Below are 288,358 nucleotides of genomic sequence, written 5' to 3'. Positions count from 1 at the left end.
TACATATAATTTCATGTTTAAAAAGAAAAAGAAATGAAAGAAAGTCATACATTTCAGAAGAAAGTCTCATACTAAATTCTATTGTTTTGAAAGAGAGAAGCACTTATGGATGGGAAAATCAGGTAAGGTGTCATGGAACATTTATACTGGGCCTTTCTTAAAAGAGTGGTCAGGATTTGAAAACATAGAACTTGAAAAGTTGGAATGACTCTGTCCTCCTAAGAATGCTTTTAAAAAACAAAGAATTAATTTTCTTTACCATGGAAAAGGAACTCAGACACTGTATTAATTAATACATCAAGTGATTATAATTGTTGATTAAAAAAAGCCAAACTCTAAAATATTTAAACAGATTTATTTTAATTCAAATGTGAGAACCATGACCCATGAAACAGACTTAGGAGGTCCTGAGAACATGTGCCCCTGGTGGTTGGGTTACAGCTTAGTTTTATATGTTCAGGGGAGATATAAGACGCAGTCAATACATGTGAGGTATACATTGGTTTGGTTCAGAAAGGCAGGACAACCCAAAGTAGGGCTGACAGGTCATAGGCAGATCCAAAGATTTTCTGATTGGCAATTGGTTGAAAGATTTAAATTATTATCTAAAGACTTAGATTCAATAGAAAGGAATATCTGGGTAAAGATAAAGAGTTCCGGAGCCCAAGGTTCTTATTATGTAGATGAAGTCTCATAGGTGGCTACCCTTAGATGCAATAGCTGGCAAATTCAGACCTTTAAAAGGTGCTAGACTCTCAGATCATCTCTTCAAGATTAGAAAAAGACCTGGAAAGGGAAGGGAAATATCTGCAGAACATAAATTTCCCCTAAAAGAGACAGCTTTGCAAGGCCATTTCAAAATATTTCAAAGAAACATATTTTCAGATAAAATACTTTTATTTTCTTTTAGGGCCTGGTATGTGTCATGTGATGCTATACTAGAGTCAAGTTGAAATTTGGCATCTTATTGCTAAGTCTGTTTTGTCAATCTTAACAATTTCTGTTTTAATGTCAGTGTTGGTCAGTTGTGCCCGAACTCCGAAGAGAGGAGAATATAATGAGGCTTGTACAACCCAAGTGTCCCATCATGGCCTGAACTAGTTTTTCAGGTTTCTTTGGAATCACTTTGGCCAAGAGGGGGATCCAGTCAGTGAGTTGAAGGACTTAAAATTTTATTTTTGGTTAACATATTTTTGTCAATTATTTATTGATAGAAATTAATTCACAATTTAATAATTATTAAAATGTTCGGCTTTCCTTTTTGTTGTTCTACTACATGAGGGCAAGGACTCTATCATGTAGCAGATCATTAAAGAAAAACCAAAAAAAGGTGTTTGATGAGTAAATGAGTAAAAGGACAAACAAAATCTTCCACTTTTTCTTCCCTTGAGTGTTGGGAAGTTGATTTAGCATTTAAAAGATTTCAGGAATATGGAAAGAAAGGTATTCATTGGTATCTCAAAGGCATTAGGATAACTATATATGAATAAAACTATTTTAGAGCTTTGAGTATCTTTGTAAGGAAGGTGCATTTTTTTATTCTCATGAGGATACATGTTCATAGAAATTGATTTTATTTCTTGAACATAAGCCCAAAAAACACACAAATAAGCAAGCAAGAACAATAAAATAAAGTTTATCACCAAGAGGTTAAGAACTTCACAGAAAATTAGTTAGACGAAACAGATGACAATAATTACCATGTATATGTCCCTTTAAATGAACTCCCCCTTTCATGCCATGTCACATAAGTTGTCTGGAATATCAAGGGGCAAAAAAAAAAGTCAGGAATGTAAATTACTTAGTGATCCTATCTAGTGACCAACTTTAGAATTTAGGAGTAGACATGTTCCATTTAATTTGGCTAGATGAATAAAAAGTTTATCAGCCCATTTGGCTGAGATTCCCTTGAAAAATATGCAACAATATCAAATATATCAGATTTGCTTGTAATATTCATTATAGATGCATTCTGTGGATAGAATCAAAAGGTACTCTACAAGCTAACCCTTCCAACAGGTTACCTAACTCATATTTGTAAGGAAAACCACAAGTGACACACTAAAACTGGTAACTAGTTTCTTAAGAGATATTTTAAAATGTTAAATTTCACCTGGAAAAATGAAATGGTAAATTCTTAATAAATGTTTCAAACTCTGAAGTTAGACTAGTTCAGTAGTCTACTATTCTTATGCATGAGATTGAAATACCATACATTTATATTTTACACACAGGAATAAATTCAATTAGACATTAGCAACGATCTAATTAGCTAAATGATTACTAGTTTCCATTACACATACTTCCATGGTCTTATTTGGAAAGTGGCTATTTCATTTTAAAAAAATGCTCATAGAAAATATTTAAGTCTAAATGACTAACTTGGATTCAGATTTTACAATCTAGTATAGATTGTCTTTATCTCATTTCAACATAGTCATAAAGTATAGTGTTTAAAAATTTTTTAATAAAGAAAGGGGACCTCAAAACCAATTAGTCTAGGGTTCACAGAAGTCATAATATGGCCCTAGGCTAAACATGCTCTTGTAGCCAGAAAGTCTTCAGGCAGAAAGTCAGGCATACAAAAAGTAGGACATTACAATATCTGCTACAGGGTATTTTCAAGTGTTAAAATATTTGCTTTTTGTGAAACACTCACCGTGTGCCATTTACTCCCCATCCTCTCATGTAATTATCCCCTAATATATGCACGTACACTCTCACAAATGCTTCTGATAAATTCGATTTATTTTTTCTTACTGACCCATTTAAAAGTAACTGCATCTGGGAAACATTCTCTGATCCCATGTCTGGACTAGATGCAGTGTTTATGTACTTTCAAATCCTTTTATATTTCCCCTGTTACTGTGCTTTTCATTCTGGGATTTTATATTCACCTGCATTCTTCCTCTCTACTAGATTATGCCTCCTGTGGAGGTAGAATCCATTTTTGCACATGCCTGGACCATGTAAGCACAGTGACTAGCACATAGTAGGTAACAAATAAATATTGGACAAGTTAAACTGATTAGTAGTTATGAAATTATTCTTAGTATTTGAAATCAAGTTTTTTAAAAAGAGTATGCTGGTACATGTTATGTAAAGTCTGCTAAGTCTGGACATTGTTTTCCAGAATCATCTTCTCTGTACACTTCTGGGTAAAAGTTAGCTAAAAGAGGAAAGTGCATGAGATTTGGCAGAAGTAAAGCAGAAACCACTACTCTCAGAATGTTGTCACAGTCAGCCAAAGTGACAGACAGATGGAGATGCCCATCTATTTCTCACTCTTCTTTGTTTCACATCCAACTCATCTTCCTGACTGCTGGCCATGCTAAACCAAAAGTGGATTCAAGCCCACTTAAGTTAAGGGCTTGGCTGTGGACCTACAGCAGTGATGACTACACATAAGGAACAGCTTCCTCAGAGTTGGCAGTTTAGTTTCAACAGAACTTGTCAGGGGGTCCCTGTTGATGGTTCCTCTTTAGGGTCCAAATATGTTTGGTTTCTTTGATGTCTCTGAAAGCTCCAACTTGGTTTAGGCATTTTGATTATCAACTCTTTCTCCCATTCCCCATTTCCAGATTTGTAGTGCCCCCATTCTCCCATATTTGTTATATCTAATTCTTATAAAATATCAATTTTTCCTATGTGTCTAATTGTATAGTTGTACTATAACTTATTAAACTACTCCCATAATGCCATACATTTAGTTTGTTCTCACCTTTTCAATCTTAACACTGTAAAAAAGTCTTACATATAAGTAAACCTTCATTAATATATCCTAATACATTGCAGTATTGATCTTGACATTTTTTTCAGGCTGTGGGACTCCTACATGTCATGCGTTCTTTTAGTGAGCAATGTTGAAAGAAAATTGGAAGAACTGTTTGTTTTAATGTTTCCAGTGCTTGTGTAACAGGATGTATTCATCAGAGTTCTCCAAAGAGACAGAACCAATAGGACATAGATGATGATGAAGATGATGATAGATGATAGATAGATAGACAGACAGGTAGATGACAGATAGATAGGTAGATAGATAGATAAGATAGATAGAGTGAGGATTTATTATGGGAATTGGCTCATGCAATTATGAAGGCTGAGAATTCCTGCAACAGGCTATCTGTGCCAAAGGCCTGACAGCCTGGGGTGAGGGGAGAGGAGAGGGTGTTGTTAAGTCCAGAATCCACAGGCCAGAGAGCCTGGATTATGCTTTCTAAGAGCAGGAGAAGCATGTCCCAGCTCCAGAAGAGAAAGGGTATAAATTTTTCTATGTCTTTGTTTTATTATTATTTTTTTTAATCCAGGGTCTCAGCCAACTGAATGGCACCCATCCACATTGAGGGTGGATTTTGCCACTTGGTCAATGGACTTGATAATCTAAAAAAGCTGAGTTTGAAACATCCTGGCCAAAGTAATTTTTTTAAAATAAATTTTCCCTCTGTGTCTCCTTGCTGTCAAGACAAGATGAGTGGTTCGCAGTAGTGTGAGGGGAGGCCTTTCATCCACCTCAAGCCTAGTATGAGAAACTTTAGAGGGCCACATGGAAGATTTGATATGTATTACCTGGAATTTTTTAGGAGAGGTGAGGTGGTGAAAGTGCAGAAATTAATGGTAGTTGGCCTAAATCCAAAATACTAAAGATAAAAATCTGGGTCTGGAATGCCCTGTCTAGTGGTAGAGGGAGAAAAAGGTGGCTACATTGGGAGGAAGCTGTGTATAGTAGACATGAGTATGACCCATGAACCAGATGTGGGACACTTTGCAGAGAGCCAGCCAGGAATTATCTTCACAGGGACTTTGCCCAAGAGAGTCTCTTGGAGGCATTGTAGTACTCCAATATAGAGTGGTGTTGAAAAGGTTTTAAAATGCCAGGAACTGAGGGCTCAAATAATAAGAAAACCAGAGAAAATCCAGCTCATCATAGAACTTTTAGTTGGATGTTCTCAATGAGAAAATCTCTGAGAAACCCACAGAAGCATTCATGAGAGAAAAGCCACATTTACAATTGACTATTTGCAGTATGCACCAATGCCATTCACAAATGTACCAGTAAAATAAGCCCTTTTAAGTCTCATATCATCTCTTCTGCCTTGCTCACAGCTATAACTAGAAGGTTGGAAACAGCAGAGAATGGGCAGAGGTACAAGGGAAATAAATATTAACTTGAAAACATAGAGAAGAGGTTTAGTAGGCCCTTCTTCACCATTGCAAGCTTCTCAGATACAAGTTGTTCCAAGATAAGTGAGGTAAGAAGACACAACTTTAAAAGATGTTCAGAATTTCTATATTAGACTGTGTTGGGTACTATAACAACTAAATTATAACTTTTATTTGGCCAAAGTAATCAAAATAAATTGTAATATATTAGAATGATTGAATAGTTATAGCCTTCTGAAATTTCACCCAAGATGCAAAGAAGAATGAGTCCACAGATTTACATGAAAAACAAAAAAAATGTATCCTATTCAAACCCTATAGAATCCTGTTATTGCAGCATAATGGTTACATTCATTCTGGATATAAAAACAACAAAAGCATACATCTCTGCATATAAAAAAGAAAAACTGTCATAAAAGTTTAGAATTTACCAAGGGGAAAAACAAAAAATACAGTTCCATAGATTGACAGTCTAATGAGATCTTAGGTTTAACCCATATAAAGAGGTAAAGTATCTGCCACGTTATGCTAAGTCAATGAATCAGCTTTGTTATACTTCGCTTGTTTGAAATTTTTTTTAAAAACTACCTGTTTTTTTAAAATTTCATCTATTATTTGCATTCTAACAAAGTTGCAAAATGAGTAGTTTTTAACATTAAATTTTTATTTTATTAAAATGATTTAACAGTAACCAAAACAGCATGGTACTGGTACCAAAACAGAGATATAGACCAATGGAACAGAACAGAGCCCTCAGAAATAATGCCACACATCTACAACTATCTGATCTTTGACAAACCTGACAAAAACAAGAAATGGGGAAGGGATTCCCTATTTAATCAATGGTGCTGGGAAAACTGGCTAGCCATATGTAGAAAGCTGAAACTGGATCCCTTCCTTACACCTTATACAAAAATTAATTCAAGATGGATTAAAGACTTAAATGTTAGACCTAAAACCATAAAAACCCTAGAAGAAAACCTAGGCAATACCATTCAGGACATAGGCATGGGCAAGGACTTCATGTCTAAAACACCAAAAGCAATGGCAACAAAAGACAAAATTGACAAATGGGATCTAATTAAACTAAAGAGCTTCTGCACAGCAAAAGAAACTACCATCAGAGTGAACAGGCAACCTACAACATGGGAGAAAATTTTCGCAACCTACTCATCTGACAAAGGGCTAATATCCAGAATCTACAATGAACTCAAACAAATTTACAAGAAAAAAACAAACAACCCCATCAAAAATTGGGCAAAGGATATGAACAGACACTTCTCAAAAAAAGACATTTATGCAGCCAAAAAACACATGAAAAAATGCCCATCATCACTGGCCATCAGAGAAATGCAAATCAAAACCACAATGAGATACCATCTCATACCAGTTAGAATGGCGATCATTAAAAAGTCAGGAAACAACAGGTGCTGGAGAGGATGTGGAGAAATAGGAACACTTTTACATTGTTGGTGGGACTGTAAACTAGTTCAACCATTGTGGAAGTCAGTGCGGCGATTCCTCAGGGATCTAGAACTAGAAATACCATTTGACCCAGCCATCCCATTACTGGGTATATACTCAAAGGATTATAAATCATGCTGCTATAAAGACATATGCACACGTATATTTATCGCGGCACTATTCACAATAACAAAGACTTGGAACCAACCTAAATGTCCAACAATGATAGACTGGATTAAGAAAATGTGGCACATATACACCATGGAATACTGTGCAGCCATAAAAAATGATGAGTTCATGTCCTTTGTAGGGACATGGATGAAGCTGGAAACCATCATTCTCAGCAAACTATCTCAAGGACAAAAAACCAAACACCGCATGTTCTCACTCATAGGTGGGAACTGAACAATGAGAACACATGGACACAGGAAGGGGAACATCACACACCAGGGACTGTTGTGGGGTGGGGGGCGGGGGGAGGGAAAGCATTAGGAGATACACCTAATGCTAAATGACGAGCTAATGGGTGCAGCACACCAACATGGCACATGTATACGTATGTAACAAACCTGCACGTTGTGCACATGTACCCTAAAACTTAAAGTATAAAAATAATAAAATATTAAAAAACAGAAAGTAGAAATTCCAAGTAAAAAAATAAATTAATTAAAAAATCATTTTATATATCAAATAAACAAATTTCTTCATTTTTTGTTTTTAAATATATAATATAAATATATTCTTTGATACTTCTTTACATTTATTGACTTTCTTTCTAAAGCCTATCTATGATAATTTGGTCACAAAATTCTTAGCCAAGAAACAAATTTTACTTTCACCTATGCACCAATAGGTAATACAGAATGTGAGATTTGTTGTGAGAGCATAATATAAATATGCAATGATGGTGTAAAGTTGTGACTGAAAATATTATAATCAATACTATTGTTGTGCACTGACAAAGAGATATTTTGCTTCTGTTTTAGACAAAATTATATTCAATAACCATCAATAAAATATGCCAAAAGGCATACATTTTAAAATGAAATACTTATCTGTTCCTTGACAAAGAAAATTACTTTCCATTACCTATGAGGAAATGCCTATTTTGTGAAGGGCAACATAAAATAAAATCAAAAAATCTATTTACAAATAGAAGATATTATTGGACACGCAAAGAAGTAGAAAGAGTATTGTTCATAGAAGCCATTAAACTTAAGTTCTAGGCCACTTACTAGTTATTCATCTTAGGCAAGTCATCTAATTTTTCAACACATGATAGCTTATCAGAAAACAAAATAAAACAAAAATACTAGTTAATATACACTTAGAGCTGCTATAGAGTTTTTAAAAAATCCACTCACATAATATCTCATTTCATTCTACTTCTGTTGAAGTACTATTATTTTCTCAATTTTACAGATAAGAAAATTGAAGTGTATACAGTTTTAGTAATTTTTCTAAAGCCCCATAGAAATGTAGGGACAGAATCAGGTTTTCGGACTATTATGATTATTTATCCCTACTTAACAACCTTCCCTTACGTGTTAGTCTGTTCTCACGCTGTTAGGAAGAACTGCCTGACTCTGGGTAACTTATAAAGAAAAGAGGTTCAGTTGACTCACAGTTTCTCATGTCTGGAGTGGCCTCAGAAAACACAATCATGGCGGAAGGCACTTCTTTACAGGGTAACAGGCGACAGAACGAGTGCCAGCGGGGGGAAATGGCAGACACTTATAAGACCATCAGATCTCGTGAGAACTCACTCTTTATCAGGAGAACGGCCTGGGGGAAACCGCCTCCATGATTCAATTACCTGCCACTGGCTCCCTCCTGCAACACATGGGCATTATGGGAACTACAATTCAGCCAAACCATAGCACCTTAGCCCCATGTGAATCCAATAAGTTGAAAGAAAAACTCTTTTGTTATTGTTCCTGCTTTGGTCCCTTGATTAGCATCAGCTGTCCACATGACGTCAGCTAGTGCTATAAGCATCAGGTGCTCAGGTGCCTGTTAAGTTTGTAATATCAAAGACAGTTCACCTGTGTAACAGAGTTAATGTTGTCTGTTGATTGATCATTTTTCTTGAGCTGTAAAACAGTAATTACCCATGGTTTCTCCATATGGTTCAGGCTTTTCAGCATGGTAGTTGTTTGCAAAAGGAAGATTCACAAAAGCAAAAGTTCTAAAAGACCAAGAAAGAAGCTGCAGGACCTTTTTTGTGATCTAGATTAGCCTGTGAGACAAAGCAATGTCATTCTACTGCATTTTATTGGTTACAGAGAAGCAGCCTGGATTTAATGTGGAGGGAAGCTACCTTGGCACGAACACTTGGAGACTCGAATTATTACGGGAAAATCTTGGAATCTAGTTACCACATTGACTACAAAGCTACTGCATCAAATTGTCTTTGTATGATGGTATCTGCCTCAATTATTTCAAGTGTGGTTACTGAATATAAAATGGAAAACAATTAATACCAGAATCATATATCTCTGTCCACTAAACTAGAGTACTCTGACCATATGACATGCTTATAGGAATCTAAAGTAAATTATTTTCTTTCCACATGTATCTTTCTACTAAAAACACCTTATACCTAAAACAGAGTGAAGATGTAGATTTCGATGTCACTTTGACTTATGCTAAAATCCTGACTCTACCAATTACAAACTATGTAACATTGATATAATAATTGATAATGTTATAGGTTTTCAGTATACTTGCTAATAAATAGAGAATCATAAAAATTAGATATAAACTAGCTACTTCTTTTGTTGGTTGTGAAGACTAAATAATATAGTGCATTAAGAATACTTAGTATGAGACCTGAAAAGTAGTAGTTAAATATATGGCAGCGACTTTTATTATATACAGCCAGCAATTTAATGTAGCAAATATAAATTTTAGAGTATAAACATAGTGAACAGAAAATGTAACTTTTTTTCTTCTTAATAAAATTTAATTTCTAGTTCATGACTCTATTTTACAAAGGGTAGTTTTATCTTGGTCACCGCAAGGAAATTTCAATTAATTTATAGCCTTCCCACCTTTCTCTAAGATAGTCTCAGTGGGTTGTACAAGGAAATCTCAGATAACCTTGGGAATATTGAAGAGCAGAGAATTCTGTGCTGTGTTCCCAACGGGATCCTGGGAAAATGTTTTAAAATGCCCAATTTTTCTCCTTCCTAGCATGTGGCACACATGGGACAAAAATCCTTAAGTTTTACCTGTTACCTCATGATTCCAGGTTGTTTTAGAAAGAGCAAATGTTTCCCAAGTGCCAGGGAGTGGTAAGTTGGTAGCTGAGAGGGAAAAACAAAACAAAACAAAAACAAAAACAAAAACAAAAAAAAACACCAGGAAAGGGCTTGCATTTAGGTTCAGTGTGTTGCAACAGTGCTGCAACCTGAAAGAGGACATTTTAACAGATGATGACATGGCCATGTGATGGAAGCCTAAAGGCCATCCATTGCCCATTGCCCCGTCCTTTACCACTGCTAGAGCTCCCTAGAACCAAAGATAGAATCTTGGGAAACAGAGTGGGCAAGGCAATACAATAAATTGATGGGGATTATAATTCTTTCCTTCATTAGAATAATATTTTTGAAAAATAATTTTCATTCAATTATAGAGACAATGTAACATGTTTATACTTGAATTACTTGCTGAGATTTGCATCAGGTGCATATGCATCGAAAAGAAAGATAATTACAAAGAGTTTCCCAGTTATTTTTTTTTTACATATCAAGTCATAGTTCTGCTATCATATATGGAAACCTTTATCACCAGCCTACCATAAAATCGGTTTAAAGACTCATTCTTATTGTTAGATAAATTAGCTTGTGGGTATAATTGGGTATGCACTATATTTAACATTCCAGATTACTTCCATGTGTAACTTTATGAAAATCTATGTTAAGTTTAAATCTCTGTTTTTTTTTATTTGAGATAGGTTGTTGGAATTATCAGAAAATAAAATGAAATATAGTGACAGAGTGTAAATCACATAAGTAGAGATCACTTATGTACAGGATATAAAAACTTCCTAGAGTCTACAGAGATCTTCCTGGCAGTTGCTCAAAAGCCCATTTTCAAGTATGAAGGACAGAAATATTCACTTCTAATGAGTTTTTATCTGTCCTGCTATGGCATGGGACTTAAGATCTCAAAACAACTGGGCCGCTGTGAATTAATATATCATTTTCTCCTGTTTTCTATGTAGCACAGTGTTGCGTTAATATAGCACCATGTCAAACTTCATAAATCAACTTCTGAGACAGAGGATAAACAGCCACATAACAAAAACCATGTGGACAAATGCTTGAGCTCACAAGTCACAGCTCACTGAGCAGCTTTCCCAAAAGCATCTACCTCAGCTCCTGACAGTGACTTGCCCAGAAAATGCTGCATTTTGCTTCTCTGTTTTCACCAAACTCACCCAGGCTGATGACATGCAATCAAAGCTTCAAAAACAAATCAATGAGTGCCTTACGTTCCGAGGTCTTTGTTCTTATCTGGCAAGCAGTGACAATGACAATGGATCCAGTACCTTATGCATGGTGTAGCATGGCCAAACCACTTGTGTTTTTTGTTTTAGTGCTTCACTGAACAGGATCTAGCATAATTTTTCTAAGTCAGTATGAAGTGTCTCTTGTTGGAATATTGTGAAAATTGCACTCTTTTCAGTCACTTTGCAATCAGTTCTTATGAAACTGCAGGGGGAAACAGTGAACTGCTCCTGAAAATTTAAATTCACCATGTAAACCTTGACTTGCTATGGAAATAAGTTGACTAACACTCCTGGCCCATAGTAGCAAAGAGGGATACTAGTTGTACTGTACTTTATCAAATGAATTCCTTTGGCTGTTTGGCCACAGAAATGAAAACAATTCTATTTCAGCTAAAATTTTAGAGTTTCCAAAAAGAAAATAATCTGGAGATCCATTCTCAATAGTCACCATTACCCTCTTTATTTTCCTTAATGATCAGTGGATACTCTCTACCTTAAGACTTATCCATAGTATACTGAGGGTTTTATTAATATTTTTCACTTATATTGACTTTTTTGCTCTTAATATCAAGTGTGATTCTTCCTGGAAAGACTGGTTTTGGAAGGACACCCCATGTATCTTTCTCTTTAATAGTGCATCTCCATTACTCTGTGTAACTTTTCTTTAGTGTACAAGTTTAACTATGATGTAACTAAAGGTGAGCAATAATAACAGCCATATCTAAGATGCTCTTATCTACAGATTAGTAACCTTATTCCACTTCAAAGAAGAGAACGTTCTGCAAGAGAAACAGAGAGTGTGAACACATCTTATGGTGAAATGTTTGTTCTCTTTCTGGATAATTTAAGGGTGCAGCATAAAAAAATAGATAACTTTTGAGTATGTTTATATGGTAGGTACAATTCCAAGTTGTTTATTTATCTCATTTTTTAAATTCTCCAGAATATCCTATAAACTAGACACTACTATGATGTCCATTATATTAGTGAATAAAGGTGTAAAATGCTATTTACCAAAGGTTACATAACAAATGGTAGGGCCAAGATTCAAACACAGGATGCCTAGTTTCTGAACCCTTTATTATATTCACTAGTGTGGTTTACAGTCAGACAACTGTAATAGATGTTTTTGTTGTTGTTGTTCTTAAAAGTTAACAGAGGGGAGCTCAGCTCCTTAATGGCAGAGTGAAGACTTTGTTCAACTCATTCTCCCTGTAAAATAATAAAAATATAGGCAAAATAACTAAAATCTTTTATTTTAGAATTCTGGCATTTAGCTAAAACCACAGAACAAACTGAAAATTGCCTATCCAAGTGAGTCTACTGTAAGTCATTAAACTGGCGTGGTCAGTGATTTTTCACACTTGGGCTATTCCCATCCCTTCTCTACCTTGCTCACTGGTGCAGTAAGTAACCTAAAGCCAGTGGCACTGTAGACAGTGGAAATATTTGCCCACATTTGGAACTCTGTGAAAAGCACCATTCCAAGAGCACAGTCAATATTTTGTCCTAACTTGTCCCTTGGGATCACTATTCTCAGAGTGTGGTGGCTATTTGATTTGACTCAGAGTTGTGCTTAGTTGGGGGCTCAAAGAACTCCAAGTAGGATAAACCCAAAGAAATAGACATCTAGATACATCACAGCCAAATTGTCAAAAGTCAGGCACAAAGAAAAAAAATTTAAAGCAGCAAGAGAAAAATGATTTATCACATACAAAAGACCTTCAAACTAAAGGCTGACCTCGCTAGAAACCACAGAAGACAGTGGAAGAACATCTTCAGTGGTGAGAGAAAAAGAATGTCAACTAATCTAACCTCTCCTTCAAAACAAAGAGAAAATTAAACATTTCCAGATAAATGAGAACTGAAAAAGTTTATTGCTAGCAGATTTGTCCTACAAGAAACAATTTTGGGAGTGGAAATAAAGTATACTAAAAGGTAATTTGAATCCACATGAAGAAATAAAGAGTACTGATGAAGGAAACTACAGAAGTAAATATTTTACAAAGTAAACATGTATTTTTGTATGTAACACATCTTTTATCTATCTTAAATGACATTATATAAAGCAATAGTTATAAAAGTTTGCTGGGATTATAGCATAAAAAGATGGATTTTGTATGACAATAACAATCCAAAGAAGAGGACTGGAATGTGGATTCTAGTTACTTTTAATATCCAGAGAAGATGTACAAATGGCCAATAAGCATATGAAAAGATGTTCAGAATCATTAGTCATTAGGGAAATGTAAATCAAACCACAATAAAATACCACTTCTATTGGTATGGCTAAAATCAAAACACAGGCAATAATAAGTTTGGCTAGAATGTGGAGAAGTTGCAACCCTCATACATTGCTGGTAAAAATGGAAAATGAGCAATCATTTTGTATTTTTAAAAATGGTAGTCTCTCAAAATGCTAAAGAAGAGAATTATCATATGACCCAGAAGTCATGTGACACATAGCTAGGAGAAATAAAATATGCCTAAATAACAAACTTGTACACAATGTTCACAACATGATTCATAATCTGACAAAGTAGAAATGACCCAAATATGTACCACCTGATGAATGGATAAACAAAAGTAGTATATTTATGCAATGGAATATTATTTTGCAAAAAGAAAGAAATGAAGTACTGGGACATATTACCATTTGGATAAACTTAGAATCCATTATATTTACTGAAAGAAGCCAGACAGAAAACACCAACTATTATATGATTTCATTTAAACAAAGTCTAACACATCCAAATCTATAGATAGAAAATAGAACAGTTGTTGCTTGTTGCTGGAGAAAGAGTAGAGGAAGAATGGAGAGTGACCACTTATGGGCTTAGGGTTTCTTCTTGGCTATTGAAAATATTCTGAAACTAAATTGTGATAATCACTCCACAATTCTGTGAATGTACTCTTTAAAAAACTGAATTCTATACTTCACATGAGTGGATTTTATGTTATGTGAAATATATCTCAATAAAATTGTAAAAGAGAATGAGAAAAAAAACACAGCAACTGAACAGCAGGGAAAAAGATTAAAGATAAGGAGACTTTCTCGGGTGGTTGAAAATTTGTTTGGAGGTTAATAAGTAAAATAGCCAAAAGAAAACCGCTTAAAATTCTGGTATCTTCCACATTTGCAAAATAGCTGGTAGGAACAAACTAATTAGAACCATCTTCATAGTTGAGAATTCTATATTTTAAGTCAAGGCATTTGACAATTGCAAATAAAGAGCCTCAGAATTTTCTATGATTGATATGTTAGCACAATTACAAGTCCTTTTTCTATCTGTATGCAGACCAGCTTGAGACTTGGACTATTACATGTACAAAAGGCAACAGTTAGCAACTTAAAACCAAAATAAAGAAGATTTAGACAGGATTGGATAGTAACTTTCTTTGAGTCATTGTTGATTGATTTTTAAGTACTATAATGAAGTTAAATAAGACACATTTTTTTTAAAAAAACTTGCATATTCCTTGACACAGAGCCAAGTAATAGGAAATGATCACAGAGACATATATTTATTGCTGTTGCTTTACTTGTTGTTGTTATTTAACTAGCTAAGCCTTTGTGCCAGACCACTAACCACTATTGCATGTTTTTATCGTCTTTTTTAGAAATATGTATATGTGTGTGTGTGTGTGTGTGTGTGTGTGTGTATGTATATACTACATTTAATAATTAGGTGCAGCTCATGCTAAATTACTCATTCAAACTTTTGTTTCTTACAGGATAAAATTTCAAGTAGGTGGCCCCGGAGTGAAAACTAAAGTCAAAATTGAATTTCTTTTGAATAGGCAGCCACATAAGCTATAATCTAAATATGATGGTGCCACATCATGGCTCCATGTTTTCTAAGGGTGTCATATTATACAAGTATACCGTATATCACCCAGTGCTTTCAAATAATAAACCACCTTAGCTACTAAGAAAGCAATAAAGCTTTGATAGTTATAATGAATCCTTGAATCCTGAGTGAATTACTGAATGGACACAGGCATTTCAATTACCATCGTCTTCCAATTTGGGACAGAGAGAGCATTCACTCACGAGGTAAGACTTACATTCTTTACACCTACAAATTATTTTTGTATTTTAGTTTCAGAAGCACATATGTCCAAGCCAATATTATTCAAACTTCTGCCTTTTTAAAGGCATTTAAAAATATATTTCACCTCAATTTAAAACACACATCATTAATTATAAAGATTAGAAAAGCAGCTAATTCAAAAGAGTGTCATCATATCAGATGCATAATTAAGACAAGTTTGTAGTCAAAGAATGGCTACAATACAGCCTCTACAGATAATTGTTTTGTCACATCTCTTGCTGACCACTGATTTCTTGCCTTTAGTAGGAATATTTTTCAGGTTATAATAACTCTGAGAATGATACTCTCTTTTTTTTCTCTGTTTCTTCATACTCTGAATTATCAGGCTAAATACTTGGCTTTAATGATACTGGCTTAAGAAGTAAATATTACATAGGTAATATAATTATGCTACAAGAGTACATAGTCTGGATTCAAGTACTGTTTTGTATATATATAATAACCTAAGCCAAAATATATTTCCAGGTTATTTGACATGTATCATGCTGGTCTAGGAGTAATTCACAAATCTCTCATTCTTTGTTTATTCATCCATTTACTTGTTCAACAAATATTTAAATCCACAATATGTGCCAAACCCTGTAATAGATGCTGAAGCAATGGATAAATCAAAGATATGATCATAGTGATATGAAGTTTAAAATCAAGTGATATGTTCAGATATTGAATGAGTAATTACAGCTTTGATGAGTAATATGAAGTATATCCATAGCATATCATGGGAAAATACTACAGGGTACAGGGCTCAAAGGGGACAAGAAATGGTGTTTTCCTAGATGAAGGTCTTAGCATCAATGAGATAAGAGAGAAATAAAAGAAAGATTTGAGCTATAATTAAGAAATAAGACTAACAAAACTTAAACAGACATTTTAAAAATGAATTACTTATTTATTTGAGATGGAGTCTCGCTCTATCGCCCAGGCTGGAGTGCAGTGGTGCGATCTGCCCACACTGCAACCCTCACATCCCAGGTCAAGCAATTCTCCTGCCCTAGCCTCCGTGGTAGCTGGGATTACAGACGCGCCACAATACCCGGCTAATTTTTGTATTTTTAGTACAGACCAGGTTTCCCCATGTTAGCCAGGCTAGTCTGGAACTCCTGGCCTCAAGTGATCTGCCCGCCTTTTGCCTCCCAAAGTGCTGGGATTACAGGCATGAGCCACTGTGCGCAGCTTTCAACAGAAATTTTTAAAAATGGAAATGGCACAGTAGGGAGAGAAGGGATCACAGTTGCTGTTACTGGGAGCCAGTATGCTGGCAAACATTATAAATTCCTATTTGTGCATTCTGCACCTGATGTGCCAGAAGTGGGTCCGAGCGGGAACATAAGAATCAAGATAACTGGAAGATATTTATATAGTCAAGCCCGAAGTATGGAGAAATTCTGGACAGTAGATATAATTTTGGACCTGCGATAAGGGAAATTTGAACTATGAAAGGAGATGAATTCACTCAAGGTAAGTGTATAGAATGGCATACTCTCAGAAATAGGCAAATTTCCTGAGCATACAAGCTTAAGGCAGATAAAAAGTAGGCTGCACAGGTGATAAGAAGAAACACTCATAGACACTGGAGTTCTGGCAGTCCATCAAATAGAGTGTTCTAGAAAGAAAAGATTGGTCATTCTTGTTAAATGTTTACAATAGGGAAATGGAACAGGGAGTGAGTTGTGTTTATTAGAATTGATATGCTACCAAATCAACACTGGAGGAGGTTGTTTCAATAAAGTAATGAAGGCAAAAGTAGGATTGCTGTAGATTATAAGCAACCAGATTGGTTTTTGTAACCACACATCTTATTAATCATTCTCTTGCTTTAAAACTGTGGTAGCTTTCCATTACACATAAAATAAAATATTGCCTCCTTATTATGGCCCCCCCAAACTCATCCTAAGCCACTGCCTTGTACATAAAATGTTTCTTGCTTACCTCTTTACATCTCCATAAAACAAAAAACTCTTTACTACATTAAGGCCTTTGAAAATTGCTTTTTTGCTCTCTGAAAGAAAAGGTTGTCAAACTTTCACTTTAGAGAGTTTTTCTCCTTATTGATTTTAAATAGCTCTTTGTATTGTATATATATTAATTATGTTTCTAATATATGCTTCAACTATTTTTCCAGTGTGTTCGTTATATTTTCAAAATGCAAACACTTTCTGAAACCTTTTGACCACCAATAGAAAAATGGGAAAAAACAAATATTCTAACCCACAAAACCCATTTGCTAAGGGCAAAGTATTGTCCTTTAAATATATAAATGAGATTAGTAGAAACTCAGCTTAAGACTTCCCAGTGGCTGACCATCATAATTGGGAAAAAAAAAAAGCCTGCTTACAACAGGCCCTAGGAATATAACCCCCTTTATCTCTCTGAATTCTCCTGGTACCAGACTTCCCTGGCTTGTTCCATTCTAGGCACACTGACCATCTCTCCATTCCGAAAATATCACAAGTTTGTTTCCGCTTCCAAGTCTGACTTTAATGATCCTTACTAGCTTCTTGTCACTTGGATCTCAGCTCAAATGATAGTACCTCAAATAACATCCTGTTTATTTTTCCCAGGGCTTTTAATTTCTTTGTCTAGTTTTCTCCTTGACTGTTGGTCCTCCCACCAGAATAAAGTCACAGTTCTGGGGTTTTGTTTCATTGACTGACGTAGTCCAAATACGTCACTTACACTTGGGGTTTACAACTGTTTCTTGAATAAATGAATTAATTACTGAGAACATGGATTACTGATTAAATTGAAGGAACTTCATTGCTTTGTTTTTTGTAAGGTATGAGAGATTTGAGCATTTTCAGTACTGTTGGGAAGCAGCCAATAGTTGAGGACAGGTTCAATATATAGAAGAGAGAAAGTAAAATCGACAGAATAAAAATCTTTGGAACATTTAAAACACAACACTATTCTCTACAGTAACCTACACTTTCTATTTTATATAAGCTACTCATACTTGCTTTAAGATGACAATTTTTCAAGCCCTGTGGTAACAATTTCAAGACAACAATTGCGTTTTTGAAATATACTATTCTTGGGAGGAAAAGAACTCAAGAAAAACTGGTGCTTGAAAATGAGGTCAATAAGGAAGACAATTTCAGAATCCTTCACTCACACTAATATACGTCATTCAGCAAGAGGCAAATGGGACCAAAGCAATAGCACAGGAATACAGAGAAAATTATTTCTTCAATTTACAAGAGCTAAAAGATGTAGGCATATTTCTTTTGTTGACTTTCTGTACCTCTCATACTGGAACATTGCAAAAGTCTCTTGACTATGCTATAGCTAAACTACATTTCTTGAAGACCAAAAAATGACCCCAAGATTTCTTCAAGAAACATTTATTGATCTCTGACTCCATTTCATCAACTGTGCCAAGCATTCAAGAGGGATACTTAACAATTTAGCATTATATAAAAAATTGATGCAATGAAATAGAAGGGCCTATTTTTTTTAGAAGTTAAAGAAAAGGAACAATGATTTTCATAGCTAGACAATTGCATTAACTTCTCAGATGGTCACCTAATTTCAGTCTTACCTACTCACTTCATAACCCAGAGTTAGCCTTCTCCAAAATAAATTGAATCTTGAATCTAAGTAGCAAACTGACTTCCACCTTCCATTGCCAAAAACATTTCATTGATTCAACAGGATTGATTTCCCGTGACCCCAAAGAGTCTTCTTGGTCTGGCTCTTTTCTTTCTCAATTTTATGCAACCCCCTCTCCTAACCATGCAGCTTATGTTCTAGCCATGGTAAACTGCTCATATCATTTGAAATAAACCATGCAATCAAGTCTCTGAGGCTTATCACATGTGGTTCCCATATTCTAATATTCTAGAATGTGTTTTTAAAAATACTTTTGACTATTCCTACATATTCCTAGACTAATATCTGTATTTTCACCGTAACTCGATGATCTAGTTGGCCTTCCTTTCAGTGATTTCTATAATACTCTGAAACAATCACACTGAAATTACCACATTTTACTGTAACTGTTGATATAATTTCCTAAAGGAGTAATGTATGATGGTGGATTTAAAGATTTTTAGAAAAAAACAGACTTAGTTACCAAATGTAGTTTCACTAAGTATTAGATGTGAACCTTTGAGTAAATTATATAGACTTTCTAAGTTTCCATTTCTTTATCTGAATAGTAGAATTAACAATCCCCAAATAATTAATTTGATGCATTAATTTGTCACAGAACATGGCATGTAATAAGGCATTCAGTAACAACTCAGTCTGTTTTGATCCCCGCCCCTTTATTCACCACTGATTTTCAAGCTCCTAGAGAATAGTGCCTCTGTCATATGTTCCTCTGTATTCAAAAGCCTGATATTGTAATATGACAGTTCTCAATGTTATTGAATAGTGGAATCAATTGTGATAACTACAACCATGTAGTGAGGCATGAACATTCTTAGAGTATTGTCATAACAGGTTTCAAACAATATTTACTTCATTATGAAAAATCATGTTTAGTGTTTGAAAATAGAAATTTTATGTTTTTGCCAACTATCAAATAACTTTTCTTATAATTTATTCTAAAATCTTTGATGAATGTTTCCTTCTAAGTGACTTTTAAGCTTAAAGAACAAATTATCAGAAAGATAAACATCTTAATTTGAAGGCCAGTAGTTTTCATTTATTGAGTATGCTATAAATGATATAGGAAGTTAGTGAAGATATTATATATGTAATTTTAGAATTAAGTAGTTTCTTCATAATTCTCTGGGAGGTATATGGTTATGCCTATTTCAGAATCTACTTGAAGCAATATTGTCAAAGCAGCACTGTGTAAAGGAACGCCTACTGGTGTTAAGGCAGAAACAGTGTAGTCTATTTCTTAGTGAAGGGTCAAAAAATCTGAGTTCTAGATATGGATTTGTTGTATTCTTGTTCTATGACTCTAAGCAAATTTCTAAATCTTTTAATAAAAAAAAATTCTCAACAATGTCTTATTATGGTACTGTCTTATGATTAGACCCAAATGAAAGTAGATGTAGTTTTAATGTTTTAAGAATTATACAAATTTAAAGAAACCTAAATACTAATCAAAGCATAATAATTGAGGAATATCAATGCATTTGTTTATTGAACTATTCTTACAATGGAAACAAGGTAGAAAAAACTATTGTTAATAGCTGTTTTGACTACCCTTGATTTTTTTAAGGTATATTTTGAACAGGCTGGAGAATTTCATTTTCTTGACAGAATAGGTGGTTCTATGTTAAACACAACATGAAGAAAAAATAAATGTACTTAAAAAGAGGTTGTAGAAGGACTAGGCATGGTGGCTTGCGTCTGTAATCCCAACACTTCGGGAGGCAGAGACTGGTGGATTGTTGAGTCCGTGAGTGCAAGACCAGCCTGGAAAACATGGTGAGACCCTGTCACTCCAAACAAACAAACAAACAAACAAACAAAAACAATAGCCATGTGTGGTGGCATGCACCTGTAGTCTCAGCTACTAGGGAGGCTGAAGTGGAAGGATTACTTGAGCCCAGGACGCAAAGCCAAAGGAAATGTACAGGGTGACATAATACAATAAGAGGCCTACTTGTACTTTATAGGCAGAGATGGAACAAAGTTGTCTGTGAAGGAAGACCACAGAAACACTTCATTTTATTCATGCTGATAGCTCTCCATATGAAAAATAATTGGACCCATATGTATCCACCCAATTAATGTACCATTTTACAGTACAATTCTACACATCTTTAATTTCCCATATAAAAATTATTATTGTTGTTGTTTTATATCCCTAGTTTTATTTTACCAATATTTTTTGCCAATCTTTAGGCTTAATATATTTCTCTGAATTTCAGCTCTTACTTCATTTCCATATTAACTCTGATTTTTTTTTTAAATTTTGCATCGCTTTTGACAAAGACATTAGATAGATGGTTCCTCACATAAAATTTATTTTAAATGTTTTGACATAATTATAGATTCCCAAGAGATTGCAAAAAACTATGGGCAGGGATGTTTCATGTACCTTCTTACTATTTCCCCAGTACTGTATTCTGTATGATTGAAATGTTTTCTGATGATTTAAAAGTCTTACATCCTAGCTTTTTTAGTTGTCCTTTATTTTACATTTGCACTTTTCAAATCTATTTTTCTAACAAATTTAAAAATTATTCACTCTTCTTGTCTTGAACAAAATAAAACCTTTGAATGCAATACCATCTTCTTAATGCCTTTCTTATTTTCTTCATTACAGTCTAACCTGTTAGTTTCTATTTATTTATTTATTTATTTAGAGACAGAGTCTCGTTCTGTCGCCCAGGCTGGAGTGCAGTGGTGTGATTTCAGCTGTGCAACCTCCACCTCCCAGTTTCAAGCGATTCTCCTGCCTCAGCCTCCTGAGTACCTTGGACTATAGGTGCATGCCGCCACCATGCCAGGCGAAATTTTGTATATATATAAATATTTTACATACTTTAAGTTCTATGTACATACACGTGCACAATGTGCAGGTTTGTTACATAGGTATGCATGTGCCATGTTGGTTTGCTGCACCCATCAACTTGTCATTTATATTAGGTATTTCTCCTAATGCTATCCCTCCCCCAGCCCCCCACCCCCTGAGAGGTCCCACACACAGGTGTGTGATGTTCCCTGCCCTGTGTCTAAGTGTTCTCATTGTTCAATTCCCATCTATGAGTGAGAACATGTGTTGTTTGGTTTTCTGTCCTTGTGATATTTTGCTCAGAATGATGGTTTCCAGCTACATCCATGTCCCTATAAAGGACATGAACTCATCCCTTTTTACAGCTGCATAGTATTCCATGGTGTACATGTGCCACATTTTCTTAATCCAGTCTATCATTGATGGACATTTGGGTTGGTTCCAAGTCTGCTATTGTGAATAGTGCTGCAATAAACATATGTGTGCATGTGTCTTTATAGTAGCATCATTTATAATCCTTTGAGTATATACCCAGTAATGGGATCACTGGGTCAAATGGTATTTCTAGTTCTACATCCTTGAGGAATCGCCACACTGTCTTCCAAAATGGTTGAACTAATTTACACTCCCACCAACAGTGTAAAAGTGTTCCTATTTCTCCACATCCTCTCCAGCATCTGTTGTTTCCTGACTTTTCAATGATTGCCATTTTAACTGGTGTGAGATGGTATCTAATTGTGGTTTTTATTTGCATTTCTCTGATGACCAGTGATGACAAGCCTTTTTTCATGTGTCTATTGGCTGCATAAATGTCTTCTTTTGAGAAGTGTCTCTTCATATCCTTTGCCCACTTTTTGATGGGGTTGTTTTTTTTCTTGTAAATTTAAGTTCTTTGTAGATTTTGGATATTAGCCCTTTGTCAGATGAGTAGATTGCAAAAATTTTCTCCCATTTTGTAGGTTGCCTGTTCACTTTGGTGGTAGTTTTTTTTTGCCATGCAGGAGCCCTTTAATTTAATTAGATCCCATTTGTCAATTTTGGCTTTTGTTGCCATTGCTTTTGGTGTTTTGGTCATGAAGTCCTTGCCCATGCCTATGTCCTGAATGGTATTGCCTAGGTTTTCTTCTAGGGCTTTTATGGTTTTAGGTCTAAAATCTAAGTCTTTAATCCACCTTGAATTAATTTTTGTATAAGGTGTAAGGAAGAGATCCAGTTTCAGCTTTCTACATATGGCTAGCCAGTTTTCCCAGTGCCATTTAAGAAATAGGGAATCCTTTCCCCATTTCTTGTTTTTATCAGGTTTGTCAAAGATCAGATGGTTGTAGGTGTGTGTTGTTATTTCTGAGAACTCTGTTCTGTTCCATTGGTCTATATATCTGTTTTGGTACAAGTACCATGCTGTTTTGGTTACTGTAGCCTTGTAGTATAGTTTGAAATCAGGTGGTGTGAAGCCTCAAGCTTTGTTCTTTTTGGTTAGGATTGTCTTGGCAATGCAGGCTCTTTTTTGGTTCCATATAAACTTTAATTTTTTTTTTTCAATTCTGTGAAGAAAGTCATTGGTAGCTTGAAGGGGATGGCATTGAATCTATAAATTACCTCGGGCAGTATGGCTATTTTCATGACATTGATTCTTCCTATCCATGAGCATGGAATGTTCTTCCATTTGTTTGTGTCCTCTTTTATTTCATTGAACAATGGTTTATATTTCTCCTTGAAGAGATCCTTCACATCCCTTGTAAATTGGATTCCTAGGTATTTTATTCTCTTTGTAGCAATTGTGAATAGGAGTTCACTCATGATTTGGCTCCCTGTTTGTCTGTTATTGGTGTATAGGAATGCCTGTGATTTTTGCACATTGATTTTGTATCCTGAGACTTTGCTGAAGTTGCTTATCAGCTTAAGGAGGTTTTGGGCTGAGATGATGGGGTTTTCTAAATATATAATCAGTCATCTGCAAACAGGGACAATTTGACTTCCTCTTTTCCTAATTGAATACCCTTTATTTCTTTCTCTTGCCTGATTGCCCTGGCCTGAACTTCCAACACTATGTTGAATACGAGTGATGAGAGAGGGCATCCTTGTCTTGTGCTGGTTTTCAAAGGGAATGCTTCCAGTTTTTGCCCATTCAGTATGATATTGGCTGTTGGTTTGTCATAAATAGCTCCTATTATTTTGAGATACATTTCATCAATACCTAGTTTATTGAGAGCTTTTAGCTTGAAGGGCTGTTGAATTTTGTCGAGGCCTTTTCTGCATCTATTGAGATAATCATGTGGTTTTTGTCATTGGATCTGTTTATGTGATGGATTACGTTTATTGATTTGCATATTTTGAACCAGCCTTGCATCCCAGGGATGAAGCCAACTTGATTGTGGTGGATAAGCTTTTTGATGTGCTGCTGGATTTGGCTTGCCAGTATTTTATTGAGGATTTTTGCATCAATTTTCATCGGGGATATTGGTCTAAAATTCTTTTTTGTTGTGTCTCTGCCCGGCTTTGGTATAGGACGATGCTGACCTCATAAAGTGAGTTAGGGAGGATTCCCTCTTTTTCTATTGATTGAAGTAGTTTCAGAAGGAATGGTACTAGCTCCTCTTTGTACCTCTGGTAGAATTTGGCTGTGAATCCATCTGGTCGTGGACTTCTTTTTTCTTGTTAGGCTATTAATTATTGCCTCAATTTCAGAGCCTTTTATTGGTCTATTTAGAGATTCAACTTCTTCCTGGTTTAGTCTTGGGAGGGTGTATGTGTCGAGGAATTTATCCATTTCTTCCAGATTTTCTAGTTTATTTGTGTAGAGGTGTTTACAGTATTCTTTGATGGTAGTTTGTATTTCTGTGGGATTGGTGGTGATATCCCTTTTATCATTTTTTATTGCATCTATTTGATTCTTCTCTCTTTTCTTCTTTATTAGTCTTGCTAGTGGTCTATCAGTTTTGTTGATCTTTTCAAAAAGCCAGCTCCTGGATTCATTGATTTTTTTTTTAGGGTTTTTTTGTGTCTCCATCTCCTTCAGTTCTGCTCTGATCTTAGTTATTTCTTGCCTTCTGCTAGCTTTTGAATATTTTTGCTATTGCTTCTCTAGTTCTTTGAATATGATGTTAGGGTGTCAATTTTAGATCTTTCCTGCTTTCTCTTGGGGGCCTTTAGTGCTATACATTTCCATCTACACACTGCTTTAAATGTGTCCCAGAGATTCTGGTAAGTTGTGTCTTTGATCTCACTGGTTTCAAAGAACATCTTTATTTAGCATTCATTTCATTATTTACCCAGTAGTCATTCAGGAGCAGGTTGTTCAGTTTCCATGTAGTTGTGAAGTTTTGAGTGAGTTTCTTAATCCTGAGTTGTAATTTGATTGCACTGTGGTCTGAGAGACAGTTTGTTGTGATTTCTGTTCTTTCATGTTTGCTGAGGAGTGCTTTACTTCCAATTATGTAGTCAATTTTAGAATAAGTGTGATGTGGTGCTGAGAAGAATGTATATTCTGTTGATTTGGAGTGGAGAGTTCTGTGGATATACTAAGGATTTGCTTTATGAATCTGGGTGCTCCTGTGTTGGGTGCATATATATTTAGGATAGTTAGCTCTTCTTGTTAAATTGATCCCTTTACCATTATGTCATGGCCTTCTTTGTCTCTTTTGATCCTTGTTGGTTTAAAGTCTGTTTTATCAGAGACTAGGATTGCAACCCCTGCTTTTTTTTTTTTTTTTTTTTTTTTGCTTTACATTTGCTGGGTAGATCTTCCTCCATGCCTTTATTTTGAGCCTATGTGTGTCTCTGCACATGAGATGGGTCTCCTGAATACAGCACACTGATAGGTCTTGACGCTTTATCCAATTTGCTAGTCTGTGTCTTTTCATTGGGGCATTTAGCCCATTTACATTTAAGGTTAATATTGTTATGTGTGAATTTGATCCTGTTATTAAGATGTTAGTTGGTTATTTTGCCCGTTAATTGAAGCAGTTTCTTCATAGCATCGATGGTCTTTACCATTTGGCATGTTTTTGTAGTGGCTGGTACTGGTTGTTCTTTTCCATGTTTTGTGCTTCCTTCAGGAGCTCTTGTAAGGCAGGCCTGGTGGTGACAAAATCTCTCAGTATTTGCTTGTCTGTAAAGGATTTTATTTCTTCTTCACTTATGAAGCTTAGTTTGGCTGGATATGAAATTCTGGGTTGAAAATTCTTTTCTTTAAGAATCTAGAATATTGGCCCCCTCTCCTCTGGCTTGTAGAGTCTCTGCCAAGAGATCCGCTGTTAGTCTGATGGGCTTCCCTTTGTCGGTAACCTGACGTTTCTCTCTGGCTGCCCTTAACACTTTTTCCTTCATTTCAACCTTGGTGAATCTGACAATTATGTGTCTTGGGGTTGCTCTTCTCAAGGAGTATCTTTATGGTGTTCTCTGTATTTCCTGAATTTGAATGTTGGCCTGCCTTGCTAGGTTGGGGAAGTTCTCCTGGACAATATACTGCAGAGTGTTTTCCAACTTACTTCCATTCTCCCCATCACTTTCAGGTACACCAATCAAACACAGATTTGGCCTTTTCACATAGTCCCATATTTCCTGGAGGCTTTGTTCATTTCTTTTTACTCTTTTTTCTCTAAACTTGTCTTCTCACTTTATTTCATTAATTCAATCTTCAATCACTGATATCCTTTCTTCCACTTGATCAAATTGGCTGTTGAAGCTTGTGCGTATGTCACGAAGTTCTTGTGCCATGGTTTTCAGCTCCATCAAGTCATTTAAGGTCTTCTTTACACTGCTTATTCTAGTTAGCCATTTGTCTAACCTTTTTTTCAAGGTTTTTAGCTTCCTTGTGATGGGTTAGAACATGCTCCTTTAGCTCGGAGAAGTTTGTTATTACCAACCTTCTGAAGCCTACTTCTGTCAACTCATCAAAGTCATTCTTCATCCAGCTTTGTTCTGTTGCTGGCGAGGAGCTGTGATCCTTTGAAGGAGAAGAGATGCTCTGGTTTTTAGAATTTTCAGCTTTTCTGCTCTGGTTTCTCCCCATTTCTGTGGTTTTATCTACCTTTGGTGTTTGATGTTGGTGATCTACAGATGGGGTTTTGGTGTGGATGTCCTTTTTGTTGATGTTGATGCTATTCCTTTCTGTTTGTTAGTTTTTCTTCTAACAGTCAGGTCCCTCAGCTCCAGGTCTGTTGGAGTTTGCTGGAGGTCCACTCCAGACCCTGCTTGCCTGGGTGTCACCAGTGGAGGCTGCGGAACAACATATATTGCAGAACAGCAAGTATTGCTGCCTGAGCCTTCCTCTGGAAGCTTCATCCCAGAGAGGCACCCTCCTATATGGGGTGTCTGTCCGCCCCTACTAGGAGATCTCTCCCAGTTTGGCTACACGGGGGTCAGGTACCCACTTGAGGAGTTCTCAGAGCTCAAACACCATGCTGGGAGAAATACTGCTCTCTTCAGAGCTGTCACACAGGGACATTTAAGTCTGCAGAAGTTTCTGCTGCCTTTGTTCAGCTATGCCTTGCCCACAGAGGTGGAGTCTGTAGAGGCGGTAGGCCTTGCTGGGCTGCAGTGGGCTCCACCCAGTTTGCGCTTCCCGGCAGTTTTGTTTACCTACTCAAGCCTCAGGAATGGTGGACTCCCCTCCCCCTGCCCGGCTGCAGCCTCACAGGTCAATCTCAGACTGCTGCACTAGCAGTGAGCAATGCCCATGGGCATTGGACCCATCGAGCCAGGCACAGGAGAAAATCTCCTGGTCTGTCAATTGCTAAGACTATGGGAAAAGTGCAATATTTTGACGTGAGTGTCCCATTTTTCCAGGTACGGCCTGTCATGGCTTCCCTTGGCTAGGAAAGGGAAATCCCCTGACCACTTGTGCTTCCCAGGTGAGGCGATGCCCCACCCTGCTTCGGCTCACCCTCCATGGGCTTCACCCACTGTCCAACCAGTCCCAGTGAGAAGAACCAGGTACCTCAGTTGGAAAAGCAGAAATCACCCGTCTTCTGCGTCTATCATGCTGGGAGCTGCAGACCGGAGCTGTTCCTATTCAGCCATCTTAGACGAAGAGTGTTAGTTTCAAATTATGAAACACATGCATACACAATTGAGTTTATTATTTTTATAATCAAGTGTTAATTGGCTCTATTTATTTATTTGAATTATTTTCCTATGTGCCCTTTTTCATCACATATTGTTTTCTTCTCCTTACTTGTGAGTTTATTTTTCCTACTAGTAAACTACATGCTTTAAAAATGTTTGCACTGAGAACATGATAATTCTCTTAGCCTTTGTATACTTATAATATTTTAATTTTATTCTCGCTCTTAAATAATATGGAGAATTCTAGGTTAACAGTTATTTTCCAATAACAGTCAGAAGATATAATTTCATTGTCTTTTGGCATCTAGTACTGCTTATGAGAAAATTTTTAGTCAAATTTTGTTCCTTTTAAAAAAAGTAATTGTTTTGTTTGAAACTCATTACTGCCAATATTTCAGTGTATAAAAATGCAGATTTCTTTCTTCCATCTTTCCTTCCCTTTTTCCTTCCTTTTCAATTTCCTCTTTCCTCTTCCATTTTCTTTTTTTCTCTTTCTTTCTTTCCTTCTTTTCTTATATCATAATTATTGTTCACAGTGTGCATTCAATTTAAGCATTGTGTCTTTCTTTAGTAATGGGACATTCTCAACCATTATTTTATTTAGTATTTCTTCTGTGCCTTTCTCTACATTTTCTAATTTGTAATCATCTGAAATTAAAGCTGTAATTTTAGTTTGTTCCTCACATAACTTATTTTTAAAAAACCTTTATTTCTGTATGTGTGATTCAAGGAGTTCTATAATATAATCTTCCATTTCACTAATTCTCTCCTCTATTGTCTTCACTTCAGCATCTATTCAAGCTATAGATTTATTAATTTTAGTGACTAATTTGCCTTTTTATAACTTATAATTTTTTTGTTTTATATATGCCTATTTTATATTAATGCTATATTAATTAATTTCACATACTTTTATTTTTGACATAATTTTCATATAGTGAAATGCACAGATCTTAAATGCTACAATTTGTGATGGTTTGACACATACTGAAATTTATACACATCCCTACCATGATGGAGAATATTTCCATCATTCCAGAAAATTCTCTCATGCTTGATCCTACAAAACTAGTAAATGTTCTGATTTTTTCCATGATTTTTGCCTGTTCTAGAACTTTATATAAAAGGAGCCACTTATGTGTATCATCTTTTGCTTTGAATAATGCATTTCACTTAGAATAACTGTTTTCATTCATGTTTTAAATGTATCATAAATTTATTAATTTTTATTGCTGAGTGACATTTTGTTATGTTTTATTATATTAGTATCACATATTATGAACATATTTTTAATTCTTTCTCTTGTTCATGGAAATTTGACTTATTCAAGGTTTGAAATATTGGGATATGACTATCCATGAATCACTCATATTTCCATATGTCTAGTAATTAATGGTTAACTTGTTTTGGACTGTCCTTTAAAAAATGTTTGTATAAGCACATCCCCATGGAAAATTAGACATTGATTCCACCTGGAACTGATTAATTTACTTTCCAGGGTAACACATATAGAGATATCTCTCTCTTCTTGGAGCAGAGTTACTTACATTGCAGAAAAATAAAGGTAAAATCTCTCTCCAGTGGGGAAGAGGGACAGATTTGCTTTCAGCCTCTGTGTAAGATCAGGCTCTACTAATCTCAAGGGTTTTCTCCTATAATACATCTTCACTGCATGTGCAGGCAACATCCATCCCCATCAAATTACCCTGTGGGAATTGGCACTCAAAGAACTGGTGCCAAGATGTTACTCTTGCTGATGCTATTTCTGTAACAAACCATCTTTTCTTCTAACCAAGAGGTCTCATGTCTTTTTTCCAATGTTTATGAACGTATGTAAGACTAATTGCCCTTCATTATTCTTTGCACATTTCCTTACTTTGAAAAAAAGACATTCTAGGCTTATCTTTAATTTCCCTGTTTCATTCCTGAACTAACATATTTCTCTAAGATATCCTTGTTAGTTTTAGAGGAAACAGCTCCTCCAAATGAAAATTTGGTGCTAGATCCACCTATTGATAGAGAGACATGATTGCTTCTAGAACCTGTCAGCATAACAAGGTAAGAAATACATGTATTTGTATCTCTCTCACTATCTTTCTCACACACACATGCATATACACAAAGAAACACATGCAGGCCTATTTCTATAGCCATCTTTCTAAATAAATTAACCACCTGAGTTCACACTAAAATTTCCAATCCCAGTTAATCACCATAAGGTTTATTCCAGGCTTCATCCCTTTTCTGATGATTACTGGAAATTTCCAGTAATCAGAAATCTGGTTCTCATTGTCTTAATTTGCTTAATCCCTTGTATATAGTTAAACTCCTAGTCATATAGGCCATTTCTTCAGCCCAACCCAACTATCTCTGGAATTCCCGGCATATTACTTACCTGCAACTAAAAGTATTTAAAATAAAATGAAAAAGATAAAGGAACCTATAACTTATTTTATCTTTTGAAGTTATCTATTATTTCCATTTCTTTTTAGTAAATAATTTGAATAATATGTGTGTCCATACATGTATGATGGCAAGAACTAAACAAAGTAGTTTTCTTTATTTGCTATGAAATTTTAACGGTATATACATTACAGTGTAAATTTTATTTTCAGTTTTTATTTTTGTAGCTTTTATTTTTATTTTTATCTTTTTTCCTTCTCTTACTCATCTTTTCATATGTAATGGTTTTGAGCTTGATTCCTCAAAATTTTTAGAATAAAAAGACTTAAATATTTTAAAAAATACGTAATCTTAGCCAATCTGCAAAAAAGAAGATTTATAAAATATAAATGTATTTCATATGGTAATATGAAGCAATAATACTGAAAGTGCTATATAGGTATAGGTACTGCTTGCACAGTAATCTAAACATTTGTTGTAAAACATTTTAATATTGGTTTGTTATTTTGTTAAAGATATTAATTTCTGTAATAATGTCTTGTTCCATAAGATATATATTTATATTCATTCTTTAAATTAAACATACATAGAGATATATTCATTCTAGGAATTCTATTTTTTTTTTTTTTTTTTTTTTGAGGCGGAGTCTCGCTCTGTCGCTCAGGCTGGAGTGCAGTGGCATGATCTCGGCTCAGTGCAAGCTCCGCCGCCCGGGTTCAAGCCATTCTCCTACCTCAGCCTCCGGAGTAGCTGGGACTACAGGCACCCGCCACCACGCCCGGCTAATTTTTTGTATTTTTAGTGGAGATGGGGTTTCACCATGTTAGCCAGGATGGTCTCGATCTCCTGACCTCGTGACCCACCCGCTTCAGCCTCCCAAAGTGCTGGGATTACAGGCATGAGCCACCGCGCTCGGCCCAGGAATTCTATTTTTTAATTTAAATTTTCTTGGTAATATTTTTTAACATCTGAGTATAGTAGTTCCAATACCTGAAATTGTGTGTATTTGGTTTTATACAAACTACAGCTCTCCTTTATTTATAAACAATTCTGTTTCCTAAATGTTCCAGCTTTTTTCCCTCACATTCAGAACTATTCCCAAGGTGTCTTCATAATGCTAAGGTAACTTGCTCAAGAGGAGATTGCTGAGCACATTCTGAACCTGAAATGATCAACCTCTCCCTCTTGGGCACTAGGCTCTGGAACTGAGCCCTGATTACTTAAAGAGACCTCTTTTTCCTTCTTCTTTTTTTCCTTTTTTTCAACCAAGAGTTCTTTCCTGGGAAACTTGGCGACCTTTTCTATTGGTTGATCTCAGCAGTATCACTTCATTCCATTACAGAGGCTCTAAAAATATTGAAACCCCAAAATTCCTATGTAAATTTATTTATATTCTCCTTTATCCATTAAAAAAATCTTGTTATTTTCTTCTCCAAAGGCAATTGGTGTTCACTTGCTTATAATTTATAACACTAAATAGACTCATTGAGTGATTCTTTGCAAAAATATATTGCAAAATGATTAGATGTCCCCCACTCTTAATAGAGAAATGTATAGCAAAGATTCAATGTTAGCTATTCTCGGAAGGAAGAATGAAAAGGAGAGATGAATAAATATTAACTTATGCCTTACTTAACCCTCACTACTTTAGAAGGAATTATACAGAAAAAATTCAGTGATGTGCACTAAAAATAAAGCGCCTCTAAACAGAAGAAAGAGAACACTCAATTTATTTTCCTTTTTTCCACAAATAATGCCCCATGACCTCACATTTTGTCCCAAATGTACACAGGACCACCCACACACAAATCTCTTTCTCTGTTTTAGGGATGGTGCATGGGTATAGGTAAGACTTTAGCTGTTGTTCTGGTTAGGTTTTCAGCCAACCAAATGAAAACTAAACAGCAATGAAAAAGGGAAGGTTCATCTAATCTGACAAAAGAAAAGTTATTTTTAGCACAAAAACTATAGAAGAATCTTCAAAGGAAAACTCAGACATTTGACTACATAAAATCAAAAACTCCTATCTCAATAATGTAATATACAAAAAGGCAAAAAAGGGTAATGTTTCCAGATTAACAATATGTTTACAACCTTGATATACAATGACTTCATTAAAATTGGTATTAAAACATAAGATTGTAAAAAGGCAAATGACATAGCATGTATAATAAGTTTATATAGAAATATTCAACCTCATTACTAATAAATGCAATTAAAATTTGTTGACACTTTATATAGGCTAAAATGTTACATACATAATTCAATAAAATAATAAATCTATTAAAGCCATTATAATTTATGGAGTACTTACCATCTATGAGTACAAGTTAGATGATTTATATTAAAAAGCCAATTAATTTCATGCACCAACCTTATGAGGTAAGCATATTTCCCCACTTTAAAGAAGAAACTATGTCGAGAAATGTCCAAGTCTTCCCAACTGTAAATCTGGTTAATTTCATAGCCTAGTCATACCACCGCACTAAACCTTTTATAAGCAATTATCATTTTTGCCTACCTAATTAGGAAATGAACATTTTTTAAATGATATTGTCATATGTTAGCTAGTGCTATAAAAGAAGCACTGTCATTAACTGTTGGCCAACTTATACATTGATATACTTCTAGAAACAATTATTCAATCCATATTAAAAGCTATAGACTAATGAAAACACTTTGCTCCAGTGTTTCTTCTTCTAGATATCTATCCTAAAACAAAAGCTGATATGCAGACAAAGATTTATGCAAAATTATATGCATCACAGTACTTTTTGTGTTAAGAAAAAACTGTCAAGACTAAATTAACAATATTGAGTAGGTAAATAAATGATTACACGTCTTGAAAATGAGACACCATAAAAATGCAAAAAAAAACTTAACAAATATTTAATCATATGTAAATTGACTCCCAGAGTAGTATGAAATGAAATTTTTTGAAAACAGATAGTAAAAATTAGGGCAATCTGCATTGTGCCCAGCTATGCAGCATAGTGTTAACAAGAATGGAAATACTATGATAAGGATGGAAGGAAGAGAGAGAGATTATATAGGCAATACATTCCAATGTGAATCATTTTTCTGTACATTAAGGGAATGCTTCAGAAGAAAATGGGATACTACTACAACAATCTGCTATCTTAATATGTGGTAACATTTGGCTGTATTTTGATAGGCGTTTTATGTTATGTTTATGGTTCATAACCATTGTACTTACATTGTATTTTGACTTTTATATGTTTTAAAATACACAGACATATAAATATAAGAAAAGACTTATCAGTGGTTATCACTGGGTGTTAACATTATGGATTATTTTTATATTCTTCATTACTCTCATCTGCATTTTTCTGAGATTTTACAATGACAATGAATTACTTTTATGTTAAAAATAAAGAGGATAATTTTAAGTAGCTACACCACACAACACAAATGGTTATTTTGAGGGTTAAATAAAACAGTATATAATAATAATCTAGCAAAGAACTCATAACAGATATTCAATAAATAAGTTAATTTTAGTACATTAATTCTAAAATTAGCAAATGCATCCTTTTAAGATTAATCCATGCACAGCTTTTAGCCCTGAAAGTAACTACTGGACACTAAAAATTAGAACTTACAGAATCCTTTATAATTTTTACTTCTTTACCATCATATATCTTATATTCCAAGGATGAAGCAAGAATGAAGAGAATAAGATGAAAACAAGAGCAAGATATTTTCCTACTGCCTTATAATTGTACAATGTTTCAGATGCAGGGATTCTCAAGAGAGGTGAAACTCAAGAAAATGTCATTTACTGCTCTAGTTTCCTCAAACTTTACACAATCCACAAGCATATTGGAACAAAAATGGTGGGGAATGTAAGAGAGAGACTTGAAAAAATGCTCATTAGGTAATTATAATACCCCCGCCTCCCCTCCCTAAAATCAGCTGTTTTGATCTCTTTATTATTCTCCTTCTGCAGTGAATTCATATGGAAGCTACAGAAAACCTTTCTATATGATTTTGAATGAATGGGATGAATTATATTTTATTAAGTTGATCAGAACCATAAATCCAATAATTCCAGATCACTCAGTGATAGTTATTCTTTTGAAAAAAAATTATATTTTGTATCTTTTTGACATCTTGGTGTTATGTTTACTTGAGAGAGGCAAGTACTAATAGGAATGGGTCTTAGAATACGATATTTGTGATATCTCACTCTTGCACAACTCTTGGAAGGCTTTGTAGGCACAGGCCATTAACAGTGATAATGTTTACCTTCTCTCAGCCTGACACAAATGTACAGAGAGCTGGTGCACAATATTTTAAATTTCTTATCATGCTCACCTTGCAGTTAACTGGCATATTCTTCTGGCTCTCCCTTTCCTAGACCTGTGATCTGTTCCTATAGTCAAAGTTTCTCAAAGTCCTATTTACTAAAAAGGACAATAGCCAGTCCTCACCGTCCATTTCTGAAGGAGGCATCTTTCAGATTTTTCATAACACTTTCTACAAAAGTAATAAAGCCTACCACATGCTCCATCCCCCCAACTCCCACTTTTAATTATTACTTATACTAAATATGTGATGGCCTATTATGGTTAACACAATCTTTACTTTTTTTGATGCCTCCCCATGATCCCTTTAAAACAAGAGTAAGGAGCAGAAGAAAGAAATGGATGAAGTGGACATAAGACCTGTCCTGCTACACAAACAATATTAAGGAAAATCAAATATCCATCTTACAATTCAAAATGACAGTTCTATATTCAACTATTGCACCTCTATAAGTTATTAGAAAACCAGCAGGATGAAACTGTTCCATGTAACAGCATGGTGGTTTCTTTAGAAAATCGTTCATTATATAAACCACTTACCAGTTTGTTATAAGACAACTACCTCTGATATACGACAAGTAAACTGTACAAAACAAAGACCTCTTGAACAGGCAGTGAGACCCTATGACTTCTTCTGGATGGCTTTCAAATTTTAGTCTCAACATTAATTCAATGTTGCTTCAATTCCTGTTTCTCAAAACGTTGGCATTTGGCTGGTAATTAAGCTTATCTGGGCTTGCAGGCTTGGCAAACTCAGGGGAACTTTTGGCACTTTCCTGGTTCTAATTGTCACTGTTGTGAAGAAAGACAGCATTAGCTTAATAAGGAGAACCATGAGTCGCAAAACCAGAGTTAGAGCTTTTCCTTTGGTTGGCGAACCATCACATGTGTGCCGGAAAAGAATATAATAAAAGGTTTGAGGTTGCCAGTGGAGAGGTGGTAGACATAAATCCAAAGGGCCTAGTGAATTGCATGTTTAGCCTTGAAATAACATTTCTATAGAGCACTGCAGAGAGAATGGGAGAATATCAGTCAGCTAGACTGTATAGTATGAGAACACCATCACATAGCTGACTTTTAAAAATAACCCTGCAACCCAAAAAGGCACACATATACTCACAAACATTGCCATGTAGTCAGAAGTTGGAGAACAGCTGTTGTTACAATACAAGAGTATGCAAATGGGAGAATGGCAGTTTTAATTGCTAAGAGCCCTAAGGGCAAGCTATACTCAGCAATATGAATTAGGTGCTATGGGACAAAGAGAATAACTTCTGCATGGGTAGGCCATCTGCAGTACAATGATCTTGCCAAGAAACATGCAAATCCGAAATTGACATTGCAAAAAAGATACTAGGACCTTGGCATCTCATTGTTTTCTGAACCATCTTGGGTAAGACAGCTTCCAGGCCAATCTGGTGGCCAAAACAAGCAAAGTAAGTGGATTTCAATCATTCAGTGCTAAGTTCCTAAGTGTGCTCTTGAACTGCGCTACTTACAACTGACTTTACAGAAGGGAAGGAGATAGGCACATTCTGGATGGGAGCAGCGCTACTTCGAACTCTCTTCCTTCCAAGGTGCTTATATGCCTAGGAATATGTATTAGTTTTTCTACTGCTGACACAATAAAGTGTCATAAACTTAGAGGCTTAAAACAACACACACTTTTTATCTTACAGTTCTAGAGGTCAGAAATCCAAAATGGGGTTTAAGGGCTAAATTTATTTTGTCAACATAATTGTGTTCCCTTCAGAGGCATTATGGGAATGCATTTTCTTGCCTTTTCTGGCTGCTAAAGGCCACCTACGTTTCTTGCCTCAAGGCCTCTTCCTCCATCTTCAAAATGCATTACTCCATCTGTCCTTCCACTGTGACTCTCCTGCCTTTCTTTTTCAACATTTCTCCTTACTACATTGGGTCCACCTAGATCATCCAGAATAAACTCCTCATCTCAAAATCCTTAAGTTAATCACATATGCAAAGTTACTTTTGCCATGTAAAGCAATATATTCACAGATCCAGAGATTAGGAGGTAAACATCTCTGAGGGCTGTGAGAAAAGGGAAGACAATTATTCTATATGTCATAAGCTATTTGTTTACAGTCATATGTATGTAAATCTCTACAGAGAAGGGAGAAATTCAGTTTCAAGAACGTCAGAAAATACAGAAAGGAAAGAAGAGACAATCAGAAAGATTGAAAAGGACTCAACACACTTGTAACAATGATGTGCATATATATACACCATTTAGATATGAAAGGAATGTTACCAAACTATTGTAAATGGCATACATATTTTAAATTCTCCTTTATTTGTAGGATCAGATAGAATGACAACTGCAACTTTTCAGTGAGTCTTCTGTATTAGCAGGACCAATCTACATTTATACACTGAACCTGGCTCACCGGCTGAAATGAGGCTTTGGTGCATACCCTCGAACTTGTGAGCCCTCTTGTAGTCACTTATAATATTAGGTCATATCTGCATAAAAAGTGAATATCAGTTTAAATATTTAAGGATATATTCAATTCCACTCAGTAAGTATTCAGAAAAGGAGCAATGTAGGGTCATGCTCCAGGACAAAGCTGCAAGGAACTGACAAAGAGAATGTCCTCTCTTTCCTTGCTAAGTTCAACTCCCACCATGCACCTTTATTAGTTCCCTGAACAAATTATATTTCATTCACATTTCTCTGCCTTTGCCTTGAGCCATTCTCTCACCCATAATGTATCTGCCCTCTTTTCTCTGTCTATTAAATTCTACGTCGTATTTCAATTCTCAGCTCAAAGGCACTCTCTGGGAAATTTACTTCCATCTTCTCCAAGTGACATTAATCACTCATATAGTGGAACTACCGTGGAACTCATAGTGCTTTAAGTGGTACCACATTTTAGTCATCTCCATGCCCTATACAGAAGTTCAAGTACTTTTCACATGTCTAATCAATAAATGTGAGTTGTATTGAATTGGATTGTTTCATAAAAATAGCTACCTTGAAATAATTTATGCCATTTAATTAAAGGAGGTTCCCATACAAGATAAAAGGGGAAAAAAACAAATTTCTCTAGCATCAGAACAGTGACTCTTAAATATTCACGTGTTTAAAAAGCAGCTGGATGGTTTGTAAAAGCAGATTCCAGATTTCCATTATCAGAGAATGAAAATCGGTGTGACTGAGGTGGATCCCAAGGATTTTCATTTTAATAAGAATCCAGAGATACACTGACCTGAGGAGTCGTGGATTACACTTTGCCGTACATTACCTCAAAAAAAAAAATGGTAATTCCAATGGACAGATGTACTTGCAGAGAATTATCTCCTCTGTAAGTGCTAAGTAAGACCCTCTTTTGGTGAATAATTTACTTGATCACTGGAGTCCTCCATAGTGATGGGGTAGGGATAATAGGTATATTGACAAAAAATGCAGTCTTTAAATCCCTAATGCCATCTGGAAAGTAGCATCTGCTGATGAACTTGGGATTTCCTGTCTTGTACCATATGCCATAAAGGCCAGCACAGGGTCTTAACTATATTTCTTTACACAGAACTCTTTGAGAAAAGCAGAATTAACTCCTAAACTGTATACATTTTGAAGAAGACATAGAAAAAAATAGAAGTGAAAAGGAACATCTAGTATGTCCTGTGTTCTACCTAATTTGTATCTAACTACAAATATGATACTTGCACACTGCATGTATCTCCTGTCCTCAGACCAGCAATTTTTTATTGTATTTGACTATTTCTCAGTACCTGAAACTTTAATGAGAATATACTTGTGAGATGGAAGGAAAACGTAAGTTTATAAAATAAATTTACAGATGATGTTCTAATTTCAGAGAATTTTATATGTAATAAAGATCCTACTCATATGTTTTGTAGCATTTAGGCTTACTAATATGTTAAATTACACACACACACACACACACACACACACATATGCCATATCATTAGTTAATCTTATCTTCAAATTACACTTTGGCTTATTAGTTAGAGCATGCCTTTCACGGCTCTCTCATTTCTTCCACTCCATAAGGTGTCTCCTTCCATAATTGGCTCACAATTTAATATACCTAGAATTAATATCTAGATTTGATTTTGTTACAGGTATGCTACTTACCACTTCTCTCTACCCACATGCGCATTTTATTGGTGAAATAGTATATCCTAATTTAAACCAAAAAATTAACTGATTTACTGCCAAGGAAATATTTAAAACATATTACCAAAAGCAACCATAGTGTTCTTGTCGTGTCTTAGCAAACAGTTTTTTTCAGTAGTACTATTCCCTGTGAGTACTATACCTTTCTTATATTTTCTCTGTGCCACTTGGCAGAAATACGAAAGTAATTATTTCCTCATTCAAACCTACTCTTTCAAAACAATCATTTAGGAAACTAAAAAATAACATAAATGTTCAAAACTCTATAGGCATGTATCAGCTTATTCTGTAGTTTAGAATATGCCTGATCTGAGGTAGTTCCCACACCCGTGTCTTAATATTGCTGTGCATATACAGAAGTAAAACACTTAATTAGAATTTTTATGAGTATATATGTATACGGGGAAGAGGGAACAGGATAGGGATACAAAATATAAAAAGGATTTGTTCACTGACCTTAAAAGCTTTTTACTGTAAGAGGATAAAACTACCATGTACATCACCAAGGCAACACAAAGAAGTGCATGTTATGTGCCATTATAATATTCCATGCCCTTTGGAAGAACAGAAGTGAATGGGAAAATAAAAGGTATGGTAATATCAAGAAAGACTTCTGGAAAGAAGCAGCAGCATTAGAAGTTAAGAACATTGTCTGTGAAGTCTTTCACCAGTGAGGAGTGGGGTTGTGAGGGAGAATATTTGACATATCATTAAGAACATGAAAAAACTAGAAGGCAGGAGGGTACAGAGTAACTTTGAGGAAAACCATAGAATCCATGTTGATGTGCGAAAGGAAATCATTTTTTAGATTGATTCAGAAATGGGATAAATGAAAAATATTTATGAACCTCAAATTTTAAGCGACAGAAGTAAGAATATATTCTAAAGTCATTGTAGACCAATGAAAAGTTTCTGAGTAGGAAGTGGTGATATAGTTTTGAGAGAATTTTGAACTAGTAAAGAAAAATAGGCCAAGAGATAATTGTGGGACTTCCTCTTCTGGTCAAGATGGAGTAATAGGGTTTTGCCCACCTGAAGCAATTAAAACATTCAGACAAAATCTGTGAAAACATAACACCAAAGACATTGAAAATTAAACAACAAATATCAATGGTCCATGAGAGGTTGTAAACAAAAGACGTAGACACTATGATTGCTGCAGCTTGTTACCTAGAAAAAATTTCTAGGTAGCCCTCAGTTGAGGGCATGAATCTGAGTCCAGAGAAACCAAGGTGAAAAGAGTTTACTGAGCAGAGTACGGGCAAGGACAAAGATGCATAGAGAAAGAACTCCTGAGATCTGCACAGAACTCCTCCAAGTATTTATTCAAATACTGATTATCTTATGCATATGAGGATATCATCTGAGCCCAGAGGGAAAAAAATGACTTAAAAGGAATACAAGGGACAGTGACTGAAGATCACTTAGCCAGGTAAAGCTCCTGTTCCCAACAGTAAGAGCAGAAAACCTCATAATAAAATAGAGTGCTAACAGAGAGATATTCTCAGTAGCTGAGTAACATTAACCCTAGACTAAATAGTGCTGTACACCTACTGACATGTAGCGGACAGGATCCTAAAATGGTCCCCAAGATTCTTGCCCCGTGATATACACACTCTATAATCTTGTCCCATTGAGTATGGGTATAATCTGTGGATACAATGGAATTTTATATTCAAATATAGGAGATATGTTCTATAGCAAAGGCGGAAGGATTGTGGAGGTGTAATTAAAGTTTCGAGTTAGTTTTTAAATTAATGAAAAGAAAGATTATTTGGGTTGGGCTTGATTTAATCAAGTGAAAGCCCTCAAAGCGGGGCCTGGGCCTTTTTGGAAGAGAGTGACTTTACTGCTATTTTTTTGAAAAGGTAAGCTGCTGTGCTGTGAGACGGACACATGTCAAGGAATTGAAGAGGCCTCTAAGAGTTAAAAGTGGAACCTGATTGACAGCCAGTCAAATTGAGACTGCAGTCCTACAACTTCAAGCAACTTAATTCTGCCAACAAGCATATGTGCATGTAAGAAGACCACGAGCTCCAGAAAATAATGCAGCCCATCCAAGAATGCAGTCTATCCAAGACTGAGACCCTGAAAAGAAGACCCACCTAAGTGCTGTGTCACCTAATCCACAGAAACTATGAGATAATAAATGTTTGTTAAGTCACTAACATTGTGATAATTTGCTCTGCAGCAATAGAAAACTCCTACACTAACTAAACCTAAAATTAAGACCCAGAAGAATTAAACAGTTCCTAAGTAAGTTTGCTATGTCTGAGAATAAAGTTCAAAGATACTTATAAGCATACAAGTCCCAAAATCCAACAAGATGAAGTTTACAATGTCTGACAACCAATGAAAATTACCAGTGATGCACAAAACAAGAAAATGAAAAACCATGGTTTTAAAAAAAGACACTGACACAGAAATAACACAAATCATAGAATTAATAGACAAATACATTAAAGCAGTTACTAAGGCTGTATTTCTTGTATTAGGAAAACTGGAAGAAGTAACATGGAAAGTATAAAAGAGATTTAAACCTAAATTCCAGAGGTAAGAAAAATAATGTGTGACTTGAAAAATACCCCACAAAAAATTGAAGCTACACTAAACATTGCTGGTGACCTACAGGACAATTTCAAAGAGCCAAATATATAAGTTATTAAAATTCCAAAAGAGAGACATCCAAAATAATAAAAATTGAAAAAATAATTGCCAACAGTATTTTTAAAATTTGATGAAAACTATAAACCCATAGATCTAAGAAATTAAATGAATCTCAACTAGAAGAATTTTTTTCAAAAACCAACACCAAAACACATTATTGTAAAACTGCTTAATATCAGCAGTTAAACTGGGAAAACAAACAAAACAATCTACAGAGATCGAGAAGAAAAAGTTACCTTATATATGGAAAAACAAAGATAAGAATGACAGAAGCAGATTTCTTGTCAGACAACACAAGTTAGAAGACAGTAGAGCAACATTTTTAAAGTGCTGAAAGGAAAAAGTAAACTAGCATTCCTATGCATTTAAGCTCTCTTTCTAAAAACAAAAATGTAATAAAAGCTTTTTTACACAAACAAAAGCTTGAAATAATTATTAGCAAACTTGCACTACAATAAATGTTGAAGGAAGTCCTTCTGTGTAAAGGAAAACAACAAACAGAAACTTATTTCTACATAAAGGTACAAAGAGTGTCAGAAATGGTAATGACATAATTAAAACGGCATAAATCTAGAGCATTTTTCTTACTATTTAAATACCTGATGAAGATAATCTTTGACAGTAAAAACAATAATGTGTTATAGGGATTATAATATGCAGACGTAAAATGTATGATAACAGTAACATAAATTCTAGGAGAGAAAAATAAAGGATTTTTCAGATGGCCTTTATACTATATAATAAGTTGTATATTATCATTTGAAAGTACATTATGATGAGTTACCTGTGAGTCTTATAACCCCTAAAATAATAAACATGATAAGACAAGAAGTTATAACTAATACAACAAAATATGAAAAAATAATAGTACAAATTACTTAAATAATCCAAAGGTAGGAATAAAAATAGATTTAAAGAGGAATACAGATAAATGGGACAAATAGGACACAAATAGCAAGATGACAGACACAACTAAGGACCTATACTAATAATCATTAAGTGTTATCTGAAAAATATCTAAACATCCCAATTAAATGCAGAGTTTTTTTAACTGGCTACAGAAACACACTGAACTATATGCTGGTTATAAGAGTTTTATATACATATATGTATATATGTATAATAAAGCATTATAAGTATTATAATATATAATGTTTAATAATGTATTATGGGAATTATAATATGTAGAAGTAAAATGTATATATACACATATGTATATGTATGTGTGTATATACGTATATATATGTGTATGTGTGTGTATGACTCATATATATGTTATATATATCAATATCACATAGAATAAAAGTAAAAAAGATGGAAAGAGGTATACTACACAGTAATCAAAAGAAATATATATAGTACAAATATGCTATACAGTAATCAAAAGTAATTATAACACTAACCAAAAGAAACATGGAGTAGTTATATCAACATCAGTGGAAACAGATTTCAAAACAAAATATACTTCCAAATATGATGAAGGTTATTTTATCATGACAAAGTGGTAAATTCAGCAAGAGAAAATAAACAATTCTAACTTCTAAATTCTAATTTATCAACCTAACAGGGTTTCAAATGCAAGAAGCAAATAGTGATAGAATTGCAATAAACCAATACAAACTATAGACAGAGAAATAGGCAAATCCAAAATTATAGTCAGAGAGTATAATAACTCCTCTCAAGACTTTATAAAACACAAATAATCAGTAGTGATATAGTAGACATTGGCAACAGTATTAGCCAACTTGATCTAGTCCACATTTATAGAATACTCCAACCAATAATAGCAGAATACAAATATGTTTTCTATGATACAGTACATTTTAACCAAGATACACCATATTTTCAGCCATATAATATCTCAAAAAAATTAAAATGACTCAGATCATACAAAGTATATTCTCTGACCATAATGGAATTATATTGTTGATATATAATATAAAAATTTTTGGAAAATTCCCAAATATTTGAGAATATAATAACATACTTCCCAACCCATCCATCAAATAAGAAAAAAAGAGAATAATGAAAGCATTTTGAGCATAAGAAAAATTAAGGCACAACATATCAATATTTGCAGGATGTGGCTAAAGCAGTATTTAAAGGGAAATAATAACCCTAAGGTAACTATATTAAAAAATAAGAAAAGACTCAAATCTATCACCTCAGTTCCACCTTGATGTACTAGAAAAAGCAGAGCAAATAAAATACAAAATAAGCAGAAAAAAGAAAATTATAAAGATCAAAATGGGATATCAAAGAAATAGAACACAGGAAAACAATATGAGTTATTCAATCAAACCAAAAACAGGCTGTTTGAGTTTAATAAAAACCAATAACCATCTAAATTGGCTAAACAAGGAAAAAGATAGAGAAGACACAACTTGCCAATATCAGGAGTGAAACAGGTATCATCAAAGATTCCACAGATATTTAAATAATAAAGGAATATTATGAACAATTTTATTCCAATAAATTCAGCAATTTAAATATAATGAACAAACTCCTTAGGAAACTTCTGAAGCTCACTCAAGAAGATAGAAATAAACTAGACAGCCTTAAAGCTATTAAAGAAATTGAATATGTAGTTTAAAATACCTCCACAAGGAAAACACTACTGAGAGAGATTTAAAATCTAAATAAATGGAGAAATATCTCATGCTCATGGATCAAAAGAGTGAATATTCTTATGATGTCAGTTCTCCCCAAATTGGTCTATAATTCTTTGACATCTCTATAAAACACTCAGGAGGCCTTTATTTTAAATATTCACAAACTGTTTCTCATGGAATACATACAGAAAGGCAAGGGACTGGGAAGAGCCAAACAACTTTGCAAAAGAAAAAAAAAGTTATAGAATTTACACTTTCTGTCTTAAAGAACCCTCATAAAGGTGCAGGAATCACCTGCAGTATCAATGTCAACTTACATCAGTGAAACAAGTAAAGATTCAATAAGTATATCCATACACATATATATGTTCAAAGGATTTTCAAAAAAGCTGCAAAGCCCGTTCCAGGAGTCAGCAAACCTTTTGTAACAATCCAGGTAGTAAATATATTAGACTTTTCTATCTATATAGTCTTTGCCACAACTACTCAAATCTGCTGTTGCAGCACATGGGTGGCCATAAAAAATACCTATACGAATGAGAGGGACTATATTACAACAAAACTTTATTATAAAAACAGGTGCCAGAACGGATTAGACTGGCAGGAGACAGTTTGTCAACCCCTGAGACAGTCGATAAAGAAGAGACAAGTTTTTCCATTAATAGTACTAGAAAAAAATTGTATATCCGTTTGCAAAAAACTAAAATATAATTCATACATCACATTATATGCAAAAAGTATCTCAAAATGGATTAAAAAATTAGATGTAAAACTAAAAAGTATAAACCTCTAAAAGAAAACATAAGGAAAAACATTTGTGACCTTGTTTTAAGCAAATATCTCTGACAGGTAAGACACTAAAATTAAATCCGTAACACAAAAATCCAATTGTACTTCAAAAAATTTATGAACTTTTGTCCTTCAAACAGCCTCTTAAAAGAATGGAAGTCAAACACAGATTAGGAAAAAATATTTGTGAATCACCTCTATGGCAGAATACTGTATGCAGAATATGTGTAGAATGCCCAAATCTCAACAATAGTATTAACCCAATTTAAAAAATAATCAAGATTTGAGTGTAGACTTCACCAGAGAAATCATGTAGTTGACAAGTAAGTACTGAATGATGCTCAACATGATTCGCTATTAGAGAAACAAAAATTAAAACCACAAATAGATAATACTAAACACATATTAACATGTCTAAAAACAAACAAGCAAAAACCATATATACCAACTGTTGGAGAGGTTATAAAATAATGTAAACTCTCATACGCCACTGATAGAAATGTAATGATGATTATTTTGGGACCGGCTGCAATGACTTACGCCTGTAATTCCAGCACTTTGGGAGGTCAAGGCGGGTGGATTGCTTGAGCCCAGGAGTTGAAGACCAGCCTGGGCAACATGGTGAAACCCCATCTCTACAGAAAGTACAAAAATTAGCCAGGCATGGTAGTGTGTGCCTGTAGTCCCAGCTACTCGGGAGACTGAGGCAGGAAAATCATCTGAGTCCAGAAAGTCAAGGCTGCAGTAAGACAATATGGTGCCACTGCAGTCCAGCAGCCTGGGCAGCAGTGTGCGAACCATGTCTCAAAACAACAACAACAACAACAAACGAAAAACACTGCATAAAAGTATTTGGAACAATCTACAGTGACAGAAACCAGACAGATCATCGACTTCCTGTGAATGCAGAAGGAGGTGAGAAGGATGAAAGGGGGCAATTACGAGGAATCACATAGCAAATTTGGAAATGATGATGTTCTTAATTTTGATCATTGTGATGCATTCACTCATGCATAATATACCAAAAGTTAACTGACTGTGCAGTTTAAACAAGTTCAGTCTATTTTATGTCAATTACACTGATAAAGCTATTAATTAAGAAAACATTAAAATTTTCAAAACATGTTTTATATTATACTTTAATTTGGAGTAATACCAAGAGGAATGCCTAAGCAGCTCAATTTTTGTTGTTATTTATGTTACATGCATTTGTAAAATGGGAAACATCTTGCTTTAATCAATTATGTCTCTAGTCTGCTTGAACTCACAGTGATAATTTTAGGCTTAGGCTGGGGAATGTTACTTTAAACAAATTTTCAAGCCATTCTACTGCCTCTATGGTAAGAAAACATTACACATGTAATAATAATTATATTATTTTTAAGCAGTACTTTGTTAATATTTGCAGGCTAGTGCAACTTTTAGATAGAGCAAGGACTACTGAAACAAATGTGAGTATGTATGTAATTATATATACCTGGACTACTGTTAACAGTGTTTTCATTTTTTTTTTTTTTTACCGATGTATTCTACATAATGTAGACATTGATACAGGAGCAAAAAGAACATCATCTAGAACTGACATTGCAAAGAAGGTTTCAAACCTGAAAACATAATTGTTAAAAGGAAATATGTCACGAATGCATAATATTAAACTGCCAAAATAAAAACAACCACCATTGCAGCAATTTCTTACAAAACTAAGCATGTACTTATCATATGACCCATAAGTTACACTCTTTGACATTTACTCTACATGATTAAAAACTTCTATTTAAACAAACATCTCTACACAAATGTTCATAGCAGCTTAATTGTAGTAGCAGAATCCTGGAAACAACCAACACATCCTTCAATGGATGCATGGTTGAACAAAGCCTGGGATACTCACACAATGGAATGCTACACAGCAATACAAAGGAATGCATTGCTGATGCATGCAATAGCTTGAGTGAACTCAAGAACATTAAGTTTAGTGAAAAAAAGTCAATCTTGCAAGTTTATGCACTGATGATTCCATTTATATAATGTTCTTGAAATGAAAAAAACTGTAGAGATGAAGAACAAATTACTGGTTGCTAGAAGACAAGGACAGGGGCTGGGGGATGGGTGCCAATACAAAGATATACCTCCGGGAATTGTTCTGTGGAGACGAACAGTTCTACATCTTGATTGCAATGATGGTTCTACAAATTTATACATGGAATAAAACTGCACAGACCTGCATACACACATACAAGTGGATGAATGTAAATGCCTTTTTAAAGGTGAAAACTAAATTAGGTTCACTGTTCAGTTAACAGTAATGTACCAAAGTCAATTTCCTAGTTTTGTTGTATTATACCTACATAAGGTATCACCACTGAAAGAAGTTGGGTATACATGAGACTATGTCTTATTTTTAAAACTTCCTGTGAATCTCTAATCAAATTAAAAAATTCTTTAAATATTGCATGGGATATTTAATTGTAGATCTTCTTGATTTCCATCTTTTATTTTACATTTTTTAAACATAATGGTTGAAACCATGCTATTATAATATGCTTTGCTGATGTTGGTTTTTGATTTATGGAAGGTAGTGCATATTTTTGGTGTGGAGTAATTGACTACTGCTACATCTGTAGAAACTAAATTGTTCCCAGAAATAATGTTCCCAATCCAGCAAATATTACTTAGATTATGTCTACTAACTGCCAAATTATAATTTAAAATCTAATCACACTGGTTTATTATCTTTCAATACTTAGCTTGAGGACAACTTTCTGTATAAAAACTGTCATCCTCACCAGAATCCCACCTCAAATGCCACAGGCAATCTATCAGATTGCTGATGTAAAAATGAGTATTCCTTCTTTCACGGCTCTATGATGCCTTATATATTCCTCAATCGTGGTATGTTATCTAAAGTTATTTGATAGACATCCCTTGCTATCGAGATACCGCATTATTATTTTTTTACTTATTTGCCTATTCCTCGAACTCTTCTTGATTTCTTAATAAGGGAATCTTCCATAACTTTGATTCATCTGTGTTCCAATCCTCTTCCCATTAATAAACTGATATTATGTGCCCAATCTAAAATACTTGGAGTTATTTTAGATCTCTCTCTCTCTAGATCATACATATTTAGACAATCAATGAATCTTTTGTTTCTCTCTCTTAAATATTTTTTACTCTAATATTTACTCAGATGGTTCAGTTTGTCCTCATCCATTGTTATCAGAATTTCATAGTCTGTCTCCAGTCTTGCCCTCTCTCACCCACCATTTACACCATCTTTCTGATTTGTAAAAATAGTCATGTCACTTGTTTTCTCTGCTTGTTTGTTTGTTTTCTGCTTTTTCATCCCCAAAGCTATTTCTTTGGTTCTGAATTTTCACTCAGGTTGTATACCTGTATCACCAACTTAAGGAGAAGCCCCTCATCAGGATGAGAATACAACTGAGGCTTCCTAAATGTCATAAGAGAAATTCAGCTTTTCTACCTGAATGTTTAGAACCTAAAACATATGGATAACTTTAATCAATAGCTCAGAATACCATCACTCTAAGCTATAGTGAAACCATGTGCAACTCAATTGAATGACCCAGCACTAGCTAACAGCTCAGCTGAGAATCTAATAGCTGAGAGAAAGAAGCACGTTCTGTAAACTCTATCCCAGTGTTAAGTTAAATCCCACATGCAATGTACTTGGTGTACATTGGCTTAACTTCTCTGCAGAAATACCATCACTGAATTACGATGTTATGTTATGGCCGCAGATTTTCTTTTAATAGGTAAGCAATTTATATTACATTCATAGAGGGTAAGATATTAAAATTAATATCTTATTAATTAAATGTTTTCTTATTATTCAAAGTATGATAGCTGAAAAAGGCATGCATTGCTCAACTTGGATAATGGTCAAAAGGCCAATTCATCTCCAAGTAGAGCCCTGGAGAAATAATGTTATAAGGCAAAATTATTTTAACCCAAAGCATATTTTAGAATAAAATAATTCTCTAAGGAGGAAAATTAAAAGTATATTTAGAAATAAACTAAGACTAAATTTGACATTTATTTTCTTGATATAAAAATCCTGAAATAAAAAGAGTGTAAGTTTGTTCTTTGTTTTCGTAATCTAGGGCTATTTTTGGAAACAATATGAGGAGGTGTATTTCAAAATAATAGTCATTTTGAATTTATTAATAGGAAGGTGCATTATTGTGTAACCTTAATATTACTGCATTTGTCAATTTATCAAATTACATTGCTGTGTTTTGTCAAAAAAGAAAAGGTTATATATGAACTATGAATATTTCAGGTAGTAGGTACTCAAATCATGAGTTTTATTCATTTCTTAATAAGTAAAGGAAACATATCCCAGCTGTAATTGTCTATCCTCCTAAACAGTTAATTGATTCAGGTGTTTGTGATCCTTTTAAAACAATTTTTAATTGATACTCTTCTACCTAAAGTATGTTTAAGTATCTTGTAAGAATCAGTTCCTTTTTTATTTTATTTTATTATTTTTCTTTTGAAGAATAGGTGTTACAAGTTTTAAGAATAATACCACATCTGTAAAGTCAATATTTGGCTCTGCTACTGTCATAAACTTAAAACTTCCAAAACTAAAATAATTATCTTAATTGAAAAATAACTCATTTACCCAGCTTCCCTTTTTCATTAATAGTTTCATTTGTTTTTTTTTTAAGAATCTAGGATCATCCCTTTTGCTTTCAGTATCCAACCAAACATCATCATTTACTATTGACACCATGAAATGTTTGCTATATATTCCCTCTCAAGTTAGCATCCACCACTCTGTCCAGGTTTAATTATTTGCGGATTTCTGCTAAAATCTTCCATCAAATCTCTATGCCTTTAGGGATGTACTTTATTTCAAGTTCATTGTACTGCTGTTGCCATAGCCCCTATCCTAAAATTTTGCTTTAATCATATACTGTTTCCAGAATTTTCCTGGCAAAGTCCATACTAGCTATTGAACTTAGTTTTTCAACCATTTTCTAACAATAACTTTACTTTAGCCAGATCAGTTGTTGCCAAAATAGGACATTTTCCTTTCAATTTCAGAAATATATGTCTTGGGTAGTTTCTTATGCTATTTTAATTCAATGAGACTTTTTTAGAAAAGAAGATGTTTATGAAAAAGCAAGGTTCAAGGGTGGGGAGAAGATAATGGAAGAAATGATGAGTGCGTTATAAGGATGTCACTTGCGTAATTTATTTAGTAAACAGTTTCATAGTCCCATTTCTTTTGGGGACAGAAAATACATTTGATTATTAATATATCTCTTGTAGTAAATGATTGCCTTAAAATGTGAAATTCCATATCCTATTTCCTAATTTTTACTATATTTCCCATACTTCTCCCAACAGCAAGTCTTATTTTATTCTCACATGTCTTTTCCCCAGCCAAATCCATCTATAAGTCTCAGAGGAATTGCTATACCCAATATTTCAGAGTTGAAATTAGCTTTTTCCTGTCAATTTCTACAGAATTCTATTAAAACCTTGATAAAATAATATTTTCTTTATAAAATAAAAACATGATATTTTATTTTAATTCCTTCTTCATGTTTATATTTAAAAGTGACATATCTTGAAGATAAAATATATGATGGATAAATATTTGTAACTCTTACAGTTTGACATAGTGCTGTGCACATTAAGATTCACTAAATATAAGGTGGATGATGAATGAATAAATTATTGTACTAATACAATAGCCTCTAAGTTTTGATACTTTGTTAGTTTCATACCTGTCTTTATATAATCAAAATACTGTCTATTAGAATGATCTATTGCTCTAATTTATTTTAAATGTACTGCATATGATTTGTTTTAATGGTACACCAGCTACTTCGTAAATATACATTTTCCTGGTAAAGACAAGGGAATGAAACCACAATAAGATTAAAAATGTGTCCAAAATCATAGAGTTATTAGGTATTGTAGCTGAGATTCCCCAGCAATGGAACTTGTTCCACTGCATTAGTTTGCTCTTCTTGTGCAAAATATGTATTCATTACTACCACAGAAATCATTTTAAAACATAGAATATAAACAATACTGGGGTATACATAAAGTTTTTGGATTAAGCAAAGAAATTTCCATTTGAGTAACTATACAAACACTATATAGTATAAATTTGACATACATATTCATAAAATATATATGTAAAATGTAAGTGCTGATTTAATTAGTTTCTATAATGCTTTTTTCAGTAAATTTTTATTCAGTAATCACACCATCCAAATGATACTGTGTGACATGTACTTCTATTTTTTTACAATTCAAAAATCTGTGCCCAATGCAAAATTGTCTTGCAGCACAAAAGTATGGAAATCCAATATTTTATATGCATGATGCACGAACAGCCATAGTAATTAAAACAATTGGCAAAGATAATACCAGGGTCAGATAATAGAAGGAAAATGAATCATGACTGACTTCATGATTATTTTATAAAATACATTATTAAATAATTGAGATGCTTATAGCCATCCATATTATTTTTCAGTTATTTTTATTAATTCATACAATTTTCAACATGATTTGAGTACCTACTACCTGAAATATTCATAGTTCATATATAACCTTTTCTTTTTTGACAAAACACAGCAATGTAACTTGATAAATTGACCAATGCAGTAATATTAAGGTTACACAATAATGCACTTTCCTATTAGTAAATTCAAAATGACTACTATTTTGAAATACTCCTCCTCATGTTGTTTCCAGAAATAGCCCTAGATTACGAAAACAAACAACAAACTTACACTCTTTTTATTTCAGGATTTTTATATTAAGAAAATAAATGTCAAATTTAGTCTTAGTTTATTTCTAAATATACTGTTAATTTTCTGTCATAGTTCTGAGCAATCCAGATATTTTTACTCATAATCTATTGTAAGGTCTTTCATTTTCCATACTCATGCTCAGAGTGAATACCCTCTCAATTGTTAGTTGACAGGGAAGGAAAACAGAACTTGGGCATTAACATTGGCCAAACTGAGCTCCAACTCCAGTTCTTCAATTCAATGGCTGTATGACCTTGGGCAAGTTAATTGCTCTCAGCTGGGCTTCAATGTCCTTATCTGTAAAGTATAAATATTTATGTACAGAGCTGTTACTACATATCTGAATAATTTACGGGTATATAAACGTATGAAAATCATAGATAATAAGAGTATTTCATACAGTTGTTGCAAGGAGTGCATGAAATAAGCATGTAAGGAAGTTAACAGAGTTCCAGGAACAGTAGAATTTAAACAATTGCAGCTCTTACTGTCCCTTATTTTCACTTCCTCCTTATTTGACAACTTATATTTTGCTTCCTGTTTCATGTAATTTCTTCATCATTAACAGTACACATTATGCTGTACTTGGTAAGAAGTCAGAAGTTGATATTGCTTTCTATTCTTTTCATGTTTATGCATTAATTATGAACTTTGACTCTTTTAAAATATTTAAAAATAAAGTTGTTAATTTCACAAATACAGTCTCTCAGAAATATATCCAGTATTGGATCATGGTGTGTTATATTGTGTTTTTAAAATATAAGTTATTAATTATGTACTAGAAGGAGATGAATACATTTGCCATTTTAAGAAATTAAGATGTTGACATTTTCAATCATTACTGTAAATATAGAATTGGGTTAGATCAATTAGGAAAACAATTTATCACATAAAATAAATTACTTCTCAATGTGACCTATAGAATTTGAGGAAAATATGCCTAAAAGAGTAATAAGAGTCATTTCTATTTTTTCAGATCCATACAATTCTAAAAAAAAAAAAAACACAAGTTTTTTTAATAATCAAACAATAATCGTTAAAGATTAAAGGCTTAATAAAAGAGAGGACTATTTTACTGAACTTATATGAGTTTTCTTATACACATTTAATAAAAGAAAGGAAATTAGTTGTTTTTATTTTCAGACTTTAAATAACATTTTCTCACTTTGATCTAAATGTGTTCTGAGGAATATCTTTTTAAATTCATATTTCAAAGGGATGTTTTCTAGCCATTTGGTGCCAGCATTATAAAAAATCATTACAGCCAGTGCCTTTAGAGAAATGAGTGGCTGCCTTTTCATTCATTAAGCTGAAAAAAAATCCTACAAAAAATTATATGCATTAAAGCTGCATAAGTGATAATACGGTAATCCTAGCTCTAATTCTGACATGAGCTGTTAAGAAGAAACCATATGTTATGTTCATAAATGTATTAAATACACACAAATGAGTCTCACTTATGTAAGAAGATTTCTAAATTATAATTTTTAGATTATGAATAGAGTGCTGATCAGAATCTAAAAAATGAAATTCCAGCAATATGCATATTCTGCGATATCTTTAGTATTCCAGTGTGAGTAAGCAACAAACAACCAGTTTGCCATGTGCCCTTTATATCTGAAAGGCCACCTGCCAGCTCATTCCCATTTTCCCCTCAATGGGTTATCAGATGAATATAAATTAGTACAGTTAGGAGATTTTCAATGGGAGCTGCATTTTCTCCTCCATTGTAAAATGGGTCAGATGGCAGCACTTACTTCGATACTGTCATTCAGATCCAAACTCATGAAGTGCAACTTGCAAACCATTGTCCCTCAAATGATTATTGCAGGCAGGCGAGGCAGCATGACAATGATTGAGTGTCAATTAGTTCAGTCCAAAAGCAACCAATCCAAATTGTCAGGGATTTTTAAAATAAAGCATGTGTTCCCAATTCCCTTTAATACCCAATTGGCAGCAAGTCACTGGCAAAATCTGCTGCACAGGGCAAGTTGTTAATGTGTCTTTCTCAAAGGTAACAAACAGATGTGAATAGAGCTCGTCTAAAAGGAAAGCATGCTGTATGCTGTTACATTAGTTAAACTCTTAACAGGACTGGAAAAATATGCAGATAAATAAACAGTTGTGATGGTTATGACAACTGCTGACTTTAAAATAACATGGAAGAATTAAGATTTATCTCCTGAAATTGCATCAACTGTTAAGAACATTTTTAATTTAAATACTTATAATTATATAAATGTTGCTTTAAATGTCATAAATCCTTGTGTATTTTCTTGTGTCTGTTGTTTTCTTACTCAGGTAAGAACATGGACTTAATTTAAATCTACAAAATTATTTTAACATTTATTTTAAAAGAATATACAAACCATTCTAAATTAAAAGTTCAGAAAATACCAAGCATTTGGCAAGGATATGAAGAAATAGAAACTCTACTACTATGTTCATGGGACTATAAAGTAGGACAATGTCTTACTGCTGTTGTGTAAAATTAAACACACTGCAAACAGTGCAACCTGGCAATTCCACTCTCAACATACCATAAAACAATGTGTGCATGCAAACATCAAGACACATGTACAAACTTTTTCATATCAAGATTGTTACTACAAGTTTAAAATTGAAAGAAAAAAATCCCAAAGCTTCACAATAATATAATAAATATATTGTTCTGTATTCATTTAATAGATACATTGATATAATAAAACAATGAAAATATGTTACAATAGCTAATTATACCAACATGAGTATATCTTAAAAATTGACACATATATATTTAATAATTATATAAACCTAAAATATCCAAAAATATTTCCACCTCCACCTAACATAAGTTAATTGGTATCTAGAGTGGTGTAGGTTAGCCCTCATAGTAAACAATAACAAGGTGAACAAATATATGATTATAGTTTTCAGATATTCGACAACAGCCAGCATAGACTGTTAATCCAGAGACTAGAGGAACCCAAGAGTTGAGTCCCATAGTCACTCAGCTGTGTGCCTGGATGTCAGAAATTCTATGCCTGACTATGGTGTAGAATTCAATTAGAATAGAGGGATTCTGTTGAGACTAGGAGGCAGAGACCAGAGTAAAGGAAAGTTCGAGTTGCTAGAAGAGACAGTGGAGGGCACTAGAGAAGAAAATCCTCACAGGGAAGGTGTCAAAAATGTAAACGGGAGTTGAAAAAGTCTCGTTGACCAAACGCTAATCAGGTTCTTCTAGGTGCTGTAGACTGCAACATTGGTGTCTATCTCATCTGGCACGCATCAATCAGTTTTAGCAAGAATCTTCCTGAGTCAGTTTAGTGAAAATCTTTCACCCTTGGTATCTGATCACGCTGGGTATTCCAACAAATTCCACATCCCCAACCATTCCCCAGACAATATCTAATCACCCTGCACTGCCTTAAGAATCCTGTCAAGTTGGTTTAGCAAGAATATTTCATATCCTTGATGTTTCCTCTTAGTAACTGTCCATCCCCTGAAAACCACATCATGCTCCTTGGCTACAAAGCCTCACATTTCCATGATGGATTTGGAATTGAACCTTGTTCTATACTAACATCTCTTTTCCTCTTTTGTAATAGTTTTGAATGCAATATTTTTACTGTTCCAATTATTTTCCAATTCTGGTTTTCTTTAACAGAAGTTTCCTTCAAGTCCCTGGCTATTATCTGGGTTATGCTTACAAAAGTCTTACTAGAAGTGGCTGATAAAGCAGCTTCTGTCTGGTTGAGAAAGAAAGAGTGACACTTGAGGTAAGACAGCACTGACGATGTTAGAGGTACAACACAACCACAGTGGAGACTTCATTAATACCTTGTTTGCAACACTCCTTCCATCCAGTTGATATACTAGCAATTCCTCAACTTAAGGGTAAGGACCACAACCAGGAGGAAAATCTACCCTAGGCCCACCCTAAGCAAGTCTAAAACCAAACCCAGACAACATCCTAAGAAAAAAAGAAAGCATTTCATGGTTGGACCTAGTTAATTTATGAGAACCATGGAAACACCTTAGACATTCCAAAGATCTTCCCTAACAAAACATAAAACCATAACGAAATACACAACTTTGATATATGTGATCAAAAGGTGATTGATCTGCCTACAGGAATAAAAATCAATAATCTTTAAAATAAGATAACAGAATTGAATCCTTTACAACATATCAACAATAGCCATATGCCAAAAAAAAACAAAATTACCAGACATAGAAAACTAATAAAACACAACAGGAAAATATTGCCCAAAGAAGGAAAAAGGTAGTTAATAGCAAAGAATCTCTAGATTTCTCAGAGGCTGGATTTAATAGCCAAGTACTTTAAAGATGCTATTATAAATATTTTCAAATAACAAAAAAATAAACTAAAGGAAACATTAATGGGCTAATAGTTCAGGTAACCTCAACAGATAAATTGAAATTTTAAAAATTAAAATGAATATTCTAAAACTGAAATGTAATATATATTTTTAAATGTATTAAATGTATGAACCAGCAGATTGTGGATAACAAAGAAAAAAGTCAGTGAACATGAAGGCAGATTACTAGTAATAATTCTATCTGAAGAAAAGAGAAAAAAGATTATAGAAAATGAACAGAAAGATTCAGGGACTTGTGGAGGAATATCAAACAATCTAACATACCTATATGGGTCAAAGATGCAAAAAAAAGAGATTGGGGATAAGCATATATGAAATGCAAAGTTTTGAAATTTGTTGAAAACTATTGATTAACAAATGGAGAAAGATGAGAGAACCCCAAATAGAAAAGTCTTTTCCCTGACACATAGGCTGGAACTCTAAGCTCAGCTGGTCTCTGACTCCAGAAAAACTCTCAAGAAGGTAATAAGATCAGGGACACCTATGCATTCTCCTGCTGACCTTTGGCCTCTGTAAATTCTTTAAAAAAGTCTCTTTCCAAGTATTTGTATGTGATTCAGATGACATCCATCTGGCATGAAAGGATAAGACCTAGAAGGGATCTACTTTGTACAATATTCCCAAATATCACACACAGAGTTTTGATTTGTGTAGTACAAAGGGTCAAGTAAGTGTAAAGAAAAATGTATAGAGTCTACATGAAGGATAATTACTGATGTTGAGCAATAAAGAGAAACACTAGGTTCCTGCCTAGAATTTCTTACAATTGAGTTGAAAATGGAAGGCATATATACCTTCAATGTCTGTTGTAGAGGCCTCAAAACATGGTTTGAAGGAAAAAAAAAAGTATGTAGAAAACAATGAGCAAAAGAGTTAAAGTATCTGAACTATGAATAACTTTATCTCTTGTAAACTTCCTCTTGGGGGATAAACTGGGAAAGCGATAGTAATTTGAGTGAAGTGAAGGAATCAAAAAAGACTATGGCCTGCAGGCTAAATCCAGCCCACTGCCTATTTTTGTAAATAAAGTTTTATTTCCTCATTAGTTTACATTTGTCTGTGGCAACACTCATTAGTTTACATTTGTCTGTGGCTCCCTTCCTGTTCAGGCTCACTTCTAAACCCCCATGTTAGAAGGTGACTCTGTCTCTTCCTCAGGAACTGTAAAGAGAAAGATATGAATTTCAAGGCCAAACTAGCAAGAGGATTTCCTCAGGGCCTATAAAGAAAAAGATATGATTTATAAGGCCAAGCTAGCAGGAGAATCCCATCAAGGAGATGTAATTTAGTTTGGCCTCCACTGGGCTGGTCCTGGTTCTGGTCTGCAGCTTCCATCCAGAGCCCAGACAAAAGTTCTTTACCCTATGTTTGCCTAGTTAACAGTATTATGGAATTTGCCTTCTCAAAACAGCCTGCAAAGCTGGGTTAAGTGCCTTTGTTATAGTGATTGGCTTATTGCTACCTGCTGTAACAAATAAATCCAAAAATTGTATATAAAAATAAAAATAAAAAACAACCTGACTCATCTGTAGCAGAACTGAGTAGTTGGAACAGAGACCGTATGGACCACAATACCTACAGTACTTACTATCTGTCTCCTTACAGAAGTTTTCTCAACCCCGTTACAAGTTCTCAAATACTGAAAAGACATAGAATAAGGAAGAAGCAGCACAATGATCTCTATAAATTTCTTTCTATGAAGAAAATGAAAATACAAATTTCTTAGTTAATGGAAAAAAAACTGGCAATAGAAAACAATAAGAAATGACTTAAAAAATAGAAGAAAGAGAGAAGAAAAGGCGATGCAGAACCTTGAAATTCAGAAAACATGATACCCGATTTTACAAGACTGCAGAATACATTGTCACTTATTCTTTATAAACCTGGTGAAATTTTTTAGTGAAAATGTTTTTCAAGTGGTAGAAAAAATTATTTTACCTATGGTAACATTCATATTGTCAGTTATTCTCCTCATTTATGATTAAAAACAGGAACTTTATATTATTTTTTCATAATCTTTCTTTTTCATTTATAACATAAAATAAATTACTAGTCTACATGCTCAAAGGCCTAAATGTAATTACAGTGGGTCACATTAAATTCATGCTCTAAATATATTTTGCAGAATTTTACATATTCTAATACTTTGTCATAGTTGCATATGGATTTATCTTCATTGCAAAATATAGTCATATCATATATAAAATCCCATCTATTCTGAAATAGAACATATGTTCTATAAGTTGGTAAAACTGTATTAATTGAGAAAAACATTAAGGAGAAGTGAAATAAAACAAATTAAGAAAAACTGAAATTTTCTTGAACAACCACAGTATTGCATAGTCCGACAAATCATTTTTCAGTTATTCCATTTTATGCCACATTTATTGTGAAAATGATAAAAAGTAGACTACTTACTTTTACAGGTATTTGGGACACCAAATTCTCGAAGCTTTGAATTTAATACTAAAACAAGTTATTTATATACTTTGTATACTTTGTGAGTGGAATTTTAAGTGCTTAAACACGTGAATATAGTTCCCACACAGCATTCTTAGTGACAGAAAGAGCTATAATAGACAGTCTCTTAGTTTGTTTCCTGCCAATGAACTTTGCCTAAAATACTAATTTTTTTTAATACTAGAGTTGAATTTTTTCCTCTAATGCAAAACTGAGAACTTCAAACTAAATATCACTTTCCAGCAGCATTTTTCAGTAGGCTAATCCTTCTGCTACATTCACAGGCATGGGGTCTATAAGTCTGTCTTTGATAAGTCCTGAGAACAGAAATCATATCTCGGAGATTCTGCTGAATGTACAATCAGTAAGTTACTTCAGCATCGGTGGCATCTACCCAAATTTTATACGTGTTTGCTTAGCACTTGCAGACAATGACTGACCAGTGAAAGTGACATGACTGAAAATAAGTATAACATTTTAGTTAAAAGTGTTTGAAATCTGTATCTTTACTAATGCGGTTTTCTCAGTCATTGTAACAAGTTTTGGCATCAGCAAATCAAGTTCATATACATTTCTTGAGATCGGAAAAGAAAAAAAAAATCTTAAATCCTTACATGCTAGTTGGCAACGTGTTGTGCTGGAGGCAAGAGCCAATATGTTTCTAGATTGTATATTTTAAAGCAGCATGTTATGAAGTATTGAAGATAAGTTCAACATGAACAATGAACACAAGAAGGGCATTAAAAAGCCCAAAGCTGTCTTTCTCTTCTTTTTCCTCTACATACTTTAATGAGCAAAATTTGGTTATGTTAACCTTTCCTTCTGGAGTGATCATTCACCTTTTAATGATGTTTGTATTTCTCTAAATTCCCTCTGGTGAATGTATGTTTTTCCTCCATATTGACATAACCTTTAATATGGTTTTACTACTGTGTGTATTCTACAATAACTATGCTGTCTTTTGAATAAAATGTTCTCCCTAACTCTGGAGCATATTTTTTGGAGCTTATAATGTTCAGTGTGGGCCCATGTGCACTGTTATTAGGTAGTCAACCTACTCTTCCGTCTCATTCTGGAATGTAAGTAGAAAAATTAGAGCTAATGAGACTCTGTTATTTTTTGCAGACATCAGTCAGTGAGTTCCCAATATTACAGTGACAGTTATGTGGAAATCTAAGCTAAGCTCCTCTATTCTCTGTCACTGCCCTTTAACACCACCAGCACCAGCACCACCATCCCCTCACCACTAGCACCCTCATCACTTCCACCATCACCTCAAAACCACGAGCACTACCATGATCGTAACCACCATCAGCATCACCATCACCATAACCACACTGTCAGCATGTAGACAGCATATAATGTCTCTCAGGATTTGGAAAAGAAATAGTCCTCACATCCACAATCAAATAAAGTAGCTTCAGAGCTAATTATCAAACATCCAACGGAACTAAGAAAGGGAAAGTTCTTTGCAATTCTTGTGGAAAAGTATATTTATCAGGAGGCATTCAGAGAAAAGTAATAAAATACATCAAAAGTAAATGAAGCTGGCTAACAAATTATCTTAAAAAGACAATTTGATTTCATTACATCTCAGTCTTTTCCAAAACATGCAAGTGCAAGCAGGTATTTGATTAAAACTGTTTATACAAGTTTTAATTTAAATTCTGGTTAAATAATTTAGATTAAAATCATTTAAACCATTAAAACCATTTAGGACTTAAACACATTTTGAAATTCAATTCAGCTTGGGGTTCATTTATGTTTATATTAATTAATGTTTCATAACATTAATTTAGGGATAGAGTTCAATTATCTGACTAAAAGGAAAAAAGATGACTTCAAAGTGAAAATCAATGTTCCACATTTAAAAGAAAGGTGTTTTTTTTAATCACCACAGTTGACAAATAATCATAAAAAGGAAGAAGTTATGTCATCCTACTAGCTCTCTGACATAGTATTCTAACTAAAAATTCTGCAGACCTGATAGAATGACATAATAATACATATTTACTGCACAGTAAAGAACAATTCTGTTTGTTGATAAAATTCCAGGAGATTTTAATCAGTTGACTCAGAGCTATATGTAAACATATGTAATCATGGATCTTTATGAAAATAAAAATTATCTTCCAGTTTAGTAAAATATGAAAAATAAGGATCCTTGGGCAAATAGGGGGTATTTTCTGGCATTTTAGGTATAGTTTCAAAATTCCTGAAGATAATTTAAAAATCTCCACGGATCATTGTCATACAGCTTGAATCTAATAAAAACTCTCATGTAGAAATAATTTTGTGTGTGTGTGTGTGTGTGTGTGTGTATTAACATGTTACCTAGCAATTTCATACCTAGTATTTACCCAAGAGGAAAAAAAAAAATATCCACACAGACATCTAAACAAAATGTTTATAAGCTGTTTTATTTACTACTGCCCCAAACTGGAATCAATCCACATGTTCTTTAGCTGGTAAATGTATAAGCAAACTGTAGTACATCCATATAATGTGATATTACTCAGCAATCAAAAGGATCAACCTGTTGATATCATAAATGACATGAATAAGTCTTAAAAACATTATGCTAAGTGAATAAAACATAAATAAAAGGCTGCATATTATATAATTCCATTTATATTATGTGTTAAGGCAAATATATAGGGTTGCTTTAAGATCTAATTTTTTAAAATTATTTATATTGTGTATATTTAAGTTATGTGACATATGCTATGGGATACATATAGACAGTAAAATTGTAACCATAGTAAAGTAAATTCACATATCCTTCATCTCACATAGTTACCATTTTTTTGTGGCAAGAAAAGGTAAAATCTATTTGCTTAGCAAAAATATCAAATGCAATGTAATTTTTATTAACTATAGCACTCATACTGTATACTAGATCTCTATCCTTGTTTATTCTACATATCTGTGACTTTGTATTATTTGACCTACATTTACCTATCCATTTCCGTCCCATCCCCATAAGCACTGTTTCATTCTCTGTATATTTAATTTTTTTCTTTTTCTTTTTTTTAATATTTCACATATAAATGAGATCATTGAACATTTTTCTTTCTGTGTCTGGTTTATTTCACTTAGCATAATGCCCTCCAGGTTCATCCATGTGTGGCAAATGGCAGGATCTTCTTTATTTAAGGCTGAACAATATTTCATTGTGTGTGCATACATGTATATAGATTTCTGTATCCATTCATCCATCGACAGATACATGGGTTGTTTTCATTGACTATTTTGAATACAACTGCAATGAACTTGGAAATGTAGATATTTTTACAGAGTGGTGATATCATTTCCTTTGGAAATATACCCAGGAGAGGAATGGCTCTGTTATATGATCATTCTATTTTAATTTTCTTAGAAAACCTCATACTGTTTTTCATAATGGCTACACCGAAGTACATTCCCATAGTGTACAAAAAATTCCCTTTCTCCACACACTCAGTAATACTTATTATTGCTTGTCTTTTTGATAATAGTCATCCTGATTTTGTGATTGTTTTCCATTTTATAAGAAACAAATGTCAACATTTTTAAGTAAACATTGGTAAAAGTCAGTAATGAATGACCTCTATAGAATAAGCTATAACACAGAACTACATATAAATGATATGAAGTGCTGGGAAGGGAAGAGCGTAGCCCCTTTAAATGATATGGAAGGGGAGAAGGGAAGTGCTGGGTAGAGGAAGGGTGTGGTTCCTGGCTAGGGCTCCATCCTCATGGACTTAGGTGAGGACAGGTACTCCTGTCTTCATGCCCAATTGTTGCATTTCTCAACACCACCCTGGCCTACCATGACCCCATCCTGTGTCTATAGAAACCCTCGAGAGCCTAGCAGGGAGACACATAGGCAGCTAGACGTTGAGAGGAGCACATCAGTGGAGGAACACACAGGTAGCTGGACACTGAGAGGAAGGCACAGACAGGCACAGGCACTTCGGCAGGCCACTGACCAGCAGAACCACACAGAGTTTTGCTGTGGCAATCGGAAGAGTGCTGGGGCCACCATCTCCCTTCCAACTCCCCCATCTACTAAGAGCTACTTCCACTCAACAAAATCTTGCATTCATTCTCCAGGCCCACGGCAAGAACCACTGGATACAGAAAGCCCTCTGTCCTTGCAATAAGGCAGCAGTCTAATTGAGCTGGTTAACACGAGCTTATTGACGGCAAAACTAAAAGAGCACCCTGTAACTCATGGCCACTGGGGATTCAGGAGCTGTAAACATTCATCCTTAGACACTGCTGTGGGGTCGGAGCCCCAAAACCTGCCCGTCTGTGTGCTCCCCTAGAGATGTGAGCAGCAAGGCACTGAAGAAGCGAGCCACTCCCCCTGTTGCATGCCTTGCAAGGGGACAAGGGAACCTTTCCCATTTCAAAAACACATAGAACTAATGACTATCCCACAACCAAATCAAGCTGAATGACAGGATGTTATATGTAATAAATAAGAGATTTTTTGCATATGTATATGTAGTTATTTTCACAAAAAATAAATGTGCCAAATGCCACAGGATTATTGCTATGGACTGAATTGTTTCCCCTTCGGAATTCACGTTGAAGACATAATCCCACGTGTGGCTGTATTTGAAGATAGGACATTTCGGGGGTAATTAAAATTAAATGAGGTCATAAAGGTAGGGTACTAATCTGATGGAATTGTCAGCCTTATAAGAAGAGGGGCTGATTCTTCCTCTCTCTTTCTCTCTCCCTCCCTCCCCACAGGCACACACCAGGAACTAAAGAAAGATGATGGTAACAAACTGGAAGAAGGTGGTGGCTATCTGCAAGCCAGGAAGAGAGGCCGTACCAGAAACCAATTCTGAATTGGCTGGCATCCTGACATCAGATTTACAGCCTCCAGAATGTTAAAAATAAATTTCTGTTGCTTAAACTACTCAGTCTATGGTATTTTGTGATAGCAGTCCCAGCTGCCTCAGACAATTACCAAATAAGTTTCTAATTATGAAACACTTTTTCAAAAAACAAGCATAAAACATCAAACATATCTGATTATCAGTGAGTATAAATTGAAATGAGAGGATATATCAATGTGCCATGCTGAGAAGATAAAGATCATGTTATCTCTGAATTTTTTATATTCTCCAAAGGTCAAAACTACTGCATCATAAAAATTGTAATGTCACAAAGCTTGTAAGTTGTATATTTTTTATTTAAATTTTGCACATATATTATTGGAAATCTTAAATTACTGAAACAAGAAATGCTGAAATCAGGTCATGTTATTTATGGTATTGAACACTAGCTGAGACTTTTTTAAAAAAAACCTAATCAATTGTCAATGGTTACAATGATTATAAAATTACTTGTGAAACTAGTTTGTGTATATACCCATAATTGAAAGAGAATTACATTCACCACTGTTTATTCACTAAAAAGAGAGATGATATTAATATCTTCTAAATATTCATATTTTATTTAGTTTTTAGTCCTTCTTTGAAATGTGTTAGTCAAGGGGGCCTTCCTGAAATGTAGATGTGTATAATATCATAAGGCTTTAGTTATAATATTTGTTTCTAGAAAAGTCACTGAAAAATTCTTACTTAATGGTCTTATAGCTGAAATGTCTAAGGAAATACTTGCTTCAACAGTAATAGTAAGCAGCTACTATTTCCTGAGGACATGTTATGTGCCAGACTTACTGCATAAAATATCCTTTCATTCTCATAACATTTCTACAAAGCATACCCTACTACTTTCATTTCACCAATAAAATTAATAGCTAACATTTATTAATTATTTACCAGGTGCTAAGCTCTGTATTTCACATGAATTAACTCCATTAGTGCCTATAGCAATGAGGAGTCCCTCAGAGAGCAGTTGGGAACTGCTGCCAGTTATGAGGAAGTAGATACTATTTCCACTTTATGGATAGGGAAGCTGAAACACAGAAATATTAGGTGACTTGTCCAATATCACACAGCCAGTGTGGGTTAAACTGTCTTGTCTCCTTCCATGGCTGCAGACGTAGTGACTGCTTAGAACATTCTGCCTGATGCCCTAAGCAGGAAGAAAATTCCTTGATGTCACCCAAAGTAACAAATTATCCAATTTTGACTCCAAAATTGAAATATTTCCACTCTATACCATACCATCACATGAAATATATGCATTCACTACAACACATTGTTATTAAAATATTTAGGGATCAAGCCTAACATAGCAATATATTTAATAATTTTGTTTTTAATCCTAGAAATTTCAAATCATATTACAAAATATATATGTACACTTATCCATTGCATTTAATTCTTATCCTGAAATCTGTATACAAAATTTTAGGTATTGTTGGTAAACATTCACTTAAGATTTTGATAGATTTGTTGACAAATGAATGATATACAATACTATATTATCTTGGTACATAACAATCATAATTCTATGAATACAGGGATCCTAAATAGCTAGATTCCTTAGATATCTCCTATAGATGTGATAGCACTGGCTTGATACATGAGCTGTTTAAATTTTCAATTGTGCTACATTCAATTGGCCTCTTGTGTTGTCAAAGAACTATGTTATTGCATGCTATTTTTCTAGGGTAATCAGACAGTCTGCATGGTGTAGTAATAGAGTAATTGAGTTTTGGATACCTTGTGTTTAATGTATAGACTTTTTATATTGCTTACTCTTCCTCCCTCAATAGTCTTTTGAAACATCATAGGAGAACATTTGCCTGTCTTTTTCATAGTTAATATTTCTGTCTTTTCACATAATTGAGTATTGACATATGTTCATAATTGCCATTACTATACAACCTCTTTTAAAATGGTAGAAAATATTAACTTTCAGATGAGAGGTGGTTTAGACACTTATTTAGAACTCATGAAACATACTTTTTCAGAAAACTCAAAATATTATAAGAACAGAAGGAACTGAAAGCACATGGATTCTAACCATCCAATTTATACTTGCATCCTCTGATCAGCAACCCTGCTAAATGACTATCTAGCCTTCATTTTAATGTCTCAATAATGAAGAACTCTAAAGACAAATCTTTCTATCTTTACACTTCTCTGGCTATTTAAAATTTGTCATTACACTGAACCCACTTGCCTTAATTCTAACCTTTAAAACCATCTGTAACTGAAATATACATGTAACATAAAATTATGATGACTAGAAACATAACATTTTTTCTCTAATCATCTCTGGGCTTATCTCTCAATAGCTCGGAAGAGTGCATCTTTTACCCAGTGAAAAATAATTTTCTTTATTAATACCCAGAAATTTTACAAACTTTCCCATTGTTCTGCAGTAAGATTCAACTGATCAAGAGACTTGAAGTCATTTACACCAAAAATTTTAACTTTTTATTCTTAACTTGTTGTTTGAAAATAGAAAAAAAAATAAACTAAAGGTGGTTTAAATACAAAGGTAAGGCGCTGGCTTGTGTAACAGCATAGGCCAGCTACTGTTTGATTTGGAAGCCCAAACAACATCATCCAGACCTATTTCTCATGTGAGGTTTCACAATCCATTATGTGTGCCTTATTCTCAGGATCTATGTGGGGTCCTCATCAACCAGTAAGAGGTATTTTCTTCTTCATTTTTTTATGTTTTTTTGGGCCATGTTCATGTATATCAGAAGAGAAAACATCTCTTTTGAGATTGTTCTGGTAAGATTGATTTGGGATGGCTCATGTTCAGTCAGTAGTGTCTAGAGGAACCTGATGCTGGGTATTCTGATTCTGTAATGCTCAAAATACAGCCTGGAACATTTTACGAACTCAGTAGGTATTCACTGTTTTTATTATTAACCAACTACAGTTTCTATGCTACCTCTGGAGCTAGAAGTCATTTGAATCAAGCCAATGGAGTACCATAGTAGGTATGGGTACTGTTGCCTGAGAAAAGGGTCAGAGATATTGCCCAATTTCAGTTTCAAACATCCACATCCACCACACCAACCCCTGCCTGCACTGAGTGTTCATTTTCTCTCATCAGCATTGTTCTACTGTGTCCAATATTAAGATATTTTTATAAGTAGAAAAGGAGACACCATTTTTTCTCATTTTTTCACAAAATTAATTATATGTCTATTTTATCTATTGAGATTCTAAGAGGTTCATTTATATTTTCCATCTTTGTCTTCCTCTCTGCTTCAATTTTGATGATTGTTATTGATGTTTCTTCAGGTTTAATGAATCTTAGAGTCTAATCTACTGTTAAGTTCATATAGTGAGAACTTTTGACTTTCAAGACATTGTATTTTTTACTTCTAGAAATTCCATTTGTCTGTTATTAGAGCATCAATTTATCTCTAAAATTTCCAGCCTCTTAATCCATTAGACCCTTATTTTCCTAAACTTGCTTTAAGATCTGTATAATTATTTTGAAGTACTTTTATGATTATTCCTAACTGGTAAGTTGTGATTTTTCTTCTGTTGACGATGGTCTCTGTTGGTCATGGGTGATATTTTCTTGCTTCCCTGAATTTCTAATGCTTTGCAATATAATCTAGATATTATGTAAAAAGGACTATGGAGACTGAAGTAATATTTTGTATTCTTATAAAAGTTAAGCCCAATGCTCTCCCTGGCTTATGGATTTTTTAAATTGGTTGTGTACCTAGCAACCTTGATAACCTTTCTTATTGGTTCTAAAAATGTCTGCAGTTATTTTGGAGGAAGTTATCAACATAGAAAGTTATATAATCAACAATTATTGATCTATTGCTTATGTATTTTATTCCTTTTTTATTTTCCTAATTACTACTATATTGTCATTAACTATCATAATATTTTTATTTTTAAAATGAAGAGCAATTACCAGCAAACATTTTGCACTTTTAAAATAATTTTAATTTATTTAACTCTTACTTTAGGTTCAGGGGCATATATGCAGGTTTCTTACAGGTAAATTGAGTGTCATGGACATGGGTGTATAGATTATTTTGTCACCCAGGTAATGTTTTATCATCCTCCTCCTTCCAACCTCCACTATTAGTAGGCCTCAGTGTCTGTTGTTCTCTTCTTTGTTTACATGTGTTCTCAATATTTAGCTCCGAGTTATAAGTGTAAACTTGCCATATTTGGTTTTCTGTTCCTACATTACCTTGCTTAGGATAATGGCCTCCTGCTCCATCCATGTTGCTGCAAAGGACATGATATTGTTATTTTTATGGCTGTGTAGTATAGCATCATATATATGTATTTTTTTTTTGTCCAGTCTACTGTTGACAGGTGCATTCAGGTTGAATTCATAACTTTTTTATTATAAATAGTGCTGTGATCAACATATGTGTGCAAGTGTCTTTATGGCAGAAAGATTTATATTCCTTTGGGTATATACCCAATACTGGGATTGCTAGGTTGAATGCTTATTTGGTTTTAAGTTCTTTGAGGAATCACCACACTGCTTTGCACAATAGCTGAGCAAATTTACATTCCCATCATCAGTGTATAAGCATTCCCTTTTCTCTGCAACCTCACCATCATCTGTTCTTTTTTGACTTTTTTAATAATAGCCATTCTGACAGTATGAAATTGTATTTCATTGTGGTTTTATTTGCATTTCTCTGATGATTAGGGATGTTGAACATTTTTCATATGCTTACTGGCCATGTGTATGTCTTCTTTAAAAAAGTGTCTGTTCATATACTTTGCCCACTTTTTAATGGGGTTGTTTGTTTTATACTTGTGCATTTGTTTAAGTTCCTTACAGATTCTGGATATGAGACTTTTGTTGAATGCCTAGTTTCCAAATATTTTCTTCCATTCTGTAGGTTGTATACACTATGTTGATATTTTCTTTTGCTATGCAGAAGCTCTGTATTACAATTAGGTCCCATTTTTCAATTTTTGCTTTTTCACAATTGCTTTTGGTATCTACATCAAAAAATCTTTCCCAGGGTGTCAGTCCAAAATGGTATTTCCTAGATTATCTTCTAGGGTTTTGATAGTTTTGGGTTTTACATTTATGTATTTAAAACCATCTTGAGTTGATTTTTGTATACGCTATAAGGAAGCGGAACAGTTTCAATCTTCTGTTACGGCTAGCCAGTAATTCCAGCACAACATACTGAATAGGGAGTCCTTTCCTCATTGCTTGTTTTTGCAGACTTTGTCAAAGATTGATGGTTATAGGTGTGTGGAATTATTTCTGGGATCTCTAGTCTGTTCCATTGGTCTATGTGTCTGTTTTTGTACCAGTATTACACTGTGTTTTGGCTACAGTAGTCTTGTAGTATATTTTGAAGTTAAGTAAAGTGATACCTGCAGGTTTGTTATTTTTGCTTAGGATTGTCTTGAGTATATGGGCTCTTTCTTGGTTCCATGTGAATATTAAAATAGTTTCTCCTAATTCTGTGATGAAAAATCTTTGGTAGTTTGATAGGAATAGCATTATATCTATAAATTGCTATGGACAATATGGCCATTTTAACAAGATTGATTCTTTCTATCCATGAGTTTGAAATGTTTTTCCATTTGTTTGTGTCATCTCTGATTCCTTAAGCAGATATTTTGAAATTCTCACTGTACAAATCTTTCACCTCCATGGTTAGGTGATATTCCTATGTATTTTAGTTTTTTTTTTTGTGGCTATTGTGAATGGCATTGTGTTCTTGATTTGGCTTTCACCTTGGATGTTGTTGGTGTATAGAAATGCTACTGATTTTTGTACACTGATGTTGTATCCTGAAACATTACTGTAGTGTTTTGTCAGTGCCAGGAACATTTTTGTAGACTCTTCAGGGTTTCCTAGGTATAGAACCATAACATCAGAAAAGAGAGATAGTTTGACTTCCTCTCTTCCTATTTGGATGTTTTATATTTTTTACTTTTGCCTGGTTGCTCTGGCTAACACTTCCAGTGGTATGTTGAATAGGAGTGGTGAGAGAGGGCATCCTTATCTTGTTCTGGTTTTCAAGGATAATATTTCCAGTTTTTGCCTCCTTAGTATGATGTTGGCTATGGGTTTGTCATTGATGGCTCTTATTATTTTGAGGTATGTGTCTTTGATGCCTATCATGTTGAGGGTTTTTAACATGAAGGAATGTTGAATTTTATTGAAAGCCTTTTCTGCATCTACTGAAATAATCATGTGATTTTTGTTTTTAGTTCTCTTTATCTGGTGAATCTTATTACTGATTTGTGTATGTTGAATCAACTTTGCATCCCAGAGATAAAGCCTGCTTGATTATGATGGATTAGCTTTTTGATGCATTGCCGAAATCACTTCGCTAGTATTTTGTTGAGGATATTTGCATCTACATTCATCAAGGATATTGGCCTGATTTTTTCTTTTTTTGTGGTGTTTCTACCAAGTTTTCATATCAAGATGATACTGCCCTCAGAGAATCAGTTGGGGAGGAGCTCCTCCTCCACAATTTTTTGGAATAGTCTCAGTAGGAAAATGGTATCAGATATTATTTATACATCTGGTAGAATTTGGCTGTCAATCCATCTGGTCCTGGGCTTTTTCTGTTGGGTAGGCTTTTTATGAATGATTCAATTTTGAAACTTGTTATTGGTCTGTTCCAGATTAAATTTCTTTCCGCTTCAATTTTGAGAGGTTGCATATTTCCAAAAATTTATCTTTTTCTTCTAAGTTTTTTAGATTGTGTGCAAAGTAATCTTTGTAATAGTCTCTGAGGATGTTTCGTATTTCTGTGGAGCTGGTGGTAACACTCCCTTTGTCTTTCCTGATTGTGTTTATTTAGATCTTCTCTCTTTTTTTTTGTTTATTCATCTAGCTAGTGGTCTATCTAACTTATTTATTTTTTCAAAGAACCAGCTCCTGGACTTGATCTTTTGTATGCTTTTTTTTTTGCACCTCGATTTCCTTCAGTTTAGCTTATTTTGGTTATTTCTTGTCTTCTGCTAGCTTTAGGCTTGGTTTCTTGTTGCTTCTCTAGCACCCCTAGATGTGATGTTACATTGTTTCTTTGTGATCTTTCTAACTTTTTGATATGGACATTTAGTGATAGACATTGTCTCTTAACATGGCTTTAGCTGTGTGCCAGAAATTTTGGCATGTTGTACTTTTGCTCTCATTAGTTTCAAGGAATTTCTTCATTTCACCCTTAACTTTATTGTTTACTCAAAAATAATTCGGGAACAGGTTATTTAATTTTCATGTAATTGTATGGTTTTGAGTGATTTTCTTAGTATCAACTTCTATTTTTATTGTGCTGTGGTCTGAGAGTATGGCTGGTATAATTTCAGCATTTTTGAATTTGCTGAGGATTGTTTTATGGCTTATTTTGTGGTCAACTTTAGAGTATGTGCCATTTGCAGATGAGAAAAAAGCATATTATGTTGATTTGGGGCGGAGAGTTCCATAGATATATATTAGGTCTCACTGTTCAAGTGTCAAGTTTGGGCCCTAAATGTACTTGTTAGTTTCCGGTCTTGATGATCTGTCTAATATAGTCAGTCAAGTGTTAAAGTCTCCCACTATTATGTGTGGGAGTCTAAACCTCTTTAAAGGTCTCTAAGAATTTCCTTTATTAATCTGAGTGCTCCTGTGTTGGTTGCATATATATTTAGGATAGTTTGGTCTTCTTGTTGCATTGAACCTTTAATATTATGTAATGTTCTTTTATCTTTTTTATCATTGCTGGTTTAAAGTCGGCTTTGTCTGAAATTAGAATAGCAACCCCTGCATTTTTCTGTTTTCTGCTTGCTTGGTAGATTTTTCTCTATCCCTATACTTTTTCCCTATGCGTATCATTGCCAGTGAGGTGGGTCTCTTGAAGACAGCATACTGTTGGATCTTGCTTCTTTATCCAACTTGCCACTCTCCCTTTTAATTGGAACATTTTGCCATTTACATTCAAGGTTAATATTGGTATGTGCAGATTTGACCCTGCCATGATGTTGTTAACTTATTATTATACAGATTTGTTAGTGTGGTTGCTTTACAGTGTCAATGATCTATGTACTTAAATGTGTTTTTATGATTGCCAGTAATGTTCTTTCCTTTCCATATTTAGCATTCCCTTAAAGGTCTGTTGCAAGGCAGGATCAGTGATAATAAATTCCCTTAGCATTTGCTTGTATAAAAGAGATTGTATTTCTCCTCCACTTTTAAAGCTTAGCTTGGGTGGATATGAAATTCTTGGCTGGAATTTCTTTCCTTTAAGAATGCTGAATAGACCAGGTGTGGTGGCTCACGTCTGTGATCCCAGCATTTTGGGAGGCCAAGGTGGGTGGATTACCTGAGGTCAGGAGTTCAGGACCAGCCTGGCCAACATGGTGAAACACTATCTCTACTAAAAAATACAAAAATTAGCCAGGCGTGTTGGCGGGCAACTGTAATCCTGGCTACTCAGGAGGCTGAGACAGGAGAATTGCTTGAAACTGGGAGGTAGAGGTTGCAGTGAGCTGAGATCACACCATTGCACTCCAGCCTGAGTGACAAGAGTGAAACTTTGTCTCAAAAAAAAAAAAAGAATGCTGAATATAGCCCCCCGAACTTTTCCAGCTTGTATGGTTTCTGCTGAAAGGTCCACTGTTACTTTTATGGGGTTCTCTTTGTAGGTGATCTGCCCCTCCTCTCTAGCTGCCTTTAACACATTTTCTTTCATTTTGACCTTCAAGAATCTTATGACTCTGACAAGAAGTGTCATCTTGTGGGTATCTGCATTCCCTGGATTTGAATGTTGGCCTCTCTAGCAAGGTTGGGAAATTTTTCATGGACAATATCCTGAAGTATCTTTTTCAGGTTGCTTACTTTCTCCCCCTCTCTTTCAGGAATGCCAATGAGACATAGATTTGGTCTATTTACATAATTCCATATGTCTCAGAGATTTTGTTCATGCTTCTTCAATCTTTTTTCTTTATTTTGGTCTTACTGGGTTATTTTGGAGAACTGGTCTTTGAGCTCTGAGAGTCTTTCCTCAGAGAAAGAATCTGGTTGACTGTGCTGTTAATACTTGTGATTGTATTCCGAAATTCTTGAAGTGAATTTTTCAGCTTTTTAAGATCAATTTGGTTCTTTTTGAAAATGGCCATTTTGTCTTTCATTTTCTGTATCATTTTATTGTATTCCTTAGAATGCTTGGATTGAGTTTTGACTTTCTTCCAAATCTTAATTATCTTCATTTGTACCTATAGTCTGAATTATGTTTCTGTCATTTCAGCTATTTCAGCCTGATTAAGGACCATTGCTTGGGAATTAGTACAGTGGTTTGGAGGTAAAATGCACTCTGGCTTTTTGAGTTGCCAGAGTTCTTGTGCTTGTTCTTTCTCATCTGTGTGGCCTGATGTTCCTTCAATTTTGAAGTTGCTGTCTTTTGATGTTTGTTGTTGTTGTGTTGCTTTTATGTTGTCTGATACCCTTGGGGTTTGATTTTTGTATACGGTAGGATCAGTTGACCTTTATGGGACCAAGCCTCAGTTCAGCGCTCCTGGGCTGCATCCTCTAATTCTAGGTGGGTGTTATCAGGCCTCCGGCTTTGTTCTCTGGACCCTCAAGTTTAAGAACCTACTGCACTGGAGTGGGCCAGGTATTTCTGCACTGCTGGCCATAGCACTCTAATGGGTGGAGCCAACCAAAGTCCTTTGTTGAAGCAGTGGCAGTGGAATCTGTGCTTATTTGCATATGCCCCTTGTGGCAGTAGCTCAGCAGGGTGCCTGAGCATCAGCTGGGGCAGGGTACTGACAGGAGCCAGACTGCAGCCTTACTGCAGTGCTGTCACACTGGCAGCAGTGTCAAGGATGCAGCACTGATGGGAGTGGGGCTGCTGGCCCCCATGTGTGCATTTGTGGGGGCTGTGGTTTTGGCATTGGGTGCAGGACTATTGGCATTTGTGTTAGCGTTCACAGTGGTAGCAATATCAGCACAGATTGGGAATGGTGTTCTGTATTCTTTTTTCTTATTTTTTTTTTTTTTTTTTTGAGACGGAGTCTTAGTCTGTCGCCCATGCTGGAGTGCAGTGGCACAATCTCGGCTCACTGCAAGCTCCACCTCCCGGGTTCTCGCCATTCTCCTGCCTCAGTCTCCTGAGTAGCTGGGACTACAGGCGCCCGCCACCACGCTCGGCTAATTTTTTGTATTTTTAGTAGAGATGAGGTTTCACTGTGTTAGCCAGGATGGTCTTGATCTCCTGAGCTCGTGATCCGCCCGCCTTGGCCTCCCAAAGTGCTGAGATTACATGCGTGAGCCACCACACCTGGCCAGTGTTCTGTATTCTTGATGATAAAAGGAATTGCCTCAATAGTTCAACATTAATATTATATATGCTCTGGGTTTTATTTTGATGTTGTTGTTCGTATTGTAGTGGATCTTAATTATTTTCTATGAGTATTTTTTAATGTGAACAAGATTTGCATCTTAACACATGCTCTTACTGCATTTGTAGAAGTAATCAAATGATTTCCCTTTAATTTATTATTTTAGTCAATAATATTCATCCATTTTTAATAATAAACCAATTGTGCATTCCTCAAATCACAGAAAATCATATACATTGCTGTATTTGGTTTGTTAATATTTCATGGTTGAGTGTTGCATCTGTTTGTGAATAAAATTGACCTGTAACTTCCCTCTCTAGTGTGACTGTGCTTGGTTTGTCAATCAATATGTTCCACTGTCTCAAAATGAAAGAAGAATGTCTCTTTATTTTCTGATTCTGAGATTATCTGTGAAGAACTGGAAACATCATATCCTGGAATGTCTTGCAGAAGTCGACTTTATACTAACTGAACATATTGTGTTCTCTGTGGAGAGTTTAATTATTGATATAATTGCTAATAGGGCCACAGAAATTAATTATTTTGTGGCTAGTTTTAATAAATTATACTTTGTTAGAAATATGTTCATTTTTAAAATTTTTTCAGATGTATTGGCATTACATTTTTTAAATATTTTCTTATTTTCTGTTTAATCCCTAAAATATATCTAGTTCTGTTTCTATTTAATTCCTAAAATTGTTTAATGCTTTTTAATTATGAATGTATTTGTCATTTCCCCCTATTTTGTAAGCCCTTAGAAGTGCCAGTATTTGGCTTTGCTGGCCCTCTTTATTTTACGTATTTTCTATTTCATTAATTTCTAACTCTATTATTCTCCTACTTTTGTATTTTTGAGGTTTATTATATATTTATTTCCACTACTTATAGTGGTGGTTTAGCTTATTAATCTTGAGCTCTTATTATTTTTTAATCTCAGCTTGTGTATCATTAAATACTCCTCTATATACTGATTTAGTTGCAGCCCATGAATTTGATTTGTTATTTTTTTCACTGTGACACAATAATAAATATATATTTGGTCTTTGTCTCCAGTTCCCAGCACACAGTTCTAAAACCTTTCTAATTTCCTGAGTGATAATCATGCTAGGAGCATCTTTTGTTCTAATATTTGGTTTTGACCTAGGTTGCTGACACAAGAGCTCCTAAATCCCTTGGAATTTCTTGAGTGATCAGAGTAGGTTTTATTCTAATGAGGTTACTCTCGGTGGACTCCTAAATACTTTCAGGAAGCGGGGTGGTCACTAGAAAGACCAAGCCATAATTAGAAGCCTAGAATTTTCAGCCCCACTCCCCAACTCCAGAGAGGGGAGAGGGCTGGAGAATGAATTAATAATTGATCTATTGACATTACCTAAGTGATGAAGCCTCCATAAAAACCCCCAAACTACAGGATTCTGAGTCCTTCCTGGTTGCTGAAGACAGCCATGTGCTGGAACGTTGGTGCACTCCAACTGCAGAAGGACAGAAGCTCCTATGCTCAGGATCTTGCCATATCCACTTCTTCATCTGACCGTTCATCTATATCCTTTATAGTATCCTTTTTAATAAACACGCAAATATAAGTAAATCTTTCTCTGAGTTGTGTGAACCATTATAGCAAATTATCAAACCCGAGGAGGTTATGGGAGGCTTCAGTACACAGCTAGTTGCTCAGAAACGCACAAGATAACCGGAGATTTGTCACTGGTGTCTGAAGTAGAGGCGGTCTTAGAGGTCTGCGTTAACTCTAGGTAGTTTAAGTCAGAATTAAGTTGCAGGACACCCAGTTGGTGTCTACAGAGAATTGGAGAATTGTTTGGTGTGGAAAACCCACAGGTTTGCTGCCAGATGTGCTATTTGACAGAAAAAAAAGATTTTTCTTTCATTCATATTTTTCAAATCTAATTTTCTTCTAATTTTTATTATGTTGTGTTCATTGTCCCATGATTTGATTAGACTTTTAAAATTTAAACACATAGAGTTTAGGCTGGGCACCGTGGCTCAGGCCTATAATCCCAGTCCTTTGGTAGGCTGAGGCAGGTAGATAACTTGAGGCCAGGAGTTTGAGACCAACCTGGCCAGCATGGTAAACCCTGTCTCTACGAAAAATGCAAAAATTATTAGCCAGGCGTGGTGGCATCCACCTGTAATCCCAGCTACTTGGAAGGTTGAAGGACAAGAATCACTTGAACCTGGGAGGCGGAGGTTGCAGTGAGCTGAGATGGTGCCACTGCAGTTCAGCCTCATTGACAGAGCAAGACTCTGTCTCATAAATAAATAAATAAGCACATAAGGTTTGTTCTAATTACTTTTGTTATTTCCGACTTAATTTTTCTAAAATACAAAGTAATCAGTTCTGTTTGAAATAACTCAACATTTTAGAGATAGCTTTATGGTTTAATATGCACTCTACTTTTATAAATGTTTTATTTATATTTGAAAAGCATAATATCAAGCATATGTATTCTCTAATTGTTAAATACAATTTTAGATATATTTGTAAAATTGTACATCAAACAATTTGTGTTATTTCTGCAGGTGAAAATTTCTATGCCTTCATTGCTTTTTTAAAATCAGCCTGCTTTCTATATTTATTGGGTGACATGTGATTAAAAAATGGTGAATTTGCTGATTTTTCTTTATATAGCTCTCAAATATCTGCTTTTAGTTTTTTTTCTGACTGAGATCTATTTTTCTAATTTTCTTTAGTGAAAAAAATCTGTATTTTTTTAAATTTGAAAATATTTCATTCTTGAAAGGTGAGTTAGGTAGATGTGTAATTCTAGTTTGATAGTTTTTATTTCTCCATAAATATTCTATTATTTAAACATATTTTTTATTGTTCTTATTATGCTTGATAATTTGGCTTTTAAATAAGTTGCTGTTCCTTTGAAATGTGGTTTGTCTTTTTTTTCTTAGCTATCTTTAAAATATATTTGCTGTTGGTATTCCACACTATCAATACAAGGTGTCCATATGTATATTTCAAGTAGGTAAAGTATCCCTATGTCTATTTCTCTGTTGTTTCCTTTGGGTATCACTTGTGTCTCATTTTTTTTCACATGTGCCTCATGATATTTTAATTAAGAACTACTCATTTTTCTCAAACTTAATATTATCATCTTTCACATCTAGGTTGAATTTGAATTACTCAAGAAAGGATTTGTGAAATTTTGGGGGCCTACTTTTCTGGGAAGCTAGCAAGGTAAGTTGAGAAATTTTCTAATCAATTTCCCCACTTGATCTTTCTTTGTGTGTTTGTTTTTCCTCTTCACTGGCAGAGTTAAAGCAACCAAGTTTTCTGTCATATTCGAGATGGTGGAGCTCATTTGCCACTTTATTTTGTAATATAGGTGTACCACTTTTAGTTTATAGCCTTATGTGGGGATTCTGCTTTTAGTTTCTCCACCTTAGGCTTTACCTTCTGCCTTGGGCTATATCCTCAGTTCTTCACATTCTGGGGGGTTTTCAGTGTACCTTTTGGTAGCCTGGGTTCATCACAAAATTTCAAGTTGAATACAAGTTTTCAAACCCACTTACTTCCCAGAATCATTGTTTTCACATGACTTCGAGGGTTTAAATATTCTTTTATCTTGTGCCAGGTCAATGATTCTCTTCCAAAGATAATTTTAATATTTTTCCCCTTCCTGCAGCGACATCCAATCCAGGTCTAAGTCCTTTCCTATTCGAAAATTACATGTTCAGATTTTTTTTTATTTATTTATTTTTATTTAATTGAGAGGGAGTCTCTCTCTGTCGCCCAGGCTGGAGAGCAGTGGCGCGATCTCGTTTCACTGCAAGCTCCGCCTCCCGGGTTCACGCCATTCTCCTGCCTCAGCCTCCGAAGCAGCTGGGACTATAGGCGCCCGCCACCACGCCCGGCTAATTTTTTGTATTTTTAGTAGAGATGGGGTTTCACCGTGTTAGCCAGGATGGTCTTGATCTTCTGACCTCGTGATCCATCCACCTCGGCCTCCCAGTGTTGGGATTACAGGCGTGAGCCACCGCGACCAGCCACATGTTCAGTTTTAACAAACTTGTATTGCTGATACTTTTTCCCAGGTGTTTTTCTTAATCTAGTAAAATGAAACGAATGAACATAGGTTTTAACGAAATTTACTTTTTAGTGAGGTTTTTAGTTTTAGTTAAGGTAAGTTACAAAATATGCATGGAAATTTGTCACACTTTCCAATAAGAAACAGAAAAAAAAAAATAGACAATGGCATGGATTCCGGCTTTACTTACTAAGTGGCACACAGGACTTTTAGAAACACCATTTTTCCTTTTTTCTTCTACCTACATAAAGCAATGTTGTTGCATCTGATAATGCTAGAAAATGACCTTCATAAGCTAAGAACATTATGGAATCCTAAAGCATTAATGATTCATATAAGATAAAAAGGTTGAAGAAATAACCTTCCATGTTCCCACGTCTTCCCAAATCCACATGATCATGTCTTCTGAATAAATATAAAGTAGACTCTTTTCTCCCAGATATATCCAGCGAACACATATCTAGGTATTCAAATATATTCATAGTACACACATTGCAGTCAATACTGTCATTCTAAATGGGAAATGTTCAAAACATATCCCTAAAAATTTCTCTTTAAAAGGTGATTAATGAATTTTGATAAATTTTGATATTTTGATAAATCAATGTATTGATACATTTTCCTATACTCAGCAAGATTTCTGAAGGAACATGAAACTTCATCTACAATTATTAAAATAACAGTGAACTCTTTTAATCAGTTTGATATTTACATAGTTAATTATATTTATGAGAAAGTCTGTATTTCCCAGTCTATTAGGATAGAAATAAAGCCTTAACAAATATTTTTCTGTCATTCTTATTCCTTTTTCAACAATATTCTCAAAAGATTCTTTAAACTATTTTAGAAACATTGCACATCTATGTCGAGTTCTCTAGCTTTAACTTTCTCTCTGTACATATACATGTTAAAATCAAGGTTCAGTGACTGCCAAACTAGCACTGACCTCTCAATAGGGGTGACATTAAGACTTTTTTTGTGGTTCGTGATTTTTAGCAAAGTAACACATAACTTCTGGAAGCTCCCATCCAACGCATACTTTCACAGTTCTTTGTTCATCTTTTTCTTTTGTGTCAGTGACTTTTAGAGGGGAAAAAGATAGCTCTAACTTTAAGCTTTGCTCTTTTAGCACTTGCAAATTGTAATTTTTTTTTCATGGCACCCACTAACACATAAAGATGATGTTATTATGATACATAGGAGAAAGAGAATGAGTGTGAAAGATAAGAGATTGGATATTTTGTGGGTAAAATACCCATATTGTTGAATTTGTACAATAAAAACTCTCTTGAGAGGAGTGAACATTAATATTAAATAGACATGATGTTCTATTTTATTTGTTTTTAAGGTTTGATGATTTTCTACATTCTATGTAAGATAATCTTACAAGGCAAAGGTAGCCTCTTGTGAACCACATTCCTCCTAGAATAATAAGAGTACTTATTTCTTGTATTTTAAATGTCAGTAAGCACTGATTTATTAAAAAGCATGCAGGTGAATGTGTTTATTCTTTCAGCATAAATTGCATAGTCGCTTAATTTTATTTACTGTTGTAAAATACCTATAATATCACTGCAGATAGGGTAAGCAAGGATTCAAATGCACACATTTGATGGATCTCTCAAACAAACAAAAGGTGTGTATCCATGACAACCAAACCACTGAGATCCATTGGTATGTGAATAAGATACTCTTTAGCATTATGCAGATTTTTTTTAAAAAACTGACATGTAGTTACTGGGATAGAATTTATGAATGTGTACATTAAGTGCATTATGTGTTCCTGAATTCATTTATGATTTACTTGACCAAGAGCACTAGAAATGTTCAACCCCAAGAATGACACTGGCTAAAATCAAATTTTCTATTCTTTGTTTTGATTTTCATTAGAGGGAAAGGAGCTTTGAAAATTTTATTTTTTCAAGTATTTTTCACCCATTTTGTTTTTTAGATTTTTGGTGGTGGAGGAGGGAGTCAGAAGAACCAAATTCCTTGACTAGATTATAAAACAAGAAAAAAATTGTAAGCATTAAGCTTTTGCACTCCTGCCTCTGAGAAGTGAAACATGGGTGAATAAATTTCAATTTTACCCTTTAGGAAAAAGCCAAAACTTTCCATGCCTTAGCTGTTTCTACTATTCTTATGTGGTCACTTGTAATATATGCTCCATAATTAGTTGGTCTGGTTTAATTCTACCTAATTTTATGGTAAGTTTGAGTATTTAGTAATGCCTACTTGTTTTCTTCTTCCATATTATTTTTAAGAACTTTTTTTGTCTGTACATATCTTATAATAGCCTAACTTCCCTCATCATCAAGCATATGCTTTTCATGTTAGCCCTATTTCATCTGGGGACTTGGGGCAGACTATGTCTATAAAGATCACAAATACCTTTAAAAGAATAAAGAATACCAGTAGAGTCCAAACTACTTTTAAAGTATTTCACTCTTAGGTTTATATAAAATTATCTAATTTAACTTATATGAGCCCCAAAACTTAAAGCATCTTGAAAGGTTCTGCCTTGCCTATTGCATTTAAGTAGACAAATCTTGACTCTAGAATTTAAGGCTGTGCAGTTAATTGCCCCAAATTTCTCTTCCATTTACATTTTCTCTACTCTTATACCTATGATCTATGTTCCAGTCAATCTGAATTAATATCTTAGAAATTCATCTCCAAGATCCCAATACAGTGACTGGCACATGGTTAGTTATAAATATTAAACATGTGAAGAATTTACATATTTGTTGGAGCAAATCTTAGTGTAGCAGACCCAGGTTTTTTTAAATAAAAACTTTCCTTGTGATTTATTTAAAATTTACATAGAAACTTTCACTTGTACCTAGGATAACGGTGACTTCCTAGATGTAAATCTCTTTTCATGTTTTCCCCCAAAATCTATACATATCAATGAGGTGTGCAATAAAATCACACACAATCTTGTGATTTTTCCTGTTTCAAGAAAAATGAACACATGAACCACAAAATATCTGGAATTAGAGAAATAAACACAAAATACCCACATGTCTCTCAACAGAGTTTGTGCTGTAACTACACAAATATATTACATGACATGAGAGGAAAGGGTGCATGAATGACTGTGCAATGAAGAAGAGGATCATAGAAATGAAAGCACAACTAATGTAAAAATAAAGTTACCTCCAGAAAGAGAAAGTTTATCACTAAGTGCTGAAGCATATAATGCAAGTTTAGGCCTTGCTAATACCCAACACTAAAACTAAGGAACATAATTGAAATATGAAAGACCAAGCAGCAGTCTCAGAGAGGCATCCTATTTTGGGTAGAAAAAATAAAAGAAAAGGCATCCTTTTCAGCAGATAAAAATCCATTCACTGAAACCAACTACAAGGGGGAGAAAGCTGCAACGTAACCCTTCAGATACGATTAATAATTTTAAAAATTGTGTAAGAATCAGGGAGAAAGAACTTGAATCAAATATTTTAAAACGAAGGACAGAAATGAATAAAAATAGAAATAAATCAGTGTAATTTCTCAAACTCAGGGAGGACATTAAACAGAAAATTGAAAATCATTTGAGTATTAAAGAATAAAATATAAGATAACCAAATAAGAATATGTTTGAATAAAAATTTAATAAATGTCATTAAAAACGGTAAATATACAAGATTTTAAAAAATAAGATAAATAAATAAATTAAAAGTATTAGAATGAAAATAATTAAAGAGTAGAAGGCAGGCAATGAATATCATGCAGACATATAATTGGAGCCGCTAAAATAGAATAAGAAAACAACCCAAAAACTCTGAAATAATTTTAAGCAACAATTTTTAAAGTTTTGTCAAAATTGAAAGAAAAATAAAATCCACATATTGAAAGAATCTATCATGTTTCTGAGAAAACTGACTCAGAACAATCAACTACAATACACATCCTAGAAAAAGTTCAGACTAAAATCAGATTAAAAATTTTTCACAGACTCTAAAAGGAAAAAATAAAACTTTTAATAATAGTACAAAAACAATACAGGAATAAGAATTCTTAAAATTAACAACTCAAAAAATTATATGGAAATCAAGAAACTCAAGAAAATAAGTATAACTGTTTGATGTATCTTTTATATATTTAAGACTATAGAAAAACAGTTTATGCATGCAAAAATTTCAATACATACAGTACTCCTGAATCCTTCCTGAGGAATCCATTGGCAAATAAGTATCATTTAACTCAGATATAAATGAGGAAGATTTTAGCAAAAGAATTATAAGTGATCATTTAATATATTTAACTATAGAATAAATATATTAAATTTTTAATTGTATATTAAAACAATGGAACAGGGTTAGAAGTGTCTATGTGAAATATAAAATACAAAAAATATGAAGTATAAAAAAATGGAGAGAAGGAAAAAAGAAAAAGGAAAGCAGAATAAATTCACTGATTAATGCATAGGAAATAGGTGAGAATTAAAGGATAACATTTAACAAGAAAAAATCAGATTAAAAAAGCTAAGAAAGAAAGGAGGTTAAAGGCACTAAAATTATGTAAATGAAAGTGTAATCAAAGTAAAAAAAAACAAACCTTCCTTACACCAAAATATATTTAAAAATTCTATGCACTGATAAGGAATGATTCTCTGACAAGATTCTGAATGGGAAAATAAAAGCAGAGTTCTGTATATACAAAATTTTATATATATATATTTATATTTATATATAATGTATATAATATATAATATATATTATATATAATATGTAATATATAATATATATTATATATAATATGTAATATATAAGATAGATATAATATATAATATATAATATATAATATAATATATATAATAAATATATATAATATATAATATATATTATATATAATATATTATATATAATATATATTATATATTATATATTTATTTATTATATATAATATATTTTATATATATAATAAATATATTATATAATATATATTATATATTATATAATATATTATATAACATATATTATATAATATATTATATAATATATATTATATAAAATATATTATATATAATAAATAAATATATAATATATAATATATATTATATATTATATATTATATATAATATATATTATATATTAGATATAATAAATATATTATATATTAGATATAATAAATATATTATATATTAGATATAATAAATATATTATATATTAGATATAATAAATATATTATATAGATATAATAAATATATTATATAGATATAAAATATATATTATATATATAAAAAACATATACAATTTACATATAATTTTCTCACTTTTCTGAATAAGCCAGAAAATGTATCCCAGGTGTCTGTTTAATTTTGCAAAGACATAAATTTTTTTTGTGCGTTTCTCAAAAACACAGGAAGGATAAACTTGCCTACAATTAAATGAGTGGGGTAAGAGAATGGGATGGAAGGGATAGAATGGAAGCTACATTTGTCTGAGTACATCTTTCTGTACAGATTTAACATTGGAATCATGTTAATGTTCCTCATATTCAAAATAAAAACTAAATTTTGAAAGATGGAAGTATGTCCTAAATGGAATATAAACATGAATACAACTGCATTTCAAATGAATAATATGACCACACTGAAAAAAAGTACTAATTCATGTAACTTTTGATGAGAGTACCTTGACTTCTTGCCCTCAGTCTAAAAAGAAATTGTAAATATATTCAACTTTACTCCTAGGTATATGTTTTTGTAGTGGTACTGGTATAGCAATTCTGAAACTATATTACCTACATTGTAAGATTATAGAAATAAGTATATTCCTTGTTAGAAGTCATAGCACCATTATAGAAGAAAACAAATATCAAGATTGAATGGCAAAAGTCAAAAACTGAATTTGTTGGGGTATATAAAAATAGGAATTATTAGTAGAAAGTCATGAATTCCAAATACCTTGCTCTGTCCCTTGTTCATCCCTAGCATGGATGAACATCACCGGGGATCAGAGAATGATCTTTCCTGCAGTAGAATGCAATAAATAAATGTGGAACAAATGATAGATTCAGAACATCACTCATTTTCAAACCTCAAAATTAGAATCAATTGAGGCAAGAATCACTAAGAAATTCTAAAACTAAACAGTGAAAATTTTATGAGGAACATATATTTATAGAATCACAAATTATATTCCACAAATTGTGTTTTAATTACAAAAGGAAAAGAGTAACTTTAAAATGAAGGCATATGATGGATACCACCTTAGCTCTCCATTTTATTACTAAGCTCCCTGTCTTTTGTCTCTGCATATGATTTGACACTGCAGATTATTAGTTACCGTATCTAGTACACTGAGATGAGATTATTTAATTAATAATAAGCTATATCACTTTTCAAAGATTGAAGAAAGAATGAGATGTAAAGAATTAGAAAAAGTCATTGGTGATTAGTCTGAAGTAATTTGGCTGTGATAGAAAGAAGAGAAATTTGTAGCTGAAAATAAATACGGGTCTAAGAAAGTATTATTTCTTTAAAAAGCAGATATTTGAGCATATATATATATATGTATATATATATATATAATCGACAGAGGTGCAGTGGAAAAGTGACTTTAGCTTTTGCTGATTTCAATAATGTAAATATTCCCACTATGAACATTTTCAAGTTGCCAACAGTTTAACAATCTCTTAAATCCCTAAATATTTAACAGGAGCAGCAGGGCATGGAGACAGCATTATGGGAATCCAAAACATCGTTGGATAAATTAGCAACTCTGATGCTAAAGAGAATAGGAAGAAGATTCTAATTATCTGGAGTGATGCTTAATGCTTTTGGCCCTAAATCCGTTTCCTCTAATGTTGATAGCACAAAACCAGCACATTTTTCTTAGAACTGGCCTGATAGGACTTTCCCTTCAGTTTTCTTTCAATCCTTCTAATTACTTTTTTATTTTTGAAAATTTGTCTTTTAAACTTGAGCAATCTGTTTCCAATTTTTTGGTAATTAATGATGTATATTATATGTACCATTGTTTGTGTTTTCTACTTGTGTGAGGTAATTTTCTGGGTTTTTTCATCTTTGCTTGGCAAATTTTGACTGCTTGACCATTTTGTAATTCCTTTATTGTGCATCATGTACAATTCCACATGATGAGTCAATTATTAATGATGACTCTAGCAATTACAACATGCACACTGAATTTAGTAAGTCAAAATTTAGGCAATATCTTTTTCTTCTTTTTAAATAGTCTAACTAATTTAGGACATTTAGCTCAACTTAATGTTACCTTAAAGGTTAATATTTTAATCTGTGTTCTATCATCATTTTCTTTTCTCTTTAAAAAAAACACTGCTATTATTATTATTTTACAGAGTCAAGGTTTTATTTCAATGTTTACCCACTTTATTAGTCTGTTTTCACACTGCTGATAAAGATATACCTGAGACCAGGCAATTTACAAAAGAAAGTGGTTTAATGGACTTACAGTTCCATGTGGATAAGTAGGCCTCACAATCATGGCAGAAGGTGAAAGGCACATCTTACATAGCGGTGACAAGAGACAGAATGAGAACCAAGTGAAAGGGGTTTCCCCATATAAACTATCAGATCTCCTGAGATTTATTCACTACCATGAGAACATTGTGGTAGAAACTGCCCCCATGATTCAATTATCTCACACTGGTCTCTCCTACAACACATGGGAATTGTGAGAGTACAATGATGATGAGATTTGGGAGCAGACACGGAGCCAAACCATATCATTCTTCCCTGGCCCCTCCTAAATCTCATGTTCTCACATTTCAAAACACAATCATGCCTTCCAAATAGTTCTCCAAAGTCTTAACTCATTTCAGCATTAACTCAAAAGTCCACAGTCCAAAGTCTCATTTGACACAAGGAAAGTCCCTTCTGCCTATCAGCCTGTAAAATCAAAAGCAAATTAGTTACTTCCTAGATACAATGGGGGTACAGGCATTAGGTAAAGACAGGCATTAGGTAAAGACAGCCATTCCAAATAGAAGAAACTGGTCAAAACAACGTGGCTACAGGCCACATGCAAGTCCAAATTCCAGCAGGGTAGTCAAATCCTAAAGCACCAAAATGAACTCCTTTGACTCCATGTCTCACATCCAGGTCATGCTGATGCAATAGGTGGTTCCCCATGGCCTTGGGCAGCTCCGCCCCTGTGGCTTTGCAGGGTATAGCCTTCCTCCCATCTGCTTTCATGGGCTGGCATTGAGTGTCCACAGCCTTTCCAGGTGCACAGTGCAGGCTTTCAGTGGATCTAGCATTCTGAGGTCTGGAAGACAGGGCAGTGGCCCTCTTCTCACAGCTCCACTAGGCAGTGCCCCAGTACAGACTCTGTGGGGGGACTCTGACCCCACTTTTCCCTTCTGCACTGCCTTAGCCAAGGTTCTCCATGACGGCCCCACCCCTGTAGCAAACTTCTGCCTGGGCATCCAGGTAGTTCCATACATACTCAGAAATCTAGGCAGAGGTTCTCAAACCTCAATTCTTGACTTCTGTGCACCCACAGGCTAAATACCACATGGAAGCTGCCAAGGCTTGGGGCTTCCACCCTCTGAAGCAACAGCTTGAGCTGTACCTTGGTTCCTTTTAGTCATGGCTGGAGCATCTGGGGGCACAGGGCACCAAGTCCTTAGACTGCACACAGGAGAGGGTCTCTGGGCCTAGCCTATGAAACCATTTTTTCTTCCCAAACCTCTGGGCTTGTGATGGGAGGGGCTGCTTCAAAGATCTCTGACATGTCCTGGAGACTTTTCCCCCATTGTCTGGGTGATTAACATGTGGCTCCTTGCTGCTTATGCAAATTTCTGCAGCTATTTTGAATTTCTACTCACAAAATGGGGTTTACTTTTCTGTCACATTGTCAGGATACCAATTTTCTGAACTTTTATGCTCTGTTTCCCTTCTAAAACTGAATGCCTTTAATAGCACCCAAGTCACCCATTGAATGCTTTGCTGCTTAGAAATTTCTTCTGCCACATACCCTAAATCATCTCTCTCAAGTTCAATGTTCCAAAAATCTCTGGGACAAGGACAAAATCCTGCCAATCTCTTTGCTAAAACATAACAAGAGTCACCTTTGCTCCAGTTCCCAACAAGTTCCTCATCTCCATCTGAGACCACTTCAGCCTGGATTTCATTTCTCATGTCATTATCAGCATTTTGGTCTAAGCCATTCGACAAGTCTGTAGGGAGTTTCTCACATTTTCCTGTCTTCTTCTGGTCCCTCCAAACTGTTCCAACGTCTGCCTATTATCCAGTTCAGAAGTTTCTTCCACATTTTCAGGTATCTTCTTGGCAGCACTCCCCTCCTGGTACCAATTTTCTGTTTAGCCTGTTTTCAGGCTGCTGATAAAGATAACCAAAGTCCGGGCAATTTACAAAAGAAGCAGGTTTCATGGACTTACAGTTCCACATGGCTTGGGAGGTCTCACAATCATGGCAGAAGGCAAAAGGTACTTTTTACAAGGCAGCAGAAAGAGAGATAATGAGAATCAAATGAAAGGGGTTTCCACTAACAAAACCATCAAATCTCCTAAGACTTATTTACTACCATGAGAACAGTATGGGAGAAACTGCCCCCATTATTTAATTATCTCCCACCAGGTCCCCCCGCAACAACGCAGGGGAATTATGGGAGTACAATTCAAGATGAGATTTGTGAAGGCACACAGATCCAAACCTTATCACTCACATAGTCACAATGTTCCATATTCTTTATTCTTTCTTGTAATACAAGTTTGCTATTTGAGGTCAATTTCTTCTAATGTTTATCTTTTATAGTGCCCTTCAGTGAGGAAGTGATAGTGGCATATACTGTCTTTTGTTTTCTGCAAAATGAATTTCCCTGACTTAAAACCATAGGTTAACATTCACTTTCACTCAATGTATTTAAGATATCATTTTACTATCTTGTAATTTCCAATGGTGTTGAGGATAAATTAATCAATGTGGTAATCTTTCTTTGAAGGAAATTGTTTTTACCTAGTTGAGGTGTTCTCTTCATCATCTACACTTTCACAGTCAGATGTGTAGCTAACTTTTTTCTATTTATCCTATTTGATTTTGATTTATCTGTGTATTTTTCTCTTTTATCTCTTCAGACAAATTAAATCAATATCACTCTTACCTTTCTCTGGAGTCAGATTTTCACGTGACAACCAGAATTTTAAACATATATTTTAAATAATATATAGATGATACATTTGTGCATATATATAATTTATATATAATTTGTAATGTAGACTATATATGTATATATAATTTATAAATCCTATTAGGAAACCATATTAGGTAACCTCCTCTATTTAAAATTTCCTTTAATCTTCTGTTCGTATTCAAAGTAAAATCATAATTCCTTAACATTTCTAATTTCTAACCTGATCTGACTTCTATTTCTCTCCTCTAATCTCATACTACTATTTCTCTTCATTCACAGACCACATTTTGCTGTTCTTATAAGACATTGAGGTGTGCTATCTTCATTGCCTTTGCACTTGCTTTTCCCTCTGCATGTAATTTTTTTCCTCTCAGAATGTGAGATTTGGTCTCTCACTTTCTTCACATCTCTCCTCAATTGTTATCACCTCCTGAAAAACCTTCTGGGATCACTTTAGCTAAATATTCTGTATCCTTTCCCAAAATATTCCAACTCCTTCTCTTTTATTCATAACACTTATATTGTTATACATAATTTCATAATATATTATTTATTTATTTTATTATTGTATGTATCTTGACTATAATATAAGCTGCATTTATCCAGGAGTTTAATCTATGTTATGCAATACTACATCCCATGTCTTTGGGCAATGTTTGGCACTTACCACATTCTTAAGAAAACAGTATCGAATCAACAAATTACTGAATAAGATTTTCATGGTGTTGCTCAAACTCTATTTAAGTTCTGTGATTATATTGAAATAGAAAAGTATAAGTAGCCTCTGCCTGAGAGTACTATAAGAAGATAGTTCTTTAGAGGGAGAAATAGGATTCAAATAACATAAATAGAAACTAGGAATAACATTTAATAAAAAGACCATACATGCCAGGATTTGAATTTATATGCAGTTACTCTAGAGCTATAGGATCTCTAACAGATGAACCTATTTAAATTTCAACTTTTATTTTAAAAATACTAGTTAGTTATGAACAGCACTTGTTCAACGCAAATAAGCATCATCCTCAGCAATTTACACAAATAACTTAATTCTCACAACAAATATATGAATTAGGTTAATTATGAATACAGAGGAGTTAAATAAACTAATTGAGGTTCAATACTTAGTAAAAAGCAGAGCACAAACCTGAATCCAGCAAATCTGATTCAGAGGTTCTGTTCCTTTTTATTTTTTATATTTTAAATTATAGATCACAGGACATTGCACTATTAGTACTGAAAGGCCAATTCACCCAGCTTCCTTCAATTCACCCAGCTTCCTCCATGGTCACACCTTCTGTAACTATAGTAAATATCAAAACCAGGCAACTGATCTTTATATAATGTTTATTTTTGTGATGGTTAATATCGAGTGTCAACTTGATTGGATTAAAGGATGCAAAGTGTTGTTCCTGGGTGTGTGTGTGAGGGTGTTGCCAAAGGAGATTACCAGTTGAGTTCATGGACTGGAAGAGGCAGACTCACCCTCAATTTGGGTAGGCACCATCTAATCAACTGCAAGTGTGGCTAGAATAAAGCAGGCAGAAGAAAATGGAATGAGGTGTCACTGAGTCTTCCAGGCTTCATCCTTCTCCCATGCCGGATGCTTCCTGCCCTTAAACATCGGACTCTAAGTTCTTCAGCATTTGGACTCTTGGACTTACAGCAGTGGTTTGCCAGGGGCTCTTTGGCCTTTGGCTAAAGACTGAAGGCTGCACTGTTTGCTTCCCTAATTTTGAGGTTTTGGAACTCAGACTGGCTTCCTTGTTCTTCAACTTACAGGAGCCTATTGTGAGACTTCACCTTTTGATCGTGTGAGTCAATTATCCTAACAAACTCCCTTTCATATATACATATATCCTACTAGTTCTGCCCCTTTAGAGAACCCTGACTAATACAATGTTTTTAGAGTATACATGTACATAATGCATACAATATGGGCTATGTCATTTTTATCAGATATATTGATTATGTTGCCATCACTTCAATAAAAATAAATATTCCATCACCACAAAACCTATTTTACCACTCTTTCATACTCAAACCAAAGTATCTCTAACCCCTTAAAACAACTTACTTATTTTGTTTCTGTAGTTTTATCACTTTAAGTATGTTATTTAAATAAAATCATATAGTATATCAACTTTGAGGATTTTTTTCAGCATAATCCCCTTGAGATTGTTATATTTGAAGTGTGTTCATTGTAGAAAGCATATTATCCTTGAATCAGTATTTTTTCCCCACACTGGCAACAATTATTTTAATTGATGCATTTAGATCATTTATATTAAGGTAATTATTGATATATTAGAACTTGTCATTTATGTTTCTTTTCTGTTGTTTTCTGCTTTTTTCTTCAGTTTTGTTTTTTCTATTTTTCTATATGTTACAGATACATATTTTATAAATCCATCTTGATTTACCTATAGTGTTCTTTTTAACACCCTAATTGAAGTATGAATGATATGCAAAGTACTGCACATATATAAATGTACACAATCTGATGTGCTTGGACACAGGCAAACACTATGATACCAAAACCACAATCAAGATCATAGATACATCCAATATCTCCCAATGTTTTCTGTGTCACTTTGTTTCTGCTTTTAGTAATAAGAGCACTTAATCTGAGTTCTACCCTCTTAAAAAAAACTTTGAAGTACACAATACCATATAGTTAACTCTAGGCACTATGTTGCACAGCAGATCTCTAGAAGCTATTCACCTAGCATAACTGAAACTTCATATCCATTGAATAACAACTCCCCATTTTCTTCTCACCATGGCTCCTCCTTTGGTATAGAAATAACACTATTGTATTTTTAGCTTCTCTAGGTTTGGCTCTTTTAGATACCTCTTAAAAGTGAAATCATGCAGTATGTGTTATGTGAATGTATCTGTAGTGTTTTTTAGTATATCTCCTTGTTTAGATTACCTAATGATTGCTCTAGGTATCACATTCAATATAAATCCTTTATCAGTGTCTACTGGTGTCAACATTTGACTAGTTCAAGAATGGAAATCTTACCTTTTTGATATCTCTTTATCCATTACCATAAAATATTATGGCATTTTTTTCCATAGGTTTACTATTTCCATTCTTCTTTATTTATCCCTGTCATTCCAAGATTTCTTCTTCTCTTATTTCCTTTCTGTTTAGAGAAATGCTTTTGGATATTCTCTCAGGGCATATGTGCTGACAAAAAAATTCTCATGCTTTTCCTTCTTCTGATAATGTATTGATTCCTCTTCTGTCCTCACAGATAGTTTTAGTGATACAGAATTCTGAGTTGACAGTTCTTTTAGCTCTTGAAAGATGTTGCGTTCTTCCTTCTGGCCTCTGTGGTTTCTCATGAGAAACCAGAGTTGTCATCTGTATTAGTTTTTCACTGAAAGTAATGTTTTATTTCTCTCAGGTTGCTTTCAATATTTTATTGTAGTTTTTAGAAGTTTGATAATATTCCTTGGCATGTATTTCTTTAGATTTTTCCTCTTTCAGGCTCAAACAGCTTCTTGAATCTGTAGATTATGTCTTTTACCAAATTTGGGAATTTTTCAACCAGTACTTTTTAAAATACTTTTTCAGCAATACCTTTTCCCACCCTTCATGTTGTCTCCTCTCCTTTTGATACTTTGATAACAGCAGTGTTATAGCTTTTGCCATAAACTCCCATGTCACAGACTTTGTTTATGTGAATTCATTCCATTTTCTCTGTGTTGTTCAGAGAGGGTATAATCATGGTATTGGTATCAGCTGACTGTCTTTTCTCCTCCGAGTTGAGATTTTTCTGGCTGGTATAATAGATGATTTTTTATTAAATCCTGAAACTTGGGTATTATATTATGAGACTCTGAATCTTATTTGCAGCTCCTCTTTTAGTGAGACTCCACTGACAAGACTCTGGCAGGAGAAGAGTCTCTGCATCATTATTTCCAGAAGGCCAAGCTACAAACTTGGCATCCATTGACACACTGGGAGAGTGGTCTCCGTACCAGTGGGTTGTAGTGATAGTTCTGACTCTCCACTAGGCCTCCTCTAACATCATTCCAGCAGGAAGAGGAAGAGGTAACTCATTAGTTTCAAATGGTGTTGGAAGTACAGTCTTCCAAAGTCGTTTCCACTTCGCACAATAGAGGAAAGGGACCTTGCTATCTCTTGGCAAGAATGAAAGGCCAGTTTCCCAGTCAATCTTCTTTAATTCCATGCTAGCTGGAGCTTAGGTTTCTCCTTCTTGACTGGAAAGGGTGAATGTCTTTGTTTCCCATATGATCTTTGCCGAGGCAGTTGTGAGCGTGGCCAGTTTTCTCTAAGGTATTTAGCTAGGGTAGAGTAATTATTGTTGAACATTTTTCTGTCTTGCTAGGCTGCCCCTTTACCAGTCTTTTGGTTAGCACAAATAGGTTTTTCTGACGTTTTTTCACCCTTTGCAGTTGGTGTTTCTAGGTTGCTCACTTCTCCAGCATAAATTTGAAATACATGTGGCAAAATAAAAACTTAGAACTCATTACCATTGTATTTTTTGTCTACTTCATCTTTTTGAAAGCCCAGAGTCCATGTTTTTAACTTGCATTTTATCCTGCCTCTCAGTGAAGTTATGTATAAAAATCTTAATACATGAAAAAATTTTAAAAGTCTCCCTACTTGCATTTGCAAAATCAGCATTATAATATTTATAGCCCAAGATTGCTGTGACTATTAAATCACATATGGTAAGTAAAGATTTTGGCACAGTGCCTCGTGTTTAATAAGTATTCAATAAACTACAGTTATGCAAATAGGAATTGAAACTTCAAAAGATTTCAGTATTAAAATAACTGGTAGAAAGAATAAGGTAAAAACTCAGGAAAGATTAACACTAGAAGAAAATTAATATTCAACCAATAATAATGACTCTTAAGAGTTTAACTACCAATTATGTTCCAAAGCCTTTATACCTGTTTGATGTCTAATTGTGATTATCATCTTATGAGACAGATAATATTATCATTCTATTTAAAAGATCAGAATACTTAGTAAAAGAGAGGTAAGACCCATCACCCAGTATTCAAGCGAAATAGTATGCAAAGTTTTAATTCTGTCTAGGCTGTATTCTACCAGAATACAACTGATATATAAATATATCATTCCCAATATGAAATATCTGAACATTTCCATACTGACCTCTTCAAATTATGTCATGTTAAATATATGCTTATGATTATATAAAATAATCTACAGCTTTTATAAATCATCTAAATAAAAGTATGAATATACAATCCACACCCTATGCAGTGAGTTTAAATCAGTGCTGTGTGATTTAAATCACAATTCACAAAAAATAAATTGAATTATTTTGAATATCTAGAAACAATATAATAGTGATATGCTTAAAATAAAAAAATAATTTTAAAACCAGGGAAAATAATTTTTCTAGAGGAAATTAGACAATGTGGTATCTTGCAAAGAAAAAAAATGGTATAGATTCATTATTATTTCAGATATTCAAGGTGAGGCATTAAGCTACACTAATGCTTTATGAGTTTATAATTCCCTTCCCACAGTAATGCTAAAGGACCAAGAAATGAGATGAGAAATACCCTCCCACTCTAATTCTTCTAAGCTGTGGACCATGTAACAAATCACTGGTATTACGTTGATAACTATGTAGTAAAACTCTATGTAGTAAAACTATGTGTTACTGACTGATATTGTTTGGCTGTGTCCTCACCCAAATCTCATTTTGAATTGTAGTTCCCATAATGCCTATGTGTCGTGGAAGGAAGATGGTGGGAGGTAATTGAATCATGGGGGCGGTTATCCCTATCCTGTTTGCGTAGTAGTGAGTGAGTGCTCACAAGATCTGATGGTCTTATAAGCAGCTTTTCCCCCTTTTGCTTGGCACTTCTCCTTGCTGCTGCCATGTGAAGGGTGTGATTGCTTCTCCTTCTGCCATGATTGTTAGTTTCCTGAGGCCTCCCCAGCCATGCCAAACTGTGAGTCAATTAAACCTCTTTTTTTTTCTTTTCTTTTCTTTATAAATTACCCAGTCTCGGGTACGTCTTTATTAGCGGTGGGAGAACAGACTAATACAGTAAATTGGTACCGGGTAGTGGGGTGTTGCTGTAAAGATACCTAAAAATGTGGAAGCACCTTTAAAACTGGGTAACATGCAGAAGTTGAAACAGTTTGGAGGACTCAGAAGAATAAAGATGTGGGAAAGTTTGGAACTTCCTAGAGACTTATTAAATGGCTTTCAACCAAATGTTAATAGTGATATGAATAATGAAGTTCAGGCTGAGGTGGTCTCAGAGGGAGGTAAGGAACCTGTTGGGAACTGGAGCAAAGGTGACTCTTGTTATGCTTTAGCAAGGAGACTGGTGGTATATTGTCCCTGTCCTAGAGATCTTTGGAACTTTGAACTTGAGAGAGATGATTTAAGGTATCTAGTGGAAGAAATTTCTGAGTAGTAAAGCATTCAGGAGAAAGCAGAGCATAAAGGTTTGGAAAATTTGGAGCATGGTGATGCAATAGAAATGAAAAACCCATTTTCCAGAAATTCAAGTCTGCTGCAGAAATTTGCATAAGGAACAAGGAGTGGAATGTTACCCACCAAGACAGTGGGGAAAATGTCTCCATGGCACGTTAGAGACCTTCCCTCCTAGGCCAGAAGGCCTAGAAGGGAAAAATGGTTTTGTGGGCTGGGCTCAGGACTTTCCTGCTCTGTGCAGCCTAGGGACTTGGTGCTCTGAGTCTCAACTGTTTCAACCCCAACCATGGCTAAAAGGGGCCAAGCTACAGCTTGGGCCATTTCTTCAGAGGGTGCAAGCCCCAGCCTTGGTGACTTCCACATGGTGTTGGGCCTGCAGGTACCCAGAAGTCAAGAATTGAGATTTGGGAACCTCTACCTAGATTTCAGAGGATGTATGGAAATGCCTGGATGTCCAGCCAGAAGTTTACCATAGGGATGGAGCCCTCATAGAGAACCTCTGCTAGGGCAGTGCAGAAGAGAAATGTGGGGTGGGAGCTCCCACACAGAGTCCCCACTGGGGCACTGCCTGGTAGAGCTCTGAGAAGAGGGCCATCATCCTCCACACTCCAGAATGGTAGATCCACTGACAGCTTAAACAGCATGCCCAGAAAAGCACAGACACTCAACATCAGCCCCTGAAAGCAGCCAGAAGGGGGCTGTAGCCTGCAAAGCCACAGAAGTGGAGCTTCCCAGAGCCATGGGAACCCATCTCTTGCATCAGTGTGATCTGGATGTGACACATGGACTCAAAAGAGATCATTTTGGAACTTTAAGGTTTAATTGACTTTCCTATTGGATTTTGCAATTGCATGGGACCTGTAGCCCCTTTTTTTTTGTCCAGTTTCTCCCATTTGGAATAGGTGTATTTACCCAATGCCTGTACTCCTATGGTAATGAGGAAGTAACTAACTTGCTTTTCATTTTACAGTGTCATAGGCAGAAGGGAGTTGCCTTGTCTCAGATGAGACTTTGGACTGTGGACTTTTGAGTTAATACTGGAATGAGGTAAGAATTTTGTGGACTGTTGGGAGGGAATGGTTGTGTTTTGAAATGTGAGGACTTGAGATTTGGGAGGGAATGATATGGATTGGCTGTGTCCCCACCCAAATCTTATCTTGTGTTGTAGTTCCCATAAACCCCACATGTCATGGGAGGGACCTGGAGGAAGGTAATTTAATCATGGGGGCACTTACCCCCTTGCTGATGTTCCAATGATAGTGAGTGATTTCTCACAAGATCTGATGATTTTATAATGGGCTTTTGCCCCTTTTTCTTGGCACTTCTGGCTGCTTCCACATGAAGTAGGATGTGTTTGCTTCTCCTTATGCCATGATTGTAAGTTTCCTGAGGCCTCCCCAGCCATGCTGAACAGTCAGTCAATTAAATCTATTTCCTTTATAAATTACCTAGTCTTGGGTATGTCTTTATTAGTAGCATGAGAATGAACTAATACAGTGACTTAATCCTTATTCTGTAGGTTTGCTTGCTTGTTTAAAGGATTGGTGTAAGAGCAAATGGAATTAAGGATGCTTGCACAATTCATGCAATTCTACTGAAAATTAGTGTCTACTCAAGAGCAGTATTTCTCAAAGTTTGTTCTCCTGACCAGCAGCAACCACATGAACTAAAAATTGCTTTAAATGCCAATTCTCACTTGAAAGCTACTGAATCAGAAACTCTAGTGTTGAAGCCCAGATGTTTGTGTTTTAAGGAGACCTCCAGGAAATTTTTATTTATGTTAAAGCTTGAGGACCACTGGTGTTGAAGACATAAGCCAGCTTCCTACTGTCCTCAATTCCTCTCAGCTTATGCCAGTAACTTCTATGCATTAATTTATCCAAGTACACTTCCAAAACCAGTTCTAATAAGGACAGAAATTTAAGAATTATGCCCTCTAATAAGTTTTATTATATAAACCTAAAATATTATTTCATTCCATGAGCACTATACACTCGTTTTCTCACTAACTCATTGTCTGTCAGTGATCTCAATCCCCACCTCTTTTCTCAGCCTCTTGGCTTTGACAAACTACTGAGGGACATCTTAGTTTCCTCCACTGACAACTGATTCTTCCTTCAAACTTTTTTCTTGAACCATTATTCTTTCCTTGAATTCTAACCTAATTAATGGATATTCTGCTTCATATTCTGTCTAGATCTAAGCAATCTTGGAAATTCGGTATATTGTTACTTTTTGATGTTAGTCTACTCTATGTAAGTTACCAAAATTATGAGAATAAATAGAGTATTTAAATTTTATGTGTTCATAGAATTTATAATCTAGAGTGGATGAAAAATATTGATGAAGTAATTTTAAGTATGAACTGTTATGAAGAAGAAGTTTATTTCTTCTGCATATGAAGAAGTGCATTTAAGTAGAATCCTAGAGGAGGATGAACACCTGCAGGAAGAAACAAAACTAGAGTGACTAGAACATTTGCTTACCTGTCGTAGAGGCCACAGAACACCATAGAAACTAGTAAGAAGCTGCAGCTTGGAATTTTAAGAATTCCTTAAAGTCAAGTGTGGGCTAGCATGAGAGTGTGAAGATACTGTAGGTTACAGAAAGAAAGTCAACACCTCCCTTTCATGTTTTTCCTTCAAGAAATTCTCTAAGAGCTCACAGGCTCACAGGGAAGAAAAGAGAGAGTCCAGAGAAAGCTTTCTTTGTGGTGATGACTCAGGGGAAACGGAACGGTGGACAGTGCTGAAATTCCATCCATGATCATTTTGCTATATCCCCTAAGGAATCAGATCTATAATCTTCAAGGAAATAGCCAAAAACTCAAAGATAAACAAATAAATCAAAAAACAAAGAAACAAAACCCTCAAATCTACAACCTGTGTGCACCAGTGGAAACTCACTGCCAGTTGGGAATAGAAATTAAAAAAAAAGAAAAAGCGCCACTTTGGAAGAGGGGCAGGAATACACGCCAGCATTGCATCTGTAAGTGAATAGGAACATTTGTGAAGGCCACACGCAAGATTCAGGTTTACAGTACTTTCCTAAAACTATGGCTTAATTAAAAAATTTCATTCCACTACCCACCACCCACACAATAAAAAGCACCAAGGAAAACTAACAATAAAATACATAGAGAGAAGAGATTATTCTCTCTGGGAAGCAGCACAAGGGAAGACCCGAGGTCAAATGAGCAGTACATTCATTCACCAGATGAATTTGAGGTCTCTGGTCCTCTGTCACCATAGCAACAATAAACTCCAAACCCACCCCAATTTCCTACTAGAGGAAAACAAACACCTATACTAAAGGCCTACTACAGAAAAACATATAGGCATCTCAAAATATTTTCTTTGTTATCTACCATTCTATATAACAAGTATAGTTTTCAACAACAACAACATATAAAAACTCAAAACACACAAAAATCACAGTCTGAAAATATAAAGCAATAATCAGAACCAGATTCAGATATGTTACAAATATTGTTATGATCAGACAAAGTCATAAAATCACAATGATAGATACATTGAGGCCTCTACTGGACAAGGCAGATATATGATAAAGCAGATAGGTAATTTTATCAGAGAGGGAAATTGTAAGAAAAACCAGTGGAAAATATTAGAAGTTTAAAACACAGTAACATAAGTAAAGAGAGTCTTCAACAGGCTCATCAGTAGACTTGACTCAGAGAAGAAAAGAATCAGTGAATCTGAAAATAAGTCAATAAAAATTACCCAATTTGAATGCAAAAATAAAAAAGAAAACAAACAAAAACAGAACTGAGTATTCAAAAGTTGTAGGACAATGATGAATTAAAATAGAGACATAATAGATACAGTAAATAAAACCAAACGCTGATTATTTGAAAAGATCAATAAAGTGGATGAACCTATAGTCAGGCAAACCCAAAAAAGAATGAGAGAAGACACAAACTGCCAATATCAGGAAGAAATGAGTGGACTTCACTACCAAATCCATCGACAGTGAAAGTATAGTGAAAGGATGCTATGGATAAGTCTATGCCTATAAAGTAAATAATTCATATAAAAGACAGGAATTAGCAAAAATTAATCAGGAAGAAATAGATCATTGGGATAGTCATATGTGTATGACTTCAAATATATATATGTGTATACATATGGGTGTATATATATGTATATGTGTGTATGTATATGTATGTGTATGTGTGTATATATATGTGTGTATATATATTCAATTTGAATATGCATTTGAATTTGAAGTAAACACCTTCCAAAAAGGAAACTAGGACTATATACTTACACTGGTGAATTTTATCCAACAGTAAAATAAGAAATAATGTCAATTCTACATGATATTTTCCAGAATGAATAAGAGAATGAAATACTTACCAACTTATTTTATAATGTCAGATATGCCTTAATATCAAAAAGAGACAAAGATAAAAAAGATATAAAACAATAATCACCATGGACATATATACAAAAATGCTCAAAAAAATACAAGTAAATAAAATTCAGCAATATATTTTTAAAGCAGATAATAAATTACAATCAAATGGGGTTCAGCATAAAAAAGTAAGGCTGTTTCAACTGAATTGTATGTCTCAAAATTTAGATGTTGAGTTTCTAACTCCCAAAGTAAATGTATTTGGAAATAGGACCTTTAAAGAGGTCATTAAGATTCAGTGAGGCCATAAGGGTAGTACCCTAATCCACTATGGGCAGTGACATATAAAACTAGGAAGAGGCGGTACAAGGGATGCACACACACACACACACACACACAGAGAGAGAGAGAGAGAGAGAGTAAAGGCTATGTGAAAATAGCAAGAAGACGGCTACCTGCTAGCAAAGGAAAGAGACCTCAATAAAAACCAAGCCTGTCAATACCTTGATCTTGGACTTCCAGCAACCAGAATTGTGAGAAAATAAATTTCTATTGTTTACTCTCTGTGCTGTCTCGCCATAGCAACTCTAGCAATTCATCTTATTAGCTGACAAAGTCAAACAACAGCAAAAACCACAAACTCATGATTATCACAATAGAGGTAGGAAAAGCATTTGCTAAATTCACATTTATTCATAACAAAAAGTGTAAAACTCTTGGAAGTCTAAGAATCAAAGGTAACTTCTTTTTACAAAAGGAACATATTTTTCCTATATGGTAAGGATCATCTATAAAAACCTACAGCTAACATTACATTTAATGGTAATACACTAAATGCTTCACCCCAACTTAAAGATACTCTCCCTCATCACTTTTATTCAAAGTCACACTGAAAGTTTTGGCCAATGCAATAAGCGAAGAATAAAAAACATAGTTTACAAGTAAAGAAATAAAACTATCTGTATTTGCAGAGGGCATAATTTTCCATAAAAAAATCCAAATGTTATTTTAGCAAGCCCCTCTAACCAAGAGTTGAGTTTATCAAGGTCATAACTTACAAGGTCAATACATAAATATCAACTGGATTTCAATATACCAGCAATAAACAAATGTAGTTACAATTTTAAAAGATTCATTTATTATAGCCCCCAAGTGAAGCATTTAGATATATCTAACAATATTTGCTAGATCTGTAAGTTGACAATTACAAAACACTGATGAGAGAAGTCAAAGGAAAGCTATAATTGGAGATACATGCAATGTTTCTGATTTGGAAAGCTCAATATTGATAATATACCAATTCTCCCTAACTTTGATCTATATATTCAATACAAATTCCCCCCAAATCCTTTCGTTTCACAGTTTGGTGCCTGTAATCCCAGCTACTCAGGAGGCTGCGGTGGAAGAATTGCCTGAACCCGGGAGGCAGAGGCTGCAGTGAGCAGAGATCATGCCATTGCTAATACTGTTATAAGCTAATTTTAAAATGTATATGAAAAGATGAAAGAAGAATGGTCAAAACAATTTTAACAAAGAATATATTTGGGACACTAATATTTTCCAATTTCCAGGCTCACTATAAAGCTACAGTAATCTTGACGGTATGGTCTTTGCGAATATACAGACACATAGATTAATGGAACACAATAGATAGCCCAGAAATAGACTGACAAAACTTAGACAACTGAATTTTGATTAAGATATTAAAACAGTCTGATAGAGAAAAGTATTTTCAACAAGTTGCAAACCAATAGAATGTTCATATGCAACCTAATAAACCTCAACACATGTCTCACACTTTACAGCAATGTTATCTCAAATAAATCACAGCTCTCAATGTAAAATTTACACCTATAACACTAGTAAAAGAAAATGTAGGACAAAATACGCATGACCTTGGATTTGGCAATTAGATTTTAAATACGATGGCAAAATCACAATTCATGAAAGAAGCTGATAAACTAGACTTCATTAAATTAAAATTTTTGCTCTGTAAAATAAGCTATTAAGAGAATAGCTTACATATTGGGAGCAAATATTTCCCAATAACATATAGAAGATTCATATAAAATATTAAGAACATTTATAACTCAACGATAACACACTTAAAAATAGTAGATCTGATAAATACTCCTTCAAAAAGATATACATAGAAGGATATGAGAAAAATGCTTAACATTAATAGTTGTGAGGAAAATGCAAATTAATACCGCAGTGATATACCACAAGACATCTATTATAATGACTTAAAAAAAAAGAAGACAAATATCAATATGAAATTATGGAAATAACACAATGCAGAACGTCATGAATTCTCATTTTTTCTTGCTGGGAATGCAATATAGTATAGACACTTTGGAAAAGAGGTTCAGAGCTTCTTGAAATATTAAACGTATACCTACCAAAAACCCCAGCTATCCCACTCCTTTGTATTTACCCTAAGTGAATCAAAATTTTCTAATCATACAAAACCTGCACATGAAGGTTTGTAGCAGCTTTGTTGATAATGGTAAAAGCCTGGGAATAAGAAGATGTCAACATGTAAATGAAACGTAAACGACTGTACAGTCATAAAATGAATTACTACACTGACCTAAGAAAGTGATCAGTTGGTTCACACAATTACATAAATTAACCTTTCACACATTTTGCTACTTGAAAGAAGCCAGACCTCAAAGGCTACATATTGTATTATTCCAATATATATGGCATTCTGGAAAAGGTAAAACAACAGGGATGGAAGACTAAACAGTTGTTTCCAGGAGTTGCCACGGGCACGACTGAGTAAAAGGGAATCCCACATGACAATTTTCAGATGATGGAACTGTTCTGTGTTATACTTCAGTTCTGGATATATGACTCTGAGCATTTTCAAAACCAGTACAACAACACAACACAAATAATACATTTTATGCAAATTATGAGAAAAGTCAAACAAAATACCAATTCAAGTAAGGAATTTGAGCGGTGACAAGTTAATCTAACCCTATTACAAATATCACTACAACTTCAATGGAATCTGAAAAAAGTACAGTCTTGTGCTGCATAACAATATTCTGATCAACAATGGATGACATATACAATGTGGTGGTCCCATAAGATCATAATATTGTATTTTTATTGTTTCTTTTTTTTTTTTTTTTGAGAGAAGGTCTTGCTATGTTGCCCAGGCTAGAGTGCAGTGAATATTGGCTATTCACAGGTGCAATCATAGTGCTCTATTCCTCCAAGCTCCTGGGCTCAAATGATTCTCTTGCTTCAGCCACCTGAGTAGTTACGATTTTTATGGTACCTTTTCTAAGTTTAGACATGTTTAGATACAAAATTACTTATCATGTGTTGCAATTTCCCCTAATATTCAGTACAGTAATATGCTGTACAGGTTTGTAGCCTAGGAACAATAGCTTATACCATGTAGCCTGGGTGTGCAGTAGGCTATACCATCTAGGTTTGTGTAGTACCCTCTATAATGTCTGTACAATGGTATCTCCTAAGAACACATTTCTTAGAATTTATCCCTGTGGTTAAAGAACACGTGACTGTATATATATTAGCACTCTCTTTCCAAGAGAGAAGCTGACCTCCAATCAATATAACTCAAAAACAGTTTTGACTAGAAAACAAGGTTAAAGACAAATTACAAACAAACGAACAAAATCTATGACACACCTGTAATATAACATTATACTCTAGTTAGTAAAGATGTTTTGCATAGAATTTCATTTAGCAATTGCCTGGGCACGGTGGCTCATGCCTGTAATCCCAGCACTTTGAAAGGCCAAGGCGGGTGGATCACCTAAGGTCAGGAGTTCAAGACCAGCCTGGACAACATGGTGAAACCCTGTCTCTAAAAAAATTAGCTTGGCATGATGGCGGGTGCCTGTAATCCCAGCTACATGGGAGGCTGAGGTGGAAGAATCGCTTGAACCCAGGAGGTGGAGGTTGCAGTGAGCCGTGATCACGCCATTGCACTCCAGCCTGGGCGACAGAGCGAGACTCTGTCTCAAAAAAAAAAGAAAAACAATTTCATTTAGCAATTATGAAATTAATTTGGATGCATGTTAGAGTTCATCAAGTAGTTAAATGCATTGTAGATGATGGGAAATAGGTTTCTTATTGCTAGGGAAATAAGTTACTTTCAAATACAGTAAATTCTCATGTAATGGCTTCCACAGATTGTTGAAAACTGACTTTAAGCGAAGCAACATATAACCAAACCAATTTTACCATAGCTCAATTGATATAAACAAGAATTCAGTGCTTGTGGCATATTTCTGGTCATAAAACCATCATCAAACTTCTAAATAAAGACTGAATCACTTCTAATATTAAACATTAAAATAAATGTGAACCATATATATATTTAAGAAATATAAATAAAATAAAGTAATTATTTACCTGCTTATTCAGTTAAGGGTTAGAAGTGGCTAAAACCCTTCCCAGCAGCCCAGGGTGTGAGGCAGAAACCAGCCCTGAACAGCACACCATTTCCCCCCAGGGCTCACTCTCACACACCCCCGCACTCACTCAGACTGGGACCATTTAGGCATGAAAATTCACCTAGTATGCACGTCTTGGATTGGGATTGGGATGTGCACGCTAAGTAAATTTGCTTGCCTAAATGTGGGAGGAAACCATAGTACCCAGAGAAAGGCCCTGTAAACATGAGGAGAACATGCAAACTCCATAGATAGTGGGCCCAGCTGGGAATAATTTTTTTTTTTCTCATCCACATTATAACAAAATGGTATTGAATGAGACAACATTATTCACAGACCTGTTGTACATAAATAAGCAAGGAGGGAGATATGAACAAACCCCATGGTTTGTGTTAAGGTGGGATATATTAATATGAGCTCATGTTTACTTTAATATATATACAGATTAAATGAATGCAGAAATAAATATACATATGGGTGTATAATACATATGCAACAATACATAAATATATTTGCTAGCTTTTTCACATAAAGGATCTCGAACTTGTGACTCTGTAAGATTGGATTTTAAATTCCAATCTCCAAGTAAAGGACCAGGGTTCTTTTTACCACTGGCTGATTCTAGGGCTGTAACTCAGAAAATATAAGATGAGCCTAGCACCTTAGGCTGCCAACCATAACAAAGTGTTAGAAACAAAGTCTGAGTACATGTCAAAAGGATATCAAAAGGATATGGCGACCAACCAGAAACAGCTCCTAACATCCAAAGGTAGAATATTTGAACAGCAAAATAAATTATTATAATATTGGATTATAATTCAAAGAATGAAATAAATATCAATGAGTATATACTAATATAAATAAAGGATCAATTAAAAAAATAAGTGGCAGAAAAGGGACAAACCTCATTTACAGATGGATTCCAAATACAAAATGTAGGAGAAATGAGGAAAATAATAGAAAATCATTATTTGAACACCACAGTTATAATTGCTGCAGACAAGACCAAATGATGAATGATATAATTAGCGGGCAAACATTAAGGAGAAGAATAATTTCACAGCCTCAAAGTATCTCCTACCAAATATTTCTTAATTATTGTAGTTGTTTAACTTATGCCCATAAAGTCCTTGATATTTCTCCCTCCAAGAGGTGGAGACTAATTTCCCTTCTCTTGAAAGCATGTCAGAATGAATGACTGACTTGTTTCTAACAAGGAGTATATGGAAAGGAAAAAAAATGAGCAACATCTCAGTGGAGAAACCTAGCAGACATCACCTTAACCATGTGATCAAGGTTAAAATGACCAGCAATAAGTCATGTTGATATCATATACTTTTGATGTGATGCAATAAAAAGGGCATTTCCCCTCTACAGTAATATTAAACATCCTTAATCCCAGTTTGATTACGAGAAAATATCAAACTCAAATTGAGTGATGTTCTATAAAATACCTCACCACGACTCTTCAAAAGTGTCAATGTTATGAAGGACAAGTTAGGACTGAGAAACTTTCATAGATACGAAGGAAACTAAGAAGAAATTATGACCAACTGCAATGTGGTATCCTGGATTGTATGCTGGGATATAAAAAGGACATTAATGAAGAAAAAGTGAAGAACTGCAATCTGAATAAATATATAATGCAGTTAATAGCATTATTCTGATATTATTTTTCTAGTTTTGATAAATATATTATAGCTATGTGAGATGGAAGCTGTGGTGTATGGAAATTGTATCATCTTTGCAAATCTTTAAAATTATTTTAAAATAACTATTTAAAATTTAAGTCATTGAGCTTGTTTTCTTTTTATAGCTTCTACTCATATGTCTAGTGCTGATTCACACTTTCAATATTAGCCATTTTCAATAACTCAAAATTGATAGATCTGTTAAGACACATAGGGGATATTAACTTTTCTTCTATCTTATATGCCATTGATAATGTATGATGACCAAGAGTGCCATTTGACAGAATAATTCTGCCAACAGCTAATTCTGTTTTCCTTCTGAGCAACTGTTTTCTCTCTGTTTATTTGTCTGGTTTTCCAAGAGCCTTGGCAGTTTATCTTATATCAGTTAATGCTACATATGAAGAGCAACTTTGAATAATTCCTACATAGTTGGGTCCTTCTTCTGTGTGTACTGACAAAATTATTTTTTTTTTAACTAGAAAGTACTGATTTGTAATTTTGGAGAGAAAAATAAAATAATTTGGCTTACTAGAGCAATTAGCATGTTTAATTTGAAAAGCCTGGCAATCTGTAATGATTTAGCACGACTTTTTTAGAAAAGTTCCATAAAAAACAATGCAATTTGGATTGGAGCAAACTAATCACTGCTCCAAATATATATATATATATATATATATATATATAAAGTTTATCTTTCTGATATTTATATAAATGCACTAAACTTTGAGACTCTCTTATCTAGCACAAACAGACTTAACATTATATATGTTTAGAGGGGCCTTGTTCACCATGATTACAACTTGATTCTGCACTTTCACTTTCTCAGTGAACTGCTTTTAAACTATACATACATCATTGTGAATTTGTGGTTATATTAGTTTTCTATTACTGTGTAACAAATTAGGACCAATTTAAGGGCTTTAAAATACCCACAATTATTTCACAGTTTCCATGGGTCAGGAGTCAGGACACAACTTGTCTGAGTCTTTTATTCAGGGTCCCACAGAGTTTCAATTAAGGTATTAGCTGGGCTGCATTTTCATCTGGAGGTTATACTGGGAATAATCTGTTTCAAGCTTACGCAGATTGTTGACAGAATCTGTTTTCTTGTTACGGTATGACCAAGGGCTCTAGCTTTCTGCGATCTGCAGATTGTTCTGAGTTCCCACAGGTATGTACAGTTCTGAGACTTTCCACAGTTCCTTGCCACACAGGTTTCTCACACACAGTCACTTTCTTTATCAAGCTTGCAAGTAGAGACTTATATAAGAGAAGTCTTATATAATGTAACTTAAACATGGCAGTGACATCCTGTCACCTTTGCCATATTATACTGGTTAAGTCCAAGTCACGGTCCCCATTCATACTCAAGAGTATGTGATTGCATAAATGCATAAACACCAGGAGATAGGGATCATTGGGAATCACCACAGTATCTGTGGCTACAGTGATGGAATAGAACAAATATCACAAAATGTAAATTTAATAAATGAAACTATCAGAATACAAAGCCTATAAAATTATGTACACTGAGAATTATTTTGCCCTATCAACTACATATTAGCTTATAATTTCTTGTAAAACAGTGCCAACTTTCATAAATTTCATGATTATTTAATAACATAATGAAAATGTATGTATAATTATAAACAAACTTATATATCCTGTGTATCTCATACAAGTTTATTTCTCTCTAAAGCCACAAAATGCTTGCCAGCCATTTAATATGTCACCCAAGACCACCAGTATTCAGCAGACTATTCTTTAAGAAACAGCACCTGAAGTAAAGATCTCTTCTTAGAAAACAGTCCATATTATCTCATCAAGGTAAAAATGTGGATTTGGGGCATTTCCCACACTCTAATTGCAAAGTGCTCTTTTAATATATACATTTTTCTCTTTAATAAATTCCTGTGGAGCAATACTACCATCAATGTGAAAATTACAGTGAAACTGTTACAACAAGCAACAGCTCACTGTCTTCTTGTAAAACAATTTATGTGCTAGGGTGAACACATAACATTGTTTGATGCATTGCAGCTTCAGCTAAATTGTGAAAATGTAAAGAGGTGAATAAGACAATATCCCAGAATTTCTGGCTATTTAAAGTATGTACTATAAAAGTGTGCCTTAGCAACCGTTTATGTAAGAGATGGATAAGAAGTGATCTTCCCCCAAAAGATAATCATTTATTTTGAAAATGATTTGAAGAAGATTTATTTAAATCAATTGCAAGGAGAAAATATCATTTTAAGTACAGCTTCAAAAACAAGGAAAGGAATATATTACACTTGTAGCTCTTTTGCTAAAGACTTGTTATTTTTGTGCTAACTGGCCCATTTCAAATACAGACATTCAGTCAGCTGGAGTACATTCATTGTCTTCATGTTATTTCATTTTCTTGGCCTACAAAGCCCAAGTATGCTATTAAGCTAAAGAAAAAAAATAGATACAAAAGGTATTAAAAATATAAATGGAGTACTTCAAATATGGCACTATAATAAGTAAGTAATATGTCTCCTTTTATAGTCGTAGATGAAGCACAGAAAGTGATTACAGCCACAGATTTATGAAATGTTGCAGGAAGCTTTTTTGTAAGTTTTTAAGGTATAGTTTTTCATTTGCCTTGAACTAACTACTGTTTCAGGTGGCAAAACTAACACAAAACACACTATTTTATTTCTATAGCTTAACTTTCAAATAGTATAAAAGTGTATTCCTCTGAAATGCATGTTTGCTTTATTTGTATCCACAACATTATCAAGACATTGATAACTTCTGTAGATATGCTTAAATTGCATCATATAAAGACTTTTTTTACTTGTTCTTTTACTTTTGCTCACATTCAATAGCTATATACAGTAAATCTCATCTGTGTCAGAAAGTAAGAAAATTATACATTAATGCTATATAATGGGTTTATAGTTAAATTTCACAAAGGCATAGTCTTTCATTGTTAGCTTTCCCTTTAGCAATATTTCCCTGTGATTAAGTTAGAGATCAGATAACCTCCTTATGCAGTATATGCCCAATAGCAATATAAAACTCAATATCTGCTGCATTATTTTATAGACTTACTCCATTTTACATGTAAAATGAATACAAAATAAATAGATAAACCAAATATGAAATATAAAACATGGACATTTATCACTTGCAAATATGAATGGAAAGAACAAAATAAATAGAAAAAATCTGTGATGGCAATATAAGAATATGGAGAATAGATAAATCCACAACTTTGTATTTTTTATGTTTTAGATGGGCTTTGTTAAAGCTCCGATCCTCTGAAATGGGAAGTGTGCATTGTATAATCATCTTCATTAATATTCATTCCAAGTGCAGGCTAGGTATCACATTCATTTATTTATTTTTTTTCCTGAAAACTTCAGCTTTACATCGTTCAAACAAAAATCAAGGAATTAGTACAACTAAAGCTACATCTGGCTGATTTTCTTAGTTTATGGGAGAATAGCGTGGTTGCAGATTATTATTGATTTGAAAGTGATTAGTTAGCCACTGAAAAATTGACTTTCTACTCATGTTAGATACCATTATTGGGCTTTTTTCCAAGATGGCAGATTAGAGGTTTTTAGCATGCCTCAGCCACTTAGAAATAGCTACATAGTGCATAAAAATCAAATCTGTTAGCTTTAATTCAATGAGGAAAATGGGAATCCACTGCAATAATGAATGATACTCTAGGTCTCAAAGAGAAGGCAGGCAAATAGCTCCCATGATGGCATCCTGCTGATAAAAGTGAGTAAAACCCCAGTACATGAGAGAGACAGACAGCCTCCCTCTATGACTCACCTTTCCACTGGGGATTAGAGCAAACCAAACTGAGAGAGAGCACTTTGTTTTACCCAAGCCCTAGAGCTAACATGGAGAAGCTTGGAGACGTAGTGAGGCAAAGACACCAGGAAAAGCTGCAGGTGTTTTCCCAGAACTGGGACAGAGAGAAGGATGCCATTTTTTTTTTCTTTCTTTCTTTCTTTCTTTTTTTTTTTTTGAGAAAGAATCTTGCTGTGTTGCCCAGGCAGGAGTGCAGTGGCACGATCTTGGCTCACTGCAAGCTCCAGCTCCCGGGTTCACGCCATTCTCCTGCCTCAGCCTCCCGAGTAGCTGGGACTACAGACGCCCATCAACACGCCTGGCTAATTTTTTGTATTTTTTTTAATAGAGACAGTGTTTCACTGTGTTAGCCAGGATGGTCTCGATCTCCTGACCTTGGATTACAGGCATGAGCCACTGCGCCCGGCCAAGGACACCATTTTTAATACAGGCTCATACAAAATCAACCATTCTTTGGTCTGCAGCATGACAGCACAGACATTTTAGTCTTTGCGCAGAGATTGAGCACCTGCCCTGGAGTAGAATAGAGGCCTCCACAGCCAGAACTATGGAAAGTGCCTCAGCAGCAGGAACTGGAATTGTAATTTCCCCTGTCATTGGCCTGGGGCAGGAGAAGAGCTGCTACAGCTACAGTATCTCCTATATGATGGGAGTTGCAGCCAGGGCCAGCTTGGTAACTCGGAACTGGTCTGCGTGTGTCACTTCTTTGTGCCCCAGCTGGCTTCCCTGAAACCACAGTGCAGGGACCAGCAGCCAGAATACCCACACCACTCCTGTGCAGAGATCCTGTGCAAGGAGGTCTCTCTGCTTCATGTCTAGGCAGATTCTCCAGACACTTGGAGCACCCACTTGCCTTGTTCAGCAGCCTGACCCACACCACCATTTCTGGACACAAATCATGGTATGGTGAGGCCATCTCCACTTCATGCCCAGGCAGATCTCCAGACATGTGGAGCACCCACTCACCTGGATCAGCAGCCTGAACTGCCCCACCTTTCCTGTGCAGAGATTTGGGTGCACTAGGTGCCTCTCTGCTTCCCACTCAGGCAGATCTCCAGGCATTCAGAACAACTGCTTGCCTAGTTCTGCAGCCTGAGTCACCCAACCCCTCCTTTGCAGAGGTGTTGGTTCCAAGGGGCCCTCTCTGCTCCATGCCCAGGTAGATCTCCAGGCATTCAGAGCACCTCCTTGCCTGGAACAGCAGCTGGAGCCAGCCCACCCATCCTGTGCAGAGCTTTATCAATGGACTGAACCAAGCAGAATTAAAAAAAAAAAAAAAATCAGAGCTTGAAAGCTAGTCTTTCTAAGTAACCCAGTCAAACAACAATAAAGAAAAACAATTTTATAAATGAAAAAGTTTTCAAGAAATATGGGATTATGTAAAGTGGCCAAACCTATATAAATAATTGGCATTCCTGAGGGAGACAGAGAAAAAGAAAACAACCTACAAATAATATTTGAGGGAATAATTCAACAAAATGTCCCTGATCTTGCTAGAGAGGTAGATAAGCAGACACAAGAAAAACAGAGAACACTTGTGAGATACTCTGCAAAACAAACATCACCAAGGCATGTAGTCACCAGACTGTTCAAGGTCAATGCTAAAAAAAATTCTTAAAGGAGGCTAGAGAAAAAGGCCAGATAACATACAAAAGGAACCTGCTCAAGCTAACAGTGGACTTCTCAGCAGAAACTGTACAAGACAGGGGAGACTGGTGGCCTATTTTCAGCATTATTAAAGAAAAGAAATTTCAACCAAGAATTTCATATCCCACCAAAGTAAGTTTCATAAGCAAAAGAGAAATACAATCTTTTGCAGAAAAGCAAGTGCTAAAAAAATTCATTACCACTTGATCAATCTTGTAAGATATCCTTAAGGGGGTTCTAAACATGGAAATAAAAGAATGATGCCTGCTACCACAAAAACATACTTAAGCACTTTGCCCACAGACCTTATGAAGCAACCACATAAAAGACACTAAGCAACCAGCTAACAGCTTAATGATATGATCAAAACCTCATATATCAATATTAACCTTGCGTATAAATGGTCTAGACAGTCCAGTTAAAAGGCACGCCATGGCAAGCTGGAAGAGAAAACAAACAAACAAGCAAAACAAGAAACAACAAGACCCAGCTGTCTGCTGGCTTCAAGAGACCCAGCTCACGAGTAACAACACCCATTGGCTCAAAATAAGAGGTTTAAGAAAGATCTATAGTGCAAATAGAACACAAAAGAGAGCAGGGATCACTATTCTTATATCATATAAAACAGGCTTTAAACCAATAATAAAGGACAAAGAAGAGCATTACATAATGATAAAGAATTCAATTCAATAAGAAGACTTAACTATCCTAAATATGTACACACTCAACTTTGGAGCACCCAGATGCATAAAACAAGTATTTCTAGACCTAAAAAAATAGTTAGGAAGCCACACAATAATAGTGAGGGATTTCAACACCCTACTGACAGTGTTAAACAGATAATCTGGCAGAAAACTACTAAAGAAATTCTGGACATAAATTTGACACTTGACCAGTTGGATTTAACAGACAACTACAGAATACTCCACCCATCAACTGCAGAATATAAACCATTCTCATCTGCACACAGAATTGGCTCCAGGATTGATCACATGCTTAGCTATAAAGCAATTCTCAATAAATTTTTAAAAAACCAAAATTATACCAACCATGCTCTTGGGTCATGGTGGAATAAAAATGGAAATCAATATCAAGAATATCTCTCAAAATGACACAATTATATAGAAATTAAACAACTTGCTTCTGAGTGACTTTTGGGTAAACAACAAAATCAAGGCAGAAATCAAAGAAATTCTTTGAAATAAATTAAAATGGACACCACATACAAAAATCACTGTGAAGTAGCCAGAGCGGTGTTAAGAGGAAAGATTATAACGTTAAATGACCATGTCAAAAAGTTAGAAAAAACTTAAATTAACAATTTAACATGACCCCTAGAGGAAATACAAAAATAACACTAACCACACATGTAGCAGGAGAAAGTAAATAACTAAAATCAGAGCAGAACCGATTGAAACTGAGACTCCATAATCCATACAAAGAATCAAAGAAAGGTTGACCACTAGCTAGATTAACAAAGAAAAAAAGAGAGATGATCCAAATAACCATAATCAGAAAAGACAAAGGTGGCATTTTAACAAATCCCACAGAAATACAAAGATCTTCAAAGAGTATTATGAAACCTCTATGCACACAAACTAGAAAATCTAGAGGAAATGGATAAATTCCTGGAAACATACATTCTCCCAAGATTTAATCAGGAAGAAATCTAAACCCTGAACAGACTAATATCAAGTTTCAAAATAGAATAAGTAATTAGAAAACAAAAACATAAACAAAACAAGCCCCAGACCAGCTGAATTCTATTAGACATGCAAAGAAGAGTTGTTACCAATCCTACTGGAACTATTCCAAAAATCTGAGGAGGAGGGACTCCTGCCTAACTCATTCTACAAAGCCAGCATCACCCTAATACCAAAACCTAACAAAGACAAATTAAAAAAGAAAAGTACAGGCCAATATCCCTGATGAACATAGACTCAAAGATCCTCAACAAAATACTAACAAAATAAATCCAACAGCCCATCAAAATGTTAATTCACCATGATCAAGTAAAATTCATTCCTGGAATGCAAAGTTTGTTCAAAATATGCAAATAAATAAATGGGATTCAACATATAAACAGAATTAAAAACATGAACTATATGATCATCTCAACAGATGCAGAAAAGCTTTTGATAAAATCCAACATCCCCTTATAATAAAAAACCATCAAAAAATTAGGCATTCAAAGAACATACCTCGAAATAATAAGACCCAACTATAACAAACCCCCAGCCAACATTGTACTGTGCAGGCAAAAACTGGAAGTATTCCCCTTGAAAGCCAGAGCAAGATGAGGATGCCCAATCTCACCACTCCTATTCAACATAGTACTAGAAGTGCTAACCAGAGCAATCAGGCAAGAGAAAAAAAATAAAAGCCATCCAAGACAGGAAGTCAAATTATCCCTCTTTACTGATAATATGTGTCTATACCTAAAAAACCCTAAAGACTGCATCAAAAGGTTCCTGGAACTAATAAACTTCAATAAAGTTTCAGGATACAAAATTAGTGTACAAAAATCAGTAGCATTTCTATATACCAGTATTTTCAAGCTGAGAGCCAAAGCAAGAACACAATCTCATTTATAATAGCCTCAAAACAAACAAATAAACAAAAACCTAGGAATACATCTAAACCAAAAGGTAAAGTTTCTCTACAAGGAAATCTACAAAACCTTGCTCAAAGACATTATAAATGATACAAACAAATGGAAAAACATTCCATGCTCATGGATTGGAAGAATCAATATAACATGGTCATACTGTCCAAAGCAATCTACAGATTCAACACGATTCCTATCAAACTGCTAACTTCATTTTTCACAGAACTAGAAAAAAACTATTATAAAATTTATATAGAACTGAAAAAGATCCCAAGTAGCTATCTTAAGCTAAAAGAACAAAGCCAGAGTCATCACATTATCTGACTTCAAGCTATAGTATAATACTATAGTAACCAAAACAGCATGGTACTAGTACAAATACAGACACATAAATCAGAATACAGAACCCAGAAATAAAGCTGCACACCTACAGCCATCTGATCTTTAAGAAAGTCCGCAAAAATAAGCAACAGTAAAGGACTCTTTATTCAATGAGCAGTACTGGGATAGCTGGTTAGTCATATGCAGAAGAGTAAAAATAAACCCCTACCTTTCACAATATACAAAAAACAAAAAACAGTACAGGATGGATTAAGATTTAAATGTAAGACCTCAAACTGTAAGAATCCTAGAAGAAGGAAACACCATCCTGGACATTGGCCTTGGGAAAGAATTTATAACTAGGCCCTCAAAAGCAATTGCAACACAACCAAAATTGACAAGTGGGACCTAATTAAAATAAAGAGCTTCTGCATCAGAAAAGAAACTATGAACAGAGTAAACAGACAGCCCACAGACTGGAAGAAAATATTCAAAAACTATGCATCTGAGGTCTAAATCCAGAATCTATAAGGGACTTAAACAAATGTACAAGCAGAAAACAAGTCACCCCATTAAAAAATGAGCAAAAGGCATGAACAGAATCTTCTCAAAAGAAGACATACAAGTGCCTAACAAACGTGAAGGAAAGCTCAACAAAACTAACCATCAGAGAAATGCAAATGGAAACTATGAGATATCATCTCACACCAGTTTGAATGGTTATTACTGAAAAGTTGAAAAACAACAGACACAGATGAGGCTGTGGAGAAAAAAGGAATACTTATACACTTTTCGTGAAAATGTAAATTAGTTCAGCCACTGTGGAAAGCAGTTTGGAGAGTTCTCAAAGAACTTAAAATAGAACTACCATTAGAACCAGCAATTCCAATTCTGGGTATATATCCAAAAAAATAAATTATTTTACAAAAGGGCACATGCATAGGTATGTTTGTTGCAGGACTATTCACAGTAACAAAGATACAGAATCAATGGTGGATTGGATAAAGAAAACGTGGTGTATATACACCATAGAATACTATACAGCCATAAAAACTAATGAAATCATGCCCTTATATGCAAATACACCATAGTATACTACACAGCTATAAAAACTAATGAAATCATGCTACAGTACACAGCCATAAAAACTAATGAAATCATGCCATTATCCTAAGTGGATTCATGCCAGAACAGAAAATCAAATATCACATGTTCTTACTAATCAGTGGGAGCTAAACAATGGTTACTTCACGGAGATAAAGATGGCACCAATAAATTCAGGGGACTACTGGAGAATAGAGGGACAGAGGGGGCTAAGGATTAAAAAAACTATTGGGTACTATTCTCACTAACTGAGTATGAGATCATTCATACCCCAAACCTCAAAATCACTTGATATACCCAGTTAACAAACCTGTACCCCCTGAATCTAAAATAAATTTAAAATTTTGTTTTAAAATTATAAGAATTTGAGATAATGCATGTGTTAATTAGATTGTCTTAATTATTCCATATGGTAGTAATAAGTCACAATACCACTTTGTACCCCATTAATACATAAAATTATACATTCTCAATTTACAATAAAATAATAAATAAAATTATGATTATTTAATGCAAAGCTGATAAAGTTATGACGCAAATGAAATATACACTAGTAATATTCACACTGGTCACCCAATAAATATCTATTGAATGAATGAATCAATGAATATTTAAAAATTAAAAAAATAAGAAATCATTATTGTCATTTTCAAATAACATCTACTTAATGTTGGTTGGGACACTGATTTAGGGATGGAAGCAACTGTAAACTGTTTTAGTAATATCTAATATAAATGTTTCAGTTGAATCAGAATTGTGTTAAGAATTCTGGTTATTTTCTAAAATTTATTAAATCATATACAAGGTGATGCTATAGCCTTTTGAAAAACAAAGCTTTCTGAAAGCCCTATTTGCTTTGGATCTTCTATAGCTGGGCAAGGTTAGGATCTGTGTTACACAGACAAAAATCAAATACAAACTTGGAAAAATTAATTTGTTCTACTTTCAGAACATATTTAGTCAAAATTCACATTGAGAATTGCCAAGTTGAAACTTGCAAATTTAAAACTCTTATTTCCTCCCCTTCCTTGGCAAATTAGACAGTGATGAGTAAATACTTTCTTGAACATCACATACTTTTTATCCTTTTTAGAGCTTTCTATTTCCTCTCTTATTTGTACACAAAAATTCTTTTCCAGTTTTGACAGCATTGGCTGATTTTATTAGCATTTACTTTAATTTTCCAATCAAGAATAGTATCTATTAAATCTGTTTATTTTTATCTTACTTCTTCTAAGTAGGCTTGGCTTACCCTGTAGGAAGTCAGACATTAACCACACTTCTCATTCTTAGCAGCACGATTTTCAGATAAGCCTTCAGAAGCAAAGATTAATAAGTATTAATATATGTTGTAATAATACCTTGCAGACAGATCTAAGTTATGCAATTTGAAAATTAAGAAAGAAATATTTTTCACTTCTCAAAATCAGAGATGAAAAAATATAAATTCTCCATTTTTGGGATTTCTATAAGAAGGTTGACATCTATTTATCCTGAGTACTTTGCCATTTACCTCCCTGGAACCATTTAGTAAAGAAATTGTTTAGCAAACTTTGTGCTGGGATCTTTGCTAGGTGGCTCTGCGTGTACTTTAAAGATACTCTTTTGTGCCATCAAGGAGTATGCTGTCAGCAGAAGAGACAAAAAATTCACAATATTTTAAATGCTAAGACTGGGAGAAGCACTGGGTATTTGGAAAACAGGAACCTCTAGCCAAGGTGGAGTAGTGTAGGCCAAATGAAAATCAATCATTCCTTCAAAGGAGATGCAACATTTCAAGTGCACTAAAGAGAGAGTTCTGCCCATCCTAACTTTTCCCCATCTTCAGTTCTCTTTCTCCTTCTATTTAGAGAGTAAAATTGTCATTTGGTATAAAATCATTACACAGATGATGAAGCAGGGCTGTGCTGTATTCTGAGATTCTCAGCAGTGTAAAGAAAGTGTTTTATGAAATTCAAGGTAAGTGCTTAAGCTTTACCTACAGGGTACTGTATTTGTTCTTGTGCTTATTTCCTAGATGAGACAGAGACACGAAAGGGCGGTTATTCGCCCCAGGTCCATCAGATTCACACTCAAGGCATGCTCAAGTGTTGGGAAATCATGAGAGATGGCAGAGGCTGTAGTAATCAACATGGCCTTCACACTTGAGTATGAGCAAGTAACAGGATGTAACAGATACAAATGGACATTGACTGGACTTATAAATATATCTCCAAATTTGAAGATAAATTAAGAGAATAAGTGGTGTTCCAAGGAAGAAGAACACTGAAGTAAAAAAGATAAAATAACACTACTGGCAAATCTCTGTGCAAGAGAGTATTTCTTCATAATCTTTCATTCAAAAAATGCAATTCTGTAAGAGTCCAATTAACTATCCTGGAAAAATAATGCTGGAAAAAATAGGTTTTACAAAAAAGCATTGGTAGTTTGAAGATAGAAGAATATTGAAATAAATATGCAATGGAAGATCATAGAAAAGTAGAAAATAATTCAACAAACCTAAAATGCAATAGTGTAATTTAACATAATATGTATTTTAATGCAATATGCAGTTTACATATAAGATGCAGAATAGCATTAGAAAGAAAATTAGAGAGATGATGGGCAAACAAGAATCTCTATCAATATTAAGAGAGAAGAAACAAAAAGACAAGGAAGAAAATAACAGTATAAGAAAGAAGGTGATAAATAACAACAGAGAATGTAAATCCAACCTAAGAATGCTCAGTAGCCGAGGAAGAAAATAGAAAAAGAGATCCAAAATAGGGTGATGGTGATGAAGAGGTGAAGAGGGAGAATAAAGATGGTGACACTAATAATAACATTACTTTGTTAAGACAAGTCCTAAATACAGGCAAAATTATTCAATACTTAGAAAACGGTATTTCTAGAAACTCTGAGAAAGCTAAGAAAAAGTCCAACCCTCTAATGCTTGTTTTTTTAATATAAAAAGTGTGGATTTACAAACACAAAATATGAGAATTATGAGACAGGAAATCTAGGGAAATGTATATGTATCCAGATGAATACACAATACAAGTTGTTATTTTGTTTTTAACTTTGGTACCTACAGAAATAATGTTGTCTTCAACACATTCACTTCAATAACTTAAAGAAAATCACTAGAGGAATTAAAAACTGGATTTCTATCTCTAAAAATCACTATAAAATCTGATTGTCAAGTTCCCAAGGAAATGACCGGCATATACATAAAAAAGTTAAAAATCTGAATAACTGCTGAAAACTACATTTTGTTCTGTTTTTTTTTTAGATAAAAATTGATAGGATATTATTGAAAAAGTACAACGGACTTGTTTTCACTCTCTCTCATATTGAAAAGACAAGAATGGCATGGGAAATGCACATAACAAAAATAAGACTTCACTGTCATAGCCAAGCTTGAAGAGTGAGGCTAGAGCCTGAGGCAAGCTGATAAACACACAGAGAGCTACATGTTTCAGAAACAGGTGACTGCATTAAAGGAATCCTTCAAAGAGAAACAATCTTCCTTGGAGCAGTCAGCTACAAACAATGGTCTACCAAAGGGCAGAAGAGTGAAAGCACTCTGTCCTAGACCAGAATGTAGAGGGTGAAGACAGAGGAATAAAATAGATGTGAGTATAAACAGATAGACAGATGACAGATACATGATAGATTAGAAAGATAGATAGCTAGCTAGATAGCTAGATAGATGGCTAGATAGATAGCTAGCTAGATAGCTAGATAGATGGCTAGATAGCTAGATAGATGGCTAGATAGATAGTTTTGGATATACATTATTATATTTATGTCTCTTTATATTTTATATAACTCCTCCCAAATTTTAAATGAACAATAAAAGAATCAGAGAGTAAAATGAAACGTTTGGACAACTCTTCTAAGAATCTCTCCTGCAAGCATATTTGCCCATGTAGAGGAATATTTATGCACAAGAATGTAAATGCTAACCCGACTAATAGCAAATATCTGGAAACAATCTAGAAGCCTATAAAAAGAGGACTAATTATATAAATGGTGGTGCTTCTATACAGTGAAATATTGTAGCCCTTTGAGTAAAAATGAGTTTAATTAATAGTGCTGGAATATGTGTGATTACATTAAAAATGAAGCATGATAGAGAACAATGACAATGGTATGTCCCTGCATGTTCATAAAGACCACATATATATATATATATATATGCACAAACCATTTCTGTAATTGATATGTCTATAATTTTGTACTAGTATTATGCCATATTACTTACGTAGAATTATAAGTAGGCTTTGCCAATTTAGAATGAATCCAGATTGAAGGCTTTAGATTATTTGTTTTCTACTATAATTAATACCCTTTGACAAGGGCACAATTTTGTCCTTCCAGAGGGAACCCACAGCTCAAGCTCTTTAAAAACAATTGGCCAAATGAACGTCATTCACCAATTTTAACTTAACCATGCAGGCATTTGGGAATTGGGTGGGGAATAGTGACCAACACATGCCAGATGTAGTCGGGAGAATTGGCCACAGAGCTCCAGATACTAGAGAACCACTAGGACACACTACACACCAGGAGTAGTACAATGTTAAAATGTTATCTTGGATGAAGAAATGGAAAAGAGGCCAAGTCCTTCTCAGTGACATAATTGTTACTAAAATAAAAGAGAATTTTAAACACTTGATTCATAGAGAAATTTCCTATATGCCCCACAAGCAACTTTAGGCAGCCAATGCCTCCAAAAAAGTGAGAAATATTTAAGCATTAGTTCTTGGTACCTGCTGGAAATTATGTGCATTTATAAGTCAATGAGAGAAATATTATCAAGTCTTTTGTTGCAGACTGCTGGTTGCCATCCCAAATCTATTAGCCCCTTTTTCCATAATAATTAAATTTTAGTGGGGCATATGGCCACAACTAGTCAGTCTAACAATTCCTAGTCTCTTTTGCAACTTGGTATGGTGAAGTGACTAAGTCCTCTCCAGTGGAATGAAAAAAGAAATAATGAGTGTACAAGACATCTCAGATGCTCAAGAAAGTCCAGTTTGCCCAGGACTCCATTTACCCCTTTCATACGATCTGGAGCACAGATGGTATTAAAGTAGCTTCCATCATGTAGACATGGAAAATTCTCTAGGAGATGGTGGAGAAAAAAGGTACAAAATTACCAAGACCCTGAATTCCTTCTGTAATAATATTTTGCAATACAAATAAGAAATAAAATTATATTGCTCCGCAAACACTATGTGGATTATTTTTGCAGCAATGTGGCCATTATCCTACCTATTAGACCTTTATTTTAGCTAAGTCAGCATACTGAGCCTCTGATACAGTGACCTGACTGAAGACAGAGGCAAATCAATTATTACCTCCAGCTATCTTGATTACATTTGTCCACATTCCTTCCAATATCCTTTTCTAGCTGACTTTAACTCAAATACTTTCATGTCTCTGATATCCATTAGAATAACCACTTGTCTCAGGGTCAATTTCTTATTTTTTCTATGCTAATAGTACTCTGCAAAAGGATTCTCTAAGAAAATGTATGAAATTGGATATTGCCTGGATTGCAAAGATAAACTCAGGAAGACCAAAAAAAAAAAAAAAAAAAAAAAGCCTGAAAGCCTTTTATGGGTCCCTGTCTCTGAAACCACATACTCATTAAGTGTTGTTAAATTATGAATGCATTCATGTCATGACAGCTATAAAAGGTGAATTAAAATAATGTGTGGATGCATCTAGCACAGTATTAGAAGCTGAGAGAGTCTCAATAATCTTGTTACTCCCTTTTTCTTAGCCAATCTGATGGCAAAAATTTAATCCAATTATTATTTTTTTTTACACTGCAAATAAAACCAATGTATCTTTATTGGAAAAGAGAGGACATAAGGATATAAAACAAAAGATCCTGTTAATTAATAATCTTTCTTAAAAATACAAACAACTCATAACATGTGTTTATTAGCACCTGTTTTGAATCAAGGATTGAGACAGTAGCCATGGGTACTGTAAAAATTGATATCCAAGGTAACAAAGAATTAACTGCAATTGAATCTGAAAATTTTTTCAAGAGATCCAGGGTTGGATTTGCATATTTAAAATTTATGTTACCCTAGCAACTGTTAAGTCATTTTTTACACATGGTTAGTATCATGTGATTGTATGTATTAATAATCTTTTAATAGTTTATAATTCACTAAGAATATTTATAATTAAAATCAGGGACATATTAAGATGCTAATAACACAACATATTAATGTGAATGCAGACAAAAAATAATACATGGTAAAATTCAATTTTTTTTTTAAGTTCCGCAAAACATGTGCAGAATGTGCAGGTTTTTTACACAGGTATATGTGTGCCATGGTGGTTTGCTGCACCTATCAAACCATCACCTAGATTTTAAGTCCCACACCCATTGGCTATTTGTCCTGATGCCCTCCCTCCCTCCACCCTCGCACCGACAGGCCCCAGTGCCTATTGTTCCCCTCTCTGTGTCCATGTGTTCTCCTTGTTCAAATCCCACTTATGAATTAGAACATGTGGGTTTGGTGTTCTGTTCCTGTGTTTGTTTGCTGAGGATGATGGTTTGCAGCTTCTTCCATGTCCCTGCAAAGGACATGATCTCATCCCTTTTTATGGCTGCATAGTATTCCGTGGTGTATATGTACCACATTTTCTTTATTCAGTCTCTTATTGATGGGTATTTGATTTGGTTCCATGTCTTTGCTATTGTGAATAGTGCTGCAATAAACATATGTGTGCATGTATCTTTACAATAGAATGATTTAAACTCCTTTGGTATATACCCAGTAAGGGGATTGATGGGTCAAATGGTATTTCCGGTTCTAGATCCTTAAGGAATTGCCATGCTGTCTTCCACAATGTTTGAACTAATTTACATTCCCACTAACAGTGTAAAAGTTTCCTATTTCTCCACAGCCTTCCAGCATCTATTGTTTCTTGACTTTTTAATAATTGCCATTCTGACTGGCAGGGGATGGCATCTCATAGTGGTTTTGATTTGCATTTCTGTAATGAACAGTGATGTTGAGCTTTTTTGTGTATGTTTCTTTGCCACATAAATGTCTTCTTTTGAGAAATGTCTGTTCATATCTTTTGCCCACTTTTTGATGGAGTTGTTTTTTTTCTTGTAAATTTGTTTAAGTTCTTTGTAAATTCTGGATATTAGACCTTTGTCAGATGTGTAGATTATTTTGTAGGATAAAGAACATTAGCAAATTCCAAACTGAAGATACATTAGGCATGAGAATAAACAGTATCTTTTTAAAATTTTGCAATCTTTCTCACAAGTTTCTTAAAGTTACTACTCTACACAAACTGTCCTAACCTGGAAAATCTTTTCTACTCTTAGTACATCAAAGGAGCCTTTCATTCACCACATGTGTGTATTTATTGGTGCAGTTCTGCTTAACACTTCTCACTGTGATCTATCTAGATATTTCTAAGACCAGTCTTTGGTACTTCTTTGAATCTCTCTTGTGATATTTGCACATAAAAATATGAAATAATGAGTGCCAGGCAGTGTGGCAGTCATTTGGTAAGTACTATTACTATGTTTTACCAAATCTTCTGATGAATATACTGAGTCATCTAAGAAACCAATGACATGAGCCCTGTAAAGAGTGGAGCCAGAATTTTAGACCAGGTTATTTTGATTACAACAGACTTTCCGATATAGCATGCCACTGACTTAAAGAAAATGTTTCATAAGTCCAAGTCAGAGGAATGATAATCAGCTTGAAAGTTACAAATGGAAATCAATCATGTACTTTCCTATAATTCTACTTATCAATGACATAAAATAATTTGAAATATGCACACTGATTAGGTTTGTGTTACAGTTGAAGTATACTGATGAAGTTGCTGTTATCCTGAGATTTTATTTTTATAAGGGAAATAGTACAAAAATAATAGATGGTTTTAAAAAGTGGTTACTGTCAGGAAAATAATAAAATAGTAACATGACAGAAAGTAATGGAGGCTGCGTTACTCAAAAGAGGCCCTGGTCCAGACCCAAAAAGAGGGTTCTTAGATCTCATATAAAAAAATAATTAGAGGCAAATCCATAGAGTAAAGTGAAAGCAAGTTTATTAAGAAAATAAAGAAATAAAGAATGGCTCCTCTATAGGCAGAGCAGCCCCGAGGGCTGCTGGTTGCCCATTTTTATGGTTATTTCTTGATTATATGCTAAACAAGCAGTGAATTTATTCAAGAGCTTTCCAGGAAAGGGGTGGGCAATTCCTGGAACTGAGGGAGGATCCCCTTTTTAGACCATATAGGGTAACTTTCTGACATTTCCTTGGCATTTGTAAGCTGTCATGGTGCTGGTGGGAGTGTTTCTTAGCATGCTAATGCATTATAATTAGCGTATAATGAGCAGTGAGGATGACCAGAGGTCAGTTTTGTTGCCATCTTGGTTTGGCAGCTTCTTTACTCCAAACTGTTTTATCAGCAAGGTTTTTATGACCTGTATTTTGTGCTGACCTCCTATCTCATCCTGTGACTTAGAATGCCTAACCTCCTGAAAATGCAGTCCAGCAGGTTCCAGCCTTATTTTACCCAGCCCCCATTCAAGATGGAGTCACTCTGGTTCAAATGCCTCTGACAGCTGTGGACTCTTTATTTTAGGCCTGAGAAACTTCTACGAGATCTAAATAACAAGTAAACTCTAGCTATGAAGTTATCTGCATGATGAACTTTGCAAGCAGAAGGCACAGCAAGTGCAAATGACCTAACTAAGAGCAGTGTTGGAGAATTTCAGAAGCAAGCAGAAGGCATGTGCAACTGGAGAGTTCTGTGTAAGAGTGAGCTAATATGTGTCAATGAATCTACTGAAAATAATTTTCTTTTTTAAAAATGGAGAGATTTTGAGTACACAATTTGCAAACCAGGGAGATACAGCCTTCACTATGAAAATGAGGAATGCAAATTTGTTTGGTTGTGATTGGTCAAAGCAGGTCACAGTGTATTGTCTAGTCCAGGAGGCTAAATGATATTTTCCAGCCATTGTTTCAGGTGGCATAAATAGGACACAGCTATGAAAGTCCCAAAGTTATGTGAGCACGTGGGTTTTCTGGGAACACATGGCTTATGTGTGACCTTTAGTGAGTACATGACCATTGCTTCTATTCTGAATTTAGGCTCAAGGACTGACTCTTTCAGGGTTCACCTATGACATGAGGTCCTGAGAGGAAGGCTGAAGCCAGATTATACAAGCCATAGCAAGGCTTGAATTTTATGCCAAACTCAATAGGAAATTACTGAAAGGCTTTAAGCAGGGGATGACATGGGAACATGTGTATTTTTTAAAAAGATTCTATGAATGAGTAAAAAATTACGTATGCAGGTAAGAAGAAAAGATCCAAAGCTCTATCAGTGAGGAGATTATACAATAGTGAAAACAAAACAATGATGGTAGGTAGAACCAAAATGGGGAAAGGGAAAAAACTACATGTATTTGGTACTCTATTAGAAAGGTAATGTCAAAAAGACTTGCCAATAGATTAGATACAGAGAGTGAAGAATAGAGAGTGCTTTGTCTTGGATGTTTTTGTTCTCTCCAAAACTCATGCTGAAACTTAATCCCCAATGCAACAGTAATGGAAAACACGGCTTAATGCAGGGTGTTTAGATCATAAGGGCTTCACCATCATGAAAAATGTGATACCAGTACTAAAAGAGCTTGTGGTAGTGGGTGCACTCTCTTTTGCTTTTCTGCCATGTGAAGAACAGTGTTTCTACCCTCCAGGGAATTTACCCTCTAAGGCACCAACTTGGAAGCAGAGACCAGGCCCTTACCAGACACCAAACCTGCTGGTTCCTTGGTCTTGGACTTCTCAGCTACAGAGCTGTGAGAAATAAATTTCTGTTCTTTATAAATTGCTCAGTCTTAGGAATTCGGTTATAGCAGCATAAACAGACTAAGATAAAGAGGGACCTAGAAGGACTTTTAGTTGTATACATTAAAACCAAAAAACCTTGAATTCAAATCCAGGATATGCTATGTATTACTTCTGAGACCTTATTCAAGCAATTTGTCTTCTATTAGCTTCATTGTCCTCATTTGCAAATTGAGACAATACTTACGTTTAGATAAGAAAAATAGATAGATTTAAATAACACTAAAACAGGCCAGGCACGGTGGCTCACACCTGTAATCCCAGCACTTTGGGAGGTTGAGGGGGGTGGATCACCTGAGGTCAGGAGTTCGAGACCAACCTGGCCAACATGGCGAAACCTCATCTCTACTAAAAATACAAAAATTAGCCGGGCATGGTGTTGGGTACCTGTAATCCCAGCTACATGGGAGACTGAGGCAGGAGAATCACTGGAACCTGGGAGGCAGAGGTTGCAGTGAGCCAAGACCGTGCCATTGCACTCCAGCCTGTTAACAAGAACAAAACTCAGTCTCAAAGAAAAAAAAAAAAACATACTAAAACAAATCATTAGCACAGTGTCAAGTATATAGTGAACTTTCAATAAAGGTGATATTAGTATTAATATTATGTTTACTTCAAACTGAAAAGTACCAACGGAATTAATATTTTTGCTGGAATCATAATTGTCTCTCGTTAAGTTGTCTCAAGTCTGTTAAAAACAAACAACAAGAAAAGTTTTATATCTGAGGTAAATGTAATGATGTAGTTTTATACAAACCTTTATGGTGGTGTATATTTGGGTAAGACAGCATGTATCTCTGCATAACAAGAGAAATATTAGAGAAACTTACAGGGAAGAGTTTTTCTGGGTAGTCCTGTAGAAAATGAGGTTTTAAAAAAAAAGAGAAGGACATTCTGAATTGAAGGAACAGCATCAACAGAAAGACTACAGAGAAAAGTGCTTGATGAGCTTCCTGGATGGAGAATAGACCAATGTAATGAGTGCTGAGTGTCGCTGACAGAGGAGCAGAAGGGTGAGAGATAAGGTAGGTAGACAGGGACCCTGCTCTGCCCATGTTTGTTCGGCTTCAAGGTAGGCTGAGGCCAGATTTGTAAAGGGCTTTGAAAGTGTGCTATGAAGTTAGGAGTTATTCCCACAGGCAATGCAGTGTCAGAGTAATCAGAGTTTTAAGCACGATAAAATTGATGTTTTAAAAATATTACCCTTTTGGCTGTTGAAGCTGAAGTCAGAGTAAAAGCTACTAGAGCAGTAAAATGAGTTCAGAAACTGCAGGAGGTTTTTTTACATTTTTTTTTTAGATGAAGGTGGAAGTGGTACCTACTTGATAATGATTAAGCATATAGAGTTTTTGTCATGCTTTATTTCCCTCATAGTCAGTCATGGGCGAAGTCAAGGTCGAAAAAACAAGTCAGAGACGTAAACCCAACCCACAGCTTTGGATTCTCGGTTCAATACTTTATGCAGCTAAATAATGTGAAAATGTGCCTGGATGCTGCCTGATAGAGGGAAGGTTCCATTTTTAATATGTAAAACTTACCTTTGTATGCACGAAATAAATTATAAGAGCTGTGCCACTTTAATCAATCTGTTTTGCTAGAACTAGGCTCTATAGCTATTAAAAGACTTCTACTTCCGGAGACTTCCTCATGCCATGCAGCTTAGTCATGCCTCCTTGAGCACATGGAGGCATGAATAAACTTTAAAAGAGAAAGAGGAATATGCCTTCACTGGTTTTGTAAACACAGCAGCCAATGTGTTTGCCTAAAGGGAGAGATCTGCCACTTTGTAAGTTAAGCCTGAGTGAATTGCAGGGCTTCTAGACAGATACTCAGGAAAGACATCTGCAAAGTTTTAAAATAAAATCATTACCCTATTTCCAGGGCACAAGATATATAGGGCAGCTGGCTATTTGGAAAAAAAGGGTTGAAAGGTTCAAACGGAATGGTTTGTGCCTTTCAGGATCATTTGAGTCCATGGAAGTGGCTTCATACAAAGATCTATTTTTTAAATGAGGAATCAAAATTAAAGTAATCAAAGTGCTGTGCACGAGGTCAAATGGTTAAGTGGAAGACCTCCAGCTGCAACCCTGGCCTCATGATGACACATGCAGTGGGTTTTCTACCCTGCTACTTAACATGTTATGAAAACAGGGACAGTGATTAAGCATGCTTTCACCCTGCCTTCTGATTGTGCAACTACACCCAAGAATGATATCTTCACTGTGTGTTTCCCCTCGCTTCCTTCTTTCCATGGAGAAATACATTCTTTATAATTTCAAACTAAACTTTCTATTAATTTACACATGCATTGACTCATTTATTCATCAAACATTTATTATGCATCTATAAGTTAAGCACAGTGACAAAATCTCCAAGGAGGTCATAATTGGGAGACAGAGGAAGAGAGAAAGATATTAAACATTTAATCATCAGGGAGTATGAACAGTATTTGATTTTTTTTTTAAAGAACAGGAGAAGCAAGAATGATTAACAATTATTCTTACCCTTTAAATTGCAGAAAACATACTGCTTAAGATTCTGTTAAGCCCACAGGAAATAACCAGGCTGGCATATTTAGATTCATTTTCAAACTTTGACATAAATGAAATGAGATGTCCCCCCAAAACACCTGCTGGCCTGCCAAAGTTTGAAACTCTCATAATTTGAGACATTAAATTATTAGACAACAAAAGCAGCAACATTATTGAAAATGAGTGAATCCCAGTTAAAATCACATTAATTCACTAGCAGGATTCATTTACTTAGATTAAATTGTTGATAGATCAGACTCTTCAAACATTGATTATGAAAAAGGTGACCTCGGTGAGCATTTGGACTGTCAGTAGATTCATCTTCAACACTTTTCTCTAATGTCTTAAAAAGAAGTTCTCAATAGTTTGCTGCAATAGAAGCATGACAAAGGATCTTTGAAATAAATCAGGTTTTAGAAACCTGTCCCTCTCAAGAGACAGGAAAAAATGATGTGCTTATCCTTTCCCTCAAACTACACAAGCACGAATCACCAATACAATAAACTACTTAAATTTAAAAGTCTACTCACTTCCTAAAAACAGGGTAATTAAGTCTCATTTCAATTTTTATACAAAGAATTTGCTATGGCCTGATATCATAAAACCTTGAAGTTATAAATAAGTTACTATTTACCTGTGAGAGGGACTTTAAAAGTGCACAAGAATTTCAAGTTCTTTTCAATGCTACTTTCTTCTGATTCTTTCCACTTAAAATGAAGTAAACAAAGAACAATATATAAGCAAAAAGGAAAAGTATTTGTGCTCAATCTAATATACTAAATAATACATTTAGTTTTATGGATGACTTCTCTGTTGAATTCAAAATATTATATTTATACTTTTTCTTAAAATCTTGAAAGTTTCTGTTAACTTTTGTGCATGCCACCTTCTTCAAAGCTTGCTATGTTTTAAAATATCAACCCTTAGATGATAAATAGAATTGAATAACCAAAATAGGAGGATACTTCATACTTGATTTAAAATTAATCTTTAGTCATTATCATTAAAACTCTTTTCTAGTTCTAAGGAGAAACTTGTTCAAGGCTTCTGATAACTGTATCTCTGAGGAGGAGAAAATGGTGGCTTCCCTAGAGTGAGAAAATCCAGTGGCGCTCATAGGGTCTGGGCCTTATCATGGGGCATCAGACATGGACCAAGAGACACGAATCTATCAGCACTGAATTGGAGGGTGGATGGAGGGAAGGCCAAGGTTACACCCTTACCTTTTCAATGTCTCTAACTCATTAGATCTTTTTGATCCTGTACTTCTGTGGCCTTATTCATGTCTGTCTTATCTGATGAACTCATTAGCTTAATTACTGTCTGTACTAGCATTTGCCAGACCTTACTACTATGAAATGAATTTCACAAAGTTTGACCCAGAAGCTATCTGCATCAGAATCACCTGAAAACTTGTGACAAAGGCAGGTTACCACAGACCTACTGTCTGAAGATGGGTCTGATAACCCTTTATTTCAAACCAGCACCCCAAGTGATTTTCTTCCAAGATTAAGTTGGAGAAACACTGATTTTACAACATGAGAAATAGTTATTCTAGAAGTTGGTATCAAGCCTTTGGCTGCAAAATCTGAACCAATACTTTACTGAACTCTCAGCTTATTGATGACATTTCCTATTTCCCTTTTAATGATACAGAAATAGCATAGCTATGGAAATGATGGGCTTTAGAGTAAGGCAAACCCAAGTTCCATTTTTCCTGTCTTTTCACCCATGGAAGAGATAAATCAACGCCTCCTCAAGTGTTTTGGTTATTGTCTGTCTTCTACAGGAGATAAAACGCCATGAAAATAGTGTTCCAGATCAACTTTCTCTGTATCCTCAGCATCTCAGACAGCCAACAGAACATAGTAATTGCTCAAAAAATACTTGTGAGTTTATTGGAGATGTTAATTTGATAAAATTTGTATATAAAATTGTAATGGGACCTGAAAAGTAAACTTAGCTATTGCTACTATTACTACTATTATTATTATTACTTTAAAATATGAGAAGTTTCAAAATAAGATAAATTAGTCATAACAGATATGTAGACTCTGGTTCTCTTCAGAAGAAAAATAAAGGGAGATTAAATTTTATTTAAGAATGCATATTTCATTTCAGCAAAATAGATTATTCCGATTCAGAGCAGAAATATTTACAGGTAATAGAAATCATACAACTAGAATGTAAGTTTACTCAGGTATATGAGTGCTTAGAAAAGTAAAATTAAAGCTTATAAATTTTTCTTTTTATGAATAGCTCAAGGTAGATTTGGAACTCCCTTGAAAAAAAATCAGAATGGTGGCAACTAGCCTTTGGTTAATGGCTTAGATTTATTTAAGAGATGGTGTCTTTCTCTCTTGCCCAGGCTGGAGTACAGTGGGACAATCACATCTCAGTACAGCCTTGAACTCATGTGCTCAAGTGATCTTCCCACCTCAGCCTACTGAGTAGCTGGGACTCCAAGTTTGCACCACCAAATCTTTAGATTATTTTTAAAAGGGGAAGAATGTATGTACATCTTCCCATATAAGTAAAGTTGAATTATGAGACTAACTGTGTACCTGTGCTGCCAGAGATTCTCAAATAGAGCCTAATGGTGTCCTTGGATAAAACTAATGTTACAGCCAAAGTTATGATGAGGCCCATCTAATCTTCTGCCATTTGTTGTCATCAACTCATTCATGCACCTCTGCAAATCTCTGTCCAAATATCACCTGATTGGAGAAGCTATTTCTGCTTCCTCACCTTACATGGTGAGTGCAAAAGTAATTGTGGTTTTTGCAATGTTGAAATTTGCCATTTGATAGTGGAATGCTTTCTTAGACAAACGTGGCTGTGTTACACATCATTTTAAGGGGCATTTCTCACTTTATGTTTTTTGTTAATGATTATTACTTGCTGTTTATGTTTATTTTAGAATAAGGAAATGATGTTAGACAAAAAGCAAATTTGAACAATTTTCTTATTTAAAACTGGTCATAAAGCAGTGGAGACAACTCGCAACAACAACAATGCATTTGGCCCGGGAACTGCTAACAAACGTATGGTGCAGTGGTGGTTCAAGAAGTTTTGCAAAGGAGAGGAGATCCTTGAAGATGAGGAGCACAGTGGCTGGCCATCGGAAGTTGGCAACAACCAATTGAGAGCAATCATTGACACTGATCCTCTCACTATAGAAGTTGCCGAAGAACTCAATGTAGACTCTACATTCAAATGCTGAATGACTCTATGGTCATTCAGCATTTGAAGCAAATTGTAAAGATGAAAAATCTCAATAAGTGGGGCCTCATAAGCTGACTGAAAATTTTAAAAAGTCACTTATTCTACACAACAAGAAGGAACTGTTCCCTGATCAGATTGTGAACATGCAAGGAAAAGTGAATTTTATATGAAAACCGCCAATGACCAGCTCCGTGGTTGGACTGAGAAGCTTGAAAGCACTTCCCAAAGCCAAACTTCCACCAAAAAAAAAGGTCATAGTCATTGCTTGGTCTACTACCACTCTGATCAACTACCGTTTTCTGAATCACAGTGAAACCATTACTTCTGAGAAGTATGCTCAGCAAATCAATGAGATGCACCAAAAACTTCAAAGCCTGCAGCCACATTGGTCAACAGAAAGGGCCCAATACTTCTCCATGGCAATACCCGACTATATGTTGCACAACCAACACTTCAAAAGTTGAACAAATTGGGCTACAAAGTTTGCTCTATCCGCCATATTCACCTGACTTCTCACCAACCAACTACCACTTCAACCATCTTGACAACTTTTGCAGGGAAAATGATCCCACAATCAGTAGGATGCAGAAAATGCTTTAAAAGAGTTTGTTAAATCCCGAAGCACAGATTTTTATGCTATAGGAATAAACAAACTTATTTCTTATTGGCAAAAATGTGTTCATTATAATGATTCCTATTTTGATTAATAAAGATCTCTTTGAGCCTAGTTATAATGATTTAAACTTCATGGTCCAAAACTGCAATTATTTTTGCACCAACCTCCACTGGTGCAAGTTAAAAAGTAGCGTCAGCTAACTCACTGCTTATTTTTTAACCTCTTATCCTCTTTATTTCTCTCTGTAACACTGATCACCATTTAAGATGCTGTTACTTTCTATTCACTTATTGTCTCTTCCTCACTCAACATAATATAAGTAGAAGGCCTGGATGATGCCCATATATATTGGATGAGGGCAGACCACAAGCAGAGTGTTGATTTAAGGTTATAAAAATGATAAAATTTGAGCCAAGATAGAGTTAGACTTTGAGGGGTCAAGACTGGTTTTGGGCAGTGATAGACGTACAGTATAGATGTGACTCTCTCCAGCAGAATGCTAGTAGTACTGAAAGCCATATGAGAAGAATCTGTTTGAATATCAAAGCCTAAGTCAGCATTTCTCAAAGTGTGTTCTATTAAATACTTTGACAGATTAAGAAGAAAAAAGGAAAGAAAGAAAAGTGAACAAGGTGGGAAAATAAAATCAGGAACTTTTAAACTACATCTTTTTTTAGGTTTGCATTTAATATTAACACATCATAAACTATGAGAATCCATGGAGCAAAAAAACAAAATAAAAAACAAAAAAAACCCTCCTTAACTGAATATCCCTTGTTTCCTAAACTTATTTCATCAAATACTATTTCTTCCTCACATCACATGCTTTAATAATGAGTTTGAAAGAGGTAATTTTCACAATAATTAAAAATTACAACAATTTTAGCCATGTAGGGAGTGAATTAAACCCCTTGGGTTATTTCCAATGAAAAAGACATACCACCAGTGGCCTTGAAGGAGAAAAAGAAAGAACAGCTTCTCTGTTAGTACCTTAAGCTGTTGTCCCCTACAAACTCAGCTCAGTGAGATGTGACCTCATCCTGAGAGATTCAGGTCTTTTACTGACTTTATTAAACACTTCTTTTTGATGAGTCTGAGTTTGAGTTCTGTGTGGGGCCCTGTATTCTCCAACGGCCCCCTCAAATGTATTATTTATTTTGTTCCCTGTGATTTAATGAAAGATTGTGGTTACAATATCCAAACTGAACCCAGATATCCTGTATTAGTTAGGGTGTTCCTGAGAAACAGAGTCAATAGAATATATGTAAATAGATAGACAGATGAGGGGAAATATATTATGGAAATTGGCCTACATGATTATGGAGCTGAGAAGTCTCACCACATGCCATCCACAAGCTTGAGAACTAGGGAAGGTGGAGGCATAGCTCAGTTCAAATCTGAAAGCCTGGGAACCAGAGAAGCTGAGAGTGTAACTCTGAGTCTGAAGCTGAAGGCCAGAAAATCTGGAGTCCTGGTGTTCAAGGACAGAAGAAGATGGATGTCCTAGCTTTAGAAGAAAGAGAAAGTGAATTTATCTTTCTTCTGTCTTTGGTTCTACCTGGGTCCTCAAGAATTGGATGGTGCCCTTCCACATTGGGTTAGGGCGGTTTTTTCTTACTCATACCACTGAATCAAATGCCAATCTTTTCCAGAAACAACCTTGCATTAGTTTATTTTCATGCTGCTAATGAAGACATACTCAAGACTGGGTAATTTATAAAGGAAAGAGTTTTAATGGACTCACAGTTCCACATGGCTTGGGAGGCCTCACAATGGTGGTGAATGGCTAAGGTAGAGCAAAGGCACATCTTACGTGGTGGCAGTCAAGAGAGCATGTGCAGAGGAACTACCCTTTATAAAACCATCAGATCTCATGAGATTTATTCAGTATCATGAAATCAACATGGGAAAAATTCATCCCTATAATTCAATTACCTCCCAACAGGTCCCTCCCATGATGTGTGGGAACTATTAAAATTCAAGGTGAGATTTGTTTTGGGACACAGAACCAAGCCATATCATTCTGCTGCTGGCCCCTCCCAAATCTCATATCCTCACATATAAAGATCATTCATACCTTCCAACAGTACCCCAAAGTCTTAGCTCATTTCATCACTAACCCAAAAGTACAACTCCAAAGTCTCATCTGAGACAAGGCAAATCCCTTCTACCTATGAGCCTATAAAATCAAAAGCAAGTTAGTTACTTCCTAGACACAATGGGGGCGCAGGCATTGGGTAAATACACCTGTCCCAAATGAGATAAATTGGCCAAAACAAAGGGGTTACGGGCCCTATGCAAGTCTGAAATTCAATGGAGCAGCCCAGTCTTAAAGCTCTGAAATGATCTCCTTTGACTCCATGTCTCACATCCAGGTCATGCTGATTCAAGAGGTAGGCTCCCATGGCCTTGGGCAGTGACACCCTGGTGGCTTTGCAGCATACACCCCCCTTCCCAGCTGCTTTCATGGGCTGACACTGAGTGCCTGTGGCTTTTCCAGATGCACAGTGCAAACTGTCAGTATATCTACCATTCTGGCATCTGGAGGACAATGGCCCTCTTCTCACAGCTCCAACAGGCAGTGCCCCAGTGGGAACTCTGTGTTGGGGCTCTGACCCCACATTTCCTTTCTGCTCTGCCCTAGCAGAGGTTCTCCATACCCCTGCAGCAGACTTCTGCCTGGACATCCAGGCTATTCTATACATCCTCTGAAATCTTGGCAGAGGTTCCCAAACCTCAATTATTGACTTCTGTGCACCCGTAGGCTGAGCAACAGGCAGAAGCTGCCAAGGCTTAGGACTTGCACCCTCTGAAACCATGGTCTGAGCTGTACTTTGGCCACTTTCAGCCACAGCTGGAGCAACTGGGACACCAGGCACCAAGTCCTGAGGCTACACACAGCAGGGGCCGCTGGATCCAACCCAGGAAACCATTTTTATCTCCCGGACGTCTGAGCCTATGGTGGGAGAGGCTGCCAGGAAGGTCTCTGACATGCACTGGGGACATTTTCCCCATTGTCTTGGCAATAAATATTAACTCGTTACTTATGTAAATTTCCGCTGGCTTGAATTTCTTCTCATAAAATGGGGTTTTCTTTTCTCTCACATTGTCAGGCTGCAAATTTTCCAAACTTTTATGCTCTGCTTCCCTTTTAAAAATAAATTCCAATTCTAAAGCATATCTTTTTGTGAATACGTAAAACCGAATGTTTTTAACAGCACCCAAGTAACATATTGAATGCTTTGCTGCTTAGAAATTTCTTCCACCAGTTGCCCTAAATCATCTCTCTCAAGTTCAAAGTTCCACAGATCTCTGGGGCAGGGGCAAAATGCTGCCAGTCTCTTTGCTAAAGTATAACAAGAGTCACCTTTGCTGTAGTTCCCAACAAGCTCCTCATCTCCATCTGAGACCACCTCAGCCTGCACTTTATTGTCCATATCACTATTATTAGAATTTTGGTGGAAACCATTCAACAAGTGTCTAGGAAGTTCCAAACTTTCCCACATCTTCCTGTCTTCATCGTCCTCCAAATCTCTAGGAACTTCCAGACTTTCCTATATCTTCCTGTCTTCTTCTGAGCCCTCCAAACTGTTTCAATCTCTGCCTGTTACTCAGTTCCAAAGTCACTTGGATCTTTTGAGTATCTTTATAGCAACAACCCACAACTGGTTACAAATTTACTGTCTTAGTTCGTTTTCACACTGCTGATAAAGACATACCCAAGACTGGGTAATTTATAAAGGAAAGAGGTTTAATAGACTCACAGTTTCACATGATTGGGGGTGGGCTCACAATCATGGCAGAAGACGAAGGAAAAACGAAGTCATGTCTTGCATGGTGCAAGCAAGAGAGCATGTGCATGGGAACTCCCCTTTATAAAACCATCAAATCTCATGAGAATTATTTACTATCACAAGAACAGCACAGGAAAAGCCTGTCCCCATAATTTAACTACCTCCAACCAGGTCCCTCCCATGACATGTGGAGATTATTACAATTTGAGGTCATATTTAGGTGGGGACACAAAGCCAAACCATATCGACCCTCATAAATATACCCTGAAATAAGGCTTTGCCAGCTATCTGGATATCCCTTAATCCAGTTGAGTTGATGACTAAAATTAATCATCACATACACAGTTGTGCCCCTTAAATGATTTTTTTTTATTTCATTGATATTGAAAACAGGTAATTTTGATTCATATTCAACCCAAAACCTGAGGGAAACCTGGAAAATCAAATTGCATTCTTTTTCCAATAATTATCTGTCCAAAATTCATTTTGGAAAATATCAAATTTAAATGATCCCTCTTTTGCTAGGTTTTGAAACTGACAAAAGGAAATTTTAGTATTCTAAAATAGACCTGAACCTGGGCCAGTAAATCTCTGCTGCATCCCTTCCCAAGTCCTTACCATCAACCTTGAAGATGGGTCTTTGAAGTCAGCGTAGGGATGGAAATGGGGCCTTGTTGGAAGCAGTAGCAACAAGAGCTCCAGATGTTCTGACAGGTGGCCTCCAGGAAGGTTTCATTATCAGGGCAATTAATATGGATGTGACCTTCATCCTGAAATGAGCCAAGGAGGCTTTTTGATATTTTCCACATTTCAGGTCTGAGAACCTTTCACAGCAGTCAAGATCAGATAGAGCAAGCCTATTAAGTCTCTCCGGATTCAAATATATACAGTGTGTTAAGAAGAGAGTAAATTTATCATAAAGGGCCTAAACTATTTTTTCCCTCTGTAAATGATAAGACTATATCTAGAAGCCTACCTCTACCACACCCTTGTCCACACTCCCCCAACACTTTCACAAATTTACAAATATACAAACGTGAACACACAGAAGCACATTTTATACTCTAAACTGTGTACTCTGAAATCTGATTTAGTTATATAATACGTGTCACATATTTTTCACTTCACGAGGTTCACATAGAATAGATTTATCCACTTTAACTTCAAATATCTTACTCATCTTTCAACTTTTAACTTCACTGTTATCCTCTCCAAAAATTTTCCTTTAACTTATCTTTACCTTAAGTGCTGCCTTCTCTGTATTTCCAAAGCATCCTAAAACTATTTATGTCTTTTGGAACCCTTATTGTATTGCATTGAAATATGATTCAGTATCTTGTGTCTAAAGATTTCTAACAGGGCAAGGAGCTGGTCTTGTATTCCCAGAACTAGGCACAGAGTCTAAAACATACTATATTCCCAATAATGCTTATATGATTTATCATAACCTGAGTCTTTATACACAGTTAAATAGTAATCTATCAGGCTGGGGTGGTGGCCCACGCCTGTAATCCAAGCACTTTGGGAGGTCAAGGCGGGCAGGTTACCTGAGGTCAGGAGTTCGAGACCAGCCTGGCCAACATGGTGAAACCCCGTCTCTACTAAAAATACAAAAATTAGCCAAGCGTGGTGGCACATGCCTGTAGTCCCAACTACTCAGGAGGCTGAGGCAGGAGAATTACTTGAACCCAGGAGGTGGACGTTGCAGTGAGCGGAGATCGCACGAATGCACTCCAGCCTGGGTGACAGAGCAAGACTCTGTCTCAAAAAAAAAACTAGTAATCTATCAGACAAAACTTTCTAACACCAAGAGAGTACTGGCAAATGAAAATATAGTAAAGTTATGTACTAATTGTAATTCTGTGTGTATGAGAAAGATCTTTGTTAAAATAACATTTAACTGAAATTTTCATATAGGAGTGGTCATCTAAACAAATGTCCTTTAAAAATAAAATGTGGCTTTTCATTCTGGGATGAGAAATCTTAAATCCCAAATTTTTACTCTGTGGTATAGAATCTATAATATTTTATTAAGATTGAACAATTTAATTTTAGCTTTAATTAAATATTTCTTTGATCAAACATTAAGGACAATAGGGTAAAAAGATAAATTTGATTTCTCACATTATTTTTCATAGCTTTGAACATAGTATCTCCAGCATGCTTATTTACACCAAATAAATATATTTATAAATGGTTTATACTTGACTTGCCATCTTTTAGCATCATTTATTCCTCTTCACTTGAAACAACTACTCTGGTTTTCCTTTGTTGAAATAATTACACTCAAAGAAGGACACTCCTATTGTGAAATGAGATTGTAGGATCATGACAGCTGTCATCTGGATTATGAAATTCCCCAAAAGTACTTTTGTTTTCCATTATTGTCACACTGTAAACACGTATTTCACTCTAGCCCCCAGAAGGACTGATTGAACTGTCATAAGATTAGAAATGTTTAAATACATAACTGAGGCTATTTTTTTTAACAACACACACTATTTCAGGTTAATCTAAGTAATACTTCCCAAAAGCATAACATCTAATACTGCATCTGGAATTTCTCACAATTCTCTGAAGTATTCACTCTCAGAGACAACTTAGTATAATAGACAAACTTTGCCAACTTAATACCTATTTCGTCTGCAAAATCATTAATAAATATAGCATATAAACCATCTGCATCTCTACTCCACTGTTGTTAAATAGCTTGAGGCTGATTTTACATTGCAAAGTTGTTTCAATTGCCCTTCATACTGTTGTTAACTATTTCTTTAAGTGCAGGCAGTTTCATCTTTAAATCCTTTGTTCATCATAAGAGTATGACTCATCTTCCTCCTTAAGGGAACAATACTTCACTGTGGAAACAAACTTTTACTTCCATGATCATGGTGAAAACAGCTATCATAAACTATTCAATATTACACACCAGGAAACTAACTGCATGATTCCATTCTCCTTTCTAGGCACCAAAAAAGCTATTCAAAGAAGCAATTTATTCATGAGAGCAGGAAATTGGTTCTTGCTATAATCTTTCCAATTTATTGCTGAAGTGGGTAATTTTGCAATAATTAAGCTCATCCCTTATTATCCTCAATGTGACATGATTTTGCACCCTATTGTTATTCGATTTATAACCTTTGCCTTTCAGCTACAAGTGAGCATTAACCACATTTTATGAATAATCTCTCCTTCTGGAGAAAAATAAACATAAAATCAAAGGACATGCTGCAATAAGGATACTTTACGCAGTAACCAGAAATGATACCTACCAAGATGGTGACTACGGGTTAAAAATAAACTATCAGAATATGTTTTTAAAAAACCATCAATAACAACAAAAAAAAACAAGCATCTGTCTCATCTCCTTTGTTTTTTTAGAATAGTGTGTTTAAGAAGAGTAAAACATAAAATCAAAGGCCTAAGTTTGAATATTCCGTCTCCCTCATTGGTTATGTGACTTTTGGAAAACTCAGCTAACCCTTAAATTTGGCCTCTTTATCTATAATGTGGATGATAATGACTGTCCTGTTTACTTCAGCAGGCCATTATAAGACTGAAATCAGGCAAAATATATGAAGAAAAATTTTAAGATGTAGACCACAATACAAAAGTGATATAATATCAGCAGTCTTTCCAGAAAATGAATAACGTTAAAGAGAATTTAAAATTAGGACAATATGATGATTTCTAAACAAGTATGTGGGAGCCTAATATGTTTCCTTTCCTGAACGTTGAAAGGTAATGTTAAAACCCATGCCTGGTACATTTACACTGAATGTTTAATAAGTTGTGGTTACAGCAAAGCTGTGCTTCTCTTTAATGGAAATAAATATCAAGCAATTAAAAAAAAAGAGTCAGGTAAATAATCTTCCCACAAAATAAGATCAAATGATTCTTCCTAACAAGACTATTGTTTTTCTAGTTTACTTATGTATGATGGCCATATACTAGAAGGAATAAGGGAATCAAGAAATAAACTAGAAATTTTGGTGGGAGTCCTTAAAAAAGTAATCTGAAACCACCGTCTACGTCTTTGGTTTCAAAGCAGTTAGCGAAATAGAGCACCAAATTACAAGTCATCTCAATAAACTTTGCTTAAAGATTAACTAACTTCCTAGCTTTGAGGCTGAGTGAATTGTTTCAAAAAAGATTGCTGTCAACAGGATTACTAGAAACTGACTATGGTCAAAAGGAAAGCTTTATACATTTCAGAAGTGACAAAGCCTATTGAAGTGTATCTTGAATAGTCAGACCATGGTGACCATTCTGTGAATATCTTGTCCATTTATTTCCCTTCCCCTACTTCACTAAGAGCATAGGTAGTAAAATAACAGTTGTAGTTAAATCCTTCCCAGTAAAATAGGCCTGTAACCTTAAACAAAACTGTGACATGGTACTCTGCAACTTGTTCTGTGAAGTGGGGAAGTCAGATTGTTCCAAATTTTAATTATATTTTCTAATAATCCTTCTTCTTTGCAGTATTCTTCACATACATCCTAAAGCTAATTTGTATTTATTTGCTGGCTTTCAGGATAAGACCTAAAGCTTAATGCTCTTACCTTTGGTCACCAGTGTCAAATGTTGCTTACACTCATCTCTGTGTCCTTCTATATGGCCCCTCATTGCCTTTTTTTTCCTTTTGTCTTCATTTTAACATTCATTTCTGTATTACTCGGGCTGCTTCTTTGATGTTCTAGGGTTTTGAAAGGTTCACTAGTCTAGAAATCATTGTACAGGGGAAGGGCTTGAGATTTTGAAAAGCTAGTATAGCAGTGTCTAATCATTCTCTCCATGAAAATCATGGCGTGGATATTTGAATGCTCATTGGGGCCAGACATAACTTGGGGGCAGAGTGTAAGGGTATCTTTCATGGTCTTTTCAGGCAACACCCTGACTCCTGTACCTGGTATTTCTGAAATTCTTGGTTCATAATAAAAAAAAATCAGATATCACTCTGTATTAGTTGGTTCTCATACTGCTATAAGATACACTGGAGACTGGGTAATTTATAAAGGAAAGAGATTTAATTGACTCACTGTTCTGCATGGCTGGGGAGGCCTCAGGAAACGTACAATCATGGCAGAAGGTGAAGGGGAAGAAAGGCATCTTCTTCACAAGGCGGCAGGAAGAAGAAATGCTGAGTGAAAGGGGAAGAGCCACTTACAAAACCTTCAGATCCACCCGCCTCGGCCCCAGCTACTCGGGAGGCTGAGGCAGCAGAATGGCGTGAACCAGGGAGGCGAAGCTTGCGGTAAGCCGAGATCGCGCCACTGCACTCCAGCCTGGTCGACAGAGGGAGACTCCGTCTAAAAAAGAGAAAAAACCTTCAGATCTCGTGAGACCTCACTCACTATAACGAGAATAGCATGGGGAAAACTGCCCACATGATTCAATTACCTCCACCTGGTCTCTCCTTTGACTTGTGGGGATTAGGGGGATTACAATTTAAGATGAGCTTTGGGTGGATACAAAGCATAACTGTATCACACTCTCATGGAGACATGAGTCCTGCCATGATCCTGGTAGTAACTTTGGGTCTAAAAGAAGATACGATAAATGTAGGGAACATGTTTTCAACCACCCACCAAAATATTCATCTATCAATTGATTAAGCAGGCAGTTTATGATAGTATTTTGTTCCTTTAGCATATTCTAGATGTAAAGACTATGCAAACAAATTAGTCAGCTCATGTATTTATATTAATATTGTGATATGCAGTATATATGATAACCAGGGATATAGCTCAGCAATACGTACACTGTGGTGTGTTTTTGCTTGATTTTGTTTGTTTGTTTGTTTGTTTTGGTCAGGAATTATAGTTTAAGGTACTCAGTTCCGTGATACACTAAATTAGCATTCCTCAGTAGGCCTTCCAATTTCATTCCTAAGCATGTTCAACACGTTCGACTTTAATAAAAGAAAAAAAAAAAAAAACCTCGGCATTCAACAAAGTGCAGAAGTTTGAATGACAAATGTGTTACACCTCTAACACAAATGTCACCTTTGAGATGAGAATCTGAAATACTCTCCTGAGGTTATCTCATCCTGAGAAAACAGGGAGAACAAACAGGCAAAAATACTGCCATGAAAGATGGCCAAAATGAAAAGTAAAGAAACACAGGCACTCACTCACCATAGCAGCTACAATGTACTCTATGCCTAAAATACAACGGGGTGTTTCCTTCATCATTGGTAATACTGACTATTTCAAACAAGCTCAGAGGAGTTTAATAACCTGTCTAAAGTAATGTAGGTTGTAAGAAGTAAAGCCAAAGATTTGTTGCCAGGTTCATCAAAGATTTGATGCCAGGTTCATCTAAACACAGGTTCAGGATCTTTTCAGGTGCTATTGAAGATGCTAAGTCATTTTGCATGCACGATTTGAACCATGACCTTACTTATTTCTGTATAACAACATTTGGATAGATATTTTTACAGTAAGTCCTCAATGTTGCCTATAGGTTCTTGGAAACTGCAATTGTACTGCAAAATGAAACCAATTTTACTGTAGGCTAATTGATATAAACAAGAGTTAAGTGTCTACAGCATACAGTACATCATTTCACTTAAAGGTGAGCCTAGAATCTATCAATTACATTAAGCAAGAACTTACTGTATAATTCCTATATTAAGATAAAGAAATGAAGGCATAGAAAGACTTCAATTAGCTTGCTTGGTATTGCCCATCTCCTAAGTGGTGAAAACCTGAATGTTACTTTGACATCAAAGCTCAAGTTCTTAAGCACTGTGTTTGTTAATATACAATATGTGAACTCTAAAAGAATACATTCTATTTTGAAACCAGAATTCCATACTTATCACACTCAACATATTCATTCAATGAACACTTATTTATACTGCTGTATATGACACAGTCTATTAATCAACTATGGATCCAGGAAAAAGTAAACTAATATCTCTGCCTTTGGAACCTTATAAAAGCAATGGCACCACCAACAAAATCCAATCATAGAAGGATATTATATTTACATGAAACTACATTTGGTACAAATCACAAATCCTCACCTGAGTAGAAATTGAAAAGAAATAGGATATTAAATGAAAGATTAAAGTAATGGCAATATTTATTTCAGATACATGTAGAGTTATTGATTAATTTAGTAATTAATTAAAGTTAACCCTTGAAAAGAAAAAATCCTGTACCAGGCTCTTTTTAGGTACTAAGGAAACTATGGGTAAATGAAAAATTGAGAAAAAATTTGCTATTCTAATAGCCTCACATTTTTAAAGCCCCAGTTGTCTCTACTGTTTTACCTTTATTACTGGAAGCACTATTTGTCTAACTGATATAGAAATAAATAAGACATTCTCTATTGATTTGGCATATTTTCAGACATATATAGAAATACTATAAAACATGTGATTTTATAAATAACTTTTATGTACTCTTTAGAACTACCGATTTATAAAATATTTATCGTTGGTAAATGTTAACATCAGTACATGATGAATATCTTATCTTCTTGCTAGTTTGAATGTGATCATTTTTCTCTGGAAGTTAGTAAAATAATGCCCATTCCTACTTTTAAACCCCTCTGTTAAGCAGTTGGTTTTCATCCCAGCAGTGTGTACGTATGTGGAGCTGCATGTCAATCAAGATCGCTATTCCTTACTGCTTGGCACTCCCCCTCATCTCACCACACACATACTAGCTCTCTTAGATTAGTGAATACCTAGTGTAAAATAGGATACCATATCTCTACCCTACTTCTACACCCTATCAGACTTTATGCTAAAGTATTGCTTTTTTCCTGGCATTTCTAAGATATTTTTCTCAAACATATTATGCTTTTGACCTTGTGGCAAATAGGCAAATTAAACGTGAGGAAACAAAGGTACTGCCCCATCTGACTAGAGAGCAGAAGTCCATTTAATTCTACTGTTCTTCCCAAGTAGTTTCCAGGGTCCACATGGAATGGATATAATTTTGCAGCTGCTAATTTTCTAAGGGATTCAAAAGAAGTCATGAGAAAAAAATATGTATGTGGCCAAGGAAAGATCCTTTTAATGCATTTTGCAATTTATGCAAATCTATACCTACTATAGCTTGCCATTTAGGAATTACATTAAACCATTTTCCATTCATTAACCATTAACCTAGCTTGATGAATGTCCACTAACTTCCCTACAGTTAAGGTACTACAAAATTTCCATTTATCCCAGCAGTCGGATTTCATTTTCCTCAAAGGACTCCTCTCAATCCCAATGGTCATCAGCCACCATGCAGAGCCTCCCCACTTTTGTTTCAGTGAAAACCTTTCAAACAAGTACTCAAGAGCAAGTGCCTTAGAATCCTCCTTTCTTATATCTTACATGTGTCACTGAAAACAAAGCTCAAAGATATTTTCTCTTTATCTTGTTTTTCTTTTTTGATGCAATTGCACTTAAAGGGCTGTACAGTTTGGGAACAGATTGATACAAATCATTTCTGATGTGTAAGCATCCCTGAGTGATGCATGTGCTGTTACCTGTCGGCATCTTTCTTTCCCTGCTTAAGTTTACCTGCCAACTTTGAAAGAGGCAAATAGCTGATTTTATATCCAAGCTCATCTGCAAGTAGAGGCTCAGAAAGAAACTTGAAATGGAGGGAAGAGTTGTTCTGAGAGCTTTCTTTTCACATGATGCCTTGTTCCTACGGAAACCATTTTTGTCTTGTTTTTAGATGAACCGACCTGCTTCTGTCACATAAAAAAGTGTGTGTGTGTGTGTGTGTGTGTGGATGTGTGTTTCTTTTTGCTCATTTTTGTCCCCAGAACATAATTGTAAACTCTGATTAAATAAAAATAAAGTGGCATTGTTTTTATATTTCTTATATGATTATCCTTTACTCAGTGAGAAGGTTTGAAATTGAACTGAAGCAATTGGAGTCAAACTTTGTTATTACAGAAATTTTAAATGTTTATTATGTCACTATGAATTTACTGAGGACAGAAAGATAAATGCAATTACATCACCGTGTTAAAGTTTATTGGTATAGTACTACAATAAGGCGGTAGTTATATGAGGATTAAGACAAAGAAGAAAAATGCTGTTTATAAAATATATAAATTTATATGCTTATATTCAGGAAAAGATGTTGACAGTCTCACACTAGTGCATTTAGTCAGAAGTTATTATTTGTTCTCTATAATTTTGAAAATCAGATTGTTTTAATCTTAAAACCTTATTTTTCTTCTTCCTCTTGGGAAGAAAAGCTGTATATTTTTCAGTGACTTTCAACAACAATGCTAGTTACTCTAGATTTTTCACCTTCCTGGAATAAAGGAATCAGCCTCAAACTGAAAACCTTTTCTCCTATCTGTAATAGGTATAGCTATCTAGCTAGCTAGATAGATAAATAGATAGATAGATAGGTACAGATAAAGATATGTAGAGATATATACACACACAAACATATGTACATTTTAAATTGTGAATCTAATGTCAATGTATCATGGGAAATAATGAATAGTATCTGTTATTTTTTTGTTTCTGAGTCTGAGATGTATCCCAAATTGCAGAGCCTGGCTCAGAGGCCACTCTGAATTTATTTTTCTCAAGTGATTATAAAATCAATGGAATTAGTAATCAGAAAGTCATAAAATAATTGTGCATTATACTGATGACTCCCCTCCTTTACTATCCCACTCTTATCAGTATGCAAGACATAATTACCTTATTTTTTCCCCTCATAAATAACACCTAACAGCTTGAGAAACATGGTTCATATTATTCATTCTTAGGACTACACCTCCTGTAGTTGATACTCTGGGCACATGATCAGAAGGAAGTTTGCTTACCAAATTCCTTCATCTTTGCTGCTTCTCTAGTATGGTTACCAATCACTCAACAAAAATGTTGTATAATTAAAGCATTGTGTTTGCTGAACTGAAAGGACAGCCCAACAACAGCAAAGTTCCTATCATAGATTTGGTTTTTCCTCATCTATTCTGCCTCTGTTGTTACTTTTTAATCATCACTCCCACCAGGCATTGTCTGACTATTCAGACAATAGCTAAGTGAATTGAGAATTCTATTAGGTTTACATCAGCAGTGGGCACTGCAGACATTACCAACTCATTAGAAAAGGAAATTCAAAAGAAACAAATAAGAGCTTTTTTTCCTCTCACTTTCGAAAGATTTCAGATACCACTATGTAACAATGACTATTCATAGTTCAAAAGGTAGAGATGCAAGCTACAGCTTCACAGGAGACAGACTCGTTATTTTTGTTTATACAATATTTATAAATGTTCAATAAAATATTGTCCTCTAATTTCATTTTTCATTTTAGACCACAGACATGTGAATTATATGCCTGCAATTGTTTAAATGACCCTGTATCAGCTAAACAATATTTATTTTGAAAAAGCCCAAATTACCATAGACTGTGATATCTTATACTTAATTCCTATATTGTTTTATCGTGATTCTTAGCTTCTTTGCGTTGGGTTATAACATGCTCCTCTAGCTCTGTGAAGTTCATTATTACCCCCATTCTGGTCTACTTCTGTCATTTTAGCCATCTCAGTCTCAGCCCATTTCTGAGCCCTTGCTGGAGAGGTGTTTCAGTCATTTGGAGGAAAAGAGGCACTCTGGCTGTTTGACTTTTCAGCGTTTTTTGTGCTGATTCCTTCTCACCTTTGTGCTGTTCTCGTAGGCCAGAAAGAAAAAACAGGCCAAACTCAGCTGATGCCCATGGAGGGCGGATTTAAACCAGCCTGACCTCCCAAAGTGCAACCCTGTTTGTAGGTTATCCAGATAACCGCACACTGCAAACAAAATCTGAGCTTGACAACAAGTTACCTTCTGTGTGACTAAAACTATCACTTAATTTTACTATAACACTATTTCTATTGAATATTCAGTACCTTATTCTTCTATTCAAAATTTACGTACTCCAACACGATCTAAAAAATGTGTCATTCTATTTTCACCTGATAGTTCTATTTCTGCCTAGCCACCCACTATACTTTCAGGCACTTTTAGAATAAAGATAATCATACAAAATCTTGTGCCTAGAATTATCATAAAGATGGATTTTAAATAAGAACAGTGGTTGTTTAAGAATTCACCAGTCAGAAGAGAATTCTAATGAAGTATTTTTGTATACACTTTTATATTATATCAAGCTTTGTTATGTTATTCCAAAATAAAAATATATGCCCATTACTAGCTAGATGTTTTTAATATTATAACAATAAGACTAAAATAACTTATCTTGACAGCTGTATCAATTAACTATAATCACTCTACTTAATATGCATCCAGTCTAAATTTTATTGCTTCCCTTGACCTTAATTATCAGACAAAATAATTGTCTGTAATAGAACATTGGTTTTTATATCTATCCTTTCCAGCACTTATCCTTTGAGTTACAAACAATCCAATTACATAGTTTAAGTTATGTAATAATATACAAGTAAGTATTATTAACTATACTCACCCTATTGTGCCAAAAGTAGTTGGACTTATTTATCCTTTCTATTTTTTTGTACCCACTAACCACCCTCACCTCTCCTCAAAGCTCTACTGTCATTCCTAGTCTCTGGTAACCATCCTCTTACTCTCTACATCCATTAGTTCAATTGTTTGATTTTTAGATTCAACAAATAAGTGAGAACATGTGATGTTTGTTTTTCTGTGCCTGGCTTATTTCACTTAACATAATGATCTCAATTTCCATCTGTGTTTTTGCAAATGACTGGATCTCATTAACTGAGGTGAGATGGTATCTTATTGTAATTTGATTTGTATTTTGATGATGATCAATGATGTTGGCACCTTTTCATATGCCTGTTTGCAGTTTGTATGTTTTCTTTGAGAAATTTGTATTCAAATATTTTGCCCATTTTTTATCAAATTATTAATTTTTTTCTGATAGAGTTGTTTGAGCTCTTTATATATTCTGGTTATTAATTCCTTGTCAGAGGAGTAGTTTGCAAATATTTTCTCCCATTCTCTGTGTTGTCTCTTTACTTTTTTGATTGTATCCTTTGCTGTGCAGAAGCTTTTTAACTTGATGTGATCCCATTTGTCCATTTTTGCTTTGGCTGCCGGTGCTCGTGGGACATTGGTCAAGAAAACTGCCCAGACCACCAACATCCTGGAGATTTTTGCTATTTTTTTTTTGTAGTGGTTCCATACTTTGAGGTCTTATACTTAATTATTTAATCCATTTTGATTTTATTTTTGTACATGGTGGGAGATAGGGGGTCTAGTTTCATTCTTCTACCTATGGATACACAGTTTTCCCAGCACTAGTTATGAAAGAGACTGTCTTTTCCCCAGTGTATGTTCTTGGCACTTCCGCGGAAAATGAGTTCACTGTAGGTGTGTGGATTTGTTTCTGGGTTCTCCGTTCGGTTCCATTGGTCTATGGGTCTGCTTTTATGACAGTAAAACGACCTTTTGGTTATTATAGCTCTTCAGTATAATTTGAAGTCAGGTAATGCAACTCCTCCAGTTTTGCGCTTTTTGCTTAAGACACCTTTGGCTATTCTGGCTCTTTTGTGGTTTCACATAAATTTTTTCTATTTCCGTGAAGAATATCATTGGTATTTTGATAGGGATTGCACTAAATCTATAGACTGCTTTAGGTGGTATGGATACATTAACAATATTGATTCTTCCAATCTACAAACATGGAAACATCTTTCCATGTTTTGTGTCCTCTTCAATTTCTTTCACCAGTGTTTTATAGTTTTCATTGTAGACATCTTTCCACATTTTTGGTCGTTAATTCCGAGGTATTTAATTTTATTTGTAGCTATTGTAAGTGGGATTACATTCTTGATTGCTTTTTCAGATTGTTTGCTGTTGGTATATAGAAATACTACTAATTTTTTGTACCTTGCAATTTTACTAAGTTTGTTTATCATTTCTCATATTTTTTTTGGTGGAGTGTTTAGGTTTTTCTGTATATAAGATCATAGCATCTGCAAACAAGGATCATTTAATTTCTTCCTTTCCATCCAACTGGGATGCCATTTATTTCTTTCCCTTGTTTAATTTCTCTAGCTAGAATTGTCACACTAGTTTGAATAACAGTGGTAGTGAAAGTGGGCAACATGCCATGTTATGGATCTTAGAAGAAAGGCTTTCAGTTTTTCCCCATTCAATATAATGCTAACTATGGTTCTGTCTTAAATTACTTTCATGATACTAGTTGTGGGTATATTCCTTCTATACCCAGATTTTTGAGGGTTTTTATTATGAAGGGATGTTGAATTTTACCAAATGCTTTTTTATCATCAAGCGAAATGGTGATAAGGTTTTTATTCCTCATTCTGTTGATATGGTGTATCATGTTGATTGAGTTGCACATGTTGAACTGTTCTTGAATCACAAGGATAAATCTCACTTCATAATAATAAATGACCTTTCCAATGTGTTGTTGAGTTTTGTTTACTAGTATTTTGTTGAGAATTTCTGCATAAATAGTCATCAGAGATATTTGGCCTGTATGTTTTTTATGTGTCCTTGTCTAGTTTTAATACGAAGGTAATACTGAACTTGTAGAATGAGTTTGGAAGTAGTCTCTTCTCTAATTTTCAGAATAGTTTGAGTAGGACTGGTATTAGTTTGTCTTTAAATGTTTGCTAGAATGCAGCATTGAAGCCACCTAGTCCCTGATATTTCATTAATGGAAGAATTTTTATTAAGACTTTAATCTCCTTGTGATTGGTCTGTTCAGGTTTTGGATTTCTTTCTGGTTTAACCTTGGAAGGTTGTGTTTATCTAATAATTTGTTCATTTCTTCTAGGATTTCCAATTTATTGGCATATAGTTGCTCTTAGTAGCCACTAATGATCCTTTAAATTTCTGCAGTATCAGTTCTAATGTCTCTTTTTTATTTCTGCTTTTATTTACTTGTATCTTCTTTTTTCTTAGTTAATCTGGTTAAAGGCTTGTCAATTTGGTTTAGTTTTTCAAAAAAACGCCTTTTTGTTTCATTGATCTTTTGTTTCAAAGAAATTTTCTTGATCTTTTTTTTTTACTGATTTTATTGTTCATTTAAATTTTATTTCTGTTCTAATCTTTCTTTTCTTCTTCTAATTTTGGGTTTGGTTTGCTCTTGCCTTTCTGTTCTTTAAGATCCATTTTTAAAAATTTAAATGTTTTCCTCTTTTTTAATGTAAGCACTTATAACTATAAACTTCCCACTGAGTGCTGCTTTTGGTGTATCCCATAGGTTTAGTATGTTGTGTTTTGATTATCATCTGTTTGGAGAAATTTTTCGATTTTCTTCTTAATTTCTTAATTGACCCACTGGTCCTTCTGGAGCATATTGTTTAATTTCCACATATTTGTAAAGTTTGTAAAATTCCTCTTTTTATTAATTTTTAGTTTTGTTCCATTGTGGTCAGAGAAGTTATCCAGATACTTGAAAAGTCCTGTGTATTGTTATCTAAGATGTTTCTGTTTTAGGGAGTACCTGAAGCCACATAATGCTATGCTTTGTGCAGACTCATAAAGATACTACCTTGATGGTCTTGGACAAGACATGGAAGAATTTTCTAGATTACCAGACAGAGACTCTTGCTGTCTTACTTTCTCTGAAACAAAAAGAGTCTTTCTGCTCGGAGCCACCTAAAGCTGAGGGTGGAGTGTGACAAGCACCCCTGTAACCACCACCACGACTGCAATGGGTCAGACCTGAAGCCAGCACAATACTGGGTATAACTCAATAAACAAGAGGAGAAATAGGTACATGCCAATAAACAAGAAGAAAAATAGATACATCTGTGCTATTCCCCCAAGTCCACCAGATCCAATCTCTGTACTTCTTCTTTTATTAATTTTGAAATGGCAAGCTTTAATATAGCTTTTACAAACTGTAAAAATGAATATCTTTTAAAAAGATCTATACCAATATTTAACAAGTCCTGCTGGAACTACTCCCTAGCTACTACCTATGTTCACTCAAGGCCCTGAGGTTCTACAATCAGTAGGTGGCAAAGCCAGCCAGGCCTGTGTCCTTCCCTTCAGGGAGGTGATGTGCTTCAGGCCCTGAGTGGGTCCAGAAGTGCCATTCAGGAGTCAGAAACTAAAGTCAAAAATCTTAGACATCTACCTGATATTCCACTGTGTTGCCACTGAGATGGAACTCAAACTACAAGGCACAGTCCTTCCCACTCTTCCCTCCACTTTCCAAAGGCAGACAAGCCTCACTCTGTAGCTACCACCACCCATGGCCATGAGGAGTACTGCCAGCCTACCACCAATGTTCTCTTATGGCCGCCCTCTTTAGTCAGCTTCTGGTGAACGCTGCGTGGTCTGGGACTCACCTTTCAGGGCAGTGGGTTCCCCTCTGGCCGAAGGCAGGTCCAGATGTGATGTCCAAGTGTCAAGTCTGGAATCAGGAACCCCAAGAGCCTGCTTGGTGCTCTACCCACTTGTAGAAGTATTGGTACCTAAGGTGCAAGAAAAAGTCCCCTTTACTTTTTTATCTCTGCTTTTCTAAAGCAGAAGGAGTTTTGGACCATAGCCACCAAACTTGGTAATGTGCTGAGTCTTGCCTGAAGCCAGAAGTTCTCAGAGGCTTACCCAAGGACCGTGGTGTAGTAGCTGGGTTTCACTGTTGGTTTATTCAAGGCCCAAGGGCTCTTCAGTTAGCATGTGATGAATGCTGACAAAACTGGGTCCTTTCTTCAAGGCAGCAGGTTCCCTTCTGGTTCAGGGTTATTCTAGAGATGTTGTCTGGGAGCTAAGGCCTAGAATGGCAGCCTAATGACTCTTACTAGTGCCCTATCCTGCTGTGGCTGAAATGGTATCCAAGCTGAAAGATGAAGTTCTCCCCACTCTTCCTTCTCCTTTCTTCAAGTGGAAGGAAGGAAACTCTTGGCTGCAGTAGCTGGTATTTCAGTATGTTGCATGCCCCCAGCCACTCCACTGTCTCTGGGCCTAGTTTGCCCCTAGGACTCACCTACAAATTGCAGTCCTTATGGATTAGACTTCCTTTCAAGTTTCCTTAAAGATCCAGAGCACTCTGGCACTAGGTGGTGAGGTTTGTGGGCACTCACGTGTAGACTGCTGGGATCAGCAATTCCCCTCTGGCTAGGGCTGGTTTAAATCCTCCCTCCATGGGTGTCAGCTGAGTTTGGCCTGTTTTTTCTTTCTGGCCTATGAGAACAGCACAAAGGTGAGAAAGAATCAACACAAAAAATGCTGAAAAGTCAAACAGCCAAAGTTCCCATTTTCCTCCAAATGACTGAAACACCTCTCCAGCAAGGGCTCAGAAATGGGCTGAGACTGAGATGGCCAAAATGACAGAAGTAGACCAGAATGGGGGTAATAATGAACTTCACTGAGCTAGAGGAGCATGTTATAACCCAATACAAAGAAGCTAAGAATCACGATAAAACAATACAGGAGCTGACAGCCAAAATAGCCAGTTTAGAGAGGAGCATAACCAACCTGTTCAAGCTAAAAAACACACTACAAAAATTTCACAATGCAATCACAAGTATTAATAGCAGAATAGAACAAGCCGAGGAAAGAATCACAGAGCTTGAAGACTATCTTTCTGAAATAAGACAGGCAGATAGGAAAAGAAAAAAAATGAATGAAAAGGAATGAACAAAACCACTGAGAAATATAGAATTATTTAAAGAGATCGAATCTATGATGGATTGGGGTACCTAAAAGAGATGGGTGAATGGAACCAAGTTGGAAATTATACTTCACGATGTCATCCAGGAAAAATTCCCCAACCCTGCAGGACAGACCAACATTCAAATTCAGAAAATGCAGAGAACTCCAGTAAGATAATCCATGAGAAGATTATCCCCAAGGCACATAATCATTAGATTCTCCAAAAAAGAAAAAAAAAATTGTTAAGGGCAGCCAGAGAAAAAGGCCAGGTCACCTACAAAGGGAAGCCCATCAGACTAACAGTGGACCTCTCAGTGGAAACCCTGCAAGCTAGAAGAGACTGGGCGCGTATATTTAACATTCTTAAAGAAAAAAATTTCCAACCCAGAATTTCACATCCAGCTAAACTAAGCTTCATAAGTGAAAGAAAAATAAGATCCTTTTCAGACAAGCAAATGCTGAGGGAATGCACATGACCTGCCCTGCAAGAGCTCCTGAGGAAAGCACTAAATGACGAGTTAATGGGTACAGCACACCAACATGACACATGTGAACATATGTAACAAATCTGCACTTTGTGCACATGTACCCTAAAACTTAAAGTATAATAAAAAAAAAGAAAAGGAAAGGAAAAAGCATTACCAGGCACTACAAAACACGCTGAGGCACACAGACCAATGATGCTATGAAGCAATCACATAAACAAGTCTGCAAAATAATCAGCTAGCATCATGATGACAAGATCAAATCCACATATAACAATACTAAACTTAAATGTAAATGGGCCAAATGTCCCAATTAAAAGAAACAGAGTGGAAAGATGCATAAAGAATCAAGACCCATTGGCATGCTGTCTTTAAGAGACCCATCTCACATGCAAAGACACACATAAGCTCAAAATAAACAGATGGAGGAAAATTTACCAAGCAAATTGAAAACGGAAAAAAATAGGGGTTGCAGTACTAGTTTCTGACAAAACAGACTTTAAACCAACAAAGATAAAAAAAATACAAAAAGGGCATTAAATAATGGTCAGGGTTCAATTCAACAAGAAGAGTGGACTATTCTAAATATATATGCACACAATATAGGAACACCCAGATTCATAAAGCAAGTTATTAGAGACTTTCAAAGAGAATAAAACTCCCACAGAATAATAGTGGGGGGGCTTTAACATTCCACTGACAATATTAGACAGATAATTGAGACAGAAAATTGACAAAGACATTCAGGACTTGAACTTAGCTCTGGATCAAGTGGGCCTGATAGATACATATAGAACTTTCCACCCCAAAACAACAGCAGATACATCCTTCTCATAGCCACATGACACTTACTCTAAAATTGATTGCATAGTTGGAAGTGAAACATTCCTCAGCAAATGCAAAATAACTGAAATCGTAACAGTCTTTCAGACCACAGCATAACCAAATTAGAACTCAAGATTGAGAAATTAACTCAAAACCACACCATTATATACAAACTGAAAAACCTACTGCTGACTGACTCTTGAGTAAATAATGAAATTAAGGCAGAAATTAAAAAGTTATTTGAAACTAATGAGAACAAAGATACAGTGGATTAGCATTTCTGGGATGCAGCTAAAGAAGTGTTAAGAAGGAAATTTATAGCACTAAGTGCCCACATCAAAAAGCTAGAAAGATCTCAAGTTAATCTAACAACAAAAATAAAAGAACTAGAGAATCAAGAGCATACAAGCTCCAAAGCTAGAAGAAGCCAAGAAATAACCAAGATCAGAGTTGAAGTCAAAGAGATACAGACAGAAAAATCCCCTTAAAGCATCAATGAATCCAGGAGCTGGTTTTTTGAAATAATTAATCAACTAGATAGATAGATAGCTAGACTAATAAAAAAAAGAGAGAAGATTCAAATAAACACAGTTAGAAATGATAAAAGGGATATCATCACTGACCCCACAGAAATACAATCATCAGAGAATAGTACAAACACTTCTACGCAAATAAACTAGGAAACATAGAAGAAATGGATAAATAACTGGACACATACACTCTTCCAAGTCTGAACCAGGAAGAAACTGAATCCTTGAATAGAGCAATAACAAGTTCTGATATTGAGGCAGTAATAAATAGACTACCAATGAAAACTAAAAATAAAAAAAGCCCAGGACCAGACAGATTCACAGCTGAATTCTACCAGAGGTACAAAGAAGAACTGGTGCCATTTATACTGAAACAATTCCAGAAGTCCTCCCTAACTCATTCTGTGAGGCCAGCACCAACCTGATACCTGGCAGAGATACAAAAAAAAAAAAAAAAAAAAAAAAAAAGGAAAGAAAAAAAAAAGAAAATGGCAGCCCCATGTCCTTGATAAACATCGATATAAAAATCCTCAACAAAATACTGGCAAACTGGATCCAGCAGCACATCAAAAAGCTTAGCTACTACAATCAAGTAGGCTTCAGCCCCAGGATGCAAGGTTGGTATAACACCCACAAGTCAGTAAGTGTGATCGTGTCCTTTGCAGGGACAAGATGGAACTGGAGGTCATCATTCTCAGGAAACTGATGCAGGAACAGAAAACCAAATATCACATGTTCTCACTGATAAGTAGGAGCTGAATGATGGGAATACATGGACACAAAGGGAACAACACACACTGGGGCCTGTCAGACGGTGAAGCGGGGAGGAGGGAGAGCATCAGGAAGAATAGCTCATGGATTCTGGGCTTAATACTTAGGTGGTGAAATGATCTATTTAGCAAACTACCATGACACATGTTTACCTATGTGACAAACCTGCTCATCCTGCATATGTACCCCTGAATTTAAAATAAAATAAAAATAAATAAATAACAAATAAACCTATTTTTATTCATTTAAAGAAGATTAAATATAAATTAAAAATTGGCTTTTATTACCTTATAAAATTATTCTTTTCAATATTTGTCTCAACAATTATAATTTTCAATAAATCATCATCAAGTACTCAAAAAAAAAAAAAAGAAAAGCACTGAATTCAATGCCTCGCAGTTGTTGTGTTCTCTCTCCCCCAGTACCCAGGGATGCTCTCCACACCATGTAGCTGCTGCCAGGGGTTGGGGAACACATGGCATTGGTGATTCAGGACTATATTTTCTATCTCTTCAGTGCCTCCTTCAGAGAATTTTAAACCAGGTACTATGGGTGCTTATCTGATTTTTATTTTTTACGAAGCTATTTTCTTCTGTGTAGATAGTTACTAACTTAGTGTCCTTTGTTGGGAGTTCCGGGGGTAATGTGCCTCCACCAATAGAACATTCTATTTAGCTTAGAGCAGATACCTTTTTCTCTGGTTTTAGAGTTAAACTTACCAAATGCATTACTTAAAAATATAGATACTTTCTAAATATGTGATATCCTTTAAACCTTTTGATAAAAGCTGGTATTTCCTTCTAAAATATATTGCAGTTAATCTTTTAAAATAGATTTAGCCCTCAATACTGGTGATTTTTTAAAGTGTCTTTTTCTATTATAGTGCTGTTATAAAACTATCATGACTAATAACCCAGTAAACAAGAGAAGAAATAGATACATCTCCAACTATCCCCCAAGACCACCAGATCTGATCTCTTTACCTCTTGTTTTATTAATTTTGAAATGGCAAATCTTATTTTAGCTTTTAAAGGCTAAAAGAAAAATGAATATCTTTTTAAATGATTTAAATCAATATCTTAACAAATACACCAAAATATTTACATACAGGAATATATTCTATTCTCTGTAGTAGTTACTCAGAACTTGCACTTGCAAAGTTTTAATCTCTCAAGACACTTTGAGACAGTTCCTAAAGAATTTCTTTCTAAGAGATGGCATGCAGAATGAATGAAGATTCTGGAGTTTTATATTGGATAGACAGTAGCTTAAAGCTTAGTTTTATTTTATCACTAGCTTTGTAAAAAATTACTTAATCTCTCTGTTTATCTCAGTTGTGAATTTATAAAATGAAGTGCGTGACAGTAGCATTTACCTCCAGATTGTGGTAAAAATTATGAGCGTTTGAAGAATGTCAAGTACTGAGCAAATTATTTGGCACATAGTAACACCTCAGTAATACAAGCTATTTTATATTAAAAAACAACCTTTTGAAAAATTAAATCATACCCTTTAAGACAATACTAATATGTCAACATTGGAGAAAATTAAAACTATGTGTGGAGGTTTAGAAAAGAATTCTCAACAAAGAAATCCAAAATTGTTTTTAAAAAATGACTTAATCTGTAAAATTCAAATGTACTGGACTCTGAAGTTATAACCTTATGAAATGTATAGCTATAACTTATAACCCATAAGCAAGTAGATTATTTAAAGGACCTAGGGATATGCCACAAAAAGAAAATCCCAGATGTTGATATACCTGGTAGCCTGAAAGTAGGAGGGTAATTTCTTTGGGGGTATACTAATACATATATGCTTTATTTCTAAAGACTGGGCAACTGATAAAATAATAAAGAAAACTGGCACTAGCTAAGATACAGTGGTTATTCTAAATAGCAACAGAGTAGATGAGCCATTTACCAAAACTCATATTGAACTTCAGAATACCAAGAAGGTGGAAAAAAACATGGATAAAGACTTGGTCTGGAATCTGCTCCTACATTCGCCTCACAGGTAAAAATTACAAAATTTCATCAACTTGTTTAATAGTGGAGTTTGCTTGACTACTATTTTGTTTTTATTCTTCCTCAGCTATGCTTGCTGTTTGTTTTTTGAGTGTGTTTTCCTTAGTATTCTGCTCTTTTTGCTTTGGTAAGGATGCTTAGAGCATCTGGGTGCTATATGGAGCTTAGCTGTAGATCATCGAGTTGTCTATTGCTGCATAAAACTACCGTAAATATAGAAACTTAAAACAGCCCCTAGCTATGTAAGTCAAAAGCCCAGGTATACTGATTGTGTTCTCTGCTTAGCATCTTACAATACTGCAATCACGTTGTCTATAGGTTATGTTCTCATCTAGAGCTCTGAATCCTTTTCCAAACTCTCTCAAACTATTGGAAGAATTCAGTTCTTTTGAGGCATAGAAGAGAGAGTCCCTTTCTCTTCTTACTGTTAGCCAAGTATTGGTCTTAGTTCTTAGTGAGCACCTCAGTCCCTTCCCACATGGCCCCATTCAACTTTCAAGTGAACAAGAAATCTCCCTTGTTCAGAATTTTCCTCATGCTTCAAATCTCTGATTTGCTCTGTGAACAGGTAAAGGAAACTAAAGGCTCATGTGGTTAGGTCAGGCCCACCAAGATTATCTCCCTGTTTTAAGGTCAACTGATTTGGGACCATAATTATCTCTTCAAAATCCCTTCAGAGTTGGTACATGGATTGATATTTGGCTGAATAACTTGGAGAGAGTGCTGGTACAGTGGGTTTTTGGAATCTCAATAGCCATCTTAAAATCTGCCTACCATAGATGGATGAACAGATTGAGTAGACACAGTCATTCTTTGGATTCAACAGAAGTCAAATTCATGTACAAGAATAGTCTATTTCTGGGAAGCTTGCCCAAATTCTACAATTGAAACAATAATTCAGACTATAAGAAAAAAATACTCGGTCTTCTCTGAGGGTAGCTAGTTCAGACAGGTGTGTTACCCAATGTCTTCTCTAAATTTAACATCCCTAACTGTATAGTGAAAATTATTAGTGCTTGGAGCTTAATTGTAGACTCTAGAGGCTTAGATCAGACAGTTGTACTGTTGTTCACTTTCCCCTGATGTTTATATAGTGACTGAATGTGCTGCCGCTACTGGCACTTAGAACAGAGGCTTGGGCTTTTATTTTTTATATGCCTCTGGAAAGAAAATCAAAATCAATTTGCTTTTACTACAGAACATTAATGAGTTAGACTAACTCTACCTAGTAGGAATGTAAACTTTTGGTGGATGTACAATCTGTACTAAGATGACTTTTTGGTAATGATCTCTGCTAAGAAAACTGCTTACAACATTGTATTGAATGCCATATAAACACTGACTAAAGATAAATGGACTTTGCTAGGGCAAAATCTATGACCCCACCACTCAAGCGTTCACCTTGGGAGCTTTCCAGACCACCACCAAAGAACATTAAAGGCAAACTGTTAATAACAACATAGGAAGCCCAACACCTGATTAGTCACTTTGGGTATTGAAGACAGCACATTCTACTCCCAGGAACTTTATAACAACCTCTATAACAAGCCAATAGACATATGTTCAAATTTAAGTGGAAGTTCTTTTGGCATGAAGCCTTGCAAGAAGTACAGACAATAAATTAAGTTCAATCCTAGAGTCCTCTATATTCTTTAGACCTCATAGAGTTAAAGCTAATTGGGAAGTGTGCCAAAATATTCCATCAGTACTCAGCATCTTCTAGGCTTTTATATTTGAAGATATCATCCCACTACAGATCAGTGACTATAAATATTTTGCAACTTGCTCTTAATAGAAATGGAAAAACAAATTATGACTTTCCAATCAATCTTCTCATCCCACAGTGAAATCTTTAATTAAGGGCTCAAATGACCCTCAACACCTTAGCCACATTTATAAACAGATAACTGCTCACTTATTAGACATAGAAATAACCTTGCCTACTACTCCAAGCAAATTTCTGGCTCACAGGGGGCCTTGCCTAAAAGACCTCATACTTCCAAAGACAATAAGGATTACTATTGAAAACAGCCTGTCTTCAGATTGGATCAATCCAAAAGACTACCACAGCCATTCATCGTAATTACTTCAAATTACCATTGAACCATAGAATTGGATCCTATGTACAATGATCCAAATATCAAATGGTGTTCCTGTCCATACAGTGCACTGAGATAGACACACAGATTCCTGGGCTACCAATAATAGGCTAATCCTATGATGATGACATTAAGCTATCAGGACCTTATTACTAATGACACATCCATATACATTAACTTGCTCATGAACTAATCTTTATTTATACATATTTATGTCCACATAAAGTGACCATAATTAAGAAATAGTATCTGGAATGATGAGCCCCATCAAACATGCATAGCCTATGGGTCCTATTCTCTCATTCTCTAATCCACTGCAGTAATGAAAATTACTGTAAAGAACTGGGACGTACACCAATAAAATATTTTTGCATATGTTGGAGCCCCTGTTGTTCACAAGATCTTTCCTTTTGCCAGCTATTCTCACTTATTAAACAAAGTCCTTTTCCAAACCAAAACATTCTATTGTCTTTAACTATTTGTAAATTTCTAATGGCAGGCTCAACTGTGCCTTTGTTGATTTTTCTGGCACCCACAAGTGGGGTATAAAACAACGAGAATTTAAGAAAGAACCTAATATTCTCCTCCTTTTCACATAAGGGTACGCTGCTTCCTTTTCTTGTGTTTATTGTGCTCTGTGAAAATGTGTGTGAAATTGTGGCAGTGGCAGAGCAAGGTGGCTGAATAGAACTTTTACTGATTGCCCTCCCTACAAGAACACCAGGTGAACAACTATCTGCACAAACATGCACCTTCAGAAGAACCAAAATTCAGGTGAGTGATGAAAGTACCTAGTTTTAACTACATATCACAGAAAGAGGTGCTGAAGAAGTAAGAAAGACAGTATTGAATTGCCAATGCCACCCCACATCTTCATCTCCTAAAAGGTGCAGCAAGGCCTGGAGAAAGAATCTATGTGCTTGCGGGAAAGAGAGTGTCATAATTGTGGGAGCTTGGATTGGAACTTAATGCTGCCCTGTCAGAGTGGAAAGCAACACCAGGCAGAACTCAGCCAGCATCCACAGAGAGAACTTTTAGATCAGCTCTAGCCAGAGGCAAATTGCCCATCCCAGTGGTTGGAACCTGAGTTCCAGCAAGCCTCACCACCATGGGCTAAAGTAAATAAACTTGAAAGGTAGTCAAGCCCACAAGGACTGCAATTCTTGGGAACATTCTAGTGCTGTGGTGAACTTGGAGCCAGTGGACTTGGGGGACATGTGACCTAGTGAGACACCAGCCAGGATGGTCAAAGTAGTGCTTGCACCACCCCTCCCTCAACCCCAGAGAGTGGAACTCACAGCTCCAGGAGCCTCATCCTCACTGTTTGAGAAGAGGAGAATGAAGAGTAAAGAAGACTTTGTCTTGCAACTTGGATATCAACTCAACCATAGTAGGATGGGGACTGGGCAGTTTCCCTGAGGCTCCCATTCCAGGACCTAGCTCCTGATGACATTTCTTCACACACCCTGGGCCAAAAGAGAACCTATTGCCATGAAGGGAAAGCAGTCCCAGTGGGATTTACCCCCTGCTGATTAAAGAGCCATTGTGCCCTGAATAATCAGCAGTGAAATACCCAGGCAATACTTGCCATGGGCTTAAATGAAACTCAGAGATGTGCTGGCTTCAGGTGTGACCCAGCACATTCCTAGCTATGGTGGCTATTGGGAGAGACTCTTTCTGCTTTAGAAAAGAACAGGGAAGAGTAAAGGGTAATTGGTCTTTCAGTTTAGGTACCAGCTCAGCCACAGTGGAGTAGACCACCAAGTGGGTTCTTGAGGTCCCCAATTCTAGGTCTTGACTCTTGGATGGCATTTCTGGACCTTTTCTAGGTTAGAGGGGAGTCTGCTGCCCTGAAGGAAGAATCCAGGCCTGGCATCATTGAATACAAGTTGACCAAAAAGCCCTTGGACCTAGAGTGAACGTTGACAGTAGTCAGAGAGTACTTGCCATGAGCCTGGGGCAGTGAGGCAATAGGGAGAGAATCCTCTGCTTGTGAAAAGTGGAAGGAAGAGTGAGAAGGACTTTGTCTTGTGTCTTGAGTACCAGCTCAGCCCAAGTAGAATAGAGCACAAGGTAGATTCCTAAGGTTGCTGACTCGAGGTCTGGGCTCCCAGGTGTCATCTCTGGAACTGCCCAGGTCTGGGTGGGGGGGACTCATTGCCCTGAAGAGAAGGACACAAGACTGGCTGGGTTTACCACCTGCTGATTGTAGAGCACCAGGGCCTTAAGTGAACATAGGCAGTAGTTACCATAGGCCTTGGATGAGAACCAGTATCATGCTGGCTTCAGATCTGACCCACTGCAGTCCCACTGGTGGTGACCATGGGGGTATTTAGGCTGCTTCTCTTCCAGCTCCAGCCAGCTCAGCACAGAGAGAGAGAGATAGAGACTCTGTTTGAGAGAAAGTAAGGGAAGAGAACAAGATAATCCAGGTAATTCTTCTAGATATTATGCAGGACCACCAAAGCAGTACCTCTACAAGGCTGCAAGAGCCAGCATTATTGAGCTTGGAGTGCCCCCTAATGCAGATACAGCTTCACAGACCATAAACTTAGATTACCACACCTAAGTCCATCTAAACAGCTGAAAAGCTATATTAGTCCTTTTTCATGCTGTTGATAAAGACATACCTGAGACTAGGCAATTTACAAAAGGAAGAGGTTTAATTGGACTTACAGTATCACATGGGTGGGGAAACCTCACAATTATGGTAGAAAGCAAGGAGGAACAGGACACATCTAACATGGATGTCAGCAGGCAAAGAGAGAGCTTATACAGGGGAACTCCTCTTTTTAAAACCATTGGATCTCATGAGACTTATTCACCATCATGAAAACAGCACAGGAAAGACTTGCCCCCATGATTAAATTACCTCCCACCAGGTCCCTCCCATAACATGAGGGAATTCAAGATGAGATTTGGGTGGGGACATAGCCAAACCATATTATTCTGCCCCTGGTCCCTCTCAAATCTCATGTCCTTACATTTCAAAACCAATCATGCCTTCCCAACAGTCCCCCAAAGTCTTAACTCCTTTCAGCATTAACTCAAAAATCCACAGTCCAGAATCTCATCCGAGACAAGGCAAATCTCTTCTACCTATGAGTCTGTAAAATTAAAAGCAGGTTAATTACTTTTTAGATACAGTGGGGGTACAGGTATTTGGTAAACACTGCCATTCCAAATAGCCAAAATAAGGAAGCTACAGGCCCCTTGTAAGTCCGAAATCCAACAGGTCAAATACTAAAGCTCCAAAGTGATCTCTTTGACTTGATGTCTCACATCTAGATCATGCTGTTGCAAGAGGTGGGTTCCCATGGTCTTGGGCAGCTCCACTCCTGTGGCTCTGCCGGGTACAGTATCCCTCCCAGCTGCTTTCACATGCTGGCATTGAGTGTCTGCAGCTTTTCTAGGTGCATTGTGCAAGGTGTAGGTGGATCTACCATTCAGAGGCCTGGAGGATAGTGGCCCTCTTCTCATAGGCAGTGCCCTCCACTAGGCAGTGCCCCAGTAGGGACTCTGTGTGGGGGTTCTGACCCCACATTTCCCTTCCATACTGCCCTAGCAGAGGTTCTCCATGAGAACCCCACCCTTGCAGCAAACTTCTGCTTGGACATCCGGACGTTTTCATACATCTTCTGAAATCTAGGCAGATGTTCCCAAACCTCAATTCTTGACTTCTCTGCACTCACAGACTCAACATTACATGGAAACTGCCGAGGCTTGGGGCTTGTACCCTCTGAAGCCATGGTCCAAGGTCTATGTTGACCCCTTTCAGCCACAACTGGAGCAGCTGGGATGCAGGGCACAAATTCCCTAGGCTGCACACAGCATGGGGACCCTGGGCACGGCCCACAAAACCATCTTTGACTCCTAGGCCTCTAGGCCTGTGATGGGAGGGGCTGCTGTGAAGACCTCTGACATTCCCTGGAGACATTGTCCCCATTGTCTTAGGGATTAACATTTGGCTCCTCATTACTTATGCAAACTTCTGCAGCCAGAAAATGGGATTTTCTTTTCTATGGCATTGTCGTGCTGCAAATTTTTGGAACTTTTATGTCCTGTTTCCCTGATAAAACGGAATGCCTTTAACAGCACCCAAGTCCACTCTTGAATGCTTTGTTGTTTAGAAATTTCTTCCACCAGACACCCTAAATCATCTCTCTCAAGTTCAAAGTTACACAAATCTCTAGGGCGGGGGCAAAATGCTGCCAGTCTCCTTGCTAAAACATAACAAGAGTCACATTTGCTCCAGTTCCCAAAAAGTTTCTCATCTCCATCTGAGACCACCTCAGCCTGGATCTTATTGTTCATATCTTTATCAGACTTTTGGTGAAAGACATTCAACAAGTCTTTAGGGAGTTCCAAACTTTCCCACATTTTGCTATCTTCTTCGGAGCCCTCCACACTGTTCCAACCTTTGCCTGTTAACCATTTCCAAAGTCATTTCCACATTTTGGGTATCTTTTCAGCAATGCCCAACCTACTGGTACCAATTTACTGTATTAGTCCATTTTCACTCAGTTGATAAAGACATACCCAAGACTGGGCAATTTACAAAAGAATGACTTGTGCCGGGAAACTCTTCTTTTTAAACCATCAGATCTTATGAGACGTATTGAGAACAGTATGGGAAAGACTTGCCCCATGATTCAATTACCTCCCACTGGGTCCCTCCCACAATATGTGGGAATTCAAGATGAGATATGAGTGGGGATACAGCCAAACTATATCAAAAGCCTTTGCAAGGAGGACAACTACAAATAAGTCCAGACTGTGAAGATTACAATAAACACCAAACTCTTCAATTCCAAGACACCAAAAAGCATCCAGAAGCATCAAGACCATCAAAGAAAACATGACCTCATCAAATGTACTAAATAAGAAATCAGGCACCAATCCTGTAGAGACAGAGATATGTGATCTTTCAGAGTAAAAATTCAAAATAACTGTTTTGAGGAAAGTCAATGAAATCCGAGATAAAACAAAGATGATATTCAGAATCCTAGCAGATAAATTTAACAAAAAGATTGTAATAATTAAGAAGTCTCAAGCAGAATTTCTAGAATTAAAAAATGCAATTGACATACTGGAGAATGCAGCGGTGTTTTACCAGCAGAATTGATGAAGCAGAAGAAAGAACTGGTGAACTTTAAGAGAGGCTTTCTGGCAATACTGAGAGGAAACAAAGTGAAACAATAATAAAAAAGAATGAAGCATGCCTACAAGATCTAGAAAATGGTTTCAAAAGGGCAAATTAAGAGTTATTGGCCTTATAGAAGAGGTAAAGAAAGAGATTGGGGTAGAAAATTTATTCAAATGGATAATAGAATGTCCCAAATCAAGAGAAAGGTATTAATATTAAAGTACGAGAGATTATACAAGGAGGTTTAACCCAAAGAAGACTACCTCAAGGCATTTAATAACCAAACACTCGAAGATCAAGGATAAAGAAAGGATCCTAAAACCAGCAAGACAGAAGAAACAAGTAACATACAATGTAGCTCCAATACATCTGGTATTTTCAGATAAAACCTTACAGGTCAGAAGAAAGTGGCATGACATACTTACTTAAATTGCTTAAGGAAGAAACCTTTTACCCTAGAATAGTGTATCCAGCAAAAATATCCTTCAAACATGAATGAAAAATAAAGACTTTCCCAGGTAAAGAAAAGCTGAAGCATTTCATAAACACCAGACTTATGCTAAAAGAAATGCCAAAGGGCGTTCTTCAGTCTGAAAGAAAAGGACATTAATGAGCAACAATAAACCGTCTGAAGGTGTAAAACTCGCTGGTAATAGTAAGTACACAGAAAAACACAGAATATTCTAACACTGTAATTGTAGTGTGTAAACTACTCATAGCTTTAGTAGAAAAACTAAAATGTGAACAGATCAACAATTTAACTGCAATGGCTTTTCAAGACATAGACAATACAATGAAATAAATAGAAAAAATAAAAAGTTAAAAAGTGGGGAGATGAAGTTGAAGTGTAGAGTTTTTATTAGTTTTCTCTTTGCTTGATTGTTAGTTTGCTTATGCAATCCATGTTAAGATATGATTTGCAAGCCTCATAAACTACTCATAGCTTGAGAACAAAGACTAAAATATGAAATGATTAAAAATATAACTACAACAAATTTTCAAGACATAGACAATGCAATGATATATAAATAGAAAAAATGAAACTTTAAAAAGTGGGGAAATGAAGTTGAAGTGTAGAGCTTTTTTATTTTTCTCTTTGCTTAATTGTTAGTTTTCTTATGTAATCAGTATTAACATATTATTTGCAAGCCTCACGGTAACCTCAACAAAAACTATAACATAGATATATAAACAATAAAAAACCCAATGAATTAAAATGTACCACTACAGGAAATTACCTTCATTAAAAGGCAGGCATGAAGGAAGGAAAAAAGGAAGGGAGGACTAGAAAACAAACAACAAAATGGCAAGAATAAGTTCTTACTTATCAATAATAGCATTAAATATAATTGAACTACACACTTCAATCAAAAGACACAGTAGGTGAATGGATTAAAAACAACAGGATCCAATGGTTTGTTGCCTACAAGAAACACACCTCACCTGTGAAAGACCACTTAGACTAAAAATAAAGAAATTTAAAAAAGATATTCTATGAAAATTGAAGCCAAAAAAGATCAGGAACAGCTATACTCATATCAGACAAAATACATTCCAAGACAAAAACTACTAAAAGGGACAAAGAACACCATCAAAAAAGAAAAAAAAGGTCAATTCAGAGAGAGGATATAAGAATTCTAAATATGTATGCATCCAACACTGGAGCATTGAGATATATGAAGCAAATATTATTAGAGTTAAAGAGAGAGAGATAGTTCCCCATACAATATTAGCTGGAGATTTCAACAACCCATTCTCAGCACTGGACAGACCATGCAGAAAGAAAATCAACAAAGTAGCATTGAACTTAATTAGCACTGTACATCAAATGGATCTAATAAATATTTACAGAACATTCCATCTAATGGCTGCAAAATACACATTATTCTCTTCAACATATGGATCACTCTCAAGAAAGACCTTGTGTTAGGCCACAGAATAAGTCTTACAAAATTTGAAAACACTTAATTTATATTAAGTATCTTCTCTGAACACAATGGAATAAAACTAGAGGGCAGTATACAAGAGGAAGTTAGGAAACTGTACAAACACATGGAAATTAAATAATATGCTCCTAGATGACAATTGAGTCAATGAAGAAATTAAGAAGGAAATTTTAACATGTTCTTAAAACAAATGATAATGAAAGCAGAGGGTACCAAAACCTATGGGATACAGAATATAGTGAAAGCAAAACTAACAGGAAAGTTTATAGTTATTGTCTACATAGAAAAAGTCAAAAAAACTTCAAATAATCAACAAAATATGGCATCTTAGAAATTAGAAAACAAACAAACAAAACTCCCAAATTAGTAGAAGAAAATAAAGTTCAGTGCAGAAATAAATAAAATTGAGGCTAAAAAATACAAAAGATCAACAAAATAAAAGATGGCTTTTGAAAAGGTAAATACAACTGACCAAACTTTAGCCAGACTAACTATGGAAAAAAGAGATAAGAATAGAGTAAATAAAATCAGAGATAAGAAAGGATACTTTGTAACTAATTCAACATATCATTAGAGACTACTGTAAGCAACTATATATCTATAAATTGTAAAACCTTCAGAAATGAATAAATTCCTAGATACATACAATCTAACAAGATTGGACCATGAAGAAAACCAAAACCTGAACAGATCAAAAACAAGCAACAAGATTGAAGCCATAATAAAATGTCTTTGAGCAAAGAAAAGCCAAGGACTCAGTAGCTTTACTGCTGAATTTTACCAAAAATTTAAAGAAGAAGCAATATAAATCCTACTCAAACTATTCCAAAAAATAGAGAAGGGGGGAATATTTCCAAACTCTTTCTATGAGGTCAATATTATTCTGACACAAAATCCAGATTAAGACACATCAAAAAAGATAACTACAGAGCAATAACTCAAAAGAACATTAATCCAAAATTCTCCACAAAATACTAACAAAGTGAATTCCACACAATGAGAAATCATTTATCAAAACCAATTTTGGATGTATCCCACAGACGAAAAAATGTTTTAACATGGAGAAATCAATCAATGTGATACATCAGATCAACAGAATGAAGGATACAAACCTTATTATCATTTCAATTGATGAAAAAAAGCACTTGATGAAATTCAACATCCCTTCATGATAAAAACCCTCAAAAACCTGGATATAGAAGGGACGTACATCAACATGGTGGAAGTCATATAAGCAAAACGCACAGCTAGTATCATACTGAAGGGGAAAAACCAAAAGCCTTTCCTCTAAGATCTGTAATATGGTGAGGATGCCCACTTTTACTACTGTTATTCAAACTAGTACTGAAATTTCTAGCTAGAGAAATTAGACAAGAGGAAGAAATAAATGACATCCAAGTTGGATGAAAAGGAGGAAGTTAAATTATCCCTGTTTGCAGATAGGATCTTATATTTGGAAAAACCTAAAGGCTCCATCAAAAAACTATGAGAACTGATCGACAAATTCAGTGAAATTGCAGGATATGAAATCAACATACAAAAATCGGTAGCATTTCTACTGATTGTTTGCCAACAGCAAACAATCTGTAAAGGAAATCAAGAAACTAATCCCACTTACAATAGCTACAAATAAAATAAAATACCTAGGAATTAACTTCACTGAAAAACTGGAAAGATCTCAACAATGAAAAATATAAAACATTGGTGAAAGAAATTGAGAGGACACAAAAAAATGAAAGATATTCCATGTTAACGGATTGGAAAAATCAATATTGTTAATTTATCCATACCACTTAAAGCAGTCTACAGATTTAGTGCAATGCTTATCAAAATACCAATGACATTCTTTACAGAAATAGAAAAAAAATCCTAAAATGTGTATGAAACCAGAAGAGACCTAGAATAGTCAAAGGTGTCTTAAGCAAAAAGCACAAAACCGGAGGAGTCACCTTACCTGATTTCAAATTATAGTAAAGAGCTATACTAACCAAAAAGCATCATACTATCATAAAAACAGACCCATACACCAATGGAACAGAATAGAGAACCCAGAAAGAAATACGCACACCTAGAGTGAACTCATTTTCAACCAAGGTGTCAAGAACATACCTTGGGGAAAAGAGTTCCTTCAATAGATAGTACTGGGAAAACTGAATATCCATATGCAGAAGAATAAAACCAGATCTAGTCTCTTGCCATGTACAAAAATAGAATCAAAATGGACTACAGACTTAAATATAAGACCTCAAACTACAAAACAACTACAAGAAAGCTTTGAAGAAAATCTCCTGGACATGTAGCTGGGCAAAAATTTCTTGACCAATGCCCCACAAGCACAGGCAACCAAAGCAAAAATTGACAAATGAGGTCATATCAAGTTAAAAAGCTTCTGCACATCAACAGATAGTCAACAAGGTGAAGAAACAACACAAAGAATGGGAGAAAATATTTGCAAATTACGCCTCTAACAAGGGACCAACAAACAGAATAACACACACACACCCTCTCTCTCTCTCTCATTTGCTTACATGCATGGTGGCCAAAAATTATTTTCTCCAACTATTTTGAACAGTGACTCATAAAGACAATTCCTTAGAAGGTTGAATATGTTACTCTATTTGTTACAGATGCACGGAACCTTATTAAGGCCTCACTCCAAGAAGACACGGGAAAACTACCACTCTCAGACAATGCTGTGATGCCCTCTACTGATACCAGCAGCAATCAAAGGTGATGACATGCTTATAGTCAATAAGCCTGGAGATCCAGGGTATGAACTGATCAAAGACAGGTCTGAGAGAGTCTGGAAGCTCATTTCCTTCCCTCTTCTGATAGTTTGGCAGAGAGATGGCTTAGCTGAACTAAGCCCATTTAAAGAGAGACAACAAGACTTGCCATGAATGGCCACATTCCTACAAGGTAAGGCTGTCCCCAGGTCTTTCAGTTGCAGACTTTGGCTCATTTTACTTAGGGAAAAGGTATACCTAGTCCTTCTTAGACTAGCCTCCAGATATGTATACAGGATAGGAGCAGGACTCAGTTTCACTCATGGGTGTCCTATTAGTTGTGTTAGATCCCTCTCCACTGTAATATTGTCCATGATGCATAAAAAACATCTATGTCTGGTCTGCTTTTTGGAACAAGGGGAGTTGCTGAGTCTATGTGCTGTACTATTTCTCTGCTTGACCCTTTCCCCTTAATAAGCCCTAGATCATATCTAACCTGTGTGGTGCTAGTGGTCTGTGCTCATGACCTTCATGCTGCCCACTAGAGGATTCAACTAAAGCAATGATGAGAAAAAAATATATGGTCTAAAATGCTCATACAAATAGTCAAAAAGGAAAAAATGAATGAAGCACCTAAATAATTTAGAAAAATTAATAAAGCACAAAAGAGCAGATGGAAGAAATTAATGAAGCTGAAGCACATACTAACAAATTAAAAAACAGAAAACTAAAAAAACCTACATTGATCATTTAAGACAAGACCACAAAAGCAGAGATAAACTGCTAAAAATTTAATTGAGATAAAGGGAGCATGAATAAGCAATATAATAAATTAAATAAAGAAACAACCGCCAGAAGAGAGGTAATTTAAAAAAAAAAGAAGAAAATATTTGGACTACTTTAAATTTACTTTTAATGACTAAAATATAATTTACTGAAGTTAACTCCAGGAAACATAATATCTGTGTAGCCTGATTTCCATGGCCAAAATAGAGATAGTTATAAAAGAACACCATGCCCAGATGGCTTGAGAGTGCAATTCAATCAAAACTTTTTTTTTTTTAAAAAAGAAGTACTTTCAGTGCTATTTAAACTCTTCCAGCATAAAATGCGATAAAAGTCCAAATTCTTATTATGAAATGGGCATAACATGGCAAAATTTTACAAATATTGTTCTGTAAAAATACTTTCAACTAAGTTTACTTTTGAATACAATCAAATTCCTTAATATGTTTAGCATATAGAATCCAGCAAGATATTGAAAGAATAATACATTGATTTTTAGTAGATCTGGTTACAAATATGGGTAACTATTCAATATAAGTAAAATTATCAATATGGTTTATTATATTAACAACTCGTTCTCTCTTGAATCTATTTCAGTTGAGTATTCACTGTCACCATTTATCCGAAATAGCACTTGTAAGTGTTGCCAATCACTCCACAGTACTAAACTCAGTAGTTCTCAGTCCCTGTGTTTCTTAACATTTTAGTAAATTTTGATACAATGGATTTCTCTTCTTTTTAAAATATTTTCTTTACCTGACTTTTACAACTTTGTGATAGCCTCCTTTTCTCCTCCTATCTCTGGATTTTCTTTTTCAGTGTTGCTTACTGGTCCCTCCACATCTCCCGGAGCTCTCAGTGTTGGAGTCGCTAATGGCTCAATTCACAAACTTTATTTTACTAGAGCCAAACTTTAACTCTTGGCCTTCATGTTCATCTTGTGGTTTGAAATAGTATCTATGCATGATGGAATCTTCGGCTCAGACCTTATGACTGAAGTCCAGAGTGGTTATTGAACATCTCCACTTAGAAGAGGACAATGTATCTCAACCATAGCATATTGGAAACTGTGCTCTTGATCTTAAACTTTCTTCAAAATATATTTCTTGTGCTATCCTCTCTATCTCAGCATACAGTAACTCCATTCTTTCAAGACTGTCTTTTCATCATAACTCACATTTATTTCATTAGGAAACTTCATAAACATTACTTCTTACCACTACATGTAGAGCTAACTACTGCTCTATTCCAAATCATTTCTCACTCAGATTATTGCAACAACTTCCTAAATTTCCTCTCCACTTTGCCTGTGCTCTCTTACAATCTATTCTCCATTCAACAACCCATGTAATCTTTTAAAAACGTAAGTCGGATCATTTCACTTTTCTGTTAAAAACTGACTTCCCACCTCACCCAGAGGACAACACAAGGTTCCTATAACAGCAGTTTCACAACATGGCATCTAATCAAGTGTCTGACTTTATTTCCTGTTTTTGTCTCTTGCTCTTTTTTGCTTCAGTCACTTACCATTTCTCATTTTACAGAGAATGTAACAGGTAAGCTCAAAGTTCAGGGCTTCACACAGTCTGTTTCCCCCTCCTGCAGTGCTATAATTCCTCCTCTCGAAAGCTTCGCTTCCTCCTCTTTCAGATTTTTAGCTCAAAGGCCACATTTACCATGAAGCAGTCCATTTTTTTTAAGATAGTATCTTTTTTCCCCTCAGAAATTCTATTCCCTTTCCATGCATTATTTTCTTCTTAGCATTTATGAACATCCGTATTACATGTTACTTTTTCATTTTGAGGCCTGTCTCCTCCATTGGAATATAAGCTCTGCTAGGTCAGAGTTTTGTGTGCTTTCTGCACTGCTGAATTTCCAGTGCTTACAGCAATGCCTGAGACACAGTCAGCATTTGGTAATTGTTTGTTGAGTGAATTGATTTAATGAATGAAAAGTAGCATCTCAAATTACAGAAGAATATAGTGGCCTACACAATAAATGATGTTGGCGCAGCACTGTAGCCATTTTTGGTCAAAAACTGGATCCACACTTAATATCAAGATACATTCCAAAGGAACAAAAGGTGTAAACATGGAACAAAAATCTACCATGTAGGGTAGAAAATTTAGGGGGATTATTTTATAACCTCAGTGTAGGGAAGCTTTTATAAATATGACACAAGATCCAACAGCCATAAAAGAAAAGGTTGATAAATTAGACCACAAAATCTAAACTCTAACCATAGGGCAAATATTATGCTTAAAGAAACTCAAAAGGCAAACAACATAGAAAGAAATATTTAAAACATAGTAGAAAAAATGACTAATCTTAATATGTGAGTCTATAAATTGATATGAAAATGACCAACCCAGCAGAAATTATGGGCAAAAGATATGAACAAACAGTTCATTGTAAAGGAGATACAAGACATTTTATTTTATTTTTATTTATTTATTTATTTATTTTTGGGTGGGGAAATGATAAGGAGTGGCTAAGCCATCTGTTTCTCTGAAAGGTCTAGGGAGATCCAGCTGCCACGTCCACCACCTGTGGATGACACCTCCGGAGGTGATTGAAATGACCCCACCTTGCAGTCAGGAGATATGAGAAATTTTAAATGTGAAAAGATACTAAATAAGTGAATTGCAAAGTCCAAATACATAAGGGCTCAGTAAAGACTTGAGAGTTTAATAACAATTCTGTTGGCATGGGTATGGAAAACAGAAAGCCTCAAAAAATGCTGGTAATTATATATATGAGCACAATACTTATGGAACAAAGTTCAGCAGTATCTATCAAAATTACAAATCCATATTTCCTTTGCCACAGAAATTCAATTTCTGAGAATATATACTTCAAGCATAGTAGTATCTCCACAAAATTATGTATATCAAGTGTAGAGTGAATTATTTAAAGCATTTTTGTAATAGCAAGTTATTGACAATTTTTAGATGAATATCAATAGAGAACTGATTTAAATAAGTTTAACTAATGTAAAAGAAGAATGAAAAAGTCGGTATATGCAATATGCAAAAATTTTCAAGTCATATTATTAAGTTGCGTAACAGAGTTTATATGTGCAATTACTTACGTTAAAAAGGCAAAGGGGGAAGAAAGGAGATGTATTTTTTTTAAATGTTTTAAAACTCTGGAGCCATAGTCAGGGTATCCAAAATGAGGGCTACTTGTGATTAGGAGATGTTAAAATGAGTTGATGGGACAAGGATTGAAGGAGGAAGTTTCACTATGTAATTTACTTTTTGAACTGTGTAAATCTTAACTTTTCAATAGTGTGCATTTTCCTATTTAAAAAGGTAAATCTGTATTATGATAAAAAAAGAAACTCCCTGCATAGTACAGACCGGTTGTTGTAATCTTACCAAATCACGTGCCATTTCCTCACCTTGGCTTTCAGGTCTTCATGCTCTTGAATATGTGTCCAAGTAAGTCTCAAAAGGATATTCCAAAACTGATGGTTCAAAATGAGGTTGGCCAGCAGCTCTTATTGAAGCATTACCAATTTTCCATGGGTATACGAAAATTAGATAAAAGCATAAATCATAAAAACTAAGACAGACTGAAAGCAAGATGCCAAGTCCCTAGGGGAATGTACACTAAGTGGACTGAAAGGTACACTCAGACTTTAATTATGATCCCAGGAAATTCTACATGTCAGCATTAAAAGCTATTTTGAACACCATAAAACTTAGAATGCTATATTCCAGAAGAACAAAGAGGGATTACATAGCCTTATTCAATAAAAACAATGGGTTAATGTAGAAAGAATCAAGAATACCGTTGGCATTTAGGTGTTAAATTTTCTTGCGACGTGAAAACATATCTCGCTTATCATGTATTCTTATGGAAAAAAGCAAAAGCACCTTCCAAATTAGATTTCTTTCATCATGGGAGATTATTAAAAATTTGCTATTTTGTATTTTAGCAACATCAATATAATTTTTAACATTGTTTAACGTCTATTATTCCAAACAAATATGTCTTATAACACCCTTCATTTGGCTTTGTAACATGTATTAAAATGTTTGCACCATGTGTCAGTTGATACTTTCGGTAAATATTCACAAGGAAAAAGGGAAAAGAAACAGGTGAATACATGATGACCAATGTAGACATGAGTAGGAAATTTAAAAATAAAACAGCTAAATTTACTGAGTTTATTTAATCGAATTTGCAACTTTTTAGAGCCATCTCCTTGAAAATACCCCAAAAAAGAAAAGTTTTAATTGGATGACTCTAAAATAATCTAAGAGCATGGGAATAAATTTTACATCTATGTTACTCACTTTTTAAATTAAGGTTAAGACTGAGTGACAGTTTATTGAATTTTAGAAATATCTTTCTTTTGAAAATATTTCCAGACATTCAACAAGTCCAAAATGTGACAGGATTTATCTTTCCTCGATTTAGATATCTGATTTGACTAATGAGGCAAAGCTTTTTGTTTGGAAGTGTTTTCATTTTGGATTTATTTTGGCTTAAAATTCCTTCAGATCAAATAAATGACATAAGCACCCACCTTGACATAACTATCCCTTTCCTCTCATCTTGTACCCAGCATTTTGTTGTTTGCTCATTTCTTGGGCAACCATGGTCACTAAGTATACTCATCAACTATTAAACTCTTATGTAATTGATTTAAACATCCTGATTCCTGATTCTTGTTCAAATAGCATCATGAACAGAAGATATAGTTTCCCCTTTCCTTTTCACACCCCTAAAAAAATCATTAAAATAATTTGTCTTAAGATCACATCTAACAACAGCCAGGAAAAATAAAAATACAGACATCAAATAGTAAGCACGTTATTTCTAGTTTGATATAAGTTGTATATCTCTTGGGAAAGCCATGAAGCCATGTTTCAACTTTCCATGGTGTTTGTGTGTGTGCATTCTAAATTGTTAGGTAACAATAAGCTATAATAATAACATAATTGGAAAATAAAGCTATTATTTGGATAATCTTCCCAGTTTTATAGCCCAACTGTTGCTGCATTATTTCAACCCATGTAACTTTTGCATAGTACTACTCTAGATACAATTAGATGATTAAAAGAGGAGTAGAGCAGGATTAGAAGAAGCAAAAGGAAATTATAGGGTTTGTTTAAGCTGCTTGTAGCACACAAAGCTAAGTGACCCTCACCAAAATTCTGCTGCCAATGCTTTAGCATTTTCTTTAGCATTTTCTCTTTGACTGTGTGAACTGATAGGCAGAAACATTCAATTCCCAGTTCATTGACAGACCTTCATTAAAACAGACATAGGAAACAACAGCCTACAAGAATAATACTCCCATAATGCAAGGTAATGATAGTAATGAAAAGGAGTCATTTATATTGGCATTGAAAAGAGGTTACATATAGAACACACAAAAGATTCATTATCGAGTTACACAGAGTATTGCAAAATCAAGAAACTGCAATATCAATCATCAACTATGACAGTGTAATATTGAACCGCTCCATATATATGGAAGTGAGTAAAAAACAATTTTTATTTTTCCTCAAAAATGTATGTGTATCCCATTGCTTAAAGCCTGCCTGTGATTATTAGCTTTTCATTGGAAGACATATAATTCAAAGACGAGAATGTACTTTTTATCTCACTATAACTATTTAGCAGTGAGAATGAAACAATGTGGATTTTACTTGTGTCTCTGGCTTCTATTTGTTCTATGTTAGTTTTCCAGTTCTGTTTCCTCATGTAGAGTATGCAAAGGCATGCCATTCTCTAGGATATTTTCTGGCTATTTTATAGTTGTCTGGTTATCTCATAGCCCAGTGAGGCAGCATCATTAACAAACAGTTCATAAATAGCATGTTTGTTTATCGTCAACTGAGATACCAGCCATACCTTATAGGATTTGTAATATCAGATTTCTTTTCAAACATCGAGTATTCTTCTCCATAAGGCTACTTTGGTGGTATGTGAAAAGATCATTGGACTCAGACTGACACCTGGGACTCAAATATTTGCTGTATCTTAAAAAGAACATTATATTTTTGTGTAAATTTTATCTTTACTTTTCTCATCTATAAAGTAAAAGTACCCCTCGGTTCCTTTCTAAATGTAGCATCCTGTAATGTTATGTGGCGAATCTGTACGTAAATCATATGAGCTGTTTTATGAAGAGGGGGTGGTGTGAAAAAGGATAAAGTCATATAGGAAAAGAAACGTGTAATTATGATGATAAATGACCTTGTTTCTAGTCATGACCCAGTATTGTCATAACTACAGTAATGTTAGCAAGTGTTTTAAACTCTCTAGTCGTTGGTTTCCTCAACTGTAAAATGTGAGAGCGCTCTGGATCAGAGGTTTTCAACAGGTCTTCTCAGGGACCTAAAGACTATGTCAGTTGCAAGTGAAAAAAGGTGAAACCTTCCTTTATTCCATGTCTTCCATTCTTTCTCCAGGTCCACGATGTTTTGTTCATGAAGTAATTGCTAAAATTTTACTAACCTCTTCACCTCAAAACTCTCCCTAATAAGTCCTCTTATATACTAATTGGTATGTTTTTCCACCCACCGTATATATGGATGTAAAAACTGTTGTCTAAACATATCAAATTTTTACCTAAGATAACATCGCTAGGTTGACAGCAGAGTAAAAACCAGAACCCACTTCACTTATCATTTTTTCACCACAAGTTGTTAATGAGAAGTAAATAATCATCACATCAATATGTTACAGCATATCTACACAGTGGTATGACACATGACACAGTAGCGTTATACCATTAAGTAATTCAGAAATTTATGTGGTCTTAAATTCCTATAAGCATAGATAAACATTGGACTCATAGAGTTTTAAAACTAGAAGGGAATAGATATCATCTAATTTAATTACACATGTTAAATAAATACTCTCTTTGTATTTCTAATGAATAATCACCCCAGTCTATAATTTTAAAAAATTCTGGTGTTGTTTAGGACATATTCTCTTAGTTTTTGCATTTGGCTGTGGCCATGTGCCAATTTCATGGATCCCAATTCTTTCCTGAGAGTCCCAACTACTGCCATGAAAGTACTCTGTAATGAATAAGTTACTTTTACCTAGTAGAGGCCATGATCACATAAGCCTGGATTAGTAAGGATTCTTGTGCCTTTATTGATAAATCCTTTTGGATAGCTTAGGGAAAATAGACTGTGAAATTGTTAGTTTAGATCATGAAGATGACTTCTCAAAGAAAACAACTGTGAATTGTGGCCAAGTCTCCCAAACTGGTTTTGTTCAGTTCTGAAACTTGCAATACACCAGAAATTTTAGGGTTTGGAAATTAGGAGATCAAGAGTTTGAATGAAGAAGTAGTAAACAGTAAATGCAGGACTATTAGATATTAAGAACATTGAATTAAAGCACTCAGAGAAATAGATATGGGAAGAGCCTTGGACTTAGTGGTAACGTCTTAAATCCACACTCTAACCCAAGACAGAGCATGATGAGCATCTTGGGAGATGGCACAGAGGCTGTAAAAGTCTGGCTGCACAAGGTAGAGTTTCTTTCCTCTGACCCTGACTCCTATGTTAATCCCGACATTGCCAATGAACTTTAAGTCCTATAGCATGCTTACAGTTATCTTGAGACAGAAAAGTGGTTGAAGATGGAAGCAACAGTCATACAGATGGGGGTTTGCCTAGTAAATGTGGACATGAAAGGGCCTCTCAGTATTCCTGTCAAGGGGGCTTGGGAAATGTGACTAAGGACAAATGTTCTTTAAATTTCTATGCTAATTCATAGGAGGCAATAAATCTCAATATTTAATCACAAAGACTTTAGACTTTGAACAGTTCCTGTCTCTATCCATCAGAAGTTATGGATTCTAGGTCAAGTTACTTAGCTTTTCTGAACCTTAATATCCCAAATACAGAATGGGACAAATAGAGTACCTACCTCATAGGGTTGTTGTCAGGATCAAATAAGATAATCCCCATAAAGCAGTTAGAACTGGGCCTGGGAGGCAGTAAGAGATCAATAAATGCCATCATTTTATATAGAAATTGTGTACCAATGCCTCCACCTTCTATCCAACGTTTGTTTGGAGAAGGCTCTCTGGGCTTAGGTTACCTGGCTGTAGGTCTGTGTTGCCAGTAGTCTTATGAATATAGTAGTTCATTTATATTATTTTAGTATTGTAATAGTTTCCTTATAAGGTGCTATTCTTCTAGAAATTAAGAATGCATTATAAATTCCTTCTAAAGACATTGCAACTATGGCTGTGTGGCAACTGCAGAATTAGATCCACATTGTTCTCAAACACTAAAATCAAATTAAGAGGCTGTACTATTAAAAGCAATACTTATTCAGCTCCTTTCCTCTTTAAAGCACTTTGTAAACATGAACTAATTAATCCTCACACTCTTATGAGGTAGGTAAATAATTGTTAGCCCCCAGTTTGAGGAAACCAAGGTTAAGGTTAAGAGGTTTGCTTGCTCAGGGTAATAGAGTGAGGCAATATTTAAGTCCCAAATTAAAGGGTTTTAATTTATATTAATTTATTTTGGACACTGTATTGAATTCTAATGATAATTTATTATATTGTATTACCTTACACTATTTCTGTCCACATAGCAGATAGAAAAATGCAATTCTTTCCTGAGTGAATAAAAATTGGTAGAAGAAACACCAGAACTGCTGGTATCCATAGCTTCTGTAGGGTTCCCCAGTTTCCTTGCTTTCTTTCTGTGTCCTGCCTGTAAAATCACTGATTGCCTTAACTGCTCTGTAACCCAGTCAACTACAGGTTTTTCCCAGCAGGCTTGAATCCAAACCAAGGCCTTGAACATTCCCAGGCACTAGGTTGTTGCCCAAAACACTGAAATAAACTGGCCCTGGCTCAGAGCCAAATTTCTTAAACTCATATAAACTCCATACCCTTACCTGTTCACTGCAAACACACTTAGGCAGAACACCCCTTTTCACTTGTTGTCCATGGCAAGGATGTGAGTGCAGCACCTCTGTGAGCATCCTTAATAAATGCTTTGCACTGGTGAATTTGCTCATGTCTAACTTTGGTGTCCACCAAAGAAAAACCATTGCTGTTTGCCTGTACTTGTGCTTTCCAGTCTTCTTATCCTTTCTTCTCTCTAATCTCATACCAGATTCTCTGTGCCTTCCTGTAATCTAACTTTAGGCAAACTTCTGGGAGCATGGATATATATTGGATAAAAGTTTAGTAAGAAAGGTTTGTAGGTGTAAAGAAATTTTTTCAGCAGTAATTTTGTACACAGAATACATATATTTAACATTTTACACTACCTCTCCATGAAGCCAACTCTGTTTTACTTATTTTATCTGGTTACTTAACTAAAGAAATAATGCAAATTGTTATTTTAAACATTGGATACACATGATATGACATTTTTTGTTGCTCTATGACTATTTGAATTCAAAGCTGGGGAGAAAATTGTTTTAAGTCTTGTGAGACTGTGTTACCCCAATAGTCACCCCAAGTCCTAACTAATTCTTAGGGTATATAAGTGCATAAAGAAGAAGAACAGGGGAAACTTTCAGAGCCGTAATTTTTTTTTTTGTCTTGTGTGGAATACCAAGCCAAATAAAGAGAGCTCAAAGATAATTCTTTATAGGAACATGTTGATTACAAGAAGTCTAGATTATCAGTCCCTAAAAAATGCTGTTTAGATATAAAAAGGCTGTTTATATCAGTCCCTAAAAAATGGTGTAATTATGTAGCAGTCTCTCTTATCTCCTTTGATACTTATATTAATAGTAATAGAAGAGAATTGGAGAAAATCGGGGAGTAGAGGGAGCACACAGTAGAACAGCCTGCATTCCCACAGTTTGGCATGAAATGGATGCATACGTTTCATATGAGCCAAGCAGATGCCATGCAGCATAGTCAGACTTTAGCTATCTTGTTAATACTTCATCCATGAAAAGGGACCCTAGCAGGAAGACGGTCTGGGGTGAATTGGCAAAGGTGGGATCTCAATGGGTGTGAAAAGTTGAGACATTCTACAGGAACCTGTACAATGAAGAGATCCATGAAATGCATCCTAAAGAGCAAATGCATGCACCTTACAGGGTTTGGATGCCTACTATCAAGAGGCTGGGTGACGTTAGAGCAGTAGCAGAATCAATCAAGGACAAAAATAGCTCCAATTAAGTAAATCTCAAAGCACCAGAGAGGAGAAAAACTTAGAAAAAGGAAATGAAAAAAATAAAATCATAGCCCACTTCTTATCATAACTGAGGAAAGGCATAGAAGTTCCTACCAATTACTGTGGTTCAGTGGTCCACAAGAGGACCCAGTCTCAAGAGATTTGTATAGCAGTGCGAGTTCCCCCTTGCTGAGGAGCTCAGCAAATGCTCTTTACTGAAGACTTGCTTAATAACTTACTACGTCAAGATGCTCAAGCTGAGGTTTGAGGAGGGCTGAGAAACGGGAAGAAATAATCACTATCTTGGAAATAATATTGGAGTTTCCAAACAGAGTGAAGTAGACAGGACTGAAAATAAATGGAAAATTATGAGATTTGCCTGAGACATCATGGATGAAAGTAGTAACAGGAGAAAAATTATTTCATATTTATGCATCCACTGAATTCAGGCTATTCAATGAAGTGGTTAGAATAGTATTCAGTAATTATTGAACAAAATTATTAACCATCTTAAATATTTAATTCTCTAACATTTTAGTTGAAGAGTAAGCAACCTATAATGTTACCTCTGAAAAACAATAATCTATTTCAGGTTCTTGATGACAACTGGCATGATGCTTTTTCTTATAATGATCCCTCATGACAATTGTTTTTGGTAATATCTGTTGTCTTAGGTGTTCTGCCAGTAGTAAACATCTAATTGACTAAAAATAAGTAAATAAATAAACAAACAGATAGTCATGTAATTTAAGATTACAATGACATAAATATATATGGCTGTTTGGTAAATTGTGAGCTACTTTTTTTCAGGAGTCAATGAAAGTGTGCTCTTGAGTAACCCGCAACCCAATAAGACTGCTTTAAAAGTCTCTCATGCTGTCCCTGTTGGTATGCTTTCAATCTTCTGTCCTAAAGATTTCAAGGACACAAGAAAATAAAATATAATACTGTGTCACATAGAGTTCTCGAAGCCATTGAGTCTGAAAGACAGTTTGTCATTGGTGCTCAGGATAAGATGATGATATGTCTAGTGCCTTTGACCTGATAATAGTTTTATAATCAGTGATATAGCTGTTTGCTCTGCTAAGTCAAAAATCTGTCTAAAATATCTGTATAATGTTTTTGTTTGTTTTTTGTTCATTTTGAAATTGCCATTACATTTATCAGATATTTGCTCCATAGTAAAAAGAAAGGAATCCAGCAATGTAGTTAGCTCTCAAAAGGCGCAATAAAATCTCTTCACAACCACTGTGCTGACCTTACAGTGTCAGGAATACCAAAGGGGGAGAGATTTTGATGAAAATAGCAGTGATGGCTCTTGAATAAATTTAAAAATTATGAGATATGGACAAGAACAAGCCTTTCCAGTAATCAAGCACATGCCTTATTATTTCTTAGCCCCAGAGTGATACAAGTTCAATGTATTCAATTTTAGAAATATAATTGCAGCAAATTCAAGAAAATACGTATTTTACTAAGCAATAAATAGAGCCATTTCTTTTTCTTTCTCTGAATGGTAAAAGGATCAGTGCTAGAAAACAGCTGCAACTCCAAAAAGATAAGCTCAGTATCTCAGAATACACGGTTTGGATTTTTCTAAGTGGTCTAAATGAATAGCCAGTTCCATTTCTCTACCCCCAAGAAAAGGATGCGAATGAAGGGTCCTTTCAGACAGCTGCAAATGTGAATGATTAAAGTGGCTCAGACAATGGAAGAATGAAACCTGCATTTGCAGATGTCACCTTCAAAATAGTGTGGAGTTGACAGCATTGTTTTTATCTGCCCTAGCACCTAAGAACAAGCAAATTGATTTTAAAATGAGGAACCAATATGTTCATTTTCATGAAAAATACCAGCCAAGTCTGGACTCCGTATTTTTGTTGCTTATCCAGAGGCTGATGCACAGCAACAGTATTATTTTCTATAACCGTAGAGTTGATTTTATCTTTTGCAGTCAATTGAATGCAAAGATATGTAAACAAAGAGATTTTGATTCTCATGTAATTTCTTAAGGTTTTAGTATCTTTCCAAGATTTTTTGTTTAAATGCACTTTTCTGATCTTCAAATTTATTTGGAATATTTTTCTTTTTGGATTTCTGCATGTCTACTATGCCGACGGCAGCCCTTACTAATGAATGAGTGGGGATCCTCTGATTTTACACATTTTAATTCTCACTGTTTCTGGGACAAACAGAGGTATTTTGTGGGGTGGAGGGTGAGATAGCAGTAGCAGAAGGTATTTTCACCTTGCTTCTTAAGGTATAGGCAACACTGTCTGGAACTACGTTTTCTGTGAATTCCTCATGTTTCATTATCTTACCTCAGTTCTATTTCTGTTAGTCTCTGTTTTATATCCTACAGCTGGTTTTGTTATCTCCAGGCCCACATCACATCAAAATAGCATTCAACACAGGCAACTGTATGTAACACAGTTTTAATGGAAACTAAGGTGTAATAGGTATACGGCACCAATTAGAACAGAAAGTTGAAAATTAAACATTAAATCTTTCAATTTTTCAAAAGACCCCAGGTTTTTCCATCAGCTTGATTCCAGCATTCTATAATGTCTCTCCGTCCTCACTTTCTCCTCTCTTCTCTGCTCTTCTTCACCTTTCTTCCAAATTCTTGTTTATTCCTTATGCAGAGGTGTTCGGTTGTTTGTTCTTGGCCTTTCTCCAGAACACTCTGAAGTTCTCACCTTATGTTTCTAAGAAGATGAATAGATATTGTCGTGGGTTTTTTTTTTTTTTTTTTTTTTTTTTTTTTTGAGACAAAGTCTCACTCCATTACCCAGGCTGGAGTGAAGTGATGTAATCTTGGTTCACTGCAACCTCTGCCCCAAGGACTCAAGCAATCCTTCCACCTCAGCCTCCCAAGTAGCTGGGAACACAGGCGTGTGCCACCACACCTAGTTAATTTTTGTACTTTTTGGAGAGATAAGGTTCTGCCATGTTGACTGGGCTAGTCTCGAACTCCTGAGTTCCAGTGACCTGCCCACCTCAGGCCTCCCAGAGTTCTGGGATTACAGGTGGCAGCCATCATGCAAGGCTGGACTATTGTTAATACAAAAATTTTCCTCATATCACACAACGAATAAGCTCTATCTCATACCATTCTGCTTCACTCTTATTATGGATTGGCCTTTGTTTTTTCGTCCCTAAATGACAGAAAATTGATTTGCTTCTTAGAGTCTTTGCAGTTACCATGTCTTCCATTTGATCATTCAACCCTAAATTATGTTCATGTCTTACATCATCTTGCCATCTAAATCTCACCTCAAAAACATATTTTTAGAGATCAGTCATTGATACGCTATTTAAGTTACACTCACATCACATACTCATACTTGATTTTTAGGATATAATGCTGTGTTTGTAGCACTTATTCTTACATAAAATTATTTTGGATGTAAGGCAGCAGAAACAATACAGAAAAGGTTCCAATGTTACCACCACTACTAAAGTACTCCAAAGTCTCTGCTGTAGCACATGTGGCATCATCATGTCACCACCACGTGTTTCCATGTGTGAAACCCAACCACTCCTTCAAACCCACATCAGACACTCCAGACCCAAATTCCTGTATGGGATTTCAGATTATCTTGGCATTAGATCACAGGCCTTCACCTTGGCTGCCATGAGAAAATTCTCACTGGGTATCCCTTCTTCATTTTCAGTAGGTGATAGCAATAACAAGCTGTACAATAAGGGACTTCTCCCACAAAATAACAATGATATTTAGATGCTGAGAAGCCAAAAAATGATCAAATATCAAGAGGGGATATTGGAAGCAACATACAATGTAAAACAACATTCCTAAAATGCAAATAACTAATATACATATATATGTAATATATATACAGTATATTGCTTTGTCCCTGAAGTTTCCTCTGGAAATAGTGAAGTTAGCATAGCAAATTTTCTTTTAATGCCTATTATATTATTAGAGGTGGAATAAGCAAAAAATAAAGCTAATTGTCCATATTTCTCTGCTAAAAATACTTGTGACTTCTGTCCTCATAGAATTATTACCTTTGGACACAGAATTAATTTCCTACATATAAAATTTAAAAGTAGAGGGCATTCTTCTTATTTTTTTTAAAAAATTTGCCTTTTCTGTACCATCAAACGGAGAAAAATGGAACAAAGTCACTTTTAGAGTTTCAGGACAGTTTTTAGATGAAATTAGGCAAAGCTCTTTCAAAAATCTAAATTACAAAATCTACCAGCTCATATACATTATACACTGATGAAATTTGAATTTGTGGATCAGAGCTATGCAAAAATGTTTAGTTCCTGATAAGTTTGCTGCAGTTACCTATTATGGAAATTCCACCTGAATAGTTCATTTGTATTCACAGAAGTTATAGAAGGAAAGAACTACACAATTACTAGGTCATTTAATCTGTTCCCTAAGCAAGAGAAGGCTATTCCCTACACTGTGTTTTCCAGAATTTTGTGATGAGTATGTGATTGGGCCTAATTCTTGCCATTTTTCTGCAAATCTCTAAAGTTGTTTCTCATTCTTAAGCTTTGGAAAGATGAAAGAAATGCTTAAGCATGCACAAAGGAAATGATTCTTATTTGAGTCTCCTTGGTTTGTGATTTAATATATCTGTGCTGTCTAAAGTTATTAGATTATATGTATTTGAACAAAGATATCTGGTGTGTTATTATTGTACCTAGTTAAATCTACCATTCTCTGTACTACAAAAGGAGGAGAAAATGGCTTCATTATTAGAAGTCCATTTTACTTATGTTGTAAAACCAGTTAACATTTATCTATTCAGAATATTTTGTAATTTTTGTTGTTGTTGTTATTGCTGTTGTTTTTCCAATACAGACTCTTGCTGTTGCCCAGGCTGGAGTGCAGTGGCTCAATCTCAACTCACTGCAACTTCTGCCTCCCAGGTTCAAGCAATTCTCCTGCCTCAGCCTCCTGAGTAGCTGAGAATACAGGCACGTGCCACCACGCCTGAATAGTTTTCGTATTTCTAGTAAAGATGGGGTTTTACCACGTTGGCCAGGCTGGCCTTGAACTTCTGACCTCGTGATCCGCACAACTCAGCCTCCCAAAGTGCTGGGATTACAGCCGTGAGCCACCACGCTTAGTGTAGTTGTTAATACTGATAACATATTTAATCCTCACAACAAACCTAAAAGTTTGGTGTTTCTCTTACCATTTTAGAACAAAAAAAGTTTAAAAGTCAAATTATTTATTTAAGATTATACCACTAGAAAGTGGCAGAACTGAAATTCGGACCCAGCCTCATTGTTTTCAGAGCCCATGTAACAGTCTATTAAATTGATTTATTTTCAATAATATAATAAATATCTGGTATCTGGAGTTTCCATTCAGTTGGTGCCAAATCCATAGGTCTTTCTTTAGAATATTCTAGCTCATTAAAAGAGTGTTGAATTTATCAGACAGTAGGGAAATCATAAAGGTAATAAAAAATAAGCAGCTCCTCATTTTTGTGTCACAGACTCTGTAAACTATCAGTAGTATTCCTGGGGATTCCTACAGCAGAACCTCCTATAGTTTTTTGAACCACATAGAAGTTAAAAGTGACCCTACCATGTGTTGTATAAAGTCTAATCATTTCATAAATAGCTTCCACCTTACCAACCAACCTAGTAGTACTTCTTGAATAATCCTTTATACTAGGCAATATGACCATGTCTCAGCCCCTTTTTTTTTTGGTCAAGTATTAAGGAAAAGAGTGAAGAAAAGGTGAGGAATAAGGGCAACAGTTTCACAAACATCTCTTTGTGAAAAATCCACAGCCAGACTTTCTAATAATGACTTTAGGTATTTAGGTCATGTAAGGGGAGATTCTGAGTATATGTACCTAGATGCCAAATAGGTATCTCGAAATAAATATATCCAGAAATTTCTGATGACACTCCTTCTCCCCGCCCCAAACTTCCATCTTTGACTTTGCTCCATTTTAGTTGATGACTACTCCATCCTCCCAGTTGCTCTGGTCAAAATCCTTTGGTATACCTGGAACTATTCTCTTTTCTCCCATACCTTACATCCAGTCTGTTGTAAGCTCTGGAGTGTGTACCTTTAAAATATACAAAGTTGCTTCAAAGTAACTCAAGAATTGGGAAGGAGGTTGAAAGTCGATGGGGTATAGATAAACAAGTTTATGTATGACTTGATAATTGAGCTGAGTGACAGCTACATGGGAGTACTTCCACTTAACTTTTTACTATCTGATTTTTTGATAATGTATACATATATAGAAGTGTATGCATATTTCTCTTTCAGAGAGACAGAAACAGAGATATAGTGAGAAACAGAGATAGTTCAATCTGAATCACCAATAGCATTTTGGGGACTAATTGCAACAGCCCCCTATGTAGTCCCTTTGTTCCCTAAAGTTTATTTTAAATAAAACAGTCAGAGTAATATTTTTAAATGTAATTTTCTGCTGAAAAGCCTGCAACTGCTCCTCATTTTACTCAAAGTGAAAGTCAAAGTCTTTACCATGCTCTTGTTCTTGTCTTTCTCACACATTCCTTTCCCCTTTCCCATCCTACTTCAGCCATACTAGCCTGCTTGCTCTTACTTGCTCATAATGGCTCCTTACTTAGAGCCCCTGATTGCCAGTTTTTTGCCCCAGAAAAGCTTAGCCTGTGTATCCTCAAGGCTCTCTCCTTTGCTTCGTCCAATGAGATCTACCTAAATCAGCATACTGCATGCCACTTCTACCTCTGACACCTTCAATCCACGTTACCCTGCTCTATATTTTCTCTTTGCCGTAGCAATAACCATATTGTAACTAGCTATATGTAATGATGTAGTTATATAGTATATATTTATGTTTATAGCTTTTCTCCTCCCTTCTAGAGTATAACTTCTATGAAGACAGAAACCTTTGGATCATCCTTGTACCCTAAGTACAAGGATGCACTTGATAATTTTTGTCAAATGAAAAGCTAAATGAATGATCCATGGAGAAAGTTCGGTTGCTTAAAAGCACCACTTAAAAGAAAAATTTGAAAAGTCACCTGAAAGAAAGTTAGCATTAGCTTAAACCTTCCCCTAAATAAATCAAATAATTTACCCAATGCTCTTCTTGATTTTACAAGAAGTGATGTTTGAAAAAAACGGAATCTTTAATTAAACTTTATGATGGCTAAATAATTTGGGGTCCAACATTTGATCATATAGTTTTATATTCTGCATAACATCATAAAATAAAAATGAAGCCCCTAACATGAGGTACAACACTACTTAAATATTTATGTCTATTTTATAGTACTTGAAATATAGTTTTATTATTTTTCAGTAATTGAAGAAGATTATGAATATTTTATATTTGTTTTTTATCATATATTGTTGAGTATGCCTCTGGCTTGTTTTATGGTTAATACTTAGAAATTAACTCTTTCTTTTTAAATTTTGTAACATTGATTTCATGGGAGTCTGTATTTGCCTTCTGGTGACCTGATTCATAACAATGTTACAGGATGTATGATTATATAAACCAGGCGCTTTTGAACCACGTTTTTTTTTTTTCTACCACTTAATTTTAGCATTTGCTGTGATTTTGGAGATACAAATTACATATCTTTTGGATAAAGTTATCTGAATCCTCCAGCACATGAAAGCAATTTTACCCCATATTCTCATTATGCACTGTGTTTTTCTTTGTCACTAAAAATCATATTGTTTTATTATTATGTAATGCTATTGTGTAATGATCTCTAAACCAAATCTAAGAATGTGCTCAAGATGGAAAAATTTAGGCTGGAGAATAAAATAGTAGTAACTTATGTTTCTTATTATTACATTTAACTAATTTTTTAAGTTTTTTTGAATCTAAATAACATAACATAATTTATTGCCACTGGAATTGTTAATATTATTTATAACAAACTAAAACAAATAAGAGAGACATGCAGAACTTTTAATGGTGATGTTCAACAGTCTAATTGTTTTGAAGGCCTCCAATTTAGAATACTTAAGAATATATTAGTAACTGTGGGTTCCAGTTATCTATTCTGAGGTTGCAGCAAACCAATGCAAAATTTAGTGGCTTAATACAATTTTTTTCTTACAGTCTGTGAATCAACTGGACTCAGTAGGGTGGTTCTTATGAGATTACTGTTGTAATGTGGCTGTCTTGTATTATTAAACTGAATTAGTCTGAATTATCTGAAGGATAGACTGGAAGGACTCCCATCATGACCTCTTACCTCACATGTCTGGTACCATACCACTCCTCCTGCTGCCTTTGTCTCCAGCAGGTAAGCGTGAACTTCTTACATGGTGTATGCATCTTCCAGAAGCAGGTAGCAGAAACCGCCAGGGCCCTTAGAGGCTCTTAGAGAAAAGACTCAAAACATGCACTGATATGGTTTAACTCTGTGTCCCCACCCAAATCTCATCTTGAATTGTAAACCCCATATGTAGAGGGAGAGACCTAGTGAGGGTGATTGGATCCTGAGGGCAGATTTCCCCTTTGCTGTTCTCATGACAGTGTGTGAGTTCTCACAATATCTGGTGGTTTGATAAGTGTCTGGTGCTTTCCCCCTGCTCTCTCTGCCTCTCCTCCCACCTTGTGAAGAAGGTGCCTGCTTCCCATTCTCTTTCTGTCATGATTGTATGTTTCCTGAGGCCTCTCCAGCCATGAGGAACTGTGGGTCAAATAAACCTCTTTCCTTTATAAATTACCCAGTCTCAGGCTGTTCTTTATAGCAGTGTGAGAATGAACTAATACATACACAGAAGTGACAGGACAGGCCACATTTAAGGGCTTGGAGAAATAGACTTCACCTCCCATTTGGGGAGTTACAGATGCACTGTGAGTCACAGGATTGATGGCAGACTTATTGTAAATAAGCTTTGTAAATAAGCCACAATTTATACTTGTGAAATTCACTTCTTCATAAATCAATTTTTCTCAATTGTAGAGTGGGAACAATAATAAAGTCTACTTCTAGCATAGTTATGAGGGCTAAATGAGATAATGCTTGTGAAGTCCCTAGCACTGTGCCCATAATAGAAGCTCTAAACAAATTCCAGCTAACATTATCTTCCTTTCCTATGGAACTGAGACTTCCTTAAGGACCGATATTGCCTGTTTTCATCTATATATCTGGACATAATACAGTATCTGATAAATTGCAGACCATTAATAATCATGAAATTAATTAATATATAAATAAATGAATGTTAACCTAAATATTTCTGGATTATAATGCCACAGGGTCTGTGTACTGGCATCAAGTGGAAAAACCTTAAGCAATCTGGGTCCAAAATTGTATGTTCAGGATTGTCTTTCCTAAATTAACAATACTTAATAGAATGTTTTACTATTGCTTTGTTTCTTATAGACACAGTCTCAGGGTGACAGATTAAAATATCCTCCCATACCGTGAAAAATATCTGAAGCTGGAAAATAAATATGGGCACACCTTGTTTTTATTGGTAGACTAAGCAAAAGAGCAGTATGTTGATGTAAAATGCTTTCAAACAACTCAAATACAGGTTATATAAATGATCAAGAGGAACAGAATTGCAAAGCATCATGGGCTGCAAAGCACAAAGGTCTTCAAATTATTTCTTATTCATTTATAAAAGTATGGATAATAGACCATATCCAGTAAGCAATAGCTTTTCAGATATAGATAGACAATCTCTTAAAAACCAGTTTACGATTGAGAGGAGGACAATGAGAGAGGAGCTTGAAACATCACCTCCTCTGCCCACAGAGTATTCTGCCACCTTTACGGCTCTGTTCTCAGATCAAACCTGAGTCTCTTGCTATATCCTGGCTGTAGGATCTACAACACTTCCCAAGTATCCAACCCCTTATTATCTCAACCTCTGTTTGCCAAAGTATATTAAATGTATCAGAACTTAGCACATGGTCCTTCCAAGCCTTTAAGCTCAGGTTATGACCTTGTAGTTATCTGGAAAAAAATACAGTTATAAATATTTTGGGATCCTTAAAGATCCAATAAACTGATTTTGAAACTATGGTAACCACTATGTGTACCTTTGTTATCATCAGGGAATACGATCTATATTCTAATCATTTTTCTTACCAACTTACGGAATATATATTTATGAATACACCCTCTCCAACACAAACACAAATGTTTTAAAGTAAACAATGCCTTTTTTAAGCAACTATATTTCCTCATAATAGTTTATCTCCTTGATTGGCAATAAAATAAAAAGTACAGTCATGCATTTCTTAACAGAAGAATATGTCTCTGACTTCCTTTTTAAACATTATTATAAAAATGCCTTATTTTAAGTTCTTTACTTTTGTATTGGTATACTTACACCAAAATGATACTTTTGATTATTTTTTGTGGTATTTAAATATGAAAAACACATTAGAATATATATGTTTTCTACCAGTTGTCTTAATGATCAACAATGTGTATCTAAACAAAGGTTTAATCAAATGACAGTATAGTCGGCATTAAATAAAATGGGTAGAAGTAGCGACATCTTAAAAAATGTATGGATAGTTTTTACCTGGTAAATAATGATAATCAGAAAATTTTGTTTTCCTTAATGTAAAGTTAAAGGGATATAATTCTGAGGGACTGGATCTTGTGGGATTTCTCAGCTCTGGATTGTTTACACTTACTACCAGGCAATCTCACCAGATAAAAGTAAGGGTGTGAAAGGCCAAGTATTTGGGAGAAGTATTGTTTAAGAGCTCAAGCCACTTGACCTACTGACTTATAAAACAATAATAATTTGAGTATATTGACAATCTGTACTTCATGAAGAGAATAATGTTGTTTCAACTCCATTTAACTTTTGCATCTCTGAATGTTATGCTTTTCTACAAGAAAATGGGCTGCCATGGGAGCCTTCGTAGGTCCTGACTGAATGAGTAACTCCTCTCATTTATACTTGTCATTAAGGGTCAGAGAATCTTTTCAACATAGACTAACCCACCAGGACACATAATTAGAGCCATAACATGGTTTGTGTCAAAATTAATCATACTTAGTGTTTAAAACAATCCGTCCTGAAGGAGGAGATTATATCTGCTTATTTTGTGATAATTTTGAGGATGCACTTGATAAATACTAATAAATTCTTTTTCAGAGGAAGACTTAAAGATAATTGTACTTGGCCAAAGAAGGGTTGACATATGTCATTTATGTCATAGAAAAAAATAGGCCTAATTCTAAACAACATTGAATGTAGACTTCATTATGTGCTTTGGGCAAGTGTCCAATTTGACACCATTTTTTCCCCTATTAAGAGTAGATTTTCTTATTGAAAGAAACATTTTTTAGAAATGTGAATGGTTATAGAGTATTACTCATAGGAATTAAAAATGTCTTTTCTGCCCAAGGCAAAATGACATTGCCAATCCCATCATAACTCTAAGCAATTATAATATAATAGTAATTGTGTGCATGAAGATGAGTGTGATAAGTAAAGGATACAATGGTTGTTTAGAAATACACACACACACAGGCATACACTATTTTCTTTGAAATATTACAAATTATTACATATTTCTCTTGTAGTCCTTAAGGACTATATGGTATCATATTTGGCTTCCAGTGGTGTCAATAAGTCACTGTTCTTTCACTGCCTATAGAATGGCAGAGTACAGAGTGATCACTTTTAAGGAGATTACCCAGAAGCTACACAGATCACCTCTCTTCACACACTGCCTTTTCTCAAACTTAAATAAATAATCCCTTATAGATTTAAGAGAGACTAGAAAATACAGCCTGTACCTAGGGGAATAAATTAATATGTGTGGTTAATATTCAAAGGGTCCTATTACCAAATAAAATAAGAGATATTGGATACTGAGGCACGTTTGTAGTTTATACCTTATGGAAGTTAGAAGATTTTTTGGCTGCTAAGTATCTGTCCTTTTTTCAGCACTCCAAATTTCCTGTGTGGAACCATGCTTTTTCCACTTTTTCTCTGGAAAATTTCATTTGATTTTCATTACCTGATATCAGGAGTGGAGCATTTTACCTAGGTCTATCAATTAGAATGATTTTATCTTGAGGGCCATAGTGATTGATTCTGCACTGGGTGTTAAACTGACCTAGGTTCAAATAAATACTCTTTCATTGTTGACAGGAACTGAATTCTTTTCCATTTGATGTGACTATAAAGCATGATTGCTTTGATGCTATTAGGGGCCATTTAGCCATAACATGGAGCCTAACAATGAAGCCAATACAGAGTAAACCCAAACCAAACAATAGAGATAGACAAGGTTTTAATTACCTTCTATGAGCCCTGTAAGCAATCCTTTTTAAACTGGTATTTATCTGTAGACATTTCAGCTATATAAGTCAAAACATATTTGTCAAGACTTAATTGATAAAAGCATTATAAGGAAGCACGTAAGTGCTTAATTTTTTGGTAAGTTTTTAGATGATAACTCTAAAATACAATGGAGTAAACTAAGTGTTTACCCCCGTAAGCACTTTCTTCAATGATGCAGAATTTTGAAATTTTTTTCATGGGTTAGCTTAGTTCATCTGGGCTGCTATAACAAAACACCGTAAACTGGCTAGCTTATAAACAACACAAATTTATTTCTTACAGTTCTGGAGGCTGGGATCTCCAAGATCAAAGCATCAGTAGGTTCAGTGTCTGGTGAAGGTCTGCTTTCAGCTTCACAGGGAGGACTTTCTCTGTGCATCCTTCCATGGTGGAAGGGACAAAACAACTCTCTGAGGCCTCTTTTTTAAAATAATTAGATTTTATTTTATTTTTTATTCTTCTAACCTTTATTTTAGGTTCAGGGGTACATGTATGTGTTTGTTACAGGGTAAATTGCACGTCGTGGGGGTTTGTTGTACAGATTATTTTGTTACCCAGGTAATAGGTAGTTTTTCAATCCTCACCCTCTTCCCACCCTCCACCCTTAAGTAGGGCCCGGTGCATGTTGTTCCCTTTTTGTGTCCATGTGTACTCAATGTTTATGTTTCACTTATAAGTGAGACGTGTAGTATTTGGTTTTCTGTTCCTGTGTTAGTTCGCTTAGGATAATAGCCTCCAGCTCCAATCATGTTACTGCAAAAGACATGATCTCATTCTTTTCTATGGCTGTGTACTATTTGATGGTGTATATTTACCACATTTCCTTTATCCAATCCACCATTGATGGGCATTTACGTTGATTCTATGTCTTTGTTATGGTGAATAGTGCTGCAATGAACATAATGCATGTGTCTTTATGGTAGAGTAATTTATATTCCTTTCATTGTCTACCCAGTAATGAGATTGCTGCATCGAATAGGAGTTTTTGTTTTATCTTCTCTGAGAAATTGCCAAACTGCCTTCCCCAGTAGCTGAAGTAGTTTACATTCCCACCAGCAGTATATAAGTGTATCACATAAATCTAACTAAAAATGAAAAACATATGATTATCTCAATAGATATCTATGGAGATATCTATTGAAATATTATCTCAATATTTCACGCATGAAAAGCTTTCAATAAAATTCAACAACATTTCATGTTAAAAACCCTAAACAAACTAGGCATTGAGAGAATATACCATTGAGTAGGCAAAAGCTGAAAGCATTCCTCTTGAGAATTGTAACAAGACAAGAATGCACACTCTCAACATTCCAATTCAACATGTTACTGAAAGTCCTAGCCAGAGCAATCAGGCAAGAGAAAGAAATAATATACATCCAAATAGGAAGAGAGTAAGTCAAACTCTTTGCAGATGGTATGATCTTATACTTAGAAAGCCCCACAGTGTCTGTCCAAAAGCTCCCAGAGCTGATAAACAACTTCAGCAAAGTTTCAGGATACAAAATCAGTGCACAAACATTAGTAGCATTTCTGTATGTCAACAACATCCAAGCTGAGAGCCAAATTAACAATGCAATATCATCACAATAGCCACAAAAAGAGTAAATATCTAGGATTACAGCTAACCAGAAGGTAAAAGCTCTCTACAGTGATAGTTACAAAATACTGCTGAAATAAATCAGATATGGCACAAACAAACGGAAACACATTCCATGCTCATGAATGAGAAGAATCAGTATTGTTAAAATGGCCATACTGGCCAAAGCAATTTACAGATTCAATGCTATTTCTATCAAACTACCAATGACATTTTTCACATAATTAGAAAAAGAAGATTCTAAAATTTATATGAAACCAAAAAAGAGCCACAACAGTGAAATCAAACCTACGAAGAAAGAACAAAGCAGGAGCCATCACACTACCCAACTTCAAACTATGCTACAAGGCTACAGTAACCAAAACAGCATGGCACTGGTACAAAACAAACAAATAGACCAATGGAACAGAATAGAGAACCCAGAAATAAAGTCATACACCTACAACCATCTGATTTTTGACAAAGTTAACAAAACAAGCAATGGGGAAAAGAATCCCTATTCAATAAATGGTGCTGGGATAAGTGACTAGCCACATGCATAAGATTGAAAACGGACCCCTTCTTTTCACCATATATAAAAATCAAATTAAGATGAATGAAAGACTTAAAGATAAAACCTTAAACTATAAAATTCATAGAAGATAACATTGGAAATGACATTTGATGAATAAAAGACTTAATGATGAAACCTTAAACTATAAAAACCATAGAAGATAACATTGGAAATGACATTTTGGACCTAGGTCCTGGCAAAGATTACATGATGATGATACCAAAAGCGATTGCAACAAAAATAAAAATTGACAAATAGAAACTGATTGCAGAGTTCCTGGAAGGCAAAATAAAACAAAACAAAACAAAAACAAAATTAAAAAAAAAACCCAAACCAACAACCAAGAACAACACAACAAAACCCTATTAAGAGTAAATGGGCAACCTACAAAATGGGAGAAAATATTTGCAAACTATGCATCCAACAAAGGCCTAATGTCTACAATCTAAAAGGAACTTAAATCAACAAGCAAAAAGCAAACCCCATTAAAAATGGGCAAATAATGTGAACAGACACTTCCAAAAAGGAGACATACAGGCATACAACAAGCACATGAAAAAAATATTCAGCATCACTAATCATTACAGGAACACAAATCAAAACCAAAATGAGATACCATCTTACACAAATCAGAATGACTATTATTAAAAAGTCAAAAAATAACAGATGCTGCCAAGGTTGTGAAGAGAAGGTGAGGCCTCTTTTTTAAGAGCACTAATTCCAATCATGAGGGTTTCAATCTCATGACATATAATCACCTCTCAAAGGTTTCATGTCCCAATTTCATCACTTTGGGTGTTAGAATTTTAATATATAAATTTGGATGGTGGGATCAAAACACAAATAGATCATAGCATGGGTAATAAAAAACATTTTCAACAATCACACTTCTAGCTCACCTTATATGAACTTACAATATTAAAATAGTATTTTTCTAAAGTGCTTAAATAAAATGATTCTTTTTTCTCATATTAGTAACAATTCTACACTGTTGCAGCATGCAATACAATTATTTTAAGATTTAGCTCAAACAGAAAAGTAAAATCTCTTCCAAGAAGTTTCATTTGGCTTTTCTTGTTACTTAGTTCTCTTATCTTTTCTATGCTGTATGTATACCACTGTCTTGTCGCTCAATTATATTGAAATTACTTGTTTAATTGCCTGTTTTTATCACTTACATGTGCTTAATACATCTTCATACTCTCAAGGCCAATAATAATGCCTGGCACACAGCAGGAATTCAATTTTTTTTTAACATAAACTGTTTTTGAAGCTGCTTTAGTTTCACAGCATAAAAAACTGAGCAGAATATACAGACAGTGCCCATACATATACTCCCTGCCCTCACGTACCTACAGCCTCCCTCACTGTCAATTTCCTGACACTCCCATAGTGTTATTTGTTAATAATGAACCTACTTTGTCACATCAGGATCACTCAAACTCCATACTAGACATTAATTAGGGTTCATTCTTGGTTTTGTACATTCTATGGGTTTTGACAAATGTATAATGACATATATTCACCATTATAATATCATATGGAATAGTTTCACTGACCTGAAAATCAGTGCACTGCTTCTTGATTTCTTCCTCCTCCCAACACCTGGCAATGACTGATATTTTTAGTGTTCCATAGTTTTGTGTTTTCCAAAATGTTACATACTTGGAATAATATAGTATGTAGCCTTTTCAAATTGGCTTTTTTCATTATGTTATACTTATTTAAGATTCTTCCATGTCTTTTCTAGGCTAGACAGCTCATTTTGTTTTAGCACTGAATAAAATAATTCATTGTTAGGATGTACCACAGTTTCTTTATCCATTCATCCATTCACCTACTGAGGACATCTTAGTTTATTCCAAGTTTGGGCCTTTATGAATAAAGTTGCTATTAACATCCATATAGAGGTGTTTGTGCAGATACAAGTTTGCAACTCCTTTGGGGAAAAATTGAGGGGTGTGATTGCTGGATCATATATAAAGAGTATGTTTTACTTTGCAAGAAACTTGCAACCTGTCTTTCAAGCGGCTGTTTGCACTACCACCAGCAATAAGTAAAAATCTCTCTTGTTCTGCATCCGTCCCAGCATTTGGTGTTGACGGTGTTTTGGATTTTAGCCATTTTAACAGGTGTTAGTGGCATCTCATTCTTGTTTTTGTTTGCAGTTCCCCAATGACAGGGTATTGTGCATCTTTTCATATGCGTATTTGCTATCTTCTTTAGTAAGCCGCGGTCTGTTCAAACCTTTTGCTCATCTCATTTTTAATTCAGTTTGTTTGCTTTTGCATTGCTTTAAGTGTTCTTTATGTATTCTAGATAAGAGTTCTTTATCAGATATGTCCTTTGCAAAGATTTTTCTCCACCTGTAACTTGTCTTATTATTCTCATGACAGTGTTTTTCACAGAGCATAAGTTTTTTTTATTTTAATAAAGTCCAGTTTTTCCATGATTTTATTTATGACATGATATCTAAAAAGTATTCAGCATACCCAAGGTCATCTAGATTTTCCTGTATGCTATCTTCTAGAATTCTTATAGTTTTACATTTTACACTTAGGCATATGACCCTTTCTGAGTTTATTTTTGTGAAGGATTTTGCTCCAGCACCATTTGTTGAAAAGACTATATTTTCTAATTTTTTGTTGTTGATGTCTGAATTATCAATATTTTTTAACTTTTAAGTTCAAGAGTACATGTGTAGCCTTATTATATAGGTAAAATTTTGTTGTGGGGGTTTGTGGTACAGATTATTTCATCATGCAGGTATTAAGCCTAATACCAGTTAGTTATTTTTCCTGATCTTCTCCTCCCTTCTTCCCTCCACCCTTTGATAGGCCCCAGTTTGTGTTGTTCTTCTCTGTGTGTCCATGTGTTCTCATCATTTAGCTCTCACCCATAAGTGAGAACATACCACACACCTACAACTATCTGATCTTTGACAAACCTGGTAAAAACAAGAAATGGGAAAATGATTCCTTATTCAATAAATGATGCTGGGATAACTGTCTAGCCATATGCAGAAGATTGAAATTAGACTCCTTCCTTATACCATATACAAAAATTAACTCAAAATGGATTAAAAACTTAAATATAAAACTCAAAACTATAAAAACCCTGGAAGACAATCTAGCCAATACTATTCTGGATATAGGAACAGGCAAAGATTTCATGATGAAGACAACAAAAGCAATTACGACAAAAGCAAAAACTGACTAATCATATCTAATTAAACTAAAGACCCTCTGTGTAGCAAAAGAAACTATCAACAAAGTGAACAGACAGCCTACAGAATGGGAGAAAAGTTTTGCAAACTATACATGTGATAAAGGCCTAATATCCAACAACTGTATTTTCTCTATTGTAATGCCTTCACTCCTTGTCAAAGATAAGTTGACTATATTTATGTGGGTCTATTTCTGATCCTTCTATTCTGTCTATTGTCATTGTCTATTTGTCTATTTTATGGCCAATACTACATTGTCTTGATTATTGTAGATTTATAGTGGGTCTGAATTTAAATATTGTCTTTGCCATTTTTCATTATTGTGTTGGCTATTCTGGATCTTTTGCCTTTCCACATAAACTGAGGTCAATAAATTGTGAATAAGTGGAATTAAGCATTTGCATGTACTTATCTCACTGATTCTAAAGTCTTTGTAATAGAGATGGGCTTTCCCTCATGGAAAATACAATAATCCTGATTCATCATCAATGGGATATAGGAGTTAAAATTTCATGACCACTTTGTCAATAACAATAAAACAAGTGTCCTATTATCTCTCATTTAATAGTCTTGTATCTTATTTTGAGTTAGCTGGCTAAGCTACGCTTAGAGCTTAATTTATGTCTGTGCAAAGTAAAGGAATGGGCAAAAATACGGATTGTAGCCTTATATATTGATAGAAGTGATTATATTTCAACTTTAATTTCGTATGCTTGAAGATAGCTCTGGTAAATGAACTGGAATAGAGTCTTGCACTTCCATTTAGAAAATCTGGTCCAGTCCTGCTATTTGCTGTATAATTAACTGTTTAATCTTAGAAAACTCCTTACCTACCCACACCAAGTTCAACCAAAATCAAACTTTGTTTTATAGCCTAGAACAATGCTTTTTCCATAAAATAGAAGTTGTTTCTAACATTAGAATATCTAATACATGTGAAACTGTATCCTTTGGGTATAAGGGAGGTATACACAGGTAGTGATTTTTATTTGATTCATTGCACAGTAGTATTCCTCAATCCCGTTGTTTTTAAATAGCACTGTTTCTGTGATGAGATAATATAGCCTCTTAGTAAAAATCTGTTCCTAAATGTCCCAAACTCTACCAAATATATGAAGAGTGGGAAGAACAGGCATCTTAAAACAGAGAGGCAGCTTTCTGCATTTACTATCATTTTGAACATTAAATTCCTGAGGAAAGCAAAAATCTGTATAATAGGTGACATGGTTTGACTGTGTCCCCACCAAATCTCAACTTGAATTATATCTCCCAGAATTCCTACATGTAGTGGGAGGGAGCCAGGGGGAGGTAATGAAATCATGGGGGCCAGTCTTTCCTGTGATATTCTCATGATATGAATAAGTCTCACGAGATCTGATGGGTTTAGCAAGTTTCTGCTTTTACTTTCTCCTCATTTTTCTCTTGCCATCGCCATATAAGAAGAGCCTTTCACCACCCGCCATGATTCTGAGGACTCGCCAAGCTATGTGGAAGTGTAAGTCTAATTAAACCTCTTTTTCTTCCCAGTCTTGGGTATGTCTTTATCAGCAGCATGAAAATGGACTAATACAGTAAATTGGTACCAGTAGAGTGGGGCGCTGCTGAAAAGATACCCAAAAAATGTGAAAGTGACAAATGGAACTGGGTAACAGGCTGAGGCTGGAACAGTCTGGGGGGATCAGAAGAAGACAGGAAAAAGTGGGAAATTTTAGAACTTCCTAAAGACTTGTTGAATGGCTTTCACCAAAAGCCGGATAATGATATAAACAGTAAGATCCAACTGAGGTGGTCTCAGATGGAGATGAGGAACTCGGGAACTGGAGCAAAGGTGACTTTTGTTATACTTTAGCAAAGATACTGGTGGCATTTTGCCCCTGCCCTAGAGATTTGTGGAACTTTGAACTTGAGAGAGATGATTTAGGGTATCTGGTGGAAAGGATTTCTAAACAGCAAAGCATTCAGGAGGTGACTTGGGTACTCTTAAAGGCATTCAGTTTTAAAAGGGAAACAGAGCATAAAAGTTCAGAAAACTTGCAGCCTCACTATGTGATAGAAAAGAAAAATCCATTTTCTGGGGAGGAATTCAAACCAGCTGCAGAAATTTACAAAATTAGCAATGAGCCAAAGGTTAATCCCCAATACCATGGGGAAAATGTCTCCAGGCCATGTCAGAGACCTTCATGGCAGCCCCTCACATCACAGACCCAGAGGCCCAGGAGGAAAATGTGGTTTAGTGGGCCGGGCCCAGGGTCCCTGTGCTGTGTGCAGCCTAGGGACTTGGTGCCCTGTGTCCCAGATGCTCCAGCTGTGGCTGAAAGGGGCCAATGTAGAGCTTAAGCTGTCACTTCAGAGGGTGGAAGCCCCAAGCCTTGGCAGCTTCCATGTGTTGTTGAGCCTGTGGATGCACAGAAGTCAAGAATTGAGGTTTGGGAATGTCCCCTAGATTTCAGAAGCTGTATGGAAACACATGATGCCCAGGCAAAAGTTTGCTGCAGGGGCAGGGCCCTCATGGAGAACCTCTGCTAGAGCAGTGTGGAAGGGAAATGTGGGGTCAGAGCCCCCACACAGAGTTCCTACTGGGGCACGGCATAGTAGAACTGTGAGAAGAGGGCCACCGTCCTTCAGACCCCAGAATGGTAGATCCACCAACAGCTTGTACCATGTGCTGGAAAAGCTGCAGGCACTCAATGCCAACCCATGAAAGCAGCCAAGAGGGAGGCTGTCCCCTGCAAAGCCACAGGGTCAGAGCTGCCCAAGTCCATGGGAACCCAGCTCTTGCATCAGTGTGACCTGGATGTGAGACCTGGAGTCAAAAGAGATCATTTTGGAGTTTTAAAATTTGCCCCGCTGGATTTCGGACTTGCATGGGCCCTGTAACCCTTTTGTTTTGGCCAATTTCTCCCATTTGGAATGGCTGTATTTACCCAATACCTGTACCCCCATTGTATCTAGGAAGTAACAAGGTTGCTTTTGATTTTACAGGCTCATAGGCAAAAGGGACTTGCCTTGTCTCAGATGAGACTTTGGATCGTGGACTTTTGGGTTAATGCTGAAATGAGTTAAGACTTTCGAGACTTTTGGGAAGGCATGATTGGTATTGAAATGTGAGGACATGAGATTTGGAGGGGCCGGGGTGGAAGGATATGGTTTGGCGGTGTCCCCACGAAATCTCAACTTGAATTGTATCTCCCAGAATTCCCACGTATTGTGAGAGGGACTCAGAGGGAGGCAATTAAATCATGAGGGCTGGTCTTTCCTGTGCTATTCTCATGATAGTGAATAAATCTCGTGAGATCTGATGGGTTTATGAGGGATTTCGCTTTTGCTTCTTTCTCATTTTTCTCTTGCTGCCACCATGTAAGAAGTGACTTTCGCCTTCTGCCCGTGACTCTGAGGCCTCCCCAGCCATGTGGAATTGTGGAATTCACTTCATTTCATTCATTAGATCTTCAGTCACTGATGCCCTTTCTTCCAGTTGATCGAATTGGCTACTGAAGCTTGTGCACTCGTCACATAGTTCTCGTGCCATGGTTTTCAGCTCCATGAGGTCCTTTAAGGACTCTCTGCATTGGTTATTCTAGTTAGCCATTCATCTAATCTTTTTTCAAGGTTTTTAACTTCTTTGCGATGGGTTCGAACTTCTGTTAGCTCGGAGAAGTTTGATCGTCTGAAGCCTTCTTCTCTCAACTCGTCAAAGTCATTCTCCATCCAGCTTTATTCCATTGCTTGTGAGGAGCTGTGTTCCTTTGGAGGAGGAGAGGCACTCTGATTTTGAGAATTTTCAGTTTTTCTGCTCTGTTTTTTCCTCATCTTTGTGGTTTTATCTACCTTTGGTCTTTGATAATGGTGACATACAGATGGGGTTTTGGTGTGGATGTCCTTTCTGTTTGTTAGTTTTCTTTTTAACGGTCAGGACCCTCAGCTGCAGGTCTGTTGGAGTTTGCTGGAGGTCCACTCCAGACCCTGTTTGCCTAGGTATCAGCAGCAGAGGCTGCAGAACAGTGAATATTTTGCTGAACAGCATATGTTGCTGTCTGATGGTTCCTCTGGAGGTTTCATCCCAGTGGGGTACCCGGCCTTGTGAGGTGTCAGTCTGCCCCTACTGGGGGGTGCCTCCCAGATAGGCTACTTGGGGGTCAGGGACTCACTTGAGGAGGCAGTCTGTCCGTTCTCAGATCTCAAACTCCATGCTGGGAGAACCACTACTCTCTTCAAAGCTGTCAGACAGGGACATTTAAGTCTGCAGAGGTTTCTGCTCCCTTTTGTTCGGCTATGCCTTGCCCCAAGGCAGGCAGGCCTCCTTGAGCTGCGGTGGGCTCCACCCAGTTCCAGCTTCCTGACTGCTTTGTTTACCTACTCAAGCCTCGGCAATGGAGGGTGCCCCTCCCACAGCCTCGCTGCTGCCTTGCAGTTTGATCTCAGACTGCTGTGCTAGCAGTGAGCAGGGCTCTGTGGGCTTGGGACCCTCCAAGCCATGCACAGGATATAATCTCCTGGTGTGCCATTTGCTAAGACCATTGGAAAAGCACAGTACTAGGGTGGGAGTGACCCAATTTTCCAGGTGCCTTCTGTCACCGCTTTGCTTGGCTATGAAAGGGAATTCCCTGACCCCTTGCACTTCCCGGGTGAGGTGATAGCTCGCATTGCTTCAGCTCATGCTCGGTGCACTGCACCCACTGTCCTGCACCCACTGTCCAACAAGCCCCAGTGAGATGAACCCGGTACCTCAGTTGGAAATGCCGAAATCACGTGTCTTCTGTGTCGCTCACACTGGGAGCTGTAGACTGGAGCTCTTCCTATTTGGCCATCTTGGAACCTGCCAAGTGTTTTTTCTAAAGAAGTGGTATTTGTATGTCTTTTTATAAGCATTTGTACAGTTTTTTATATAAGTGATTTTAAAATGATGAATTTGGCCCCTTTTCCTCTATGGTCATTTATTATTAATACCATTGATGATTTTAAGCCATGAGTTCTTTACACTAGGTGTTATTTTATTTATTTGCACGAAGACTGTAGGAAAAGGCTAAAAAGAAAGATAATGAGCAAAGTTAACTACTGTATGTTTGGGGGTTGGCAATGCAAGCTTTTTCATAAGTTAATATAAAATGATGTATTTTATTATTTTATTTCTGAAAAGACAAGTAATAAATTTAAAATTATTCATCCAAAATACCCAATAAAACGCATTTCTCTATCTTAGTACATTGATATTATATACTCAATCCTTTAATACATTTCATGTCATTATTTAGAAAATTTCATTATTCCTCTCAACCAAAGGGAGAGTCAGAATAGCTTTAAAACACTGATAATAAGAAATAGATGGTTTAGAAATAACCTTCCAATATTCAGATAATCTGTCACCAAAAATAAAATAATATGTGACAATTGTTGAGCTCTTACTTAATTTGGAGCAATGTGTTAAGCACTTTCTAGGTGAAAATAGGTGTTAAAAATCAGATCTGGAAGTACAAAAGAATATTTCTGCCTGGGGAGATATGATAAAAAAATCTTTTTGGAGGGTTTCTTTTATTTTTCCAGGGACAAAAACATGGAAAATAGGGGTATATCAGATAAAGTAAAAAATGGACCTGAGGCTGAAAAAAACATAGGGGTCAGAAGTTTAAACTTGATCTTAAATGGAACAGGGAGACTCTGCAACTGTGGATGCATACACACAAATTTGTATTTGGAGATGACAATTCGTTATATTGCAACATTCCAAGTATATAGTAATATAATCCAGAATTGAAGCACTAGCCATAAGAACTGAAAGAAGAGGGTATGTATATATTTTTAACTCTCAAAGTAGAAGTGCAATTATTTGGTGACAAATGGATATAGATGATCATGAACAACAACAACAAAAAGATGACTCTGGAGATCCTAATTTGTCAAACTAGAATTTCTTATTATTGAAAAATTATTAAAATCAAGTGTATTGATGGCAAAATAGTTTCATCTGAGATGTTTTAAACCTCTCAAATGTTAGAATTTCACATAGACTAGATCAAACGCAGCAGTAATTAGTAATGTTACTAAAGCATAAATGATTCCTCTGATTTGCCCTTGTGAATTATGAAATAGTAGCTCTCAGAATATAACTTTTCTCCTAGCAACTTAGTGATATTATAAGAATTATAAAGGGAAGATTTAAAAAATACACAAGTTCTAAATTATGCCCAGATTTTGTTATACCATGAGGGGCTGTGGAGTAGGAGGCGATGAGTGGTGATATTTGTCTGTATTTCTCTTCCTCACCTGCAGCTGGAAATTAACGTATTATAACAATAACAAATAAAATATAACAAAATGATGTGTATTCATCATGCAAAGTAGAGATATGAGTGTGTGTTTTAATGACCTAGTCAACTTCTGAATTTGGAACATATGGCAAAGATAGGAAAAAATATGATCTGACTATAAATTTGCTGATCAGTTGATACTATGAGTATATTGCTCTACACATCTTGGGCACTTGAGAAATGTTTATTTAAAAAATGAAATTGAAAACCTGTTTTTTCAAATGTTCCCTTATCACATTCATACAATTTTGGTCATAGAGTATGCATATTAACAATTGCAAGAAAGAAATTTAATTATGAGAAGACACTGATGTGCTGAAAAGATCACTGGCTTGAAGTCGGATAGCTCTGGATTCCAGTGCTGGCTTTTTTACTAGAGTTATGTGACCTTGAAAAAATATGTATTGAAAGTCATTTTCTTCATCTAAAATGCTAGGATAGTACAATATAACTCATTGTCATTGGGTTCTTGGAAGGATTAGCTTAGATATCACACATAAAAAACACTTAGAAAAAATCTGTGCCAGATGTGGTGGCACACACCTGTAATCCCAGCTACTTGGGAGGCTGAGGCAGGAGAATCACTTGAACCTGGGAGGTGGAGGTTGCAGTGAGCCAAGTTTGCACCATTGCACTCCAGCCTGGGCAACAAGAGCAAAACTCGGTCTCAAAAAAAAAAAAAAAAAAAAAAAAACAACCCAGATCTGTGCCCTCTAAATTAAAATAAAACATTACAAAAACATAGGTCTGAATTAACTTGTCAATAATGTAGCCATTAATATTGAATATTTACTATTAACATAATCAGAATGAATCTGATACGGTTCGACTGTGTGCCCGTGCAAATCTCATTTTGAATTGTAGCTCTCATAATTCCCACCTGTTGTGAGAGAGACCCTGTGGGAGATAATTGAATCATGGAGGCGGTTTCCCCCATGTTGTTCTCATGGTAGTGAATAAATCTCATGAAATCTGATGGTTTTATTAAGGGGAAATCCCTTTCACTCGGCTCTCTCTTTTCACCTGCCACCATGTAAGACATGCCTTTTGCTTTCTGCCGTGATTGTGAGGCCTCCCCACCCACGTGGAGCTGTGACTACATTAAACCTATTTTTCTTTATAAATTACCCAGTTTCAACTATGCCTTCATCATTAGTGTGAGAACAGGCTAATACAAAATCATCTGTGTGACTATGGGTTTTTTGTTTGTTTGTTTGTTTGTTTGTTTTTTGAGATGCAGTTTCACTCTGTTGCCCAAGCTGGAGTACAGTGGTGCAATCCTGGCTTACTGCAACCTCTGCCTCTCAGGTTCAAGTGATTCTCCTGCCTCAGACTCCTGAGTAACTGGACTTACAGGTGTATGCCAAGATGCTCAGCTAATTTTTTGTATTATTAGTAGAGACTGGGTTTCACCATGTTGGCCAGGCTGGTCTCAAACTCCTGACCTCAAGTGATCCACCCACCTCAGCCCCTAAAATGCTGGGATTACAGGTGTGAGCCACCATGCTCAGCCTTCTGTGTGATCATATTTAAAACAAACATGGAAACACAAAGCAAAATTAAAATAAACAAACAAAAACAACAGCAACACCAAAAGAATGACCTCATTAGTTTTAATAAGCTCAAGAGATGGTTTCCATAATTCTATACTAAGACCACAAGTATCACTGGAAATATGTTGTTGAATATGTACAAATGCCAATAATAATTATGCCATTTTTCTTCTTCAGCTGTTCACTTTGAAATAATGTTGGGTTTACTGAAAAGTCACAAAAAATATTAGGGAGAAATTCTATATACCATACACTCAGATACACCTATTTTTATTTTACTACATTTGCTTTATAATTCATATAAATATATATACATCACACTTATACATACACACGTCAATGTATGACCATTTTATTTATCTATATATATAAATAGTTGTTCAAGTTTATTTTTTATTTTTGCGCCGCTTGAGAATAGATTACAAACGTCGTGTAACCTTATCCATTAATACTGTAGTATATATTTCCAAGGAAGAAAGGTATGTTTTGTATTTCAAAATAAATTAATTTAACATTGATATGTTTACCTTATCTATAACCCACATTCTAATTTTCTCAATAACTTCTTTAGATTAACTGAATAAGTCTCCATGAGCACAGGTAATAATAAATAAATGCATAACCAACTAACTAAAGTAGGTAATTAACAATGAAGAAAGGAATGTGGATAAATTGTAGAATTAGATAAGCAACATTTTGCAACCAACATAGTAATAATTGATTTGGGCAAGAATTCAAACAGAAATTTGATAATCACATGGGGAAAAAAGTCAAGCAAATTGAGCAAAATTGACATTACCAGACAGACATCACGTACCTCCAGATAAAGTACCCTAAAAAAAGACACAACAAAGTTTTTGTGGTATTTCTACTGGGGAAGCATAACTCAAACTTAATCGTGAAATAATATTAAATCATTTATTTTTTAAAAGAAACTTGTAGCAACATCAATTCAGCTGTCATCATCCTATTTTCTAGGCCTAGCACCAGAGACACTTTCCAGAGAAGAATTTGACTTTTCTTTTGCCCCAGACTGGCAAGCATTTAGCATCACGCTGGATGCAGATTATGACTGAGCTCTGGAAGAATTCTTTAAGGAATCAGAGTGGTAGTTGCTTACAATACTCAAGGTCTGTGACTTGTAGGCCTTTTCCTCAACTTGGAAAACGTAAACTAGAAAATAGGAAATTAATAGTTCTAAAAATAGGCATATATTGCTAGCCATTTTCTCATTAATAATTGTTCCAGAGACAAAAATTTCAACCAAAATTTGCTCAAGCAGCATGTTGTATAGATGGAGAATGTATATGATTCTACCTGTCTGTCAAATTCATAAGTAAAGCGACACTCTGCCATGCGAATTAAAACAAACATGCAATGCAGAGAGTGGTTAACTATATTCTCCCCTTCGAGTATATCATAGTCTTATCCACTTGAAAGGAGAATATCACTAAAATTATTTTGAAAATAAAAGTAGATCTTTCCAAATCAACATTCTTGTGTATTTATTGAACACCTGCTTACCTGTCAGAGGACTGTAAACTGTACTGAGATCACTATTTAAACCAGTTATAGAGATTACCGTTGGAAGTGGAGAATCAGTTCTCACCAAATACTGAGTTAATATTCAAGTCAGCTCATACTTTCTAAGATTATTAAACTAACATCTTCCTACAAATAGCTTATTCTCATCTTTCATTAGGAGGAAAATTAGTCCTGAGTCCTCCTACCTCCCGGTACCTATCACTCACCTCTTAGTACAATGTTAGATCCTGGGTCCTTCTATCTTTCTGTACCTGTCACACTTATTTGTCATGGTTTGGTAGCGCTTAAGAAAATAATAGAATGCAGATTACCTCTGTTTTATATTTATAATGAAAACTGCATTGTGAGTCTGGTCACTGGTCAGTTGTACAATACCCCCTTCCTATATGATTTGGGGGATCTAAATACTGACTATGACCTGCTGAGATTTGGGGTTGTGTAATTTTTTTTTCTGCTTCTTTGGCTCTCTCTGGGTCTATTATGACTTGTTTGTTCTCTGTCTGTCCTCTGCCTATCACTTAAGACTGAAATGACACCTCTTATACTAAACTGATAACATCAGTATGTGCACCTTTCCTGAAGCTTAAATATAGACCTCATGGCTATACTGTATTTTTAATAGATAAAAATTATTCATTCACTGTAATTACTAAGTGAACTTTTAATACAGGCCATTTCCCTTCTTACCCTCACAGCAATTACCCGCTGTATATGACTGAAAACAATAGCATCCTTTTAAAACCAAAATGGCGATTGATACATACTAGATGCAGAACTATATTGTTTGCAGGTTAGTAACTGCGGGAAGACTGTATTCTTATCTGTTTAATTAATGATGTAGGCTTTTATATTTGGTTTTCGTAAGAAATCAGTTGTTGCCTGGTAACAGATTTGCCTGTGGGCTCCCAGAAGAAGCTGGGCTTTCTAAGCAAAGCACCCTGTTGTCTTATAAATAGGGCAGTAAAGCTTGCTCAGACATGCCTTAGGCATTCAGCAGTTCTTTTCCTGTACAAGTATCTGATTCCGGCTGGGAGGTTTCCTTCACCAGACACACTCAAGTGGACAAAGAAAAAGAATAGCCCCAATTTCCATTTTAGCCTAATACTGTGAAGAAAGAGAAGAGACCAGAGAGATATTTGTTCTCATTTCCCAAACTGGCAAAATAAACTACTTTAGAGAAGTATTAATTAGCTGAAAATAAAAATCAATTATAATTCCTGGACAATTTAGCTTTAGGACAAACTAAAGCACAGTGGGACAATGGCAAGCAGTGTAATCAAAACAGAAACACTGAAAAAATCCTATTTATAAAAATGGATTCTATAAGTTATGTATCTCTGAGCATGAGAAAAGGTTTTGTTCAGTCGGGGTAACTATCCCCTAAGCTACCTTTTATCACTTGTATGAAATTATCTTCTATTTTTTTCTGTACAACTATTGGTTGGTTTGCTTGTTCTCTATGCCAATACAAGTTCCAAGAGGGTAGGATGTTTTCCCTGTTTTTCTTCATCTATGCTCACAATACCTAGAACAGAAGATGACACAGGTATGTGCCCAGTAAGTGCTTTCTGAATAAAAGTACTTTAAATAGTCTATGAGCTCTTTAAGGACAAAGGCAATGTGAAATTCCAAGGTTTTTTTTTATTGGTTTTAGTTTTGTTTTATTTTTAAATTTTCACTGCCCAGCACATGATTCTTTTCAATTAAGTTTTATTAAATGAATGGTAGCATGAGTGAATGGATGGATAGCTGAGTGGGTGGAGGGATGGATGGATGGACGGATGAATGGATGGATGGGATGAATGAATAAATGAAGAAATAAATGAGTGAATGAAGAAAAGAAAGAAGGAAGGAATAATGAAACCTCTTTCCTGGTGAAAACTGAGTTAAAAGCTACTAACATAAAAGGACACCATCTAGTGGTGACTAAATAACAGCAGGTGAAAGTAGAAAGCAGACAGTACTGAGGACATGCTCGAGAAACCAATTTTGACATAATCACTAAATGGCTGTGGGTGTGTGGAAGGATCAAAATTGTTGCCATATATTCTAAGAATTTACTATAATTCATATAATCACTAAAATCTGTTTCAAATACATATTTTTACCATTTTAAATTTAGCTACTACTTACTGAGTGCTTAATATATTCTAGGTACTATTTTCAAATTATTTCTAATCTTTAACATATATCTTCTTTCATTCACACTGAGAAAATTAAGACAGGCAAAGACTAAGAGATTTGCAAAGCCTCCATATGAACTAAGTAAAATATACCTGTGCTGTGTAAAATATACCCATGTTTTGCAAAATAAATTGAGGAGAAGCATTCTATATATATATATATATGTATTTAAATGATATCAAAAGTCCAAGTAAATGTTAAGGGTCAAAAGTAAATTTAATATTTAGAATTTACCTGCAACATGGAAAAAATATTGACCATGAAAATGCTAAATCTTTCTTTATCTTAATATCCTGGTATATTTACTTAAGAAGGCAGAAAAATCTTACAAGAATTATATACTAGGTAAGCATGTGTGATGTTTTGTTACTGTTGTTATTGTTATTTTTGTTTTTTGGTATAATTAGTAAAGATTTGATGTCTACTTGAAGTACACATAAAAAGTTTAGTCAAATTTTTGGCAAATTAGAGCATTTATTAAGAATGGTTAAAGTCTCAATTATGGAGTATCGAATTTTGGGGGTACTATTAATTATTTCAATACTACCTTCAATTCCTTTAATTACTGCTTAGAGATTTACTAGTAGTTATTTTGTAAAGGGGAGGAGCTTTATAAACAAATGTAAATGACTTTAATGTATCCTATGCTAGCACCACAGCAATGATTTATATTAATATCACTTGTGTCTCAAAGTAAATAATACCTTCTTTTTCTTAAGGCAAGAGTTATTTCTTAAAGTACATTTGTATTTCTAAGCTATATAATTGGCTCTGTTAAAACAGTGGAATAGAAAGAAGTGAAAAATTAAACTCATTTAATAGAAAATATTTTCTCTGTTCTTGAAAATATCTAATCACATCATATATACTAGTGTTGCAACCTGTATGAAGTAGCAAGTAAAATACCCATCTTTCTTTCTATACATTTATAATGGTTCCCTCCCAAAATAGCCATTTTGTTGCAGCTGTCATGTTGGAAGCACATCAACTTACTAGCAAGTCTAGGAGGGGATAGTAAGAAACGATGGCAAAGCAATGGTTTCAGAAATATAATGTCACAGATTGAGCCACGTGAAACAGAGCAACCCAACTCATTTAATGTAGTATAAGTAAAACTGTTTTATATAAATTTATTTCTTGAAATTCAACTCTTGATTTTGAAGCGAAGCCCATAATCTAAAACTCAGTACCCTCTAAAATGTTATAATATTTTATCATTTATACCATCTGGCCGTTCTGAAAATAGGAGTCTTTCTTGTTCCTGGAACTCATAAATCTGTTCATTCAAATATGTATCATCATTAATAAGTAATTAATAAATATATATCTATCAAATAAGACTAAAAGTCTTCATTTGCTTTTATTATGCCCTTAGTGATACATCTTTGTAATGCTAAATAAGCTGCCACAGTAGTAGTAGCACTAAGTCATGGTGGTTAAGCATGCAGACTAGAATCAGGCTGCCCCAGTTCTAGCACTTGTTAACATTGTGACCTTAGCATTACCATTTTGCATTTTCACAGGCTCATAAAATTAAGATAATAAAAATATCTGTCTTATGGGATTGCTCTAAAGATTAAGTAAGACCAATGATGTGAGGTATCATTATTAGCTAATTCCAATAGAATAAAAGTAGCATATAAAATATTTTTGGTATATTCTACAGAAAATAAACTTACTCAATTTAATCTAACTGAAATTTTACAAAAGTCATGGGCCTTGTAGTTTACTTCGCATGTAGATACCAATCAAGAAGCAATTAGTCGAGAAAATAGCATGAGCTAGTTCTCTTAGAATCTGGATACCCTATAAGTGCATGTATGAGTTCAATAACAAAAAGTACCAATACTCAATTTTATTATGATTGAGCTAGAATTGTGAGCCCATTTTTCACAGAACAAAAACAAAAGTCAGATAGGAAGAGTAATTGTAAATGAAATAAGCATTCCACAGAGATCACTTAGATCAAGGACAAAACAAAATTCTAATACCTGGTACCAATTTTCTGAACTTTAAATAAAACCAATTTTTTATACTGGGCCATGAATATTTCTTCCAAAGCATATTTCCTCCAAAAATATTTCCTCTGAAACAATAATAAAAGGCAGGGAGCCAGGCATAATTGTGCATTTTTAAAACGATCAAGTTGTAACTTAAAAGAGTAATCCAAATTAAAAAGAGCATTTCAGAAAAAATAGTTTATTAATCCATAGTTAAGTCTCTTCTCTAGTCATCTACAGATGAATATTTTGGAAAATTTCAATTCTTTTCAGTTATCAGATCCTTGATTTTAGACAATACTTAGTATTCGCAGACATTTATGCCAGTCCACTTGTTCGACACAGAAGGCTAACAGACCACCAATATTCATGGTCTTCTACAGTATAACATTTGCTGTCTCTCTTGTATCTAGATGGTGCTATGTGACTAATTCTGGTTAATGAAACATGATCAGAAGTGATAAGTGTCAATTACAGACTGTCATTATTAAGTATACGTGCTCTGCTCTCATTTTTAATCAATTTAAAAACCTAGTTTTACAGATGGTAGGTTCACAAAATGAATGAAGCCTGAATTAGTGAGAGACATCATGTGAAAGAGAGCCACCCTGTTGAGCTACTTGATAAGAACATCAGCATTGGAATTTATATAAACAAAAAATAAAATTTATCATGGTAAACACTTTAATTTGCAGCCTGCTTCTTTAAAAAAGTTAGTCTACCTGGATAATAAGGATGTCTAGACAATTCGGAGACTTTGGAGTCAATTTTCATTACACTATAAAATTGATCAATTATTAACAAGAAAGTTGTTCCTAAGGAACATCATAGGAATAAAAGACCTGTTCTTTGATATGAATTTCTCTAGCATCTTTCCTCCTTTGTATGTCAGGCTTCATTTCATAAAAGTTTTGAAAATTTATGTCTTCGTTACTAAGTATATATATTCAGACTCTATCTTTTAGGAGCTCAGAGACATGTTAAAGAGATGCTGGAAGTACACACAAAGGGCATAGAAGAACAGAAGAGTTGAAATTTCAACCTTCCTTGGTGTATCAGAGAAGTTTTCATCTGATAGTTAATTTTTAAGCTAAAATCTATGAACAGGAGTTTGACAGATGGCCAAGAGGAGTGATAGATATTTCAGACAGATGGAACCATATGAAAAATGACAGAAAATTAGAAAAGGAATGGCATGGAGATAATAAGTTCAATAAGGATAAAGTCTGGAGTTCTGGTAGGTAGTACTGGGGAGGGGAAATAGAGAGGTAGAGAAGTGAAGGTATGGTTATCAAATTAACTGGCTAGATTGGAGTCAGGGTTGTAAGATGGCATAAGTCTTACTAAAAAATTTATTTCCACAGACCTTATATAAGTTTCTTTTATAGTTCATGAAAGGTACTTCTGTAGCTACTTGGTCCATTTGTCTGTCTTCCAATATGAGATAATTCACATTAAAGGCTCTGAAATTATCACCTGTGTATTCATAATGATATACACAATGCTCAGTTGCTCAGTAGATTAAAAATGTTGAATAACTATTTCTTCAAAAAACGGATTTGATGTGTCATACAACTGGATTTTGAAATAGTCTAAGTGATTATAGGAGTTGGAAAAGAGGGAAAACTGTTCAAATATGTACCCAAGTCCTCTTCAAAAGAAGGTGAAAACACTAGAGGCCTATCTACATGACCTAAGATGATGGAAAGTAGGAGGGAACATAGTCATAAAATATATTTACAGAGGAAAGGCTATTTTAGGAAAAAATAAATACAAACCACAAAATTTCAGTGGAGCACTGGAAGACAACTGCTTTTTCTATTGTACCGGGAAATGTTGGGAGAAGAAAGGGCAGATTGGAAGGAAGAGGAGGATGGCCAACTCCTAACTGCTAGTTAAAAGTGAAGAGAGCTTCTATGGACTTTTTTGAGGTCACAGGCTAGATGAGTGTTCTAGGAAAAGAATGATATGTGAGAGAAACTCTTGTAAATAGGACAGGAATTCCAGAGGATACAGTGGAAAATGTTAGTTAAAGGACAGTACAAGGAGTTAAAGCAAAGTACAGGGAGTGATAAAGTTCAATCCAATGGCAATGAGCACATTCTAGCAACACTTCTTGACTTTTCAAGAATAAATCATTTTGAAACCAACTGCATAACATATTACATCAAATGTCACCCTTGATCAGTGTGGAAACTTTGAAAACTTAATTGAAGACGGATTCGGTACATGATCCTCCATTATGTATATTGTTTTATTGTTTTGTGTGATTCTGGAAGATCAATGTTTCACTTTATCTCCGTGGTTATGCTAGCACACTTGCACACCACAATGTGACTACTATGTCTTCACCATTAAACATGAGACCCTTTGAAGACAAGGCATGTACTTCACTCACCATTACCTACTTTTCACATGAATAATGAAAGTTGATTCCTTAGGATTACTGATATTAAGAAAAGTTATGATTAAAAAGTAAACTCACACTTGCTTCAAGTCTCTGTGTCGTTTATACAATGGAGATTAAAAAATTGAAGTATTTCAATTAATTTTATTGAAACGGAAATTTGAAATATTTTTTTAAAAAGATTCCTTGTTCATTTGTCTATAAATATATTATCATTTTCTGCACAGTGCTTGAAAATTTAGCCATGTTTATGAAATAATCACCATGAAATGAAACACCTGCTGCATTTTTTCTAAAGTACAGGGGAATGATAAGTCAACCAGCTAATTCAATTGACCAATTTTTTTGACATCAGCAACGATAGATTCTTTTTTTCCCATGATGTTAGAAAGATGCTGATGAAGTATATATTTCTTTTGAAAATTTAAGACATGAAGTTCTTATAATCAGCTAATATTATGAAAAGTGCATTTTCCTGTATTGCAAAGGCTCTTAAATTCAAAATTCGAGATAGCATGATTAATAAGAGAATTAATTGTGAATTTAGCCATGTCTTTTCAGAACTGACAGCTTTGCCTCTTCTAATCAAGTACTTGGTTTCACTGCACTGTCAATCCAAAAAAAAAAGATAAATAAAAGAGACAGTGTCCAGTTTCTATATTATTAATTTACAATACATGGCTAAAAGTTTTATATAAGAATCTTAAACAAAGGCAAAAAAACTCTGATTAAGCAGATTAGAAATAATTTATGGCAGATTGTAATAAAATTGTATGATAACAACTGACAATATTATGGAATTGATAGTGTTTTGTTATAAGTGAAAGTAGCCATAGATTCTCTCTCTTTTAAAGGCTGCAATGAGATCATTTAAATTAGATTGTCATGTGGCCAACTCACCATTTACAAGACTATAATCCTATCTAAATGTGCCACAATAGATATCACCATGTAATTATTAAATCAACAAACTAATTTCCCCCTCAAAAATAGAAATTATGTTAATTCTTATGATATAGTGCCAACAAATGTAAGTTTCTGCCTTAAATAATAAGTAATAGACAAATGATTAAATTATTTTATCATTTTTACGTTTACTCCTATAGTTCAGCAATTATATAGGACTGAATCTTGTTTCTAAGATAGAACAATTACAATTTAACTGTCTAATTAAATGTTGATTCAGAGATTTTAGATTTGATAAATTATTATTGCTATTTGTAGAATATAAGTAGTTCCTATATTTTTGAGTGTCAGTTTTATTCATTAACTCTTATTAAATAAGTGCTTACTAAGTATCTACAAAAAATTTATTCAAATATATGGAAATAATAAATTGGCAGATAAATTTATTTCATTTTATGATTATTTCATAAACATGGCTAAATTTTCATGCACTGTGCAGAAAATGATAATATATTTATAGACAAATGAACAACATACTAAAATATGGTGAGATTCACTATATTTGATTGTGTTATAGGAATCAAATATTTAAATATTTTTCATGTTAAAAAAGAAGATATAAAGCAAGTGGCAACTTTTAAAACCTTTTTTAGATTTAGCATACATTTATACAATCATCTAGATCAAGATTTTGAACATATTCAGCACCTCAGAATATTTTCTGGTGTCCCCTGGTGTCCTACTCATTAATTACCTACAACAGTAGCTACTATTCTGATTCATTTTTACGATATATTAGTTTTGCTTATTCTTGAACTTCATGTACATGAATTTATGTGATATGTACTCTTGTATTTGGCTTCTTTTTTTCAACATAATGTTTATGGGATTTCTCCTGTTGTTGCATATGGTAGTAATTTATTCATGTCATTGTTCCATAATTTTCTGTTTTATTAATATGTCACATTTTATTTGTCAAGTTTGCTGGCATCAGGCATTTGCTATTTGCAATTTGTCTTTAGCTATTACGAAAAAAAGTAGTCATGCGTATTCTCGCACTTTTTTTTTTATAGACAGAATTTTACTTTGTCACCCAGTTGGGAGTACAAAAAAATGATCACAGCTCATCACCATGTCTGGTTAATTTATCTATGTTTTTTGTAGAGGTGGGGTCTCACCATGTTGTCCAGGCTGACATTGAACTCCCGGCCTCAGGTCATCCTTCTGCCTTGTCCTCCTAAAGATTTGAAATTATAGGTGCAAGCCACTGTCCCTGGCCTCTTGTACATATTTTTGATGAAGATATACACTTATTTCTATTAAAAATATGCCAGGCAGTACAATTCCTGGGTCAGTTCATAACATAAACCTATGATCAAGTTTTAGGTACTATGAAGTGATTTTCCAAAGTAGTTTCACCAATTTATACTCTCACCACCTATATATAAAAGTTCCACTTATACTATCCTGTTGTTATTTCTTGCTATTATTAATCTCTTTGTAAAAAAATTTTTAACTTTTATTTTAGGTTTAAGAGTACATGTGCAGGTTTCTTATTTAGGTAAATTTGTGACTTAGGGATTTGGTGTACAAATTCTTTTGTCATCCAGGCACTAAGTATAGTACCCAATAGTTTTTACTTCTTGTTTGTTTGTTTTATTCCTGAGCCACTACCTCCTCCCACTCTCCACCCTCTGGTAGGCCTCAGTGTCTGTTGTTCTGTTCACCTTTGTGTCCATGTGTTGTCATTGTTTAGCTTCCATTTATGAGTGACATCATAGGGTATTTGGTTTTCTCTTCCTGCATTAGTTTGCTAAGAATAATGGCCTCCAGTTCCATCCATGTTCCTGCAAAGGACATAATCTCATTCATTTTTATGGCTACATAGTATTCCATGTTGTAGACATACCATATTTTGTTTATCTATTCTACCACTGATAGGCATTTATGTTAATTCCATGTCTTCGCTATTGTCAACAGTGCTGCAATAAACATGTGTATGCATGTGTCTTTATGGTAGAATGATTTGTAGTTCTTTGGGTATATGCTCAGTAGTGGGACTGCTGGGTCAAATGGTAGTTCTGTTTTTAGTTCTTTAAAGAATCGCCACAGAGCTTTCACTAATGGTTGACTAATTTAAACTTCCACCACAGTGTATACACGTTCCCTTTTCTCTGCAACCTTGTCAGCATCTGTTATTTGTTGACTTTTCAATAATAGCTATTCTGACTTGCTTGAGATGGTATCCTGTTGTGGTTTTGATTTGCAGCTCTCTAATGATCAGCAATATTGAGCTTTTTTTCATATGCTTGTTGGCTACATTTTTGTCCTCTTTTAAAAAGTGTCTGTTCATGTAATTTGACCCCTTTTTAATGGAGTTGTTTGTTTTCTGCTTTTACATTTGTTTAAATTCCTTATAGATTCTGAATATTAAGCCTTTCTCAGATGTATAATCTGCAAATATTCTCTCCCATTCTGCAGGTTGCCTGCTTACTCTGTTGACAGCTTCTTTTGCTGTGCAGAAGTTCTTCAGTTTAATTCAGTACCATTTGCCAATTTTGGCTTTTGTTGCAATTGCTTCTGGCATTTTCATAATGCAATCTTGGCCAATTTGTACATCCAAGATGTTATTCCTAGGTTATCTTCCAGGGTTTTTATAGTTTTAAGATCAACATTTAGGTCTTTAATCCATCTGGAGTTGATTTTTTTATATGGTGTAAAAACGGAGTCCAGTTTCTTCTAATTGTATACTGGTATCTCGTTGACAATTATTTTTACACAGGAAAAGTAAGCCTCAGGAAAAAAAAAGTGATCTGAGAAAAATGACAATTTATGTTTTTATAATAGCATAATTGTTTTAAAATATCCCAATGAGTGTAGGCAGCAAAATCATAAACTATACATATTATTTATATTTTGAATGCAAAAACAAAATATTTTCTATTGAGTTTTTTTTATTATACTTTAAGTTCTGGGATACATGTGCAGAATGTACAGGTTTGTTACATAAGTATACATGTGCCATGGTGGTTTGCTGTACCCATCAACCTGTCATCTACATTAGGTATTTCTCCTAACGCTATCCCTCTCCTAGCCCCCCAACCCTGACAGGCCCTGGTATGTGATGTTCCCCTCCTTCTGTGCATGTGTTCTCATTGTTCAACTCTCACTTATGAGTGAGAATGTGTGGCGTTTGGTTTTCTGTTCCTGTGTCAGTTTGCTGGGAATGACGGTTTCCAGCTTCACTCATGTCCCTGCAAAGGATGTGAACTCATTCTTTTTTATGGCTGCATAGTAGTCCATGGTATATATGTGCCACATTTTCTTTATCCAATCTATCATTGATGGACTTTTGGGTTGGTTCCAAGTCTTTGCTATTGTGAATAGTGCCACAATAAACATACGTGTGCATGTGTCTTTATAGTAGAATGATTTATAATCCTTTGGGTATATACCCAGTAACGGGATTACTGGGTCAAATGGTATTTCTGGTTCTAGATCCTTGAGGAATCATCACACTGTCTTCCACAATGGTTGAACTAATTTACACTCTCACCAACAGTGTAAAAGCATTTTTGTTTCTCCACATTCTCTCCAGCATCTATTGTTTCCTGACTTTTTAATGATCGTCATTCTAACTGGCATGAGACGGTATCTCATTGTGGTTTTGATTTGCATTTCTCTAATGACCAGTGACAATGAGCTTTTTTTCATATGTTTGTTGGTCACATAAATGTACTAATACCCCTTTTGTACTCCTTGTTTGAAACTGCTTGAGAAATAAAATCCAAGATACAGACAATTAAAAAAGTAATTGTCATTTTATCACATGGCTAAAGCTATTTGAACACTATGGCTCTAGATTTGCAACCACATCCCTCACCATATTTAGACAGTTATGCCCATTGATGTAGATGATCACATATCTCTCTAAGAGACAGAATCTGCCCACCTCTCTGCCTGAAAGAAAGCTGATTAAATACATTCTCACTTTAGGATACTTTTTCAGCAGGCCCTGAACAACAAAAAGAAATAAAACAAAAAACAAAAAGGAATGGGCTCAGCATACTCTTTACTTCTTCCAAGAGTAACAATTGGATAATTACCAAGAAGTGGAGAGAGTAGAGAGTGGAAAAATTTTCTGGGAGTATTGGGAGTACTAGCGTATATGAAGTCTCACCACACGGCTACACAAAGCCAGAGAAATTTCTTCCTCCTATAATTTCCTAAAAGGGCTACTTCTTCATAATACAGCATTATTTAAACAACTGCTCTTTGCATTATCAAAGTACATTCTTATGTGTACACTTTTGATAAAGATAAGCCTTTGCAAGATAAATTGTCATTTTTTAAGTTGGCAGACTGATCATTATACCTACTTCTATTCTTGCAGAAAATAAGAGGTTTATTACTTGAAGAGATTCAATCAGAGAGAACTTGGACCCAAGGGCCCAAGACACAGTTGAGGTAGAAATATCATATCAAAAGTAGTAGTATTAAATAAAAGACTACATATTAAATAAAGAGATCTCTAGCATTTTAACTTCATTCAATGCACAGCAAGCCAGGCTTCTCCCTTTTATATAGAAGGTTGGTGCCTATGTAGGAAAATGGAGAACCAAGAGTAAAGGCCTACAGCCATTTCATTCTGTAATGAACTTCATGACTCAACAAGTCCAGCCAATATACACCTAGATTCCCGTTAGGTTTTTACTTATTCTGACAATCTTCTTTAAGCTATTTAAGTTTAACATGTTGTTATGATTGGATTTAGGCTTATTGTTTGTTTCTTGTTTAGACTTTCTTTTTTGCTCTTTTGCTATCTTCAGGTTAAATATTCTTTTTGAGTAATTTCGTTATAATTTATGCATTGGCTTTTTGCTGCAACTTTCTGCAGACTTTTTTCTTTAGTGTTTGCTGTAGGATTATAATATATAGCTTTTATAGCCCACTTAGTGTTGCTATTACATTATTGAAAATAAATTGTAAGAATTTCACAAATCAGTAAGTATATTTACCACCACCACCATCATTTATGATCTAGTTTTTATTTGTATTATATCTATATTTGTTGTAAGCCTCATAAAACAAATAGTTTTTTCTTTAATCATATGCATTTTAAATAAATTAAGAGGAAAAAGTATTTTATATCTATTTATATAATTACAATTTCTGGTTATCTTCATTCTTTCCGGAGGATGTTTCCACTTGGTATCAGATCCCTACAGAATGAAGAATCTCTTTTCATTTCTTATTTATTTATGTATTTATTTATTTTTATTATACTTTCAGTTCTGAGATAAATGTGCAGTACCTGCAGGTTTGTTACATAAGTATACATGTGCCATGCTGGTTTGCTTCACCTATCAACCCGTCATCTAGGTTTTAAACTCCGCATGCATTAGATATTTGTCCTAATGGTCTCAATCCCTTTGCCCCCCCATCCACTGACAGGCCCCAGTGTGTGCTGGCCATGTGTTCTCATTGTTCAAATCCCACTTTTGAGTGAGAACATGCGGTGTTTGGTTTCTGTTCCTGTGTTAGTTTGTTGAGAATGTTGGCTTCCAGCTTCATCCATGTCCCTGCAAAAAACACGAACTCACTCTGTTTTATGGCTGCATATATTCCATGGTGTATATGTGCCACATTTTCTTTATCCAGTCTATCATTGATGGGCATTTGGGTTGGCTCCAAGTCTTTGCCATAGTAAATAGTGCTGCAATAAACATGTGTGCATGTGTCTTTATAGTAGAATGATTTATAATCCTTTGAGTATATACCCAGTAATCTTATTGCTGGGTCAAATGGTATTTCTGGTTCTAGATTCTTGAGGAATTGCCACACTGTCTTCCACAATGGTTGAATTAAATTACACTCTCACCAACAGTGTAAAAGTGTTCTTATTTCTCCACAGCCTCACCAGCATCTGTTGTTTCCTGACTTTTTAATGGTCACCGTGCTAACTGGTATGAGATGGTATCTCATTGTGGTTTTGATTTGCATTTCTCTAATGACCAGTGATGATGAGCTTCTTTTCATATGTTTGTTGGCTGCATAAATGTCTTCTTTGGAGAAGTGTCTGTTCGTATACTTTGTGCACGTTTTGATGGAGTTGATTGTTTTTTCTTTTAAATTTGTTTAAGTTCTTTATAGATTCTGGATATTAGACCTTTGTCAGATGGGTAGATTGCAAAAATTTTCTCCTGTTCTGTAGGTTGCCTGTTCACTCTGATAATAGCTTCTTTTGTAGTGCAGAAGCTCTTTAGTTTGATTAGATCCCATTTGTCAATTTTGGCTTTTGTTGCAATTGCTTTTGGTGTTTTAGTTATGAAGTCTTTGCCCATACCTAACTACTGAAAGGTATTGCCTAAGTTTTGTTCTAGGGTTTTTATACTTTTGGGTATTACATTTAAGTCTTTAATCCATCTTGAGTTAATTTTTGTATAAGGTATAAGGTAGGGGTCCAGTTTCAGTTTTTGGCATATGGCTAGCCAGTTTTCCCAACACAATTTATTAAAAAGGGAATCCTTTCTCCATTGCTTGTTTTTGTCAAGTTTGTCAAAGATCAGACCGTTGTAGATGTATGATGATATTTCTGAGGTCTCTGTTCCATTCCATTGGTCTATATATCTCTTGTGATACCACTACCATGCTGTTTTGGTTACCCTAGCCTTGTAGGATAGTTTGAAGTCAGATAGTGTGATGCCTCCAGCTTTTTTTTTCTTTTTGTTGTTGTTGCTGTTGTTGTTGTTTGTTTGTTTTTGCCAAGGATTGTCTTGGCTACATGGGCTCTTTTTTGGTTACCTATGAAATTAAATTTAAAGTAGTTTATTATTATTATTATTATTCTGCAAAGAAAGTCATGGATAGCTTGATGGGAATAGCATTGAATCTATAAATTGCTTTAAGCAGTATGGTCATTTTCACGATATTGATTATTCCTATCCATGAGCATGGAATGGTTTTCCATTTGTTTGTGTCCTGTCTTATTTTCTTGAGCAGTGGTTTGTAGTTCTCCTTGAAGAGGTCCTTCACATTCCTTGTGAGTTGTATTCTTAGGTATTTTATTCTCTTTGTAGCAATTGTGAATGGGAGTTCACTCATGATTTGGCTCTCTGATTGTGTATTGTAGGTGTATGGGAATGCTTGTGCTTTTTGCACATTGACTTTGTATCCTGAGACTTTGCTGAAATTGCTTATCAGCTTAAGGTGTTTTGGGGGTGAGATGATGAGGTTTTCTAAATATACAATCCTGTCATCTGCAAACAGAGACAATTTGACTTCCTCTCTTCCTATCTGAATACCATTAATTTCTTTCTCTTGCCTGATTGCCCTGGACAGGACTTCCAATACTATTTTGAATAGGAGTGGTGAGAGAGGGCATCCTTGTGTTGTGCCAGTTTTCAAAGGTAATGCTCCCAGCTTTTGCCCATTCAGTATGATATTGGCTATGGGTTTGTCATAAATAGCTCTTATTATTTTGAGATATGTTCCATCAACACCTAGTTTGTTGAGAGTTTTTACCATAAAGAATGCTGAATTTTATCAAAGAGCTTTTCTGCATCTACTGAGATAATCATGTGGTTGTCCAATTTCAATATAGTTGTGTGGTTTTGAGTGAGTTTCTCGATCCTGAGTTGTAATTTGATTGCATTTGGTCTGAGAGACTGTTCGTTATGATTTCCATTATTTTGCATTTGCTGAGGAGTGTTTTGCTTCCAATTTTGTGGTCAATATTAGAATATGTGCTATGTGGCATTGAAAAGAATGTATATTCTCTTGATTTAGGGTGGAGGATTTTACAGATGTCTATTAAGTCTGCTTGGTCCAGAGCTGAGTTCAAGTCCCGAATATCCTTGTTAATTTTCTGTCTTGTTGATCTGTCTAATATTAACAGTGGGGTGTTAAAGTCTTCCACTGCTATTGTGTGGGAGTCTAAGTCTCTTTGTAGGTCTCTAAGAACTTGTTTTATGAATCTGGGTGCTCCACTATTGAGTGCATATATATTTAGGATAGTTAGCTCTTCTCGTTGCATTGATCCCTTTAATATTATGTAATGCCCTTTGTCTTTTTTTGTCTTTGCTGGTTTAAAGTCCCTTTATCTGAGACTAGCATTGCAATTCTTGCTGTTTTTTTTTTTTTTTTTTTTTTTTTTGCTTTCAATTTGCTTGGTAAATATTCCTCAATTCCTTTATTTTGAGCCTATGTGTGTCTTTGCACATGAGATGGGTCTCCTGAATACAGCACACTGATAGGGCTTGACTCTTTATCCAATTTGCCAGTCTGTGGCTTTTAATTGGGGCATTTAGCTCATTTACATTTAGGGTTACTATTGTTATCTGTGAATGTGATCCTGTCAGCATGCTGCTACCTTGCTATTTTGCACACTAGTGGATACAGTTTCTTCATAGTGCCATTGGTCTTTATATTTTGATGTGTTTTTGCAGTGGCTGGTACCAGTTTTTCTTTTTCATATTTAGGGCTCCCTTCATGTGCTCTTATAAGGCAGGCCTGATGGTGACAAAATCCCTCAGCATTTGCTAGTAAAGATTTTATTTCTCCTTCTCTTATGAGGCTTAGTTTGGCTGGATATGAAATTCTGGGTTGAAAATTCTTTTCTTTAAGAATGTTGAATATTGGCCTCCACTCTCTTCTGTCTTATAGGGTTTCTGCAGAGAGATCCACTGTTAGTCTGATGGGCTTCCCTTTGTGGGTAACCCGACCTTTCTCGCTGGCTGCCCTTAACATTTTTTCCTCCATTTCAACTTTGGAGAATCTGACGATTATGTGTCTTGGGGTTGCTCTTCTCGAGGAATATGTTTGTGGTGTTCTCTGTATTTCCTGAATTTGAATGTTGGCCTGTCTTGCCAGGTTGGGGAAGTTCTCCTGGATAATACCCTGAAGTGTGTTTTCCACCTTGGTTCCATTCTCCCCATCACTTTCAGGTACACCAATCAATTGTAGGTTTGGTCTTTTCATATAGTCCCCTATTTCTTGGAGGCTTTGTTCGTTCTTTTTCATTTTTTTCTCTAATCTTGTCTTCATACCTTATTTGAATAAGTTGGTCTTCAATCTGATATCCTTTCTTCTGCTTGATTGATTCAGCTGTTGATACTTGTTTATGCTTCACAATGTTCTCATGCTGTGTTTTTCAGCCCCATCAGGTCATTTATGTTCCTCTCTAAACAGGTTATTCCAGTAAGCAGTTCTTTTGCCAAGATTTTTATCAAGGTTCATAGCTTCTTTGCTTTGGGTTAGAACATGCTCCTTTAGCTCAGAAGAGTTGGTTATTACACACCTTCTGAAGGCTGCTTTTGTCAGTTCGTCAATCTCATTCTCCATCCAGTTTTGTGCCCTTGCTAGAAAGAAGTTGTGATCATTTGGAGAAGAGGCACTCTGGTTTTGGGAGTTTTCAGCATTTTGCACTGGTTTTTCCTCATCTTCACCTCTCCTGCATGTCTGCTGGAGTTTGTTGGAGGTCCACTATAGACCCACTTCACCTGGGTATCATCAGTGGAGGCTGCAGAACAGCAAAGATTGCTGCCTGCTCCTTCCTCTGGAAGTTTCTCCCAATTTATTTATTTTTTGAGATGAGGTCTCACTCTGTAACCCAGGCTGGAGTGCAGTGGTGCAATCTTGGCTCACTGCCGCCTGGACCTCCTAGGCTCAAATGATTCTCCCAATCACCTCAGCTTCCTGTAGCTAAGACTACAGGGTTGCACCATTACATCCAGCTAATTTTTTTTTTTTTTTTTTTTTTTTTGAGACGGAGTCTCGCTCTGTCACCCAGGCTGAAGTGCAGTGGCGATTTCGGCTCACTGCAAGCTCTGCCTCCCAGGTTCACACCATTCTTCTGCTTCAGCCTCCCAAGTAGCTGGGACTACAGGTGCCCGCCACCACGCCCAGCTGATTTTTTTGTATTTTTAGTAGAGACGGGGTTTCACTGTGTTAGCCAGGATGGTCTTGATCTCTTGACCTTGTGATCCTCCTGCCTCAGCCTCCCAAAGTGCTGGGATTAAAGGCGTGAGCCACCATGCCCGGCCGCTAATTTATTAATTTTTGTAGAGACAGGGTCTCACTGGGTTACCCAGGCTGGTCTCAAAATCCTGGCCTCAAGTGATCCTCCAGGCCTGGGCACTGTAAGTGCTGGGATTATAGGTGTGAGCCACCATACCCAGCTTAAGAATCTTTTAGTACATGTCTGCTGGCAATCAATTTTCTTAGTTTTGATTTATTTAAAAATGCCTTATTTTGCTTTTACATTTGAAGGATGTATTTCCCAATATATAGTTTTTTTTCTTTCTTTTAGTCTTCAAGAAGTAGTTTCATGATCTTCTGAATTCCAATGTTTCTAATGAGAAATACCCACTTTTGAAATTGTTTATTACTATTTTTTTCAAGCTTTTTTTTTTAACTTTTTCTTTAAATCCAGCAGTACAAGTGCATGTTTGTTACATAGGTAAACTTGTGTCATGGGGGTTTGTTGTACAGCTTATTTCCTCACTTATGTATTAAGCCCAGTACCCATTAGTTATTTTTCCTAATTCTCTCCTTCCTCCCACCCTCCACCCTCTCAAAGGCCCCAGTGTGTGTTATTCCCCTCTATAGTTAGCTCTCACTTATAAGTGAGAACATGCGGTATATGGTTTCTGTTCCTGTATTAGTTTGCTAAAGATAATGGCCTCCAGCTCCATCCATGCTCCTGCAAAGAACAAAATCTCATTCTTTTTATGGCTGCATAGTTATTCCACATCCTCCTGTTTTAATGTAATATTTTTCTAGCTCTTTTTAAAATTTTGTCTTTATCCTTAATTATCTCGGTATAACTATGATGTAATTTACTTTGTATTTATTCTGCTTTGGGGCTAATGACTTTTGAATCAATAGATTTGTGACTTTTACTAAATTTGGGAAGTTTTTGGCAATTATTTGTTAAAATATTTTTTTCTGCTTTTCTTTCTTCCCCTTCATTTCTGAGACTTTAATAGCTTGTGCATTAGAACTTTTAACATCACAAATTCTTTAGGCTCTGTTTGTTTATGGGACCATTTTTGTCCTCTGTGTTCTTCAAATTCTATAACTTGTATTGATTTATCTCCAAGTCCACTGACTATTTACATAGTACCTATATTTCTTTTTTTAAGCCCAACCAGGTATTTTTATTTTATATATTCTAATTCTCAATTTTCAAATTTCAGTTTGATTCTTTGTGGTTTGTATTCTTCTGCTGATATTTCCAAATTGTTCATTTATTTTAACCATATTTTTATTTATATTATTGAACATAGCTATAATAGCTGTTTTAAATGACTTTTCTCTCAAATTTTGCATCTTTCTGTTGGTTTCTATTGATTATCTTTTGTATGAAGTACTGTTCTCAGTCAATGAACAAAACAAACCCATAATCTTTCCTTGTGGAATTTATATTCTGGTAAGAGAAGGCAGACAATAAACAAGTAAATTATATTACATATTAAAAGACAGTAATTACTACAAAAGTGAACAATAAACAGACAATTTTAAATGCGACAATTAGAGAAGACGTCACTGAACCTGATTGGGGCAAATATTTGAGGATGATGAGGGAACAAGACATTCAGTTCAAATAGCTAAGATGAAGGCTTGAGGCTCAATGAACAAAAAGTGAAAATGCCATTAGGAAAAAGCATGAATGGTGTGCTTAAACACCATCAACCAGGCTTGTTTGCTTAGAGTGAAATGGGCAAGGGGAAAGCGCATTAGAAGCAGGTATAGATAAGTAGTGAAGATGCCAAATTATGTATTGGCTTGTAGGCCACTTTAAGGACTTTGGTTTTTACTCTTAAAAAGATGGAGAATCATTAGAGGGTTGTAAGTAGAGAAATAATATTATCTGATTTCATCTTTAAAATATTATATTCATCAATATATTAAAATATTTTCATCAATATATTAAAAATATTTTCATTAATATATTAAAATAGACTATAGAAAAAGAAGGTTATAAACAAGAGGTCAGGTAAGGGGCTGTTGTAAAAATCTGAGAAAGAAAAGGTAATGCCTGGGATCAGAGCAACAGCACTTGATTTGCCAGAAGTAGTGAGCCCTGTTTATGTTGAAGATACAGTGAAACATATTTTGTGACGATATTGTGAGTTGTGAGAAAAAGAGAAGAGTAAAGCTTGACTTCAGGGTATTTGGTTTAATTGCCTGGAAGAGCCATCAATACTAACTAAATAGGGAAAGGCTTTGGGTAGTACATGTTTAAGGGTTAAAGAACAGGCCTGAATTTAAATTTTTGCTGTGTTACATTTGAGATATCTAACAGACATTCTAATGAAACTTTAAAGAGAGAAGCAAAAACAAACAAACAAAAAAAACCCAAAACTTTGGAGTTCAAGTTACAGGTCCATGTCTGATATATGTGTTCAGAAAGCAACAAAGTGTAGAATATTTAAAACCATATTGCTAAATTAGGTTACCCACTGAGTTAGTACAAACAGAGAAGAGAACCAAGAGTTGGGTCTTGAGATACCACTACATTAAGAGGCTTAGAGAGATGAGACAAATCCATTAAAGAAGATTGATGAGAATCTGCCAGTTACTTAGGTGGAAATACTAGACAGTGACATCCTAGAAACCAAATAAAGCAAGATTATCAATGAGGAGGGAACAAGCTTTTGACAAATACTGATGACAGGTTAATTAACATGAGGGCTGAGAACTGGCTATTTAAATTAGCAAAAATTAGGTCATTAGGAGCTTGACAAAAGAAGTTCCAATAAGAACAAAAAACTAACCTACTAGCAATAAAGATATGTTTCACATGAGTTTAAGGGAAAATGAGATGAGAAAAAATAGAGACAGTGGGTATAAATACACTTTTCAATAAGTTTTGCTGTAAAGGTAGAAAAAAATGAGTGGTTAGCTGAAGGACAGAGCAGGGCCAAGAGTGTTTAAAATGGGATAACTTATTGTATGATGATACGTTGATAAGAATAAGCCTGTATAAAATGAAATAATGATATAGACGAAAGGTTTGAAAATTCCTGGAGGGATGTCTTTCAGTATGTGAGAGGATATGGAGCCTTTGAAAGAAGCAGGGCTAATTCATCTATAGTAATAGGTGGGAGGCAGAATAAATATGTCCAGGTGGTGATATCTGGGTAAACGCCATTCTAAAAGTCTGTAAAACCTTTTTTTAATACGATATTTTCTATCTTTCTCAGTGAACTAGGAAGCAATGTCTTGAGCATAGGAGAGAAGGTCTTGTAAATTTGCATTCAGGGGTTGAAGAAGAAATTCATCATCTATTAGAAAAATTGAATGGACTGGGGTATCTAGTGTGATTGTACAGCAGTATTTAGGATCTGTAATAAATAGAAGGCATTAGAAAAGAAATATTTGGAGAAAAAAAGAATTCATAGAAATTAACTTATGATAGCAAAAATGCAAACTTCAATTGAAAATCCAGAAAAAAAGTTGAGGAAATATCCTAGAATAAGAAGTAAAGAAGTAAGTGGTTATAAAATAGGGAGAAAATTTCAAATATAGGGGTGCATAATATCTAAATAATATAAGTTTTATAAATAAATAAAAAATAAAACATACAGGATTATAAGAGTGAAAAATTCATGAAAATTATTGAGATAATTTTCAAGATCTCAAGATTAGAAAAGATTTAAAAATTACTCCCAAACAGGAAGGAAGCACAACAGATAAGAAGGAAGAAAAAGATTCACACCAAAGCCCCATTGACATGATATGAAAATTTAATACAGGAAGGCTCAGGGCAAAACAATAATGTCTTCAAACTTACAAGAGGAGTTAATTCTCAATTTCGATTTTTTTTTTTTTTTTGAGATGGAGTCTCCCTCTTGTTGCCCAGGCTGGAGTGCAATGGTGCAATCTCAGCTCACTGCAACCTCTGCCTCCCAGGTTCAAGTAATTCTCCCACAACAGCCTCCCGAGTAGCTGGCATTACAGGCACCCGCCAACATGCCTGGCTAATTTTTTTGTATCTTTAGTTGAGACGGGGTTTCGCCATGTTGGCCAGTCTGGTCTCAAACTCCTGAACTCAGGTGATCCTCCTGCCTTGGCCTCCTAAAGGGCTGGGATTACAGGCGTGAGCCAGCACGCCCCAGCCAATGTATCCATTCATTGTGAGGCTGCAATAAATACATTTTCAGACTTGCATATACTCAAAAAAGTAATTTTGTTGTGTTGTTTTTCAATAATTTATTTAAAAATTTGCTTCACCAAAAGGAGAGAGTCATGAATAAAGAGGAAGACTTTGGATAACATACAGGATATTTATTACAGGCAAAGGGCATCCTGCAGATGATGGTGAAGGGAGATTCCAGGATAAGCACATTCGTTAGGACTTCCATTCAGACTGCTATATGAGGGCAAGATCCCTGGCAATAATGATTTTTTAAAAGTCCAAAAACCTTAGAGTTCCTGATATGTGTAAACAACAGAAAAAACAAATATCTCACCTGATTCCCTGTAATTGCCTCCTAACTCTTCTCTCTGTTCCACCCTGTTTGCCTCCCATTATAGTCCCCACTATTCTCAACCCAGCTGCCAAGCAAATCCTCTTAAAATGCTTTTAAAAGACTTTTAGAAACACATTCTTTTAAATTCTTTTAAAACTCAAATAATATCACTTCTCCGCTCAAACCCTGAAAACTTATTTCCCATAAAATAAAATCGAAGTTTGAACAGTGACTTACAAGTCCCCACATATGTAAACCCCATTTCCTAACTTTATCTCCTACTCCTCAACTCCTCATTCTGTTAGTTCCTACCACACTTTTCTCCAACATGCCAGGCATGCTTCTAGATTGAGTCCTTTGCTCTGACTACTTTCAAGGATGCAAAGGAGGTCCTTTAAACCTCTTCTCTAATGTCAGCTTTTCAAGGAGACCTATGAACTCTGCTTTCTATTCATCATAGCCTACCCTACCTTTTGCCCCCCATAACTTCTAGCACTTCTAATATTGTAGATAGTACGTGCCTTGTTACAATATGGTTTACTATATGTCTCACTGGCCAGATTGTGAGCTCCAAATAGTCAGAGAGCTGTTTATGAGGATACTGTTAGGTTCCAGATTCTCAGAGAAGTACCTAGCAATTTAAAGGCACTCAGTAAATATTTCTCAGAGAATTGTTTCTGTGCCAGATTTTGAGGATGAAGTAGCAAACAATATGTATTAAACAAAAGAAAAAATGCTCCAGTTATTAATTCTAAGAAAAATAATATTTGTACAAAAAATAAAATAAGCTCATAGTCTACTACCTCACTCAGCTGTGGAAATATTTACACAGTATTTATAATATAAGCTTTGCTTATATTCTATTATATATTATATAATAAAAGCTTTGTTTATATTACTATAAACAAAATTGGTGATATAAACTTAAGAGAAAGGTTGAAGGAATAGTGTGTATGTGTGTAATAAGTAAAAAAAAAAAACCTAGGTCTTCCTATAATTCTAGGAAATAAAAGTATATATCTAACTAAAATATCACAATCACAAAAATTGCGAGAACAATTTTAATAAAAAATAGTGGCAAAGGGCCGGGTGTGGTGGCTCATGCCTGTTACCCCAGCACTTTGGGAGGCTGAGGTGGATGGATCACTTGAGATCAGGAGTTTGAGACCAGCCTGGCCAACATGGTGAAACTCCATCTCTACCAAAAATACAAAAATTAGCTGGGCTTGGTTGCAGGTGCCTATAATCCCACCTACTCGGGAGGTTGAGGCCAGAGAATTGCCTGAACCTGGGAGGCAGAGGTTGCAGTGAGCCAAGATTGGGCCATTGCACTGCAGCCTGAGTGACAGAGTGAGACTCCATCTCAAAGAAAAAAAAAGTGGCAAAGTTTTTTTTTTCTAGTGGGTAGAAATTTGGGAATTTGGGTGGTGAAAACTTTAATAGTGAGATATAAAAATAATTTTTAAAATTGTATCCATGAGTAACTTGGATTTATCTTAAAAATAAATGTATAAATATTTTAAAATGTTATTCATCATTTTGTGAACTATTCTTCCTTGTCATGGTCATAAGCTTTAGGTTAACACCAATGAATCAAAACCACTAAATAATATAAGCCCCTTTTTCATTTAGAGGTCCAGAGCACTGACAAACCAGTTTAGCCAATTTGTATTAAAAATGGATCCACTGGCCGGGCGCAGTGTCTCACGCCTGTAATCCCAGCACTTTGGGAGGCCGAGGCGGGCGGATCACGATGTCAGAAGATCGAGAACATCCTGGCTAACACGGTGAAACCCCGTCTCTCCTAAAAAATACAAAAAAAAAAATTAGCCGGGCGTGGTGGCGGGCGCCTGTAGTCCCAGCTACTAGGGAGGCTGAAGCAGGAGAATGGCGTGAACCCGGGAGGCGGAGTTTGCAGTGAGCTGAGATCGCGCCACTGCACTCCAGCCTGTGTGACGGAGCAAGACTCCGTCTCAAAAAAAAAAAAAAAAAAAAAAAAGGATCCATTTATTTAATCATAATTCTCTCCAAAGCTATGGCACAAATAACTCATTTAGTGTTTATTAAAACATATTACTGGAACCATACCAGTCTAATTTATGCAAAATTTGTCTTGATTACAATACGTGTAGTTCATATGACTCTTACATAGTACAAATGGGTTTGTAATTCTTTGGCTGTTTAAGGGGATGATTTACAAGTAAGTTTTGCATGGTTATAACTTAGATTTGACTTAGAATGAGTTGCAAATTTAACCCTCTCACTCAAATAACAAGAAAATAAAACATGGCAATTCTAGAAAGACTAGGACATTTAAAATATGGAATGAAGTTAACTTCTGAAAGATAATGGAAACCTCAAAGACAGAATCATTTTAATGTTGGGATATTTCTGCAAGTGTTTTGTAAATGTGCTCCTTAGCTTCAAAATCAAATCTGCTAAGTGAACTGAAGTGAGAAAATGAAGTGCATTGTTCAAGTTCCTGAATGTCAGGCTACAAGTTTATCATTTCAAAGCTTAAAATACTTTATAGCTTTTCAACTGGCCTGTGAATAGAGGTGAATATATTAGTTAAGCCAAAGACACTTTTTATAATCTCACTTAATTTTATTTTTTCTAAATCGGGTTCACAGAGAAAAAATATTCTTTTTCAGTAAACTTTAATCATTAACCAAGTACCAATAGGAAGAAATATATACTCTTTACCTTATATTTGAAAGGTCAGCTGTCTGTCATATATTCTTTTTTGCCTTGAAAGCAGCATGAGATCACACAATCTTATTTTACTTGGCTTGCTTCAGATTTATCACTTCTCCAGCTATCAATGGAACACAGCTTATAGCATGTTGTTCACATAAGCTGTGATATACATCTGCCAGCAAAACATTCTACTTTCTAAGATTTCTCTCTCTTCTTCATAAGAAAAATTCTTCCATTTCTCATTTGATTACTTCAGAAGCATCCCTTTTGAAACATTTCCCTGTTGTAATACATGTCTGGTTGCAATCACTTGTGAGACTTGGCTTTGGATCATGGTACAGTAAAATACAATATATGCTCTAATTCATTTAACATAATTTCAATGAACAACCATTACATGCAAAACTTTTAGTGGATGTAAAAGGATGTGTATCGTGTATTATATGAAGTCTCAATATAAATAATAATAAATTTTCCAAAGATAAAAGAGATCCACGTTAGAAGTAGTTTCCCATCACCAGAAGTATCATACATGGGAAAGATGACTAATTAGTACATGATGAATTTTTCTGAGTATTACATATGAGGAAGAAGAATCAATCACAGAGTAAGGTGGGATATTGTGTAGTAAAGAATTTAATCTTGCCCCCAAAATAGTATGGGCCTTGCCCTTGATTTCTAGGAGGTAAACTATAAGCCTTTGGAATGTCATGGATGATAGGATTATTTTTATATGCCTGGAGGCCTTGGGTCATGCCAGACAGTCTAACAATGTTATTCAGGAAACCAGCCACTTTGTTGGCTTCTAGTGAATTTTCCTGTAAGTGCACTAATCCATTGTCCACTTAGATTAACCTGACCAATAAAGACTGGAACTCAACCTGCTGTATTTGTCTCATAGATAAACTTAATTTGTCTTAATAGATAACTATTAACAGAGCTCCAAGCATCAGGATGAGGCCTACCTGTAGGACTGGCTCCAAACAGGCCTTCCAAGTCCCCAGACACCACCAGATTAATACATTCCACAAATCATCAGGATCTAACTTAGAAATCTAGCTTCATTTTTTCTTTCTTCAGTTTGTGTGTTGAGTTTTCTATGGTTTTTGTGTTATCCCCTTCACTTGGCCCAAGGTAGAGCAGAATGTGTTAGCAGTTGCACAGACTCTGCATTGACCAGCAAGAAATAATTCTGGGGAAAGTCTATTGTTCATCATAACCCTGGCCAGTGTTTTGATGCTGAATTGAATGCCATGTAGGGATAAAAGTGTACATGGATTAATTCAGCTGCAGTCAGAGACAAATTTTACAACATATTTTCCTAATGGGAGAACTCTCATTGTGTAGATAACTGACTATAGTATGTAAATAGTAAGCTAATTATTCTTCCTGTAAGTTTTCTCCCAAGTATCTAATGGCAACTTCATTTTAGAGAGACCTCCACAGTCATGGGAGGGATATAAGTTTACTGGTGACATTCCCTTAAATAAGTGAAGGCCTCTGGGACAATTCCTAAAGTGCCAATTTCTGTGTTTTGGGAAAGATGGCAAGATAATGTCTGGCTTCCACACAAGAAACACAGTCCTGGAGTTACATATGGGAGGAAATTGTTGCTTACAGTTGTTGGGACACCCTAAATAGCAATGATATGAGTTGGGTGACAGGTTGACATTTCTTCCAACAGTCCTCTCAACCAACTGATATGCCTTAGAGTTGCCAGTTCAGTTTGAATATTTTAGTCTAGTTCTTGTTTTGGAGGGAATGTTTGAAGATAGTTGGTTTAACCTGTCCTGTTTGCTCATGTCACCAGATGGGTGGTATGTCCTGTTTCTTCATGTCACCAGATGGGATGGCTATTCTGTGGAAAAATGGAAAGAAGAGAAGACTACAGTGATGGGAGCAGGTACTATATCCAGTGGTGTTTTTCTTGGGAGGTGCTGGAGTCAACCTGCTGTTTCCAATATACTTCTTAGTAAGATTAAGAGAAATGGCAATCAAATTATGGTCAGACCAGAGTCATGATGTCATGGTGAGAGGGTAGGGAGGGGATGGCAGTCAACCCAGCAGTCAGTTACATTTAAGGCGCTTGCCACAGTGTGGGAGAGCCACACAGGGCATTTTCCTTTATTAGAAAGGTGAAGGCAAAAGAGCTTCTGAAAGACAAATTATCATTAATGGTTCTTTCTCTTCCATCCCTCCCAGGGTCTAAGGTATTCTCTCCTCAGATACTAGGGTTACTCTACTCCACTAGCTCAAAATCAATCTGTTCCTTTCCAGTAGCTATAAGATCACTGTTTTTCCAATAATTTCCTATTCACACCTAGAACATTTGTCCATAAGAGTCAATTGCAAGAGAGGCAAGAGCATTATTATAAAACTCAGCCACAATTAAATTTGAATCACCTCTTTTGGCTGAACTGCCACTTGGAGGGTACATCAGCTATGCCTGCCTAGGGTTTCTATTAGAGGGAAAGAAGTACCCATCATGCCCAGAAATTGTCAGGGTGGAATCCTGAACTTTCATCACTTTTATAAATATTTTTACTCTTGTAAGACTATTTTTCTCCCAGTCCAGTCTCACTTGGCTAACTCCCACTATTTCTAATTATAAGTATCACCACCAGAAGTTCTTTCATCCCTCTTGACTAAGTTAGTTGCTTTTCTACTTTCTTCCAAAAAGTATCTTCCATAATATATAAAATTGCCTACATAGATTCCCAAGTTCCCTATCCTAGTCTTTACTGGCTTAGATTATGTTTTAATCAATAGTGCATCGGCAGCATTTAGCATAGGACCTTGCACATAATTGATCTTAACAGTGTAGAATAAATGAATAAAAGAAACCTAGAAAAATAAAATATTTGCAGGATAGTTTCAAATTGTCAATAGAGAGAAACTAAGGCTCAGCAATCTCACTGTCAAGTCCAGAAAATGTGCATTTGTATACTGATTGCACTACCGTTCGTAATAACAAAAATTGATAACTAAATATTGAACAGTGAAAGAATTGGTTAATAAATTGTGAGTCATCTCTGTTGTAGAAAACCATGCAGCCACAGCAAAGAAGATGTTGGACCTGTATACATTTTATACATTGAAATAATGTATCATTCACATATTTAAAAAATAGCAAGTTACAGATTCTTATGTATACCATTATCCCATAATTATGATTATTAAGAAACAAAATGTACACTTGCGCATAGGTCAAGAGAAGACAGAGAATGAGAGAGACAGTGAGAAAGATATGAAAAAATCCAATTAAAACACAGGAATGCTGTAGCCATCTCTAAAGAGGGGTTACTTCTGAAGGTGAACTGGAGTTGGTGGAAAAGACTTTTGTTCATTTCGTTATATCATGCAAAAAAAATTGGAAACAAGGGTAGTTTCTCGTATTTTGTTATTTCTATTGTTCAAATAGCTTGAGCAATACATTTTTAAAGAGGAAACCAAATAAAGTATTAACAGTGCTATTTTAGTGAAGTTAGATTGAAGGTAATTTATCTTACTACTTATATTCTGCTGTATTTTTCACTTTCCTGCAATAAGCATATATATTAAATAAAAGTTATGTAAGAATCTTTCTTAGCAAAGCCTGGAAAAACAATGAAGATGATTGCTAGAGCAGAATATGCTATTATTTTATCTTCTACTCAATTCATCTTGAAAGTAAATAGATTGTAATATAGGCCATAATTTTGTGTTTAATTGCCACCTATATATGTTTCTCTCACTGCAATTAAAATGGACATAATGAAGAAAATGTTTATACCTCCTGTATAAATCATCAGAAAGTGTCCCTCTGGAGTTCTCTGTCAAGAGTAGTTGTAATGTTTGTATTTTAAGTATTTATTATAATAGTGTGAAAACCCATCTTGCTTATTCCCACAGTGTCTGGGCTTGTATTAGGCACATGTAGATTTAATAAATGTTTATTGAACACCAAAATCATTGAATAACTCTAAAACTATAAAATCAAGTCAATTAAATAGAGAAAGAAAGTTAATTCCCCTAGGGAGCTTTTTCTGAAACAAAATTTCACAGCCTGGGGAAATATCCATTTTGGAGTTGAACTCTTTATGGCTAAAACTGCGTGGGGTGTCATGATAAATACGTTTCCTTAAGGTTGCCTTTGTCTGACTGTTAGCAACTCACCAGGTGGCTGCAACTGTGGAAAAATATTTAGTTCTTTAAACATTTCAGTCATGCAGTAGTTCTTTAAACAGTGACAAATAGCCAACATTTCTCCATAGTTTATAACCTTTTTCTTAATAGGTTTTCCAGTGGGAGTGAGAGCTCCTATTTAGTCAACATTTAGTTAATGTTATTTTTCTAATTATCCAATATGACTAATTTAAAATGTCTTAACTTTTAATCAAATCATCTTTCTGCACCAGCATGGCTACTTTTTCAAATGCATAGTTTTATAGTTCTCAGCCTACTCAACTGTTCAGAAACAACTCTCCTTTAAATTGTGAATTTAGCAAACATTATTGACTACCATGTTCTGGTCCAAATCTACACCAAAATAACTCTTTTAAAGCTATCAAACTGTATACTAGTAATGCATGTAAAACTTTAGAATATTTGCATTTGACAATCCATTTGACCTTTGCTTTCATCATTCCTCTATTCTAAAAGTTAATCTTAATCTTCACTAGTTAAATTTATTTCATTTATAAAATCTGGCCAAATACCACTTCTTTTTTTTTTTTTTTTTTTTTTTTTTTTTTTTTTTGAGACGGAGTCTCGCTCTGTCGCCCAGGCTGGAGTGCAGTGGTGCAATCTCGGCTCACTGCAAGCTCCGCCTCCTGGGTTCACGCCATTCTCCTGCCTCAGCCTCCCGAGTAGCTGGGACTACAGGCGCCCGCCACCACGCCCGGCTAATTTTTAGTATTTTTAGTAGAGACGGGGTTTCACCGTGTTAGCCAGGATGGTCTCGATCTCCTGACCTCGTGATCCACCCGCCTCGGCCTCCCAAAGTGCTGGGATTACAGGCGTGAGCCACCGCGCCCGGCCCAAATACCACTTCTTGATGCTTAATTGATTCTCCTTATTCAGAAGTCATTTTTCCTTCCTTTGAAAATTCATGGTATGTTTTTATTTACATTCAAACATGTTTTTATATTGTGCAATCTGTTTTCACCTACCTATTTTGTTGATTCATCTATCATCTATTTGATACTCCATAAAGTATTCAATAAGCATTAATTATGCGCATTGTACATGATGAGTACCATTTTTAGGCACTGAAGAAGTTATAGCAAATATGAGAGAGTTTTGTCCTTAAGGAGCTTACTATCTGGGTTTTTCACTTAATGCATTCCAATTTGTGTTAAAATTTCTCTGGTCTTAGAATACTAAAATGAAAGCATGTTAAGTAAGGAGATATCAATTTATTTATTCTCGGATACCTCTTTGCTCATCACAGAGTACATAATGAGCTTTGCAATATTTACACTAATATAACAAATTATTATTGATCACATATGTTATAATATATTATCTCTTTTAATCCTCATTGCAACTATAAGATATGTACAATTAGCCTTATTTTAAAGATCTTACTAGAATTTCAATGGTTATTCATACCAAATAATATATCAAAAATTTCCAAAGATTTCTTAAATAGTAAAAATTGTAAAAATATGCAACTCAATGGTCAAGAAATCAGAGGCTGTATGGACCAAATAGCATGACCATTGTTTTCTACCTAACAGCAAATGTAAGGATGCTAAAATAGTCGTGATTATTGAAAATAAGTATTATTGCCATATAACTAGACATGTTTAAAACATTTCTCACAGAAACAGTGATGAAACATAGAAATAAGAGCTTCCAAAATTGATATAAAATGTGATGACACTAATAATCACTATTATTATTATAAATATTTAACCTTATAATTGCCATAGAACATGGGATATTAATATTCTAACTTTTATAACTATATTTAAAAACTTCAATGATTGTAGAATACAGCCAGTGCAAGATCAGCCATTGAATTAATTTACACATATGTAAGTCTAATACTAGCTTCCTGGGGTTAAAAAAATATGATTCATCTACGTAACCCAGAGCTCTCATGACACTATACTCTTTTGATCTCTGTCATTTACTTCTTCATTTCTTGAACTAGTCTTTCCAACCTCACTTAATCATCACAAATTGAAGTTTCTCAGATTTCTTGCTAGGCCCCTTATCTCCTGACTTTATTTTCTACAAATGTAATCATAGTCACCCCCATAACTTTAATTATGTGGCCATACTTCAATCATTGCCAATTTTCTAGCTGTAACACTTGCTCACTAATTTATGAGGTTCAACCTGACTGCAGAATGGGTTCAAAACTATTTTTTTTTTTAAATCCAAAGGCTATTTTCCAAAGAATTCTCCATGGCTCACTCTGGCAGATATTTTAGTTTAACAGAGTCATAGAACACCATGTAAGCTGTTGTAAGAATTTGTTTTCACCTTCAAATGAAATGGTGACTGTAAAAAAATATGTGTTTTGGGGTCGGGGTGGGGGTGGGGAATAGGCAGGCTCAAGAAAGAAAGAAGAGAGCAGTTAGGACAGAAGTTTGAACGGACATGTTTTGCTGACGTGAATATTACAAAAAGAGAGTAATCAAGGATTAATATAATTTTTTTCATCCAAATATCTAGAAATTTGGAGTTGTCATTTACTGAGATTGAGAAAACTGCAGAAAAAGCAGCTGTGGAAACACAAATGGGATTACACTTTAAAGTTAAGTTTTAGAAACCTATTTTATATCCAAAAGAAGATGTATGAGTCTATATTTGAAGGGAGATGTTCTAATTGAAATAGAGACTTGGAAGCCATTAAATAGGTTTTAAAGCAGTGAGACTTGATGAAATGCCCTCTTGAGTAAGGGACCAGAGGGGTAGATCTGACTTATTTGTGACTTAGCCCTTGACATGTCTCAGAACAAACATAGATGAGGCTGTGCAGATACCACATAAGTCAGTGCAATTTAGACTGTTAATGTGAACACGATTTATTTCACTTACAGACAAATTAGGACCTCAAGGAACACAGATTAGAGTCGAATAGTTGAGTATATATTTGTCTCATTAACTAGACTGGGGGTTTCTCAAAGCTAGAAGTCATATATTATTTAATAATTTCAGCTAAGACTATTTCTTGAATATATTAAATGTGCAATCATTGTTGAGTTAAACAGAATAGGAAAGTATTCCTATAGAAAATGCAGTTGATGCCCATGCAGATCTTTGCAAGCCAGGTTTGCACATCCTTCAGCCTTTGCATTGTTTCTGTCTTCACTATTCTCTGGAGACTTGCCCTTGGCAGATGAGAATGACCTTGCAGGGAGAAGCAGGTTAGACCCCATCCCCTTCCAAGAGTTACTAGTAGTCAATGCCTGACTTGTGAAGCCCTTAAGAGTCTAGCACCTTTAGCTCTGTGGTGTAATTCAGTTACCAGAGCTCCCCAAATAATCACACCTGGGCTACATTTCTCCTGAAACCATATCTTTGCATAGCTTCTTCTCCTGCCCTATCACTTGAGTTTCCCTTGAGAGCCCTCCTTCAATGAGTCACATGTGCAAAGATTTCTGCCCTAGACCTTACATCTAAGAAACAAGAAATAAAGTAATAGCCAAGTCACAAATGGACACATATGACCCCCAAGCATTTATCTAATATAATTAAATTAACCTAGAACTTCTAAATTATTAAACCTTTCTGGTTTGGGGGGTGGAATGGAGAAGGGATTCTATTCTGTATTATTTGTGAGCTTTCAAATATAAATGACTCTGGAAATTTCAGGTCATCTCTTATTTTTCCCCCGTGTCTCACCCCAGCAAAATGTCAGACTCCTCTTTTTTTCCAAGGTAAGGAGCCGCTCATAGGTGAATGTATAAATATGTAAACTTTCTAAATTAAAGTCATATTTCCAATGTTGTAGAGAGAAATGCATCATCAGGCAAATTCATCTCTATGTGAACATCATAGAGTGTACTCATACAAAGCTAAAGGGTGTAGACTACTCTACACCTAGAATGTATTGTATAGTCTATTGCTTCTAGGCTACAAATCTGTACAGCATGTTACTGTACTGAATAGTATAGATGATTGTAATACAATGGTAAGTATTTGTGTATCTCAACATATTTAAATATAGAAGAGGTACAGTAAAAATATGGTATAAAAGAAAAGATGATAAACCTGAATAGGGCATTTACCATGAATAGAGTTTACAGGACTCAAAGTTGCTCTGGGTGAGTCAGTGAGTTAATGACTGAATGACTGTGAAGGCCAAGGACATTACTGTACACTACTGTAGACTTTGTAAACACTGTACACTTAGACTACACTAAATTTATTTTTTAAAATTTTATCTCTTCAGTAATAATGTTATGTGTCTTATTGATTTATGTATTTTGAACCATCTTTATGTCACTGGGAAGAATCCTACTTAACCACAGTCAATTATCTTTTTAATATATCGTTTAATTCAGTCTGCTGGTATTTTGTTGAGAATTTTTGCATTTATGTTCATCAGCGATATTGACCTGTAGTTTGCTTTGTAAGTTGTGTCTCTGTTTGGTTTTGTTATCAGGGTAATTGTGGCCTTGTAGAATGAGTTTGGAAGTATTACCTTCACTTAATTTGTTAAAATACCTTGAGTAGAATTGGTGTTAGTTCTTCTTTAAATGTTGGTATAATTCAGCAGTGTAGCCATCTGATCTTGGGTGTTTCTTTGGTGGGAGGCTTTTTCATTACTGCTTCTATCTCATTCCTTGTTATTTATCTGTTCAGGTTTTCTATTTTGTCATGGTTCAATCGTATTAGGTTGTATGTGTCCAGAAATTTATCTGTTTCTTCCAGGTCTTCCAATTTATTGACATATAATTGATCACAGTAGTCTCTGATGATAGTTTGCATTTTTCTGGTATCAGTCATAATGTCTACTTTTTCATTTCTGATTTTATTTATTTGGTCTTATGTCTGTTTTTCTTAGTTTAGTTAAAGGTTTGTGATTTTGTTTCTCTCTTAAAAAACAAACTTTCCATTTCACCGATCTTTTGTAGTTTTTTTTAGCCTCAATTTTATTTCTTCTTTGATATTTATTATTTCTGACCTTATTTAATTTTGGGTTTGATTTGTTCTTGCTTTTCTAGTTCTTTAAGATGCATCATTAAAGACTCAATTTTTTGGATGTGGTCATTTATTACTATACACATCCCTCTCAGTACTGTTTTTGCTGTATCCCACAGGTTTGGGTATGCTATGTTTCCATTTTCATTTGTTTCCATTTTTTTTTTATATTTTCTTCTTAATATTTTAATTGACCCATCAGTAAATCAGGAACATATTGTTTTATTTTCATATATTTGTATAATTTCCAAAGTTCCTCTTGTTTTTGATTTCTGATTATATTCTATTGTAGTCAGAAGAGACACTTACTATGATTTCATTTTTTTTGAATTTGCTGAGATTTGTTTTATGGCCTAACATATAGTCTATCCCAGAAAATGTTCCATGTACTGTTGAGAAGAATGTGTATTCTGCAGCTGTTGGATGAAATGTTCTGTAAATGTCTGTTACGTCCATTTGGTTTATATTGCAGATTAAAACAGATATTTCTTTGTTTATTTTTCTGTATAGATCATCTGTCCAATGCTGAAATCCCCAATTATTGATGTTGAAGTCCCCAGTTATTGGAGTTAAATAATAAATGAGCCCTAGCTTATTGTAACTTTTTTACTTTATACAATTTTTAATTATTTTTAACCTATTACCTTTTCTGTAATAATACATTTTAAAACACATACATTGTACAGCTGTCCAAAAGTATTTTCTTTCTTTACATCCTTATTCTAAATGTTTTTATTTTAAATTTTCTTATTTTTATTTTTTACTGTTTAGATTTTTTGTTGAAAACTAAGGCACAAACACACACAGTAGCCTAGGCCTACACAGGGTCAGGATTATCAGTATCACTGTCTTCTACCTACACATCTTTAGGTAGATCTTTAGGGGCATTAATACACATGGAGTTGTTATCTCCTATTATAACAATTCCTTCTTTTGAAATGTCTCCTGAAGGACCTGCCTGAAGCTGTCCTTAATTAATGAATAGAAGGAATACACTCTTAAATAATGATATAAAGTATAGTATAGTAAATACATAAACCTTTAACTTAGTTGTTTATTACTATTGTCAAGTATTATGTACTGTACATAATCATAAGTGCTATACTTTTATAAGACTGATAGCATAATAGGTTTGTTGACACCAAAATCATCACAGACAGGCAAACATGTGAGTAATGCATTGTACTAAAACATTACAATGACTCTGATGTCACCAGGCAATAGAAATTTTTCAGCTCCATTATAATCTTATGGGACCACCGTCAAACGTGTGGTCCCTCATTGACTAAAATGTTGTTATGCAGCATGTGACTGTGTAGCAAAACCATAAAGAGTTCAGGAAGTCTTTGAAATGTTTTAAAATCCCTGATGTTTAGTTGAAGTTATACTATTTAGAAATAAAAACAAAATCCTAAGCCCCTCAGCTGACTGAAATCTCCCCTCTTGGCCAAGGGGTCACCAGGAAAACTTTGGAAACTAAGTTCTCAGCCATGACAGGATGAAAGGTCAGACATGCCTGTTATAACCTCTCCCTTGCTAACTACCATTAGGCTTTCTTCCCTAAGGGCCAAACAGAAAACAGCCCTTTCAAAAGACTCCATCCCTGCCATCAACCAACCGCCTGACTGCCGGCCTTCCCTTTTGGAGTTTCAACAAAGCTAGTGACTGCCATTTCTTCCTGATGAGAGACCATTAACCATTGGTTGTTCTGGCCAAGGGTTTTCGTGTCTTCTGTTTCACCTTTTCATGTCAGGGAGTTGAAAATTCCACCCTTGAATCATGCCAATGCCACTGATTTTTTGTACATGGAACCCCTGAAGAGGCATGAAGCTCAATTGTGCACATTTCTCCTCTCATAAATATCAGGACTCCTCCTGTAGCTTATTAAATATGTGTATTTGGCTTTCCTGCTCAGTATAAATTTCTATTCCCTTTACCCCTCCCTCAAAGTATGTTTCTGGCTTCTGGCCACAGGCTATGGTTCTCAGCCTGTCAGAATGGCCATCCTGCAGGCTGCACCCTCTTGTAAGAAATAAAGCTCTCCTTTCCAAATTTATGAACTTTGTCATTCTTTAGTCGACACTGTGCTATTATAACAAATATTTATTTTGAAAGACAAAGCCAATACCCTGTGCTTTGACTTTGGAAATGTCTTTATTTTTTCTTTCTGTAAATCATAGGTCATTATGCTCTGCCCACGTGCCCATCTGTTCACATGTATGTAATATGCAGCATGTGCCTCACACTGTTACCCATTGGAGTGCCTATGTGACTTAGCTGACTCCTACGCTGCTTGTTTTTGCCCAATCAATATCTATGTGATATAGCTGAATTCCTACTCGGTGTTAACTCTGCTTATTTTTAGGAAGCAGGATATCTGTGGTCAGAAGTTGCTTCTTAGGACTAAACCAGTGAAAGATGGGAAAATCCATGATGGAAGCTTGCTTGAACTCTGAAGAAACACTGGCTTCTTTGTAACCCAATTTCCATATTAAATGACAGTCCAGCCAGTACCATGAAAGTTGAAAATCACCATGACAATGACAAGAAGAGACGAAAAAAGGGCAGAAAAGGGGCTCCTTGATTCCAGGGAAATCTTCAACCCTCCTTGATTCCAGGAAAATCTTTATCCCTTCCTAAAAAAAGCATAAGTATTCCTGCCTTTGCTTTCAATTCCCAACCCCTTCATTAAAGCTATCCTATATCTGTAACTTCCTGGTTCTCAGGAGCCAAGAAGTTGATTGGTGGGCCACTCTCCCACTTCTCCATTTTATGACCATCAAATAAAGCCTGCACTTCTCAATGCTCCTTTCCCATTTCATATACTGGCTTCACAACACCAAACATAAAAGACCCCACCTTTTACGGTAACTGGGAACCCCTAGTAATAATAATGGTTAAAGCGTCACAGAAAATATTAGGCCCAGGCATTAACATAACTAGAATCCAGAGAGAGAACAAGGAAGGTCCTCTTGGGGGAAGGAAGCAAGAAGGAAGAGAAACTGAAAGGGAGATGAAGGAATGAAAGGACAGAAGTATGAAGGAGGGAGGATGGCTAAGAATGAAAGGAGCCTAGAAAGCTGGCCTCCAAAGAAATTTAGGCTCAGCGTCTGCAGAAAATTTATTTCCTTGACCCAGGGAGTCCCTCTTCGGTAAGGAAGATTATTAAAACTTCGATATGTCTCCCTCGGCAATGTTCATATATTATTTCCCAACTTATATGAAAGAAAACAAAGAGACAGCTTGCCTTGTGAGAAGACAGTGTGGATGTGGCAATGAGAAGATGAAATGTAAATCCTTTTATATTGTTACAAGTTAGACATAAAGAAAGACTTCACTGGTGTGTCTAACAGTCAGTGATTTTGCAGAGACAGCTTGTCTGGCTCTGCCCCTTGCATGGCATTGTGCTGTGGCTAATTGGACCAGGCAGCTCTTTTTCATTAGTGTTTTTAGTTCCTGCCCTAGTAATGTAAAGGTAAATCTATTTTTATCTTCTTGGCTGTATCTATTGATATTTAATGACAGGAAGTTCACCTTTCAGTACAACTAAAAATATTATGCCTCTCAGGATTACTGGTTTTCTTTTTATTCTTTTTTCATCTACACTGAACAGAAAGATCACCATAATAATCATATGCTATTTTAATGATAGTGTAAATGTATTGGCATTTTTCCTCTCAGGTAGAACTCAAAGTGAAGCTTTCAGGTTTCTGGAGAGAAACATTTTGGTCTCTTCATAGTTCGCACTGTTACACCCCACAGTCAGCTGCCCATTATTCATTCTCTCTGCCCAGATGATAAAATAACAAGCTTTGTACTCCATTGCTGTGTGTGTTGGTGCTTCAAAGATGGCGTGCTGAGAGAACCTGCCCTCTCCTAAAGTGAATGTTAGAAGTTTCAGGAAAAGGTCCAACGTCCTTCAAAAGCTTACCTTCTGTAATAAGGGAGGTGAAAGATGTCAAGAAAAGGCCACTAGCAGTCCACTGTGAATTATCTGTTTCCTCACCAAGAACTAATGGTCTGCACTGGGATTCCTCATCTTCTTTTAACTCTCATGCCATAGTCAGGTTTCCAAGAAATGCAACATATAGCATCCTACAGAAAAAAAAATACCCAGTATTAGTTATGTACAGATTTCTGTCCTGAGAATGGCTCTAGGGATCTGGGATCAGAGTATAGGAGAAAAATAAGAAAGTCATTTTCCCCCATTAATTCTAGAGCTTATCCAAGTTATCAGTTATCAATAGTAAGTCGACTATTGATAACTTCCAAATTTTTCAAAATTAAAGGTAATATTGAATTAACTTAATCTTGTAAGAGAAACAGGTTGATAATACTAAACTTGGAGTATATAGGTGCATTAACCTTGGAATATATAAGTTCTTTCTATCTCCTCAAGTTCTTCTGATTGATTCTCAACTTCACTAAACAAGAATCCGTAAAGGCAGAAGACAAAAAATATGTGACTATAGTCAAGTGGGCTCAAAAGTCTTCACTCATATTTATAGAGTCCTTACAATGTTACTGGCATTGAGCCAAGTATTTTATATGTATTATCTCACTTAATTCTCACCAAATCTGATATGGATGATGTTATTTTCCCTTCTTGTGGATAAGAAGATAAGAACCAGGGAGGATAAATAACTTGCCCACAAACGTATAAACAGTAAGTTGCAGAGTGAAGTTTAAATCCAGAAACCAGAGACTTTGCTCTCAACTGCTGATCTGAAATAAAAGTTATTACTCTTCTAATGAGGGAGACATTTCCTTCAAGTCTTGTTTTTCTGCATAAAAATTCATGCAGATATTATATGTGACAACTTTTAATATTTGTTTTAAGAATAAAATTTGTTTAATGCAACCTTTTGGCTACCAGAAAAGATACTGTTGCATTTTAAAAATTAGTTTCTGAAATTTTGGTAGAATTGAAAAATATAAATATTACATATCAAATTTTCTTATTATTGTATACATACACATAGATTTGATGTAAAAAGCGATCAACTGATGAAGGAACAAATGTGTGATCTATTAATTCTGTTGTCTTCCACTGTACATTCCTAAAAATTGGGTCTAGCCTGGCTTAAGAAGCAAAGCAAAATAACTCTCCACAGATTAAAATCCTCCAGTGGCTTGTCTGGAATGTAAAGTCCCAACTAGGGAAAATATAGCCCTTGATGATCAATTCCTGGCTAATTCTCCAGCTTTACACCTAACTCTAGTCATATTCAACTTCACTTAAAAATCCATACACTATGCTCTAGTTACTTCTAATTGTTTCCTAAATCCCTGCTCATGTCCAGAGCTTTTTGCAATTCTGTTGCTCAGTTAATCACTCTTCATCCTTGGACTTCTATTTAAACATTTCTTTTGAAACGTCTTTCTTAATTCAGTTCTCTAAATTAAAAGTAGATGACTTTCCTATGTGTTCAAATATATACTATAATTCTCCATTTAGTACTTGACCCTTAGTATTGAAATCGACTTACTATTGATCTGTATTCTCCATTATATTATAAACTCTTTGAGAGCAAGTGCAATGTCATATTCAGCTTTATTTTATTAGCACTTAGCACAGTACCAGACCTTCATAGTAAATGCTTAAGAAAATATTGACTATTGAATTAATTATTTTACCTTTACTACTGATGAAGGGAGTTGAAAAGTAGTTATTAGGTAAAACAATTGCATCAGTAAATATCAACTCCTTTTACTAACCTAAAATTTGGGACATTTCACAGTGTTATATAATTACAATGGTGCTCAATGAATTTATATCTTTCATCATTATTTTATCCATTTATCTATTTTTTTAGAGTCTCTTTACTCTTTTTGTCATATCTTCTTCCTCTGACGTTGGCCTCTATATAGAGCTCTGTCTGAGCAATCTGAATGAGATTTGAATAGAGGTGACAACTTGGTTTAAGTTCAGGCCTATCCAAATCATTGCTCTCAGTGGATTCACTTCTACTTCTTAAACTACATAATTTGCTCGTTTAATACACTTATAATAGTTTTATAAAAATAGAGTACTTATTTGCCTCTTTGAGAATTGTAATTAGTTGTTATCTTTCTGGCATTATTGCATCATCTTCTAGATTGTGACTTCTACTTCACTTGATGAAAAGAGCAATGTCTGCCTGCTGACTCACTGTGATTAGTAACCCATTTTACATACAGGAAGAAACAAATAGGTTTGCTAACTATGCTATTGATTGGACAATTCATTTGGAAAAAGCAATTCTTTTCTTTTGATGTAATTTTTGCAAAAGGGAGAGAAAATGCACTTCATAAAGAAAAGACCAGTATCTGTCCTCCATAATTCTGTGTATGAGAGTCACAAAAGCAGATAGATGGGACATTCAAATTGAATAATATGAGAAGAGGTTATTTAATGTACTGTTTATAAAAGTGCATTCATAACCACAACATAGGGCTAGTGCGGTGCCTAAAGTTAGTAATAGTAGAACACCAAGAGGGAAAGATTACCAAAATCTGTAGGCAGAAAGAGAGAGAGATGTGTGGAGCGATCTTTCCTCAAAAGATCCAGCCTATCCACAGGGAGTAGGTTTACGCCTTTCCTCCAGTCTCCAGCCAGTACTCTGGAGTAGTTTAATATAACTGGAATCCAGAGAGAGAACAAGAAAGGTCATGGAGGTAATTCTTATAGATTATCCTCTTGGGGTACACAGCAAGTCAGAGAAGGTTAAAGAGTAGATCTGAATGTCCAAACAGAATTCGTGAATACATCTAGTTTCCAGTTGAGCTCCACCGACTATTATTAAGTAACCTTTAAGTTCATAGGAAAATAACATAACAAGCTTAGACTGATCCATCATTCATCCAGCTCCAAGACCTTTTGCTGAACTCAGGGACTCTGCCCTTCTGCTAGGTGTATTCTAGCAAAATTACAATTTGCAAATTGACAGCTTCTAAAATTGACAGCTCTTGTATGTGTATTTTCAAATGCTTCTTAATGCTACTACATCATTAATTTCTAATTATTACCAAGCTTTCTACAGTTTAGAAAAATGTGTAGTCTCACAGCCTATTTCCGTCATCCAGAATGTTTATGCCATTGTAGTTATAACTTCTCACCCTTCTATATTGTGTTGTTCAATGTGTGGTTTCTCTGGGGAGATGGATTACATTTTCAATAGATCCTAACTAACCTCTGGTCATTAGACTGAGAGTTCCAAGAATAAAGGATTCACGTTAGGATATATTTTTGGATATTTAACCTTCTATTTCAGCAAAAGTTCAATAAGATTTTAAAAATAAAAATGAATATAAAACATATTTACCTTTTTTCCACTTTGGCAATTAAAATCATTTACCATAATGAAATACTTTTGCATTTTTTTAAGTGTGGCCAAAGCATTTTTCAGGTCTTTATCAAGGCCTTTGTCTCAATATATTTTTCTTATAAAAGATAGACTAAAAATGATTTCATATAGAGCTTGAGATTTATTGGGAGGTACATTACCAAGGCAGCAAAGGTGAGAGAGGGAAGAAGGTAAATCAAATACAGGATATATATTTCGAAACTATTCAAACCTCCACAAGAAAATATAATAGTGACTTAATCACATGAAACAGGTAAGGTTGTTCAGAGCCATGCTGCTTTGCAAAAGTTTCCTGGGGAAAGAAAGGAAAATAATTTATCTTCAGATTTCCTGACCTTGTCTCCTCTTTCTCAGTGGCCAAAAATTGACCACATGCATTAACAAAGCCTACAAAAAAAACCTTTCAGGTTGTGTCAACCAGACACTCCAGCAAGCTGCTCTGGAAGTCATAACCATGCTCTGATGTGTGAAGCTTTACCTAAGTCCAGAATGGTGGAAGGAGCAAGAGCCTCTTGAGATCTGTTTATTCCTGGGCTGGGCTCCTACGTCCTAAAGCTCCTCATTATGTTGGGGCCAAGGGAAGCAAGACATTAATCATAATCTTGAGGCTAGCAGAGACAAGTGGCAGTATTATATGATGGAACATGACTTTCCGTTGGGCAAGAGGTTTGTGACCAGGAACTTAACTATTTAGCAATTAACTGTGAAACAAAGTGAATCTGGGGAACATCATAAATTGAGTCTCTGAGATTCACATACATACTCCCATGATATCTGGCTTTGTGGTAACAAGAGAAATAATAACAAAATGTTATAACTTCTTCTGTGAAACAGGAGGTACAAGTTCAATCTCTGAAGATGATGGAGGAATATACCTACGCTTGAATCCATCTGGAGTCACAACTTTACACCTCTCTCTTCAAAGTCCTCTTTCCCAAGACAGGCGCCCCTTTCTAGGGTCATTCATTCTAAAATCTATGTGTAATTTCAGCCTATTTGAACTGGAATAGGAGTAATCAACCAAATCAGTGTTGTTTTCAACAGTAAGTTCTAAAGATGAGATATATTTTAATAAACATGTATCTTTTTCATTATACTTTAAGTCCTGGGATATATGTGCAGAATGTGCAGGTTTGTTACATAGGTATAAATGTGCCATGGTGGTTTGCTGCACCCATCAAACCATCATCTACATTAGGTATTTCTCCCAATGCTATCCCTCCCCTAGTCTCCCATCCCTGACAGGTCCCGTTGTGTGATGTTCCCTTCTCTGTGTCTGTGTTCTCATAGTTCAACTCCCACTTGGGAGTGTGAACATGTGGTGTTTGGTTTTCTGTTCCTGTGTTAGTTTGCTGAGAATAATGGTTTCCACTTTCATCCAAGTACCTGCAAAGGACATGAACTCATCCTCTTTTATGGCTGCATAGTATTCCACGGTAAGTATGTGCCACATTTTCTTTATCCAGTCTATCGTTGATGGGCATTTGGGTTGGTTCCAAGTCTTTGCTATTGTGAATAGTGCTGCAATAACATATGTATGCATGTGTCTTTATAGTAGAATGATTTATAATCTTTTGGGTATATACCAGTAATGGTATTGCTGGGTCAAATGGTATTTCTGGTTCTAGATCCTTGAGGAATCGTATAGTATATATTTTTGTCCTGACAACAGAGTAAGATAGTAAATAAAACACATACCTGTGACAGACTTTCCAATGGAAAATATTCTAAATGGAAGACACTGACTAGAGCAGTCCTTGTTAGTTTCCTTGTAGAATTCTTCTAAAATTATAGAAACACAGTGCATAGGCCAATCACAATTATACTTACAGCTTGTGTTTATGAAACACCTAAATTTCTGAATAATAATATCATTAAGGAAACAAAAAATAATTTTGGCATTTACCTATTTCCTAATATTCCTGATTGCATATATATATTTTAAAAATTCCTTTTGTATCAAATCAAAATGCTCATCAAAATGTTTTATTATTTTGTTCTTTGTATTTTACCCATTTACTTAGTAGTTCTATTTTTAAAAGCATATTTAGCATGCCATAAGATATCACTACAAAAATAAGTACCTCATTCTTTCTCTCTCTTTTTGCTGCATTCTGTCTTGAAACCAATCCAATTCAATCTAAATGGAGGTGACTCCACAGCACCACTATTACGGCTAATGCAATACTGACTAGTGTTTTCCACAATACTCTGTTGATGGTCTGACATCCTATCTGGAACTATCATACACAGGTGATGGAAATGATCATTCTTTCCTTCTTAAAGTATTCTCTTCACTTGACTCTAGGACACAATATATCTAACAACAGCTTTTTACCTCAAGAGCAGCCTATTCAATGTCTCATTACCAGCTTCTGCTCCTCTTGCAAACTTCTCAGAGAGTGTTTCACTTCTCTCAATTCCTGTCTTCTCACGTACATTCAGATACCTAAATAAACTCATCCAATCCGATTAAAAAAAATACTACTTCTGCTCTGATGATTTCTAAATTTCTATGTCTAGTCTGAATCTTTATTCTGAGCTGCATACTCATATACCCATGTGTCCAATTGTGTTCTCACAGCTCCATCTCATATCTAAAAGGCATCTCACATGTTATTTGGCCAGAACAGAATACTTTTTCTCCGTGTAAATTTTTCTTCCCTCAGGTTTCCAATAAATTGAACCGTTTCTTCAGGTAGTCAGGCCCCAAAACTTAGAGTCTTCCACAGCTCTTCTTTTTCTTCTAAACTCCTTACTCAATTCATAAGCCAGCACTAACGTATTAACTTTTAAAATACGCGCTGAATCGCCATTTCTTGATCCTACGTTACCACTGTCCTGGTCCGTGGCACCATCCTGTCTTCTTTTGACTGCAGCACTGAGCTGCAAATTTTGCCCCCATTCATGTACATTCTTTACACAGAAGAATGGCAAATTTCCTTTTTTCTCACCCAGCCCTTTTCCTCCTCTATATCACTCTTTATCAGAACAGAACAGAGAAATATGATTCATGCTGCCACTTGCATCTCTCCTAAGACTCTGGCAATAAGTAACTGTTGAATTTTTTTTCATATTGCTCCTATCTTCCTAAATTTTCTAAGTTACTCCTCCTTTCTAGGGCCTTTAGTTAACATAAAAGAAATTTAATTGACTAAATTTTGCATTTTAAAAGCATTACATTACTATAAGATCAACTATAAAGCAGCTTCTAACTAAAGATCTTATTAAAGGTATCCAAGTGTTTTCTTACCGAACATTTTAAGCACATAACTAAACATATTTTAAACCTAGTGTTTTGGTTACACTCTATTCACACTCCATGCAAGTTCTAGAAAATTTGCATTTTAGTCAAATATGTGTAAATCAATTCAAATTAATTCAGGAGAAATATTTATTTAAGGAAATTGTACAGTGAGTCCTTTTTAAAGACTTTTTTTATTAAGTGAATCATCACTCTCTAAAACATCTCATTTTAAAATTCAGATTTGCATTTATAAGGTTTACTTATCATAGGAGCCCCTGTATCTCCAAAGTTCTCTAGCTTAAAAATATTTTTGGCTTGGTTTTTCTCTTAGTAATAAAAACATTGTTTTACTGTTTGATTAGTATGTATCTTAAACTGACTTCAAAACTGACACATTTCCCTGTCTTAATTCTACTGAGGGTTAATCCTCTTGGGTCACATTTGAACATCCTTCCAATCACTGTTATCTGACATAATTAAACTAAAAAAGTCACCTCTTTTTATTTTTATTCATTTTTACAATTCATTATGTAATAATTTAAGCATATGTAAAAGTAAACAAAATTATTTTTACTTATAACCACTTGTTTCTGAACTTCAGCAGTGTTGACATTTTAGACCAAATAGTTATTTTGGGGAAGTGCTGTCCTGTGCATTTAGGAATATTTTAGAAAATTTAGCAGTATCCTTGGCCTCTTTTTCTAGATGTCAGTGGCATCTGACTCCCAGCCATCACAATAAAAAATATATCCAGATCTTGCCATATGTTCTCTGAAACAGGGCTTCTCAACCCCCGAGCCATGGCCTGGTACCAGTCCATGGCCTGGTACCAGTTCATGGCCTGTCAGAAACTGGGCAGCACAGCAGGAGGTGAGCAGTGGGCAAGCCAGCATTACTGCCTGAGCTCTGCCTCCTGTCAGAAACAATGATGCCATTACATTCTCACAAGATGGGAAACCCTATTGTGAACTGCACATATGAGGGATCTAGGTTGCACAGTCTTTATGAGAATCTCATGCATGATGATCTGAGGTGAAACAGTTTCATCCCAAACCCATCACCTCCAACCCCATCTGTGGAAAACTTATCTTCCACAAAACTGGTGTCTGGTGCCAAAAAGATTGGGGACCGCTGCTCTGAAGGACAAAATTTATCCTGCTTAAGAACTACTGCAAAGGCCATCCACCACTCCCTTACTTTCCAGATATATGATTTAATCCATATATTCTCCAGTCATCCATCTATCTATCTATCTATTTATCTATCCATCTATCTATCTAAAGACTTAAAAACAATCACAACACCATCACCACAGCTACAAATATGTAACAACAATTGCTCAATATCATTAAATAGCCAGAATCTTCTCCAAATTCCAATTCACTCATATATAACACATTTTTCTTTCTGCAGTCTATTTTTGTGTGTTACATTCTGTCTCCTCTCTTTTTCAATCTCTAGATAGATAAATGTTAAAAGATAGATAGATAGATAGATAGATAGATAGACAGATAGATAGACAGACATGTAGGTACATACGCTTATCTCTGGAAAGATAAGTACATACTCACACGCACACAGACAAGGAATACACATATATTTGTGTGAGTGTGGGTATGAGTGGGTGCATGTGGATAGTTTGAATTAGAGTACAAAGTAAATATAATATAATTAGATTTAAGTCTTTTAAAATCTTTATGGTTTCATTATCATTCTCTTGATGTTCCTAGGGAGTTATATATTAAAGAAACTGCTTCATTTTTCCTATAGAATTTCACAAAGACTTGATTTTCTAATTGTACCCCCATAGTGTAGATGACTCTGTTTTTCTTGGTATTTCCTGGCATTTGAATCCAAATGGAAGTCTTTGCACATCCATCTGAGGGGATTAACCCTTTATTTCCCAAGGAAACAGAAATGGCCTCCCTTGAGGCAACTGCCAATCAAAACATACAGCTCCTCCTCAGTACCTATGTCCACCACAAATTTTTGCTTCTGGACTTATAACTAAACTCAAGACCCAGCAGACCCCTCAAGGTGAGGTGCAAGTGTGACCCATGAGAAGGTTTGTGACACTCCAGAAGCTCTAGATTTTTCCAATTTATACAGATAGAAATCCAGGGTACCTGTATGGGAATGTAAGCGAAGGATTTAGAATAATGATGAAAGGAACATAAAGTTGAATCGTGCTGAATTTACTTATATTGGCTCACTATGCAGAGATTTTACATTTAACGACGTAGCTCAGAGAATTTCAAAAGGGCTGTAATAGTTTATTTGGTTTGTGGGCTGAAACATGGATCAAAAGATGATCTCCAATGAGTGAATTAGAAATGTCTAATCTTAGCCAGGCATGGTGGCTCACGCCTGTAATCCCAGCACTTTGGGAGGCCGAGGCGGGCTGATCACGAGGTCAGGAGATCCTGGCCAACATGGTGAAACGCTGTCTCTACTAAAAATACAAAAATTAGCTGGGCATGGTGGCATGTGCCTGTAATCCCAGCTACTCAGGAGTCTGAGGCAGGAGAATCGCTTGAATCAGGGAGTCGCAGGTTGCAGTGAGCCTAGATCTTGCCACTGCACTCCAGCCTAGCAACAGAGTGAGACTATGGGAAAAAAAAAAAAAAAAGGAAGATGGAAAGGAAGGAAGGAAGGAAGGAAGGAAGAAAGAAAGAAGAAAGACAGAAAGAAAGGAGCAAGCCTAATCTTCCTTAGTTTAATGTAGAGGGGAAAGGATTCAAAGTTCAAAGCCTTTAGGAAACTGGAATGTTAGAGCAGATTTGTCATTTAAGATACTCGCTCACAGTGGGAAGGTCTAGAAGACATATTTATTATGAATATTTTGAGAAATAACATTATGATAGAAGCCCTGCATCCTTGAAGAGCTTCATGATCATTATTCTCTGCAGGCCAGACCTTTCAGTGGGAACTGCAGCCACTCAATTGGGAAACCTGAATGCAACAGGAGTAATTGGACCTCAGGGTGGCAGCAGCCAAAAGGCAGCATTCAACTGCCGAAGGCAATGCGGGGGTGGTTACCATTATAGACTGCAGAGTCTTCCAATTGTTTGTATCCTCTTTTATTTCCTTGAGCAGTGGTTTGTAGTTCTCCTTGAAGAGGTCCTTCACATCCCTTGTAAGTTGGATTCCTAGGTATTTTATTCTCTTTGAAGCAATTGTGAATGGGAGTTCACTCATGATTTGGCTCTCTGTTTGTCTGTTGTTGGTGTATAAGAATGCTTGTGATTTTTGTACATTGATTTTGTATCCTGAGACTTTGCTGAAGTTGCTTATCAGCTTAAGGAGATTTTGGACTGAGACAATGGGGTTTTCTAGATAAACAATCATGTCGTCTGCAAACAGGGACAATTTGACTTCCTCTTTTCCTAATTGAATACCCTTTATTTCCTTCTCCTGCCTGATTGCCCTGGCCAGAACTTCCAACACTATGTTGAATAGGAGCGGTGAGAGAGGGCATCCCTGTCTTGTGCCAGTTTTCAAAGGGAATGCTTCCAGTTTTTGCCCATTCAGTATGATATTGGCTGTGGGTTTGTCATAGATAGCTCTTATTATTTTGAAATACGTCCCATCAATACCTAATTTATTGAGAGTTTTTAGCATGAAGGGTTGTTGAATTTTGTCAAAGGCTTTTTCTGCATCTATTGAGATAATCATGTGGTTTTTGTCTTTGGCTCTGTTTATATGCTGGATTACATTTATTGATTTGCGTATATTGAACCAGCCTTGCATCCCAGGGATGAAGCCCACTTGATCGTGGTGGATAAGCTTTTTGATGTGCTGCTGGATTCGTTTTGCCAGTATTTTATTGAGGATTTTTGCATCAATGTTCATCAAGGATATTGGTCTAAAATTCTCTTTTTTGGTTGTGTCTCTGCCCGGCTTTGGTATCAGAATGATGCTGGCCTCATAAAATGAGTTAGGGAGGATTCCCTCTTTTTCTATTGATTGGAATAGTTTCAGAAGGAATGGTACCAGTTCCTCCTTATACCTCTGGTAGAATTCGGCTGTGAATCCATCTGGTCCTGGACTCTTTTTGGCTGGTAAACTATTGATTATTGCCACAATTTCAGATCCTGTTATTGGTCTATTCAGAGATTCAACTTCTTCCTGGTTTAGTCTTGGGAGAGTGTATGTGTCAAGGAATGTATCCATTTCTTCTAGATTTTCTAGTTTATTTGCGTAGAGGTGTTTGTAGTATTCTCTGATGGTAGTTTGTATTTCTGTGGGATCGGTGGTGATTTCCCCTTTATCATTTTTTATTGTGTCTATTTGATTCTTCTCTCTTTTTTTCTTTATTAGTCTTGCTAGCGGTCAATGAAGCAATCAGAATGGTATGGCTCATGCAGACTAATTGATCATAGTGTTTCCAGAAGTGAAATTGATAGGAAATCTACTAAATTCTTACTTGATCCTCCATCAATGTCCAGACTTGAGTCAGGTTACAGACCCAGAACCCTTTGAGTACAGGGGAGGTCAAGTTCCCTTGAGGAAAGACCCTGGTATACTACACAAAATGTATACTGTTAATCTTTCTACCAGGCTTTTCCCAAGGAATCAAAAAGGATCTATGGCCTTTTATAAGCATAACTGTATACTGGAGAAAAAGAAATAATTGGGCCTTTGGGAGACTACTTAACGTTGGCTCTGAACTGACACTGATTCTAGAATAACAAAAACATTATTGTGGCCATCCAGTCAGAATATGGGCTTATGAAGCTTTACCTCATGTTCATCACATACTGGGTAAAGTGGGTTTGAAAATCCATCATGTAGTTATTTCCCCAGTTCCATAAGTATGATTGGAATAGAAATACTTAGCAAGAGGCAGAATTCTCACATCAGTTCCCTGATCTGTGTAGTGAGGGCTATTATGGTGTGGAAGGTCAAGTAAAAGCCATTAGAACTGACTTTACCTAAGAAAATAGTAAATCAAAAGCAATATTAAATTCCTGGAGAGATTGCTGAGATTAGTACCACCTTCAAGGACGTAAAAGATGCAGGGTGGGCAATTTCTACCACATCTTTGTTCAACTCTCTGATTTGGCCTGTGCTGAAGACAGATTAATATTGATGAATAACAGTGGATTGTTACAAGCTTGACCATGTGGTGCTTCCAAATGCAGCTGCTGTACCGTAAATAGTTTCATTGCTTGAGAAAATTAACACATTGCCTGGTACCTGGTATAGAGCTATTAATCTGGCAAATGCCTTTTTCTCCATACCTATCCCTAAAGTTCACCAGAAGCAGTTTGTGTTAAGATGGCAAGTCTAGCAATACATCTTCACTGTCCTATTTGAGGGATACGTCAACTCTCTAGTTTTATGTCGTAATTTTGTTCACAGGGATCTTGATTACCTTTTTCTTTCATAAGATATCAAACACTGGTTCATTTCATTGATGATATTATGCTGACTGAACCTAGAGAGCAAGAAGTAACTACTGTAGACTTATTGATAAGGCATTGTATGTCAGAGGGTGGGAAATAAATCCAACTAAAATTCAGGGGTTTTCTACCTCGTGAAAGTTCTAGGAGTCCAGTGGTATGGAGCATCTTGAAATATCCCTTCTAAGCTGAATGATAACTTGTTGCAGTTGACTTCTCCCTCAACTGAAAAAGAAGCACAATGTTTACTGAGCCTCTTTGGACTTTGGATACAACATAGTTCTCATTTAGGGATGTTACCTTAGGCCATTTACACAGTGATCTGCAAAGCTGCTAGTTTTAAGGGGAATCCAAAGGAGAAAGCTCATTGTAACAAGTCCAGCTTACTGTGCAAGCTGCTCTGCCACTTGGGTCATATGAACCAACAGATCCAATGGAATTTTAGGTGTCAGTGGCAGATAGATATGTTGTGTGGAGCTTTGGCAGGTTCCTAGAGGTGAATCCCAGTGCAAGCCTTTGGGATTTTGAAGTAAGATCCTACCACTAATTATAGATAACTACTTTCCTTTTGAGAGACAGCTCTTGGTCTGTTACTAGGCCTTAACAGAAACTGAGCACTTGACTATGGGTTAACAAGTTACCATGCCCATCATAAACTGGGTAATATTTCACCCACCCAAGCCATAATTGGGCATAAATAGCAGTACTTCCTCCTCAGATGGAAGTGATATCTATGTGAGCAGACATGAGCAGACCCTGAAGACACAAGTAAGTTACAGGAAGAAGTGGCTCAAATGTTCATGGTCCCCATTCCAGCTACACTGTCTTCTCTTTTCCAGCCTGCACTTACTGCCTCATGGAGAGTCCCCTATGATCAGTTGACAAAGGAAGAGAAGACTCAGGCCTAGTTTACAGATAGTTCTGCATAGCATGCTGCAGCAGTGGCAAATGGACAGCTGCAGCACTACAAACCCTTTCTGGGACATCCCTGAAGGACAGTGATGAAGGGAAACCCTCCCACTGGGCAGAACTTTGGGGAATGCAACTGGCTGAGTACTTTGTTTGGAAGTATATATGACTAGATTTAGAATTATAAACCAATTCATGGGCTGGAGCCAATGGTTTGGTGGATAATTAGGGTCTCTGAAGGAGCATGGTTGAAAAATAGGTGACAAAAATATTTGAAGAATAAGTATGTAGATTGACTGGTCTGAATGGGCAAAACACTAAGATAATTCTGTCTCATGTGAATGCTTAGCAAAGAATGACCTCTGCAGAGAACTTTAATAACCAAGTGGATAGGATAACCCACCCTGTGGATTCCAGGTTCTTTTTCTAGCCCCCTTTGTCATTGTTCAATGGGCTCATTAACCAAGTGGCCATGGTGGCAAGAATGGAGGTTATGCATGGGTCCAATAACACGAACTCCCATTCACTAAGGCAGATATGGCTATGGTTCCTGTAGAGTGCCCAACTTATCATCAGCAATGACCAATACTGAGTCTCTGATATGGCTTTATTAACCTGGGTGATCAACCAGCTTCCTGGTGGCAGGTTGATGACATTAGACCACGTCCATCATGGAAGAGACAGTGTTTTGTCCTTACTAGAACAGACACTTATTCTGAATTTGAATTTGCCTTCCCTAGACTCATTGCTTCTGCTAAAACTACCATCTGTGAACCCATAGAATGCTTAATCCACCATCTTGGTAGTCCACATAGCATTGCTTCTGATTCAGGAACTCAACTTTGCAGTAAAATATGTGAAGCAATGAGCTTATTCTCATGGAATTTACTGTTCCTATCATGTTTCCCACCATCCTGAAGCAGCTGACTTGACAGAATGGTGTAAGGGCCTTTGAAGATGAACTTACAGTACCAGCTAGTGGCAATACTTCTGATGGCTGGGGAAAAGTTTTCCAGATGGTTGCATATGCTCTGAATCATCATCCAATTTATGCTGCTATTTTTTTGATAGCCAGAATTCATGGGCCCAGGATTCAAAGGGTAGAAATGAGAATGTCTTCATTCACTATTACTCCTAGTGAACCTCTCGCAAAATATTTGCTTCTTTTTCCATGAATTTATGCTCTTTTGGCCTAGAAGCCTTAATTTGAGCAGGAGGAATGCTTTCACCAGAAGAAACAACGCTGATTCCACTAATAGTGGAAGCTAAGATAGCCACACAACCACTTTGGGCTCCTCATGCCTCAGAATCAACATGCAGAGAAGGGAGTTAGAGTGTTGTCTAGGGTGATTGAAATGTACTACCAAGGGGAATTTAAAATGGAAGTGATAAAGAGTATGTCTGGAAGGCAGAAGATCCCTTAAGATATGTCTTAGTATTGTCAGGCTCTTAATTAAGGTCATTAAAAAATTACAATGACACACTCCAGGCTGAACTACTGATAGCCAAGATCCTTTAGAAATGAAAGGCCGGATAACCTTGCCAAGTGAAGGACTACAACCAGCTGAAAGCAAAAAAGAAAATACAGAATGGGTAGTAGAAGGTGCTTATAAATGCCACATGCAACTACATAATAACTTACATAAATGATAACTGTAATTGTCATGAGAATTTCCTCCTTTTTCGTTATGAATTCATTTGTGTTTACATATATATTATATACATTAAGCAAGTATCTTTTTTCCTGTTATTTATCATGCACCATAAGATGTATTGACATTATATCAATATTTAAGTATAATATTTTTATTATATTTTTAAGTTACAGGATAATAAGTGATGAGTAAACATCATTCAAAGATGTTAACTCCCTTTCTGGAGAAGGGACTAATGCATTTTGGTTGTGCTCAAAACAGTTTGTTTTATGTTAGGTAGAATTATGACTTCGTCAGTGTCTTTATTTGGAGTTTAGGTATGGTTTAAGGAGATCTATATGAGTGCCATGATAACAAGTGATAGACTTATAATAGTTAATTTTATGTGTCAACTTGACCAGGCTAAGGGATGCCCCGAGAGCTCATAAAACATTATTTCTGGATGTGTCTCTGAAGGTGTTTCTGAAAAAGCTTAGCATTTGAATTTTCAGACTTGAGTGAAGAAGATCACCCTCCCCAATGTGGATGGGCTCTATCCAATCCACTAGGAGCCCAAAGAGAATAAAAAGTTGGGAGAAAAAAAGCAAATTACCTTCTGTTTGAATAAAGACATCTTCTCCTGGCTTTATATATGAGCATTCCTGGTTCCAAAACCACAGGACTTGGACTTACTTGCATCACTGTATTTTCTTGTTCTCCAGCTTTCATAGAGCAGGTAGTGGAACTTCTCAGTTTACATGGCCATGTGAGCTAATCCCATATACAATATATGGAATATATATACACACACACACACACACATATGTATATATATTCTATTGGCTCTGTTTATCTGGAGAACTCTAATACAGATAACATCACAAGGTTTTGTGTCCCTCCAATAGAAGGTACATGATGCCTGAATGTCTTTCTTTATATAATGCTAAAATTGATTGATACTCAATGTTTGGGTACTTTAATCCATTAAAGGTTGAAAAACTGCTATTCTAATTCTATTATTCCTTCTTTCATTTATTAGCTGGGATATTTCTCTAAACAGAATTTTCTCACAACTACTATTGGACTACTCAGGGGTGGAAAGTGTATAGAAAGAAGAGGATAAAAGCTAAATTATTTCACCTTATGGCTGCTTTTCATAATAATAACTAATTTCAGCAAAATCTTCCAATGGTGATAGGCCAGGTTTCTTTTGTTAATATTATTATCTTTATAAACTCATGGATTTAAATATGCTTTATTCATTTCAACTCATTAGTTATTAATTTTTGTTAATGCAAAGTTTTCCCTTACATTTTCAGTAGGATCTCTTCAAACTGACTCCTGAATCCTCTTGATAGGGCTCAAGAATCTTTGAAAATATTTTACTCCATGGTATGTTCAGATGTCCAGGCTCATCTTGCATATTTCCAAACCTGAAGTCAGGCATTTCTTTAAGCACTGAAGAGCACAGTTCTCACGACAATTAAAATAATGTCTTTCCATGTCACTCACATTTCATCAAATCTATATCTATATCTACTCAATTTTTCCATGCATATGATGTATGAAATTTACAAGTCGACCGGGAGCAGTGGCTCATGTCTGTAATCCCAGTACTTTGGGAGGCCAAAGCAGGCTTCTGTCTGTAATCCCAGCACTTTGGGAGGCCGAGGCAGAACTTTGGGAGTCCGAGGCAGGCAAGGTTAGGAGTTCGAGACCAGCCTGTCTGATATGGTGAAGCCCCGTCTCTACTAAAAATACAAAATTTAGCCGGGTGTAGTGGCGGGCGCCTGTAGTCCCAGCTACTCGGGAGGCTGAGGCAGGAGAATTGCTTGAACCCAGGAGGCAGAGGTTGCAGTGAGCTGAGATCATGCTGCTGCACTCCAGCCTGGGCGACAGAGCAAGACTATGTCCCCCCACCCCACCCCCACAAAAAAAATTTACAAGTTAATGTTTATTGAGAAAATCTCAAAAATATGCTAATGAAAAGTAGTGAGAAAACTATTACTGGAGTATCATTAAACAGCAGAGACTTTGGAGTGCAACAATAGTTTTGGATTCAGCTCCTCCATTGATTAACTCCTTGACCCCGTCAAGCTACTTAATCTCTTTGAGCTGATTTTCTCATCTTCAAAATGGAAATATAATGTTTACCCTTTTTTGGTGTAGCAATTACTAAACTTATCAATGGATTTTACCATGCCATGTGCTGATGTATTTTCTGGTGCATGGACACAATACATAATCTTCGCTATTATTATTATTCCTCTCCTTCTCTAATTGACTCTTTTCTGTTAGGAAAATCTATTTCTTTGCTCTCAGAACCTTATAAGTTATTTTGGCAATAGATGTCATCTTACCTGTCCACCACATGGTAATAATTTTTGTCTGCAATACAGAAACCACAGATTTCTGAGATTACTATGGAAAATAGGAATTAGCTGTAGTAAAAAGGAATTATATCGGATTGTTCCTTTCTCTCTTGCTACTAACATGACCTATCATCTTTACCTTCCTTGACTACTACTGTGCACTGAACTGAGTTTCAATGTTTCCTTTATAATAACTTCCCAAACCCTCTTACTGGTCAGTGTGCTAAATAATTCTTCCATTTAACATCTACTCCCTTGGCTTGATTTCCAGATCCTAAAGAAATAAAGACTCAAGCTGAACTCTAGCAGCAATCTGCTTGTCTGGATTATAAACCAGATTACTTGTCAAAAGAACCTGTGAGAAGGAATAGAGTGGTTATGATTTTTGAAGCTAAGACTATTATGCCAATTTAAATAGGTGAGACCACTTGCCCTATATTCTTACTTATTCCGTCAACAAGAGCACTTTAAATTTTCTTGCAAGACTGAAAAACATTCTCCGGTTGAGCGACACCTTTAGGAAAACCAATATCTCAGTTCAAAGATTCTGTTGCCAAGAGGAAAAAAAACTGTTTTAAAAAATAAAACGAAACAAAATAAACCTAATGCCTGTTTTTATGGGGACTCTGCACTTGCCTTGTTTTCAGCCATGCACAAGCTAAACAGATTTAATTGCCTTTTCATATGTCAAAACCAGCCTGTCCAGAGGGATGCAATAAGAGAAGCTTGTACAGGAACATTTTATGCTGTATCTGTTCCTGGAGCAATGGTGCTTATGTTTCCAAGGCTGTCAATTAAGCATATTTTTCCCCAGCACATATTCATTAAGACACAGTTGCCAAGTTCATTGCCACTGCATTTTTTATTATATACATTAGTTCTGGTTAAAGGACAATTTAGGAATGTTTTTATGGGGAATAAAGAGGGCCTCTGGCTGGATGATTTTTCTATCATTTATTACATTATAGTAGCAGAGAAAAATGGCCCTGTGTCCCTCATGATACACACTTATCTGCATTTAACTTAGTCTGATCCTTTGAATACCTTTATTGAGTAATGTTTTATCACCATATAATTTGTTCAAATACACAGTAAATATGTATGCATTGGCCTTTCATTGGAGATGTCTTACTAAATATTAGCTAGCAGGGATGGGAATATGAAGCAAATGACCAAAGGGATGTTATAATAAATATGATATAGGTATATTAAGAAATTCAAGCAAGTTGTTTTGTCTAGATGGTCATAGGTATGGAACAATGGCAGAAACTAAGAAACAGAAAAAGTAACCCCCCCATATTAGGAGAGTCAATGATGTTCTAAGGACAAAACAGATGGGGTTGAGTATACATTTACATATAACTTGTAGTTTGTCTTCCAGTCCTGTTTCTATGCACTCTGTCCTAGCCCTAAAGGAGTTAAACAATACTGCTCTTTGATGGATTGTGTCCTGATTTGAGGGGCAGACAGTTTCCAACCTTTCAACTTATAAAGAAGAATACACAAGAGTGAGCATGTGTCAGAAATCACAATGTGCACATGTTTACATTCAGAGAGGTATACATTTCTAAATGGTTATTTACATGATATACTCACATTTTGTCAATTACTTTAGTGTAGTAAATGGGAACCTCTATGTGGAGCTATCAATAAAAAGGGCAGAATAAAAGGACGCCACCAGAATGTCTTGGTTTTTGAGGCTATGTGAAACATCTCTGTAGCGTCTAGGATGTTTTTGCTTTTCCCATCTGAGTCATGACTGTTGGAGAGAAACAGACTCCAAGACTGATAAAACCATGCAGGAAGTTTATTAATGAGTGATTTTTGCATTGTTATTTATGAAAAGAAGGGAAAGAAACACAAATGGAAAGAAAAAGAAGTTAAACTGTGATGCAACAGAACCTTAAGTGACCCTGCAGTGGTCTCTGAAGATAAGGTGATGCTTCAGAGTTATATGGAGTTGGGTGGAGAGATATAGGTCTTTATAACATTAAATTAACTAGCCATTAATTTTGAACAGTGAAGGGCTAGTGAGCTTGGATGAAGCAGCTCTCTTCAGCTGGGGCAATGCTCTACAGGGGCTGGGAGCTGCAGGGTATATTTCTGGACAGCATTCCCAGAAGATGTGAAGATTCTGGGTACTGTATTACAACTTCTACAATGGTGGAAATGGTGACAATTTTTTTTCAAAATACTGCTGTAATGATTAAATTTGATCAACCTATTTCTTGGCATAAGGCTGGGGCTCGATAAATATTAGTCAAATTTGTCCTTCTAATAAAATTCAAGTAAGAGTTTTAAAAACTTTTAAAATTTATAAAAATTTATGTGGAAAGTATTTCTGCTATAATATATTTCTTTCCCCTTGGAGCGGGAACAAAAGTTTTTGAATAATAATATCATCTCATCTTATAATAACTTTATAATGCAGGTGTGATATACATTTTATTTTACAGGACAGGAAACTGAGATTTAGATTAATTTAGAAATACTTGCACAAAGTCACAAAAATCAACTGTAAAGAACCCAAGATTTTATATGACAGTTTGTTTTCTTTTTATTGTAAAATGAGAAGATTTGCAATAAGAAGATCTGATTTGCTTTATAAACTCTTGTAATTGGGCAAACTTAACAAACGCTGGTTTTAATTTTTTTATTTATGCATGCAACTGAATCTCCAGGCTCTGTGAGCCATGTATGTCAGGGGCACATCCCAATACAAGTGACATATAAAGAGACACTTTAAGGGCAAAGTAAAGAAACATAGGCTGTATATGTCAGTAACGAGAAAGTATGGTATATTCAGATATTTGAAGACAGTTTTCTATGCCAAGAGCATATAGTGTGAGGACATGAGAGAAGTAGGGATGGGTAGGAAAGAAAAATAACCTAACATGACATGATTACGAACTTGGACTTGGAGTCATAGACAATGATAAGCCACTGAAGAATTTTAAGCCGGAGAGTTGCATTGTGTCTATTGATCTTAGAAATATCACTCTGGAAGTAAATGGGTGCTAGATAAAAGGAGAAGAAGCTGGAAGTGAAAGCCCTATTCAGAATTCCGGAATACTATTCAGAATTCCATGTCAGAATTATTAGTACTAAATTGGAAAAAAGTGAGTGATAGTATGAAGAAGGGAGGGTTTAGGTTCAAGAAATACCAAAGATATAAAATAAACATGATTTAGTAAAATCTTTCATTTATTGATTCATTTAACAAAGCGTTGCTGAGTATCTTCTTTGCGGCAATAACTTTGTGAATCCTTGGAGATTTCTCCATGGTTGAGTGGAGAAAAATATATAAAACTATTTATAATTTTTATTAATATTTGAAGAAAACAAAAAGTACATATCCATTCAACTCTTTTGTACAACTGTGTTTTCCCTTACTGTCCTCTTTGAAAAGACTCCCTGCTTTATAATTTTAATTTTTCCTCTTTCTTGGCTTTTTCGTTTACTTATATTTTATCCAGAATTAATATATGTGTATTAATTCAAGTATCAGGGTAATCCTAGCTGCTAACCGAAAGGAATCCTATAATTTATACGGTTTAATTCACTAAGAGTTTAATTCTTATTTACGTAATATTCCATTGTGGGTGCTTCTGATTGACAAAAAGCCTCCTGCTTGAATTCTCCTCAGGATACTTTCACTCTTGTAGCTACATTCAATTTTAGGTTTTTTGAGTTCTATGCCTTCAGCCATAAACTGAGAAAATATTGGGAAGATTAAAAAAAAAGGAAGTTGTTATATAACCCGATGAGAATAGCACACACTATTTCCACTTATAATACCTAATACAAATGCAAATGCTATGTAAACAGTTGTTCTACTCTATTGTTTAGGGAATAATGACAAGAAAAAAGTCTGCACATGTTCAGTACAGATGCAATCAACTTTTATTTTTTCAAATATTTTTGATCCACACTTAGTTGACTCCTCAGGTGCAGAATCCATGGATACAGAGGGCCGAATATATCAATATTTCAAAAAGTATAAAATATATTAATAATAAAAGAAAAGACATGGGGAATCTCAGTAGAGAAGTAGAAGCTATAAATAACAAACAAATGGAAACTCTACAGCTGAAATGGATAATCACTGACATAAAAAATTTACTTGATTGGTCTCAGAGTAGACCAGAGATCGCAAAAGAAAGTCAGTGAATTTAGGCCAGGCGCGGTGGCTCATTCCTGTAATCCCAGCACTCTGGGAGGCCAAGGCAGGCAGATCATCTGGGGTCAGGAGTTCAAGACAAGCCTGGCCAACATGGTGAAACCCCGTCTCTACTAAAAATACAAAAATTAGCCAGATGTGGTGGCACAGTGGCGTGTGCCTGTAGTCCCAGCTACTCAGGAAGCTGAGGCAGAAGAATCGCTTGAAGCTGGGAGGCAAAGGTGGCAGTGAGCCAAGATCGTGCCACTGCACTCCAGCCTGGGCAACAAGAGTGAAACTCTGTCTCAAAAAAAAAAAAAAAAAAAAGAGTCAGTAAATTTAAAGATAGGGCAATAAAAAAATTCAACTGAAAAAAAGAGAGAGTAAAGTTGAAAAAAAAAAAAAACAGAAAAAGCCTTAGTGTGCTGTGGGGTATTACCAAGTTATAAATATGTATATTAGAAGTAGCAGGAAGATACAAGAGGGAGAAGAAAGCACAAAAGTATTTGAAACACTAATGGCTGAAAACTTGCCCATGTTGGTAAAAGGAAATAAATATCCAAGAAGCTCAATATATCCAAAAGAAAACTTACTCAGAAAAATTCAAGATAAACTCGTAGTTCTTTTTGATCTTATATTGTATATCAATATATACAACCAGAGCAACATGTTCAAAATTTTCTTGAATCAATTATTTTCTGTTTAGTTATGCTCATTTAATGTAGTTATATTTTTGTTTGCCTTTTAACTTTTAAGTTTATGTTTATAATCTTCTTTATTGAATGTTATTTTTAAATATATGAAATATTACCATGTTACAAAAATTAAACAAACCCCTTTTCTGTACCAACCCCCTCTTACCATAATATCAGTTTAAATAGTAACCCAGTCTCTGTGCACCTCACGATACATGAATTTCGAACAAAGTCAAATTGTGCACTTACTCGAAGAACAGGCTTGCAATGCAACATTTATTTATATATTTATTTATTTGTGATGGAGTCTTGCTCTGCCACCCTGGCTGGAGTTCAGTGGTGTGATCTTGGCTCACGGCAACCTCCATCTCCCGGGTTCAAGCCATACTCCTGCCTCAGCCTCCCAAGTTGCTGGGATTACAGGCACCCGCCACTATGCCTGGCTAATTTTTTTGTATTTTTAGTAGAGACGGATTTCACCCGTTGGCCAGGCTGGTTTTAAACTCCTGATTTTAAGAGATCTGCCCACCTTGGCTTCCCAAAGTGCTAGGATTACAGGCGTGAGCCACCACTCCCTGACAAAATTCAACTTTTAAACTAATATTTGTATGATATCTGTATCAAGAATACATTAAAAGAATAATAAAGAACTATCATGAACAACTCTTGGCCTGTAAACTTGATAACCCAGGTGAAATGAACTAGTTCCTTGAAAGACACCCTCTACTCAAACTCATACCAGGAGAAACTGACAATTTAAACAGGTCTATATCCATTGGATCAATAATTAATAACTTTCCCAAAATGAAAGCACTAGGCTTAGATGGGTTCACTGGTAAATTCTACAAAACATTTAAGAGAGAAATATACAATTCTCTACAATATCTCCCAGGAAATATAGGTTGGAGAAATACTTCCTAACTCATTCTATGTGGCCAGCATTATCTTAATACCCAAATCAAACAAATATATTTCAAGAAAGAAAAACTACAGACCAATATCTCTCATGAACATATATATAACAATTGTCAACAAAATATTAGCAAATCAAACCCAATAGTTTGTAAAGATAATTATACACCACAATCAAGTGGGATTTATTTCAGGTATGCAAGACTGGTTGAACATTCAAAAATCAATTAATGTAATCCATTACATCGATAAACTAAAAAAGAAAAATCATATGATCATATCAACAGATGCAGAAAAGCATTTGAGAAAATTCATCAGCCATCCACAGTAGGAACTCAGCAAAATAAAAATAGAGGGGAACTTCAACTTGATAAAGAACATCTACCAAAAATCCTACAGCTAACATCACATATAATGGTGATAAATTAGATACTCTCTCACTAAGATCAGAAACAAGGCAAAGACTGTTATTCTCACTACTTGTATTCAACATTGTACTGGAATTTCTAGCTAGTGCCATCAGGCAGGAAAATAAAATAAAACATACAGATTATAAAGAAAGAAAACTATCTTTGTTCATAGTTTTAAATTGTATGCTATATAATATTGTTATAAATAATATAAAATAACAAGAGACAATCTATGTCATTTTGGGTTTTGTGATTACTTTAGATGTACCACCACAATTAAAATCTATGAAAAAAAGATAGATTAAACATCATTAAAGTTAGAAACTTCTCTGTAATAGTCACTGTTAGGAGAATGAAAACACAAACCATGAGCTGTGAGAAAATATTTACAAAACACATATCTGACATTTAAAAAACCCTGGTATTCAAAATCTGCAAAGAATGTTTAATGCTAAATAATAAGAAGGCAAACAACCCCATTAATAAATTGGCAATACATCTCAACAGACATCTCACCAAAGGAAATTAACCAATGAGAAATACACATAGACATGAACAGACACTTCACAAAAGAAGACATTTATGCAGCCAAAAAACACATGAAAAAATGCTCACCATCACTGGCCATCAGAGAAATGCAAATCAAAACCACTATGAGATATCATCTCACACCAGTTAGAATGGCGATCATTAAAAAGTCAGGAAACAACAGGTGCTGGAGAGGATGTGGAGAAATAGGAACACTTTTACACTGTTGGTGGGACTGTAAACTAGTTCAACCATTGTGGAAGTCGATGTGGCGATTCCTCAGGGATCTAGAACTAGAAATACCATTTGACCCAGCCATCCCATTACTGGGTATATACCCAAAGGACTGTAAATCATGCTGCTATAAAGACACATGCACACGTATGTTTATTGCGGCATTATTCACAATAGCAAAGACTTGGAACCAACCCAAATGTCCAACAATGATAGACTGGATTAAGAAAATGTGGCACATATACACCATGGAATACTATGCAGCCATAAAAAATGATGAGTTCATGTCCTTTGTAGGGACATGGATGAAACTGGAAACCATCATTCTCAGTAAACTATCGCAAGAACAAAAAACCAAACACCGCATATTCTCACTCATAGGTGGGAATTGAACAATGAGATCACATGGACACAGGAAGGGGAATATCACACTCTGGGGACTGTTGTGGGGTGGGGGGAGGGGGGAGGGATAGCATTGGGAGATATACCTAATGCTAGATGACGAGTTAGTGGGTGCAGCACACCAGAATGGCACATGTATACATATGTAACTAACCTGCACAATGTGCACATGTACCCTAAAACTTAAAGTATAATAAAAAAAAAAATTAAAAAAAAAAAAAAAAAAAAAAAAAAAAAGAAATACACATATGAAAAAATAATCAACATTGAATGTCATTAGGGAATTTCAAATTAAACAACAATGAAATATCACTATACGCCTATTAGAATGGCCAAAATCAAAATCACTGACAATAACAAATATTATGGAGAGTGTGAAGCAACAAGAATTCTTATTCACTACTGGTAGGAATGCAGAATGGTACAGCCACTTTGAAAGATAGTTTCATAGTTCCTTACAAAACTAAATATACCCTTACTATATGATATTATTTGGTTCTGTGTCCCCACCCAAATTTCATGTCGAATTGTAATCCCCACGTGTCAGGGGAGGGACTTGGTGGGAGATGATTGAATCACGGAGGCGGATTTCTCCTATGCTGTTTTCATAATAGTGAGTTCTCATGAGATATAATGGTTTAAAAGTGCAGCATTCCCCTCTCACCTTCTCTTCTGGAGCCTTATGAAGATGGTGTTTGCTTCTCCTTTGCCTTCTGCCATGATTATAAGTTTCCTGAGGCCTCCCCAAGCATGCAGAACTGTGAGTCAATTAAACCTCTTTTTCTTATAAATACCTAGTCTCAGGTAGTTCTTTACAACAGTGTGAAAACAGACTAATACTCCATATAGTCCAGCAATTATGCTTCTTGACATTTACTCAACTGAGTTGGAAACTTATAGCCATACAAAAACCTGTATATAAATGTTTATGGAAACTTTATTAATAATTACCAAAATGAAAGTAATTAATGCATTCTCTAACAGGTGAATGGATAAACAAATTGTAATACACTTGTATGATATATGATACATTCAGATATTAAAAGAAATCAGCTGTTAATGTAATAAAGACCTGGACAAACCTTAAAAGCATATCTCTAGGTGGAAGAAATCAGCTTTTAATGTAATAAAGACCTGGACAAACCTTAAAAGCATATCTCTAGGTGGAAGAAATCAATCTACAAAGTCAACATACTGTATGAATCAAATTATATGACATTCTGGAAGAGGCAAAACTAATGAGGCAATACAAAAATTAGTGGTATCCAAGTGTTCAGTGTAGCAGTAATGGAGTGGGGAGAAAAGATTTGGTGAGAAACAAGAGGTTGTTGGGGCAGTAAAACTATTCTGCATGATATTGTAACGGTGCATACATGCCATACATTTGTCAAAATTTATGAAATATACAATATGGAGTTAACTGTAATATAGACTATGGATTTAGTTAGTAATGATGTATCAATATTTGCTTATTAGTTGCAGCACATATACCACACAAATTGTAAGATGTTAATAATAGGAGAAACCAGGTGGGGGGTGAGGGACTATATGGGAACTCTCTGTATTTTCTGCTCAATTTTTCTACAAACCCAAAACTACTCAAAAATAAACTATATTAATTTGTTTAAAAAGAGGCTTTCTGATTTTTAAGCATCTCAGGCTTGTGGGTTTCTGTGATGAGTTTTCTAAATTATAAAATTCTGGTGGTCTTTAGCAGAACTAAATAAATGCACTATTTTGCTCATGTTAACTATGGTTTTTGTTTCTTTGTTCTTTAATTCTGAGATCAATATTTGGACACTGAGCCCTCAGAGAGTTCTATTTTGTCCAAGCAGGGATTCATATTAGTGAATAGAATACTGTGACTCTTTTAATTAGCCTGTTGCTTTATTCTATGAAAAAAGAATTACTTTACTTCCAGGGTTTGATGTACGAACTGAGGATGGCCATATTTATTCCCTGATGCTCTAAAAACAGAATCTTATAAGATGTCTGCTACAAGTGTGTGAATAGGAACAGCCCAGAGTACAAACACAGTTTGCACTTACCTATTGGCTATTGTAAGGCTGACTGTACACATGTGCCAAGATTTCTTAGGGCAGGCAGAGAGAGAATGTCAGTCACTCAGAAATTATTACAAGATATTTTGGGGCCTTGATTTTTTTTTCTAGTGGGATTTTGCTAACTTGCCTTTTATCCTATTTGGCTAAATGCTTTGTTCTGTTGATTCACTCATACTATCAATATGAACATGATTGTTGCTTTCTAAAGATACCTGAAAAGTAAAAGCAAAGAGATCACAATGTATAGAAAAATAGATATATCCCCAGGGTCATAGCCTGCTGGAAACTGATGTGTTCCTTTTGAAGAGATTAAGCATAAATTTTCCTTAGTCACAGGTCTGGAAGAAAAATTGGGGAATAAATAGCACCTTTTCTGATTAAGAATAGGTTACCTAATACAAAAAGGGTATAACTTTATCCATGTAGTGGGATGTAATTATTGAAATAATAGCAATGATAATAATAATTTATAGAACATGTATTTTATAACAAATAATTGATTTGCCTGCCTTGTATCATTTTAACATTTGCCATGTACTTTTGAATATAATGTTCCATAATTTTACACATTATATAATTGAGTCTTTATATATTCATGTAACTTGTCTATAGTCACAAACTAATAAGGGATAAAGCCAGGATTCAAATTCAAGTTTACCTATTGTGAGGTCAAAGGTGGCAAAATTAATGGTACTTTAGCTAAATCAAGAATGTAAACAGTCCAATAACTTCCTGTAAAGAAGTTTATTAACGGCCCATCTGTATTTGCAGGTATACTTCAGATGACAGCATGTGATGTGATGGAAATCTCTACTATTTCCAGGAAAAATGTCCTGTCAAAGTTATCAGATCCATTGCCTAACAAACTTCTATCCTAGCCGACTGACCAACTGAAAGATTTCTGTTGTAAAACATATTCTCCCTTAGATTTTATGGGTTGATTTTCTTTTCTTTTTTATGTTTCTTCAAAACACACACAAAAATCATTTCTTGCCACCAAACAAAATAGGATTTAATTTGATTGATCGGAACAGGATACAATTAAAGTGAGGATATCCAATGACAATTATAGTCAGGGTGTTTGAACAGATTTCCTGGTATCTCTAAGAATCCCTTAATGATTCACAATTACAAATTTATGTTAAATCCAGGTTTCTCATTCTCTGGACTACCAGGTAAGAAACGAGACATCAGTACTTTGCTGGTTTGAAGATATGAGGAGTTTAGTACTCTGATTATAGTACTCTACAATAAGTTTGCCTAGTTCTTGAAAACATTGAGCTGTCACTGCAAACGAGAATTTTTCCTTTCCCCTGTATTTTGAACATATGATGCAATCAGCCTTCTAATTTTTGACAGAAGAGGAAAAGGAAGTGATGTCAGCTATTGACTGGATTTCATAGTTGTAAAGATTAGACTAGGACTGGTTCCTGACTAAAAAAATACAGCAAAGATTTCTAGTTTAAGATGATGGATTAAGCACATATGGTTATCAGATATTCCACTTAAGACTTCAGTGAAATAATGGTAAGGGAAAAAATAATAACAACAAAGAAAAGGAGAGTGGTAATGTTTCAAACAATTATTATAAAATAGAATACAAATAATTTCTGACTTAAGAAGCTGAGGGAAAACACTATATCCAAGGATACGTAAGAAGGGAGCTGCAGCCAAGAAATAAATCTATTGCCTTCAGTACTGTAAAGAGGTTCAGACACAAGACACCTCAAGTATTTCAGAGCCAGAGAAAGAGAACTGGAATTGGGAGGATTCAGGGCAGTACAGGTGAAAAGGCACTTTCCCAAATGTCATCAACTTGTGACTACATAATACAGCAAGGAGGCATTTACTCCTCAGCAAAAGCGATATAAGGTTTTTTTTAATTTTTATTTTATTTTTTATTTACATATATTTATTTATTTACTTATTTATTTTCTTAAAGAAACACTGTCTAGAAACTCTGGGAAGAACAAGCACTAGCACACCAGAGCAAAGCCCAGCAGATGCTGGCTCCTCAGGGCCATAGGGCACATTTTCCAGTGCCCTGCCTACCAACAACAAGGTCAAGTCTTCAGGTCTACAACTCTTTCACTGATATATGGAATAATAAAGGTGTTCAACTGACTCATTTTAAGGTATAGAAGTTTACCCAGGCATTAGAAGAAAGTCTGAAACATAAATACCTTTATTCAGAAGTAATAATTAAATCCTAATCACGTTCCAGGGACTATTCTAGGCACTAGAAAAAAAAAAAAACAGCAGTGAACAGAAAATAGATGAAAATCTCTGATCTCATGAAGTTTGGTGGGAGATAAAATACATATATACATATATGTAGACAATTTACAAAATAGCAGAATTTCATAAGCATTCTGGAGGAGAATAAAAAACAAAAGAAGACAGTGAAGAATGAGGAAAGTGGCAATTTTAAGTGGTGGTGTCATGGGAGTCCTCACTGAGAAGTGGTATCCGTGCAAAGACCTGAAGGAGACATAAAAGCCAATCTCAGTAGATATTAAAAAACAAAAACAAAAATATGGAAGTAAGAGTAGTAAAGTAAAAAGCCCGAGGTCAGATCATACTTTAACATTTAATAAAAGCATGGACAGTTGTGTGTCTTGGATGCAATTGCATGTGCAGGCAAGTATTAGATGAGGTGCAAACGAATAGTGAGGCTAGACTTCAAAAGGCCATGTAAGTCATTGTGAAGACTTTGGCTTTTTCACATTCAATAAAGTACACAAACTTTAAGTATACAGCTCAATGAATATTGACAAATGAATAGTCCTGTGTAACCGTGAGCCAGATCAAGTTTAAGAACTTGCCTCTCATCCCAGAAAGTTTCTTGTGTCTCTTTTGACTCAATTCCCCCCAGCCAGGCAACCAATACTATAATTTCTATCACCACAGATTAGTTATTTATGTTCTTGAACATTCTGTACATGTGTTCATAGAGTATGTACTTTCTGCTATCTAGCTTCTTTAGCTTTACGTAGAATGTGAGGGATAGGTATGATTACATTAGTCGCTCATTTTCTTTTATTGCCGATAGTATTCCATTGTATAAATGTACAGAGTTTGCTCATCTTTTGTACTGTTGATAAACATTTGGGGGCTACCAACGTTCTTGTTCACAAGTCTTTAATTGAATGTCTTTCTCATGGGTAAACACTTAGGAGTAGGAATACTAGGACCTAGAGTGTTAACTATATTGGAAATTATTCAAAGGGTTTAGCATTTTGCAGTCCTGCCAACAATGTATGAAGGTTCCAGTTGCTCTGCCTCCTCCTCATTATGCCATATTGTCATTCTTCTCATTTTTATCCATTTTCCTGAGAATTAATGATGCTGAGCATCTCTCTATGGTTAGCACCCTCTGGTTAGCATATCTTGATTATGAAGTGTACTTTTCATGATAGTTTTCTCTCATGTTTAATTAGAGTGTCTGATTTTATTTATTGATTTGTGTAGATTGTTTATATTCTGATATTAGTCCCCTTTTGGATATATGTATTGCAAGTAATTTTCTCCCAATCTGTAGCATGTGCTTTCACTTTCTTAATAGGCTCTTTGGGTTTGTTTTGATGTTGATGAGAGTTTTATTATGGATAGGTTTTTTGGTCAAATTTTGTTTCTCTACTTATTAAAATAAATATTTGGTTATGACCTAATTTTGGAGATTTTTATTTCTCTTTGATTACATTGTGGTGAGAAAGTATATCCTGTATGGTTTCCATATTGTGAAATATATTGAGATTGAGATTTATGCTTTTGGCATATATATTTTCAAGTGCAATTAAAACAGTATGAATTCTGACATTAAATGTAGTATCCTATAAATGCGAATTGTTCCAAATATGTTAATAGTATTGTTCAAATCTTCTTAAGATCAGTAATAAGGCAAGGACTTCCAATCTTAAGATATCTACTCAATGTTATACTGGAAGATCTAACCAAATTAATAAAGCATTAAAAATAAATAAAAATTATATAGATGGCAAAATAAGAAAAACCATCACTCACATCAGAAAACATGATCTTGTGCATAAAAACTATGAATCTACAAAACAAAATTGCTGAAACAAAGTAAATGTAGTTATTTACTATTATATAAGTTCAATATACGAACATAGACAGTATTTGTATATATTAGCAATAAATAATTTGAAAATTAAACAATGTCATTTAAAGTGACATCAACAATAAAATACTTAGTCATATATTTTTAAAATGTGTACAAAATCTGTACAATAAAAACAACAAAATATTAATGAGAGTAACTCAAGAAAATCTTATAAATGAAGAATTAGGTCATGTTCATGATTTGGAAGACTCAATATTTTTAATACCTGACTTTTTTTTCTAAACAGATACATAGATCTAATGCAATTTCAATCAAGATCTCTGCAGAATTTTTGTTAAAATTGATTAATTTATTCTACAATTTATATGGTAATATAAACATAATAGAATAGCAGAATTAATCTTTAAAGTAAGAAAGAAAAGGATAAAAAGCACTATGTAATTTCACAATTTAAGTCCATAGTAATTAAGGCAGTGAAGTGTTGGCATAAAGATATACATAGATCAGTGGGAAAGGCTAGAATCCAGAAATAAATGTACAAATTTATGGTCAATTAACTTTCCAAATTAATTTACCAATTTATGGTCAATTAATTCAAATCATACAGGAAAAACCACCCTTACATTAGGAAACAAATTAAATCTTTATTGTAATCTCACACCTAAAAAAAAAAACAAAAAACAAAACTCAGAGTGGATTATATACCTAAGCATAAACAACAAAACTATAAAACTTTTAGTGGTAACGTGGGAAAAAATCCTTAGAGTCTTGTGCTAGGCAAAACCCATTTTGGTAAGTCACCAAAATTAATACAAGAAAAAAACGATAAATTGGACCTCATCAAAATGTGAAACTTCTGAACTTGCAAGGACACTTCTAAAAATTAAAAATCAAGTCACACGCTGGGAGAAAATATTCACAGTGTAACAAAGGATTTGTAAATAGAATATATAAAGAATTTTCATTAAGAGGATAACAATTTAAAAATAAGCTAGGAATGTCATGGTGGCTCAGTCCCATAATAAGAGCACTTTGGGAGGCTGACGCGGGCAGGTTGCTTGAGTCCAGGAGTTTGAGACCAGCCTAGGCAACATGAGAGAACCCTGTGTGTGCAAAAAAATATTAAAAATTAGCAGGGCATGGTGGCATGTGCCTATGGTCCCAGTTACTTGAGAGGGTGAAGTGGGAGAATCACCTGAGTATGGTAGTTCAAGGCTGCAGTGAGCCATCATTGCATCAGTGCATTCCAGCTGGGGCAACAGCATGAGAATGTATCTCAGAAAAAAATTAGAATTAAATAAAAACAGGGTATTAATATGAACGAATGCTTAGTAAAAAATACATATAACCAATGAGGATATGAATAGATGCTTAACATCTCTAGTGTTCACGGAAATGCAAATTAAATTAACAATAAGATAGCAATACACATCCACTAAATAAGGAAAACTTAAACAACTAGAAATACAAAGTGTTGACAAGCATATAGAGCAACTGGAATGCTCAATATTTAGTGGTGGAAACATAAAATGGTATAAGCACTTTGGAAAATTTTTTGGCAATTTATTATACATTTAAACATTTAATAATTAAATAGCCCAGAAATTCATTTACTTGACAGACACAATAATATATGTTCACAAAAAAATTTCTGTCAATGTTCATGAAAGCCCAAAATTGGAAACAATAAAGATGCTTCTCAACAACTGAACGGATGACCTAATTATGGTTTATATATACAATTGAACACCACTCCACAATAAAAACAAGGAACAGACTGCTGCTACATTCAACAACATGGATGAATCTCAAAAACATACTAGACAAAAGAAACGCTATGTAATCTACATATTCCAAATATGTAAACAAAGTCATCGAAGTTTTAGTTGCCTTTATAATAAAGAATGATTACCTTAAAAGGAAGTATGTTCCACCTATTATAAAATAATAGATGGAAGTAAATTCCTCTAAAATGGTGCCAAACACTAAAATTTAATATATAATGGGGAGCTCATTTTACACCTACTTTCTAATGAATTGAAGAGTAAATAGATTTAGAAAAATTTATTCAATTCATTATAATCAACAAATATTTTCTGCATTCCAACTACAGCCCATGCACTAGTTTTATAGCAGATTTCAAAAAACAAAACAAAAAACCTATTCTCATGTAACTTACAAGCTAATGGTGGGGTTAAGAATGAGAAATAAGGAAAACCAAAATAAACTAGTAAAATATGCAGTACGTTAAATAATGATATGAGTACTTTGGAGAAAAATAAAACAGGAAAGGAGGAAATGAATATCTTTGGGGTTTATAATTTTAAATAGAGTAGTACTAGGGACCTCACTAAGAAGGTAACATTTGAATAATTAGAATAAATGAGTGAAAGTGCCAAGTGGCCATTTGGGGACAGGGCTGTCCAAGCAGAAATGCCTTCCAAGAGTTTAAAGCATCGTTATAGAAATGTATATCTCTACATTTCTAACTCAATCATTTTCAGAAGCTATTTAAAATATGCAGAAAATAATTTAAAGGATTTGGGAGATGATAATCAAGGGGTACAAAATCTCAGAGAAAAGGAATATGTTTGTTTTGGGATCCATTGCACAGCATGGTGAATATAGTTAATAATAGACAATTGTACATTTCAAAATTGCTAAGAGAATAAATTTCACATGTTCTCAGAACAAAATTTTTAAATATTTAAGGTTATAGATATCTTCCTTAGCTTGATTTAATTACTTACAATGTATTCATAAACATGACACTACTTTGTACCCCATAACTTTTTACAATTACATATTGTCAATTTACCAAAAAAAAGAACTTAAAGGATCTGATTTTTAAGCTGTTCTTTCCTTCTTATCAGAGGAACATCCCTGAGACAAAGAAAAGAAGGCAGATGCTCTAATTTATCTTCTTGTTAACATAATTATTAGACCTTCGAGTATATAGAATAGCTATATTTAGTAGTAGGGGGGTTTACTTGGCGGTATATTTGAGAAACATTCCTAACATGACATGCCTGGTTGGCAATTGCTTATAGAAAAAGTTTCATGATAAACTAAAAGTTTGGACCTGTGTCCTTGCCCAAATCTCATGTTTAATTGTAATCCCCAAATATGGAACAGGGGCCTGGTGGGAGGTAATTGAATCATGGGGACGGACATCCGCCTTGCTGATCTCCTGAGAGTGAGTGAGTTCTTACAAGATCTGGTTGTTCAAAAGTATGTAGCACCTCCCCCTTCACTGTCTTCCTCCTTCTTGGGCCATGTAAGACATGCCTGCTTATCCTTCCCCTTCTGCCATGACTGTACATTTCCTGAGGTCTCCCAACCATGCTTCCTATACAGCTTGTGGAAGTGGGAGCCAATTAAATCTCTTTTCTCTATAAATTATCCAGTCTCCATTATTTTTGTATATCAATGCAAGGATGGACGAATACACTTAGAATTTATGCATTATAAGGTGTGGATCTCAGGAAAATTTCATCACTTCTCTGTTATAAAAAGACTGAACACTTCTTGCTATGTGAGGTAATAAAATTAGTACCTCACTTGGAGGCCTTATCTACTCTGAGACAACAGGGTGCCTCCATGCAGAAAAGAAATATTCAGAATAGCCCTCAGTCTCCAAAAAGATTCCATGCTTCTTCTAGCCTCTTGATTTCTTGTATCCTTGAAATTACTCTTAGAATTTGATACTGACAAGCACAGTGGCTCAAGCCTGTAATTCCAACAATTTGGGAGGGTGAGACAGGAGGAATGCTTGACAGGAGAGGTTCAAGATCAGCCTGGGCAACATAGTAAGACCATATATAAAATAAAATTTAAAAGTAAAAATAAATTTATATGTAATACCTAATAATATTTTTACTAGATAAAAATTTTTGAAACTCTTCACGGAGTAAAAACCTTACTAAGTGTGAATCTTGAGAATTTGACTTCAGAATCCAATCATTTCGATAAGTTAAAGATGATATACAGTGTGATATATGTTCATAGTTGCCAAGATAACTCAATGTTAAACCATATATTCCTGAAGTGTTGATTGTGCTGAATAGTAAATCTGTATAACAGACATTCATCATTTATGTCTAGTCAACATCTCTTCTCCTTTTTCAGTAGCAACATTCTGCTTTCTCACTGGAGAACTCTGTTTTACTATTTCTGTGGTTCTACTGGGATTGTCAGATTTTATTCATCTATTCCAATTACCTTCACTTTTTCAAGGACAGGCACACAAATCAAGATACACTATTCAAATTCTCTTTTTAGGGATTTATTTATTAAGCAAAGTAACATAGGGAGAAAAAACACTTTACGGCCACTGGCAGTGTTCTGAAGGCATTGTTCATTTATTCCTCTTCTTTAGTTTCCTTAAATTGACTTGATTCCAGTAGTGACCACAGTGAAAATAATTTGTACCCTCGACTTAAAGTGGAAGTTTTGTATTTTAGATCTCAGATTTATGAGAGGAAATGTGTAATCACAAATAGAAAAGTTTTGTTAGTTGAAATTTATTATTCATCCATAATCACCTACATAGTGGTGCATTGCTACACAGAGTATGTGTTTTAGTCAATTTTCATACTGCTATGAAGAAATACCTAAGACAGTGTAATTTACAAAGAAAATAGGTTTAATGCATTCAGTTTCACATGGCTAGGGAGGTCTCACAATCATGGACCAAGGAGAAAGAGGAGCAAAGTCACATCTTACATGGCAGCAGGCAAGGCAGCATGTGCAGAGGAACTGCCTTTTATAAAATCATAAGACTTCAAGAAACTTATTCACTATCATGAGAACAGCATGGGAAAAACTCACTCCTATGATTCAATTACATTCCTCTGTTCCCTCCTATGACACAGGGCATTGTGGGAGCTAAAATTCAAGATGAGATTTGGGTGGAGACACTGCCAAAACATATCAGTATGTCATAGTATTATGATACAAGTTAGTTCAAGTATTAATGAATCTAAAACTTCAGTGCAATTACTGGAGAGTTTATTAAAATTCAGAATTATGCAACCCATCTCATTCAGTTGATCTGCCTTTTTAACAAATACCCTAATATTTCCCAAGGAATGGGAACAATGCAAGCAAATTGAACTGGATAGGTCTCACAATTTTAGTGTTACTAACAGAGTACATATCAACTTTCAAATAGCCTATAAATAAGTTCCCTACTATCTCTGAGAATGTGGGATATGTTGGGTTGGGTGGGAAGTGCTTAAGAGATTCCATGTAAAGAGCAGAGAGGAATGGATTAAACAAAAGACATAATAAGTTTTCCCCATAAGATTAATTGAAATAAATCCCAAAGTACTAAACATAGATGAAATTTCTTTTTAGAAAAAGGACTTGAAAGTGTATAGAACAAGAAGTGGCAGCTCAAGAAATGTTAATTTTGAAAGAGAGGACTATATATGGAAGAAAAAGGTATGGAAATAAATGGAACAAAGAAACTAAGAGACAAAAAAAGAGTGAAACAAGAATCATTAATACTTCACTTCAACCACCTCCCAAGCACCATCACTATGTGTAATAGAAACTGTGCTGAGTGGGGCTCTCAAACTAAGAATTCATTATGGGAAATTAATTGGAAAAGGGAAAGTAGACCACATCCATACAAAAGTAATACAAAAAATTAGAAAATACATGGAAAAACTTTCCTATTAACAAAGTCTCATTACCCCAAAAAACACAAAATTGAAGAAAACTGAAAAACAATACCCCAACTGAATTAAATATCCTCAAACAAGCCTTTAGGTATGTGAAGAAATACTTTGAATCTGAAAATCAAAAGCAAAGAACAACAACAACAAACAACAACAACAACAAAAACAGAAAAAGCTGGAAGGAATAAAACAAGAATTAAATTTAGCAAATAAATGGAAAAGAAAGATAACATATTGATCATACTCTCAGTATGAGATATATTAAGTAAATAACTAGAAACACAAACTAAATTATAAGCCACCATAGGGAGAAAAGATTAAACAAAAATTTAATTAAGGCCAAAATAGAAAAGAAAAAAAGCCAAAAGGATTATAATGAGGAAATAAAAAGCATTAGAAAGAAAATAGCTGAAATGGAAGGCCAGCAAAGAAGGTAAATCATATGTATAATTGATATCCCTAAAGAACAAAATCAAAACAACATAACAGAGGTAATAATTAAAACTTTTAAAGAAAACTTCCAAGAATAAGATCTGAATTTATACATTGAAAGATCCCACTAGTTCAACTGGGTATTGACAAATGTTGACCCAGAATAATAATCTCTAATATATATTGCAGTAAAATGACTAGAATTTAAAGATTTAAAAAAATTCAACAAGCAAGAGATGAAACTTTCAAAGCAACATAATTATACTGGCATTAGATTTCTCACAAGCAATGTACAAGGCAACAATGGAAATGTAATTTCAAGAACCTTAAGCAAATCAGTACAAACCACCTAGGCTGTTAGCAAGTGCAAAGGCAATAGGAAAAACAGTATTAAGGGGAGCCAGAACTCAATGAATACTGTGGACATGTGTCCTTCCTGAAGAATCTATTAAAGCAGAGATTAGCACACTATTCTATGACACATTTGATAGTAAATATTTAAGGCTTTGGGGATCATTTGGTCTCTATCAAAACCACTCAACTATGGTATTGCAGTACAAAAGCAGACACAGATAGTACATACATATTACATAATGAAATCATTAATGCATTACAATAAAACTTTTTAATTATAAAAACAAGAAGCAAGCTTAATTTGACCTGTTAGCCTTAGTTTGTCAACCCATACTAAAGGATAAGCTTTATCCAACCAAACAGTGACTCGAAAAGCTTTCTTAAAGTTACTAATAATGAATACTTTTCTTATTTAAAACATTTATTTAGACGGTTAAGACTAAAACAATGTTAGTGTCATTAATATATACGTATGTAAACACCACATGTTTTGAAAAAAGTAGAAATGATTCAGAATTATTTAAAAAGAGAAGAAAAAGGGAGAAGTAGGATAAGATCATAGTTTTTTTAATAGGAACTAGGTTGGAGTCAAAAGAATGCCATTTATAACTGGCATATCAAATGGTTAAGGTTATAGTTAGGTTAGATAGAGGGAATTAAGGGTACTAAAGGTAGTATTCACACAAAAGTAACTACTAGTATATTTTTAAAAACCTTCCTAAATAGTAGAAATACATTTAAAAACAAAATAGGCATATAAAATACAGAAATAAACACAAATATAAATCACACAGAATATATACAAACAAGATAATATGATAGAATTGAGACCAAATATAATTGCAATTTGCTGAGTAAAGCAAAACCTATTTTATAGTCTATACAAATGACCTAATAGTGAGGGACAAAGATTTGCCAGGTGAATGGGAAGAACAAAAAAGTAAGGGCTGAAATCCTGACACATAACAAAGCAAAATCTAATCAAAAGCATTAAATGAACCAAAGAACACTCTGAAGTTAAAAACCATGTCCCACTATATTAGCTTGTTTTTGCATGGCTACAAAGAAGTACCAGAGACTGGGTAATTTACAAAGAAAATAAGTTTAATAGGTTCATGGTTCTGCAGGCTGTAAGGGAAACACGGCACCTTCATCTGCTCAGCTTCTGGGGAGGTCTCAGGGAGCTTTTACTCATGGCGAAAGGTTAAGAGAGACCAGGCATCTCACATGGTAGAGAAAGAGAAAGAGAGAGAGACTGGGTGGGGTGGGGTAAGGTGCCACACACTTTTAAATGACCAGATCTCCTGGAAGCTCAGAAAGAGAGCTCACTTATCATCAAGGGGATGGCCTAAGTCATTCATGAGGAATCCGTCCCCATGATTCAAACACCTCCCACTGGGCCTCAGCTCCAACACTGGGAATTACATTTCAACGTGATATTTGAATGGGGACGAATGTCTAAACTATATCACCCACAGTAAAAATATGAATATATATGCACCAAATGACACAATAATGATTTATATAAAACAAAAGTTTAAAAATAGTAAAGAGAAATATATAGAAACAGAATAGCAATAGTAGCCTTTAATACACCACACTCAATATGTGATATATCAAGTGGACAAAAAATAAGTAGGTAGATCCAAACATATATTACATTCAGATAGTAAAGAATACATCTCCTCAAGTTTACATGGAACATCCACAAAAAATGACCATCTATAAAATAAAAATATTATAACCATTCTGTGTGACTGCCATTCATAAAACTGAAAATTAAGAATATCTATTCCTATTCTTTGTCCCCACACAAAAAAATCCCTTCCAACTGGAAACTTAGAATATATTCTATTAAACAACTCTTTGGTGAAAGGAGAAATGCAGACAGAAATTATAGAGTATCTGAAAATAATAACAAATAAAATACTACATGTTAGAATTTAACAAGTGCATTTAACAATAATTGGACATTTTCTAGCTCTAAACATCTATATCAATATAAAGTAAATAATTATACATAAATGCTTATATTTCTAAGTCAAAGTGCTTGACAATAAAGACTACTGTAAACCCAAAGTAAGTATATGGAATAATATAATAAAGATAAAAATATAAAATAAGATAGAGAAAGTAAAAATAATAGATTAAATTAATAAATCAAAATCCTGTACCTTAACAATTTCAACAAAATAGACAAACAGTTGTTTTAAAAGAAAAACTGAGATAAAAGCATACAAAATAAGAAATTACATTGTTATTATAAAGATATTGTAAAAAAAATTTTTTTAATTACACAGGGAAATAACCATTGATATAAAACAATTTAAGAATGAAGGTTAATTTGCCTACCTCAATGCAAACAATCATTGTTATATTATTACTTAGATTGTAAAGGTATGTTTATATACTTTGTACACTTTTATTTTATTTTATTTTATTTCATTTTATTTATTTTGTTTTAAAGACAGAGTCTTGCTCTGTCTCCCAGGCTGGAGTGCAGTGGCACGATCTTGGCTCACAAAAACCTCTGCCTCCCAGGTTAAGGTGATTTTCCTGCCTCACTCAGCCTCCCAAGTAGCTGGCATTACAGGTGCTTGCCACCACGTCCGGCTAATTTTTGTATTTTTAGTAAAGACGAGGTTTCACCGTGTTGGCCGGGTCTCAAACTCCTGACCTCAAATGATCCACCCACCTTTGCCTCCCAAAGTGCTTGGATTACAGGCATGAGCCACCACAACTGACCTATTTATACATTTAATATAATTCACAATAAACAAGAAAATACAATATTAAGTATGAGCATTATTTAAGACAAAAAAGTGATATAGCAATAATGTGACATCTTAGGAGAGAGTAGCCTAACTTAGTTGACATGTTTTTGTTACTGAGATTTGAAATGTACCAAGAAAAGTGGCCCTATTTTTTCTACAAGAAACCCATTTGACAGGAAGTATGGCTCTCACCTAGAAAGGTGAGATAAAAGAAGTTGAACTGTCTAAGCTTCCCTCGGGGTCAACATTTCTCAAGATTATTATATTTTCAGATCCATTAGAAACAACATAGCCTTCTTTATCGCTTTGAAAATAAAATTTTTTAACAAGTTCTCTAGCTCTCTCAGAACTTCTGGTTACCTTTGGCATGTGTTTTTCTACTTTGTGCCCATCATTCTGCATTTTTATCCATAGTCCATTACTGATGGTTACTTAAACAAAATTATTTAATTACCATAAATTGGTAGTACTTCCTAATAATTTCTCCAAGATTCAAAATCATTTCTGTGAATTCTGTATTTTAAATCTGTAAAATATTTATAGCAATCAGCTCTAGTGAATACACTAAATGTCTGAGTATATATTTTAAAATACCTTTCTAGTACTATGAAGACTAAATTTTTTTTTTCAGGCAGGCTCTGTCTTTATAAATGTTAGATGATGAAAAAGACATAAGTCCAAGTTAAATAGTCATTGAACAAGTCTGCACTGTAAAACTTCATTAGATTGAAACAAATTCACAGTGTGTTTTAAAAAATCACTTACTATATAGGAATTATGCATGCCATATTTTAAATTTTGCTTTATAAAGTCATTTCTAAATTTAAAAATAAATCTATGTAAGAAAACTATAAATCTTCAAAGGAAAAAAATGTAGTATGTTTTCAACTTATTAAAAAAGTTGTAGCTGAATTTTTCTTTTCCTTTATCTGTATAATCATGACTTTCAAATGTAGAACTATTTTAGTTGTTATTATAAGCATCTTTTTTATTAGTAACAGTTAAACATTTTGACTAATATATGTTCTGCAATGAAAGTTTATAGCTGTAAAAATGTTTCACAATTTTCAATTGGTCAAAATATTTTCATGCACCCACTGAAATTGATCAAATTTGAAATAATATTATCTGGATTATTATTAAAATCACAGATAACAATAATATATTAAATTTATATTAATAGTTTTAGTTTGAACATATTTTCTCCCATCCAAGTATTAACTAGGCCCGACCCTGCTTAGCTTCCGAGATCAGATGACATCTAGCGCATTTCAGGGTGGTATGGCCATAGACTGAACAGATTTTCTCACACAATTCTCAAACTTTCCTTTCCATAGTCCTTTTGATCCCATTACGGTGAATAGCTCTCTGTTAGTTCGGCAATATAATAGGCTAAGCAAGACCAAAAGAAAAATTTTCTCTTGAAGTTTGTATTTTATTTAAAAATTTATGCAACATTTGGCTTCTACTATCAATTATGCCCATATCCGTTTTAATATAAATTTAGCATGCGACTTCATTACAATCATTCATTTGCATATATCTTCAGCTCCCTTGCCTCTCTTTAATTCTTTGTCCTCCCATGGAAAATTCCAACCCTGATTAAATCTAATTCTCTTCTCACTTCTGGCATGCTCTTCTGCAGCTAAAAATAGCTGGAGGATTAAAAAAAAGAAGAAGAAAAACTCATACCCATGCTGACTGATTAAATTTTAAATTTACAACTCCTAATCTCAGTTGGGTTATCTCTTCTACATAGCTATCCATTCAGTCTTCCACTATCCTAAAGAATGATTTTACACATTCTTCTCTCTCATTATACTTCCAACTCATCTCAGTAGTTGCAGTGCCAAAAGTCCTGTGGTAATCAGACCACCTAAGGCTGGTTGTACTGATTGCCTTATCCTATTGTGCCAGCAAAACCCTAGTCCATATGGTAATGTAGAATAAAAGAGTAAAAAAGATGCCACTGTCTCAAGACACTTTAATAACATCTGCCCAAATTTTACTGTTATAACTGTACAAATCTGGGATGAATGTGAGGTGAATGTGTTCTCTAGAGTTGTGCAAAACATCAGTTGCACAATCACAAGTAGCATCTTGAACCTAGCCAATCTGATGTGATCATTTTTTCATGTGAACCAAAATATGAAAAGAAAATGGAAATATTACTACCAGAAAAATCTTAACCATTTCTAAATTATGGAAAGAAGGAAAGCAAGCCAATCAGCTCACTGGACATAAAAGGGAAGAAGGGAAGGAGTAAAATTATTCTAATTATCTTCTCTTAATTGAGAGTGGTGTTTAGGACTATAACATTGTAGTAGGAAAAACAATGCATCTCGAAGAGGAAACGACTGATACTATCTTTAAAAATATAGTAGAATGTTATGTGTTCCATTAAAATAAAGAAAGCAAAAGCAGTCATTAGCAAGAAAAAGTGTCAGAGAACTTCAAAAAAGCAAATGAAAGAAAAAACAAACCAATTAGATCCAGCCATCAAAAATGGGGAATTGAAAAAATGGAATCGATAATCTAAATTTGTTTACAAATACAGAGGCTATCAAATTGAATTAAAAACTAAAACCTATACAAATGCTGTTTATCATAAGGACACTTAGAAAACAAATCAGTAAAGTGAGATCTATTGAGAGATAACTGCAAAAATAACTCCAGTTTTCCAACCATGTTATTTCTATACCCTTTTCCTATTAACTCCTCTGAACTAGATGTGGAGTCTATCACCTCACTCCTTCATTCTGAGCTGTTTCTGGGACTCAGAATCAAGGGGAGAGCTGTTCCTGGGACTTGCTCTGGCCAAATGAATTTGATAAAAGCGACAATCTTGCATTTTTCTGACCTATATTGAAACCTTACCACCATCATGGAAAAGCCTATGCTAGCTTGCTGGAGGGTAAAAATCCACATGGAATGAAAGCCCAGTTTTCCCATCTGAGACCATCCTAGATAAGCCTATAGCCAATTCCCAAATATTTCAGAAAACTGGTCATAGATCAGCAGAACCACCTACTGAGACTGCAGTTTACAACAGATCCATGAGTAGAACAGCCAAAGTAAGATAACCACCAGCTGCCTCTTTAAGAATATACAGTCGTTATTTTAAGCCACTAATTTTGGGGATAGATTGGATTAGTTTGTATCAATGGCTAATTGGTACATATTGAAAATAAAGAAAAGCAAAAAGATAAAACACAGGTACTATCTAAAAATAACAGAATGGCAGTATTAATATCAGACATGGTGATATTTAAGTTTGAAAACAATAAATAGGAGATAGTGAACTAATGATGAAGACACAATTTAAGAAGCTCTAGTGTTAGTGAAAAATATAGAGATTTGAAAGGCCACTTTCTCTAATGTTGTCAATAAAATTGGAATTATTTTTTAATTACCAAAATATTCCATAAAATTAATGAACAGCTCCCGGATAATACTTAGGTAAAAGATACACACAAAAAATAAAAATTCTAAACTATCTAGTAAGAAATGAAAGGAGAATTATTTGCAAGAAATCTAAAGAATAAGCAAGACCTGTATTTAGAGGATAAGAGTATAATTTTAATTGTCATGCTTATCAAAAAAGAACAAATTAATAAATTCAGTGTCCTTCTCAGGGAATGAAGTTTTTCTTTTCACTAAATAAACCAAAGAAAATCATAAAAATGAATTAATAAAATACAAAAGCTAATTAAATATAAAAAAGATTAAGACATGTATGAGAATATAATATTGACAGAGCGAATTCAATACATTAGGAAAAGCATGAAAGAATTTGAACAGTACTGTGACAACAGACTTCCATCTGGAAGAAAAAATAAAATAATTCAATAAAGAAATAATTTCAATTGAATTAATAAAAAGTACAGAAGAAATGAAAATCTTGCAAATAAAATAGAAAGTTGCATGTATAAACAATATGATATTTTGCTCAGTCAAGACTGAAAACAAAGAAGCCATAAATAATAGACACTATGACATAACAATTTTAAAACTTTACATCATTAAAGATACCAAAAACTTCAGTGAAAATAAAATGAGTCTAAAAAATTTGTAATTCAGATGATAAATGAAGGAGTTAATGTCTATTTGGAAATAAGTGATCTGAAATAAAATCATCTAGGAAAAAACAATGAGCAAAAGATATTAACAGAAGTTTTTTAGCAGAGTAAATTTAAGTGGCCAACAGAAGTATGAAGAAATACTAAAATTCAGTAGCAGGCATGCAAAAGAAAATTAACAATGAGAAATTATTTTACTCCCATTAGACTGGCAAAATATTTGAAAATTGTTTTAAAATGTATTGTTGACAGGTATGTGGTGAAAGGGATTCCCTCATACATTGATGGTAGAAAAGTGAATTGTTTACCACTTGGGGGAAGCAGACTTTTAGCCCCTTGAGTTAAAACCTGATATACTAGTCAATCTAGCAATTCTATTTCAGGAAATATATCCCACACAAATAAAAATACATATAAAGATATAGGTAGAAATAGATCCATTGTTTGTGGGGGAAGAAACCTTGTGGGGGCAAATGTTTGTGGAGGCAAAACCCAGGAAGCAAATAAATGGCCATTAATTTCTGAATAAAATATGGCACAGACACATATGAACTATTATGGAGCTATTAAGCATGATTAGAGCTACAGAAGAATATTAGTTCTTATTTCCGTTACGTAGTTTTGAAGAAGAAAAAACAAAATTCAGAAAGGATAAATTGTATGATTAAAATTGGGTAAATGAAACCTAATTTTAAAAACCATATTTATATGTTTGAAAATACAGGCTCATATACTATTATGAGTTCTAAGGAGTGTGCATAAGGAGAACATAGACTGTTCGTGAGGACAGAGAAAAGAGAAATACATGGAGAGATGGAAAAGCTCAAGGCTCCTCCAACTCCAGAAGCCTTCGTTCATATCCTAAGTTAATATAAATAGCACCCTTGGGTTTATAAATAGCTCAGTTTGCACAGTTGTACATGGCAGCTACGCATTGATAGAAGTTCTGTTTAGAGTAAAACTATGAACCTCATCTGAGTTTAACAATAACAGATGCTGAGGTCATCCAATTGTCTGCCATGTTCTTATGGAGCTAATGTTTGTGTTCCCCTAAGATGCTCTAACCTCAGAACTGATGGTATTTGAAGATGGGGCCCTTGGGAGGTAATTAGGTCAAGAGAGTGGAGCCCTCCAGATGGGATCATTGCACTTATAAGAAGAAACTCTGGAGACCTAGCTTATTTTCTCTGCCATGTGAGGACAGACCAAGAAAGTGGCTGCCTGCTAGCCAGGAAGAGAGACATAGTTACCAGAACATAACCATTCTGGCACCCTGATCTCAGACTTACAACCTCCAGAAATGTGAATAAAATTCTACTGTTACATCACCTAGTCAAT

This window comes from Gorilla gorilla, chromosome 1 (assembly GCF_029281585.2).
Source record: "Gorilla gorilla gorilla isolate KB3781 chromosome 1, NHGRI_mGorGor1-v2.1_pri, whole genome shotgun sequence".
In the NCBI taxonomy this organism is placed as follows: domain Eukaryota; kingdom Metazoa; phylum Chordata; class Mammalia; order Primates; family Hominidae; genus Gorilla; species Gorilla gorilla.
The sequence above is the reverse complement of the archived record's forward strand: the minus strand, read 5'-3'. Positions refer to the sequence as shown.